The sequence below is a fragment of the Mchenga conophoros genome, linkage group LG17, assembly GCF_057382185.1.
Source record: "Mchenga conophoros isolate Kocher_MC1m ecotype Shallow Benthic linkage group LG17, M_conophoros_male_GT1.1, whole genome shotgun sequence".
Lineage (NCBI taxonomy): Eukaryota > Metazoa > Chordata > Actinopteri > Cichliformes > Cichlidae > Mchenga > Mchenga conophoros.
Window position 1 is genome coordinate 36,240,249 of NC_140542.1, and position 251,777 is coordinate 36,492,025.

General features: G+C 40.5%; 2 protein-coding genes across 5 annotated transcripts; one reads left to right on the forward strand and one right to left on the reverse strand.

The window, feature by feature from the left end:
- Positions 1-19,020: 19,020 nt before the first annotated feature.
- Positions 19,021-183,973, reverse strand: tbc1d22a (TBC1 domain family, member 22a). Of its 3 annotated transcripts, XM_085251275.1 has the most exons (15): positions 183,708-183,973; positions 183,189-183,245; positions 176,215-176,398; positions 174,756-175,008; positions 167,984-168,166; positions 143,551-143,621; positions 129,134-129,262; positions 125,070-125,132; positions 124,525-124,590; positions 117,309-117,423; positions 88,507-88,613; positions 70,721-70,796; positions 61,829-61,956; positions 47,124-47,219; positions 19,021-23,025 (listed from the first exon to the last, which is right to left on the reverse strand). In XM_085251275.1, exons 1-15 carry the CDS (start codon positions 183,767-183,769, stop codon positions 22,897-22,899), a joined length of 1,719 nt encoding a protein of 572 aa, XP_085107401.1. In that variant the 5' UTR covers positions 183,770-183,973; the 3' UTR covers positions 19,021-22,896. The 3 variants fall into 3 exon arrangements, with proteins under 3 accessions (XP_085107401.1, XP_085107399.1, XP_085107400.1); XM_085251273.1 differs by lacking the exon at positions 125,070-125,132; XM_085251274.1 differs by lacking the exon at positions 124,525-124,590.
- Positions 183,974-185,558: 1,585 nt separating this feature from the next.
- cerk (ceramide kinase) lies at positions 185,559-243,418 on the forward strand. 2 transcript variants are annotated; one of them, XM_085252186.1, is made up of 13 exons: positions 185,559-185,771; positions 205,960-206,088; positions 207,466-207,588; positions 209,906-210,031; positions 210,702-210,768; positions 216,580-216,725; positions 222,990-223,064; positions 223,201-223,353; positions 225,419-225,524; positions 225,788-225,867; positions 229,594-229,799; positions 236,654-236,832; positions 240,164-243,418. In XM_085252186.1, the coding sequence occupies exons 1-13, from the start codon at positions 185,633-185,635 to the stop codon at positions 240,270-240,272; spliced, it is 1,638 nt and encodes a 545-aa protein (XP_085108312.1). In that variant the 5' UTR covers positions 185,559-185,632; the 3' UTR covers positions 240,273-243,418. The 2 variants fall into 2 exon arrangements, with proteins under 2 accessions (XP_085108312.1, XP_085108313.1); XM_085252187.1 differs by lacking the exons at positions 205,960-206,088; positions 207,466-207,588.
- Positions 243,419-251,777: the final 8,359 nt, after the last annotated feature.

The window sequence follows — 251,777 nt, forward strand, 5'->3', positions numbered from 1 at the left end:
AACAGCATATGAATCACGGGCACAAAACAAATAAATTGTCTCCACTTAGTTAAAAAGTCAAGAAATTCTACCAGTACACTGAAAAACTTTCCAGGAGATGATTCGTGAAGGTGGTTAAAATATTGTGACATTGTCCAAAGCTGTTATCAAGGAAAACAGTATCCAGTTTGAAGAATCTGGGTCAATGATGCCCAACCGCTCTTAAGTCTTAGTTTCTTTCTAATTGTTGGGTAACATTAATCCTGTTATTTTCCCTCACCAGTATTTGTGGTAGCAATTTCTTTCTATTTGCATGTCAGGTAGTTTTTCCCAGACAAGCACGTCTTCCCACTTGATTCTGCAATATTTCTATTTTGGTTATCCAGCCCAGCAATCAGTACAGTTCCATTAATTTATGAATCAGAATATCTGAAACAAGTGCATATTTATTGTTTGTTTGTTTGTTTAATCCAGAATTGCTAAATCTTCCTTCAGCACATGAAATCATAGAAGATCATATTAACTTCATATAGACAGGCCTAACAAACATTGGAAAAAAATCACTCAAATGTCAGTCCTGTTTTGCATTTGCCTACTCCTGCCCTGTTTTAACCTTTTCCCTTCTCCAGGGCCCTGACATAGAGAAATACCTCTGTAGACTACCCAGAGATCACATCAGAGCTGACATTCAGACACTTGTAACACTTAGTTAAAAATGTGAAGTCTTTTTTGTCATTCGAGAGCAACAGTTTTGACATTTCAAAGGAGAACACTTCAATCAAACTAGTGACAACATAACCAGTGGTTTGACCTGCAAAACAATCTAGTTTGTGTTACTATTTGAAGAATGCTCATGAGTATTTTTGTGTTCTCTTACACATTTATGTGTTCAGTACCTGTGGAAAATGTTCTAAATTAATAGGCCTTGACTGGATCTTGGCTAAAGTGATTGCAGTGCTGCATTTAGTCTCACTAAATCCTCTTGAGCATTATTGTAGATTTGAGGATTAGAATGTGGTAAATGGCTTAAAATATTGGCAATACTTGCTATTCAAGTCCAGTATATTGGTGTTAATGTTGGTAGTAAAATCTGCCATTGAGCATGAGTCTGTAGCAGTGGAAATACTGCAATTCATTACAGCAGAGCATAGAGTTACATTGTAAATGTTAGGCAGGTTTAATACCACTAAATTCAAGCCTAGCTTTACTTTTTCAAGGTCAGTTGTCCTCTGTCGTGGTTGAGTTAACAATTCTTTCAAAGTGTTTTAGTAATACTTCAAGTTCAGCATCCCTATGCCTTCTACTGCTTTTATTAATTACTATATATTTAGTAATTAATAAAACCAGTAGAAGGCATAGGGATGCTGAACTTGAAGTATTACTAAAACACTTTGAAAGAAACTTGGATCTTGTAATCACCTCTGATTTGGCCATTTGTTTCTTTCCCTGACTGAGAAGCTGAGACATAACCCTACACGTCCTTACTTCTAAACACAATGGACTTAACAGATTAAACTGACCATTTCATTTAATATTTGATACAGGTCCAATTTTATCAAAATTGGATGAATAATTGAGGAAAAAATGGCTATCTGAAACACAATGGACTACAAGATGTTTCTTATCAAAATGCAGGTGATTTACACACTGGGAATGGGTGATAAAATGTCTTATTGCATATTCAGAAATTATATTTTTGTAAAAATAAATAAATAAATTTACTTTTAATTTAGCTTACAATTAACAGTTTTCAGAAGTTATCTGCTTTGGAGATTAAAAATGTGTAATTTCTTATTGATTTTGATGTGCTGAATTCAAATATGATATTAAATGTCAGGCATTCGTAGAAGACATGCAAGGATTATTTGCATTTCAGTGGTGCAACTTCAATTCTATTCTATTTCATTTTTAAACTGCCAAATCACAACAGCAGTCACCAGTCATCAGAATGCTTTTTTCTATGCAACAGTTTAAAATTTAACTTGTACTGTACATGTACTTTGTAGCCCTCCAGATTTCCTCTTCCTAGTAAGAGTGTTAAATCCAAGGTTACAGTGGAGGTCAAAAGTTCATATATAGCCAGAATTGTAGAAATTCAAAAAGAAATGACAGTTTCTTTTCACGGTTTATATAATGCTATATTTTTCGTGTTGTCTCACGAGCATTTTGACTGAAGACGAGCACAAGAAAAATGTTTTTTCCTCTTCCAGCGCAATGTAAAATGTGCTATTGTTAGGGACATCATAGTGTCCAGAATGACTTCCAGTAAAGAAAAGGTGTCCTCAGAACACAAGGGTGATTCCCTCCAGTGAGACATCACAGCTGCCTGAGCGGTGGCCCAGGTGAAGCCATGACAGAAAATAAATTGCATCTTAGAGAAGATGGCAACAGGTAGGTGCTCCAGGTGACACAGGTTTGTCCTGAAAGCTTGTGGTCGGGTTTTAAAATGTAAAATCAACATCATTCAATACAGGAACCCTGACGGCAAGGTAAATAGCATGAAAGTGAGAGGACACAAAGTTACTGGCTTACAGCAGTGGCATAAATCTATGGAGGGTAAACAGCATAGAGTAGAGGACAGGTACAGAGTGCATTATGAGTACTATAGTTACATGACTAAAGGATGTTTTGGGGTCCTCAGTCCCAACTATAGGCTTCATCAAAAAGGAACGTTTTAAGCCTGATGATAAAAACTAGACTAGTATTGGAGGATATGAATGTTACGGACAATCGGCTGATATGGGAGAAACCTGATCAGTACTATTATTCCAGTGTTTTGGGACCACTGGGAGCTTTTTGGAGAGTAACTGAAAGCATCCAGAAGAGTAACTACAGTTGCCCTGCCTAAACATAATAAATGCATAGATTGCCAATATTATAGTTTTTAATGGGACTGAGTCATATCTCAAATCTGTGTAAGCTGGTCACTGCAAATTATCCAAATATGAGCAAATAACTGCTCCACTTTCACTCCACATAGTCATGACAAACCTTCCACTTTCTTCACATTGCTGTTTCATGCATGCCTGTCAAGGAGTTTGATGGCAGTCACTGAGGTTGCTAAGGGATTTGTATCACTCTTGCAAAGCCTCTATAGCATGTCGAGTGCAGCTAACAATGAACTGCAACTGTGAAGAAAGAACAAGGATGCTAAGAATATAATCCTGGTTCCTATAGGAGCAGTAGGACAGCAGCCACCCTCTACAGTCCCTACAGGTGATAGACAATGCAAAGTGTGTACATTGGTTATGTAATGTTTGCGTTTGTGCGACAGGACTCAGTGTACCTCTAGGAAGCAGTACACGTGCATGTGCTGGTACATGTGCTTCAGCTCTTTCCGTCTCCGTTATCAGATGTGCTTTTACAGGTGAATCTTACGTAACTCCACCAGCTGAGTCCAGCAGTCTCCACTGACAGGCATGTGGGAGCAAGATATAAAAGTACACATTTGAATTAGAGCTCCTTTGTCACGGTTAACCAAGCTTGCTCTTTAAAAACAGTACATACTCAGCTGCCTTTAAGCAGCTGCGTGTTAATTGTTGAGTGGGAGCTGCACCTCGCATACAGAGAACATGTGGAAGAGAGGAAATGTCAGGGTCAACATACTTACTGCTGATGGATGTGTGGTGTGCATTAAGGCAATAGCAAAGGAGAAGAGGGGTAAAGGGCAGAGGTGTGTGACAAGACAGCTGCTGATAAATATGCTGTTTAACACTGTACAGCTACTAAAATGTTGACAACACTCATCATCTCTCTAAGTATGTTAGCATGCTAATGTGTTAGCATGTTATACTTCTTCCCAATACATTGTCACACATTCAGCAATACTAACATGTATACGTTTTTCAAAAAAGTTTTGATACAAATCCCAATTCTTGATTTTCCAAATGCAATGTTGTAATCGCTGTTTGCTTTTATTTCATGTGTCACACTCAACATTTATCGCCCAGAGGTAACTTAACGGTCACCAATAGCATCCTCAACAGAATTGCAGCATCAGAAATGCCATGATGGTTAGCACTGTTTCCACTCAGCAAGAAGGTCATGGGTTTGATGCCTATCTGGTTCTTCCCATGTTTATGTGGGTTCTCCCCGGATGCTCCAGCTTCTTCTTACAGTAACAAAGACATGCAGTCGATAGCGTTAGGTCAACTGGTGATCCCAAAGAAGTTGATTCTGTTCATCTAGACGTGGGGTTTTCAGTAGGAGAAACATTTCGTCACTCAACCGAATGACTTCTTCAGCCCATAGGTGTAAATGGTTGTCTGTCTCTCTGGAATGTGGTAAGTCTCAAATACTATAGAGATGTAACATGGGTGGTTGTTCAGGCAACAAAAACAGGGGGCGTGGGTATTTAATTTTGCCATGTAGCTACATGAGAAACGGGGCCTGTTATGTGTGTCGACAACAGTCCCAGTTTCTCATGTATCCTCTTGGCAAAGTAAAAACAACAACCTCCCTGCAACTAGCAGTAGCATAGGTTTCCTGGTGGTCATGCAAAATGACAAGTAGCTGCAGTCGAGCATGCAACGTCCTCTGGGCGACCACCTTTGATTGCACAGGTAACTCATTCAGAAAACGCCTGCCTGAACAGCTGTAGTCTGCCAATCTGTTTGAGAGTGACTGCATCTATCTGAGGCAAAGGTTTGCAAACACTTGTTGCCTAATTTATAAATGCAAACAGATATAATGTGAATATGTTCCAATCAATCTTAATCATTCTGTGCCGATTTGACAGTGTATGTAATGAGGTCATTTTCTATGAGCTATAAAAAATATTATACCCATTACACAGTTGTAGCTAACTGTCACCAGAGTTTCTGTGGGTAGGTGCCTGTGTATGTCTTTGTGTAAAAGCTCTTGCCTTGTATCTTCCATGCTACTTTTCTAATGAAGTATTTAAAGGAACACCAGCGTCTCCATCCACCTCGTCTCCACTTTATTTAGAAAATCCTTAATCCTTCTGACAATAGACACAGCTGCCCCCTAACTGCACATCTACCTCCCGTGACTCAACAATTGCTGCATAGGACCATCAACCTCATTCACTGCTTTCTCTATGAGGATTGATTTAGTCTGCAGAGGACCTTTTCATGTCAAGCGGGATTATATTTTCCTGAAAAGGAACAGACACGTTATCATTAGTCAATGGTGAGATGATAAGTAAAACGCCATGAAAAGAAAACAGTCCGTCTTGTTTTTTACTCCAAATTGTTTTCACAGGACTTTAAGCGTATTCGTGGAGGTCTGTAATGATTGTAATACCCCCAGGTTTTGAAGCTTTTAAAGTATGAGGCCATGAAAAAAATTGAGGTTTGCCTTGAAATAGCCAGGAAATGGCACAATGAGACAGAGAGAAAGATTTGGTGCGAAGCACTGAAAAGAACTGTGGCGATAATCCAGTGTCTTGCTGAGAAAAATATGGCCCACAGACCGATTCTACCACCAAACCAATGGCAAATTCTTGAGCAAATCAGAGCCAATAGCCAAAGTTGATCCTCTTTTTTAAAAGTAGCACATAGAGCCGAGCAGAAAACATACAACATGCCAAGAAAAAAACAATACAACATAAACTGATAAGTGCCGTAAGGGGAATAATTGCAGAGGCACAAGCAATGATATCAATCTAAAGTTTTTAGCTTTTTAAGCGTTAATGGTGACACTAGATAAAGCTGCTGTGTGATCAATGATTACAGTTTATTCTGACGGACAGCATGACGGCATATTGTCGAGATTGTCTGGACTAAATTGGTGCACAATATTGCCAAGGAGTGATTAACACAGACACACAATGAGCAGCTGACAGACTATAAATATATGCAAGCTATTGAGAAATCAAGTGTCAAGGTAGACGCATCTCTTCAATTAGCTCAGCAGTTTGCCAAATTATTGCACTACACAGCAATCAAGCGGGTGCCTCACGTTCACAGCAGATCTTGAGGTTTTATCCTCTGATCCCTGATTTTTCCAACTGAAGCGCTCTCCATTGTAATAAACCAGATGAGGTGTACTGTACCAATAAGGTATCACAAAGGATTTATTTTGACATTGCAGCCTCCTTCTAAATCCAAATTAGTTTGGCTTTTCACTTTGAAATGAATGCACCCCATTCCAGTCTATTCAAATTTCTAGTGATACATCTGTAAACACACAGAAGGACAGATTTTCCTTTTTCTCAAGGTTTAATCCTGCCTTGACAAGTGAGGGTTTTTTTTTTTTAGTTAAATATTCAGCAGTGTTACTTTCTGAAATAAATCACACAAATAATATTTTTTGAAATGAAAAATAGAATTTTGTCATTTTCAATTCAAATGAGCCAGTGCCGCAGAGCATTCATGTACTCCAAAGGAATAACTGAGGTGAAACAAATTAAAAATACATATTAGCTGAGTGGGCTGGCTGACATTTTTTTTTAACCAAGCCTCCTTTTGGGCCTCTAAATTCTTAGCTACACTCTGAATTTTCTCAGTGATTAAGAGTCTGAGATGTTGCTGCATTTCCTCGCTGTTAGCAAAAAGAGAAGAAAATGAGAAACTTTTCCTTTATAGTTACCCCCAATTTGTAGCACCACTGAAGCACCATTTATGAGTCCTTAAAGGTAAGGTATGTAAAATCTCACTGCTAGATATCAGTACATTGCAATCAGTTGAGTTGTGTTTTCTTACCTCTCATAATTCAACTGCATAATCCTAGCTATGGTGACCACTTTAGGACAAACAACTCTGTAGTGAGTGTAGCCTGTCAGTCCGCTGTTTACCTCAGCTGTCAATATGCTAGGGGTCCACATCTGTTTACTTTGGAGGGGGCTATAAAACCTTTTCTGCTCTGCTGTTTTTGCTACTGCTAGCTCCTGTTAGCTGGTGTTAGACCAACTTCAAAGAAAGTTTCACTAACATTGTTAGATTCTGACAAATAAACTCTTTTAAAATGTGAGAATATAATCAGACTGTTTTATGTTTCTATTTAAAGAAAAGTTTTTAATTTTAGGACACTCTAGCTTAATATTAGCTAGCATAATGTTAGCTTATAGCTAACCACTGTTGTTTAGCTTGCTTGTTGTTAGACGTGGTTTATCTGCTGACAACAAGTAATTGTGACAATTTCAGGAATAAATAAGTATGTTTATGCAAATGTTCATGTGTTAGAACCCTGGCTTTAGTTCAGGATATGAGGAGGAAGAAGATGAAGAATAACCAGCATGTTTAAAAATATTTTGTTGATGTCCGCTCCACCAGTTTCTTCCCTCTACTTTGAACACAGTCTAATATTATCCCTCCATCACATTGGGCTGAACAATCTTGAAATCACCACCAATCCCTAAAATCACCACATCCATGAAATGCAGCAGTTTAGCCCTCTTCTGAAATTCAAATGAAGATTAATCAAAGCTGCTAACAAGGCAGCTTCAGTAACAAGCCCTCTAAAGTCTCTGTGAATCACTGCTCTGTGCGAGAGGCAGGAGAGGATGAAGAGGAGATAATGGGACTAAGTAGTGTCATTTTAGGCCAGGTCATTGTGTGTATTTTGGCTCTCCGGAACACAGCGGCTTAGTGAGTAATTGTGACCCACTCTAATATAGGCCTGATTGTTAAAGCTTTTTACATCTGTTATGTTTTTAATAGAAAATGGGGGAAATTCATTTACTTTTTCCAAAAGAGTCTAAGAGAATTCAGAGGTAGCCAACAAACCATGTCATTTGTATTTTATTTTAATGGGAAAGGTGACTAAATGCAGACATGGTGCTGATTGTACAAACCAAAAACATTGAAATCAGACAGGTTATTTTACCCTTTTTTCTTTTTAGACACATCATGTTAAAAAAAATATGCTTGATATTTTTTCCCTGAGGGCAGCAGAAACACGCTCTAGTCCACAAACAGATGCTCAAATTTAGCAGTTACAGGGCAGTAACGAATAATATATTTGGAATAATGATCTGAAACACCCGTCATTTACTTTTTAGCTCTCTTATTGGTTTCTAAAAACTCCTTAGACCTAACCTTGCTGTCCAATTTCCACCAGCTAATTTCTGTGTGTATTTGTTATCTGTTGGTGGTAGTGTAAATGGCAGATTGTATATCCATTTTTGTCTTTTTTGCACAAAACTAGAGCTCATAAGTCAGACAGCAAAATAGTGAGCCAAAACTTGAGGGGAGCTGAAGGTTTGAGTAATAATCATCTGAACTTTTATAACCACAAGCGATCCCATCACATTATGAAATTGTTTGTGAATTCTCATTTGATATTTGATTAAATTTTTTTCAAAGTGATTCATAACAACCTCTTTACTTAAAAAGATTACCTGCTATACCTAAATAACCTCCTACATTTCCGTCTGACTTACAATGAGCCAAACACAATTTCTTTCACTTTTAAAATGTCATATTTTACTCTTGATAGAATGACAACGTGACAAAATCGTGTTTTTCTATTATCCTTCAGCAGTGCTTTTGTTGCTGATGCTTGCACTCGGTGCCTCCGGGGCGTTGTGTGTCTGCAGTTTGAAGGACTGAAGAAGGGTAAATGCTGTGCTGTTAACTGTGTCTCTTTTTATTATTATTATTCTGTCCAGCACAGTTGAAGAGACACATAAGTAATTTTCCCAGGAGTTGCAGTGCCATCAAGCTGATATTTTCTTTAGCTATGTTTTGAAAAAATGAACAGTGCTGAGTTTGTCTAATCAATATGAAACCATAGTTTCCTGGTCTGTAAAATTAAGCCAATGCACAATTGCCTTAATCGGCGTTCTTTCTGATGAACTCATTAAACACATTTCTAGGTTTATATTTCTAGGTAAATATTACAAAACATCCATATATACACACACAAGCAGACTCTTATATACACTTGTCTATACAAGTATATATGTACACGTACACATGCACATGCATATACATGCATATGTATACACCCCCAAACCATGGAGAGCTTTAAAAACAAATAATAAAACCTTGATATCAATTCTGTATTTAACTGGCAGCCAACGTAAAGATGCGAGCATCGGAGTAATACTCTCTCTCCTTCTGGTACCTGTCAGTAGATTTGCAGCTGCATTTTGAACAAGTTGCAGGCAGGACAGGCTTGACTGACAGACGCCTAAATAGAGAGAGTTACAGTAATCAAGACGTGATGAAATGAAGGCATAACGGTTTCCAGATCTTTAGATGACAAAATAGTTTGACTTTAGAAATGCTCCTAAGCTGGAAAAAACTGTCACGAACAACTGAGGTTTTTGTTCGTCCAGCTTAAGGGTAGAATCAAAAATGAAGATACGATTTTTAACATGGGGATGTACATTAGCTGATAGTGGGCCCAAGTAATTTCTTATGAGACTAACAGAGTCTTTGTTGCCAAAAATTACAATGTCAGTTTTGTCATGGTTTAGTTTGAGAAAGGTCAGAGACAGCCAGCATTTTATGTCACTAAGACAATCTGAAACTTTATGCAATGTACTATCAGCACCTGATTTTAGAGAGAGATAGAACTGTGTATCATCTGCATAAGAGTGATAGGAAATCTGGTGTTTCTGAAAAACAGAGCCTAATGGGAGCATGTATAGGGAGAATAAGATAGCCCAGAATAGAGCCCTGAGGTGTTCCACAAACAAGTGTAGCAGGTGAAGAGTATTTGTTACCCTGCATCACTTCAAAATGGGTCTTGAGTTGGACTTGAACACACATTTTGGTCTTGCAAGGGGTTCCTGCTTCCATGTGTACATCCTATTATAAATGATCATAGCATAGCGTATGTTCCCTAACTCCTCCTAGGCATCAATCTGGATGACACTTACTATATAAACTGACTTGGGTACCAGGATTATCAATATCTACACCGATCAGGCATAACATTATGACTAGGGATGGGTATCGAAACACGTTTTTCGTTGAGAACCGGTTCCCACTGTTTCAATTCCTTCGAATTGTTTGGCATTTTTGCAAACGATTCCCTTATCGATTCCAGTCGCCCCCGAATGACGTCACCACGTTGCGGAGCGTCATTTACCTGGCAGGAAACACGGCGTCAACCCAGCAGCAGTGGTAACGTTTGCGCGTCCTCTCCCGTTAATGTGGCAGGTAAATAATCAACTAACAGTGCATATTATGTTAGCGCGATCTTCCTTATTACAAAACCTGCCATTACTGTGCATTTAGGTGACCATGATGACAGAGACAGGCAGAGTCTGGCTGGCTCAGATGCTGGCAGTTCTCACTGCAGTCTACCAGTAGCGTCTCCTTTCAGGCCAGGATAGACGAATGTCACCGAGCAGTGACTAAGTTTGTGGTCAAAGGCTTGCACCCATTTGCCACAGCAGATGCCCTCGATTTTCAGTAAGTGAATGTGCTTAATTGTAGGCAGGGACATTACTGGATATTCTTGTGTAATTGCTACAGAATAATTTATGTTATACTTTGTTATTGCTACAGAACAATATTTATTTTATTATTTTACATTTACAATTTTTTTTCCTGAGGACCCTGTGACACCCCATTGAAGAGCTGTAGGCTGTGGATCTCTTAAGATCTCACTGTTGGGTTTGTAAGGCCATATTACTCCTAAATTTCTATCTTGTTCAAAGAGAAGATATAAAACAAAGTTCTAAGCTAATCGACCTTAGTGTTCTTCTTTAAAAATAAGAATCGATAAGAGAATCGATAAAGAATCGAATCGTTAAACAGAATCGAAAATGGAATCTGAATCGTGAAAATACCCATCCCTAATTATGACCATTAACAGGTGAAGTGAATAACACTGATTATCTCTTCATCAGGGCACTTGTTAGTGGATGGGTTACTGAAGCTCAGATTACTGAAAAATGTAATGCTGGTTCTGATAGAAAAGGTGTCAGAATATACAGAGCATCACAATTTGTTGCAAATGAGGCTGCATGGCCGCAGACCAGTCAGGGTGTCCATGTTGAGCACTGTCCACCACCGAAAGCACCAACAATGGGCATGTGAGCATCAGAACTGGACCATGTGGCAATAGAAGAAGTTGAACTTGCCTGATGGATCATGTTTTATTTTACATAATGTGGATGGCCGGGTGCATGTGCGTCACAACCATGCATTATGGTAATAAGGCAAGCCGATGGAGAGGGTGTGATGCATTGAGTAATGTGCTCCTGGGAAACCTTGGGTCCCACCATCCATGTGGATGTTACTTCGACATGTACGACATGCCTAGGGATTGTTACGTCCTTCCATTTATACAGTATTCGCTGATGGCTGGATTCAGCAGGATAATGGTCCCTGCCACAAAGCAAAAACGGTTCAGGAATGGTTTGAGGAGCACAACGATAAATTTAATGTGTCGATCTATGGAGGACCCACCTCACAACTTCCAGGACTTCAGGGGTCTTTTACATCTTGGCGCCAGATACCATAGCACAGCTTCAGGGGTCTAGTGGAGTCCATGCCTTGATGGGTCAGGGCTGTTTTGACACCAAAAGGCGGGGGGCAACAAAACATTAGGCAGGTGGTCACAATCTTATCCCTGATATATGATTTTGGGGAATTATTTTTAGAAGGCTGAAATCCTTACAAATTATATATATTATATGTAGAAGCTGATCTCAAACAAATGGTGACATGTATGTTGTTTTTGGTGAATACATTTTTTGGTACAGTGGTTCTTGGGGCAAACAATCACCTAAACATAAAAAACCCTGGAATGTGAACATGAATATGAACATAGAAACCTGGCATGGATTCATAGATCTGGAAACATGACACGACACAGCAGGATAGCAGCCGATCGGACGAGGAATGAATGAAAACACATAAACTAAATGCACACAGGAGTGGAAACACATGGGGGAAACAGCTGATTAGAATGAACACAATGACGCTAAAAGAGAACTGAAACTAAACACAATGAACATGGGACACCGGACCTCCTCAAAATAAAACAGGATACATAACAAAACGCGGACATGATACGAGCTTGACAACATAAGACACGAAGATTCAAGATGACGAACCGACAAGGGAGACTTAAACACAGGAGGTGATAACACAAAGGAAGTCTAATAAACAGAGAACTATAACTGTGCAAACTAGGAGCTTTAGATGTTTATGGTTTATGTTTGGGTTCATGTAATCATCAAATTATATTAAAATTCAAAGCGCTGGGTCAAACAGCCCAGGATCGTGACAGTTAATCCAGCTAAGGTGGTTTATAAACTGTACAAATCCTTCCAACGTGCCAAAAACAAGTCTGCTGTAGCTCTTTTTAGTCCCTCTTTTCTTCAAAGTGGTCTATTAAGAGTGGAGAAGGTGAAGAGGCGAGCTCGGGTGGGGGGTGAGAGGGGAGTGTGTTAACTGTAGCTCGTGGTCTGACAGAAAAGCAAACTGGCTGCGGAAACATCCACAGTCAAAGGCAAATACAGGGATACACAGTCAAACAGCAGTTTGTGTACGCTCGTCTTCGACAGCTGTTGGATTTGTATTTCAGCTCGCCTCTGTTCACACAGTCATCGTCAGTACAGACCAGGCAAAACCCCTGTGATGTGCTGCTGATGGGAAAACTAATGCAGCCAGCCATCTAACACAGCTCAGATCCAAATAATGAAACACAGACCTCCTGACCTGGTGGCTGCTTCGGCCTAACGTTTGCAGTGTTTCAAGCCTGAGTGGGCTTACGGGCTTTAATATATGAACAACTCTGTGTTATTAACTGACATTTGTCCTTCATCACACAACCTCAGACTGACCTTTGAGGGTGGTCAGTGCCAGCACTCAGTGTTGTATTATGAAGACGATCAAACTTACCTGAGGATAAGTTGGGTTTTCTGCATTATCTGTATGTAACAACCTACCCTCACAGCCAAGTGGCATCGTTACAACAAAGACAGGCCGTATTCTTTAAAGTGACAAAGTATGTAATCTCCTTTCACACTTAAACACACACTATGGCAACGTGCCAGGTGGAACGGTGTCGCAGTATGAGGTTTTGTTGTGCTAAAGGCAATGCAGCAGGGCACTCTGTAAAGTGTCATTTTACAGCAGAAATGACAAATCAAACCGGATCAGACTGACAATGATCTTTGTCTCCTTCAAACACACACACACACGCATGTAATCAAACACCAGCTCCAACACTGACATGTATACAGATGTGCAGATACAGTGTTTAGCCCCAGGTATCTTTAGTGCAGCAGCGCGACGATAAGGTTAAGAGAATGAGTTGTACTTTATCAGTTTAGCCTTAAACTAATTCAAAGAAAGCCAATGAGAGTATTTCCCATTAGTGTGTGAACGAATCTACCGTCCAGTTGGCAGGATTGAATTGGTTAAGCTGCCAAATGAAAAGCAGGAGTAACTGTAGCACACACACACACACACACACACCAGTTAATTACATATCCTCAGTGTGTCATTGCTAACGGTTCTGTCTTTATCGCTACAGAGTCACTTAGGCTTAGGCCAGAGGGGTCGGCTGCTATTTTAGCTAACACTGCAGCTTGGTGGCCTAACCATGATAGAGGACGTGAGCGCTTCCCCATGCACACACTGAGACCCACATTCAAAATCACAGATATATATATATATATCCACACACGCACACATATACACTCCAATGTACAGGAATGAGGACATTTGTATTAAAGTTTATAAAGTGATTTGGACCCGAAGTGCTGCCGTTTTCTGCTCTCACCCAATCACCTGAAAAAAAAAAAGTGCCACCACAGCACTGAAGGGATGAGAACAACTTTTACTCTAGGTGAAAATCTAGGTAGCTTAACCCGGGGGAGGCGTCACTGCAAAAAGCTGTTTGAGCAAAATTGAAGACTTCTGCTCATTTCTCACTAAAGTGGCTGTTATTGACCTCTATATTTTCTTTTTCTTTTTTTCTAATAAAACAAGACAAAATAATTTGTTAAGACTTTTACCTATTTTTAGTTTCAATCACTATCTTCTAATTCAAGCAAACATTTTAAACTATTACTTGTATACTCGAAACTGAGCTCTTAAATACAACATTTTCACTAGTTTTCTGTCTCCCAGATCATTGGGAAAATGAAATGCCTAACTGGATGCCAAATTCATTTCTTCACCATTACACTGTCAGAAGCTAATACAACATTATGTAACTTGCTTAAAAAGAAAGAAAGAAGCTGAACTTCAAAAATGGAAGGTATTAATAAAATATTACCCAAATATTTGTGTCAGAATGCACCTGACTGAATAATGGTTGGACTTACTACTCTTATAGCAGGAACAGTCTTCCAGTTATTTCCCTTTCTTCCTGTTAAAAGGGAGTTTTTCCTTCCCACTGTCACCAAGTCCCTGTTCACAGGAGTTCATCTCAATGTTAGCAATTTTTCAGTATTACTTTTTGCTTTTTACCTTTTAATATAAAGCACATTGTTGTGATTTAGTGCTATATAAATAAATTTGATTGCACTGAGTATTGATTGTTTGATTTAAAATCCACTGTGGTGATGTAATGAGGAGGAAAAATGGTCATGGTCTAAAAACATATGGACTTCCATATGATGAAATGAGCCAGTGCAGTATGTGTTACATGTGATAAATAGGCTACAAGGCAAAATCAGTGGTGGGATTATGCTTTTGCATGCCGTGATAATGTGCGTGAGCACAGCAGTAGTGTGGAGATGGTCTGAAGATGGATTCAGAGTGACTCATGTATAAAAGTCATGCTGATCCCAGTTGCCATGATGCTGTCAGCGGTGATGAGTAGACACACAACAAATCTAATAGGCTGAACTTTAGCTTGATGTTATGAGTAAGCAGTCAGGGTTCATTTGTGGAGTTCAGTTTTCTTACCTTGCAAACATATCCCATAAAAAGTCTCCAGAAGTTCCAAGTCATGCTCTTATTGTACGACGCTGAGTTTTAATATCCCTCTACAGATGCAAAGGTAAAATAGATGACATGAAGTTCATTAGGCTGCACGTATCTCCAGAAATTCCCGATTCACATCATCAGCCGCTCGCTGAAAAACTAAGACTTTAAAAAAGTCAAAATCAAAGGACAGATCAGCTCTTTGTTGCAGAAGTTCAAGCAAAGTGCATTCCTTTAATAGCCTTCAAATATAATCTCTGAAGAACACACTTGCACCGCCATCTTTAAAGTGGAGCACTTTCTCTGTCGCTTAATGTCAGTGGCTGATAAATCCCCCTACTTCTACTGTTAGACCAGCTGATTAGAATAAAACATGTCTTAAAGTGTTAAAGTGTAGTAAATCCACTTCTTATAGGCCTTAATTTCCTCCTTGTAGTGACCGCTTTACTTGTTCTCAAACAATCACCAAAATTGCTCAGTGTTTTTTAAGCTGTTAAGTTTTAAGTTGACTCTCTACTTCGGCCTGCTGTGTCTTGATTCAAGTGGTATCAGAGACAGCGTGGAGGTGTTTAATTTACCTTCTCAGCTGGATGAGAAATCAAAAAATTATAATGAAAAGGGGAAATTCTTGTTGTTAGGACAATCACCGAGATGACAGCAATGACTGTGAAATGAAGCACTGTACAGTAGTTCAGTGGGGGAAGTAAAAACAAAAGACTCTCCTTCACCTCATGATATTCCCCACTGTGAGATTTTATTTGGACTTAGAAAAGATAACTGCACTTACATCAGGCTTTTGTGAGGTGCAACTAAGTTCTGAGGATGGACTACAAACTGGGCATCTTGGATCGTTGTTCTTTCTTAGATTACCGTCCACTAATAAGTATTCGCTCATCTGCCACCACACACATATAAAACTGGGTGACATCCCATTGTTAATCGATATGGTTTAATAATGTGTCAGCCCACTCTTTGCAATTATAACAGCATCACCTCTTCCGGGACGGCTTTCCACAAGGATTAGGAGAGTTTATGGGAAGTTTTGACCGTTCTTCTAGAAGAATATCTGTGAGGTCGGACACAGATGTTGGATGGGAGGGCCTGGCTCGCAGTCTGCTCTAATTCATCTCCAAGATGTTCTGTCAGGTTGAGGTCAGGACTCTATGTAGGCCACTCAAATTCTTCCACACCAAACTTGCTCATCAATGTCTGGATGGACCTCGTTGGAACAGGAAAGGACCAAAATGTTACCACAACGTTGGGAGCATGAAACTGTCCAAAATGTGTTGGTACTGAGGCATTAGGAGTTCCATTCACAGGAACTACAGGACCAAGCCCAACTTCATAAAGACAACCCCATACCATAACCTCCACCAAACTTTACATTTGGCAATGTCAGATAAGTACTGTTCTCCTGGTAACGCCCAAACCCAGACTCGTCCGTCAGATTGCCAGATAGAGAAGTGTGATTATTCACGTCTCCAATGGTCCATAGTCCTGTGGTGTGCTTTACACCACTGCATCCAACACTCTGCAGTGCACTTGGTGATGTAAAGCCTGGATGCAGCTGGTGGGCCATGGAAAACCATTGTATGAACCTCTCTATGCGCAGTTCTTGAGCTGATCCAAGGACCATGTGAAGTTTGGAGGTCTGTACTGATTGACTGCAGAAAGTTGATGACCTCTGCGTACCACGCTCCTCAGCATGTGCTGACCCCGCCCTGTGAGTGAATACTTTTGGCAATACAATGTATTTTTGCTTCTCACTGGAGAGATCATAGCTGTGTCCCAAAACGTCGGCTGCATCGTTCGGAGGACCTGGCCTTCGCGGTCTACGTGGGCTGGGTCCTTCGAAGACCGAGAAGGCCGGAAGTGCGAGGCTGTGAAACGGGACGGTCTAGCCTTCAGATTTGCGTCACCGCTGTGTCGGTGGAGTTTAATAAACTCAGCCATCTGCTCCTTGCTATCTAAAATATAACAGGACACTGGCGTAAATTCTCGACTGTCTCACACTTCTGTTTAATCAGTTTTCTGTTTGACGTTTATTCAGCTGTTGAGAAAATCCCGGAGGAACCCACCAGATAGATTAATAACGTTTTATTTAATATAATAATCTAATAACTTTGATCTCAGCCAAACCGATTTACTCCGGAACAAATAAAACACAGAAAAAAAAGGCAAACAACTACATTTTTAAGTTGTCCGAGTGACTTATATATCATGTTTAACCTGAGTAGCAAAGAGCGGACCTGAAAACGATGAAGCCGCGATTCCGCTGCTCTCGCCGGCTCGAGTGACCACTAAACCCCCCGGCTTGCTATCGAGCGGATGGCTAACAGACGTCTCCAAAAACGTCGGCGCACTTTCGCAAATATGCGATGTCTTGATAAACCAAGCAGATCTTTGAAATTTACACAGCTACTTTCTCGCCTGAAAATATGTTAAAAGTTTATTTTGTGACCCAGAAAGAGTAATAAGACTAATTTTAAAACTTAGCAGCGGCCGCCATTGTTGGCAGCTGAAATTTGGCTGGGCCGCGCTATGAATTCTGGGATATGGTGAAGGACACACCCGACCCATCCTTCAAATTCGGAAAAATGAAGGACGCATTTGTCGGCCGCATTTCAAGGAGTCGACAAATTGGGACAGCCTTCGTCGCCTGGCTGTGACGTAATCGGCCTTCAAACGCGGCCTCCGGAGGATGCAGCCGACGTTTTGGGACACAGCTTATTTCTACTTGAAGCTTTCAGAATCTGTGACTGATGAAGAAAAAAATGTTGATAATCCTATACACTAGCAATAAACACACAACTGACTTTCGGTAGACTGTTGATGACTTTCTTATGGCTGTTTTATGGGTGTTTTTTATTGTTTCTAGATTAGTTAGTGAACTGCCTGACATATTTGGTTTTCTCCCTTTAGACTGAAGCTGATTTACATCACAGCTGCCTTGTGCCTCCACAGTGCATCTACAATCCTCTCCGGAGTCATCCTCAATCTGCGTCTTTATGCTATAGTGTGACTGTAATGCCGTTGCTGCTCGGATCCACTCTTCAAAAAAAATTGAATCAGGAAATAGATTTTTAGACACGACTTCAAAATCGGAGTCTTGACATTCCTGCCTTAATGATCCCAGAGTGCTGGAACATTTGCCAGCGTGAGCCCCTGATGAAAAGGACTCATGCAGGTAAATACTTCTTTACAGGACTATAAATTGGGTGGAGGGAGTTAACCAGGATTTGGGAGGTAAAACAGCAAATGCTGATATAATAATAGTGACATACTGTACGAATAAAGAAAAAAGAAAAACAGCCACAATATGTGAGAAGGAAAGCTGAAGGAAAAGTTGATTATGCTAATAATTGCGCTACATCTCTTTAGCTACAGAGAGAGAGCTCCAGCTGGCTCTTTGCTGGCACGCCTCCTCCCACCGTTCACTCTTATTGCCCTAATGTGTGTGCGAGCGCACGACCAGCGCCTTCCTGCGACCATTGTTGGTTTTAATGTATTTTTAATTTCCCATGAAGTGACTGAAGTCCTCGGTGACCGGCACTCCATAATTGGCTGCCTGTGTGAACATCAGTCAACCTAACGAGAGCAAGAGGGAGCTTCTACTGTGGGTTGCTCCCCACACACACACACACTTGCACACGCACAGGTATGCTCTCCTGTTTGCAACTGAAAGCAGTCTGGCTGTTGTTTTGCGTGTCTTTGTGTGTCTGCTGCTTTCCTTCTCTTGAAACACACACAGGGAAGGGAAAAAGTCTCATTAACTGAGCTGCTGCTGCCATTTCCTCCACACAAGCAGTGTATGTGTGTACCTCTTAGATGTGTGTGTGTGTGTGTGTGTGTGTAGGCAACCAATATGATTACATGCTGCACATTAGCACAGCTGTTAGCCACGGCCTTCTTGCGGCACTGGCTAATGTACTAGCATGCTCATTACACACATATAACAAACAGCAGCGGCGGCTTTGATTTAAAGCATCTGCATCATTTCTGTGTTTTCATCACAGCAAAGAGCTTCATTCCGGACTCGCCGGGAGACAGATTACACACACATCGCAGACGTGCTGCTACAAGGAGGCAGCGGAGGCACGGCGCTCTGGAATACGGAAAACCCGTCGAGTTTAATTGACTGCGGTCGGACGTGCGATATGCAGAAAAAGCAAGTCGATTTCTCTGCTCACCTGCGCACGCTTGAGGAAAAAACAGGCACATACGTACAGCGTGATGTCATATATATAGGATTTATTTACACTTTCTATTTACAGATTTTTGTTTCAAAATCTTCTCTGTACACATTTATTTTTTAAATTCAACACCTGCTACTCCTGTCACCCACATGCTCTAGTATTATTTGATTCTTTTTTTCTGGAGACAAAACACATGAGGGAGGATTTTTCTTTTTTCCTTCAGTTTGGTTTTCATAGACAGATTTTACTCTAAGAGAAATGAAAGCAGCTGGAAATGTTACTTAAGGACGCACTCCTGAAGATGCTCCAAAGAGTGTTTGAAGTTTGCCGTGTGTGTGTGTGTGTGTGTGTGTGTGTGTGGGCTAATAGAAAAAAGGGGTTTCAACCTGATGCCGCTGAGACATTCATCTCCATGGAGATATGTTTGTGTGTGTGTGTGTTGAGAGTCAAACTTCAGATTGCAACTGAATTTGCTCCTGTGTTTGTTTGTTAATTTCACCTCTCTTCGCAGAAGTGTGTGTAGGCAGCTGACTCTTATTAAAGGGAAAACACTGCATATAGCATAACAGCAGAAACGGAGGGGGGCTCAAACCTACCTACTCTCTGCCTTTGACACACACACACACACACACACACACACACACACACACACAAATATATTGACAGACACTGCAGCGGCTTTCGACCCCCACATTTGTTGTTATCTTGGAGCATCGGTGTTCACCACCAACATTGCTTTTACCCCTTACAGTGTTCATATCCATATGAATGTGTGCAATAAGGCAGTTTAATGTTGTGAGAAGTCAGGTTATGGGTAATAAATGGGACAAATATTGACTGCTCGCTCACCCCTGCCCAACCTTATTGACTGCTGCTGTGCCTGTCAAGCTTTGCAATCGTGATTAAAAAATGTAACACTCAAACTCAGAAGTGGCTTCAGTGGCGTCAGTTTTCTAACTTAAATAACAACGTACAGATCACATAAGCAAATATCATCTCCAGTAACTATGCTAAAAAAACAAAAAAAACAAAACACACTTTAAAACATTTGGTAGTGAGCAGACCGACTCAATTAAGAGTCGGTCTGCTCTGATGAGTGCAACTCGTCTGCAATGTGCATCTTTGCAATAGGGGACTTGTCTCAGTTGGTTGGCAACTGGTTGCATTCTGGTTGTAAAGTGGTAGCAGACTGATTCTTATTTTTTTATCATGTTTTTGACAGACCAAGTTGCTTTGAACATGGCAACTAACTGCATGTGGATGCAGACTTGGCCCCTGTCTTTGAAGCAACCATTTCAAAAGCCACGAGACTGCAGGTTCATAACACATGGTTGGGATGATTTTGGTCTGTTTGACTGACTGGCGATTCTGGAGTGGCAATTCACCCAAATTTCATAAAGCTGCTAACTGCGGACGCCAAACTGTTTAAATGCTGAGTAGCACTACAGCCACAGCCCATTCACTGCATGTTCTTTCAGCATGTGCAGGAATGCAAAGCTTGACAAGCCTCTTAAGGGATGGGGAGGGTTTAGGGATGGGTTATTGGTTATTTTATTATGGCATAAATGCCCAGAGTGTAATTCAACAGCTCGTGCTGGTGGTTTCTGTAGTCAAAATAATATTTCCTTTGATTTTATTACTAATTAAAAATGACTTCATATTGCTTGCACAAATTTAAAACCTAAAAAAAACCAAACGAAACAAAAAAAAAAAATCATCTGTGGTCAAAAAACACAATCAGGGTGTTTGTCTCGTGTCTCCAGAGTCAGGCACAACTTTACAGGCATGTAAACGTAAACATATGTAGGCATTTAAAAAAATAAAACCTAAATGAAAAAGACAAATTTAAAATGCTGACTGAAAGAATATATCTCATACAAAAAAAGGGAGGGGACTTTTTAGACTTTTAAATTAAGTGCAGTTTTTCCTTGTCAGAGAGCATGGGAGATGAGGGGCTTGTGAAACTGGTGCAGATTGGGTAAAAAAAAAAAAAAAAGCCCAAACCCTCAACATGTGATCAAAGACTGACAGCTCTCACTGAAAAAAGGGACTGAACTTCCAAAGAAACACAACACCCTCCCTTCCCCTCTCTCCTTCCATCTTCCCTTCACACACCCGCCTTTTTCGGCTCGGGTGACAATAATGGATCCTGGCGGAGTTGCGACAGGAGGATCCAAACGTTAACAGCTTTGTGTTATGTCATGAATGTCTGATTACCCCCCCACCACCACCACCTAACATCACACCAATATGGTGCTACTGACTTTGCGTAAGACATCCCATGTGCTCTATAAGAACAGAGCAACGTGTGAACGACTAATGTAAGGCGGAGAGTTGTGTGTGCAAAAACAAGAAGCAGGTTGTATAACTTATTTATGCAAACGCTTTTTAATTAAAGGGCGTGATGAATCGTTGTCACCTGCTAAGCTTGTCAACTTCCTATTATATTCACAGAGTTCAGTAAGCACCGTGCTGACGCCTGATTACAGGGTACTTACAAACAGCATTATAGAGGCAATGGGATGGATGGTCATAAGCAAAGAAACAGCTTTGTAATTATTTATTTACTTATTTATGTATTGGTACGTTTTTAGGATAATCCCGATGATCTGCGTGCAGAGCTTCTACATAAATAAATTACGAGAGCCGAAATAGATCAAGCGTGTGTAATTGCATTTTAAAATTGCAAGACTTCCATTAAGTTGGAGCCTCCAAATAAACCCTTCTAGTTTCACGTGTTTATATGGAAATACATCTTTTAAGCTCAGGCCCCGCCTTGCTGGTGATCTCTAAACAGTCCAATCCATATTTTATATATTCTGGGCGGAAAACTTAAAAACAAAAGGTCCCCAAACCGCGTCGATTGTGCTCTTTCGGAATTTAGCTTCAACTTCAGATCTGGCCTGTCACCCACCCAGACCAATGTGAATCTGAGTTATTCTTTCTTTATGTCTGCTAAAGCCTCATTATGTGTATAACCGTGTAATAACAATGCGTGTTCTGAGGTAGTCTTACATTCACAAAGAAGGAGAAGTTGATAATAAGACGTGGCCCTTCACATGCGGCAGGTCTGAGGAGCAAAAAAAGAAAAAAAGAACCCTAACAAGTGGGACTAGGTAGCGTTCTCCCTCCTAATGGCTTCTTATGTTCTTTGATGTTGATCTGTGTATGTGACTCCTGTTCTGCAGCCTCCTGCCACTGTTTGCGTTACATTCAAACAACGAGACGCTGCAGTGATGAGACTGGACAATGAGGGTTTAAAGCTGGTGTGTGATTGGCTTAATGGAAGGAAGTACACATGCCTCCTCTCACTGACTGACAAAGTGTCTTGCTTCAAAAGTCTTGGAAGGGTCACGAAGAAAAACAATCTGTGGGGGGGAGGGGCAAGTAAAGTATCTAGTGCAATGCCCTTTGACATCTTTCTTTGTCTTTGCAAACTGAAAAGGAAAAAGATCACATTTTGCCTCAGGGAACAAAAAAAATCAACTATGTATTACCATGGTTATGGAAATAATTAGCAGAAAGAGGCATTTTTCGGAGCCAGACCGCAGGCGGTGCTGAGCAACAGCTCCTGGTTTTGCATCGGGCCTTAGGTTGATCTCCCAGCTGTCAGCTTGCAGTGATAAAGAACAGGACTCTGCACTGCTCAGAGCTAATCAGAGAACACAATAATCATTAAAAAAAAAAAAAGGCTCCACATCAACATGTTAGAATGCTACACCGCACATCCTCGCAGTCATTGGTTGATTCAAAAATCTCTTAGTAGCTGAAAGGCCCACCGGCCAATAAGGGAAAAGGAGGTTAAGAAAAGGGAGCTCCTTCCTGTGTGGGAATAGAGGCCTTTGAGTTCAGTAGACCACTTTGGGGGGAGTAAAGGAGGAACACAGGGAGCCCCCTCCCCCGCCCCTTGCTTATCATCTCTTGTAGTGGTTGGGCGCATCAGCGAAGGCAAACTTCAACCTGTAGGCTTCAGCCAGCAGTACGCTCACTTCCTCGTTGCCCCAGTGCATCGTGGGAAGGTTCTGTAAGAGGATCATCAGGCCCTGATGAAAGAAACAAAGACATTATTTAGACGCAAAACCGCAAGATGCATGACGACAAGATCTAATCAATCTAATCAGCTTCAGAGAGAAAAAAGATTTAAAAAGTAAAACTCAAACACTGGAGAGTGTGTGTAGGGGCCAAAGGAAAATATTGATGCAAGAGGAAAGGCAAAGATAAATGTGTATCTGATCAATATTAAAAGAGGCTAGAGGAGGACATGAGGAAAGAAAAAAGGGAAATCACAATCTGTGGGCAGCAGCTGATGAATTTTTATACTGTCGGCTATTATATCCACACAAAACTAGGGATTTTTCAAGCTCAGCAGCGTGGTTTCAGGTCAGAATCACGCTCGTACATTGATTCCTCTGTACCTGACAAGGAACCAATTTGGGGGGTCGAGGTGCTGTACTTATTATAAATGAGAGTGGAAGCACTACTTCTGTCTCACAGTAATGTAAGACAAAGCTGGTACATGGTTAGGCAATCAATGAGAGAGAATAAGAGAGAAAAAGAGTCTGGGCTCTTTGCTTCACTTAAGGACAGAACTTTAGAATCCATCATCTTGTAATTATATTCAGAAAATAAAACTTTCTGTATCCCAATTTGGATTTATGCCTTTTCCAGAGATGGTAGGACCTCACCGTCATCTTATAGGACCTAAATAATAATAATAATAAAATTCTTTTAAAAGTTGAACAATATCCATCAGTCAAAACACTGAAATAAATCAAAAAGGTGGCTCTCCTGGCTTTTAAACAACAAACAGGCAGGGAGACGAACAAGAAATGCTAATAAATGACCTTGTAAGGTGGCATAATGTGAACATGTAGCCAGCTTAACCACCAGGGCAAAGCGGCAATTGCACTTTACCAAAAAAGTCAAAAATCACACTCTCTCTCACGCACATACACAAATGCCCTCACCAAACAGAAGTGGATTTGGCCATCTGCTGATAGCCAAATATTCATCCCGTTGGCCAGCTCACACGTGAACGTGGTCTGCTTTGTTCTCCGGCCAACTCTCAGTCAGTTGTAAATGTGCTTGCTCCAGTTTAGCTGCTCTCTGGGTCACCTTTTCATCTAGCAGGTGAAAAGGTGACCTAGTTGTACTTCTTCTCTGGAACTCAAGCAAGACCCAGCAAAGAACTCTAGACGAGCTCTTCCTTTGGCAAAGGAAAAACAAGTAGAGCCAATACAGCTGCACCACTTCCCTCGACCTGGTACGCACTGCGTTTGATAAAAGGTCTGCCAGGATTACGAGCTTTTAATTTGTGTAGATCTGGCTAATGTCAGAAGCTGGGTGCAATGTTTTAATTAAATGCCTTGGCTTGTTGTCTGCCTTTTATATATATTCATATATTTTTTTGGCATTTTCAGCCTTTTCTTGAAAGTCGAATACAGCGCAGACAGGAAAGCAGGAAGGGAGAGGAATGATACACAAAATGACCTGATGTGGACTTGAGTCCGGGGTCCTGTAGTGGCCTTAAGCATATAAGATTCCCTCTCCACCAGGTAACTTATACATAGATGCCTCGTGTATGGTGTCCGCTCAGTTTTTTCCCCTTAATCGGATCCAAAGGACATAGGAAACACAATGATGTGCAAAGGCCACTGATCAGATGTGATAAACATAACCACATAAAGAATGCACAGAAAAGCTGGGAAGTACAAATCTTTGGGGTGCATGGACTCAGGAATCAGGGACTGGCTAAAAAGGAGAGAAACCATCAAAAACGCTCAAAATCCAGCATCTGTGGAAGTATGGATCTCTGCACATGGATGTGACTTGCACATCTATGAAGGCATCATTAATGCTTGATGATAAAAACATCCTCTGGTGCAACATAGACAGGGAAGCTCATCTTAGTGAGAGAAAGCCAAACCATACACCACATATTCCAGCAGCATTGCTAAAGAGAATTGCCCTGCGTGTGCATCATGAACATTTCTGTCCAGAATGCTGCTGCAGGTTACTGACAAAGCAGTCCTGCACTGGCTCCCCATGCATTACAGAATACACTAAATGTGAAAGTGTTCGCATTTAGAGCCTTAAACAGTCTTACATCTGCATATGTGGTCAATGTGCTGAATACATACATTCCCCCAAGATCCTTTCGTAATCCTGATATCAAAATGGGGAGGGCGGGTCACACCTATGCTGTCATCGCGCTACGACTCTGGAATAACCTCCAAATGACCTCAGGAAAGCGTCAGCTACGACTGTCTTTAAGACGTTTTAGAAATGTGCTAATCTGAACTGCTGTTGGAGGGCAGGCTGCTGTGTTATTTTATGTAAAGACTGTAAATGTGGGTAGAGAAAATTCTAAGAACCCATTTATTTTTATTGGAAACGACTTTGGTTTCAAACATAAAACTTATTTACTTACATAAATTTCAAAATGAGAGGTCTGCTCAGTTCAATTATTGATTGTTTCTTTGTTTAGCTTTTAAATAACACAATGTTTCCATGATCATCTTTCACTCAAATCTTTATATTAAGTCTTTCTGTTCTGCTTTTCATTTTCATTTTACCATCTTTAAAAAAAGTGTACAGGTACACCAAACCCAGTATAATAATTAGTGTATTTAGACAGATAACACCAAGATGCACACTTGCGGTTCTGGTTTGCACAAGGTACTGTAGCAGACAGGCACAGTTACACTTGCTTTTGTGTGTGTGCGCGTGTGACACAGATGTTATTAACTCAGTCAAAGTGGTTTAATAACAGCTGTGAGACGGAAACAGAAAAAAGGGGTCCAGGGTATGGTGTGAGAGGGAAAGAGAGAGAAAAAAATCAGGAAAGAAAGAATAAAATGTCAAGTACAATTCAGTGGAGCTTGAGCCTTTCCCCAGATTCCTGTTTTGTACATTACTGGGTAAGTAAGGAGACAGACAACAGCGACACACACTCGCACACACACATGCAAGAGTTCAATCTCACCGACTAATGCCTCTCTCTCAAAGGGGAATGAGACTGGTTAGCAGTGAGACAGAGCGATTGTGTGTGTGTGTGTGTGTGTCTGCATGCTACGGATCAGTGTCCCATGAGCTTTCATCATCAAGGCTGAAATCATTGCCGTGACAACAGGGTTTACAACCAATCACGCTGCTGATAATCACATCGAAGGACAAATCACGTTGGGACTGTGGTGTCTACACTCATCTGAGTCCTAAGCAGTTCGCTGCTATCCGAGAGGATGTGACCCTGTTACAAAAAGGATTCGAAGACGCTTTCAAATACCGAAACCTAATCGCGTCGCAATCGTGGTTTTAACCATTACGCTGCGGACGCGTCGATGTGCTCCTGCATCTTCACGCTGATCTTTCTACGACTACTGAGAAAGTCAAACTATACAAAACTTTAAGTGGGGATATTTACTACAGCAAGGCACTTTGTATTAGTTTACCCTCCTACGTATTAAATTGAAGGTGTTTGGCTCCATTAATTTTTTTCCCATCCTCGCTCGGTTTTAATGAGGCGGTGAGACGACCCCGGTGACTTTTCACCAAAAATCATTTGTATTCTGAGCGAGGGAGGGGGGTGGGGGGGGGAAGCACATGCTTTCTTCAACTAATTAAGCTCCAAGCTGCCATCCTGGCTAGATATTTTCTGAGATCAGGCTTTCGCTTCACCCCGGTCTTCTGAATAAGTTATAGGTGAAGTCAGCTGAATACCAGTTTTGACATTCAGCTGATGTAGAAATATGTTTTTCCAGGAGACTAGCTGCAGATTACTTTATTGACTGACTTTGATGAACCTGAGGCCCTTGGAATGCGTTAAAACCTTGCCGGAGTTTCTCAAAAGGGAAAAAAAATAATAATACAAATTTTCACAGGTACCGAGCGAGCGCTGATAAAAATGTTAACAAATTCGGCCTCTAGTGTTGTTAAACATGAAACAGGATTTTCAGTTCAGGATCAGATTTCCTCTAAAGTACTGCTCCATATCTCTAACATCAAAATCCACACGCTTGTTAATTCTACAGGGACGGGGAGGGGGTGGCCCTCACTGTAATAGCTGCACCTTTGAGAGGAGGGCCTGGACGTTGACTTTGAAAGGTTGACCTACTGACTTCCCCCTTGGTTCAGAAAGACACAGTCCTCTGAAGTATTTTCACTCAGAGGGATGGAGCGGGAGACAGAAAAAAGAGAGAGCGAGCGGAAGGAAGAGTAAGAGTGGAAGAAAGCCTGATCAGAATTCAGCTTGCCTCTCTCTCATCTGTATTCAATAGAGCATCACTATCAGCTCTCTCCTTTCATCGCTCATGCTCTCTCTCGAGTTCACGTTCACACACACAAGTTGGAAATCCGCAAAATTTGCTCACAGCCAGCAGAGTGTTATTCCTTCTTAGGACAAATCATATAAAAGAAAAGAAAAATTAAATGAATTGTTTTGACCTGGAGATGTCCTGCTCAATATCTGTCTAATAAGTTAAGCCAATAACAAGTTGTTGTTTTTTTAATATAAACAGAACAAAAAAGAAGAGCAAATAACTAAACATTTATTTTATTTTATTTAATACCACAGCCAATTCACTGTAGCTGGACTGCAAATGTACCTATAAGCACAGTAGTTTTGGGGGTGAGACACCACGCACCTCCCCTACTGCACCTCAAAGCCTCAGGCTCTTTTACAAAAAGAAAAACTCCCTGGGGACTTGCAACACTCTTGATGTTGTAGCCAAGATTTTTCCTGGATATTATTCAGCAAAAGCACAATCTGCAATCAGTTATGACTTACTGGTGGCCTCGGTGTCGCGAGGCTACCTATTGTTATTACCCCAGTTTAACCTGGAGAAATTCCCAAAGGCTGAAGCAACAAGGTTTATTGTCACAGAGGAAGTAAATTCATGACGGCTGAAAAGGACTCAACATCTTTACAGCAGAAATGAAGCGGGGAGAAAATCTGTCAAGGACGAAGAGCTTTAAAAAAAATGTCTTGAAGATGCTGTCAGTAAAAAAAAAAAATATATATATATTAACCACTTCCAAGAGCCTGACAGGAGAGTGAGGATGTAACTGACAGACAAGCTAAACAAGCGTGGGCTTTACATATTATCGTATTTCATGCTTCAGTTATGAGAGAGAAAATTCATGATAAGCATGAGTCTTTCCAAATCTGGGCCAATATGCTATTATTGATAATGACAGGTTTGTAAATGGCCAACTTTATTTTAAAGTCCTCCATTACTCAAAAATATGTTTTGATTATTTTCACTTCACTTGGACGTTGGACCTTCACTACGTCGAGTGATATACTGTATATGCAGACTCGGACACCAGGAGTCTGCTTAAACAATAAAGAGGAAAAGTTCACTGGGCTGCGTTGGTTTCAAAGTGTGTAGGTGTGGAATGATTCCGTGTCTAAAGGGATCCATGCTCCAAAGTAAGTAGTAAGGACCAGTTGTGGAAACTTGAAATGTCCATTGTACATAAACATGAAGTCATGTGGTTGTTTGATACTCATATACGTGTACCAGTCACATTATTGGGTAATATTCAGCAGGTTTAACTGCTGGTTGACACCAATCAGCAACTCATGCATGCATTTAGGCAAATAGACATTGATCAAGCAACCTGTTGAACTTCAGAGTGGAGAAGAAATGCGATTTAAGTGATTCTGAATGTGGAATGGTTGTTGATACCAGACAGGCTGGTCTGAGTGTTTCAAAAGCTGTGGATATACTGGGATTTCCCCACACTACCACCTCTATAGTCTACAGAGAATGAGCTGACAAAAGAGAACATATCCAGTGAGAAGGTCTGCCTTATTGATGCCAAAGGCAAAATCAAAAGTCAAAATAATCACTTGTTGCATACAAAATAATGAAGAAGAGCATCTACAAACACAACGTGTATCAAAAGACTACGCTGGACTCCACTCCTATTGGTTAAGAACATCAAACTAAGGCTACAATTTGCACAGGCTCAACAGAAGATTGGAAAAATGTTACCTGATCAACCAATTCTTGACTTCTGCTGTGACATTTGGAGGGTAGGCTCAGAATTTAGTGTAAAAACAACTAAAAGCACGGATCCATCCGGCTGTTTGTAATCGGTTCATGCTGGTGGGGGTTCAATAATGGGGGGATATTTTACTGGCACATGGACACATGTTAATATGGACCAAGGAATGTTTCCCGCACCTTGTTTAATCTGTCCAATGAAGAAAGTAGTTCTGCAGGCGAAAGGTTGTCCAGCCTGGTACTAGCAAGATCCAGCTAAGAAAATGTGTAATAAATGCAAATTCTTATCAAGGACCTACTGATGTTAACAAAAAAGGTTTGTCAGTTTTCAGTGATGTTCATGATATAAAGCTTGTTTTTAAAGCTCTAAAACACTTCAAAATCCCTACAATGGCTAGAGACTCGTAGAAAACATCTTCGTCACACATTTTGACCTCCACAGAGATAAAGAAGTAGCATGAATGAAATTAACCATGTGCTACAGCATTTTTATAAACAACCACAGGCACTAATGGTTATGCTAGAGGAGGACCAACCGCCGTCTAATCAAGTGCTGCTTTGAGCGTTATAGCCAATAGACCATACACGCTACATACACATAAGCGCGCTCATGCGTGCTCGGCCACACAAGCAGACACCCATAGTGACTGAGGAGCTTCATTAAGAGCATATTTCTGCATGGTAACCATCTGCTGGCTATCACTTGTGTTGAGCTAATGACTCTAATACTGTTTAATTGCATACATCTCGCTGTCAGGGGGGAATACTGCACTCACTCCACTCTACACAGGTGGTAACACTCCACACTGAGAGGCCACCAGTGTTAGTGTGAAGGAGTGAGTCTTTGCTGGAATCCATGAAATGCAGCATTCATGCTTTAAGTATATAAAAGAAAAATGCATATCGATGAATGTGTATTTGTTACAGTCCGTGTAAAAAAGGAATCAGCAAATGATAAACTAAATATATAAAATTTTACATTTTAGTTCATTTACTTTGGCAAAGCTAATTTTCTCAACACTGTTTAACCTCTTAACAGAGGGCAGTAATGACAGTTTAAGCCCTCAGTTTTTGGGTAGAGTAAAATGGTTTAGAAACCATTTGATTATAGGATGTCCTCACAAATGTAGCCAAACAAACATTTGTGTGTATGTGTAGGTAGATATGCTGTTAATGTCGCTAGCGCTATGTGTGGGTGCATGTGGTTGTTCAGGCATGAATATCCATTTATCCCACAATACTAACAAAGACATTGATTCACCATTACAGTATACTGTATGCTACAAAAAAGGCAATTAGCTCTCCATCTCCTACGCTTGGCAAGGCTTAAAGTGGTTAATGGCTATTGATACTGAGGGGAAAGCAGCTTGTCAATAGAGCCGTGCTAAGGCTCTTTCTTTAAAAAGAGAATGGGATAACATAATGGTTGAACAGACAGCCAAGGCCACTGTCAAGTAAATTGTACTAGCTATGTGTATAGTCAATGTTTTGACCTGGATCTGACTGTGTGGGGAGATGAGTCCATCCATCCATCTAATTGAGTCCATCACAATCCTTATTCTCATCTAAAGAGCTGCACGTGTTTGATTTTAAGTCTTCTACCTTGAAAGGCACGAGGTGCCGACTCAGCCAGTCTTCAATAACCTGCAAAGCTGGGCAGACAATCGTGAACACGAGCACCTAAATTATGTATACATGTGAGTCACAGATGATTATTATTTAAAAGAGCTGAGGCCTCAAACAGAGAGAAATATTACACTAGATACTATTTATCAGTGGTAGTCACACACACATACATACATACTGACAAACATGCAATTAAATCACTTCCTGTGAACCAAATAGTCAATTTACAGGCAGAAGATGAGATGGTGGTAAATGAAGTGGATGCAATGGCTTCCAAAACTTGCAATCCTTTCTGCTGTGTCAACTACAGCTGCCAGCAGCAAGCGGCTAAAGCCGTGGAGAAATTAATGGAGGAGAGATGACAGGTGTGGTACGCACATACACATATCAATAGACGCGCATTTGAGGCTAAAAGCACCAATTTTTGGCTGTAACTGCTGTGTTTCTGTGACATGTATCAATCCACCTCCAACCAACACATCTACATGAACGTTACGCAGAAAGTGCAGTTGCACACACATCCTGTCACCTACATGCACAAACACTCCAGGTTGCTGTTGGTGGTAATGGTGTTTTGCAGCACCCTGAGGTGTAATAGGCCTAGGCAGTGCTCTGTCGGGGCCATTAGCTTGCTGTAGTTCATATAATTACACAAAATGGGCACTCTGGCAAACAGTGGGTACTAATGTAGGAGTGGGGCACCGTAGCATGCACAGGTAAGAGCCGACACAGGATGGCACAGCCAAGCTGCACGTAGCAGGATGTGATGTTGTCTCTATGGGTAATTTGTTCATTTATTATGGCAACAAAACGGCCAAAGTAAATGTTGATGGGAGTTTTTTTTATTGATGCACTGTCACCACTGATCAGCACAATGCCATAATTATCAAACAGGTGTATTTACTATTTATAGACTGGTGATCTGCTAAGACTGGTTCCTGAGCAAGAATGGCTAGGCTAACTGTTAACATGCACCAAAATCAATTCGCAAAAAAGACAAAAACCTGAAAGCTTGATCCTTCATAACATTCTCAGGTTCTATTTCAGTGCAGCAGAGCTCCTTAACACAAACAGCTCTGATTATGACGGAAGCCCCACCTACCTATTGTTCAAACCTACTGTTTGCAAGGTGCAGCCAATCAGAAGAAAGCTGGCTTAAAGGAGGGGTGGTGGTGGGATTTTAATTTTGACCTGTTAATCACATCAGTCTTCTTTTTCATTAAGCAGAATGCTGGCCGGTGTGTAAAAATAAGTCAGTTGTTTGGTGGTGGCTATGGCGGAGCTTCCACAGATTCAGTAACATTAGCAAGTGGTGGAGCCCAGCAGGTGGATGAGGGAAAGGGGAGGCAAGAGGAGAGACCCGAGGCGGCCGCCGGTGTCAGGTGAACTTAACTTCAGGTAAGAAGCTATGACCTGCAGTCTATCTGGGTCAGATATAAACCAAGTTTAGGTGGAGTTTATTTTCGTTGCGCTGACTTTTTACAGTCCGTTACAATAACTCGTACTGCGTACTAGCTAGCATGACGGAGTTTATATACAGCTGTGTGGTGCTATGATGTTACTGAGAGTGAACTTTATTTTATTCATAAAGTTAGTTAGTAGAGCTGCCAACCGTCCTGTAAAAAACGGAATGGTCTCGTATTCAGAGAAAATATCATGCGTTTCGTATTGAGCTGAAAAGGAACACAGTTTGTCCCGAACTTCAGCTACAATGAAAAAGACACAAAGCCGGAGTTAATTTGTCGTTACACTGCAGCTGCCTCTTCTTCTCTCATTCTCTCCCCTCTCTCTCCTGTTGCTACTTCAATCATGAAACTGATCAATGATCAGCTGATCGTCTCACTTGTTTATTTATCTCCCACTTTGCACCAGAAAGAGGAAACCAGCTGATGTTGCGCTAAACAACAGCAGCACGTTTAAGCTTGATCAGCTGTTGTTAGAATTTATTTAATATTACTTTCTAGTATCAGCTGATGTTTGCTGGAGCCACAGCTGTAAAGCTGCTGGTCATGATATCGGTTTGGATATGTGGTGAGAGGGAAACATGAAGATGAAACCAGGAGATGTCCTTACTGAATCATCAGAGCTGAACAGGTGATGGAGAAACAGGTTTACCTTTTAGGTGACATGAATGAGTTGAAGGGAAGTTATGAACTGTTTCTGAGAGACAAATAACACCAGGATCCTTTTTTATGCAGCTGACAGCTGGTAACTGTGCATGGGGGGTCTTGCTAAGTTTTGACAGGGGGGCAGGTAGGGCATTAACAGGGAAAGGGGGGCACAAAGAAATGCTTTCTTATTCTCATTAAAATTGTCTGGCTGTTATTAAATAATTATCTGAAGCTTACAACCAAAGTTTTTATCTGATGTAAAATGTATAGCAATCATACATATACCAATAAGACAGTGTACATCACTGTCACATTGCAGAGGCCTTGTTGACAGTATTTGGCTCTACATATCTGTGTGAGCAGATTTTCTTTCACATGAGTGTCCTCAGGTAGCCGTCTGAATGCTGGACACTCGGAGACCTGTGTCTCTGAGTGGGAGACCAAAGATCACATTAACATGTGTATTAACAAACATGCCATATTGGCTCAGTTTACTTTTCTTATCACTGTTGTGAGGAGACCATAAATAGCATTTGTATTTTCTGTTGTACAGTTCATTTGCTGTTATGGAGTTCTTGTTATGGATAACAAGTGTCTGTTTTTTGTTTCAAAATAGCTGATAACTATTCGCTGATAGCTGCCGACATCTGGGAACAAATATAATTCTATAAAGTGGTTCTATATAGTGTGTAACTGTTCATATAGAGCGTTACTAAATTTATTGCTAATGCAATCATATAGCACATTGACTTCTGAGGAAATTTTAGATGGCACTCATCATCAGAAAGATTGCCTACCCCTGGTCTATCTTAACCCTTTAAAGCCGGTGACGTAACTATTTTTAAATCCCGGTAGAACTGCAACCTACGTGGTTGCAGTTCTACCGGGATTTAAAAATAGTTAGCGCAATAATTTTTTTTGCATATGAAACTGGAGGAGTTGTACTTACATCTTATGCCATCAGCTTGTCCTCGGTCAGTTTCCTTCCACATATAGCTTTGCAAAAACCGCATAAAAAGCACTTGCAGCAACAAAACATAATATTCCAGAAACATGCTTTGCCGATCCTATCAGCTGTTTGTAACACTTCCTACTTCCATCAGCACGAACTATTGCATGTCTGCCATGTCCTGCCTGAAACCGGAAGTGACGTCATTTTGCAGAAATGTAGTTGTTTTTTTTTTTAACATAAGGGCCTCATGAGCCCATACTTGTGTTTTTAAAAGTTATGTTTGACTTTATGACTTTCTGTATCGTTTCTGGGATGCTTAGGACTCATATTGCACTGCTAGAAATAGTTTGTTTTGATGCATATGCTGGGTTTTTTTGCAAATTTGCATTATAATATTTATTTTCGTTTTTCCTGCAGTATATGAAAATTGGTGTATTTCAAAAATAAAACTATGAAGACACTTAAAATAAATTTCCTGTGGTGGGAAACTATTTTGTGCAACTTTTTTGTATTTACAGTTTTGAGGGATAAACCTCAAAACTGTAAAATATATGTTAAAAAAATAAAAACGATTTTAAATTTTTTTGTAGTTTATTGCACTTTTCTGCAATTTATGTAATTACTATGCACTTAATGCATACATATTATTAAAATTTGGGCTATAATGGTTGTATTGATGTATATCAACTTGAAATGTTCCCAAAAATGGCACTACAGAATGTAAAAAGCTCTGGCGGACTTGGTTCTATGATAGGTCTTAAATGGTTAACAAACGTAAGAAATCTGCTTTGCTCATTTATGCGCTTCTGGAGTCACAAAAGCCCAAAAAAATATTTTGAAGAGGTTAAATATGCCAAGATAATTCAACAATTACTAATATATCTGCTGAGCAGTAGATCAAGACTAGACTACAGAACCGAAAACAAAATAAACAAGCTCATAAAAGGTGCTTTTTAATGCATTATGAATAAAATACATACATTTATATCTCGAGGAGACAGTGGATCTGGCCAGCACCTTTGGTGATTTAAATACTGCGGGGGAGTGAATGGGATTAAAGAATGAGAAAATGGCAGACTGCTTGAGAGCTTTCAGTACACATGGAACTACAAGTGTGGGTGTTCTCATTTATCATTTGGATACTCCAACCTCACAGTAAAGACCTGTTTTAATGGCTTTGATAAGTACAATAAAAAAGCGTGTATGGACACTCTGTTAGGACAAAAATGCCTTTGCTTTCCACAGTTAAGTTATAGGGAGCTAGCTTTGCATCCATTTGGTATCAGTCAATGCCAACCCAATGACAAGTTCATAACCTTTGGAACAATCCCGCCAGAAGCAATTTAAGCGGTGAAACAGTTGTCTCTCCTTTTGTGCATTGAAGCATTTACAGTGATATTTCCCCTCGATTTTCAGCGAGTGCAATATCAAATTACATACGCACTCAATATTTAACCATTTGGCCCTGCTCCATATCAACAATTATCAACTAAATCCTAGCAAAACTGTTTCGCTGTCACACTTTCAAACAAGAAATGCATGAAACCAACAACTGAAATACATTTCTATCGCATATATGAGCCCAATATGTAACACGTGGATGCCCCGTGAACTCTACTACAATAAATCAAACAAAAGCAAAACTGGAGACTAAACAGTTTATCTCAAACCATCAGCAAGTTCAGAAAGGTTAATGCCCTCCTAATCACGAGTTCGAGATCCATGAGAAAAACCCCGGAGCAGAAGTGCGTTGGTGATCGCTTTGACTGCATAGAAGGGTATTTGAATTTAAAATTCAATATTTATGTCTCAGTTCACAGCGTTCCTCAAAAACTCTTTTCTTCTCTTAGTCTTAAAAATCTATTTCTCCCTCTCCTGCTGCTGTTGCACTCTGTTTATTCCTCACGAGCAGGTCGATATAGCTGTTTATTTGGCATTTTTGTGTCTTAACTGAGTTGAGAAGGGGACATGCAGTTAGCTTACAGGCTGACAGAGCAACTCCTGTTTTTTATTATCTCAGGGCAAAAAAGGGAAAAAGCTGTAAACTTCCCATTACTATTGTGCTTATTTGGGAATAAACCTCATCAGATGATAATTTTGGTAATGGTACTCAAAGAGCAAACTAATCACCCAATTCATGACTATTTTCACTTGATAAATGATTTCCTGGCAAAGGCTAACTTGGACCAATCAACAGAACAACACCACACTTAAATTAGAAAGCTAATACACAAATGCATTTGTGAACACGTGATTGATGACTGACTTTCCAAACAGCTTTGGTCATCAAAATCGTACAGCAAATTAATTCACAGTACAAGCCGGCATGAGTTAGCCTGAAAGCAAACTTTGGCTGTCAATGATGGAAAGCGTGTAGGCGTAAGAAAAGCCATAAGAAAAGGATGTCACGGAGTAAACGGGAGGATGGGGTGGAGGGTTACACAATTACTTCCACCATATAAGCTCTGAGTTTTCCGGTCCTTTATTCCTCTCCTCTTGTTTTGGCACGAATAGATTCATATACCAAATTGGACGCAGCACTCAATCAGCAAGGTGATTATTAAAAGCTGTTTACCGGAGGTGGCCTTGTCTCACTTTCGACACTATTGACTACAGTGTCATCAATCAGAGCAGCTACAAACCCCTGTGAGCGTTTGCTGACGCAAACCAAGTTTGGGAAGAAAGTTCAGGAAGAGAAAATGAGAAGGTCTTTGTTGTGATAAATGGGTGAAAAGTATGGAATTAATGATCAGAGGTGGGACCGGCTTCTGTACGCGAAATTGCAAGGTGTTGATCTTGACAGCAACTCATGTACACATATGCAAGCAAAGACAAAAAAAAAGAAAAGTTAATCAGGACAACAAACTTTAAGCTTGAGAAATGGGCAAGAAAAAGAACTTTTTACCACATGGCACCTTAAAATAACATCCATAAAACTATTCTTTTCTTTCTAGTAGAGGACTCGTTGGATCACACTGTTCACAACATACTGCAGCGTTTGTGTTGACAGAATAAAACATCTAGAGTGACCAGATGTCCTGATTAAATCATCAGAGTTCCAATTTGTCCTGGCGTCTCGACAGGGACACACTTTGTTCTGATAATTAGACTGAATGGATTTTTGGAGTTTTCTTCTTGCAAAGGAGACCTCTGTGAATTGTGTCACAGAGTAAAATAATTGCATTATTATTTAGAAATGGGTGGTGCAGATAAGCACTCTAAATAGGGAAAAGGCTTGTTTCTCTTCTCTTTTATAAAGACCAGCGGCAGGGTAAGCTTTTTGTCCTGACAACAGTCTATTTACATATATTCTATATTACAACACAAGAGTGGTGCACTTGCCCGTTTTTGCAATGTATTTATGTTATATTGGGATTTTTGTTTTCTGCTCATAGTCCAGGAAAAAAACAAAAAGGATCTTATACAAGGTTTTGCTCCTTGCGCCCTGTGACAGTGATTGAAATAGCGCTGACATTTCCAGAACACTCTGGTTCCTTTGGAGTACCCCTTCTTTCCGTGATTGTCAAGGCTGGCTAACCCAAGGCGTTCTCCACACGTAACTGATCTGAGGACAGCAGCTGACATTTACAAAGGTCCACAGTTTTTTCACACACCATTAATTAAAGTGAGAAAATATCTTTTTCTCCCTCTTTGGCTCTTCCACCTCTCACTTCCGTCACGACCGATCTCCTCGGTGCCTTGTTGAAAAAACTGTAATCGTTTACACAGAACTAAAAGCTTTGTACTCACACAAACGCTTGGCCTCACGTTAACAATCACAAGGATCGAGCATCCTCAGGATAGAGACTATTCAGCAGTCCTTACTAATATAAATCTCAAGGTAACAATTTTAGATGGCCATGGTCAGTTTAGTTGCATACACTGTATATAATGATGCCCTGATGCATGATTAACAGAAGTTGTTGAAAACACATAGAGCTGGAGATTGACACTTTGCATGCACTGATCATAAATATGAATGTCACTCCCATATTGAGCTTACAATAAAGTCTTTGAACTGTTATTTTAGGTGAAAGCATTGCACAACATACAGCTTTAAGAAAAAAGAAACTCAAGAGTTTAGTTTTAATTTATTTGGGCTGTTCTGAAATCAACTCGGGGTCAATACTATATGCACAAGGTGAGAAATGTACATACACCCTGTGAGATGATTAATTCAGCAGAGCTGAAAGTTACAAAATGTCTTTAACTTGTCAAGGCCAAGGGCAGTAAACTTTCTGTTGGTAATCATGACTGAGTATAGCCTGTAGCTTCTCTGCGTGCCACTGCAAACCTTTTTTGTAATGCCATATATGGATGTGCCATTCTGTAGTAGCTGGATTACCTGTGCTACCTGAATGGGCTGCAGGGACTGTCTCATCCTACCAGTAGTGAAAAGGACACAAACTAAAGACCAAACTAGAGGAAAATCAGGCAGGAGCGAGGAAGTAGAAGGGAGCGAGTGATAGTGTGTGGCCGTTATCCACAAACCCATTCCTTTTTTGGGGGTTGCCTTTCCAGTGTACCTGCTGTCACTTTTATTTGCATCAAAGCAGGTGAACTGGATTCACAGTGGTTTAAGGTTCGTAACTGGAGAGACAGATATCCCTAAAGTTGAACATACTTTGTGTTATATTGTGGTGATCAAGTGTTGGCTTAATTTTACAGAGGAGATAAAGCTTGGTTAATCCTGACCACGTGAAAAAAGGTGGGGGTGGGGGGTGGACTGGAAAAATAAAAGGTAAAGCTTCAGATGTTTAAACACAATTTCCAGAGGTATGTGGCAAATCAAGTCCAAGAACGCTGTATTAAACTTTTAAGCATGTCATCTTTCTCTAGTACTTGTTTTCTACCAGAGAAGGCGTAACATTGTTTGTAACAATAAAGTTGGCAGACAATCTCAAAATCCTTTAGCATAATCTCCAATCATCAGTGTAAACCTGGACACAAGGAAGGTTAACAAAGTTTCGACCTCAAATCCATCAAAAATATATTTAACAGTTAAAAGTCAGTTTTGCCCCAGAAAGCAACCATTTTAACTGAAAAACTAATTGGAGGCGAGACCATAAGATTCATGTTCATCACCAGAACATGTAAACATTTGACTGCAAGTGTACATTATGCAGTAGAAACAAAAAACAGGAGTACATCATTAGTGAATATGAGTTGGTATTAAAGTCCAAACAAGAAGCAGCATCAAACTGAATTTATGGCTAGTGGTCATTGCTCATTTTCAAAATATCACAAACAAAGCACGGTTACATGGTTCTTACATGTGAATCTTAAGGGACTTGTGAATACTAGTCAAACTTGCAGGCCACAGTCAAGTCTTAGAAACAAAAGAGGAGAGGCTTTTTATTGTCACTTAGGAGTTCTGCAGTGGCAATGTTAGCGTCTGCAGGCATTACAGACTAATGGGAATGTGCTGACTGTGCTGGCCTTTCCTATAAACAGCAGTGCAAACACATACCTGCATTATATCCCCCTGCTTGCCCATTACTGTGCGTACAGTATGTGGGTGTGTGCTTCAAAGTGGTCGCATGCTAGTAGACTCACAAATGTGTGAATGAAATAGTATTGTGTGAGAGAGAACAGCTTTTGTGCTTGTTTATGTTGTCATGTCTATGGGCGTGTGACTCTGAGTGACAGAGGGAAAAAGAATCCGTGGAAATGTGCGTGCACCAACTTATCCATGCAGCCCAGGCCGGCAGTTTGCGGTAGTGTGCTAGCTGAGGTGGAACGGTGAAAGGCAGATTGCTTAGGGAGTGCCATACTCCTGCTTTTCATTTTGCAGCTTAACCAATCCAATCCCACAACCAAGAGAGGAGATTCACAGCTACTCTCCCTACTATGTTTGATAACAATGCATGAATTATCCTTTTAAATTACTTTGTGCATGCGTTTTTTAATTAAAACTATTAAAGTGAATCAGTCATTCGCGGTCCCTCTGAGGACCCTGAGAATGTAACTCGCCAGCAGTTTGTCATACGCCGCTGCTCCTCACATTCTACATTTAACATTAAAGTCAATTAGCTCACGTTTTTTTTCCACAGCTAGTGACTACACTGCAGTGACTGGGCAGAATTAGAGAACTCAGTATATCACCAGAATAAACAGAAGAACAAAGTTGAGGCTTTTCGAGTATTCGATCTAGGACAAAAACGTTATCCATAGATTTTCAAGAGCATATCGTTTTCCACCTGAACAAAGCTCAAATCAATCAAAACAATTTAGAACTGTGAGCTGAACAAGCTGTTAATGTTGTACTGTTCTAACTAGCTGCTACAAGTGAACTTTCCCTCCAGGCCTGGGGAAATTGGAGAAGCAATTCAGTGTAATAATGAGCAGATTGATTGAAACTGGTTGGAAACCTTTATTATACCGCTGCAAGCGTGTGTTACGTGTTTGCATGCATGTTGTAGCAGACAATATAAGGAGGAGACGTCTCCCTTAAAGAATGTTAAATAGGAATGGAAAAGAGAGTTGAGTAATGCCAGAGATGCTGATCTGAGGCAAACAACATCCCCACTGGGACAAGCATGAAATAAACATGTTGTTGCACTGAGATGGGCTTATTACAAGTTCTCAAAAGTTTGAACAGTGTGGTGACAGAGATATGTAAAGATGTGGACTTATTGTTTTCATTGGTTTAATGAATCTCTAACTGGAATTGCTGTGGTGCCATGAGCCAGAGGTGTCAATTGGAAGAAGGGTATTAAGCCAGCACCGACTGACTCCTCACAGACATGGAAAGAAACTCTGAAGACGACAGGCTTTATTTAAAAAACTTTTTAAGAATTTAATTCCTTGAGATACATTTTACAAATTTTACAAATGAAAACCTCTTTGCCCCATTTTTGCTCAAGCTGAACAATAATTTGGGCTTTTAGGCAGCAGCAAAAGTGTAATACTGCAAAAGGGGCTGCGCCACATTTGAATCACAAGATAAAAAGGAAAACGTCTTTGTGAAAATGAATACAGAACAATTTTGTCTCCAATATCTGGTTTTCATAATTGCTGGAAGACAAAAATGAAACTGAAAACAAAATTTGATTAATCGCACAGCCCTACTAGAATCCTTCTACTATTTATGTTGTAAAAGATAAAGTTCAATGAAGCGAGAGAAAAAGACGATAGCGAGAAAAAGAATAAATGCCAGAGAGATAAATGGCGAAAGAACGAAAGCCAGAATGAAATAAAGAGACCAGGAAAAAGAGAAATACGAAGCTGAGACTCAAAGAAATAAAAAGTGGCAAAAAAAAACCCAGAGAAGTTAGGAATTAGTAAGAGAAAGAAAAGACTAACCGAGATTGTGAGAAAGATTGGAAGAGAAGGAAAAGCAGGCTTGAGAGGAGAGGGATGTGAGGGTTGCTGGATAAAGCATGTGGAGATAAGGTCTGTTCAACAGGCCCTTAAGAACCTGGCAGGTCCACGTTTAAACTCTAAGGCTCAGCGGATCAGAGGCAGAAATCTCTTGGAATTACCCACTAAAGCTGAGAGAAGAAGAAATCTTTACTTATCTTTCCACACAGACACTAATCTGTATCAAAAAACTTGGTAAATTGAATTAGCAAATGAGAGAAAACAAACCATCCCCCCCCTTTAAGGCAATATGCCTGTCAAAGGCCATAAACAAAAGTAAAGGTTTGTATATTTTCATGTAAAACTTTCTGTAATTTTAACTCAAATCCACAATTTCAATATATTCGTGATATATAAATATATATATATATAAATAAATATGCATCCAGTCCATAACATAAACAAACTGATACACACAGACAAACACACAGAGGACATCTGTGTTCCATTACGTACCGACAACAACTTCCCGTGAAGACATAAACAAATAGATGATGAGAGCTCATTTGTTGTGCACTGGGTGGGGGAAAATGTCAGGATGACATTTGGCTGTAGCTATTTATGAGTATGTGTGTTGTTTCTCGTGTGTATCTGTGGGTGACTGAGTACCTACTGTAGCTATAAAATCAAAATATATCAAGGAAAAGGAGGAAAATATAATCTAAAATATAGTTCAATCAATGTGGGATGTGCTGGACAAACAAGCCAGATCTGTGGAGATCCCCCCATTAAATAACTTACAGGATGTCATGCTAACATGCCAACAATCCCAACAATCCCCTAATGACACAAAAGGTTAGCAAGGACTTTGTGTGTGCATAGTCTCAAACTGCAGAAACCCATTAAAAAAAAAAACTAGAACCACCTTAAGTTCTATCTGAATTGGACTCCAACAAGAAGTACCAGTTTATTTAAGCTCGATATGAAGAATACTAAAGGACAGACGAGTCAGTCAGTGTCTCATCTTCAGACTCTGATAGCCTCCAGTGTCTCACTGAGTGGATGAACCATCTTTAACCCTTTAGAGCCGATCGGAGCGGGAACGCTCTGTTATGCGTAACTATTTTTAAATCCCGGTAGCACTGCAACCACGTAAGGTAGCGCAAAAATTTTTTTTGCATATGAAACCGGAGGAGTTGTACTTACATATTGTGCCATCAGCTTGTCCTAGGTCACGGTTTCCTTCCACATAAAGCTTTGCAAAAACTGCATAAAAAGCGCTTGCAGGAACAAAAACATAATATTCCAGAAACACGCTTTACCGGTCCGATCAGCTGTTCAAAACACTTCCTACGTTGGAATAGACGTCAGCGCGAACTTTTGCATTTCCGCCATTACCTGGCCGAAACCGGAAGTGACGTCATTTTCGCGGAAATGTAGTCTTTTTTGCGATCAGGGCCTCAGGGCCTATACTGCTCTTTTTAAAAGTTATCTTTGACTTTATGACTTTCTGTGTTGTTTCTGGGATGCTTAGGACTCATATTGCACTGCTGGAAATAGTTTATTTTGATGCATATGCTGCTTTTTTGCAAATTTGCAGTATAATATTTATTTTCGTTTTTCCTGCAGTGTATAAAAATTGGTGTATTTCAAAAATAAAACTATGAAGACACTCAAAATAAATTTCCTGTGGTGGGAAACTATTTTGTGCAACTTTTTTGTATTTACAGTTTTGAGGGATAAGCCTCTTAAATTTCTCTAACTACAAATATATGTTAAAAAATCAAAAACGATTTTCAATTTTTTTGTAGTTTATTGCACTTTTTTGCAATTTATGTAATTACTATGCACTTAATGAATACATATTATTAAAATCTGGGCTATAATGGTTGTATTGATGTACATCAACTTGAAATGCTCCCAAAAATGGCTCCACAGCATGTAAAAATATAATATAAGCTCTGGCGGACTTGGTTCTATGGTAGGTCTTAAAGGGTTAATCAACTGGCCTCCACCTAAAGCACACATTTTTCAGAACTGTAACCAACTCGTGCGACTTTTGAAGACTTCTTCACATTTATTACGTGATGAAACAGGAGGCACAGAAAAGATGGTTTGAGGTCATGACCGTCAAATATCAAGAACACAAGTAAAGCCATTTGATTGCTGCTTGTATTCATTTCAGATGTACTTTTGTCACTCTTTTCATTCTATATAACCAACTGAGGGGCTCTGAAGTCAAACAGACCTGTGTAGGACCTCTGAAGTACTACGAGTCACTTCTTTTAGCAAATAAAAACTATGTTATTAGCTGATCAGCTGATATCCACTCAGTACTGAGCTGTGCTACATCAGTCATCCAATGAGATTAGCCATAATTCAGAAATACGAGTAAAAATATACCTCTTTAACATAGATAACACAGTTTACATATTTTCCAACCAAGAGGCAGCTGTGCTTTCAGTGTTTTTGGAAACCAGATACTGCAGTCCTTTTGTTTATTGGCTTCATTCTGAAATGTATTGCCTCAAGCCTCAAGTGCCTGCAAGCTGCAAACCAAAGCAGGCTCGGCTTTAATTAATCATCCGTAAGACTGGTCTAAATAAAACTGTCTCAGGAACAACAAGAGGAAAGTGTGCAACAACGTATTTATGGTCTCGGTGCAAAAACTTCTCTCCTCCGTGGCTCTAAAATTGCATCTGTTCTTACTCTCCCATTAAGATTCTCTCGTTCCTCAAAACCTCACATTTCTTTGTCTTTTTCATGAGAACAGACTGTTTGCCCTTGTTTGCCACTGCATCGGCCGCATGCAAAACCAGTCAGAAAGTCACACTTTAAAGTTGGAAGTGTAAATATGTGTCTGTGCATGCATTCATGTGTACAATACAAAATCAAATCAAATACACACACATGCACTTAAAGCACATTTAAGACAAAAAGTTATAATGTAAACACTGTGCAAGCTTAAAAGAGTGTGTATTTTTGAGCTTCACATAGTGGTTAGAAGAGAAACTCACACCTAGCGACGACACTTATGCAGGCACAAGCATTACAAAGTGTCCATCTGTCCAATCCTAACACTTGTGTTTAGCAAAGCAGATCTGCTCAGCTGTCTGGACAGTCAAAGCAGCTTGTGAGCATCTTATATCCTCCATGTCAATGTTATCTCAAGTATCACGTAAGATTACTTCTCAGTCTCATCCTCCTCCTTATGATGTTTTTTATATTTCTGACTTGTGAACACAGAAGTGAGAGGACTCAGAGGACTACAAGACATCAACAATAAACAAGAGAGAAAGGTCAGAGATAAGATAAGAAAGGAGCAGAGAAAGTAGAGGGAAATGTTAAAAAGAAGAAAAATAGAGAACAGAGCACTGAGAAAAACCCAAACGGATAAGTTAGAAGAATACAACAAGACAGAGAATCAGAGAGAGCTGCCAACGAGCAGATATGAGGTTTATATGTGACGATGCTAGAATGTGTTGCTACCGTTAAGAAGGCAAGTCCCCCCAGTGAGCTGGCAACCAAAGTCACCTTCTGGCAGCTGTCTACTGTCATCTACTAATGCACTCACAACGACTTTTGAACCTCGCAGTTAATGACCAGGGAGGTAATGGAGAGGCATGTAGGCCATGAACAACTCCGCAGTCTGGCAGACTGTTTTAATATTGCTTTCGCACAACCGACAGATCATCTGCATAGAGTAAATCACCACCAGCATCACCAACTGGACAGAAAAAGCAGCACCGTGTGTAACTTCCTGTGTACATCTGTAGTATTCGGACAGCCCACACAGGTTTGAACCTCTCAAGTATCACAACTTGTAAAATCTCAAGTGGAAATTCAACACACTGAGCAAGTTCTGCCTCGAAAACTATGGAACAACAATTATCTCTGGGACGTGCTGTGTGTGAAGAGTCTCCTGTTAGTTACTTCAAAAGGTTTATTCAATAACACTTCAGTCGGCACAGTTAAGGTTCCGCAGTTTTGCCGTCTACTGACCAAAATCTGAAGTATTTTGGTGCTCAGAGTGCAAATCGCTCTCTCTGCTGCCGAAAGGGTTTCGATTTTTCTGCCATCATTACCACACAGTTGCTGCAGAATTATTCCAAGCCTAAACTAATCCCCTGCTGGGACTAAGCAGCTGGGAATTTTATTTTTTAAGATCTTTTTTTTATTCCCCCATATAGACACAAGCGACAATAATTACCCTAGTTAATTCACCGATCTGTGCAGAAGTCTTGAGCCACCCATCACTTTTTTAAATATTTTGCTTCCAAGGAGTCTGAATTTATTATTACTTTTTTAAAAAGTGCTCCTGAGCAGTTCTCCAGGTGTTCTGGCTACTTTCCACCACTCATTTTCAGACCAGTCCTTGTATCTGACCATTTTGATTTTATTGTTTTTGTTTTATTGAACTTGGTTAACACTAACCTATGAATCATTCAAACACATATAATAGTACATTTAGCAAAAAGCCTGTTTTAAAATGTGTCTTTAGGTGCTTTGTAACAAGCTGCCTGTCTAACAAAACCATAATTTGTTCCAGTTTCTGTTAACACAGTCTAACAGGAATGATAAAGTTATTTTGCACTGGCAAGGTGACTCCCAAAACACTTGAGGCACCTCAACATGGTGTGCAGTGTGTGGATAAAAAAAATCTGAGGAAAGTGGACACGTGGAAGATTAAAGAAGAAGTCCAATCCATCCATTTTTAACCGCTCCGTGGTAGCAGCAGCCTAAGCATATAAACCAAGACCTCCCTCACTTTAGCCACCTCCTTGAGCTCACCCAGGAGAACACCAAGGAGTTTCCCAGCCAGCCGAGAGATATAATCTCTCTGGTATGTCCTGGTCTCTTCCCAGTAGGACATTCCCAGAACATCTTGCCCAGGACGTGCCCAGAAGATGTTGAAACCACCTCAACCAGCTCCTTTCGATGTGGAGGAATAGCAAATCTACTTTGAGTGATTGGGGGTGCCGTTCAGGTGCGTCCGCCTTCCCCGCAGCAGACCACGCCCCACCACAGCTGTGCAGTCAAAAACAGGCTCACTGCAGTCACTAAGGGTGAACAGTATTACATTCTCACTAAATGATATATATATATGTATTATCTCTGTTCACATGTTTCTGGGTTTCTTTTTTGTAAGACTAAGACTGAACTTTATTTTTCCATGTTTGGCAATATTCACATTCTGTTTAACTTGATGCTTTTTTGAAGAAGTGGTGCAGACTAATGAAGCAGTCTAGTTACAAAAGTTACAAATAGTTGTTTGAAATGAAAGTTGTTTGTTTAAAAAAAAATTACCAAAGGCATTATTGTGAATGAGTTTATTATCTAAATAAAGTTGCAGCTAGGCTTTTCTGTCATTGTTTTGTTTAGGTGGGGCCTGAAAATATTTCTTCCTGCTTTGTGGGGGAAGATGTAAAAAGCCCGAGAACCACTGCTTTAGAGAAAGCTCTTTCACACCTCTCGTATCTGCAATTTCGTCCTTTCGCTCACTATTGACCAGTAAATGAACAGCTTTGCTTTAATACTCAATTCTCTTGTCACCACGACAAACAGGTCCAGTGTCTACATCACTGGAGCCATCGCCGCAATTCATCTGTCAATCTCCCACTGCCCTCTCCAAGCTCCCAAGACATCTGGGGCAGTAATTTGCCCATGACTTGCAGTGGGAACTCCCAACTTTTCCAGTTGTGGACCATGGTGTCAAACTTGGAGGACTGCTCCAGGGCAAGCTCGAGCCCACCATCTGATAAAGCCTACAGAACCACATCATCTGCAAAAAGCAACTTCTGAGCCACCAAAGGCTCAGAAAACAAAAGAAGTAGCAGCTAAAATGGATCGAATCACACGATGAACAGTATCTGAAATTCACATTGTTATATTTCCACATATGCTTGCACGTTTTCATAAATATCCATTTCTATTGTTCCAAGGCAACCAAAAGAAATTTGCACAGTGCTGTATATGCACTACTGTGGACGGTCTATGATTTAAAAACAAGTTTTCTCATAGAAACACAATTTTACATCCACCCCAACCCCTATAACCAAAGTATGGCATTTATAAATATTCATATTATGTAAACAAATGTCAATATCAACACCATCGCCTTCTGTGTCTGTGTCCGTTACCTGAAAATCCCTCTCCTCCAGGATCTCTTTCCTCCACCTCACCAGGAAGGCCGCACACACATACAGGTGAAAATGGGAGAAGCCCTCTGGTTCAGCCTGGTGAGCGAGATAAAAAAAAACAAACATATGATGTTGATTTAGCACAAGTTTAACATTTTGCAGCATGAAAACAAACAACACCTCCATCTCAGATATGTTATATTGTTCAAACGGAAGTTCAAGAGTGCGAGCAAAGCATCTCTGAGAAGCTCAAACACTCCAGTCTTTCATCACAATTTCATTTTAGGGAAGATTTGGAAGCAGTTTTGCATGATGTATTTAGCCACGCATACGAAAAAGGAGACAGAGGGGAAAAAATAGAAAAAAATTGGAGAATATAAAACATTCTTTTCCTGTCAAAATCCAGAAATTTACATTTGCAGGGCGAGAAAGAAAGATACAAATCCCCTTTTCCTCTGCACAGCTTTTTATTTCAGCTGCTCGTTATGTATGGTGGCTTACTTTTTTTTATAACTCTGCAATGAGCAGAGGGAATTAAAAAGGGAGTAAGACAAAGGATAAGATGTTCCCTGTTCTATTCATTTTTCTCCAGAGCACCATCACAGAGGGGATAATTACCAAGGCCTTTTGAATGCAAGTGACTTAGGAGTATACGGTCCCTTAGAGAAGGAACACAATATTCAAAGTACATCCTGGTATGAGGACTTTTCTGGAGGCATTTTGACAAGTTAGGTTACAACATGTGTTATTTTAGGGTACAGTGAGGTTTAACTGGACACCTAAAATTTTGCTGTTCCAAACAAATGTGCCGGTATTAAAGACAGCCAGACTGAGTCTCAAATAAAGCTCGGGGCAAGGCTTATTTGTGACAACAGCTGGGGAAGAAATAAAAACTCCTGTATAAATAGCTTGGAGTGACAACCAAACATTTGCATGAATCTGGAAGTCAAAAATCAACCAAAGGCAGGAAGACAGGAGCTGCGTAAGAGGACACAGCTTCAGTCTGACGGCAAGAAAAGGCAACCAAAAGTGCAGAGAAAAGAGAGAGATGTAAACAGTATAGGAGTGACTGAGTGAGCGAGAGGCAGTCTGTATGCAAGTGCGGCAGGGCTCTGTAACCTTATCTCCCCTGGACAGACACTTTTAATCATATTTTGTAGCATTGCTTTTTTCCCTGTTCTTGAGATTGACAGCAATACGTGAAATTTTTCTCTCCATTTTTTATTTTTTTTGTAACTTGTCAGAAATTCAGGAAAATAAAATCTCCTAGCTGAGTCTTGCAAAGCCCTTCCTGTTTTCCTGTTTCAATTCAACTTCTCAGAACTGAAATAGAGATCAAAACAGGACATTTTGCTACCAAGTGACCACTACATAAACAGGATAACAAACTGACAAGTTTATTGACAAGCCTGATTAACCAATGCAATTTAAGTATGGAATTGCACCCATGAATTTCTATGTTCACTAGCAGGCTTTTCCTGGCTCAGAAATGTGGGAACATGAGTGGTCAGCGCACAGGGAAGGCAAGACTAGAGCAAGAAAAACACTCCTAATAATCCCATAAATTAATGAATATTCTGCAAGTGTGCGTCTTGATGTGTCCACTTTAATAGTGCGTGGTATTAGAAAAAAAAACAAAAAACAAATGGAGCACTGCGGTGCTCAAAATCATGAAACACACACGTCCTATAATTTGATATTAAACTTTGCAGTCTCTTTGGCACAGGTGGATTAGTAAAATGCCAAAGGCTGTACGTTCCAATAACTCAGCAATGTATCATCAGCAGTGCTTCCTCGACCGTATAACAGCGGCTATAACTCAGCAGCACACGAGTTTCAGACCCTAACTTCATTTCAAAGGCAGAAGAGGAAGTGCATTTACTGACAAACCGTCCATTATTCTCTCATACACAGTACAGAGAGTGGTTCAGAGGTCGGCGCAGTGGAGATCACCCGCCCCACAAAACAGTCAATCAGGGAGAAACACTGGTCAGTTAACTTATTGCATTTAAATAACACAGACAGTGCCATGTTCCATATTTCGCCAAGTACTGTAATCAAGTGTACGAGCTGATCTTTAATCACCATGCTCATTTATGCAGTGGATAACAGTGAGCCTTAACTCTGCAGGAATTATCAGAAACTGCCTTTCCTCTGTGATAATTGAATTTCCCTCCAAGAAGGAAGGAACAAACAGATTAATAATGGATATACAGAAACGAACAGAGATTTGATGTTCGAAAAAACAGAAATTGTCTTCTCGCTCTCTCTTTCTGTCTTTTTTCTTTTTCCCCCCCACAACATTGTTAGGTTTTTGCAGACAGATAGATTCTCCCCACGCCTCTGCGTACATATCCTGTCGCTCGGTTTCCTTCTCGCTTTGCCTCCCACTTAGTCAAACCAGTTTTTACAATTATGCAATTAACAGCGTCTGTGTGCACGCGCGTTTGTTTGTTTGTGTGCGTGAGAAACAATGAAAAAGTGAATAATGGAGAGTGCAGGGAGTGGTGAGACAAAAAGAGGGGTGTCTGTGAACAGCGAAGCATGGCGTGATGGGAGTTGTAAACTGGCAGGTGAGTGGCTTGTTGGTCGGGCATTGCAGCCGAAGCAAACAACTGAAGCAAGCAAGCAAACATGCGAGCGCGCACACACAAAGAGACGAGTGAGTATATGAGTGGCATATGGGAGCACAATGTTTATCACTCTCCAAAGACTCACCAAGTTTTAATTTCCTTTCTTCTATGAGTTTGTTTGTGTGTGTGTGAGAGAGAGTTCATGGTTGAGGGCACCAGCGGGGCCGTGAAACTCTGACTTCCGCTCTATTTCTCGCTCTGCCCCCCGTCACTCCCTCTCTGTCGCCACTCCATTCTTACAATCTGTCACCTCCTTCAGTCTCATTCAACAAATGTCTGCTACTCACTTTTCTCCCTCTTTCTCTGTAATCCCACTGTGAAGACTATTTCATAATTTAGAGAGTGATTTTTCTTGACAGTTAATATAAAATTTGTCATCTATCATTTCCACGAGCAATCCAGCATTAACGTGAAATCTATTGCCTCCACCGACTGCATAGTTATTGGTGGTATATGACTCGTGTTCTTCTTCACTTTAATGCGTTTAAGGCACAGAAGTTGAAATTATTAAATGCCACTGCATCTGTAGGCCAGAATTATTCTGATGTTCCTGTGAAGTAATGCAGGCCACAGTATAAATGGCTCAATATTCAAAAAATGTGCATGTTTAATAGTTGTTTGCTATAAATACAATTTAAAACTGTTCATAATTTGTTCTGTGCATGACTGACAGGCTGCCCTGTGAAGCATTTCTATGTAATGATTAAAACTGTTTTAAGTTTATTAGCTCTGAAAGGATCTGTGGATTAGCTGACTGACAGAAAATGAACAGTCAAGTCTGATAATTGGTTCATCATATGAGTCATTTAAATTTCAAATATTTGCTTGATGGAGCTTCTGATAGGTGAGGATTTAGTGCTTTTCTCTGCTTCACACAACTCCGGGTGAGAGGAACTGTGGTTCTTTGTCCATAGCTACAATTTACAGATGGCCCCTGAACTCCACACATTAAGATAACTGGTAGGAGTGTGTGATAGTTTGGTATGGATCAATACCAAGTAAATATAGGGCCAGTATTGCCGATACTGATACTTTTAACCTATAAAGGCAGCTTATGTGGGGGAGATCGGTGTGTCATGACTTATAAGATGAAATGTGCAAGCTAAACACATCCTAATGACCACTAAATTTACTTTCCACAACAATTAGTTAACACAACAAAACAGACTTTTCATATATTATTCATGTATCTCATGTAATGTGTGCTAAAGGCTAAAAATAAAATGGATGTGACAGTCAACACAAAAACATTCAGACATTGCTCATTTCTATTTTCAAAAAATAATTTCTTTTTGAAAAATTCAGTGGGCTACATACTCAACTTAAGGGTTATAAACACAGTATTGATCGATCCACCCACCTGTAGGAACAGGCTGTTGTGAAAGCTTCTAGCCCCGCATATACATACCGTGCTTTCAAAAGAGGACAGATACAAAGATATATTCACTGTAAAAACCTCACTTCACACATTACGAACCTGTAAATTATGACGGACCAGGAGCCGAATGAGCTACTATGTTACACATATTCCGGTTAAATGACTGATTCAATTCAATTTTATTTATTCAGCACCAAATCACAACAGCAGTCGCCTCAAGGCGCTTTATATTGTAAGGTAGACCGCACAATAATACATACAGAGAAAAAACCCAACAATCATATGACCCCCTATGAGCAAGCACTTTGGCGACAGTGGGAAGGAAAAACTCCCTTTTAACAGGAAGAAACCTCCGGCAGAACCAGGCTCAGGGAGGGGCGGGGCCATCTGCTGCGACCGGTTGGGGTGAGAGAAAGAGTTCAGCTAAATTAAAAATAGATGTAGCCCCTTAAAGAGCTTGTGGGTTAGCCAGAGTATGAGGCAGAGCCAGGATATGTCATAATACAAGTTCCACCCATCTAAACAACTGATCTTAATTTTAATGACAAGAGTTCCTGGTTCTAGTTCCAGTTGAGGCACAGACATAATAGCATCAATTCATCTAAATCAGTTCTGAATACAGAGAAATGTCTTAATTATTTTATATTGGTTTAGTTTTTAGTTGTATAGACTCTGGTAACTCAAATATAAATATAAATAAAATGGTATTTTGTAAATGGTCCTTTACCACCATCCGTTTATTTCATCGGCACACTGCTCTTTCTTGCTGCCCCATCCACAGCTATGTTATCTGCTGCCGCTGGTGCTCAAGGCTTACTCGTCATTATGATTTGCAAAACAAAGTTTGTCGTAGGAGTCAAGGTGACTCCGTCAAACTTGTCTCTACCTCTTCTCCTCCTCCATTGTTATGCCTGGTCCTCCACCCTCCTCGTGTCAGGGCAGCCATATTGGCTGAGACACGCGAGACTCTGACTGACAAGCGCCGCTGATCAAAGTACGGAGAAAACAGGGGGGCGAAGGACTCGGGGTGATAGGGGTATGCTGAGTGCAGTCGATTGGGAGAACAGGAGGAGTAAAAGGGAGGGGGGGTCACCAGAGACATAAAGGGTAGGAGGCTAAGGGTGAACGGAGGAGAAAAGAGAGGGAATGAGGAATGCAGAGTGAGGAGTAGCGCAATGTCATAGCTTCTCTAAACTGCTGCGCTGGCTGTCTGACTAGTCTCATTGCTCCAAGACAAACCGGCCTGACGTGGGACAAACTCGATACTCTGACGAGTCGTCTCTAGACAAGGTGAAAAGGCGATGATAATGGAGCAGATTCAAAGTGATGTAACAATTACACAGACTGAATATGATCAAGCTCCCTTCCTATCCTTTGTGTAGGAACATCGCAACATTAGTGATTGGCAAAAGTTGGCATTAACTGCTACAAGCTGTACAAGTATTCCTGTGTGGAATTGCGCACTCGTAGCTGGATTTGATGTTGTGCACGATGAATTTAAACACCGGATATCAAGACAGGGATATTTTGAATTGTAAATTGGGACGTGGGATCTCACAAAAAATAAAAACTGACGACAAGTGTCAACTCATGATGCAATCCTTTTAAAGAGAAAGTGAGAAGGTTTGCAGAGTTTTTCAGGCAAACAGCTTTGAATATAATTCCAGTCAAGTTCAGCGTAGTGTTTTTGTGCATGCTGCTCTAATGCGTTGCCCTGCTCTAGGCAACACTTAAAATTACAAAGCACCAGAGCTAATCAAAAGGGGAAAAGGAGGCAAAAATGATAAAATCTGAATTCCCACTTTGCCATGGATTTAATTCATTTTGGAACCCTGCTGCTTCTGTTCACTCTCATTCTGTGTTTGTGAGCAGGCTGACTTTAAAAGAAAATAATTGCATTCAAAGCTAGCATGAGTGCCAATAATGCATGGTTAGGTTTTAGAGAACATAGGTGATAATGTGTGGGGAAACCATACATTGAAGTTTGTGGTAAATGCTACCAGTGTGACACTTAAAATGCTGCTTCGATGTCAAGATGGGGTGAGGGAGAACAAAACTTTTTTTTAAAAATGAGAGAAATATTTCTCCTCACGACAGTGAGAACATGGCAGAGAGAAAACACAGTGACCAGGGTCCTGTCTACAGAGGCCCATCTGATTGTTTGGAGTGATCGCAGGGCCAACAACGGCTATGGAGAGGACGCAGGAAGGCAGCCAAAGCGAGTAGGGACACTTCCTCAGGGATTGTCCCCCTTACTTAAGTGGCAGCTTTTATTTACATCCACAAAGAGAAAACTTTGGAAAAGTTGGTAGAAGAAATTCCAATTCTTTACTTCAGATACAACCATGTAAAAATATAACTACAAAAGCATCGCTTTATTTGAAAAATGTCGTTTGAACTAAAAAAAAAAAGTATGAAGTAGTTAACAAATACATGATTGATAAAACTGCTAACAGCTAATTAGTTCAGCAAGTCTTATCAATCAAGGCTTTATTCGCCACGTGCAGGTTGCCCTGCAGTGAAATCCATAATTCTCTTTTAGGTTTTAGAAACAGACTGTGAGAGAGTGAGAAAGTGTCTTAATGCAACATCACGCGCGTCATAGGTTGGAAAACACCGGTTTAAAGCTTAAAGTGGCTTATTCAGGTCACTCACAGCTGCACATTTGTATTTTCAGTTTTTACTAGAGTAGCCGTGGATGATCCACAGCTCAAAATAATCAAAAAACAAATTGCTTTACAGGGAAATGCTAAAACAAGAAAATTACAAGTTAAGATAATGATACAGTTTCAGCTCTTCACCTCTTAAGCTAATTTTCTTCTGATTGGCTGGCATTGACAAATGGAAGGACTGAAATGAGACAGCCATCCATTTTTTGTTTATGTTTGTCTGACATAACATGGCAATAATGTAAAAAAAAAAAAAAAAAAACTATTTAAAAACAAACATTATGTCTGTGTGTGTAACTGATGTATTACAAAATGAATAAACTTTCCATGAAATGTAGTGAAGTGAAACTATAAAGCAGCACAAGATTACAAACTGTGCCTCACTACTTCAATAATAGTCGGCTACTTAGTTCCTTCAACCGCTAATGAATGTAAAAGCTGTATTAATAAGGAGATCAAAGCAAAAATAATTCAACGTCTGTGAAGAAGCCGACTACTCCTGTGTGCATTTGACTAATTTGCTCTGTGCTTTTAACCTTAATCTAAGCTAATGTTCTGACCTATGTTGCAGTAAATTACCACATTTATTTCCACTAGCAATCCATACAATTGGTTAGATCTTACCCAGTGGTTTTAAACAAAGGTAAACAGCTTCCTGCTTGGTAAATTCAACCATTCATATGGAAAAAGCACCATGTTTCAGAAACCCAAAATGTCATGGTATCCCTTTAACAGCCATGCTAATGCTGCCACACTGAGCTACTTGCTAATTTCATGCTCCACGCAACAGGGATAATTTGGTCCCTGTCTGTCTGTCTGCTTGCCCGTTTTTCGGCCAAGGGAAGAGCAGTCTGTGCATGTGAGCGTGTTTCGCTCTATATCTTGTGTCCTTCTCTTGGTTTGTGCCTTTCTCCCTCTTTCAAAGATCAATAGAGACAAATGAGGGGGAAAAACAAGTCTCGGAGAGAAAAAGAGGAAAAGCAGGCTGAGGGCAAAATAGACAAAAAAAAAGAAGAGAAGAGAACAAACGAATGTTGAGAAGAGTCTGCAGACAGAGAGATGACACGAGACGCAGAGAAAGAAAGAGGAAGCGCTGTGTTGTGTTGGATCACACTACTGAACAGATGGCCACACCGCAGAGAGAAGACTACAACAGAGACATTACAACACTCAGGTTAAAATCTCCCCTGGAAGACACTCGCACAGGCGCGCATACACACATATACTGAGGCTCAGTGGCAAAGGGTAAGGTCTTTCTGTTTAATATCAGCATTTGGGAGAAACCCAAACACACTAGTTTTTTCGTTATAAGTCAAGAACATGAATTAAGGAGCCTTTTTACAAAACAATCTTCTAGACATTACTAAATAATGCATGTGGTTGTGCTGTAAAGGGGTTTATACAACCACTAAACTATCAGCTGTCTGTTAGGCAAACAGGAAAAGGTCAAAACTACATGCAAAGGTAAACACACCGAAAAATAGTTTGAGGGCAAGTGTGATGGAGAAGAGCAAGAGGAGGGAAAGGGATAGAAGAGTAAACTGGGAGATGAGAAGAGAGATGACAAGAAGAAAGGGCATAAGGGGCGCGTGAAAGAAAAGCAATGCGATGAAAAAGTTTTAAAAAGGACAACAGAGACTAGCAGAGTAGAACAGATAAGAAGAGCTCTGTGCTTTGCTGTCAGCTCCTCTGAAAGTTTCATGAGTGGAAATGGCCTAATTCCCCTACCAGGTCAGGACTGGAGGTGAGGGACTGTGACCGAGCCTGCCAAGACGAGGTGAATGTGAGTTTGTGTGCTGCATCAAAAGGTGTGTGTCGAGGGTGCCGTCCAAACGACATTGTAAAACATCAAATATTTAGAGGATGCATTACAAGTACAATGTGTACCAGCGTTGCTGTCAAGTCACGACAAAGCAACAACACTGTTTAATCATTCACTGCTCGACTTGAGGTGGACCAAACACATGCAGTCATATGAAAAAGAAATATTTCATAGCACTCTATGGTAAATGGACTTAAATAGCATTTTTCTACTCTCCCGGAGTACACAAAGCGCTCTATACAACATGCTAGATTCACCCATTCATCATCTTCTATGCTTTTAAGTGCTTACTGATGGATGCATCGCTGAGCAACTTGCCCAAGGATACTTGGGATGCAGACGAGAGGAAGCCCGGGATCGAACCACCAACTTTCCAATCAGCAGATGACCTGCTCTACCTCCTGAGCTACAGTCTATGCATTCTTGCGAAACACAAAGTACATTCTCATTGTTTTCATAAGAATTAATAGGGTAAGTCGAAGCCAGATACTGCTCATCAAATGAACGCATAAATAGAATCATCACTGGTGAGCACCTCTAGAAAAGCAGAAGATTTGGTAGTTTGCTGGTCTGGAACTTTTAGGTGTGTGTTAACAAAATACCGCAATCTTAATAGACCCTAACCCTGACATCAACAGATTCCTTGGAGTGAATCTGCTAGACGCCTTAGCCATGCAGACTCGTCAATCAGACAATCAGACTTGTGGAATTATGTCCTTTGGGCAGTCAAAACCAAAGTGCAGATGACCATAATGCACAGTTCCATGATTGGCAAAAACCAAACACAGAATATCATCACAAACATTTTTGTGCTGCCACAGGACCTGGGCACCTTCCCCTCAGGGAGTTAACCATGTACACCAAAATATTCAAGAAGTCAAATGTGAGGCCAACTGCCGACAGCTTGGCTGAAATGGGGTCATGCAACAGGACAATGATCCCAAGCACAGCAGCAAATCTACAACAGAATGACTGAAAAAGCAAAGAATCAAAGTGTTGCAATGGTTGAGTCGAAGTCCAGACCACAACCTGAGTGAAATGCTGTGGCAGGACTTTAAGAGAGTTGTGTACAGACAAATGCCGGGAAAAACAACAACGAACTAAAGCAATGTTGTAAAGAGGGAGTCAAAATCCCTCCACAAGAAAACAATTCAAGTCATTTCTGTTAAAGGTGGTTCTACAAGCTATTGACTCAATGGGGAGGGATTCTTATTCTTTTACAGGGCTCTTTGTAGTCCTCTTTTGTTTCAAGGTCAGAGGGTCACTTCAGAGTTTCTATATTTCAATCTTCTATTTCGCAAAAATTATGTATTTTTCTATGCTGCATGTGGGTTTTGCCTTTATTTTAACACCGTTGTATAGTCTGCCACAGGTGTTGGTAGACTGCTATACAGCTGATATTTAATTCCGATGTGTATGCCAGACCTCGATGAAGATTTCAGGTTGAACTATTATAGTGTGTTTTTGCTAACTGTCTGAGGTATAAACTAAAAATATAATTTTTGTTTTGTTTTTAGGGGTTCTAGTTGCACTACATAATGTCTCACTAAACTTCCTGGTTTTGTGCTGTTTTTGTTTTGTTTTTTAAACTCAAGCTATAATGAATCCTGCCTGTTCTCTATGGTTCAGTGCTGCAACAGCAGTCTAAGCAAAGTGGCCTGCACACCCTTCTCCTCAGCTGCAAGTACATCCTCCAGCTTCTTTCAGGGAAAAACAAGGGTCTCCCACCTCTACAGTGAAGTGACCAAGAGCCAGCCGTGTCAGACGCTCACACCATCTGAACTGACTCTGGGTTTTGGTGAAGACTACAACACTTCCCAAACTGTCAAGTTTGAAACAAGTGACATTACCAGACCTCTGGAGCCCAGTCCTAGCCCCAGCTTTAGGCTCGATGCTCAGGTCCACAATAGCTGCCACCAACACTCTTGAATATCAGATCAAACTTGTAGTGGTACACTATGACTGTATGTAGTGTAGGAAAAGTAATTATATGAAATACAGTTATACATCTACTTCATTGATATTTTATTAAAGGTTAAAGGGACTGCTAAAGCAACTGAGTGCTTTCATTTGGCTAAACTTCTGCATAGTACTGTATGGCTACTAAACAAACACTGCAGAGGCAACTTAACTCATAGATTTTTGTTTTCATAGAGTTTTAAATGTTATGTAAGGCTTGCGGAAGCATCGTCTTCCATTTGGTATGTGCGACAGATAATTTGTAACAAAGAATATCAAAACCTAAACTGAGGCTGCCCTGCGGTGCTAACTATCAGCGTAGTCACTATTGTGACATCACTGTGTAAACAGCATTCAGGACATGAGACATGAGTTATGACTAAATGCCAGGGCAATGTTTCTGTGGGACACACGTAGTTTATGATTCTCTGAGTGGATTATAGAGAGAAGACAACAGTATTTTCTGTTCTCCAAAACAGTCAGCTCTTAACTAGAGATACATGATAAAAAGATAAAAAGGAACAGCTTGTTACTATGGACACCATGCAGACATTATATAATACAGACCTTAATATAGTAGAGCTGGGTCTGCTCCTATATCTCGAAAAAGATGGTCTTTAGTTTGTTATTTTTCAAATAGTTAATTAGAATAGCCCAGAGCATAGCACAGACAGCATTTCCTACACACAGATTCCACCAAGATTTTATGTTCAAGTATATTCTGTGGCTCATTTCAGCATGTTGTATTTTTATTTATTTAGCTTCATGAGAAGACACTACCATCCGCAATCGATTTAATGATGAGCAACCTTATTTTGAAATTTGATTGCTGCTAACCTCCCGGCCCCCACCTTTCCTACCTCTTGCTTCCCTATTGACAGGCTGAGACTGGAGTCTTTGATATCGTTCGGCTGCACTGGGCAGTTCCATTGTTCCCTGTAGGTTCCATTTCCCCGCAAGCATAATGTTGCCTTCCACTTCTATGTGGACAACACACAAACATACCTCTCTATGAAGATAATTTTCAGGTCCCTCAAGTAATCTGAAATACTGAATTTCCAAAAACATTCTTCAGTTAAATACAAATAGTGATTGGTTTGGGTTCCCGACCAGACCAGTGAGTATAGTGAGATGTTTAAGCCCAATGACATTAACCCTTCATGACAGTGCTAAGAATCAGGGATTTATTTTGGATTCAGTGCTAAAATGCAACATGTCAGCGTTGTATTGAAATGCTGCTTTTTTCCATATGAGGAATACTGCCAAATTGCAGTTATTCTTTTCACCTAATGACATGACAAATGTTTCAAGAACACCTGTTACTGGATTTGGATTTGGGAGTTGTCCATTTAATAATTTCCCATCTATATTTATTTATATATTGAACTTCTACACTTCACAATCTCTTTTCTGACTTCACATGTTTTGTTGATGTTACCATTTCTATAACGGTACAACACTTTGGCTTTTGCAGCGTTCTGGGTTCTTATTTATTGTTATGAAATTTGTTTGGTTTGATTTTGTTCTGATTCTACACACATAATGTTTGATTATTGTTAGGTCGAGGTTGTATTTTCTTTAGATTCTAGTAACTTGAATCTTTCGTTCTTGTTATATTTAGGTTCCAGTTACTGTTTATGGAGGGGTGGGCTATTTGCTGTTTTACTTTGGTAGTTGTGACTTGCTTTACTTTACTGTTTAGACTTTGTCACATTCCCACATGTATCCACTAATCCTTATCCTTATAATGTGCATGTATAGAAATATCGCTCCCTTTCCTTTGTTAATCTGTAGCTCCCCCGGTTTGCCCCTTCCTTGGATTACTTGTAGCTTATTGTGTTTCTCTACTACGTTACAATTTGGACTCATTAGCTATTACTTCTATCACAATTCCTCTTTCACACAGTAAACTGTGAGTGATTAATTAAAATATATAACTCGACATTCATGGGAGAAGATTGGATAAACAACAACACAGACTTTTTTTATGGAAAGGACAAATCTGATTCACTGTGGACCTCAAATACCCTGAAGGTGTTTTAATTCAAGCACAGCACAAACATGCTTCTGCCATGTCCCTTTTGTGTGCCAGCTGCGATCTATGTTATACTCCCCAAAGCCAGAGCTCATACAGATTTTGACCATATTTGTTTACTACTAGCTATGGCTTGTTGGCAGTGAACTATGTACTTCAGCTGCAACATGCCCATGTTTAGCTTTTCTGTTTTAGTTCCCTAATAATTCTGTTCTTGTACACGTCTATTTTTACTGCAGTCAATCTGAATCTTTCTGCAGACTTTACTCCTTCACATTCCCTTCATTCACTTTACTACATTCTACATTTCACACAGCAAAATACTTCAGATTTATGAAAAATGTCTGATTTAGACTCGCAAGACTTGCAGTCTCTTTTTCAGTGACGCAAACACAAATGACACGAGCTAAAGGTTATGTGACGAGAAACATCAGCATTTTCAGCTGTAACGGAAGATAAGAACAATACGTAAGGAAAAGAAGAGGACAGAAACTCTGAGTCACGGTGAAGACGCTGAGAACAGGCAGCAGGAATAACAACAACTGTGACTGCAAGACGACAGCAACAAAGATGCTTATACGTGTTTTTGCAAAGGCCTGGCACAGAGCCATCACTGGGAGAAGTTTATTTCAAACTTGGTTTTCATTCCTTTTCCTTCGACACTTCTCATGTAACCTAACAAGTATTACACTCTCTCAGGGAGTCTACGGGTATGAAGATGTTCAATTTAATTTTAAGACTTAAAAATTATATTTTAAATTAAATTCAGTATCTAAATGGCAATGGTAAAAAAAAAAATGTGTTATGCCCATGCAAGTAAACTGGTACCAGTTATAATAATAGTAAAGGTCAAATGTACATATTCATTTGGGTTTAAGAACATTTTCTACATGTATTTATATAATGTAGAAAGATTATTAGACTTAAAGTGCAGTTTGCTTTTTAAACATTTCATAATCGTTTTTCTCGAGGTTGATCTTGCATCTTTCCGTTTTCACAGACTAACGACTGAAGGCCGACTAGTAAAGCCTTTCTCTTCTTTAAGATCTTTGGAGTTTCCATCCGTGCACTGCAAGCCTCTTAATTTGATCCCATGCTAGGTATAAATGTTGGGAAGTCCCCCCAACCCAAATACATACCCACACCTACCAATAAATTAGCTAATGTAGGTTTAATATTTTTTTCACATATAAAAACCTAAAAACAGTAGTGCAATCTATAAAGAAGCAAATGTTACAACTTAAAAACCAAACAAACAAACATTGTTTTTTCCCTTCTTTTATATCAAATATCTGAACAGTTATATTCAATATGCTGAATCCTTAATCGCTGTATGTGGGGTCGAGGTTAACTGTTACTGGCTGCTCTCCTTCTACAGCCTTCTAAATTATACTGTGGATGCAAAAACATTATGGCTATAATATTGAGATCACACATAACTCCTGCAATATAATATATAGTAACAATAGTCTGGTGATTGTGAAAATTTTACAAATCTTATGTAAATTTAAGCCAATTTTAGATTTTTTAAGGCCTTTGTTTAATAAATGTGCATTGTGCTATTTTACATCTGTGGATTAGAAATACATATAGATGTACATACACATATAAGCAAGCATTATGGGGGTTTTCAACCATTCCGATCAAGGTTAAAAATCTGTCTCTGACTCTACAAGCTGGCTTATAAGCTCAGTGTAAATGTCACAAAAAAAAAAGTCAAGATTTGTTTGAAGGAGATTAAGATTGTCTCTCACAGTCTGACGTCAAGCTTTAACTGTGGCACTCATGCATAAATAAAAATTGAGCCATAAGTTAACTCAGGTAAAACTTTTGTCTCACACATGGAGATTTCTTTGCCAGATGCTTCAGGAATGTTTATTATTCCCACTTTTAAACATTTCTATGTCATGAACAAATAACACCCCTCTGTCAAACTGAAGTGTAAACTTTTACTAGCAAGACTGTGCGGTGGGCCCAAGCAGCAAAGTAAAGCTGTACAACCAGCCCTGTATAATCAAGAACACCATGGAGAAAATCTGTAATGTTAACAGAAGAACGTCGATATAATGGTGCATCATAGTGCTCTGGCTGAGATGTAATTGATATCAAAACAGTAAGAGATTATCAAGTTTTTGAAAACTTGCAAACCAAACACATACAAATAAAGTGAAAACAAAAAGAAAGCAGAATAACAATAACTTTGTTGTACCTGGTAGGTGTCCCACAGTCTGATTGTGCATCGTAATGGCAACTCTCTCATCAGGAGGTTGTTCATCCAGCGAAAGGCAAACTGCAGGTACTCCACCTCGTACTGCTGCATGTGGCGGTGCACAGATTCTGACAAAATAATAATAATAAAAAAATATATATTTAAACTTTTTCCATCAGTTTTCTGTGTAAAGACAAAAGCAAAACAGCAGAGATCCTGCATGGAGCGGCAAAGAAAAAAAATACTCTATCTATGGTAAAGGTGACAGTAACAAGTATGTAGCTAGACAGATTCCTTCAGAACTCCCTTCTCTGTTAATTACTGCTGCAGTCACTATCACACGCACAGCCTTTCCCTCATAACAGAGATGTAATTACAGAGCTATCAAAACTGTCTCAGAAAAGCTAAACCAGGATGAAAAATGGAAGTATAATTGTATTGTTAAACAACCCTCTAAAGCAATTGCAGGCCGCTGCGCCGAGGAATGAAATGCATATAAAGTAGGTCAATGGCATCCAGAGGTGAGGAGCCAAGGCATGGATGTATGTAACGTATAGGGCGTGTAGTAATTATTTCTTTGACACGACTGCTTTGAGCAGGAACTGATTAAAAATGTATTATGCTGACTTCTAACCCAAGTCAATCTGAATAACGCAAATGTCAAATGTGACCTTAACCTTGTCGAAAGACACTTTGTCCTCAAAAATGTTTCATTTCAGTGGATTTCTAAAGATGGGGTTCAACTTCCTGGGACTCTAAGTGTTAAGCTTTATACCATCAGATTGACCTCTCTGCATCAGTGATGTTTATTTTACTGCAGAGATAGAAAATTACAGAAATGGTCAAAGCTTTTGAATCAGTGTTTGTGTTTTGTTTTCCTTTGGAATTATGGGGGTGACTGCAGTGATATCTAGCACAATTAGAGTGCATGTGGAGTTAACTCAGTATATTTCTATGTGCATATAGATGTGCAGATACAGTATCTGTAGGCAACTCTTGGCTCAGGTTTTCCATCTGTAATTTCTGTAAGTTCCACCGACCAATCGTGTTTGAGCAGAGTTTGGCTGCATGCAGGTAAATACAGTGAAAGAAGCACCGAGTTAGCAATGACGCAAAATCATGAAAACATAGGTACCGTCTGACAAAACCTTAGCTTTTTATTCCCTTTTTGGTTGCTGCCCTGAGGCCAAGGCTTTAAAAGATTTTTACTCCTGCATTAAATCCCCACAGAGCGCACGCAGCCCCACAAGCAGCAGAAACTTCCAAGTCTGCTGTAATGAAGAAACAGACCTGTATTTTAGGTAAGCTGGATTCTAATTTCCTCCATTATTTTAACTCTTGTGGCATCACTGCTGCTCAGTTCCCATTGACAAACAGCTGAACAACAGGCGCCAACTCGGAGACTCCTCGTACCCTTAAAACAGTGTTTTGTTTCTTCCTTCCTACAACTGGTTCAGCTCATGTCTCCAACCACCAAACAAAAAAACAGACCATATGTTGCATATGGCATCTCAACACGTTCTCAATATGCGGTTGCGGTGTCAGTGTCATGGCGCGGCACGCTGGCACCGACGCTCACAGGGAAAAATGGATGAGTCACGGAAACGTCTGTTTAAAAAAAAAAAGAAGAAGAAGAAGAAGAAGCTCGCCGTGTGTGAGGGAGTGACTGTGAGAATGGCTGCCTTTGTTCCTTCCCCTGCTCTTGATAAATGTTTGTTTAATGCGCCTTTACATAACAAAAGATTAAAAATACCACTCAATATTCAGCGACTCCCTGTTCCACAGTCATCAAACCCATGACACTCATTCTCCTAGACACACACACTTCATAATAGAGCTGTAATTACAGAGCTGTCAGGGAATCTATGAAGGAAAAAAAACAGTTAGCAAGGAACTATCCCATCCTTTTCCCTGACACTCTGGGCTCTTAATCAGGGCTGACTGGCATGCACAAGGACACAAACAAACACACACACAAATTCAGCTTTTAACCTTTAATTGGCAAAACCTTATAGACAAGATACCACATACGTTGTTGATTTCCAGCACTTGATTGGCACATGTCTTCCTCAGCTTACGTACATGTCTAACAGAAATGCACACACTCCACCACATGAGCAAAGGCGCAAAGTAAACACAAAGCTATTATTTCACACTCCTCTGTGCAGTTTAATTATCACATGCTGCTGTAAAAGCATAAACAAGGCTAGCTCATTAACGGCAAATGCATCATGGTGGCAGATCTGAGCTAGCTGCCAAACAGAAAGGGAGAGAGTGGAACAACTTTAGACAATGTTAAATTACACTAATGAACTTGCTCTGCCTAATATTAGCGGCTTCACCAAACACAAAGGGGAAGAGGTGCGCGGTGGGGGTGGGGGAGTGGTGGAAAGGAGGAGTCGTTTTTCATGAGATGATATCGTGGTGGGGTGGGACAGTGAAAATGATAGAGGGGAAAAAAAGTGAGGCGCTTAAATTCGTGACTTTTTAGCCGTCTGGCTGGCACACAGCGCTCAGCATACTGGGCAGGGTTGTTAGAAGGGCTCGGGGAGGTTGAGCATGACATGTCTCATAGACACTGATTGACTGATGAGTCTTGTCTTCCCTCCAACTGCTGGTTAAAGTTGAGGACGGAGGCCACAGAGCAGGCTAGTCTGCTCTCCACGGCAGACCGTAGCCTCTGGCTGTCAGGCAGTAGAAGGTCAGTAGAAGGTCAGAGGTCGTACAGTAACTAGTGAGAAGCTCCTCGGATTCTGCCTTGCTTGGTATAAAAAGTAATTACACTCGCACGTTCTCTTTATCCTCTCCTCCTCCCCCTTTCATTTCTTTCTTTTAGCTTCTTGAGGTCTTCATTTTTTTCTAAAACACCGGTTTTATTTTGAATTTGCTCGCCTTTTGTTTGATGCGTACCTAGCGTATTTACAGTGTAGCTTTTCATTTTTCATAACCGCGATCCTGCCGACTAGTCAGCATTTGTCACTGTCTGTACCTGCCAAGCAGCAGGGATGGATGTATGAATTTTTTATGGTTATAAGCATTTATAAGGCTGCCAAGCACTTTGTGACAAATAAATAACTTAGCAATCTAATTAGCTGCCTCTCCAGTGAGTCTCTCATCCTGTGGATTAACTCCAACTCCACCATCTTGGACTGCAGCTGCCAAAAGTAGTCCCTGCTCCACTCTGTAGCCTCAGTGGGCTTGGCATAGCTGTACATGACCCACTCTTTACCTGCTGCAGGTTCTGGTTAGAGTATCCCTGAGCTACTGTTACCAACTGCGAACCCAGGAAAGAGAGAATAGAAAGAGAGAGTGATAACTGAATCATATGAGGAACTGCTAGAATAGCAACCTGCCCAGGTTGTGAGGAAAACACAAAGAGGACTGAAAGGCATCAACTGAACTTTCAAATTAAGAGTGACGGGCTTCTCACTAGTAAACTCTGCTCGGGTGGCATAATTCGCTCAAACAGATGCAAACAACAAAGCTGAAAAAAAAAAAACAACAGTTAGGCAAATGCCGCGGACTGGGTCTGCTGTGGGGAGCAGCATTGGAGCAGGTGACACTGGCAGACTGATAAAATGATTAGGAAGGCTGCTCTGCGATTGGCTGCCAACTGTGCACTTTTAAAGCTGTGGTGGAGAGGAGGTCACTGAAATGACTGTTATCCATCACGGATAATCCTGACCACCCTCTGGCCCACTTCTCTAGCAGACTGATTCAGCTCTGCTGCCAGAAGGACAGATGAATATTTTTTTTAAATATTACTTCAACTGCTGTAACAGAATTAAAAAATGTAAAATAGTTGCCCAAATATGGTTTGAAGTATCTCATATCTTATCTCATCTTAAAATGGCATGCAGTGAAGTTGTATCTAAGTATAAAGGAGTTAAGATTTATTTACTTCAGACACAGGCTTGGTTCCTTCTGCAGGGAGTAAACTAATTAGACGGACATGCTGTGTGTACACATCTTGACTGTTGTGTGTGTTTTCTAGCTTCCCCAAATCCCACTTTATTTGTTTAACTGTTACACAGACACTCTGACGCTCTCCTGCACGACGCAGCTCTATAAAATGAAAAAGTTTAATCAGCACAAAGCACAGCGAGAGCAGACTTTTATTTTCCCTTTTACTTCACATAAAAGAAAGGCCACGTAATATGCAAAAATTCCACCTTGTGTTTTCAACTTTTGAGGGCACAAGTGACCAATGTGATAGCAGATTTGCACCGTGGCGGTAAGGCTTTGGATAAGAAGGGTCTGAAACGACTGTGGTGAAGAAATCTGTGAATCGCTTGAAAAAGAAAATGTTAGAAAACTTGCAAATGATAGTATCTGGGGGTTGTGGAGGACTGTGTGGGAAGATATGAAACAAACAAGCAAACAAAAAGAAAAAAATCAGGTTAAATGGCATCACAGTTGGCCTGAACATAAGGCGTAAAAAAAATAAACGGGAGGTGGGGGCCTTTGGTTGACGAGGGAAAACAAAAGGAAGCCAAACATACTGCTGCAGTTTTAAAAAAAAAAAACACTTAAATCTTGGGAACATAAAATACTAAAACAAAACTACCGCACAAGAAAGCCAAATTAGCTAAAGATTTTTTTCCCCCAAACATATGAGAACAGCTTTCCTCGCTTCTCATTATGCAATACAGTCTCACAGTGCAGCTACCAGCCTTTCTACTAAAGTCAGGCACGCATGCTGCAAGTACATCCCCTCATTTGCATAAATAAATTCACCTTTTAGCAATTTGCATGTTGATGAACTCGCGCTAATGCACTTGCATGTAACAAATACACAGACAGAGATAAGGGAGCGATAAAGAGATCAGAAAAACATTACATGCTGACAGACTGCCTGTTCTTTTGAGGAGGAACATGTGCTAGCGTTAAGCAAGGCTAATGGGAGTTAGCGTCACTTATTAAAAGTAGGATAATTACAGAGGAGGAGCGACCGAGGGACGGGCAGGCAGAGGCAGAAATGAAGGCGTCTCGAAGTAAAAGATTAGAAACGATGTCAACAGCTCTTTCAACTCCACGAATCAAAGTAAAGAAGCAAAGTAATAAACATCTTTCATTTTTAACAAGTGCTTGCAGTTTTTTTTTGGTCTCCCTACTTCAAGTTCAATATGAGCTTATACTGTACTGAGAAATAAAGTGCATGGAGAACAAAAAAGATTATTTGAGTGGTTTTAATATCCATGTCTGTCCAGGTCTGTAATATACTGAATGCAGTCACGATGTTGAAATAGCATTTTTGGGGATTTCTTTGGGTGAACACCAAAGATTAGCGTCGCTAAATCGACCAAATGTTGAGGACAGGCCGGGGCTTCCTGGCACAAATCCAGAACCATTTGTTCCTCTCTGGGATTAAATTTGTGTCACTGTAATTAAACACAAACCTCACAGGAATAGAGTATCCACACGCAAACGCACACACACACACACGTTGTTTGATCACAGTATTCTTGCCTCTCCTTTAGCGACTGCCATTTCACTTTTTTTGGTCACTTCACCTCCTTCTTCTGCTTAGAAGAGAAGGTAATTTTATTACGACTTACCGTTTACTCAGTTTGTCTTATGAAAGTCATGAAACACTGCACTCTCTGTAACTCTGTAACTAATTATTCTTGCCCTCACTGGTTAACGGTTTGATCTCAGATGTTTCTGAAGCCAAAGCAATTAGTTTTAAAATTAGCAAGAAACACAATAAGAAAGAATGGCAGACAGTTATGTGAGAGCAAACTGGCATAACCCCACGCAAAGGGAGCAGTGCAGCTGCATTTAGCATAGGCTCCTGGTGAGGAACTAGCTAATGGTAGCAGCTACTAGAGTTAGCCACATAGAGCAAATTCCTCTAAATGTCAGTACATGGTTTTTCAAATACTTTGAGTGGTAAAAATGTGAATTATTAACTGAAATTGTTCTTCAAATATGTCTGAAATATAGTTATGAACAATATCTAACCTCCATTAGACCAGGCTTAATTTCGACCCCTTTATAAGTGTTTTTCTCCATTGGACCCACTAAGATATTAGTTCACAGTAGCATTAATAGTGAATATTATAGTTGCAAGATCAATATCCGCTAAAACTTTCAATCATCTCCATCACTAAAATGAATCTTTTTCTTAGAGGTGTTGCTTTAAAGTTATTCTTACCTGACATTAATACAAATATTTCATTTTAATTAACATAAGAATAAGTGAGAGAAAAAGGATGGATGGATAGCTGTGCTCCTCTTTGTGCAAAAGATTAAAAAAGGAAGTCTGGCTGATTAAGTCGATACAGTGCTGCATACAAATGTAGGCTTGTCTTCTTCTAATGAACTATGAAGGTTTGTTTCTTTTGTTTTAGAGAACTCTGCTTTGTGTTTCTAACTTTTTTCTAATTGCAGAAATATTCTAAAATATTTATATTAATATTTATTCATGAATTACTTCACCATATTTGTGTAAGATGTTCTTCAGTTGCGTATTAACTAAGTTCCTTTTCCCTCTTCTGGAGGACAGCAAACAAACTATGTAGCAATCTGAGGCTTTTATTCTGAAAGGCAGGGACAGAAAAAGCCCTTTTTGCACATGGGAACATTTTTCTTGTAAAACAAAGGGGGGCCTAGCAAAAAAAGTTTGGGAACCACTGGACTAGGATAAGACAAGACCCCACCCCACTATCAAAATACACACCACTCTGGATAAACCTGCATCTGATAAGCGCTGATAGGTCATTTTGGAAATGATGAGAGGCTATTGTTCTCAAAACAGATGGTATGTCAACAGCAGGGCGAAAAACAATCCCGTAACACAAGATAAAAGCTATCTGTGATCTCATTAGAGCTGGTAATGTCAACCTAGCGAGGTATAAAATTTCTCTGCCCCCACTATGATGACAGGGCACTTATGGAAAAAGATACAGTAAAGATGTCGAGTCATTTTTTTTATGTCGTTGCTGTTGTAGGGTGGGGGTGGGGTGAAGTGGACTGCGGATGAGGTGGAGGACTTTTCTTCTTCTTTTTTCCCTTCCCGTGTGTGTGTCTGTGTATTTCACTCAAACACAAACACAAGTGTACGCACAATTTTTTTTTTTTTAAACACACACCAACCGTCGTACGTGCATGCTCTTCAACGGACCTCTCCTGTCACAATCACACATGCAAACAGACAGGCCTGCATTTGCTCGCTAACTTTTTCTGACATTCAGATTCCTGCGCACACACAAACACGCGCGCACAAACACACACCCTCCATCCATTTGGATGCAGAGGATGAGTCCTCTCCTCCCTGTGGCTGACAGAGCGGGTGACAGGGTGGTGGGACGGCACCAAGGTTAGCCGGGAACATGACCATTGTACAAAAGCCTGCTTTGATAAGCCCTTGTTTTGCACAATGCATCGTGGGGCTGCTGCAAACCTCGCACGAGTTTTAAGTGACAAAGTTTGGATGGAAAACTATTTCAAACCAGGTGACATGTGTACTGTTTGGACAAAATGGAAAAGACAACGGGACCAGAGAGGGAAAAGTAGCTTTGCTAATTAACACCGAGTTGAGAGCATGTGTGAAATGTCACTGAGCTGCGTATGAGTACACTCGGTGTGCATACATTAACTTCCAGGCCTCAGCAGGCCTCTGGTTTGTGCTATTAGTCACTAGCACGTACGCGTTTCCAGACAGCCGAGTGGAATGAAAATTAGCGAGAGACAATTCTCATGTCATGTCATTAGAAAGTGACGATAAGCCTGGAAGAATTAAGGTGTGAAAGCAAATGTAACTGGCTGGTGTGTAATATATACAGTTCTAACACATACATTTTTTTTTAAAAAACAAAGAGTTTAAGTGTTAACTCAAAGTTGGGGGGTGGGCTCATTAAGGGCATGCTGAGTTATTTTTGCTTTCTCTCTTTATTCATTTTACATTTGCGGTGCCTTGCAGAGTGTCAAATCAGTCCAATTACTCCCACTTCCACCTCCTCTCTGCAACAAGCAGATATTTATATGCATACAGTAAAGTCCTACTAGGGTACTTGAAGTTAATGACTTGGTTAATGTTATTAGAGGGGGAATGCAGAAGCCAATATACTCAATAGTCTTAATATATAAAATGTACATAAATATACAAAGTTAAGATTTCCCTGGCTGGACTAGAAACGGCTTCTAGATAAGAACAATACATTTCCAAAAGCAAACAAACAAGAAAAACTGATGAAAACACAAAATAAACAACATTTCCTTCATATTCTCCCTCCATTTTCCCCAAGCAGAAACTTCTGGAGCTGAACAATGAAACCAACACTTGAATGCAAGAAACTGCAGTTCCTCCAATGGCCCCTCAAGGCTGGTTCCTAACGTTAAAAGACTGGTCTCGAGCTTGAAAACAGGATGTTTACAGCTTGGTACCAGGATAAAGATGGCTTACTGTGAGGTCCAGATGGTCCCACAAGTTTGTGCTTTGGTGTTGGTGAATTAAATTATCATAATGTATGTTTTGTTTTTTTTAATTAGCAGGTGTTTATGTCCAGTCTGTGGCTGTAACTTGCTAACTGAGATAACATCTTACCCTCACTCTGAAAAATGATCAGGTCCAGGCTATAATGCTAATGATAAGGCTTCAAAAATGTCATTGTGGCTCGCTCGATCAGTCCTTTATATGCTGACTATTACAAAGAAAAATAGAATGATTGTGGAACACACTATGTATTTTTCATGTTTTACATGAAAATGTTAAATGTAAAAAAAAGTGGGTAATATAGGAAGCAATGGAAAGGAAAAGAACTTAAACAATCAGAAAAGCAAGAACAGGTAAGTAGAAATTAAATCGGAACAGAAGAGCAGTGAACAGAAAGTACTTTATGGATGGGTGAATGAATGAATGGACGGATGGAAGCCAGGCAGATGACTCACCATCAATCCTGCTGACCAGCTCCTCTAGGGCCTTGACTTTTTTCTGGATGCCTGGCTGAGCAAATGTATAGTTGTCCTGAGGAATAGAAGAAAAAGCACACAGTCAAAATGGCCTAAGGCTCATAAAGCAACAGTAAAAGTACCTTTAAATAGTTGGTCTTTAATACGTTTGTTGGTACTTATGCATTTCGCTTACTCCCCAAGAAAAATGAATGCAAGAACAAAACAGCCTTCAAACACTATGTATAAATCATCACAAGCAACCGGGAAAAGCAGTGCGAAGGTCAGACTGGCAAGTGGATAAAAGTCCTGTGAACCTGAAGTGACTAGATAACAACAAAGTACAGGGAAAAGGGAATAAAAGCACAAGCTAAGGAGATCAAGCAGATATTTTATTACAGGAATATTTGTCATATTTCTCTGTAATTTGCTCGACAAGCCGTGAAATTGATCCCTCATTGAGAAAACTAATGCAGTTTGATTCACATTGATGTTTCGCAGCTATTTGGCCCGAGCGTCTGTGTATCACAGCGCACAGTGAAAGGGTCTGAAATTTTCCGTTTAGTCTTTCAGAATATTTTTTTATAAAGTGCTGCAGCTATTAGAAATTTTGAGTGTTTGCCAGAGCCTATTTCACACCTCACACAAAGCCTAAGTCATTTTTAAACTGTAAATAAAGAAATGGGCAACCTAACTAATATTGCCATAACAAAACATTGGCAGCTCCAACCTTGCAGGCAAAGTAAAAGGCTGATTACGAATGAGGTTCTTAGAAAGGGAGATCAGGCTTGAATGGGTCAAATTTGTTGTGCAGGTACTTATCACCAAGGTCTTCATGTCATGTATTATATCCTTTAAAGATTTCCTGTGCCACATCTCGGCTAAATAAATCCAGTTTTAAAATTCGATGATAGAAGAGGTGGTTTTATAAAGCTGCAAGTAAAACCAAAACTCAAGAGATCCATAAGCCTGCAAAGCTCTAAATGGACTTTCAAGTATTGTCATGTGCTCAAAAAAAGGCTACATAATAAGAAGTGATTATTTTACTGTTTCCATTGACATTCTGACTCATAACATTGATCTTATTTTATTAATTTTGGCTAATGGTCAAAAGCTATGGTGTCATAAGGAAATGAAGATAATTTGGAAATGCTTCTTTAAGTAGCTAGCTCTTAATGTGACAAAAATAACAGAGTTATTGTATAAAATTTTATTCATTATATGTTCCTTTGTAGTCAATCAGCTCTAGGAAAGAACAGGCACTGAGGAGAGTTCAAGTTCATATTACATATAGTTGTAGCATAACCGTGGTAGCTAGTAAAAGGTAGCTGCGCTATATAGTTTCAAAGGTGTAGCCTAACCATGCTAGCTAGCAAAAAGTAGCCTCAGTATGCAGTTGGAGGTGTAACACAACCATGCTCGATACAGTGATAAAAAGTAGTTGCATATATAGTTTTGGAAATGCAGCATAACCACGCAGGTTAATAAAAGTAGCATTGCTATATAGTTTTAAAAATGTAACATAATCATGCTAGCTAGGAAAGGTAGCCTCACTGTATAATGTTGCAGAGAGGCCAACTTAGGCGGAAAAAATAAATAAATAAAACTTTTTGGGTTGTTAAATAAAGTAGGCAAGTGTTTAAAAAATACACGCTGCCTTTAAACATAAGCCATATTTGCCCGTCAAACATTCTCTTTACAAGGTGCAGCAAGTCACTAGTTGGTTGCTGATAGATTAAATGAGTGTGTGTGTGTGTGTGTGTGTGTATATTATGGCTTTTATAATAAAGATGAATAAAATGACAACAGAGGGCAGTGTAAGTTGAACTTGCAGAATACAATCCACGTGTGAAACAGCACATAAGCATTTTGCGTGTGTGCGTGTACATCCAAACACACACAAAACGAGGATTACATTTCCTTGAGGGGTCATTTCAGTGTGGTCTGAGAACAGCTGATGTGGCAAACCATCCCAGAAAAAGAGAGAGGGAGAGAGAAAATGAGACGGAGAAAGGGGGATAAAGGTGGGCAAGAGAAGTCATTTAGCAATAAACAGCTTCAGTTGTCCTTCAGGCACAGCAGAACTGAGGCACTCGTGTCCTCCTGAGTCCATCAGTGGCTGGCAGAGTAAAAACTGCATTCCTTCCTCCTACAGTTTTTTTTTTTTCTTTATCCCTTAGTCGCCACCCTTTCACCACTTTATAGTCCCCGAATGCAACTTTTACTATTCTTAGCATACCTCTACACAAATGTTTTTGGTCTAGTGCTTTATTCCTTAGCTGTAAAAAACATTAAATATATGCTCCCATATTTCTCGAAACCCAAGCTCCCAGTTCACCAGAGCCCAACTGATATTGACACCAATATTTAGTGATTTAAAAAAAAAAATTAAAAAAAAATCCTATTTTTCCTTTCAGATGCATAAAGAATAAACAGATTCACCTAACATTTGCTATGCATAGGGATTTATGAACCTTATGGAGTTCAAATGCAACAATGTGACATTTCATTTTTAAAAAATAATCACGTTTTATTGTCACAACAAATTGCAGATTACTTGTTTACTGTCTGCAGCATTTCAAATGTGTTTTCAACAGTGAAACTGCAGAGTGACCTCTGTAGGACAAAATGTGTAACATCATCACCTAACTTTCTTAATACGCCCTTATGAATGGTGATAGAATATACTGACAAATATCTAATATTGGCCGACTTATCAGCCCCACCGACAAACCAGTCGAGCTCTATAGTTCAGTGTTTTATTTCCTATGAACATGGGTATAGTAATGCATTTTTGTTCATTTGTACTCAACTATGAAACATAGTGGTGTATGCACTTTTGGTCAGAAAATCCAGTTTGCATGTTCTCTTGGCGTCTGCGTGGGTTCTCTACGGGTACTCCAGCTTCCTCCTCCCACAGTCCAAAAACATGGGGTTAGGTTAATTGGCAATTCTAAATTGCACGCAGGTGTGAAAGTGAGCGTGAATGGTTGTCTGTCTGTACGTGTTAGCCCTGTGACAGACTGGTGACCTGTCCAGGCTGACTCTCACCTTCAGGGATCCACCCCCACAACTCTGAATTGGATAAGCGGAAGAAAATGGGTGGATGGATGGAAAGTAAATTCATTTAGTAGTTTTGGAAACAGCTACATTAAAGCACAGCTGCCAGCAGTGTCCCTGATTATCCCTGAGAATTAACTGTATTTCTCACAGCTACGATATCCCAACACTTTGTATCATCTCACCTTCCTGCTCTTCCTTCTACACTCTCTCTCTAAAATGTTGTCCATTGTCCTCTATTCTACTTTTCTATTCACTATCTAAACCACCTTTCAACTTTGCTTTATTTTTTCCTCATTTACATTTGTTCATTGCCTCCATTTTCTGTCCTCAGTCTCTCCGGCTCTCTTTTTCTACCACCCCAGTGTTAATGCGGTTACGTGCTAAGCAAGTGTGAGGGCCAGTACAAGTAATTACATTTGCATTATTGAAGCTGCTGGCTTTAATCAACTCCCTGTGCCTTGTCCCCTTCTCTTGCTCTCCATTTCTCCCTCTTCTTCTTTGTTTTAAAGTCCTATTGTCACACCACCAGTTCTTTTTTCCAGTGTTGTTTCAACCTCATCAGACTTCTATGTTTGCTTCACATTTTTCTTGTTTCATGTGTCTGACTGCTTTCACTTTTTTGCTCATCCACACCGTCTTCACCATGTTTGTCGGTCCCAATCTTCGAATGGCAACTTTGAAAATGATTGCTTGTGCTGAACACTACATCTGCTTGTGTTAAAGGTATGACTCATTTAAGTGCATCGGGCGCACTCAGGTATTTCTGATTGTTTTCCTTTACATTTTCATGCCCGTCTCCTTTCTTTCATTCTTTTTTTTTTTTTTTTAAACAATCTTTCCAGAGGTAAATTATTTGTCATACATAAGGCACTTTTCTCTCCGGCTGAACAGACAAACCTGGGGCAACAGGCAATTTTAACTCAATTACATTTCTTCTATTTTTCTTGTGCAAATGACTTGAATATATTTCCTTTCTCATAAAACATCAAGCGAACTACATTTTTCATCCCTCCACTTTCTATCAGATACTCTATGTTTGCTAGCTTGCAGTTTTCTTGTAGCTTACTCTTGGTGTTGGAGCACTGCTGCAGTTCTGCCTGACTGCACAGAATAGCATAAAAAAGGCAGCAGAAAGGATATGTGTTTTTCTTATTCTCATTCTTTTAATCTTTCATAGTTTTATCAAAATTGACCTTTGAATGAGTTTTTTTTTTTTAAATAATGTCAGTTTATCAGTGACCTAAGACCCTTTCCTTAATGTATCCCTCCCTCTACTTTGTTTCCTTTGTTCTCATTTGTTAGTCTGTGTTTTTTCTTTTTACCTCCAAATCTTTTTGTTTTGTTTTGGCTACTCGAATATGGCAAAAATAATAATTGTAATTACAATTACTTTAAATTACATTATAGTATTACATTTAACTGTGGATTAATTGGAGCTTCAAACAGAAATCTGCTAACCAGAACATCAGTTAAGTTCATCTGGCTCGCAATCCATCACAATTCATAGTTTTGCAAAAAACAACCAAAAAAAACCAAACACAAACACACACACGACCTTGACCTGAGCACAGTTTGTATGAGGACCCATTAGGTGATCATTTTATGAGGACTAGCGACGTGAACTGTGAACAGATGGAAAGACGACAGATGCCTCTGCATGGCATGAGATCGTCGGACCTTCAGCCAAATGAGCTGAAAAACAAATAAATAAGTGGGGAAAAAATGCAGTGGGTTCTTTTTATTGGTTTGTTTGTTGGGTTTTTTGAGGGGGTTGTTTGGGTAAGGTCTTGCCTTACACAAACAACGCTCACTTACAAAACCTTCACTTTCAGTTTTTACTTCCTCTCGTCCAGGATTCTCATAGTGCGGCCTGGGGGAAAGTAACACTTACTAAAAAGTAAATCATAAACTGGCTTCTTAATGTGACACTTGACCTTTAAACTTGGCTGTAGATACACAAAAAAGACGCCTTTTTTTACATCTTAGTTCGATCTACGCTAAATGGGTGACTGTGGCTCAGGGGGTTGGGATGCACATCTGTAACCGGAAGGTCGCTGGTTCAATCCCCGGGCTTTCTGTCCTGGTCGTTGTGTCCTTGGGCAAGACACTTTACCCTACCGCCTACTGGTGTTGGCCAGAGGGGCCGATGGCGCGTTATGGCAGCCTGGCTTCTGTCAGTCTGCCCCAGGGCAGCTGTGGCTACAACTGTAGCTGCCTCCACCAGTGTGTGAATGTGAGAGTATATGGATAGTGGCATTGTAAAGCGCTTTGGGTGCCTTGAAAAGCGCAATATAAATGCAATCCATTATTATTATTATAAACAATGAATGAATATGAGCTGTACGGGAGGAAAAAAAGCGCACCAGTTTAAAGAACCGGGATGCACTAGATTGATAGCACAATGCAAAAAGTTGAATGTCATTTTGAAAACAAACGCAGCGCAATAATGGTTTTATCTTGATTGTCCCGTTTTCATAAGCGATTGAGGCTGAAATCATAATTGAAAATACAATTCGATTAATCGCCCACCACTACTAGAAGTCATTTCCTCTCCCGCCTTATGTTCTCCATTTCGCCGTCTATTTTCATCACTTTGGTGGTGTTAATGAGGCTAGACTTGACTAAGTGTTCTGAATAACCTATTATGTCTCCTCTGCTTTGCTTGTTCCCTGGTGTTTCATTTTGTTCCATGCTGTTCTGCATTTTACTTTGTGACTAATTGTACTGGAGTCAGATCTATCTTTTTCTTCCCTCAAACATATCTGTGATGAGAATAAGATACTTTTTTTACAATATGCTCGCATTTTCTTCTCTTTTTAGCATTTTGGCCTCTTTCACTTCTTCTCCTCTTTTCCTATAGCTTGTTGCCTCACCTCCTCCCAGTTTCAATCCCTCTCCAATTCTCGTCTTCACTTAAATCTTTTTTTTTATATTTTTGTCCCCTTTGCTACTTTCTTTCTTTTTATTCCCATCCTTCTTCCACTCACTTCCTGTCTTTGTCAAATCCAATATGTCAGATGTTTGATCAGCTGAGGCAACACGAGGAAATCAACTCTCACCCTTTTATTATTCATGCATTCTCTTCCTCCCTCTCCATCTGTCCATTCACCACATCTGACCCAGCAACTTAGCGGAACTGCTCCGGTCTGCCCCTCATAAACGGACGGAGGCGCATCACACAAACATAAACTGTCTTGTTTTTCTCTTTCTCGGGTGTCAACAGCCTTCCGTTCTCTCTTCCTTTGTTCACTGTGTTGCTCGCTCTCAGTCAGCCGAATCAATAGCTCCCCTTCACCTCACAGTCCATTCTATTAGACTCAACAATGGCTCCATGCTGGACTAAGATTGCCTCCTTTTGTGGCACCGGATGTCTATCAGCAAGTTGGACAGAACCAACGTTGCAAGGGTGAGGAGGAGGAGGAAAAGAGAGAGATGACAGGTCAAGATAAAGGGTAGAAAATAATGGACACAATGTCGCAGAGAAGACTGAAGGACAAGCCAATGATCCATCATTCTGGTACAAGAACGAGAAAGGAGAGAGAAATGATGATTGTAGTAAGGTGGAGACCGCAGCTGTTCAAAGTTACAGGAGGACTGCGCTGATTTTATTCTGCTGATTTTTTACGGTGCTTTCAGCATCTTGGCCTTGATTGTGAGAGCAGTAAGCTCAGACGTGTACTGGCAGTGCAACAAGGAAGGTCATCTAAAAATCTGAGGTGCAGCAGTGCAGTTCAATAAAGACAATGTTATTTTTTTATTTTGAGAATTTCCTGCGATGCTCATTAACCATATTACTGTGCTAGTCACAGAGCCATTGTGCAGCACCTCCACATCACTAAAAAAACACCCAAAAGACATGCCACGCTAAAAGAGCAGTGACTACTTTGATGGCTCAGAGTGTGAGTGAGATTGTCCTCAAACTAAGAGACTACGTGTTTTGAGTAACTTTTTAATGCAGGATATGAGATGGGACCTCGTTCCTAAGGAGGGCTATGATTGCATCCACTTCAAGGTTTTTGGATTAGAGCAGTGGCCCACTTATATTAACGTTTGTCACCTTAAGGTATATACATAAACATTGGCGATCAGAATTAATGACACACCCTTTCACACACTACAATAGGATACAGTCATTTGTAATGAGCCTCTCTATAAAAGTAGATGCAGAAATACTAAGCCTAAAAAAGCCTAAGTGTGACTATTAGTAAAGAGTATCAACAAGGTTAAGGAGCTATGGCTGAGGCAGAGGTTTGGTGAGACTATCTGCGGCAGCGTGTTTTAAATTAAACCTTAAAATGCAAACGTTCACTGTTTCTGGCTTCTTAGATTTGCTAGCTTCTAGCAAATCTTGCTAGCATTTGCTCATTAACACTAAAGGAGCTGTGATTAATAGCGGCAGTGTTATGTTAATGGATAACTTGTCATATATGACCAATTTTTACACAAATGAGATGGTTATGAATCCCTATAGAGAAGGATTTATTATCTGGGAAGCACAGATTTTCATTCCAAGCTTTGCTGTGCCAATCCATTCAGGACTTGTTTTAGACCTGCTGGCGTTGCTGCAAGAAAAGTCATGAAAATTTCAGTAAAAACCAAATGTGAACCCAGGCTCACAGTAAAGAGGAAGTCTGGGATTCCTCCTCCCAGCATCATGGATATTTATACTAAAATGAATGGCAGTCCACCAAACAGTTTAAGATGTTTTAGACTGGACTGAGATCCATCTTTAATGTCATACTTTATGCTGGCTCTGAACTTTTTCTCTGATTTTTTTATTCGTCTGAATTTAGTCTTTGATCAAAAGGTTTTGGATAATTGCCAGCTGCCAATTTTAAACTTCTTGTAGAAGTTCCTTCTTTTTAGTCAATACTTAGAGTTTGAGAAGTCTGGATGTCTAATGACTAAAGGAAAATATCAATTTATACAGTTCTGAAATTAAAGTATAAAGAGATATATGGACAGAACCCCCCACCCACCCCACCCAACAAGACAGGTTATATTAAAAAAACATTTAATCTTCTTTTATATTGTGTTAGTCTGAAGTAGAAATCTGCTTTTTCTACATCTTATAAACTGTGTCTGGTAACAGACAAAGAAATGAGAGAGACAAACCTCTCTCAAACCTTGTGAACTTAAATGACCAGCATCTACATCTGAACCTGTTTCCCTAATTACCTAAAACTATTAACAGAAACCACATTTCTCACTTATGTAACTTCTAAGAAATAAGGTCATTGAAGAAAGTAGACCGTAACCTGGTCTGTCCATGTCTCTTGCACAATTCAGCTCAACATAGAAGCAAACAATAACAGCTATTGCAACATTGCTGTAATTAAAGTGGTACTTTCATAGCCTTCCTTTAACACAAAAACCCACAAAAAAATTGTTGCAAATCACTTATGTGATCGTTTACAGATGAATGGTTTATTTAGAGAGTTTGAGTAAGGATTAAAAGTTTATTGTAGCATAGAGACAGCACTACTGAAGGTTACTAATGATCTTTTAATAGCTTCAAACAAACTGTCCTGTGCTTGTCTGGATAGACCTCAGAGAAACATTAGATACTACTGATTGCAAAGGTTTATTACAGAAGCTGTAACACATGACTGGGATTAAAGGATATGCACAGTGCTGTGTGTGCTATATTAGAAAGTTACGAATGGTGTTCCACAGGGCTGTGTGCTAGGACCACTTCTATTTATGTTATTTAAAAAACAAACAAACAAAAAACAAACCACACCGCATACATTTCCGCTGCTATCCAGATGATACCAAGCTGCATTTATCAATAAAGCTGGTAGGCAAACATCAATAGCCTGACAGCAAGGAATATCCATATCGGATTCATCCTGTTGGTCACTTAGCACCTGTCTTTGTTTGGCATTTCTCTAAGCTTTTCTTTCCTCTATTTTTCTTTGCCCACTAACCGGCTGCAGCGTATGAATGCCCCTTCATTGTTCTGCCAGAAATCTTTTCCCGTTAAACAGAAGTTCTTCTTCCCTACACAAGTTCTAAGTCATATGATCATAAGTCATATTATTTTGGAATATAATGTGCAAAATAATACGACTGTTGCTGCAAACGATTGCTATATAATCACTTGTATTACTTCAATTGAGTCTTTAAAAAAGGACATTAAATAGAATGCAAACTCATTCCTTTGTTCAACAACTTTGCAAGAGTTTAATAAGTTAACACTCTTCTATATAGAAGTAAATGTCAGTTAAGTACACTGACCAGACCACATTATGACCACACAGAGGCAAAGAATAAAAACTATCTTGTAACAACTGAGCTGAAATATATTTAGCTGTAAATAAACAATTGTTGTAGAAAAGCACTGGATGCAGGAATGGTGGGCAAAAACCAGGATGTGCTGGATCAGGTCTGATCTGTGGTGGCCTGAACTCGTCACTTACAAGACCTAAAGAGTTCACGGCTAATGTCTTAGCTCCAGATACCATAGGACATGCGGTTTAGAAGTCTTGTAGATTCCAAGGTTCAGCAGGTCAGAGCTGTTTTGGCAGCACAAGAAGAACCAGCAGCATATTAGGCAGGGGTGGTTATAAGGTTCTCGCTTATCAGTGAACTCTGACACTGCCTCAGTGTAAGAGCTGGCTTTACATGCCCCCTAATACGATCAACACTGCTCGTCTCCCTGCTAACAAGGTTCTCATCCAGCATCCACCATCCTTATTACATAATTTTTATCCATCCACTCTTTCTGTGTCTGATTTTTCAGTTCCAGTCTGTCTCCTCACCTCTTCTCCTCAGCAGCTGTTACCACCTCCTTTTCCACTGACCCGTCACACAAACAAGTTCAGCTAATTTGATACTACTTAATCTGTCAAAGAATAACAGATGAAGCAGGACAAGAACGTATAACTGAAAATTATTAAAAAAAAATAAAAGCAGGTGAATGTGTTCAATCTTAAGTTGTCCTCCAACAGTGGCTACATACACAGGCTCATTAAAAAAGCTTAGGAAACACACAACACACAAACATTCTGTCAAGCATCACACACACACAAACACACCAGCTGGCAGATCACTCCTTGTGTGTGTGTGTGTGTGTGTGTGTGTGTGTGTGTGTGTGTGTGTGTGTGTGTGTGTAGGTGTTGCACTGAGTGACAGCCCAGGTTGACGGTAGGAGACCCTTGGGGAAACCAGAACAGGACATGGCGTCTGGTTTGGTCTGGCTACCGTCTGCTACACGTCATTCCTCGGACCCCTGTTCTCACTCTGGGGAGACCCCCATCTTTACTGCGACCGTGGAAACAGATGGTTGCCTTGACAATGAACGAACACATTACGATTGGATTGTGCACCAAAGGATGAGTTGGAGGCAGCTCATGCACAGTAGTAAGAGAGGGAGCGTTTGACCGTTTAATATTTTTATATTTCATACCATTTCATTACTCTTTATTTGGTCATAACTTAACTGCAGAAGCATTCATGGGACCAGGGCTTGACAATATATAGTTTCCTCTGGAAATGATCAACTTCAGCATACAGTGCACGGTGTGTATATAAAATCCTGAAAGTGCTGAAAAAGCTGCCCAATATTATTCCTGCTGAGACTTTTAATAAAACTTTAATAAACTTTAATAATCCATTCACGACTCCACAAGAAGGAGAAGTTAAATTTAAAGCACCAATGCTGTGCTTGATGGGGGGCAATAAATCTACATTTCCAAAGTCTGCATCATAGCACAAAGTAGCATGTCCAAGCATGGCACTTTAACCTAAAAGGGGTCAGAGACATTTTCATGCAGGACCTCCATTTGTCAAGACAACCGCTGAAGTATTAACAAGTTCACATCCCAAGGCGAAATTAAATATCTCAAAATTAGGTCCTGTGCTGGGAAAATACATTTAAGAGCCTGTGCTGCAAAAGGCATATCTGCAGAATTAGCATAAAAGGCAGGTTTTCATCTGCTGGCTTTAAAACTGAGAGCCCTCAGGGGTGTGCTGGCGGAATAATGGACTTTTTAAACTTTTTGACTTCATTTCCCTCGCTGGGCATGGCAGGTAAGACACAGGCTCCCTGGCTGTGCAGGGAAGCCACATACTGTAGCTGCTAGACAGCAAGAGATGCAGGTGGGAGCTATCTGTGCTGTAAAATGACACATATTAAATTACTCAGGCTTTGACTGACTGTTTTTATTGCAACATTAATAATATATTATGGCCCAGGATTAAGAAGACATGTTTAAATCAACAATGCAATATTAGCAGAGATGACGGTTTCATTTAGATTCATGGAAACAGGAGATATGGAACAATTTTAACAAGTTAAATTAGTAAAGTTAGCCAGAGGCGCTGTCCAATTTAGAACAGTGTAAGGCTAATTGGCTGCTAGAGAGAGTGGGGCAACAGGCGGGCAGTCTAACAGAGTTGTGTGTCAACTAGTGAAATGTAGCCATTTGTAGAACCTATTTTCTTTTCAAGGAATACATAAATTCATTGTAATTCTTACAGTATCGTGAGGGTTCATGTATTATCTTAGAGATCCAGGCAGGCTTAAAAACACTTTATTCGTATGACTAGAAAATCAAAAAGTAGCAAATTTAGGCCCATTTGAACAATTTCTTCTAGGTAAGTAACTCAGTTAATTGTGTCATGTTTCGTTCATTATGTCAGAAAAATGTTAGCTGTCTTTTCCTAATTGCTTTTCAGTGGAGATGAACTCAAAGAAAGATGTGAAGGATAATATCAAAAAACTATTAGATTCTTCAGTCCATATATTTAATACCATTCTGTTTAATGCAGGATATATGCAGTATACATGAAAAAATATCACTTTATGATCAAGGTTGATCATAAATGAGAATAAAGTATAAAAATTCACAGCAGCTAAATGAGCATGAGCGCCGTCCACTTGTATTTCCCGTTCCTGCTAAAGAGATGATCCCTCTTCAACTCCTGCCTCTATTAAGCTTTTCAGTGTATCTTAAAATTAAAGACCATCATAGAAGCTGACAACACAGCAAAGCCTAAATTGAAGGCACAACCAGAGCAAACTGAAATAAACTAAAACCTTGACTTAACTTTATTTTAAAAGAGCAAATCATTACAAAGTGCTTCTGAGAAACACTTTGTGAGAAGCAGATTTTAGTAAAGTAGCATAACAGGTTTAACACATGAGAGCTCAAAATGTAACATACAGGGAGGTTCTAACTTTACTCATATATTAGTGGGGCAGATATATCAGCCGTTATGAGCTATTTGCCATATTGGTATGGTATTTATAACAGCTGGTGAATGAAAAGTAGAAACACCTATCAACTATGGTATGATTGATGTTGATGTTGCATAATCTGTCCACCAGATGACAACTTCCCTACTGGCAGAAGACCAGAAATACAACCAGCTGATCCAAGCAGAGTCAGGAAAAGAGCAAATGAGGAAACAAGGACTTGTTGTGAACATAAAACAAATATTTATTTATTTTTAATTGCACTGACGCATTATCTTAGTAAGTAACAGTAACAGGATTTTTAAATCAAATATTGGTATTGGTCTAAAAAATCTGATATCAGTCGGCCCGTAGTTTAAGCTGGAAAACATAGCAGGCTTTTACATGATGTCTGTCACATTGATGTTTGCTTTTGTGAACCATCAGCTCTTATCTGTGCGATGGTATTACTTCCTTTCCTTAAATTAAAGAGTGGGCCAGCGTATCAAAACCGTAGGAGACAATAAAAGAGGCACTGGAGAAGCACTTTGGACTGTGTGCCGTTATATGGTTGAGGCAGTTGTAAATGCACACAAGTACACAAGTGCGCATCCACTTAACAGCACTTAATAGGTCACGCCAAGACTGATAAATATCAATCCTCAATCATTTAACCATCAAACTGCCATTCACTGTCCAGTAAAGCAGCGTGTGTGTGGTAGTGCACACATCAAGAGCACATGCTCTTAACATGAGCAATGTTCCTTTTAAAATCCCAAGCGGTTAAAGAAGGCATCTGTCGACATTTTTATGATCTAGAACCGTGAAGACTAACGAGAGCGGTCATGTTTCCTCACAAAATAAATTGTCCATCTGATTTTGTAAAACATCAAAATCAGAATAGCCTGGATCTCTCCAACCTATCTTTCATCCCAGCATGCTCTTTAGAGGCGGGGGCTGCACTGCTGCCAATTAAAACTGCAGCTCATTAGAGAAGCCGCTTAAGTGAATTGACAGCCAAAAATACTCTGTTCACTTTTAGGTGAGAGAGAAGCGTGGTGGTGAAGTACTAAAACCAGAGCTAATGGCCAATTTACAGTTTTAAAAAAGTATTTCCACTGTACACCAGGTAATTACATAAAATAGCAAGAAAAGCACACCAGCTGTGGTTCATGGATGGATGGAAGAAGACACATTTCTCTTCATGAAATTTCCCAACCATTTAGTGGTTTTCAAACATCCCCATTTAAAAGTTTATTCTGCATTGTTATGCAATTAAACTTTAAACACTTTGCACCAGTTGGTTCAAAACAAGTTGACACCAGTGTGGCACAGGCTCCACACAAAACACTGGAAATATAAGGTGCTTAGAAGGCAGCTTGCAAATGTAATTGCACAGACAAACTCTGCCACCCGCCAACCCTGGACCCCCACCTTCATGGCCGCAGTTAAGTGTAATAGTGTATAGTGGATGTGAGAGGGTCTAAGACGAGGTCAGAGCAAGGATCACCAACTAATTATGGCGCGGAGGCACTCAGCCTCCGTCAGATTGTTTAGAAAGCATTAGGGGGGAAGCATGGGCTTCCCTGGTGCATTGCACATAATTAGTTTGGAGCCAAGGTCACAAACAAACACAAGCGTGGGGACAGCCATACACATACAAAAACATACACAAAGACACACACTCTATTCTTCTCTCTTACTTCCTCTGCTCTGCAGCTCTCTGTCTTTCTCTCTCAGGGGCAACAAGGCCCAGCGTCTATTAATTTCCTGAATGAATAGCCTACCAACTGATAGTTATTTATGGACTTTGTATTTAAATATGCTCCTTAATACGAATTACCTTTGGTATTTGATTAACACTATTTTCAATGCACAGCTGTATCTATTAAACAGCATGGATAAACATCTGTTAAGATATTGCAGTCTTTTCTTTTTCTGCCTCAGAATGAGCCTCTGGAGGGTGACGGAGCAGAGCAGTAAGCATGATCGGCATGCCTAAAGGCAATGAGTCTGTGTTGTCTCATTTGACAGAAATCTATGCGTTTTCTTGTTATTTGTGATAGATCACAAACAAATTTGGCATCACAAAAGACAGTGATGTGTGATTCATAAGCTGCAGTGATAATAATAAATGACTACGCAAAAAATACAAAACGAGATGTGCAAGATGCAGGATCCATAAAGTAGTCCTAAATGGGGGTGAAGGGGTGGGGGGGGAGACTATCTTTATAACTGCATTTAAATAGAAAACAGTTGCTAATAAATTGAGAGGTTGTGCTTTTTCTGACTTTGATGGTCAAATATCAGGTAATGAGCCAACTGCTTTAACCGCACAGAGGCTCAGTTTAAGTGCAGCTTTTTCAGTCGTCTGGCAGCACACATCGTTCTGTGTACAAGTGTGATATTAGGCGGGATGTACAACAGTTTAAAAATGAAACACTTCAGTTAATCTGGATGTATCCAGTTAACCTATTATCCATGTTAGTGATACTAAGGTGCGTATTGCCACTGTAGCTACACAGAGACGCCAGAGGAGACGGCTAACAGGGCTAAGCAGCCCATAGAGCGGGACACCTTACTCTGATACTCCAATTAACTATTAAAACCACCAGCAGACTGTGGATAGTAAAACTACATCCCCATCCCAATCTCAGGTGGAGACACAGATTAAACACTGGTGTGGAGAAACTGTGAGTGTGTGTGTGTGTGTGTGTGTGTGTGTGTGTGTGTGTGTGTGTGTGTGTGTGTGTGTGTGTGTACTTTGTTTTGCAGGTCAAAACAGAGCAGATTAGCTGCCTTATGCACTACCTATGTAAAATATAGTGGCTTCTGATGAGAGGATAGATACTGAAGTGTCTCTTAAACAGCTGTTTGGATATTAAACACATTATGGGTTTGAAAGGTTTATTCATTTGTATTTTTATTTTGCTTTCCCCTACTTTTTGCTACATATGTGTACTGTTCCAATGCTGGGTGCTTATATCGTATTAAACGTGCCTATTAATGGCCAATGTTGAGGACAGCATCTGTAAAGGTAATCCAATCAAGCTCAGCCTTCCGACTGCTCTAAATGCTCCGTTTCAGGCACTTTTTTCTATTCTCGAGAGTTGAAAACAAAATATGGTCATCGCCAACACACAGCTCAGAGGGGTAGCCAATCACAAGAAGGGAGAATGGCCTTTAAAGGAAATGAGCCACAGGAAGAGCTGAAAAACTGCATAAATAAGGCAAATAAATAGGGCAAGAATATCCAAGATTAAAATAGGCAACTGGAAATAAGCCTAATTTTGATTTCACTTTGGTGAAAATTTGCTACCAAGATTCAGGGTGTTGTCCTTTACCCTTAAAACACATACAACAAAAAGCATATTGCCTGGTAAATATACTTTAACACTTACTGCAGTGGCAATTCTCCTAAGTGTTACTTTATACTACAGTCATCATTCCCACTGCTAAGACTTGGCAGATGTTTCTTTTACTTTGCCAGTAAGTAACAATTACAGCTGCCACGGCTAACAGTAACATCTGACTTTGGTATCATTAGCATCTCAAAAGGAGCTAAAATGCTGCTGCTTTAAGATGAAGGGAAGTGGGCTGGCTACTTTTTTTTGATAGCACAAATGACTTTTCAAAGATTTTAATCTTACAACACAGCAAGAAATAATAAAACATATATAATATATATTTCAAAATGGATGCAGAATTGGGGATGCTAAGCAACAATGTTGCTATTGAGAGCAAATGTACCGCCAGCCCAGGCAAGCACATTTAGAATTGACAGATGGCTCAACCATGACCGCTGAGAGCGGGTCGATTAACAGAGCTCGTGGGCAAGACGGTTTGGGAAGAAATGATGAAACAAAATGAATTTTGGTGATGTGGACTGTATGCAATTATCTGGCCTCCAGACACTCGGGCACGCTTTAGAATATGCAAGACGATCACATTTCTGAAACCCACACAGAAAGACTGTAACATTCCACACCGTCTGTACAGCCGATTATCTCAGCCGTTATTTTATGCACGCACACATAGCAGAAGAAAATCATGCTGAAGAAAGAGTTATGGTGTAAAACTTGCCCTATGTAGTGGAAAGATGCAATTATTTTTCAAATTAATGGTCTATAACCAAGGAAAACAGAGGAAAGGTGCCGTTAGGTGGGATTTATGGTCTGTCCAAACTGCGTGTTGGATGGTCAGATAGTGTTGCAAATCCCCGCTCCATCCACATTGCTCTAATGTCAGGTAGCTACTGGCTGAGTCGTCCATTATGTGCAACCCTCCGAAACCAAAAATTCACAAGCAACTACCACGCTGTATGGAGATTAAAAAGAAGCTGAGCATTGTCATTCTCTTTGAAGGCTGTTTTGGACTTGTTAATCAAATGTTCAACCAAAGCATAATTAGTGTTATATTTTACTGATGCCATGTCAAGCCACTCCTTCATGAGAGCTGGGTTTTCAGTTCAACTCTCAGCAGGACCATCTGGGAGTGACCAGAAGATGTAATATAATCCAGTCCAGAAGTCACATTAATAAGAAATGAGGCAACAAAACTTTATATCATTAAAAAAAAAAATGGTAAAAACAGGAGTTAACTGTAATGAACTACTGGCTTATTTTAATATTGTTCATCTTAATTAACATTTTTATTTCTTATGTTTTCTAATTGGTTAAGAATGAGCTTTTTTTACTTCTTTGAACATTGTCTGGATGGTTTCTGTGAAGTTATAATACAACTTACAAAACACAGTGTAGTGCATCTACGAACAGCTTTTATGAGTTATAAAGTTATTTATAAAGCCACGAAAAAACAGCTAATTTTAGGCACTAAAATAAATTGGTTAATTAAAACAATTATGGCTTGGTTTAAAACTTACTACTTTAAAACCATCAAAAGTCACAAAGGTATGTGACATCTTGGAATGAGGATGTTATGTTTACTGGTGTCATCAGTATATAACCCTGAGCATCTCTTGTAAGCTCTACATAACTCAAGTACAACATGCAATCAAGAATGAATTACCTTTCATTAAACAAAGTTATGATGAAAATAAACAGATTTTTTGACATTACTTTTGATTAGTGAACATTATTAAAGATCATTTCATTGTTTTGATTCATTAACACTAACTATACAAATCAACTATTAACTGATCACTTATCAATGTAGTTGTTGGTAAAAAAGAAAAAAAGAAAAATGAGACTTTTCACCACAATTTGAGCTCTTTTTGTGTGTTGACAAATTTCTGATTACAAGATGCGAAACTGTGGAAGAAGAGAGGACTTAAATGTTAAACAACAGGTTAAACAACAGGTAGCTAGCTAACAAAAGCTAGCCAGCTGACAGATATCTGATGTCTTGTCAAGAGATTAATATGTGAACACCCTTTCAGTTCTTCCATCTCTGCTTAGAGTGATGACTAAAGAGGATCAGTAATATGGTAAAGCATCTGTTACTGGAAGTTCATGTAGTGGCTTTAAGACCTATTATTGAAAATGTTGTGAGGCAACCTGCACAGGCTGAACACACAGCTTACCTGGATCCCGTCCAGCAGTTTGCTCATGCACCAGAAGCTGTCAGCCTCAATATTCCTCAGAGCCTCTTCCTGGAGACTGGACACGTCAAAGTTTTCCACTTCCTCCTCTGGAGAAGACAAAATGAGAACAACGACAGAGCGTAAAGAATTTGCTGCTTATGGGAAAGAGACTGACAGATAAAAAGACAGTGAGACGGGCCAAAGAAAAAGAAGGGACGTTTAAAAAAAGACAACAGGAGAAAACAGGAGAATTCAGGGGAGAGATATGGCGAGCAATGCCAGGTTCCCAGCACAGCATGGGCTCTGCCATAAGCCTGTCACCATAAACCCTGACAGGGGAACAATACAGCCATAGGTGCATGGGGAGGACTAATTCAATAGGGAGAGTAGGAGCAGGAAAGAGGTAAGTGGGTGGGTTACGAAAGATGTAAGGAAATGAACGAAGACGCTGACAAATTGGAGCAAAGGTATGAAAGGGGGGATGAAGCAGTGAAGACGGTGTGGAAGGATGTAGGAAGACACTAAAAAGAGGCCTATTAGAGCAGCCTAATGATTATCATCTTTGAACAGCGGTTCAACCTTTCCCGTGGCTTCTTTGAACATTTCGAAAATATTACAGAGTTTGTGCGCAAAGGACAATTTGTGCTTTTCATGTTGCAGACAGCATGAATGTATTTAACATATTTTTTCCGGAAAAAATAGTTTTACTAGTCAAATTCATGCCAATAACTTGGTATTTGAAAGGAGTTAGACCTTTCAATCTTTTATCTTAGCTGTACGTCTATCCTAAATGTACCATTTTTAAACAGTTCAGTATTTATTGATGGATTCAGGGTTTTCATATGACCTTTGATGTAAACTCCTACTGCAGTGAGTTCAAAGGGAGCTGTGAAAAGCAAGGTGAAGGAGGTCAGGCGAGCTGAAAGACAAACAGTCTGCACATAAGTAAAGCAGAATTATGTTTGGAGATATATTTTTAAACACACTGCAGGGCTGAACAAAAGAAACGATTCCTAAGCTGCGAGCACGCCGAGTCCCCAGTCATCTCCAGTGGGTGACTTCAACGATGGGTGTCATCAGATGTCATTAACGGCAGTAGTGTGTGACGGACTGCAGGGGCTCTGACGGGCTTCTGACAAGCCACTGACAGCCAGTGGAGAGGAGATGGGACGAGACTGATTAACAATGATCTACAGAGAGAAAAGAATGAGCGAGAGAGGGAGACAGAGAGAGGGAGAGAGAGAAAAAGAGCAAAGGCAAAGACAGAGTGTGTGTGTGTGTGTGTGTGTGGTCATATAACCAAAACACTGGTCTACATATTTGTGTGAGTTCCTATTAAACACTCAAATACACAAGGATACCAGCTCTGCCTGGTATCCTTGGCAACCTCAGTGGAATGTTGTCAAGGTTGTAATGAGCATGCTCCGTCTGACAGACAGACAGACGGACAGGGAGCTGGCTTTGGGCCAGGGCTACAAAGCTGCTAACAACTACGCTGCATGCTCGTGTGTGTGTGTGCTGTCTCATTTGTCTTGTCTGCTTAAAGTCAGGTAAGGATGGACAGAATGTAGAGCGAGAGGCTATGCTTCCTTCATTTCAGTGAGGTCTTTCATCCCATTACATCAGTACATGTCAACGTGTCCAGTAGCACAGAAATCTAATTTTGTTCACACGGCTACCAGATCTTTAATACCAGATATGAAAGTCGTCAGAGGCTTTTTTTTTTCTGATTAGATGACAGTACAGTTTATTTTACTCCAATACTTATAATGCAAAAAAAAGAAAAAGAAAAGAAAGAAAAGAGAGAGGAGACGTACTGCAGCCAGAGGGCAGACATAGCAGTCATTATTTGTGCAAACATACAGAGATATAATCTCATAAAATCCCATTTTTGGCAAGAGATCAAAAAAGAAAGAAAGAAAGAAAGACAGAAAGTAAATCAGCAATGACAAGTGTAAACATATCGAGAGAGGAAGAGGTCACCCACTGAGGAAATGTTACCACTCTGAGACATCTGATGAGATGAGAACTCAACATTTTTCCTCAGCTTAAATTGAGGCCACGGCAGAAGTCAACTACAATCAACTGGACCTAAACACAGAGTATGAGCAGCTGCTATAACAGAGCAAAAGTACGCAACTTTACATCGTCTACAGCGATGCAAGAAACAATAACTTTAACACAAACTCTCTAAAGAGGGAACACTGCACAGACAGATGTTACTTACGGCTGGGTAATATGGCTAAGTGCCACTAATCCTAAAGTAAGTAATTTAAACAAATACATCAGAAACTTCACCTTTCTTGTGATATTTAGTTTTAAATTCCACAGAAAGAAAACCAGCGAACCTAAATGAACCAAACCCGATGACGGGGAGCCACAGAGGTGAGGATAATATATGCTGGTGGATCATCAGGGAGCACAGTTTGTAGACTAGTTTAATTTTATCAACGGAAATTATTCATGCATTGGCACTGCTTTTCAGCAGCAACAGATGGAACACCAACCATTAAAAAAAGTTTGCCAGTTATTTAGCAACCGCTGGTTTGTTTGGTTTTTTTTGTCAAAGACACAAATCTGTAACCAGATGACACACAACACAACACAACTACAACTGCTGCTTTGAACTGCAATTTCCAGGTTAATTATTCAAGACGCTGAATTCTGAAGAAGACAGACTCTTAAATTAGGTAGCAAAGCAACCGAGACAAAGGCAAACAGACGAGACAAATACCCAGCGATAAGACTAAGGTGATATATCCCCTCATATTTCCAACATCAAACCTTATGTGTCACATTTGTTATGACTCTCAGAATTCTAAGTGCAGGCCTGTTATGTAAAAATTACACAACTGGGGAAAGCATTATGCTGGTTTTGTGCAGCTGGGACAGCACGGGGAGTGATCTCAGAACAGCAAAAATGTGCGATCTTTGTGTAAAAATGGCTGACGATGTTACAGCACAGGCATCTTCTTGGGCTGCAGCAGTTCTGAGCAGTGACAATATTAAACCTGTAGCTGAAAGGCTCACCGGTACTTGCATGGTGTCACTGCTGATTATAACAAGCTGATGAAAGCTCCACTGCTTTAGTATTCTGAGAGTCCCTGAGTATCCTAAAGCCTCAAATCAGTCTTTGTCGTGGCTAAGGTCTATTTGTAGTAGACAAACCTCGACTCTATGAGGGGCAGCTTCAGGTAGTGTGGCGGTTGTACTGGAACTGGGCATAGTTCATCAGAATAGCAAGAACACAGAAAAGTGCAGGCAAAGAGGAAAGAGGAGCAGTGCAGCAGGAGTACACTGAGGACTCAGTGTGGCTCTATCACAGGGCTACACTGCCCCACATGGATGAATGCTAAACAGCAGCCAAACCTCAGGTCATTTAATCAGTTTTATTGTCAGGTAGTCCAGACAGCTCTTTTTGTTCAGGGTTGAAAAGATAAAAGAATCAAAGCTGTGAGCTAAATGTCAGATTATTTAAAAATCTGTAGCTGCCTCACTTGATCTGCCTTCACAGTAGCAGCAGTGTGTTTTGCTAACACTGGAAATACAACGCAGATGGGGGAAAAAATGAAGAGGAGGACCATTAGGCCACCTTTAACAGGTAACAGACTGTAACAGTTGACCTGTCATCAAAAGACGGTTTTGCTAATCACTTTCATAGAATCCATGCCTCAGTGGAAATTCCTTTAAGAAACTCTCTTGGTGATTACTCCAGGAGCTTTTCCTTCACACCAAGGACCAGCTGACAATACATGTCTGGGACATGATCCGTGTCTCTGAAGAAATGTTTCACAAATAAGAGCCAGGGGAATTTTTGGAAGTTCAGGCCTCAGTGAACTTCACATCAGTGACTGAGGGTTTTGGCTGCTTTAGTCCTGTGTGAGTCCTGCCTGCACAATAATCTTTTGCCAAATAGTATTCTCAAGTTCTTCAGAGGCAGAGTGTCAGCTGGTAAAAGAGCAGGTCTGACATTCACCTTGGTAGGAGATTAGAACTAGTTTGATACAGCCAACTCAATGAAACACAGTGGCAGTGTACACAGAGAAAACTGGCATTTTGTGATCAGACTGGCAGAGCAGCACAGCGCACACAGACTGCAGACTTGGCGGCCCGGACAAGGAGCCGGCACACAAAACTGCACACACACAAAACAAACTTACACGACAATAAAAGTGATTACAGAGCAGTAATTGCTCTACAACTGGAGACCATTTTGTGAGGGGATAACAAGCCACGACGGGGAGTTATTAATCCATAAAGCTGAATTACTACCGTGATGTACAAAATAACCACCTGATGGTTTTATAATATTAAGAAATTTAAGTGAAACTGTATCCTAACGAGACTCAGTTATTGCAAAAAAGTGTTTTGTGAGGTCAGAGTAACTTGAGTCTCAAAACACACTGACTAATGTCGATGTCAGTAATAACAGCAGAGCTTCTGGGGGAAGGCCTGGGGTGTAGCCAGTAGATAATTGGGCCAGGATTTCCTCTGGTTATCTGACCTGCAGGTAAGCAACTACTTGTGCACCTGTCAGAAGGACTAAAATCAGACTACAAATGGAAACCAGACAGCTTCAGGTGCTAAAAAGTAATCTCTACCTACAGATTCTGAATATTCATATGGTAGAAGGTCTACCATTGCTAGCTGCGACCCAATAAAATGCTGTTTAAGCCTTCTTTGGGAAAGTCTTCCACAGCAGGAACGTGGTTTGTCAATCAGCTGAGAAGGCACAAGGCTGGAAGTGTTGGGGCTAAGTAGCAAGCAACAACCAAACCTTTGTAGACTCCTAAATGAGCCCCCCGATATGCTGAAATATGATCATTATTAATCCAGTGTGGGCCACTCAGGCAAAGCCTGGCTTCAACAGCACATTTTGTAACAATTCCCCTCGAGGCTTTTATGAAATGTCACATTAGCGACGCTAACAGCTGACTATCAAAACCCGATCACTCAGTCCCAGTGAACAGCTGTGTCAAATTTCAAGGAATTCCTTAAAAAGGTGTTATGTACACAAACACTGTCTTTTATGTGTTGACCGTTTGGGATGCACATAAAAACATAATGTGTCGGGCCCTGGCTGTCAGCGAGGCAGAGACATAATGTTTGAAAGGAAAGTGATACTCGGGCATAAAGACACAGTTATGGCCGGACATGTTTCATTTAGCATTCTAAACTGAATGACACCCATCAACCCAAAGCTGGGGTGATGCCCACGCACATAAATCCTCTCACACAGCCTCCTAACCTCTCGTGCATCAGTTTCTTTTTTCTCTACTCTCCCTCGTCCCTCGTTCTCTGAACCTCTCGTAGCACAGACGTTTGACACCTCTTCTGTTGCTTCCCTTCCTCTCCGAGCTGTCGCCCCGACTCGTTCTTTCAGCCCCTCCCAGCTCTCCACCACTACTGGCCCAACAGCCAGTTTCCTGCCAGGCCCCAGGACTCATTTCCTGTTTGTCCTGGCGCAGGGGGCAACTTGTCCAGAGAGACCAACTGCTTGGTTGCTGCCAGCTGTGAGCACTTGGCACAGCTTGGCATGCTGAGCTGGGTTACACCTCCAGAGACTGAGTGCAGGCACCTACATACACAAACGCGTGCACGCGCGCAAGCACACACGACGTGCTCGCTCGCGCCGGTGCTGCCATCTGCCCTCTACAACTACGGGCCACAAGGTAACGTGATGTAAGATGATAAACGAGCCAGTTTAGCCTGATGTAATCACAAAGACAGTGTGTGTGCCGAGTGAGAGAGCGGGTACGTGTCCATGTAGACAGCAATTGGTAATAAAAAACAGTCCCGTTTGACAACCTTCTGCTGGTTCAGATTAATTACAAGCAAACCTGAGTTTTGTTTGGCCAAAGAGAGATAAAACCCAATTGGCTTTAATAAGATTTCAACACCCAAAGCTTACAATATCACATAAAGTGCTGCAGTCATTAATTATCATTTACAGCACTGGTTTGAGGTTCAATCTAATGAACCTAATGGTTTACAATTTGGATGCTGAATCCAAACATGTCACAATCCACTTTTCACCCTCAGAATGACACCCCAGTGACACCGACGAAAGGCTTCGAACTAAAAAAGCCACACCTAAGCTGCAAGTTACACTGATGATTGTTCAAAGTCCCTGCCTGTCACTTTGGCTCTAGCAACAACAACAAAAAAACAAAAACCCTGCCACTTCTTCTCTGTGGCACAATTAGTCTGATAACAATGTTGTTAACGAGAAGAGAACATTTTACAGAGGTGCGATTCATACTGCTAGATAATTAAGAAGAGTGTCACCCCGGAAAACCTGATAGTCTCACCTTAGTGTGAGCAAACACACATACAGACACGCATACGCACAAAATCACCGGAGATAATAAAATTATGGCAGTGTGTGATGAGAAGATATGAAAACAGACAGCTGGAGGTGAAGGAAGAGTGAACAGGTCGAAGTGATATGAGCTGAGGTAAACAGAGGAGTGATTAATTGAATAAATTAAATAATTTATTATAAATAAATTAACAAACTATGATTTTCGGGGGGGTTAGGAGGCATAGAAATTTATCTGAAGTCAATAAGAAGTCATCCACTGGCTTAATTTTTTGGGTTCTTAGAAGTTACAATATTTTTTCTTCAAAGTACACTACTAAGCTTAGTGAAAGCGCTGAACTTCAGCCTCACCAATGATAAGATGAATCTACACAATCACTTAACAATGTTCTCATCTTCCCACTATCTGCACTGTAAGCCCTGTGTCCATATATCAACCAGCAGCCCCCAAAGCTCTTGGCAAGATAATCTAAGTCCTTGACATCAAATGGAATACAGCTATTAATACCATATCTGCCTATGTGTGCACACATAATGATCCACTTTGCCGGGGGTAAGATGGTGTCTTGTATGAGAAAGCTTAAAGTGTTTAACGTTGAGCAAGCGTCACATTAACTGTTTCTACTGCTGTCTCTGTACACGCTACAAACCTACAAGCCCTGCCCAATACCAGCGCTCCGCCAGCCCTGTGGCGCATTTCTATAGCACAGATGTGTGTGTGAATCAACAGGCGCGCAGCTGGCGACATATTCCACAGTCGTGTAACCATGGTAATGCCAGAGAGATGCAACATTGGCTGGGGTGAGGTTTGTGCTTTCCGCCACAGTGTTCTAATTCCACAATAATAGCATATGGTTGGTGGTGGTGGTGTAGGTGGAGGGGTGGTGGTAGTAACGGGGACGGGCGATCAATAGCACAAATCATAGCTGAGGCGACACAATGGTTCCTGGTAGGGCTTACAATTCGCACACTCTGCAAGCGTTGTTACGTGGCAGGCAATTTTATTAAGAAAGCAAAGAAAGGTTTGCCAAACAATACACATCAATTTGTCTCTTAAATCACCCAGATTTGCATTGTTTTAGTGAGTTCTACCAAAATTACTGGTTGGATAATCACTATTGTTGCTGCTTAGAGGTGTAATCAACAAATTTGCACATGAAAAGTCCAATTCAGCTTGTAAAGTCAGCTTCTATTAAAGGGAAAAATATCCTGATCATTTCCCAAGGGTGAAGTTTTTTGGAATTTTTATTTTTTTTAAGATTCAGGAAGGCTTTTTTGTGTTGTGTGGGTTTTTTAAAGGGGTAGTTCTTTTATGAGGAAGACACAGCCTAATTAAAGGCAATTTTAAGATGCACAAGACAAATTTTCACCATTTTTGTTTTTTTAATTTCTTACGTGACTCGATGAACTGCAATATTAGAATCTCTTGTACGTCATGCAGTATAGTTTTTTTCAAAAAGGACTTGAAAAGTTGTCCTACTTTTCTCTTTGTTTGTTTATTCATTTATTTATTTATATGTGCACAAAACCCATTAATAACATAAAAGGAAATGTCTCGTACCAGATTTAGCTATGAGGTCATTTCCATCTGCAGTTTCTGGGCAGAAAAAAAGATAAAATACTGTTAAAATTGATCAGCAAAAGCACAAGATAACAGACTACAATTTCAAATTGCAAACTTCTAGGATTTACAGTTGTTGCTGTTTCAGACTATGATAAGTAAAACATAAACTGGTGAATCATATTTATGTCCCACCAATCAGAAAAATGAAATGCTGCCTTTCCCTGAGCCACACTGAGCAGTAATTAGAGATGAGAATAATGCAACTAAAGCATTGTTATATTTATACTTTATATTTATTATAAATTGCATGTACATTTTGGATTTGAACACATTTCAAAACATGCAACAAGGGTATAATTACCACTGTGTTGCATCACCTGGCCTCTAACAACAGTCTGTAAGATTTTGGCAACTGAGGAGTGCTTCTGAAAGCAAAAGGTTTTTTCATTCTTGTTTGATAAAGGAATTTCAAACGCTCAACAGTTTGGGGCCAAATGTTATGTGCCAAATGTTTTTAATGGGTGCCGGTTTAGCACACAGACACTTTTCTTCTGAGGCATCCTGTTGCAGTAAGTGCAGAGCGTGGCTTGGCGCTGTCTTGCTTCATCTGGGTGGCAGCATATGTTGCTCCAAAAGGAAAATATATCATTCAGCTTTAATGGTACCTTCACAGATGTAGAATTCACCAATACAATGTGCACTAATGCACTCTCACACCATCAGGGATGCTGGCTATGAACCTCGCACTAATAACAACCCTAATGGTCCCTTTACTCTTTAGCCCATAGACCATTTTAAGCATTTCTATTTTTTTCTTTGCATAACAGATTTTTAATCACACTGATTTTATTACAATTTTGCTATTTGCTATTTACCCAGGCAAAACTATATGAATGCCTTTATACCCTTGTGTTTTTTATGTTTTCAACGATGTCACACCATTTTTATTTGACCAGCTATTAACATTTTTTTTTATTATCATTATTTTTACATAATGTACTTTTATAACCACTGCCCTGTATCTATAAGCAGGGTACGTGTAATAAGTCATACTTTCATGTAAAAAAAAAAAAAAAAAAAAAAAGAGTCTTTAATGTAACCAACAGGTGCAGAGAAAAAAAAAGAATCTCTACTTCTGCTTAATTTGAGCTGCCTGCTTTTACAAACACATGAACATTACTTGATTGGATAAAATGTCCAATCCACTCAAGGCATAGTAAATGTGCCTGCCTAATGTGTGATTTGGGAAAGTTTCATGACATGTAATTGAAGGATCAGTCCATTAAGTCATTAGTGTGTGTAATCTGTGGCCTTTGTTTAGGGGGAAAAAACAGAAGAGAAACAGACTTTCCGAGGGGCAGCAGACACAATTAAACACGCAGCAGCAGACACAAAGCCAAAACACCCAAAATATGTAAATGCCCTGCGCTGCATAGACAAACATCTGTGCTGATACACACAAGTAGGATTTAACTTAACACCATTTTGGGACGGGGGGGGTTTGCCTCTGCACACTACCACACTGGATTTTAAAACAAAATCTGTCTCGTATAATATTCACTTGTATTCACATGTCTTCAGACCTCACATTGAGATTTGCAGTGAAGATATCGAAAGCACACTAGGATTCAACTCCAGATCTTGTGATTGGACAGTGAACTGTCCAATCACTTTTACACCTCTGAAAATGGAGGACTATGCTGTAGCTAAAAGTTTGCACAGTGATCACATCTTGATTTTTTGATTTTAAATCCTCTGTATTGATGAGTAAAGAAAAAAATATCCTCAATAAGCGGTGCCGTTTCCAAACACTTACGTGTGCAAGGGTTAGTGTGTTCATGTTAAAATGCAACTGTGTGTGCATGTTTGCCTGTATGCGTCTCCACACATGGTCATGATGCAATCGAAAACACCACGCACCACCAGCAGCAGCATGGTAAGATGACTGTTTCAATTGCCTCCAATTGCATCAGGTCAAGCAGAATGCGTCTTTGCTGGTGACAGAATGATAAAACAGATTTTCTTTTCTTTGTCCCCCTATCACACAGCTGACACGAGAAATAGAGACTCGGCAAGATCTAAAGATTCTCAGCTAGGAGAACTTCAATTTATGGCTTTTTATAGTCAAGTAATTAAGTTAATCTAAAAATATTCAATAACCCCTGCGATTATTCACAGAAGATAAATCATTTTTTGACAGAACTATTTCTCTGGATCATTTAGGAGCTCTATTGCTTTTTATCTGGAGCGATGAGAGAATCTCTGATTATAAAGGGAAGTAAGATGAGGCCGGATGCAGATGAAAGCGCAGCTATTGATTTTCAGCTTTATATATCCTACTGTTGAACGACGACGATGGCCTGTCTGATTGCGCTGATCATTTCCAAACAGCAGGTCAAGACGTGTCACTCTCACAACATTTAGAAACATCAAATGTGGCTATTATAGCGCTTGATGAGTAACTCCCGGATACTCTTCGTTCATTTCATCCATATTATATTTATATTTCTCGTCTCTACCTGCTGACTTTTTTGTGGAACAGACACAATTATCCTATTTTTTCCTGTTGTAATAATATCCCTTTAGGAAATAACTATAAAAAAAAGAAAATCTATAAAAAACCCATCCTCTGGTAATGAATTCAGTTTTAGTCGTGCACGTACTGGTCACAAAACAAAGAAAAAAAAAGATCCAGGTCGTCCTTCAAACACAAATACTGAAAACCCCCCAAAACAAAACAACAAACAAACTGTAAGAGAAATTACTCATCATGCTAATGATATACTTACACAAAAGATTGGTTTATTTATACACCACCTCAATAAGCAAGAACCAAAGTTAAATTATCTGAAGACATCTGTAAAGCTATGCCGTTTACATTTACGCATACAAAACTTTGGCTATGCCTTGTGCTGGTCGCACGTATATTCAAACATATCTAAACAGGTGTCAGAAGTTTATACCTGACATCCTGTAGTTTGGTTTTGACAGATTAAAAATTTTATAGAGATTTATGTGAATGGAAAACTGAACTATATCGAAACATTTTAGGCATTCCAGATTCAAGTTCCTGGATATGTGAATACTCACTTTTTAAATATCGATTCTTTTTAGCTTTTTAGGTCTTGACAGGGGGCTTTAGTCTGTAGTTTGTCTGCAAACACTTGCCCACTACTCTCCAGGCAGTAGTGAAACTGTGAAAAGTGTCACACCAAATGGAAACGGAGACAGTTTGTCCTTAAAGTTATGTTGTTTTTGCTTTGAAGGAGAACATTTCCTGTCTGCTTCGCTCTTTTCAAAGTTTTACTCCGGCTTGGAGAGTGGTTGGAAAGTATTCCCAAACTATTCAGCAACTTCCAAGCAGGCAACTGGCAACTGCAATCACAAAGAGGTTTTTAGAGGTTTTTGCAGCTAACTACTCACCAACAAGCTGGGGAATACAAATCTTCCCCTAGTGAGCGCACATTGCCAAGTTTTCTGACTGGTCTCTAGGTCTGATACCGGGCAAGAGAAAATGTACACTCTGGACAGGTTGATGGTGACAATCCTACTAGTCCTCCTTAAAAAAAAACAACAACACCTCAAAAACCCTGACCCTTTCTTTTGCTGACACATTGACACACACAAATAACCACCTGGGCACTTCAATTTATGGCTTATATGAAAGTTCCATATGACCACTTTAAGGGTATAGAAGTAGAAAATAAATGCAAAGTGGCTGCTATTGCCACAATCAACCGTGGTCTTGTCTAGCAGACAAGACCACGCTTGATTGAGAATGAAAGAGAGACATTTAATCAGACAGAGAAAGAGATAGAGCACCAAAAACAAATGGTTGATTCTATTTCTGCCAGTCCAAATGCTATTACCCAACCCTAGAAACATGGTGATTGTGCCCCAAACCAAATAGAGCAGTGAATACCAGGGCGATGCTCAGGCCAACAAAGCCACAAAGAGAGACAGCTTCAAGGAAAACTGAAGAGAAAGTCTTAAACCGCCTGAAGGAAAACAATGCTTATACCAAGTCAATAATCTCACCCAATGATTAAAGCAGAAGAAATTAGAGAAAGCAAAAGTAGATAAGGAACACAGCAGAAAAGACAGTGTTCCTCCTGGATGTCAGCAGCTGTACCCAGGCAATCACTAAGCAGCTCATTAGTGCTAATAACAGACGTTAATCAGAGGGAGACTTAGAACAGAAGACTCCGCCAACAGTGGCTAAACCACGGGGAGAAAGACGCCGATATTAGTTAACCGCCTACTGGCCAAGATCTACTCCACAGATTGCTCAATCTATAGACAGACAAACAGGCAGATGGATGGATACAAAGACCGAGAGGAGGGAAGAGAAGGGGTAGGATGGAGAAGAGGAGATATCACTATGCTCAGTTGCCAAGACATCGTACACAATTACAGTCTTCCTGTTGTTTATAGTTATAAAAGGTACGAATCCAACGTAGCTTTGCTTAGCTGAGTGGGAAAAACAGAAATAGGAACAATTTCTGATGGTTAAAGACAGGAGTAGAACCATCCACAACTTAAGTTATATGAACAGCTCGGCACAATAGTGAAAAAGCTGGCGAACTAATGGGACAATATGGCATGTAGCTGTAGTGTTTCAGGATTTTATGATAAATGAATGAATGAAGACCACAATAAGCTCTGGTTATAGATTTAAATCCAATTCCATTAAGGAAGAAAATCAATAAGTATACAGATAAGTATCAATAGCAAAACGCTGTGCTGGTGTCAATACCATTATTGAATAACACCAGGCCCTAATTAACAGTGTGTTAACCAAACAACAAATCATGTTCCAGCTTCAAATAAGTAAATGTGAGCCTCCCATTGCTTTAAGGGATTAAAGATGTCAAACATGAACTGCCAGCTTCCCGCGTTCGACGCTGATGCACCGTTGTTGCATTTCTTTCAGGGATGTAAAAGCACAAAAATGTACTGGTGCATCTCAAAAAACATATTTAGAGAGAGTAAAAAGTGAAACCTTTTTCCAACAAGACGAGCTTTCATACATTCATCAATAATAAACTGAAATACTTCAAGCTTTCTTTTTCCCCATTTTGCCAAATACAAGTTTATGATCATCAAAAATCAATGTTGAATTAAAAAAAATCCCAAATTATTAAAATATTTAATGCATAGTTTGAGTAAATTACTATTCAGACAATATAAATACTGTGTATTGCCCGGGGTAATAAAGTAGATGTAACCACATACCCAGAGAAGACTGCTGACTTGACAGTTGTCTAGATGACGCCCTCCAGGAGGAGGGTAAGTCACAGAAGGTCACTGCTGAAAAGGCTGGCTGCTCACAGAGTGCTGTATGAAACCATATTAATGGAAAGTTGACTGGGGGGAAAATTGTGCAAGTAAAAAGGTGTAAAACACACAGGAATGGCCAGATACAAAAGATATAAAAATAGGTTAACTAATATACTTAGATTTAGTAAAAAGGAATACTATAAGAAGCAATTAGATATAAATAGAAATAATAATAAAAGATTATGGGAAATCCTGAACAGTGTTATAAAATGTGGGACTGGACAAAAGAACTATCCCAAGTATTTCATTTGTAATGACCATGAAGAATACAATATGGATGTTGTGGCAAATAGTCTCAATGAATTCTTTGTAACTGCTGGACCAAATTTAGCAAGAACAATCACTCATCCTGGGAAAGCACAGGAAAAACCCGATACACTGATTGACAGAAATCCATATTCTATGTTTCTCACAGCCGTTGATGAAAATGAAGTTCTTGAAATTGTCAAAAAACATCTGTAATTTATCATTTCAAACTGGTCGATTTCCAGACAGAATGAAAATAGCAAAAGTTATACCTCTATACAAATCTGGAAACAAACACCATTTCACAAACTACAGGCCTGTCTCTTTACTACCTCAATTCTCAAAAGTTCTTGAAAAACTGTTTAAAAACAGACTGGAAAAATTTATAGATAAACAAACTACTCACTGAGAGTCAGTACGGATTCAGATCAAGCAGATCAACATCATTGGCACTATTAGATTCAATAGAATACATCACAAATTCCATAGACAAAAAGCAATATGTGGCTGGGTTATTCATAGACTTGACAAAGGCATTTGACACTATAGATCATGATATATTAATAAGAAAACTGGAACGTTATGGTGTCAGAGGGGTAGTTTTAGATTGGGTCCGGAGTTATTTAAGTGACAGAAAGCAGTTTGTGAAAATAAATGGTGGTTGCTCCTTATGTATGGACATTGCTTGTGGTGTACCCCAAGGGTCAGTTTTGGGTCCAAAATTCTTCAACTTGTACATTAACGACATCTGTAAAGTGTCCAAAGTATTAAAAATGGTTCTCTTTGCTGACGATACAAACATTTTTTGCTCTGGTGATGATCTGCAGAATTTATTGGAGGATATGACTAATGTGAAGTTCTGGCTTGATAAAAACAAATTATCATTAAATTTGAATAAATCTAAACTTATGTTATTTGGAAATAGTAGTTTAAATACAAATGCAAAGATTCAAATAAATGGTGTTGATATTGAAAGAGTCAGTGAAAATAAATTTCTGGGGGTAATAATAGATGAAAAACTTAACTGGAGAGCTCACGTAAGATATATTCATTCCAAAGTATCACGAAGCATTGCAGTACTAAACAAGGCAAAACAGGTATTCGACAGAACATCACTTCATATTCTCTACTGTTCACTGGTTTCACCATACTTAAGCTATTGTGCAGAGGTCTGGGGCAATAACTATAAAACCACATTACATTCACTTTTTACTCTTCAAAAGAAAGCAATTCGAATCATCCACAATGCAGGTTATAGGGAACATACAAACTCACTATTTTTGCAGTCTGAAATATTGAAAATTGACGATATAGTGAAATTCCAAACAGCACAAATTCTATTCAAAGCAAAAAATAAAGAACTGCCAGGTAATATTCAGAGTATGTTTTTTTTGAAAGAAGGAAGTTATAATTTAAGGGGTTTTTGTAACTTCAAAACAATGAAGGTACGTACTACAAGAAAAGGCTTTTGTGTTTCTGTTCAAGGAGTGAAACTATGGAACAAACTGAATATGGAATTAAAGCAATGTCCAAACATAAAACTGTTCAAAAAGAGTTATAAAAATATGATCTTCTCGATCTATAAAGAAAAGGAAAATATTTAAATTAAGTGAATGTCTCTATTTAAAAACAAACAAACAAAAAATTCATGATGTGATATTATAGTATATAGTATATCAGAAATCTGTTCACTATTTTTATTACAAATTATATCAGTAAGGAAGCTGACTAAATATTCACTGATAATTTATGGGACAGGGGTGGGATTAAATAAGTGTATACTTCTTCCCACTCCCTTTCAACATGTAAATTAATCAGAATGTTTTTTTGTATGTAATTTGTATAGTATATTTTTTTTTCTCTCATTTCTTTTCTAAATGTACTTGTATATTGTTCACATGTTGAAATAAATTACCAATCAATAAAAAAAAGCCTTAGGAAGCTTGTCAGGTAACTTTGATCAAGGCTTTCACAGAACTTCACAAGAAGTAGACTGAGGCTGGTGTCAGTCAAGAGCCACCATGCATTAGGAAAAGGGCTACAACTGTTACAGTCAAAAAGATCAAGTTAATTGTGAAGCAGACACTGTCAAGGGCACCTTACTTAGGCTGTGGAGAAAAAAATTGGACTGCTGATCAGTTCTCCTATGTCCTCTTTTCAGATAAAACAAAAGTTTGTTCTTCTTTTGCAAATCAAGGTCCTAGAGTCTGAAGAGTGGAGAGGCACAGCATGTCTTTTGTCCTTTCGTCCTCCCCCCCAACCGGTTGCGGTAGATGACTGCCCCTCTCTGAGCCTGGTTCTGGAGGTTTTTTCCTGTTAAAATTGAGTTTTTCCTTCCCACTGTCACCAAAACACTTGCTCATAACGGTCTCATTTAATTGATGGGGCTTTCTCCATTTCCTCTCTATTATAGCAGGGTCTTTAACTTAAAATATAAAGCGCCCTGAGGAAACTTTTGTTTGGTGCTACATAAATAAAATCGAATTGAAATTGAATAGAATGAAAGTCTCAAGTCTCTGCAGTCTGTGATGACTCAGGTGCCATGTCATTTGCTAGTTTGGGTGGTCAGCTGCAGAAAAGCTTTTTAGAGATTCTGAGTTCCTTTTCCACCAGGACACTGTGAGCAGCCAAAACTGCCACCAAATGGTTTGATAACGATGTCACGGTTTTGGCCGAATGGGTAGCTACGTTCATCCAGTCTTAATCCCACTGAGTATTTGTAAGGTACTGTAACAAAGAAGATGAGAAACACTTGACCAAAAAAGATGAGCTGAAGAGCCACTAACAAAGCAACCTCCACAATGCTAATGGTCACATCTGTGACACTAAAGCAGCCTCAAAAACAGTAACGCATGTATAAATAAACACACACTTCAGAAGAAAGATATTCCCGTGCTGTAAATCCTTTGTTGATTCATATTAGATACTGGATTTCTGTGATTTATAAGCCACAATTATCAAAATGAAAATAAAAAAAAGACTTGAATATTTCTCTTCACATGTAATGAATGCAGAATATAAAATAATAATATTCCAAAGGATAAACTAAGACTTTTGAATAACAAAAACTTTTTAAGATGCACCTGTAAATGTGTATTTCGGACGTTTTCTTTCTAATTAAATAGGGAAAAGAAAAACAAGCAAAAAGGTGAACTTGTATTTAACTAGATTCTTAACAGGAATATAAACTATTTGGTGACAGTATATTCATATTGCATCCAAAGAAGCAGCGATCAGCATTTGGCCCTCTAATGAAAACTAATAATTATCTAATTTGTGCAAATTCGTACTCTGACAAAACGAACTGCTGCAGCACTAAATACAAATGACTCATGGCCACACAAGTGAGTGACAAAACTGGTGACAACTGAACAAATCCTCTAAACTGGCACTTTACTTCTATGACTGCACATGTTGAGCCATTAATTATATAAACACTGTGCAGCACAGCATGGCCGGGTACACTGTGTCACGGCTAAAGCTACATCCACAAATAACAGATCAGAGAAAAGATACGAGGGAAGATGTGAAGAAGCAGAAGGACAAACACATGAATGAGATGCGAGATCAGGCTGAAAAGGCCAGAAAGGAACCGCTTAGCAAAATCAACAGTAAATACTACTAGCCTTGTAATTCAAAGACAACATAACATCTCAATATCACTCTGGAAAGAAGATATGCTCATTTTCAGACATAATTACTTGCTTGATTCAGTTTAAGTTTCCTTCCAGTCAGACAAGCTCTTATATGTGCGGTGCTGTGTGGGTTTGTAATTAAGCCAGCTCACCTTGTCAGTCTGTGCTCTGTGTTTGTGTGAGGCCTTACATGCCTGCAGGCGTTTTATCACAGCTGACTGACACCCTCCACCCTCCACAGTGGTAGGGCTCAGGCTGTATAGGGTTTCCAGCCACATATGGACAGCAGAGCTCAGTATATAATATACTTTTAATAATAACCCACTTGTTCATTAGAAGCATTTAGCTTGCGGATAATTTGCTGTGCTACCCCAACCTTGAGCCAAGAGCTAAGCTGCTGAATGCGGAACACTACTTTTCTTCGCCTGGTGAAAGCTGCAGTTTGCTGGCACTATGGCAAACCACAGAAAACACAATGCGAAATAAGGCATGTTGCAGGTTAATCTCTCGCTTTTCTCCCTTTTTATCCTTTGTGTTTATGGGAACTAGGGCTGCCACGATTAGTCGACTAGTCACGATTACGTCGACGATTGTCGACGACTTATTTAATAGTCGACGCGTTGTTTGAAGCTTTGTAAGATCACAAAAGACACATCAATGAGTAGTAGGATTTAAGAGTGTAATAACGGCCTGAAACAGAAGATGGCAGCACTGCATGTACAAGGATGCCAGCTGCCGTTAAACCCCGAAGAAGAAGAAGCTGTGTCCCAGAATTCATAGCGCAGCCCAGCTCAGTTTCCAACAATGGCGGCAGCTAGTTAGTTTTAATATTACTCTTATTATTCTTTCTGGGTCACAAAATAAACGTTTAACAGATTTTCAGGCGAGAATGTAGCTGTGTAAACCTCAAACATCTGTTCAGTTTATCAAGACACCACATATTTTCAAAAGCGCTCCGACGTTTTTGGAGACGTCTGTTACCCACTAGCTCGATAGCTAGCCGGGGGCAAGGCTCACTAGAGCCGTGAGAACACCGGACTCCTGGCAGATCGTTTTCAAACCCACCGCCGTCTTTCGCTACTCAGGTTGAACGTGATATATAAGTCACTTAGATAACTTAAAAATGATATTGTTTTTTTGTTTTGTTTTTGTTTTTTTAGTATTTTATTTGTTCCTGAGTAAATCGGTTTGGCTGAGATTAAAGTTATAGTTTTTACACAGCTGAATAAATGTCAAGCAGAAATGTGAGATGCTGGAGAATATACTCCGGTGTCCCGTTATATTTTAGATAGCAAGGAGTTTATTAAACTTCACCGAAATAATCTGCAAATGTCATTAAAATTTAATAAACTATCATCTTGTCTTTATTTTTAGTTAGCACCTTAAACACTTAAAGCTGTAAGCTAATAATAGTTATATAAGAGCAGATGCTGCTGGTGCAATAAGCTGTACAGTTTTACGTCCAGTGGATGAATGATCTGATTAGTCGACTAATCGCAAAAATAATCGGTGACTAGTCGACTATCAAAATAATAGTTTGTGGCAGCCCTAATGGGAACTTTATTCACATCATAAAGCAATGCCAAATGTCAAAGAAAATATGGCTGACATAAAACGATCAGACTAAATATTCAGTATATAATTCAGTAATGTCCCACCAGCAGACACCAGCTGCTCTGCATAAAAAGTCATAAACAGTATATTGTGGAGTAAAGCACACATTTCTCTCCATTTGCTTGATGCTTTGAGCTTGAAGTAGCTTCTCAGAATAAAGTGTGTATCTAGGGATCTGAGTAATCTTTATTTCTTCAAAAAAAAAAGCTGTTAAAAACACTCGTACACACCTCAGCAGGTCCTTTAGTATACAAGCATATTCCCCCTCCTCCTGTCCATTTACTTCTCATTGGTCCTCTCTAAGTGATCATCATCATCTGTGCTGTGTAAATGTCTGCGCATTCTCTCTCTAACCCTTTATCTTAAGTAATTCACATTGCCATTTGGAGAAGAGCTCCAGCTTCTGTTGCAATAAAATGTATTCAAATATTAAAATATGCTCAACTTGGAACATTTTCGGTCTGTCTTCACCATTCATTTCCTCAAGGGCCAACGCTCTCTAAAGTGCACCATCCTACTTCTACAAGGACAACAATGTACAAAATGGTGAAAGGGCATCTTTAATGTCAGAACTGAAACAACTTTCTTCTGCAAAACAAAACTAGAAAAAAAACTGTAAAAGTTCTGCTTCTTTTTTTAAAATTGCATTGTAAGAGGTGATAGCTCCAAGAGCAAAATAACCAAGCACTGTGTCAATTTGTCATTTGGGAAAAAAAAAAAACTTCAATTACCTGTACTGGGCGATAGCTGATAACATCTGCTTCCAGTAGCTGTCACTTCAGCAGGCAAAACTGTGGCAGTCAGCAGCTCAAAATAGGAAACCTTCTCTAACTAGTTACGTTTACACTTTCACTGAACAAACAGTGACCTTGTAGGCTGTCGTTCTGATGAAAGAAAGACATCTATTAAATTAATATTTATATCACATCTGATGTTGGAGATCACAAACACAGACTAGATCTCCCTGAGTACACTGTATATAAACATGTTGTTGTTTTCTACATGTGCTAAGTGGCTAATTGCCAATAAAACACAAGGATTTCCCTAAAAAAAAAATGAGATCCAAACTTCTTTATTTCAGATAATTCCATTAAAAATGCTCCAACACCACAAACACAGTCAAGATCTCCAGTGCAGGTACTTAAATTTCCTCATCCTTTGTCAATCCAAGTAGCCTCACCCATCACAACTGAAAAATGTAAAAAATTCTCTAGGATCTAAACCTTTCTTATTCTAAAACAGGAAGCATTTTGAGTTTATGGCAGTTGACTTCTTTTGAAGCGACCCTCAAGTGGTTCCTCCAAGAATTCCGCTTTAAGCTTTTACGTGTTGGACCAGTCTTCTGCTTGGACACTGCACAGTTATACCATGTCATTTTCAACATGAATTGAAACTAGTCATTAAGACCCATTAATAAAGTGTTTAGAAATTATCTACTAATGAGTTTAGTAAGAGTCAATGAAAAACAAGCATAAGGCTCATATTTCATAGACTTCTATATAATCAACCCTATTTCTGGAACTAAAGGATGTGCCCAGTGGTGGCCATTAAAAAGAATGTAAACTTAAGGGTTTTAGTTTTAAAACCAAAAGGTGCATCCATTTTTTTGTTTTCATATAATGTATATGTATATAAAATTCCATAATCCATAAATTCCATATAAATGTGTAAATTGTTCAGTGAAAGCTGCTGTATACAAGCATACAATGAATACTCAGTACAGAGCTAATAGCTGAATTCTTCGTGAATTCCTTGCAAGTGTAAAGCACTTGCTTGCCATTTTGTGCCTGCTATGACAAGTACAGCTTCAAAGCAGAGAATGGTGATGGGGTACACCAGGCCATTCATCTCTGTTGATACAAGGAAGGACTGCCCGGCTCGGCTGCTTCCTGACAGCATGGGGGCACTTTCTCAGTCGGTGATTTTACCCTTTATGAAAATCTTGTTTTCTTGTTCTGTTGTTCATCCCTCTCTGTCATTCTCCATGTCCTCACTCTTTCTTACTCTTAAGCCTGCCAAGACACTCAGGCTGCTGTTATTTTCTACCACTTTGCCTCTATTCTAGTTCTGCTTCCTTCTCACTCACAGTTGTCAAATCCTCACCTCCCAGAATTTTAAAACACTCTACCGTTTTCTGTCTCCACGTTGCTTTCTTGTTCTCATATTTCTTCAGAGAAAATCCATACTTAGATATTGGCAGGCAGAATACATTATGGATCCACTGGTCAATCATAGCCTCTGCTCATTAGAAGAGGACCGGTCGAGCTCCTTGCTCCTGTCATGGCCCATCCTGGCCTTAATTAGATAGCTTTTATAGTCGGCAAATGGGAGAGGTGCTACTCCAGAGCAAATGGAAAAGCCAAAAGCAAAGTAATGCTCGGAGAAGGAGACACTATAGACATTCCAGATCAATTTCTTTGATTGAAAAGGGGGATCTTCTAACAGTCCAATACAAAACAACTTAAGTGTGTTTTTTTCCCCTCCCACTGCATCAATAATGTAACAATTGGAACTTTTCAATTTGGATTAACAGGCAGGTGTTAATGAAAGTCGGTGACACGAAGAAAGGGAGGAGTGCTGCGAAGTTGGAGTGGTTAAGAAGTGGAGCCATCACTCCGCATTGCATCATCAAAAGGTAAATAGAGTGTATGGCAGATGAACAAGCACTGCAGTGCCAGACCAAGGCAGATGTGTGACTGGAGACACAAAAACAAAACAAAAAAAAATACAAAAAATACAAACGAGAATGAGCTAAACTGAAAAACAAAGAGAAAGTAGAACAAAAGGAAGATAAACTAACTAAACGAACATATGTGGGGGCATTGTGTGAGTGGTACAGGGTGTAATGTTGGTCTTTTTTTGCTCACCTCATCCTATCACTGTGGGTTTTTGCCCAGTAGCCTACCTACACTGTGGCAGCAATCAAAGAAGACATTCCAGAGAAAGACAGAAAAAGACAATGGCAATAAAATGATGTGAAAACAAGAAAGAGAACACCTCTAAAAGACTTGTTTAGAGGACAGATTATGCAGCTCGAAACAGGTCAAAGTCTTAATTACGCCCCCATCGGTGAACTGACTCACATTTGCAGATACTGGCTGTCACTCAAACTCACTCAAGGCTTTAAACGGTCGAGACGCAGACAAACACATTTGGAGTAAGGATTCGAAAATTCAATCTGATGAAGATTTCAGGGTTTTTAGAGCGAAAACTCTGTGTGCACTAGTGTGAGTGCAAAGGAAAAAGTAGTCCACACTGGCATTTTGCTTCAAGATGATCAAAGTGACTTTTTCAGTGTACTCCACATTCTGTTTACAGCTTTTATTCGTACTAATTAGGCCATCATACCATAATCAAAACTGCCAAACGACCAGCACTGTGCCACTTAAACAGACGGGAGTCATAAACGGACAGAGCTTTTCGGCGTACATTGGATAATGCAGACACATAAAAAACACATACGTTAAGCTGTTGTTACTGCAAAATCCTCGTCGGGAACAGTCACTGGATAAATGCAGCACTCTGCTGCACAACTGAGCCAAAGTACAAACCCAGGTGGTCAGAAAATGTAAGGAGTGCTGTGCAGAATAAATGTCTTCTACAATTATACAATGATTGTGGGACAGACATGAAACAAAATGGGTATCATTTCTGAACTTAAAATTGTTTAACTGATCACAGTTGTGGTCACTGACTTATTTTTTCTGCCCGAAAATGCTTGTGCTAACCACGGTGGCACGGTGGTTAGCACTGGGATTAAACGAGATTCGAACATGCTTACCAGCTGCACTTAGTCTGCGATGTTTAAACTGAAATCTAGCAACCTGTGACACTGTTACTTAACTTATGGCAATATTTTTTAAAACCTATCTTTTGAATGGAAGGGCAAGTGAAACATGAAAGATTAGTTAAACATTTCAGCACGTTGATATATTGCTGCAGGAAGTTATGTCTGCCCAGTGGAACATTGAGTTTACATCCCGGACTAGCCCCCAATATATTATGCTCTGAATCAAAGCCAACATTTAATACAAAATAAAACTGAAAAAGAAATAATCAAAGCAAATAAATATGACGGGCAGCATAAAAAAGGGCAGCACGGTGGTTAGCACTGTTGCCGCCCTATGACAGCTGGGATAGGCTCCAGCACCCCCCGCGACCCTGAAAAGGATAAGCGGAAGCGAATGGATGTTTTCTAGAGATTAGTTAACTGAAAAAGTCCACAGGAAACAACACAAAAGCCAACGTTTCTTGAAGATTAAATGTGTATTTGCTCTAATTTTTAAGAAAAAGCAAGCTTTCCTTATAAGTTCATATAAATGTCAATTAATTATTTGTACATAAAATATTGTTAATAATAAATAATACAAAATAATTACAACTTAAGAGAAGGACATTTCTGCCTTCAGCATGAATTCATGACTTCAATTACATGGAAAGGACGGAGAGAGAGAGGGGGGGGAAGGGGTAAAGCAGCATAAAAGAAAACAGAAGAAGAGATGGCAAAAGGAGACGACAGCCAGAGAGTGCAAGAGCACAGACAGCATGAGAGAATCTCACTTTCTACCCCTTCAGAAAGGAGCAAAATTAGGCCCACTGCATGAAAGAGCCAAACCTCTCTCTTCTTTGTCTATCCCTCTCCCTCTCTCTGCGTCAGAAAACAAGAGCACCTAACAACAACAACACAGCGCATCAACCCATCATGTAAGATGCCAGCCAGGCACGTTTGAAGGTTTGTTGGCTGTGTATGTTATTCAAGGCTCATCAGTGCATGGAGATACACAGGAACAAAGCATGGGGTGATGCTTTGAAGATCTGACAACAGTCTGAATTGCCCAAAGAGAACAGGAGAGAGGAAAAACATGCAGAAAGAAGTAGGGATAGAGGAATAAAGAAGAAGAAGATGACAGCAAAAGAGAAGGTAGAGGAAACAAACAAAAAACAGGTGAAAAACTTTATAAAGAACAGTGGAAAAAGTAAAAGAGAAGAGAGGCTACGTCAAAGAAAGTAGCTCATTTGCATAACATCATTGGCACAAGCCGTAAGAAGGGATGGCAAATATGTAGATGCAGTTTCATAGTGAGTTCTTCTAAAAAATTCTTATTTGTGAGATATCTCAACTGTTTTCAGCTTCAATATAGCAATAAAGCTTTATCTTAATGACGCTTATGCTTTATAGATATGTGACTTCAATGTCCGTGTCATTTTGGAGGTTGTAGTAAAAGCACCAGACGCACTCCAGCACTGGAAGTTGTTATATTGTTGTTACATTTGTTAAAAATGGTGCTTCTAGCAGATTTTAAAATGACAGTAAATTTGCTGTGTGTAGTGTTGTGTCCAAAGTAGTACACAGAAGCAATTGGGTCCAACCTCTTAAGGCTCCCAGCAGGGTCACAGTGTGCATGGTGTGTGACTTACTGTGGTTTCAACAGTAGCTCTATGTTGCATAGCTTCAAAGATGAGCCAAAACATAGCACAGAGAACTTAAACTAACCTATTTTTGTGGGATGTATGGATTCTAGGAAGCAGCAAGAACTGCACACATAAGGGGAAGGATTTCTCTTTGTAGGAGTCTCTCGACAAACTAGTACGTAGAGCTTATTATAAATGTAAAACAAACAAGAACACAAAAGAAAAGGAGGTAAAATGTTTTTTTAAAAATTGGTCACGTTTCTCAATAAAGAAAAAAAACAACTCAAAACTCTCAGCAGGTGGTTGAAGGTGGCTTATCCTCTTTTTTCTTTCCTCTCCCATGTTCTGTTCACCTGATGTGTGTGCAAAACATCTGTTTTAAATTCAGAATGTTCAGCTTGAATAAAAAGAGCTGCAGAATGAGGAAGAAAGGTGACTTAAGTAATTTTGAAATACTCACACCAAACCACCTGGCACCAACAGCCATGCCGTTCAGAAACTGATTATCTAAAGGGATTTTCCCAAAGAATCATCAATTGAATTTATACAGAGAATGTTCCAACAAAGAGAGCGAGCAGCAATTCTTCGGGCCTTGTCCATGTCAGAGGACAATGGCCAGATTGCTTTAAACTGACACGAAGGCAACAGTGAGCATCTCTGCATGCACAACACAGAAGACCACACCACAGGCTGAGGATTACAGTTCATGTAGGCTCACCAAAATTTGACAACAAATGATTGGAAAAATGCTTCTGTCCTAATGATTCTTGTTTTCTCCTGCAAAATTCAGATGGTAGCGACAATATTTGATGTAAACAACATGAAAGCATGGATCAATCATGCCTTGTATTAATTGTTCAGGCTGATAGTCATATTTCATTGGCACATTGTAGATCCCTTAGTCCCAGCTCTCAACGCCACAGAGCTTAGTCTAGCCTGAGTACTGAGTGACGATCGTGTGCATCCCTTTATGAACACAGTGTACCCATCATCTAATGGCTGCTGCCAAAAGGATAAAACACCATGTCAAAAAGCTCAAATGATCTCAAACTGCTTTCTTGATCATTACAATGAGTTCACTGTACTCAAGTGGTCTCCTCAGTCACCAGATCTCAATCCAACAGAACATCTTTGGGATGTGGTGGCATAGCAGGTTTGCCAATATGGACCCAAAATGTTTCGAGCAGGGGTGCAAGCCAGAAATGGCGAGCTTTATCTAATAAAGTGGTTGGTTGGTAAATTGCAGAAAATGAATGGGAAATGTAAAATAAAGCATCATTCCTCGTGAATACTGTCAAATGCTCTAAATGTAGATGGATTTTCTTGAATTCACTCATAATTAATCTCACAAAAATCATGTTGCAACTCTAATCGATTCATTTAACATCGCCACATTCAACATAAAGAAGGTACGAGCAACATATTTCTGCAACCCAAGGAGGAGCTCACTTGATGAAAGGAACCCTCCATGATGGTGATATCAAAGATCTTATACTGTAAACTGTAAATTATGCTGTCTATAGCAGATTTCAGGTTAACCAAATACTTTTAAAACACAGTAAATCTGTGACCACTACAAGGTAATATGTGGAGCTTCTCTCTCGTCCAGAGGGAGTGCATGCTGCAGGATTTCCTCTCAGCAAAGGAAGTGCATTCAGGATTGGAAAATCCAAATTAAAGAGATTTTTGAGCACTCTTCCTGGGGAGTAGGGCTGGGCGATATGACCCAAAATTCATATCTCGATATTTTTTAGCTGGATGGCGATATAAGATATATATCTCGATTTTTTTTTTTTTAAGCCATAAGTTAAGAACAAAAAGAGAGTTCTTAGTCACACTGTGTCCCAGATGTCACACGGGCACTTTTATTTACATACAGCGTAGATATTACTCAAAAATAAATTATCAGCATATATTAAATAATCATGGTCCATAAATAAAAGAAAACAATGTTGTTTTTGTGCATAACAAAAAGCTCACAATTGTGCAGTCAAAATGTAAACTAATAGACGCTGAGCATAATAACAAAGAGACAGATTTCACAGCTGCACCACGTCTCTGAACAGGTGCCATCCTTATACACACACAGTACGTATCACTCCGCGAGGCTCCTCCTCTGTAGCCGTAATTCTCCGACAATCCATCAAGCGGTGCAGCTCCGTAGCTTAGCAAAGTCATATTAAAACATTTTTTGACAGATTGCTGAGCGCTGTGTACCACATAAAATCGGTTCGCGGTCAGTAAGCACAACCAGAATTCATACATAAGGCGCACTGTCGATTTTTGAGAAAAGGAAAGGATTTTAGGCCGTGCAGCCCCTCTGGGCTGCATGTCGTTAGCGCGGTTAGCTCGCTAACACGTTGACGCCATCCAGCCCCACGCACGGTAACTCGCTAACGGAGATTTTCCGCTTTCATCTTGTCATTGCCTGCAGGTGAAGCTATGGGGGAGTTGTGTTCAGTGCAGGAGAGGCGAGGCCGAGTAACGTTGCATAGAGACAAAAGTGGACGAAAGAGAGGCAAACCTGCGGCTCCACAAGTATAATTATAACGTAACATAGACTATATCGATATAAACGATATTGTCACATCTTATATCTCGTATGAAAATATATCGATATTTTTTAAAAACTCGATATATCGCCCAGCCCTACTGGGGAGAAATGTCCCCCTGACTACAGCTGAAAGGAAGCAATTTTAGTATCCACTATAGGAGCAGGGTTCAGCCTTCAGAGTAAAATCTAATCGGATATGGAAAGTTCTCTGTCTGAAGAAGAGATGGAAAACAGGAAAAAAATATCACCTCTGCAGCAACCTCCCTTGATGCATTTCATTACGCTCAGGCAAGCACCAAGCTTAATTCCACTTAGTTCGAATTTGCCTGTTTAGGCATAATCATTGCAGTCTTTTAGTGTCTCTGCTGAAACTGCAGGAAAAAAAAAAAAGTGTTTCTTAGGATGTTAACAAGGTCGTCGTACATATAAAAACATTCTCTTTTCAGAATGTTTTTTTCTTTCTGAAAATATAAGGCTATTAAACCTGCCTCATTATCATGTAAGATTAAAACGACAGGTAAAATTACAATATGATGGACATTTTAAGACCCTTTCCATCAAAATAACAACAAGAACGTCTGCAGTGCTGGTGGGAAGTAAACTGTTGTTGTATATTATGTTAGCTTCCCTGTAACATATCAGTAAGTATTGTTTTACAACTGTAGCTGCCAACACTTTCTTGCTATTTAACAATAACTTGTTAAATTGCAAGGGCTGCACGGTGGTTAGCACTGTTGCCGCACAGCAAGAAGGTCCTGAGTTCAATTCCACCATCAGGCCGGGGTCTTTCTCTCCCCCGGGTACTCCGGCTTCCTCCCACAGTCCAAAGACATGCAGTTTGTGAGGATAATCCAAATTGCCCATAGGTGTGAATTTGCACGTGAATGTGAGCGCGAATGGTTGTCTGTCTCTGTGTGTTAGCCCTGTGACAGACTGGCAACCTGTCCAGGGTGTACCCCGGGCAGCATAAAAAAGGGCAGCACGGTGGTTAGCACTGTTGCCGCCCTATGACAGCTGGGATAGGCTCCAGCACCCCCCGCAACCCCCCGCAACCCTGAAAAGGATGAGCAGAAGCGAATGGATGGATTGTTAAATTGTTGCCTACCCCTCACCCAAACCCACAGGATGGTCCTGCTGGGGCTTTTTCCTGTTAAAAGGGAGTTTTTCCTTCCCAATGTCTCCAAGTCCTCCAAGTCCTAATGGCTCTAATTGTCAAGGATTTATCCTTGCAGGGTCTTTACCTTACAATATAATGCGCCTATATGCAACTCTGGTTATGAATTGGTGCTATATAAATAAAGATGATTTGAGTTAAATTCACAGTGTACATACAGTGCAGCAAAGGAAAAAATGCTACAAAAAATAATATGCAAGAAGTTCCATCTGGTCATATTTTCAAGTAGTTCAAACATTTAAAAAATAAATCAATAAATAAAAAATAAAATTATATCGCACCTATACCGGCAATGAAATTTCTTGCAACTGCTTTCCCCCTTCTCATGTTGAGGATCTGAAGCAGTGTTTATACTGTCAGAAGAGTTAAGTGTGAAAGGAAAATAAAGCATTCATCTACACAAATGTGGCACAACTTAAACGCTCACAGCAGGAGGGCCCTGGGAAAAACAGCGCGGTGTGCACACACACACATATACACGCCTACACGTGTCATGCTCTCTCACACACATACTGTACAGTCTAATTCCTAAGTGTTAACCAGAATGCTTTGATAGATGGAGCTTAAAAGCACATTCGAAACACAAACTGTAACCAAGTGTGTGTCTGGATGAAAGCAGAAAAGAAAGAGGGATTGAAAAGAGGGGCGAGAAGAGGGCACACAGGTGCAGGAGGAGCTCTTTGGACACAGAGTTGTGAAAAGAGAAACGGTCTCAAGGGTCCCGGGGTTGATTTCCTGTGACCTGTGGTGATGAACCGGCGAGTAACCCCTGAGTCTCGCCAGCTACAAAAGGTGCCACTCTGCACTGTGGAGAGTGGCACTTTCAGCAGAGGGGTAGCAGAAAGAGATGAGTGATCCTTACTTCAAAAGGATATCACACAAAAGATTAGGGAGTTTTAAAGTGAAAGTTGAAAAAAAACAAAGGGGGGGTTGCCACTCACCAATATATTCAAAGACGAAAACGACGAAGAATGGTGTGACCAGGTCGTTGATGCCTTGCACGTAGCCGCTAGCGGGATGCCGGATGGCCCAGATAAACAGGATCCGTTCAAAAATCTTAAGACATACAAACATACACAGAGACAGAGTACCAACGCCATGAAAAGAGAAGAAAAAAATTCAATCCAACACTCTAATAACAACATAGTTGTAGAAATTTTTAACACAATGATTGACAACATTTCAGACATTAAGCTGGTTGGAATTAGAGATTTAAATCATTAAAGGATACATGTCAGAAAGCGAGTGAGGTGTGGAAAAAAAGCATAGGAATCATTTCAGGCGTGCTAAGCTGGTAAAGAAGAAAAGCTGGGTTCATGTCATGGGAAGCAGGTTTCAACTCTGCCACATTAGCTGATCATCTACTTGGAATACTGTTTAAACCCATCTCTTGAAAAACTAAAGGTAGCCTGGGGACTTTTGATCACTTGTAGCATATTTTTTTCCTTTTTTAAGAGGGCTTTGTTTGGTTTCTTTTACAAAAGCATAATCCAGCAGATCTACAGGCGGACATACACTCCATATTAATTATGGATGTAGCATCCAGTTCTGAAAAGTGAATCAGACTCATAATTGTCAACCTAAATTCTTTCCAATGCCCAGCAAAGGGGGCGTGGGGTGGGGGGGCTGACACGTTCCTGATGAGTTTATGATCTGGATCATTAGTTTCTAGTCTCATCTGATACAAAACGATGTTCATTTTGTAGCTAATGGTCCAATTTAGAAAAAGACAATAACGCGATGGCTGCTTTAAGACGCATTCAGTTCAATTCAATTTTATTTATACAGCGCCAAATCACAACAACAGTCGCTTCAAGGCGCTTTATATCGCAAGGCAGACCTACAATAACACATACAGAGAAAATCCCATCATATGACCTCCTATGAGCAGCACTTTGGCGACAGTGGGAAGGGAAAACTCCCTTTTAACAGGAAGAAACCTCCAGCAGAACAAGGTTCAGAGCGGGGTGGAACCCAGCAGATTACTGTCATCTGTTTTTCAGTCACATCCGCCCCTCCCTCGTTCAGGTGCACTGAAAGTCACTCAACCTCAGCTGTCAGCTGGTCAGTTTTTGGCTAAATGATTTGATTTTATTTAGAAAGAGGGACAATACATATTAATGAACATTTTAACAAATGTAAATATGACAGATTGTAGCCTTGGGCTAATTTCCATCTGCAGTGTTTGGCTTAAGGCCCCAGTTATTTTGTTTGCAACCTAAGTAGCAAAGGGACAAAAGATGCACCTCATTAGCCAAGCTAGTTAGATAGCACTATAGTCAGCTGACACAGTCACATAGTTTAACGTAGAGCTTGAGCGATACCGAATTTTTGAGGCCGATACCAATAACAATACTTGGAGATGTCCACCTGAATCTGCTTAGATCAATTGGTTATGTTTTTGGCAATTGAAAAACAAACGTGTTGTCAACAGTGAAAACACCAACACTGCTTTGGCGAACAAACTATGTGACATCAAAACTCATAAAATGGCAATAGGATGTTTCTACCGCCTCTTCTCTACTGCCAATGCCGATACATCTACAATTAGCAATTATATAATATCGGCCTGCCAATACATCCACAGTTAATATGAACCATTTCTTTGGCTCTCCATCATCACTGAGCAACACCTCAGTCTTTAGCTCCTCAGCTGTATTTCTTGTTCTTAAAAAAAAAAAACTCACTTTGAACTTTGTTCTCTGATTCTGGTGTTGGTCTCCTCCCTCCTCACTTTGTCTCTGTCTCTTCCTCTTCCCCTTTGAGTCAGTCTCCTCCATCTCCTTCTCTTTCCCTTCTTTTCAACATTTTTTTTTGCAAGGCAAACACTTCCATCTTTGTTATGGGTGGCTGTTTAATACTGTCAGCCCCAGTGAATTAGAAGAGGCTTGATGTTTAGCTTGGTTTTTTTCTGTTGTGCAAATGGATTTCCCTCCAAAATACGAAGACAGAAACACATTTTTCTTACACCTTGATGTACCGCACCCATCAAGCCCTTATGTTTTGGTGACCATGTCAGGTTTCTGTCACTTTCTAAATAACCTCATACCTCATTGTTTTATGGTATATAACATGGTCATGGTAATGGGTTTTTTGTTTGTGTTTTTACTGGGAAGTGTCTCCACAAAACCCTCGCCTTTTTATTTAAAGTAATTCCATCATTGCTAAGACAGTGGAAGAGAATGGTAAGCTCTCCCTGGCTTTCTCCTCCACACCTCACACCACCTCTTTCCCTATCAAAGCTGCATCCATCAAACACAGGAGAGGTGCTGGTGAGAGCAAGGGGAGTGGGTAATGGGACTTTCTTTTCATGCAGCCTCAAAAGCCGACATGCATATTTCACATTGGCAACCGCTTTGAGTGAACTCATGCACACAAAAACTACCCGGTCCACAGCCGTTTTACTGTGAGGACAAAGACTCTAAACTCTGTATGTTTGTCTGTGGCATCATTTGTATATGAAAGCGAGAGAAAACGCAGCTGCAACTGAATATTTTCTCCAGGAGAAGATAACATTAACTTCATTTGGAGAAGTCCAGTTTAACTTCAGATTCTCCTAATAATAGAGGCTTTTTTTTTTTTTTGGGGGGGGGGGGGGGGGGGGGTCACAAAATCAGCTTTTCTGTCTCCTTTGTCAAAAAACTATTGTTCAATTCCATTAGCTCCAGTCCCCCAAGACCCAGATAAGGATAATCTCCAGAGATAAAAAAGAAATTGTTACAAGAAAGGTGTCAACTCAAGAAAATGTTCATAAAGGGCTGTCCCACATTCAAAACATTAGTCTATTAAATATCCTACAATAACTATACGAGTCGCTTACATCATACCTATTTGTTATGCAAAGACTAAAATTAAAAAAGCTTGTGGTATAAGGCTCATACTGTGCTGAGTGATAAATCCTGCTCTTTTAGCCTATAATCACAAATTGTATGCAAAACACAACACATTTGAATCTTGTAATTGCTGATTATCAACATCTCCTGAAGACAATATTGTACTCGAAAACAAGAAAAACTCCAACGCTTTAGATACCACTTAGGAAATCACTGCAGAATTGCTTCAATATCCCTCTCTCCCTGAAATGGAACAGACTGTTGACTGCCTTCCATCTTGACTAAATCTCCGGAGCCCCAGAGACAAACAAGTGAATGAAATGAAGCAGAGGTGATTTTCAGGTGGCACCGCAGCAAGTATAACCATATAAAAAAAAAAAAAAGGGAGGGGGGCCTTGGGAGTCTGTTGCATACCAAAATATATGAGGAGCACACTGCTTGAATATTTCAGTGTATGCTGGTGGCTTTTATTTAGCACGTAAGCGGGAAGAGCTGATGTGTGGGGATGAGAGTGAGAAAAACATGGGATCTGGGAGAGGGGAAATGGAGGTAAAAGGAAAAATACAAACATCAGATGAAGTAATAGTGCATACTGTAGATAAGATACTTGGTAGAAAACAAGCACCCAGCCTCCTCCTTGTCTGATCTCATTTCCACGCTAAGCTCCCTGCTTACAGCCTCGACATGTATCCTGTACAAAACAGGGGCAATGGGAGGTGGCACTGCCTGGGGCAACGTGCGTATGTATTCAAGTGTTTGCACATATTATAGGTCTGTGCACTCCTGAATGACAGCAACCCTCATCATTTTCTTTCACTTACAGGTACAAGAGAAAGTTTGGAATTAACATAAGTCTTCATGTAAGTCACAGCAGTCTGACTAAACAAAATACACAATCTTATTTTTGCATTAGCAGTCACGTGCAGTGGAGGCCAGATAGGAGCAGCACCTCGTGCAACCTCTTTCAGCAGTAAACAAATGCAACAGGAGGCTTTTAGAAACGCTTTTTCCTGCAGGAGTGTTTCAGTGCATCCATCTTTCTTTGGATAACTGAGCAGCCTTCTTGATTTGACCATTCCAAGATATTACCTTTCTTCTTTTCTAAGTTTAATCTACTTATCTACTAAGTAAAGCCTGAAAAAATTCTGAATTCATTATTCCCCTACTGACTGCAAAGCATCCAGATCTCGAGGCAGGACAGCAGACCCAAACCATGATGCTCCCTCCACCATGTTTCACTGTGTGGATAAAAGTTTTGGTATTGGTGTGAAATATTTTGACTTATTTTTGGCGTTTTGTTTTATTTTTTAACACAACATTGCACATTGTGGCATAAGATCATTGTTCTACGTCTGTCCTATAGGTATGAAGAAGTTAATTACCTCTCAAAATTTGTTTAGCACCAGACTTCAGATATGTGAAAAAGTGAAAATACACTCTTTGTAAGCATTCTGGCATCAGTCACCATGATAATTAAAGCAAAGCTATTTGGCTGAGGTAGAGAAAAATGAGGCATAACCATTGGGGAATTTGGGATTTTAAACGTTTTACGGACATAAGTAACCATAAGTTGCTAAAGTATATTATTGGCATGATTACTGTTTTTACTACACATATGAATAAAATGGTAAAAAGTTAATTAACCATATGAGTGTTGATGTTGCATGGTTTATCCACCAGAGGGCACTCTGCAATTTCCCTGTTGGCAACATCCCTGTTAAGAACGCCACAATTATAACAACCAGATGATCACCGCACTGTCGGGTAGATTGTAAATGAGGAAATAAGAAACTACTCTTAACAAATGTTAGGAAAATCTGCTTATGTTTGTGTCTGAAAGAACGAATGTATCGGCTGAGATATCGGACTTTTAAATCAAAATATCAATCCTATCAGTTGGATTGATACAACAACAACAAAAAACAAAAACAAAAAAAAAAACAACCTACACATGACACGATTTCTTTTCTCGTAACCTTGTATGTTATTCTGCTGATAACTGTCCCTTTATGTTCCCCAGCTATAGCAACAGTTGAGTTTAGCGTGTTACAAAAATATTATGACCTCAGCAGTGTAGTCATACGAGGTGCTGAAATGCAGAAAACAGAGTTTCAAACACTTAAATACATACTAAGACTTATTTTTAACAAAAGTCAAGACATTACTAGACTCTTTAATGACCTGCGGCCAACTTGACTCTTGTGAAACATCAAGTGGTCTTTTGCAAAATAAAAATAAATAAATAATAATAATAAACATTGTGACCCATCATTTCTTTCTTGAAGATCCGTGTTTTCCTTTGTGCTACTTTTCCATGAACACATTCTTATTGGGTGGGTTTTTGTTTAAGTGGACACGTGAACAAAGGTTTTAGTAACTTAGAGATTTCTGCTTGCATTTTGCTGTTAACTTTGGATCCTTATGTTTTCTTTAAATTTACAGACTTTGTTCTTGGTGTGATTCCAAGCTTTAGGACAGAGGTTTTGTTAATTTTTTCTAGTCTGCATTGTGATTGATTACTTCATATGTTCAATGAAGATCAACCATATTTTCACCTAAATGCAAAAATCCCACTATGTTGTATGGATGTCTGAGTGTGTATGTGCGTGCTTCCTCGCACCTTTGTGCAGGTAAACACACAAAGCAGCTCGGAGCCCTGGGCACCTCATTAGCCTCCACCTCATTATGGAGTTTTCTATCTGTGTTTTCACTTCTCTGCTTCTCAGGCCAGTGGTTCTACTCATGACAGGCCATCCCTGAAGCACTAGAATAATAAGATAAGCTTAACCCAATATAAATGAATGGAATCAGGTTAATGTCCATGTTAAGTTGCACTGGGATGCTGCACTGATAGTCCCTCAGACCAGTGGAGTAACTTCTTACAAGAATTTCATAGCTAAAAGACCACTAACCATACTTACATTATTTCAAGTTATTCTGTAACTTACAATGAGTAGATAGTTAAAGGTTTCAAGCCATAACCTGGCTTATAGTTTCTCACACAGCCCTGACCCTGTTCTGGCTTTACACTTCATGTTTATTGAAGTGTGACATTCTGAAGGGAGACAACAAATCAATCAGATTTTAAATGTCTTCATTGATATAACTATTAAATTACATGTGAAATCACTATTGTCAAGAAAAACCACTGATTTGTGGTTACGACAACTTTGTCACTTTGTGTAACTTATGGGTTTAACACATTACTTCTGAGCCAACTAAATCATCTGCACACATTTAATACAAATGACCTAGTAAGCCAAAAATCTAGTAATTAAAACTGTATTTTTTTAAGGTAAAATCAGTATTGATTATTGTAGGTTCTTCGGAAGCATCTCAAGGTGACTATTGCTGTGATTTGTGGCTATATGAACATAACTCAATTCAAGTGAATTGAACTAATAGAGTGTAATGACAGGTTGGAAAAGTTGTTTTTTTTAATGAACATTACAAAAAACATCCAATACACAGTATATGTAGACTTAAAGTGATACTGATTCATATTAAGTAGCTACAATCTGCATTTACCCATCAACAGAGAAACTGAGCAAACCCGATCTGAGTGAAATCAGCTGATATTAATTTTATACGTATGATAAAAGCGCAGCAGCTCTGTGTGAGAAACAAATGCCTTTAAAGTATTGTTTATGCATTTCTACTGATCACCATGAGAAAAAAGGTGCTTATGAGTTTTCCTAGCTTTTAACCATATTGTCCAATGTGCACAACTGTGACTAATAGTTCAATGTTTCAAACATAATGCTCAAGATGTTTTGAAGAAAATGACTTCTTATATCGGCCATAACAGAGCACCCAACTGTAATAAGAAATGCTTCAGTAGAACTAACGAAGCACAACAAAAAGATATGAAACTGCCAACCATGCAGAGTGAAAGTTAAAAGGGATCTAATCCCATGCATGTAATTATTAAAATCATGTGTGTTCTTCGCTTGAGCAGCTGTGTATGTGCCCCATGCCAAATCATGCAGTGCTTAAGCAAGGGTCTTCCCATTTTACACTCGCAGGCAGATAGAAAAACATTAAATAAAGTAAGTAAATAAATCAAGATACTGAGACTTGAGTGGAGACAGTATTTTTACTCTAACACTCAACTACTCGTCACAGTTTGTGCCCCATTTTTTCGACCTATATCGTTTTAACTATTGTCATGTTTTTCCCCTCTTTGTAAGCCATCTCACATGTTCTGTCTTTAAGGTGTCCAACATCATCAGTGCCTCTAATTCCAGGACCAAATCTGCCTAAAAGCAGAAAAGGGAAAACCCTGCTAGGTGAGGTGGTGTGTGTGCAGCTGGAGGGGTCTCACCTCTTGAACAGAAGCTTGTTGAAAGAGAGGAATAAGAGGATTAGTTCTCGGTATGTCAATGTGAATCTGCAGAGAGAAGGAGAGAAAAAAAAAAGACAAACACTGAAGCAACGGGCAGGTTAGCACAGATTTGGCCATTACAGACAGTGACAGGAACGGATAGCGAGAGGAACAGTTAGTGGATTGGTGTCTTTGATTGAAGTCGGACTGGGGTTTCAGTTTTCTGAAATGGATAGCAGCTGTGGTCTTGAATGCAGCACTGCATATGAGTGCCCTTGCATGCTGAGATGCCTCTACGATAATATGTGCTTGCATCAATGCGTGTGTGTGTGCGTTTATGCATGTACGAGACCACATTTACACCATTTCAGAGTGTTTACCCCGCAGACGACCGATACGACAGGCGGACAGATTCATCAGAAGGGAGCCAGGCGGATGCAGGGCGGCAGCTGGAGCCAAGCCAACTGAAATAGCCCGGTCTGTTTTGTAAGAGTGCGCGGCTGGTTACGGGACTGGGCATTGGGTCCACATCCAGTCCACCTTACCTCTGTCACCTTTGGCTGCAGCACCAAAGATTCAGGACTCATCCTAGGAATGTCTATGTGGATCTGACAGCAACATGGGAGAGAATGTGTTAGACACACACGGACACACACACATAAACACAAACACACACAATATAAACGTCCTCCACATGTACTGCATTTTCAGACTTTTTCAGGCGTTATAAAGAAATGACAAAGGACATAAAGTGGAGTTATTACACTCACACCCAGTTCTATATTATATGTTGGAATGTATAGGGTAGCTTTGTATGATTACTTATAATCCTTATTTGTCTTATAGCGTATCAGTTCATCCACTGTTTTCAACAAGCCACTCTAGCTAGTGGCTGCCCCTCACAAACAGAAGGTTTGAGCAAAAGATGGGTGGGGCCTCAGACGCCAAATAATTTACACATCTTCTGTCTTGATAGCATACATAGTCAAGAGCAGTAATAAGAAGAATTTTGAGCATTTGGCTCACAGGGATGACTTCCACATATAGTGATGTTTCTACATCGAGCGAGGACGTTTTTAGAGGTCTGGCTTGTCTCTTTGTTGGTGCGTTTCCAGAATTACTTAATGTAATAAACAGATTTGCATTAAAAATATCTAATGTGGAGCGCGGCCCATCTTAGAAATGGTTAATATTTTGATGCATGCGTCCCTCTGCAACAAAGCCACACTACTAACCACAGAGCCACCAAAACTTACTACAAACCAATACTAAATCCTCCTGGATTTAATGACTGAGTTGAAACAAGGTATGGAAGGAAGCTTTGGTCATGTTTAATATGAGCGTGCACCATTTTCATAGAATATATGACAGAAAATAAGCTAAAAGTATTCAAGGCCACTTTAAAATGGGAAGTTGTGGTATTTCCCATGAAGCAGGACGAGGTGGTATCTTTGAGAATATAATAATTCTCTATGTAAGTTCCAGTAGCATTCAGCTCAGTTTTAAAATTGTATTTTGACATTTGACATTTTGTAATTGATAAGGCCATCGTAAATGAAGGGTCGGTATTTTCATCCTCTAGTGGTCCAAATATTTTTAATGCATCAGAAATAAACCAACAAAATGCCATCTCCACACAACACTCTTCTCTGCTTGCTTGAAAAATAACAAAAAAAGACCAAAGCTAGATTCTTTTTAGATCACTTTCTCCTGGGGAAGAATGAAACTGCTGCAGTACATCAAAAGGGTTTGCAGTTCAAGCTGGGACATCCGTATGCACACGTACACACACACACACACACACACACACACACACACACACACACTCACTCTGTGTGGGCAAGTTACAAGGAACATAAACAAAAATATAAAAGAGACAAAAGAACAACCTCGAAACAGACGGACATTCAGAATGGATGATGGACACACAAACACAAGGATGACATGTAACAGAAATGAGCAGAGCCCTGTGTGATATCACTTAAAATTAATGACATACTTGAACAGTAGACCCACTTTCTCTTTACAAAATAAAGACTACACAGACTTACTATATTAATAATTGCAGGCCACAGAGTAGAAACTCAGTGAAGCAAATGAACCTCCTAGTGTTCCTTCTTCTTGTGCTTTTGGCAGCGTGATTTGGATCGCCATCACGCTGCAGTATTGCTCATGTTGTCAGCCAGTATTTTGTTAAATTCACAGGCATTGATGGTCCCATCTATAAATGTCATCTCCCTTTTGCACTCAACTAGCTCCAAATCATCACACCCCTGCGCTCTCTGTGCTTCACTGTCGGGACTATGCATTCACTGTAGTGGTCCTGCTGAACCGCGCGCGAGCCAAAATAAATTTCCTCTTTGTGCTTCTTTTTTAAAGTCTACACCGGGTTTTTTTCTTTTCTTTTTTAAGTTGTTCGAACAGGCTGACATTACAAACTGTCCTTTACACTGTCTGAGCTACCACAGAAACACTCTTTCCATGGATAAACCCTGAGCCAAATCTGAAGTACTTGCCCAAACTTAAGGTCCGAGCCCCTTTGCAGCTATGTATCTTAACCCACATTCGGTGCTCAAATTCTGGCCTGCCTACATGCAAATACATCTGCACAGTGATGCGGTGCCCACCTCATAACAGACTGTTGAAAACCTTTAGAAATATTTCAAAAAACTAATTAAATATGGATAATTAAATATGATGTCTTTTCCTATGCCCGATACTTTCAGTGGCTGTCTTATTTCTGCAAAGTTTACCGACTGCGGTTTATTGCAGTATTTTGCTACATTAAACACTAACAGCTGGGAAACTTGCAGATGTTTTGTTGAAGCCTTTATGTGGACCAAATTGAATGTAAGACAGACTTTTGGGATATACAACATTACGTGGGATGTTATTTTGTGGATTAAATTAAACCATGTCATTAAACTGCATATGCCTGACCCTTGGTGTGATCCCCATTTCCTGGCGTGAACCTTAGTAAAATTGAGTCTGACACTCGTGCTATATCTTTTGATTACTTCTGCAGCCGTCTCATTTCGACTCATTTATGGTTGGTCACTGATATTCCTGTATGCTTAACATGTGGGAGAATTCTCACAATAAATGCATTTCTAGCTCCTCGGGCAGTTCTTCTCCGCGTGGAGCTATGATGCAGACACGGAGATTCAACATGAAGAAAGTTCTTGATCACTTCAGTTTATTTTAAGTCTTTGCTTTTTAGCAAAACTGTGATTAACATGGGTATTTAATTTTGCTGAACTGAGTTTCTACTTTGGGGGTCTTTCTGTTCACTGTATTGTTTTTAAAGTCTTTGTTTTCGACTCTTCATAAGAGGAAATGATCTACTTAAAAAATGCAGCTATTTAGAGATCGCACAGTTTCAAATGATGTCAAATGAACACGTCTGTGCAACAGAGAATATGCATTCTCATCTCAAACACTGCACTTTACACACTGTGCATATAGCACCACTTTGTTTTCTATTACATACAGTAAGCTACTTTTTATCTCATTTTATTTTACTTCTGTACTTATTTCATCCAGTCTTATTTACAGTAAGCAAAACCGCACAGGGGCGTCTTCCGATCTGTTGAGTACTGTATGTAAACACACATACAACCACGTAAATATGTATAAACAAAAAAAAAAAAATCAAAAAAGAAAAGAAAGAAAAATACAGAAACCCAATACAAACCCACCATCCTGAGCAACATGAATGCCAAAGTAACATATGTACAAACACACATAATCAGGCACACAGCAAAAATAAATAAACAAACTAGAAATCACTAAAGCACAAGTAGAACCTGGCAGAAAAAGGAGGCTTCAAGACACAATCCAAACAATCATCAAAACAAAGTATGCCAGCTCCCTGGCACGGTGCAGAGGAGATCAATGGGAAATTGGACGGAATGTGAGAAATGTGTGTTTTTGCTATCGACAGTTCACTTTGATGTTCCTTATCGGCTCAAAATCAGAATCAGAATCAGAATACTTTATTAAAATGAATGGGAAGTAGTCGAGTGTAAGAACGAGGGGATGGTGTGTGTGTATCCGTGTGTGTGTGTGTGTGTGTGTGTGTGTGTGTGTGTGTGTGTGTGTGTGTGTGTGTGTGTGTGTGTGTTGGTGGTGGGGGGTAAAAACGGATATTTTCAGAACCAAACAGAATACTGTTAATTTCAGTATCTCTCTGAAGCCGCTCGTCTCTGGTCTGTGACACAGACACACACAGACGAACAAACAATCAGACGAGTACATGAGGGAGAAGGACGAGAGAACAAAGGAACACAAGCAAGGGGGGGAAAAAAATGCAATAAAGATCACATTTTTGCCAAATAACTAGTGGCAGTAATCCTGACTGCAGGGCCAAATTCTGTAAAAAGGCACTCTTTACACACACACACACACACACACATATATATACAAACAAACAAACGCTTACACTGTTTGTGTCCTAAATTCATGCTGAGCTAATACATTGGCAACGGGAGGATGCTCTTGTAATTAGAAAGAGTCTTTCTGGAGACTTTCATTCATTCTGTCCCTCAAGTTGGGGGATTCAGAAAACTATAGGCATACGAGATGTGTGGGCTCGTGTATATGCATGTACCTGTCTGTATGTGTCTTGATGATGCTCATCATTGCGAGAGTCGTAGTATTGCTGGATGAAGCCGAAATATTCTTGCCTCTTCCTCTGTAGAACGCTTTCCCTCCTCTCTGCGTTGGCTGGCAGGTAACCCTGATAGACAGAGAGTGAGAAACATACAACATCACCCATTTAAACGTTGATGCAAGTCACACTGTAGATTTGATTTTTCCATTTATCTTCTCAGTTCTTCATATATTCTTGTTTTTGGATCCGACTCAATTCAGTAAGAGTTCAGTTTTGAAGTAAAGTTACAGCTGAAAAAAAATGCTGTATTTTAATTCACTTTCTTGCAGACAGCTCAAAGAGAAGATTGATACTACTTTCATGCCTGTGTATTATTGATGAAGCTGAGGCCTGGAGCTGGTTAGCTTAGCTTGAAAAGAACCTATTTGGCTCATTTTCAACTCCAAACTTTTAACTTTGACTTGACTTGAGTGGCTTTGCATAATTCACACTTCAAGATAATCCCAATTTTTCTTATTCTGGGCTTCGGTTCAGCTACCTTTTAGAGCTGCTCTCGCTTTGAGTCATGTTCTTCTCATTGGCTGTCACTCACAAACAGTAGGTTTGAACAGCAGGTTGGCGGGCCTGTTGTACAGCAAGGATAGTCTATGCCTGAGAACATATATTACAGATATCAACTGTTTATTAACGCATAAAGATCCAGGAGTAGAAAAACAACCCATGTGACAGTACGCTTTATTAGGTACACCAGCTCAAATGCTCATTAATATCTAATAAGCTAATTACAAGTAATGCTCTTCTGCCAAGGTATGCAGAGGAAATGAAAATTTAAGCAGCAGAAGACCACACTGGATGCCACTGCTGTTAACTGACAACAGGAAAATGAAGCTACCGTCCACACGGGCTCAACAAAATTGGACAACAGAAGACTGGAAAAACACCGAGTGGTAAGTTGATACTCTTATTCCCAAAATATTTGTCATCAATGTGTTTGTCAGACGGCATATGTGAGCATGCATTTGTGAAAGACTGTATCCTGGTTATGCGGTCAGGCTTATGCAATGAGGAGAAAGTCAGCCCTAAAACGAACAAAAAAAAAATACATCTATTAAAAGTGAGAGCTGGGGCTAGGCGTTCTGAAATATTCAGAGAGTTACAATCTTCAAAACTGAACTCAAACATGACTTCAGGCCCTGAAAACTACTTCCCGTGAGAAAAAGCTGGTTCATCTAGCTGTGAAACATTCAAAGGGTCCCTTTTTATTTTAAAATGACATCTATGAATGAACCATTTTTGCCATTTTTCTCTGAAGAGCTTTGATTATGACAACAGACAAAACGACTGCCTGTTATCAACCGCCTGTTAGATGACAACTAAGCAATCTCAGAGACTGAATAACGTCCACCCGCTGCAGGTAAAAGCCCTGTAAGAAATATAATAAATGCGCCTTCAGGTTTTAGATTGTGCTTATTGTGTGTTGTGTTTGCCTGTTCTTTCTGTGCCTTTGTGGGTTCATGCAAGCTACAGTGGGGCAAAAAAGTATTTAGTCAGCCACCGATTGTGCAAGTTCCCCCACCTAAAATGATGACAGAGGTCAGTAATTTGCACCAGAGGTACACTTCAACTGTGAGAGACAGAATGTGAAAAAAAAATCCATGAATCCACATGGTAGGATTTGTAAAGAATTTATTCGTAAATCAGGGTGGAAAATAAGTATTTGGTCAATAACAAAAATACAACTCAATACTTTGTAACATAACCTTTGTTGGCAATAACAGAGGTCAAACGTTTACTATAGGTCTTTACCAGGTTTGCACACACAGTAGCTGGTATTTTGGCCCATTCCTCCATGCAGATCTTCTCGAGAGCAGTGATGTTTTGGGGCTGTCGCCGAGCAACACGGACTTTCAACTCCCGCCACAGATTTTCTATGGGGTTGAGGTCTGGAGACTGGCTAGGCCACTCCAGGACTTTCAAATGCTTCTTACGGAGCCACTCCTTTGTTGCCCGGGCGGTGTGTTTTGGATCATTGTCATGTTGGAAGACCCAGCCTCGTTTCATCTTCAAAGTTCTCACTGATGGAAGGAGGTTTTGGCTCAAAATCTCACGATACATGGCCCCATTCATTCTGTCCTTAACACGGATCAGTCGTCCTGTCCCCTTGGCAGAAAAACAGCCCCATAGCATGATGTTTCCACCCCCATGCTTCACAGTAGGTATGGTGTTCTTGGGATGCAACTCAGTATTCTTCTTCCTCCAAACACGACGAGTTGAGTTTATACCAAAAAGTTCTACTTTGGTTTCATCTGACCACATGACATTCTCCCAATCCTCTGCTGTATCATCCATGTGCTCTCTGGCAAACTTCAGACGGGCCTGGACATGCACTGGCTTCAGCAGCGGAACACGTCTGGCACTGCGGGATTTGATTCCCTGCCGTTGTAGTGTGTTACTGATGGTGACCTTTGTTACTTTGGTCCCAGCTCTCTGCAGGTCATTCACCAGGTCCCCCCGTGTGGTTCTGGGATCTTTGCTCACCGTTCTCATGATCATTTTGACCCCACGGGATGAGATCTTGCGTGGAGCCCCAGATCGAGGGAGATTATCAGTGGTCTTGTATGTCTTCCATTTTCTGATGATTGCTCCCACAGTTGATTTTTTCACACCAAGCTGCTTGCCTATTGTAGAGTCACTCTTCCCAGTCTGGTGCAGGTCTACAATACTTTTCCTGGTGTCCTTCGAAAGCTCTTTGGTCTTGGCCATGGCGGAGTTTGGAGTCTGACTGTTTGAGGCTGTGGACAGGTGTCTTTTATACAGATGATGAGTTCAAACAGGTGCCATTCATACAGGTAACGAGTGGGGGACAGAAAAGCTTCTTACAGAAGACGTTACAGGTCTGTGAGAGCCAGAGATTTTCCTTGTTTGAGGTGACCAAATACTTATTTTCCACCCTGATTTACGAATAAATTCTTTACAAATCCTACCATGTGAATTCATGGATTTTTTTTCACATTCTGTCTCTCACAGTTGAAGTGTACCTCTGGTGTAAATTACTGACCTCTGTCATCATTTTAAGTGGGGGAACTTGCACAATCGGTGGCTGACTAAATACTTTTTTGCCCCACTGTATGTTAGGTTAACTGTTGATTGACTGTTAGTGTGAATGTGAGCGTGAATGGTTGGTCTGTCTCTATATGTTAGCCCTGTGACAGACTGGTGTACAGGCTACGGGATATACTCCGCCTCTACCTCTATGACACCCAGGCTCCAGCCGAAGCTTGACCCTGAATTAGACAAACGGTCAAGAAAATGAATGAATGAATGAAATCTTGACTGTAACTCAGATATAGTCACTGCAGTGTTGCCCACCAGTTTCTTCCATGTTCCTATAAGTCTGAATGAGTCTTTGCAAAGAGCACAACTGGAGGGGACTCAACTCAGCTGATAGCCAGAGGTGATTGTATTTTGGTTATATATAGAACAAGGAAAGCTGCTCAGTGCAGAAGTAATAATTGAATGTGAATTTCCACCTATGTAGACAACAGATTTATCAGAGTCAACTGTTTAATAATCAGAAACCAATCGTATCTAATTGCCAAATCGACCCTATTCCATCACAGACCCACTCCGTCTTATGGCAACATTTAAGGCAGGATTTAGAGCATGTTGTTATGCTTGACAATCTCATTTTGCAGCAAATAAATACATAAAATGACTGGCCAGGCTGTTAGTACAGTTAAAACTATAATATTTGTCACATAAATAACAAAGGCAAGGGCTTCCAGACAGCCATGCTCCTAATAATGCAGAACTTTGTTAGCGTTTAACCATGACGATTATATAAAAATCCTGTTCAGCTACAGACTGAAACTGTTCTTATAGCAGGCTGTAAACATGATTATTTCTACTGTAGAGTTGGGCACTCTAACATCAGGTCTGTGGGGGCTGAGCCCCAGTGGGCCACTAGAAGAACTCAAGTTTTCTGTGAGTGATGAGTTTGCTTCTTCGTGACCACTAAGTCAGCATATCTCACTAAAGAAGACCATGATGTGTTACTAAATGATCCTGAAAGCTAGCAAGTGGATTTTTGCCCTTATATTGTTACACTGACGTGGCTGCGGCTCAGGTGGTCGAGTGAATGGATGAATGAGTGAATTAGTGACCCACTGTAAAGCCCTTTGTGGAACAGATAAGGTTAAAAGGTTCCATATGAGTGCAGAGCACTTAGCATTTAAGTACAGACCATATGCTGCTCCCATAGGTCAGGACTAAAACTCCCTACATAAATCTTACAAAGATGCCTTTCCTGTAAATATTTCAGCAAACAGCTGCTCTCGTGCACGGATTTGTCATCACTTCCAATTAAAATGAGCATATTTGGCTGCTGATCACACGCAAGTTAGAGCAACTGTGTCTTGGACTGGCTTTAGTGGAATCCCCATCAAATTAAATTCATCTACCTTCTCCAAAAGAGTCGGAAAATCAGAACAGGCCCTAAAACGCGGGTGTTCACTGTGTGTTCATCATCAATGTGTGTCTGTCTGTGATGCTGTTGTCATTCGTTTCAGGAAGCGGGAAGCCATTTTTTGGAAATATGCGGGCAAGCAGACAAACGCACACAAACCATCAATTTTGAGCAACTGTCTACAAGACAGTCAATAAGTGTAGTGACAAAAGTTTCTCTTTCATTTGTTTTCTGTTCAATCCTACAAAGACAAGGCCCCAAGAGAAGTCTGCAGAGTCTAGAGGATTGTCTGCAGCACAATAACAACTTTGACTGCAAAAAGCTGAACACACACACACCTGGCAAGCACAAACACTGAGAACAGTTAAACTTAGCTGTAAAATATATTATAGAACAGTTATATTATAATGTGAACATATATATGCGCACACACTCTTAAATCAGAAACATTCTTCTCACGTGTTTCTCGTGACCTGTGACATTTTTAATTCCCTGCAGCAACATAAATCCAGTGAAGCACTGCCCTGCTTCTTACTCATCCACCCGACTGTCAATGCTCAGTCGGTGCTGCCACTCATCCAGACAGTCACATTTGTGCCAACATGACTCCCCCACCCAACCCAGATCCCTGACAACACACACACACATGGTCTCTGCCAATATGTCCATGCGTCACATGTTGAAACTGCTCCACATGCAAACGCACACACTTGTATACACACAAACACAAATCAGTACAGGGCAGCTACAAAGCAATGGGCTCAGACATTAGGTGCACTCTGCCAAATGAGGGACAGTGTGTGTGTGTGTGTGTGTGTGTGTTGAAGGTTAATGGACAGCTTAGTGGAGGTCAATCACACTGCAGCTGTATTACTGCTCGATAGGAGAGCAGGACACACACATGGGAGGATTTGACAAATATAGAGGAGACCCAAACACGACTATACATGTATTGTAAAATGAAATCACAGTGACAATTACTAATTCACATGACCAGTTAAAACATATCTGCCATCTGACCTAAATGATAAGCATCTCCGTCTCCAATTACGAAGGCACTGTGCAAAAAAAAAAAACCAAAAAAAAACCACAGTGCTAACACAAGTGATGGACTAGTGTTTTGTCTACACATAACGTAAAACTTAGCAAACAATCAGCAGCCAGGTCTTATAGAGCAACGGTCCAAAACCCCCAGGCCACAGACCCGTACCGGTCTGTGAGTCCGCGAGTTGAGGCTCGGGTGTGAAATTTATGGTTTTTAGGGTCCATCCATTCGCTTCCGCGTATCCGTTTCAGGGTCGTGGGGAGCGCTGGAGCCTATCCCAGCTGTCATAGGGCAAGAGGCAGGGTACACCCTGGACAGGCTGCCAGTCTATCACAGGGCTGACACATAGAGATTCACTCCCGTATTCACACCTAGTGGCAATTTGGATTATCCAATTAACCTATCCCCACAAGCTGCATGTCTTTGGACGGTGGGAGGAAGCCGGAGTACCCGGAGGGAACACACGCAAACACGGGGAGAACATGCAAACTCCACACAGAAAGACCCCGGCCTGATCGTGGAATTGAACTCAGGACCTTTTTTCTGTGCGGCAGCAGTGCTAACCACCGTGTCACCGTGCTGCCCTTTCAAACTTATTATTATTTTTTAATTGTTTTTATCGTTAACTCTGTTTCCCTGGGTCTTTTCCTGTGTTATGAATAAATCTTGTATTTATCTATGAAAATATTGTTGGACATAAACTGGTCCATGGCGCAAAAAAGTTTGAGGACCGCTGTTATAGACTGATGACAAGTTTAGTTCAAATTGCCATCAATATGTACGGAGAAGAGGTACAGTAAGTGCGTTTCTAGAGCCATCTGTCAAACATGGTGGATCTGTGATGGTTTGGGACTGCATTTCAGCCAGTGGTGGTGGGAATCTTATCAAAATTGACAGAATTATGAACATAGGAACATACAGTAAAAACACACAGTGGAACACCATCAGTCATGGATTGGCCTGCCCAGAGCCTGCACCTCGACACTGTTAAAGCAGTGTGGGATCATGTTGACAGAGAACAGAACAAAAGGCAGAAACATCCTTTGAATCTCCTTCAAGAAGCCCAGAGAACAAGAAAGCTTGTCTGAGAGTTCCGGCTGTGTATTTCCATTTATGTCTGCACAATTAATCACTGCACCAATTTGTAATTTCCCCAAAGTAAAGGAACAAATAAATGACCAAAGCCTTTTGCACCATCCTGTAAATGTAAATGTTTTAGAGTTAGTTGAAGGAAAGGGATGCAGAGAGCACAAGCAGCTCGCCTTCTTTTAGAAAGCAGAAAACTCAAGAGCACTTATGCTCGAATCTGAAAAATATTTTATTTAATTTGTGATCTACTTGTTTTTTTTCTTGTTTTTTTTTTTTAAGGAGATTTTAAGAAGACAGATGGGAGACTGACAGCGAGGCATAAATGCACGAGAGCTCTACGTGTCCTGCCAGTGGTGCAAAATGTAGCTCCTGCCTCTGTTAATCAGTCTACATAAACCTCATCTCTTCCTCTCTTCATTCTTAATGCATCAATCTACTCTTCCTCCCGTGGATCCTCCACTTCAGTAAACTCTGTCTTCCAAAAAAAAAAAGACCAGGGGAAATATGCTTGGGGAATCCATTTGGGGAATTTAAATGAAATTGTTGGAGGGTTTTTTATACCAAGTCTCCTCTCTAAATTGATTTCTACTTAGAAGGAGCACATTATTCTAGAAGGAGACCAAAATAAACTGTCCCACTGCAAGCATGGCAGAAGTTGAACAAACAAAACTTTACTTTCTGTGTTTAAATGCTTGTTTTTCTGCATGTCCACATTTTTCTATAAACACAATGTGAGTTTTTCAGTGCTTCGTGGCAACATCTGAGGAATTTGGAAACCTCCAACTGAAAAATCAATGTAATACGCTGACTCACTGCCTATCAACTACAGATATCAAACCCTTCAATCATCAGGGATTCAATATTCTACTGATCCAAAATTCTACTGCATGATATTCATTATTAATTACCTACACAATCCTTTCCTCACATCTCTTTATTAACCTCTGACTGATGGAAGACTTGCTGTTGGAGGACAAATGCAATTGAGTTTGTCGTGATACTACGCTACGTGAGCACCAATAGTGCATTATAGTGTAATGAGGACAAGTACTGGTGTACATTCCCTGCAAACACAAACGCAGACAGCACAGGTCCTTAGTCAAAAAACTTTTGCTATATAACCGTTGAGCCACAGCCTGATGTTTTACAGGGCTTGTACTGCAGCTCCAGCAGACATGTGCTCCACTCTTTCAGCGACAGGAAGTTCTAAACAAGCAACATGGAAGGTAAGACTGATGACAGCCCAGCAGGTTCTGCAGGACTTTGACCTAAAAAAAAAAAAAAAAAAAAAAAAAATGGATGGCAGTATGTAGGCTGTGTCACAGTCAGCTGGCATTTAACCACTGTGTAAACACAAATGCAAAATTTATGGGTAATATTAACATCGTCCCATAGATTTATAGCATGTTATAAAGGAAATTAGTCCCCAAGAACATTGCTGCCACAGATGTGGTACTTCTGCTACTGAACCAGAACCTTTGGAGCCTGATGCCTGTAGACAGAATCCTGTCATTGCTTCATAAAATTGAGATCTTTGGAGTTTAGAGGTTAGATCTTCGAGCCATATCGAAACAGTTTTTGTAGACCATAAGTCCATAATGCCATTGCAACTGGGCACATGATTGGTTTTAGGTGGGTCACAGGTGACCAAGTACCAGCCACACATATGCCAGGACACAAATGTGTCTACTAGTATGTACTCGGCTCGGTTAGCTTCAGTTTTAGCTGTTTTCCATAACATTTGAGTACCACCTTGAACTGGGTGGGGTTGTTGTAGCAACGTGGCATGAAGGTTCCTTGACATCATTTGTATGTGACACACACACACACAACACAAGCGCCAAGCTACCATGGTATGGTGTTTCATTGCATGAAAACGTCTGCACCTCATGGTTGATTTGTATGTGCACGTTTTCCTTGTTGCCAGGTTTCTCATGACTTATCCAGCAACGTCACTCCCTGACAAATCAGAAGCATGCAGTCTGTTGATGTCACATTTTTGGCTAGACTCCGCTTGCTAGGAGCCCCAAGTCAAATAGGTACTAAAAAGTCCTGGTACCAGGTACTACCACCTAATGGAAAATCCTAAAAACCGAGTGGAGTTGAGTCAATTCGAGTAGGTGCTAGCGGAAAAGAGGCAAAAGATTTCCTACATTATAGTAAGATGAGATCAGTGATGTTTAGGGCTGTTCGATATAACGATATATATCTTCTTCTTTTTTTTTCATTGTTTTGATGGTCACTGTAGAATTAATTTGTTAAAGTGCTCTCTCTCTTATATTTAAAATAACCACACTACGGACAGACAAGCGACTGTTTTTATGCATTGTCGTTAGCAACAAAGATCGCGTGACTCCACCGTCCGCTTGTTTATTTTTCACATGCAACTTTCACAATAAAACCGAAGATCCTGTTGATATTTTTCAAAATAAAATGAATTACATGAAATAGTATGCAGAGTGTTTACGGATGAGAGGCCAAAAAGAGCCATCAGCTTCGTCCATCAGTCAGAACACCTGACACCAGGTACATGACGACCAGCTGAAAACACTTCATGCAAGTCGAGATGCCCGAGATTCACAGAATTTACAGAAAATGCAACATTTTTGTGATATATATCGTTGTCGGGATGATAAATGTCTTTTATCGGGATATGAAATATTGCACAGCCCTCGTGATGTTGACTTCACCCCTCAGTAGTTTTAATATTGTGATCGAATGGTGCAATCCATAACTGGAAAAGACACAACACGGCAGATTAGCAAATAGCATTACGTTTTATTCATGACTAATGAGAGCACATCTTTAAAGATTTGGAGCAGAGAACGTGCAAAATGCATATTTCACCTCAAATATTAGACATATACAACTCAACATTTTTCATGTCCTGGTCATGAATCTATTAACTAAAAGCAACTCGCCCTGTCTCGTTAGTTAATATTAGTATGGCTCTCACTTTTGAATGAGGCAGAATGGAACAAAATGTTCTAGCGAGCTGAAGTGCCCGTAAGGTTGATCGTAAGTTAGCCCCAAATGAAGAAAAGCACTGCTTTCTCCTTCTTTTAAGCACTATACTTACATGTAGTGTAGTAAAGTTTAACATAACCTGTAAATCTGTCCCCTCTCCCACTGCCTTGATATATCTCATATAACCCTTTAGCCTTATCAATATTTCCACAGCCAGTTAGTTTTCTCCTCTCCCGCCACTTCACATTTAACAGCCACACTCCATTAACAAATGTACATATTGCCACAGGCTGACATTCTTTCACAAAGCAGGAAAGCCATTTAATTTCTTTCTCCTTCAGGCTCAGACACCAAATGCTCTTTAAACAAATGAAATAAGACGGTATTATTTCTGAAATAATAGGAAGTTTAACTGGATGCCACGGGCAACCTGTGGAGCATCTTGCAAATAGTGAAGGGAGGTAGAGGGAGCTATCCAGTGAGGCTAGAAATTGGCCCTCTCTTTTGTAGCCTGGTTTCAAGATTTTGTTTGCCTGATTCTTCATTTCCACTGCGGTTAATAACAGGCAAGACAGTTATGGACGATTTCTGTGATGTGGTGGTAAATGCAGCCCGTTGGGGGAGCATTAGCGAGCTCTGACTGCAGTGGGAAAACTTGTTTCTCGCTTTTGTCAAGTAAAGAAGAGTGCAGCTCAAGCATGCCTGCTGGAGGGGAAGAGGAAAAAAAAATCAAATAAGTTAGTGCACGCTGGTGAGCAGGAGAAGGGCACAAGGGACGCCACTGGAGTGAAGTTTTATTAGGTGCCTCAGCCAAGTTTATGGAATACAGCGTGGGCTGTGAGTCTCACTGTGTGTGTGTGTGTGTGTGTGTGTGTGTGTGTGTGTGTGTGTGTGTGTGTGTGTGTGTGTGTGTGTGTGTGTGTGCACGTGTGTACCAGACAGAGAATAGATTTTTTGAGGCTGATCCCTCCTATCTATTTCTTCATTGGATCATACCACAGGCAGGACAGAAAAAGCAGTCAAGTGTTATGACACCTCAGACGATATTAGTGCTTCTGACACTTTGCACACTTTTTTACTTTCATCCAAACCTTAGATTTAACCCTGGGACAGTTCACCCCTCAAGAGGCTACAAGATCTGGTTTTCTACAAGACCTTGAGAGGTGAAGTAGAGATCCATTCATAAGCGTAAACAGTTGGGGGGGGGGGGTTGCTTTGAGTCTAATGTCGACATCCTTTGCTCACACCGACATCTATTTGAGAAACAAATGGAAAAACTTAAGAAATAATAAGCATGTGAATATTAAAGGAAACTTCCTGGATTCGGTTGTATTTTATTACAAATTCTTCCACTGCTAGGTAATTGTCAATCTGATTGTTTGTTAGAACTATTGCAAATGAATATGAGTAAGTTTGCTGAGATATAACAAGCTACAACCTATGGTGCTGAAAATGATGCTAAAAACAATAAGTGCAGTTTCTTCAATGACCATTTGAGGCAGACTGATACCATAGACTAGCATGGTAAAATGCACAACAGCCACAAAACTCACGTTTATGTGCTGTTAGATAAAGCAGTTCTGGCCACTGTAGTTAATTTCTCCATTTATAAAGACTACTCGGTACTTATTTTTTGAATAAGTCACAAATTTGGATTTAGCAAGAATAATTTTGAAGGAAACAGGTTATCTGGGGTGATTTGTGACTGAAGGATAGCAGCAAAAGTGAAAACATGGTAGTAATACCTGCCACGGTTATAGGGTTTGGACACAGTGACACAGACAAAAATGGAGGCTGAGCTGATGATTTTCATTGGCGGTGAGCAGAATGGAAAGGACTAAAAAAAATGAGTAGATCAGAGAGACAGCTCAGGTTACGTAGTTTGGCGACACACTAAGAGAGGCAAGGGGGAGATTGTTTTATACATGTGCAGTGGAGGGGTCTACTGGACAAAGGATGTTTTTTTTTTTTTTTGGCCTGTCCCGTTTGGCTCTTTTGCCCTCAGAATTGTTGTCTAAAGGCAAAGAAAGATGCCCAACGGATTTACTTTACCAAACTGACCATCCCAGCCTTGCCGTAATGGTCCATTTGATTCACCTTTTATTGTTTATTTTATTTTCACTTACTGAATACGGGACAGACTTGACTGGGGGAAAGAAGGGGAGAAAGAAAGAGGGAGCTGCCAGACAGAAGGAAAAGAGGAAAAACCTCAGAGAAGATTCATGAATGAAATGAAGGAGAGGGTTGGTGTGACAGCAGATAGGGACAGGGTGAGATAGAAGCAGATGATCTGCTATGGAAACCCCTAAAGGGAGGAGCCAAAAGAAGAAGCCAAAGATAAAGTTAGGGGTGCGCTCGCTTTGACAAGTGTTGCAACACTGGAGGCTGTAACTGGCAGCAGGCTGCTTGGCCTGGCTTCTGTTTGTTTTGAGCCTCTGCTTTGGACCTCTCTGTCGTGTTTCTGGAGCTGGTGCATTTTGGAGCACTTTGATGGAATTACCAAACAAATAAAACAGCACTAATTAGCACTAATTAGCACTACGTACGCACGCAGCTCCACATACATCTCACTTTGATTTTAAGTGGGCTGGACAAGTGAAGCTCTCCTTTCTGTCAGTGGAAAGAACTTTACCTACACACTTAATCCCTTGTGCTTATATGATAATGTAAGAAAAAGAAATGCGATTTTAACATTGCATCGGTTTTTCCACATGACAAAGAAATGGTGCTGTGGTAAATGAAAGAAATCTTTCAGCATCTGAGCTTAAATTGTAAGGAATAAATATGTAAAATTACAGAAAAACAAAATCCTGTTAGCCCATTGTCCAGATGTTCCTGTAATTATAAAAACAGAAAGTTTCTGTTAGAAAATGCCCTTTTTTTGAGGACCCACTGTAAAAAACAGAAAGTCAACTGTGGAATAAAAAGAAACTTTTTCTGTTATTTAATTGTTTATAACACATAATTATTTTGGTGTAGAATAAACGGCCATGGGGGAGGTCTACATTAGCAGGAAAAGTTGCAAAACCTATTAAAATACAGTGATAAAATGAATGCCTACTTTCACATCTTTCACAGTATCCTGTGGGCCAGATTGAAGTCTTTGTCCTTGGACCTCAACACATTTTGCCTAACTTATAAAGGATCAACTGTTGGAGACACAATCTCTGGGAGTATTGCATCATTAAAGACATTCAATGTAAAAACCTTGGCCAAAGCAAAATATAGTGCATTAAACATTATAGTTCATATTGCTGATGACTTAACACTTTATCCTTTCTTCACCCTTCAAAACAAAAAACCACGATGTTACAAAAATCAATGCCAAGTCCAGAGATGTATGAATAATCTTACTTTACCAATAACCATCTTTTATATACAGCCATGAGAAAGGATACTGACTGTGACTAAGCGAGAACCTGCTTTTCTTCAGTGTCACAGCAATCCAAACACAGTCATATATATTTTAGCAGGAAGAACCTGATGTAGCAATTTGGTGCCAATTTGAAAAAAATGTAATTAGATTTTTCTGTTACAGCTGTCAAACCATAAGGCACTGAGTGCTGTGTAACAGGGGCAGGAGAACTTGTGGAGGAGGGATCATTTCTACAGCATCCAGCAACAGTTTCTCTTTTCCATTTAATTTCTCCAACTCTTCAACCTTTTCAGTTTTGAATCCTTCATGTTCTGTTTTTTTTTTTATAATATATTTCCTTGCCATCCACACAATCCCCACCTCTGCTAGCTCTATCTTTTTCTCCCCAGGGAAGCAGAGGTGGTGCAATCATTGTTTAAACACACCACAGGGCAGTTGTTCTTTGCACGCCCAAACTTTGCTGCAGTCTTCACTTTACATATATATATTTATACACATATATACATATATATATATATATATACACATACAGACACACATACAGCTTGTATGCATGCATGTTTACACTGTGCATGGAGACACAGAAAGATGCTAATTCAATAAATTAACTCTGCGGTACCTTAGTACACTAAAAGTCCTGAGATGCCCCCCTCCTCTCTTCTGTCTGACTGCCTGCATTACAGTCATTGCTGTGCAACTTCATACAGTGTTATGAGCCTTTACATCAGTTGAGTACCAAACAAAGCGGCCATTAATGGTTAAAGCACCCAGTTGGTAACCTCCCAATACCAAAAAAAAAAACCAACTCACAAACAGGCACACACACACACACACACACACACACACACGCACGCGTGCGCACACACACACCTTTAATGACATCTTTTCTGCGGCACATTAACTATTGTGCGGTAATTAATGGGAAAGTCATGGTGTTCAAAAAGCCAGTCTTCTCTCTGCAGACTAGAAGCTGTTCACCACAACAATGGCTTAATGAGTAAACACACCGTGCGTCTCATGAATAAATTATTTGTGCCTTGCAATTAATTTTCCCTATTGAAGCTTGGAGAAAAAAAAAGCAGGACTGCTACCAGTCTTCATAAATCAAAAAAAGGGAGGGGTTAGGGAGAAAGAACATGACAGGAACTTTGTGTGTGTGTGTGTGTGTGTGTGTGTGTGTGTGTGTGTGTGTGTGTGTGTGTGTGTGTGTGTGTGTGTGTGTGTGATCATCTGTAATGCGTTGATCTGTGTGTGCACACTGGCTCATATTTGATTAATCTTTTTCCTCCTCTGCTTGGTCGTGAGGTTACGCATGTCTGAGTGCGTTTGTTGTATTTGTGTAAATGTGTTTTTATGTTTTACAGAAATTTGTGTTTTAAAGCATTCTTGGGATCTAAATATAATATTTAATATTTAATGTAATAAAGGTAGACCACTTGTGTGTATAGCCAAAAAATAAATAAATAACTTACTGAGAGAAGTTTCCATGCAATCGGTCGGACCTGTCGAGGGATTCCGGACCAGCTGAGTTTCCGCAGCTCATCTGGAAAACAAACACACAAGAGGCTCTTTTTACACACCATTCTCTGAAATATGATATACACCATCCTGTATACTACTTAATATCTAAGGTTTAGGCATTAAAACATATTAACAGTGCATTCCAAACTGAAGTCACTGATGGATTTTATTAAATAATTAACCTCATACAATGAGCAGTTAATAGAAAAGCTAATCTCTTCTTGTTATTTGACCCAACCTGTCATCAGGCTTGTCAACATGTTGACAATCCAACCACTGCAACTTGTTATGTTATGAGACAATGTTACCTAATGGGAAGGCTAACTTGTCAGGGTATTTTTTCATTACCAAAAATAAACACTGCTTTGCATTGGGAGTTTATATTTACTGCTTCAGGGGGCAGAGCAGATCATCAACTAATCAGAGGGTTGGTGGTTCGATTTCTGGCTGCTCCAATCTACTAGATACTGATACTGAACCCCGAGTTGTTCCCACTGGGTTCATCGGCGTGTGAATGCTAGATAGAAAGCCCAGAGGCGTTAAAGCCCACTCACATCCTGGGCCTTCTGACCTCAGGAAATCACATGATAGGGTGGGGCTAGGTTTCACAATGAGTTCAGTCGAAACTAGGGCTGCCACAAACGATTATTTTGATAGTCGACTAGTCACCGATTATTTATGCGATTAGTCGACTAATCAGATCATCATCCACTGGACGTAAAACTACAGCTTATTGCACCAGCAGCATCTGCTCTTATATAACTATCATTAGCTTACAGCTTTAAGCTTTTAAGGTGCTAACTAAAAATAAAGACAAGATGATAGTTTATTCAATTTTAATGAAATTTGCAGATTGTTTCGGTAAAGTTTAATAAACTCCTTGCTATCTAAAATATAACAGGACACCGGAGTATATTCTCCAGCATCTCACACTTCTGATAATCATCTGTCTGCTTGATGTTTATTCAGCTGTGTAAAAACTATAACTTTAATCTCAGCCAAACCGATTTACTCAGGAACAAATAAAATACTAAAAAAAAAAAAAAAAAAAAAAAAAAAAAAAAAAGCCAAACAACAACATTTTTAATTTATCTAAGTGACTCATATATATTTAACCTGAGTCGCGAAAGACAGGGGTGGGTTTGAAAACAATTTGCCGGGAGTCCGGTGTTCTCACGGCGCTAGTGACCTAGCCCCCGGCTAGCTATCGAGCTAGTGGGTAACAGACATCTCCGAAAACGTCGGAGCGCTTTTGAAAATATGTGGTGTCCTGATAAACTGAGCAGATGTTTGAGGTTTACACAGCTACATTCTCGCCTGAAAATATGTTAAACGTTTATTTTGTGACCCAGAAAGAATAATAAGAGTAATATTAAAACTAACTAGCTACCACCATTGTTGGAAACTAAGCTGGGCCGCGCTATGAATTCTGGGACACAGCTTCTTCTTCTTCGGGGTTTAACGGCAGCTGGCATCCTTGTACATGCAGTGCTGCCATCTTCTGTTTCAGTCCGTTATTACACTCTTAAATCCTGCTTTTATTCCTGCGTCTTTTGCGATCTTACAAAGCTTCAAACGACACGTCGACTATTAAATCAGTCGTCGACGATTTTGATAGTCGACGTAATCGTGACTAGTCGACAAATCGTGGCAGCCCTAGTCGAAACCTTGGCTGATTGGGATCTACACCCGTTTTGGGTGATCGTGGCTCAAGAGTTTGTCTTGTAATCGGAAGGTTGCCGGTTCGAGCTCCGGCTCCGACAGTCTCGGTCGTTGTGTCCTTGGGCAAGACACTTCACCCGTTGCCTACTGGTGGTGGTCAGAGGGCCCGGTGACGCCAGTGTCCGGCAGCCTCGCCTCTGTCAGTGCGCCCCAGGGCGGCTGTGGCTACAATGTAGCTTGCCATCACCAGTGTGTGAATGTGTGTGTGTGTGTATGGGTGGATGACTGAATGTGTAAAGTGCTTTGGGGTCCTTAGGGACTGGTAAAGCGCTATACAAATACAAGCCATTTACCATTTCACACCTTGACTCATGGGATTAGGTAGAGGATCATTTGGGGGTCCATTGTCCCTCTTCGGGGACACTCCCATAGGGCTTAAATCTGGGACTCTGTACCATTTCACCTTAGAACTGAAGAAGCTTCTCGGATGAGAAGTGAAGCATCTTCAAGCAACTTAAAGAAGTCCAGATGCTTTTCTATCAAACCTTCTTAGACTACATAGAAAACACTCAGAAGTATGAAAAGGGGCTTGTGTGAATGATATAAAGCACTTTGAGTACTCAAGTAGAGTAGAAAAGGCGCTAAATAAAAATCACTTAATTACACAGTGAGCTGACACTGGTAGCATCTCCTCCATCAAATTACCAGCGACAAGCTTTAGCGATGCTAAAAGCAATTTTGTGGTTCTCTTCCTCAGTGGGCCTCACCATCAGTGTGCTTAGCTTGCAGGCGTTTCTTCAAAATGTAAAGCAGAGCTCCTTAGCCACACATTTTCTATCACTCTTGCCACAAATAATAAAAGAGCATAAGCTAGCTGGCATTAACATGCACAAAGACACAGCTCTGGCCCTGGATGGGTGTGTATTCCACTAGTATACAGCTGCATGCCAAGAAGTCAGAGACAAACAATGTATAATGTCTCAAGGAAGGAACTGTGGTAATACTGTCACTCTGACAGATTGGTCATTTGAAAAAAGTAGGTAAATAAGTGATTACTGGTATTGTAAATTAAATGCCTTCGATTATTCACTACAGGAAAAAAGTACTCAGTGCTTGCGTTTAATGTGTTACAACCAGCACTGGTTCCAACTCATACTCGATCATCTGTACGTGAATGGTAAGACTAAACATATCTTTGAACATGGCCTTTATTTTGATCTCAGCTATATGCCTGTGAAGCATCATGGCTCTATCTTGTATAGTTTAACTGAACTGACAAAAAAATTCACAGAAAATAAGGCTTAGTGCTAAGTGTTAGCCGGGCCGGACCTTCTTTTTCCCTCTGTGACACAACCACAGACACAGTGTGAGAGGATGTGTGAGTGTGGGAATCAGCTATGACTCGAGAAAAAGCACTTTGTCGTGTGGTATTTAGAAACCACTGTCTTCTGGCGGGCAAAGTGTCACTTTGAATTTCCCTGAACCAAAAAGAGGTCATGTTCATAAACAGAACTAAAGCTATTGTTTGGAGCGCCACTTTTGTGTTCGAGGCACAAACTTAATCCTACTCGTGCCATAAGGTCTCCACCCACTACATTAGAAAACGTGTCATTTGTCACCTAATTCTGACCCATATTGGGCATCCTTTTGTCCTCTGATGTAGTTGTCATATCAAAAACGTTCATCTAATATTTCAGTAGAATTCTTTGTAAAGTATTCAATTTCCTCACAACAATGCAATACAGTGAAAAGCTTTAAGACAGTTTATATTTTGGAATCTGTGCACCATAAAGAAGGTGTCTGGATGGTCTCAGATTCGTTTTGCAGCACAAAGACGAGCCCAAAGAGAGAGTCACAAAGAACCGTCTTCAGCAGCAGGAAGAATTCCTGCAGCAGATGGTAAGAGGCTGACAGAGCCCTGATCTCAACGTTATTGAGCCAGAAATACCAGCGAGAAACAGAAACGACTGAGACAGGCTAAGTCCACAGAATCCTCCAAGAGTTCTCCAATTCCTTTTAAAACTGTGGAGAAATGCAGGAGGCAAAGGATGCTCACAACAAACAGTGAGGTGATTTTACTGGTTACTAGACTGTAAACCTAAACTAACTATGGCATCATTTGAAAGGGTCCTGACTGATTTAATGTTAAAGCAGTAAAAGCAGTAAAAGGCCAAAGGTTGGTCTTAGCAGAGGAATCATAATCAGACGAAAGACAGTCTAAAAAAAATAAATAAATAAATCTGGCAAATATGAAAGTTCCCTGCCCCAAAGAGCTAATCACCAACTAAACCAGCAAACATGTTGGTTAATTGTGATGCTACTATTTCAGCTGTGTAGTAACAGGCTTATGTATACACTACCACATCAAAGATTAGGTAGATCTCCCTGTTTTTCTGGGCTAATGAAAGGTTCGAGTGATGGCACACGCACGGTACAAGAATCTCTGTTGGAAGGAGGCTTTTGAAACCTTATTTTAAGGCAAACTTTATTTACTTGTTTGTTTTGCTTTGTTAGGGTTTGCTTTTTTAAAATTTTTAACTAGTGATTTTACGCCGTTTTCACGACCCAGTGTCTACTGAAAACACAAAATTATAGCTTCATCCCAATTCATTTAGCAAAGGCATAACGTCTCATAAAACAGGTTCCTCTTAAGGAGGAAATTCAAGATGATGCGGATTTCCAACTCATCCAGAGCAGGGCAATAAAATAATAAAAATAATAAAAAAAAGAACATTTTTGGTTGATAATAAAAAGCATTATCAACCAAAAATGTTTCTATAATATGAGACATGGTCAATATAAAGTTGACAGAATGACAATGACAATGAGAAGAGTGCAGCGCGGAAAAAATTGTGGTTGGAGTCGAGTCCGAGCAGCAGCAGCAGCGCTAATGTTTGAGAAGCTACAAACCAGCATGTTGAGCGAAAACTCAAGCAACAGTGATATCGAACATGTGACACCCCAACGGCACAACCCCAGGCTCAAAACACGAGGACGTTGTTAAGGAAATCGGGAGCGTGGAGATAATCTGGCTATTTAACCTCCGCCAAACAAGCAGAGCAGAGCACACACTGTTGCAAAAGCATGTTTCTACAAAGGCAGCTAACACCATTACAATAGACAACGCCGGTAACCACAGTTGAAAATGTCCGATTTAAGCAGCTGATTAAAGTAGCTGAGCATCGTTACCAACTCCAAGGCCGTAAACATCCCGAGCGTAAACAGAGGGATGAACTTCTGTGTTCGGATTGCTGCTCATGAACAAGTCACACATCTGATCCATATATGAGCCTCACTGCCCACTTCATTGAGACTGCACTTCATGTCCCCTTTGTTCCTCCTGGAGCATAAGCAGACCGCAACCGAGTGTCAGTTTTGTTTAAGTTCTTCTTCATTTTATTTGAAAGGTTTTTTTCCTTTGTATTATCGCAGGGTTTTTACCTTACAATATAAAGCACCTTAAGGCAACAATTGTGGTGATACGGCGCTATATAAATAAAAGTGAATTGGATTTTTTAAATTTGTACTGAGGATATATACAAAATCATTTCAGTGTTCCTTTTTTCTATTTATGGGGACATTTCTTAACAACTGGAAACAGTTTGTTTCTATACAAAAAAGAAATAAAAACAGTATAGAAGTAGTTATTACAGCTACTTCGTTTCTTTGGAACTGACCAAAGAATTTAGTTTTCCAGTTCACCTGTGTTCTTCTGTAGCTCTTCAACCTTTTGCCTAGTCAGATTTAAGATTTTACTTTAATATATATAAAAATGTTATTCGTTTAAAATATAGCTCTACAATGTTAAATTTCTGACAGAAAATAAATAGCATTTAAACCAAGCTTAATCCTTTTCAAACCCTCTAAAGTAAAAAGAAACCTTTAAGCTTGAAGGAAACACTGATATCGACTAAAAGAAATATTAGTAAATATACATGACGCCACACAGTTGGACGTGCTAGAAATCCGTACTGTGGTATACTGCATTGGTCTTCATTGATATGAAGCTCTACACGAGAGGTACGTGAGATGACTGGATGACCCTGCCAATCAGAATCACGCAGTCCAGGAAACCAAAGATAAAAAATTATATGTATTTCTTCTGGGGAGTGGGTTCCAAGATGAGTTCTCGCTAACATTAACTCATCCATTATTCACAGATGGGCCTCGCTCTGCCCGTGCCCTGCAAATCTACAAGCCCCCATTAGCATTCACCAAACTGAGGGAAACATAAAAAAGGAATGGAAATCTCTTCACTTGTAATTGCACTGCCACTGTTTTACCTGCATTCTCCGAGTGAAAGAAAGACAGAGGATTGATTTTTGAGCAAAGGAAATGCCACCACCTTAACATACTTTTTTCTGTGAGAAAAAAAAAAAACAAAAAAAGAAAAAACAAATGTACCTAATAAATAAGCCAAGTTCCTCCTCTGCTCCTATTCATGGAACCGGCTGGAAATTGATAAGGTCTTTGCACAGAGTGAACAGTATTGATTAGCGCTGCCAAATGACTCTGCCTTGCCTGTTCTTCAAGGCAAATGCAACGCAGAGCCAGTGACAGATAGCAGAATAGGAAATAGCAATCAGCTAAACAGCAATGGGCTAAGTCCATTGGCTAAATTGAGTGAAACGCATTAGAGCTTGTTCAGCTGATGGGAGCAGCTATTTATTCTCTTTAGTTCCTGCGCATCTTCCACTTAAAATTTCTCTCTTACCTTACCCCCAGTGACTTTAATTATATAGAAATTCAATACAGTGATCTAGTGCACAGCATGGGTCTGCTGGTTCAGAGACAGTCAGAGCACCGTGATGTGGGAAGGTGTCGATTACCCCAAGGCAGCGTGTGCAGCAGCAGGTCGTAGTTTTTAAAAAAAAAAAAAACTCCTTCAGACATCACACAGACCATAAAAAACGCAAAGCAAAAGAATGGATTCCTTCCCTTTTTGCTCCACAACACTACAACAAGTTGAAGACGACACTTGGGAGGCTGCTTTTCCTTTATTGCTACAATTGTATGGTGTGGACATTTAAATCACAGCAGCACCAAAGTTGTCCAATCAAACCCAACTGCAACAGAAATATTATTTACTCACCAGATTTTTAAAAATCGTGGATATCAGTGCTGTTGCATTCAAAATCCCATATTCTATGTGTACTATCATTCAACATACTTCTGCATGAATAGCAGTAATATGTACCTATTCAGGCACACTACTTAGCTTCTAACAGTATAAAAAAGGAGCATAGCATCCTTTGAAAAGTCAAGCTAATGCATTAATTCTTTCTAAAGAAACACCACCTCTGGTTAAAAATCAGTGAGTTGTGTCATCAGTTCTGTTGCACTGTGATCCCAGCAAACACTTTACTGATGATATTATGAGCTCAACTGCTAGTTTCAGGTCATAGTGAACAAAGCACAAGGTTGATTCTGCAAAACTACTGTCCTGATTAAAGGCAGAGAGGGGGACATCACGTTGACATGTTTACCGTTTAAACTGCATTGTGGATTATTAATGACAATGTAGTTTGATACATAAGAATCCTGTATATTATTTCAGAGAACTAAAGAGTACATTAATATGTAATTTCAGCTGCAGGACTGGTTTCAGAACTACATTCTGAAAAACGCAAACAACAAATCTAAAAAGAATAGCAGGAAGTGTTAAAAACATATTACTTTGTATTTATGGTTTTGTTTGTGTGGGTTTTATTGCATTCGTGTTTCATGTGCCTTTCAACTCATCTTAAAACTTTTTGGGGGGAGTTTATGTAATCATGACACAAACTGGACCAGACATTACAAAAGATAAATAAATGCATTTAGAAAAGAGAGAAAAAAATACAATGCAACTGCTGGAATCTTTAAAAACGCAGCATGATACAAATATTTGGAGATACAACCCCAAAAATTATGGGTTTTCAAAAGTAAAAAGAACGGATGGAAATGAAAAAAATATCTATATCTTTAGTAAAAACATCAATTTGAGGCATTTCTATTTCCAAGCCATTCATCTTGTGCCTGACACTGTGCCAGGAAACAATCTTCTGTCCTATTCAAAAGTATTTTTTTCCTCCACAGTTCGCATTCTGTTTGGGGAATAACTCATAATGCGATACTTCATGTTACTTCCAATGCATAACGCTATCCTGATGCCACAGAAGCTGAGATCGATCTGCACAGCAGCCGCTCTGTTTGCACTCGAATCGCACCGCTCCTGTGCTTGTCCTCGGGGAACATCCTGTTTTGCAGGCTCGAGAAGTACTCCGCATATTGATTACCACGACTGCACGTCAGAGGGTCCGGGGCATATTATTCTTCTATTATTTTAACGCCTCCCCATTATAGGATGAACTTTTACATCTTTACCACTGGTGGCTGATCATATATCTGAATCTAGCACGAGGCTGCTTGCCACGACATCTACCTTTCAGATATGTAGAGTAGAATACCTGCACTGAGGTTATGCAGAAATCATCTGCAACAGTCCTTAAGGGTGAAATAGTTATCCTATGTGTACCTCCACATTCATTATGCTCCTAACAGCCTGTCAAAAGGTGTCTCTCCTCTTGCCTTGCACCCTTTGAACCTTCATTTGCACTGTCAGACAAAGAAATAGGTCCATGAATCTTGGTGATTCGGGCTTAATTAAACTATGTTATAGCTCACCTACCTAGCATTAATCTCTCCGTAGGCTGCACAGAGGAGGGGAGTGAAGGGGCATGGGGCAGAAGTTGGCTAATGGTCTTTACATCCTGATTTTGCAGTGATTTTCAAAACGCCTCTGTCCTTTGTGGTCAAATATTCTGCAGGAACAGCTTGTGGGAGAAGGACTGCATTGCTTGTGTATGTAGATACGCAGCGGTGCGTCCGAAGGGCAAGGTGCAAATATTTACTTACACCATGCAGCTAGCAGAACAAGGAAAGGTGCCCTACATCCTATAGAGAAAACGACCTCTATTCCTGCAATTCACCGTCTTCCAAACATTCCCCAGCAGAGAGCCGGACGACTACAGAATCAAAATTAGTTACCCCAACGTGAGCGCTGATGGTTCTAGACCCACAGCTTGACTGTAAGGAGGACGTATGCACACACTGGTTCTGTACATGAAAATACAATGGACCAACCTTCCAGTATCACACATTCTAACTACTCCTGGCTTAAAAGGCTTCCTTGAGCTGAGAACTGCATGAGGAAATATATAAATCTATAATCCATCTGTAAAATCTACTCCAAGGTGACGCACTATTCTTCCAAAAGAGTCTTTAAATACTGATTTTTTTGAAGAAGAAGAAAAAAAATTGCCATTTCCTAAATGAATACTACACAACCATACTGCAATTCCCAAGAACTCATTGCTAAGGAATAAAACTCAATTTCCCACAGTGGGCAGAGATAGAGAGGGCAAAATGAGCATAGCTGACATACAGGCTAAATTGCAGATGTCGTTTCATTAGTGCGAGGCTAGCTCATCTCTCAAAAAACATATAACTCTCTAGGGCATCTCTTGTGCATTATGAATGAGACAGCCGAACCCAAACTCCACTGGAATAAATTAAAGGCATTTTGTGACATTTCGAAAATTAATCTGTTGTTTTTGCTCAGCGGGCACTTGTCAAAATGAAGGGCGGAGAAGTTTCTGCAACTGTCCCGGAGGTGACGAGGGACTAGCTGTCGGCGTCACTTTCACCGAACAAAGTTAGCAATGCAAACAAGACACTTTTAGCTGACAAATTTGTCATTCCTCGCTATACATCATAATATCTAGAAGAGAAAAAAAACTATAAGGACATTTCTTTTAAAGAGGTCTCTGGAGACAGACAAAATTAAAGCAAAACCTCTATTTAAAGTCAATTCACCCCACAGGCAGTTATTTCAAAGCACATATAGAGAAGTGAAAGAGGGGACCCTGTGGAGACCAATAAAACATCTCATTATGTTATAAGGTTCTTTGGACTTAACATGATCAGTATCGTGGGTGTTTTTCATGTTGGACACAGATCTCAACGGATTGTTCTGGAGGGACAGACCCAACCTTGGATGAAGCCTTATTTCTTACCACCATTTAAAAAAATAAAAAAATAAAAAATCCCAACACCTGTAACAACTCAAGGGCAAGTGCTGCGAGTCTCTTCTCTGTGGCTACTGTATTCCATTATGCATGAACTTACAGGAGTTCACTTTGTCTTGGCTGGAGTTAAGCCGGGACCACAGGGGGTGATTAGAACACCATGTACCTTATGTTGAACACCCACAACAGCTCCTCTGATGGGGGGGGCGCTCGGAGGGAGCAAATGCTCAGTGACTCTTGAAACATTCAAAGGGCGCAATATGTTTTATCGTGTTTATATTTCATTAAAACTTATTTAACCAGCCAAGATAACCCAAAGTGTTACACAACCAAACTCTGAGAGCAGTATCAAGGGGACGTAAAGGTCACGTCAAATGAGCGCAAGGCGGAGTTTTCCAGTGCATTCACTCATGTACCGTCGCAGACAGCAGCTTCACTGAGCAGACGGGGCTGGCTGCCTTGATAAAGGCCACCTCAACTGTGCTTATTAAAGCAGGAGAGAATGTGTCTTTGTCACCTCTCTGACCCAGATTCTCTCTGGCACATACATGTGGGTCACAGGATCACTTCCTTAACATTTAGCTAGTTCAGACATTGTTAAAGACAGAGGCCTTTCTCAATAAATTCCAGGGTTTGCAGCACTGTAAAGACAAGTTAATCCTACTTCTAGATTATTAAGAAACCTGCATTAGAACACAGCCTCAATCAAGTATTTTCCTCATGAACAAGTGTTTTTGAACAAGTGACAAAGCCACTGGCCACAGCGATTCTAAAAACAGTAAACTGAGGAAGTAACTACCAGGTAAAGATGAGAAAAATAAATAATTCTATTAGAAAAAAAATTCAGTATTTTTAAATCTAACATTTATTTTGTGACCTTATGACCTTCCTGTTTGAGTCCACTGGCTGCATCAGCTGAGGCAGGTGAAGCAACATTGTTTTCTCCATAAATCCAGTGTACTTTACTTTTAGTTATAGTTTCCTGAAGTTTCTGAAGACCTTCTAGATGAAGAGCTGACAGCCCTATGCACATGAAACTGAACCTTATATCCATGACGTGTGTGAGAACAGTCTGTACTCTGACATACGGCTGTGGGCGGGGTCCACACATATCCACCTGCTCTCAGTGTCACAATGTCACTGACAACTTGTATTTCTTCTTTTTGGAATTATGCAAACGATCTGTTTGAGTGTTTTTGGTCATTTGTTGGTTATAACAATTTATAATCTGACTCTCATACACCTGTAAACTTGAAACCCAGTTCTGGTTTGTTCTTCTAGCAGTGTTGTGGCTGCGTGTTTCATTGTGTTTCTCCTTCCTCTGGGTTTCTGAACTCTGAAAAGGTCTGAATCTGGTTATATTTACTACTGGTACCTCAACATCTTTTAATTATGTCACATACTAATTCCAAAAAGGATATACAGATAGTCCACAGATTGAGATACTTTGGCTCAAAAAGCAAACAGTACTTATCTGTTTCTAAATATATAAAATTAACAGATTTAACAACATATCACCCAGTCTTTGTTTTATTTTAACTAAAACCATGCTCTTTTTTTGAACAATGCCCAATCACATCAATGTGATTTATTTTTTAACACTGATTTACAGCAATTTTAGAAGGCGCAGACAAACCATATCAGCCTGCAAATAGGAACATGAGATCATAAACCACAAAGGGCTTTAACAAATGATACATTTCCTCCACTAAGGCAAAAGGCCGAGTAGAGCCCCATCAGAGGTGCTGCTTGTCTCTGTTTATCAGCAGGACTGTGCAAAACACTACCAATTTAATGCAACTTGGCAGACAGGCAGAGCACAGGCATAGAAAGAACCCATTAGATTATGATGCTGATCCAGATCAGTTTCTTAAAAACTGTGAGAGTGCGCAGTGCATTGGCAAAGAGCGTGCTCTGCAAGTGTGCCATTCCAGTTTGTCTCTTAATTTGCAGGACTTGTTGAGCCTTGCTCAACAGATAAGTTTCTCTTCTTTTTTTTGTAGCTTCTTAGACCTTAAACAATTAGGAGACGAGCAGCATTCATTAACAAACACGGTGAGATTTTCAATATTAGATGAATTTTTGGATGTAAGCACACTAGTAATGCTCACTGAACCCTTAGGTTTTTGAATGCTAATTAAACACAATTTACCTCACTTTAAAAAGGATTTCAGCTTCTAATGAAAATGGCTGCGTAATCCAAGATGTTAAATAAGAAAACAAATCCTGAGGAACACACTTTATTGTGTTCAGAAAGCCTAATGTAAGAAACAGCACATGTGAGAAGATGCTCTGGTCCCTCGTTTTTGTCTGGACTGACAACCTAAACACGGGTTTTGTTCAGGGCTAGGCGGTTGGACGGCAATTTTCTTGGATGATTTGTATTGTTTTAAATTAAGTTTTTAAGTGAAACTGCTACATAATTGCAAGTTTTTCATAGACTCATAGTTTTTTCCACCAGCATTGCCACATGTTACAGGTTGTGCATCCAAATGATTTAACAGCATATGTTACCTCCATTTGCTCATTTAGATGCTGCAAGAAATCCTGGATCTGTCAGCTTCACGTACGTTTCTGGGCTTCCGAGTCTTGCTTCGTTCAAAACAAAAATAATCTCAAAGCGGAATTTTTGTTGCATTTTCCACAAAGAGCGGGTTATTTGTTGGGTTATCACCTATTGGGATCTTGAGTGTGCACAAAGTATATAGTCAAGTGCCACCAATACAATCATCCAAGCATGACAAAGGACTGAAAGAGTGAAACAACAGAGCTAAGAAGCTCCTTTCAGCAAGGGAGGACTCACTATAAACAACCAAGTAATGAAAAAAAAATCAAATTGAGCTCCTATAAGGAAGTGTGCACACATGTGTGATTGTAAATGTGCATGTCAGAGTGTGTACCTGCACCCCTTCCATGTCTGCCTGTCTACCTGCCTGTCAGTCAGTCTACCTGCCTGTGTGCACAGTTCTGTGAAGGCCAGGAAGAAGAATAGAAGACAGCGGGAGAGGGAAGAAGTGCTGTCAGTCAGTGTTGGATGAGCAGGGAGCTGATGGGAGCAGGAGGGAAGACGGTTGGCGGGCCGAAGCCATGCACTATTCAGGCATCATTCAATCGGAGCGCGACCACTGGGGCAAAACACAACACACATATTCACGCACGTGAATACCACACACACACACACACACACACACACACCTAAACACACCTGGCCAAAGAGTTGTGTTCTGCAACAGAAGCTTCCAGAAGCTTCTTCAGCAAATCCAAACTCAATCCTGCGAACACTTAGCTTTCCACATACATCAGCTTAAGATAAAGTCAACCTACAAACACCAATTTGATGAAACTTTGAGCATCAGCTACATCTTAAAGGCACAGTATGCCATTTCTGAAGTTATTAAATAAGCAAAAATAATGTTAACTGATGTATGCAGGAGCGGGCATCAATCTGCTGAAGCCACATTGTTGCACCACCATTTTGAATACACTGGCCAAGATGGACATCATCACCATTCTGCTTAATTATCTATGTGACTAGAGACAAGCCACATATGTACCACACCAAAGGCAGAGGAGAGAATCCGTAGGTGTTCGTGTGTAGTAGAGGCAAATTTTCACTCATACGCTGCATCTTCACATTCAAAACATGATGTTTTATCACCTGAGAAAGGGTCCCGTTCACGAATGAAGTGAAAACATGAAGAAAAGACACCACGCCACTGGCATCTGGATAAAACGTCATCCTCTTCCCCCTCACCTCTTACTCACCACTTCCTGAACTAGTGATGTGAATGTGAAAACGTGTTTTTTTTTTCTTGATACTGTCACAATTACTTATTGTCAGCAGATTAGACGTGCAAATCATTGACAACTAGCCAGCTAAAAAACAACAACAGTTATAAGCTAATTTTATGCCAGCTAATGTCAGACTCCAGTTTCCTACTAAAAAAGAAAAAGAAATCACATGGCAGTGATGGCAGCGTCCGAGTGCAACAGTGTTAGAAAGTTTCACTAACATTGCCTAACAGCAGCTAATGACAGCTAACAGTAGCTAATGAAAGCTAACAGCAGCTAATGACAGCTAACAGCAGAGCAGAAAAGTTCAGGATATCCTTTACACCTCACCTTAGTATTGTTGTCATTGGACAGAAGTGAGCATCACTGACTAATCGATTCCGTATCGATTCATTTAACAAAATTTTTACAGCCTCTTCCAAAGTAAACAGAGTAAATGATGCATGGCAGTTGAGGTGACCACCCACACTCACTACAGATGAACGTTGGCAACCACTGTTTATCCTACAGTGGCCACTGTAGCTAGGGATATACACTTGAACTGGGAGGTGTAAGAAAACACAACTCTGTTGACTGAATCTAAAATCTACTGACCTATAGTGGTGAGATCTACACGCAATAAGAACCAGTACAATTTATTTCTTAAATCTTTCCTTCATGTGTGTAGTATTAAACGTAAAGCTTATAAAGCACATTTTACAACGGTGTTTCCCAAAGTACCTGTTTTGGGAAATACCTCAGTGATAAAGTCAGCGAATGCAATATCTTCTCGAGCTTATTATTCAAGTCATCTGAAGATATTTAGTCACTGAGGTCAGAAAAACAATACAATCAGGACAGACACCTTTATCACAGAGTATATTAAAAAGTTAAGCTCTCCTCCTATAAACCTTGAATGCTGTGAGAGAGTCCTGAATGGTCTAACTCATCTAAAGGACAAAGCGATAGCGCCAGGGAGCAGACGGCTCGTAAACTAATGGGACTCTTGTAAAAAGATACTCCCTCCCTGGATTATACCTGCTCAGGAGACCTGATGGATGGCCCAGATGGCTGGGAGAGGACACGGAACACAGATGAGCATACAGGTGTGTGTGTGTGTGTGTGTGTGTGTGTGTGTGTGTTCTTTTGCATGAACACAGAGAATTTGTATAGTTAATTCCCCGAGGTTTGCCTCGCCTTTAACTGGTTTGAGTGAAACACTTTCAAAAATATCTGGCCTGGTGACACCTTTTCTGCAGTCATATTAAATTGCAGGTAAGTTAGTGTTGCAGGCAACATTTCTGTTGACTGAAAGAGCTGCTGTCCACAAATATTTATATATTTTAGATTATATATAAACTACCAAACTGCAATAGTTAACAGTGAATACTCCTCATTAAAGTGCTTCAAAACAAAATCTGAAACACACGCTGATCACTGCAGAGGGAGTTTTCTTTTGGCCTAGAGCAAAGGTCTGAGGTGAAACTGATCCTGTAAAAGGGGACCTATTATGCTTATGTCCAGCTCCACATTTTTATTCTCGAATTCTCGAGAAGCTCAGGCTGATTTACAGTTCAGAATAATTCACCTTTGGTCAGGCTGCTCAGTTTATCTTCAATCTGAAACAGGTCTGCACAGCATATGTCACTTCCTATATGAGTTGACCATTCTAAGGATATTCATATCAAGCATATATGACAGATTATAGAGCCAAGAGCAGAACAAACAGCGGGAAACAGCCTGAGCTTTTGACTCACAGGGATTACTTGCATTTGCTGACCTCATTATTTAAGATTGTGTCCATGTTTAATGTCAGCCACCACCACCGGGGCTGTCGAACACAATAAGCATCGATTCTGAATGCAGAAATCCACTTTTTCCTTTACTGCAGAATAAATGGTTAATTAAAAATATACTGAAAGTTTCTGCAATAGTACAAGGTTATCAATCTGCCTTATAACTTGCTGGTTTTTATTCACTGTATATGGTTTTTGAAATTAAACCTGACACTTAATGGGAATTTTTTTTTTTTTATCTCGATTTAGCCTTAAGGAAGTAAAAGAAAGCCTGCTAAGGAACGCTGTGTTATTAATCATGAATAAAATTACTACACAACTAGGCTGTGGGCAGAGCTATAATGGAGAATTGTCACGATTTTAAATATAAGTTAGTAAACGGATTAATTTAGATACTGAATTGAAGGGTAAAGCTGATGGCTGCAGATGTGTACGTCTGCCCGGCGTGCACATAAAGGAGAAATTTCTCAGCAGCTGGGAGAGAACTGTAAGAGCTGAGGTCTGTTCAGTCAAGCTTCCTAAAAAGAAAGAAAGGGAGGATGAAAAACTCACCTGGAAGACCACATGGTGTAACATATGAATAAACTAAGCCAGACAATCTGTGAGGATACTGACACAGGAGACAGCTGGTGGTTGGATCAACCTTATCAAGTCAGGTGTTACGCCTGGGGACATGCTAGGAGGCAGCGTGCACAAACAAATGTTCATTCACTGACTGACACAGCATACAATTTTAAAGCAAAAAGGGGAAATAAGAAAACAGAGTCTTAAAAATGTAGTATTTCTCACAATATCTCTCCCAGCTTTTAAATAAAAGGAAAATGTTGCTCCTTTAAATAGATTTTATTGGCGTCTCATCAGAATGAACATGGAGTCCCCTCTCTTTGCAGGATGGCCAGTCTGAAGCTACATCATCTCTTTTTTTTATAATTGTCGAGCTCGTGACACACACCTCTGGAATCGTCACACATGATCAGTGCTTTTAGGCAAAGCTTTAAGACCGAGCTGAATTGAATTACATCGCCAATTCACACTTTGATAGCGTCTATTAACTTTGCAGACGGTCCTGATGGTAAGCCTATCATATGGTGACTGCTGTGTAACGGGATTGCAGATTGTAGCACTACAAAGTGTGTAGCGAGCAAAGCGTGGCAGAAAGTAGCAGGCCTCCAAACCACCGCTGCTGCAATGAGGCTGATGGTAGTCGGGCGCTGAAATGCTGCAAGAGTAACAAAGAGCTGCAGCACCCCCAACAGAGGGTAGAGACACACCGACAGGCAGCGAGGTAATGGAAGCAAGTGTGTTCCTGCGCACTGAGCAGCCGTTTGGTTTGGTTTGTTCCTCTTTCTTAATGTTAGATATCGGTTTGTGTGTGTTGTATGTGTTTCTGTAAGTTATTTACAGTGTTGCTGACCCACAGATCTCCGGCACGTGTGGGAGTACGTGTGTTAAGTGACCACATATCAGTATATACCAAATACTGAGCAAACAAAAATAAGGGGGAAAAAAAGACTCAAAGAAAGAAAAAGAAATGATGAAAAGGTGGAAGTGAAAGGATAAACTGCCAAAAAAGAAAAAGAGGAGAAAAGACCATTGCCATAGCAACAGCAGTATTTCTGCTATCCAGCAATAACTGCTTGATGTCAGATGCCAGCTCTTGGTCTTAAAATGTATTAAAAGAGAAAGATATGCATAAAGTCTGTAAAATTGTGGCTTATAGTCTCTCCTAGAGAGTGACTTAGAGAGAGTTTACAATATTAAATACAGTCTCTAAACACATCACACACGCACAAATGTTCAACAACACAACGTGCCATATAGCGGTGCATTTGTCAAGATGTTTACCCGCATCATAAACAGCTGGATGTTTCATGAACTGTTACTAATCACCAATCAACAGCTATTAGAGCTCTGTGAGCAAAAAGTTTGATGAACTGTGGAGCCGTGGTAATGAATGAAGAACTTAAAGTTCCTGTGGCCCACGTGGCTCAAAGAGACTTGTTCCGGCGAGTCATCAGTTCTCAGTTCGCCACTGCCAGAGATGCTCAGCCGGCTCCTCTACGTGCACCCACAGCAAAGCAGCTAAGGCGGAGGTAACGTGCTATTGTGGGCTAACAGGCACCTTTCACAAACAGCTGTAGCCGCAGCTGCCAGTACTACTCAGCCTTCTATTAGGTGCAGCTATGGTATGAATTTGAAAATCCTCATAGGGGGTCATATGATTGTTGGGTTTTTCTCTGTACATATTATTGTACGAGCTACTGTACAATATAAAGCGCCTTGAGGTGACTGTTGTTGTGATTTGGCGCTATATAAATAAAATTGAACTGAATTGAATTTTCAGAAAAGCTGACCTTTGACCTTGACCTTGAGGTCGAGATCACTGCAATTCGTACTGGTCCGAGATTTTTAGTAGATATGCCTATGGCAACAATTTCAAAATCCCACGTCACCTTGTTCTCAAGTTATCGCAATTGCAAAGCTAAGTGTCCAAACTGCCCCCTCGCACGCTGACAAATGAATAAAAGCCGTAAAGATGGTGAAACAGTTTAGCTTTTATCACAACAATAAAATGTTTATTCCAAGCACTTCGGACAGTATATTAAGCCAACATAAGTCTACATAAAGGCCAATCAAGCAATAATAACAACAGTAATAAGAGTAATAATAATGCCACCATGAAAACTGCTAGAACTTTTCAGAAGCACCGTGATAAAAACTTTTAGTCATACCTCCAAGCATGAACTGAACTGCAATGCCACCTGTCAAGAAAATTAAAAATCATTTAGGCTAAGTGTCGGTCCAAATATCTAATAAATGTAATAAATAAATCTGTTAATTTGACGGTGACTAATTTTAATCATTCCCATTAAAGCTTTAATTGAAGCAGTCTGAGGTGATCCCAACAATGAATCCATCAGTGCTTATAAATAGCCATAGTAATGGTTTTGTAACTTCTGAAGCATTTGTAAGAGAAACAAGATCATTTAATAAGCTGTATGGAGATGTTTCAATATTTTCTGATATAATGAATATGGGGTCCAAGTATTAAATTTTTCAGTATTAGCTTACACTTGATTGATTAATCATGAAAATAATTAATGGTTGAATCTCTTCTTCCATTTCTCTAAAACAAATGGAAAAAATAAGTACATTTTGGGTTCATTGAGATGCGATTTGCATTGAATCTGAAGTACAGCTCCCCCAAAAAAACAAAAACAAAATAAAAACCTCTATTAACTCGCTAAATATATTTTTTCAGTGTTTCACTTGTAACATGGAATGTGAAACTGCAAAAGTTCTACTCTGTAGTAGACGGGACTCATTTTTTCCCCCTTCCCCCCTCAGTTCTGTCTAAAATAGCTTCCCCCTCACTGTGCATACCGTGGGTGCTGTGTTCAGGTTCACTCAACAGACCGGCTCGCCTCAGGACATCAGGAATAATTAGCAGAGATCAACCTGACATCAATCACTCTACTCTTACAAGCGTACAGGTCATCACCTTCTACATGACCTTACATGCTAAACAGACTGCTGTCACAACCTGTCGCAAGGTTCAATGAAGAGAGAGAGACAGTTAAGAGAGAAACTGACAGCGGTGTTAAAGTTCTGAATGCAAAGGAGATCCTGAAGCAAGTTGATCAAGAAAAAGAAATAATGTACTGACAGGTGAAATATTTATATAATGCACCCAAACTATTTCTTGGCCAAATACCAGTAGTACATAACCAAGTATTAAGTTGTGGGACCAATGGTGCTGGGTTGTGCACCGAGTCACACACATCTCTACATTTGGTCTCTAGAGGCTGGCAGACCAACCATGTCAGGTGGCTTGGCCCCAAAACATGGCTGCCTCTGCAATTAATTACACCATTCAAGCGAGCAACCAGCCAATGGATCATCCCAACCCTCGTCCTTTGAGCTCAAGGACAGTCGGTCAAATTTCCCTTCCACACCAGGGGGTGTCATCCCCACTGACACAGTCTGCTGGTATGTATGTGCAAATTGTATAAGCATTAATGCGTCCCAGGCAGCAGCAGAAATAATGGCCTGCCCTTAAAGGACAAGGAGTGGTATGTGTCTGGTCATCTTACTTTTAAATGAAAACTTCTTAAATTGTTTAAAAAAAAAAAAAAAAAAAAAAGGGGAGCTGTAAAAGTCTTTGAAAATAATCTAAGTAACAGCAAAAGCAAATCATCCAACTGTGAGCACATAGTGATATTATTTACCTTTGTGTTTACAAGAGGCTTAAATTCCATCAGATGTTGGCAATTTATTTTTTTCCTTTTGTATTTTCATCTATATCCCATTCTTTGGAGCTGCAATGACCCAATTTCCCCACGGGGATCATTAAAGTTTCATCTTATCTTATCTTATCTGCCCCATCCTTCTCCCCTTCCCTATCACCTCTCAGCACCCCCCTTCTCCTCCAATCCTTCACTTAATTATGTCCTGTGAATGAAGTTCATCTTTCATGCTGCCAGCAGCCGGCAGCGTGGCTCGCCCGTTCTGGGGTATCTAATCATGGTGCAGGGACTAAACTAAATTTAGACAGTCAGCATGTGATGCCTGGCAGGCCTTAATGGGGGCTGACATCTCAAGACACTCTGCTGATGTGCAAGATACACTTTTCCCGAGCCGGCTGCAACCGCTGTTGACTAACACTGATGACTTGTGAACCAGTTTGTTAGAAAAGTTTTCAAGGGGTGAAGAAGTGTGCTGACGAAGGCTATTCAAGCCTAATGAAATCCTACATTTACATTTTAGGACCATAGCTAATGCCCACTCTGTGTGTGTGTGTGTGTGTGTGTGTGTGTGTGTGTGTGTGTGTGTGTGTGTGTGTGTGTGTGTGTGCAAATTAAAACAGTCTACATGTGCAAAGTCGTCCAAGGGACACTAATTTTGCACACTTTGATTCAAACTGCAAGTCAACCAGCACCATGTACAGTGGGGCAAAAAAGTATTTAGTCAGCCACCGATTGTGCAAGTTCCCCCACTTAAAATGATGACAGAGGTCAGTAATTTGCACCAGAGGTACACTTCAACTGTGAGAGACAGAATGTGAAAAAAAATCCATGAATCCACATGGTAGGATTTGTAAAGAATTTATTCGTAAATCAGGGTGGAAAATAAGTATTTGGTCAATAACAAAAATACAACTCAATACTTTGTAACATAACCTTTGTTGGCAATAACAGAGGTCAAACGTTTATTATAGGTCTTTACCAGGTTTGCACACACAGTAGCTGGTATTTTGGCCCATTCCTCCATGCAGATCTTCTCGAGAGCAGTGATGTTTTGGGGCTGTCGCCGAGCAACACGGACTTTCAACTCCCGCCACAGATTTTCTATGGGGTTGAGGTCTGGAGACTGGCTAGGCCACTCCAGGACTTTCAAATGCTTCTTACGGAGCCACTCCTTTGTTGCCCGGGCGGTGTGTTTTGGATCATTGTCATGTTGGAAGACCCAGCTTCGTTTCATCTTCAAAGTTCTCACTGATGGAAGGAGGTTTTGGCTCAAAATCTCACGATACATGGCCCCATTCATTCTGTCCTTAACACGGATCAGTCGTCCTGTCCCCTTGGCAGAAAAACAGCCCCATAGCATGATGTTTCCACCCCCATGCTTCACAGTAGGTATGGTGTTCTTGGGATGCAACTCAGTATTCTTCTTCCTCCAAACACGACGAGTTGAGTTTATACCAAAAAGTTCTACTTTGGTTTCATCTGACCACATGACATTCTCCCAATCCTCTGCTGTATCATCCATGTGCTCTCTGGCAAACTTCAGACGGGCCTGGACATGCACTGGCTTCAGCAGCGGAACACGTCTGGCACTGCGGGATTTGATTCCCTGCCGTTGTAGTGTGTTACTGATGGTGACCTTTGTTACTTTGGTCCCAGCTCTCTGCAGGTCATTCACCAGGTCCCCCCGTGTGGTTCTGGGATCTTTGCTCACCGTTCTCATGATCATTTTGACCCCACGGGATGAGATCTTGCGTGGAGCCCCAGATCGAGGGAGATTATCAGTGGTCTTGTATGTCTTCCATTTTCTGATGATTGCTCCCACAGTTGATTTTTTCACACCAAGCTGCTTGCCTATTGTAGATTCACTCTTCCCAGTCTGGTGCAGGTCTACAATACTTTTCCTGGTGTCCTTCGAAAGCTCTTTGGTCTTGGCCATGGCGGAGTTTGGAGTCTGACTGTTTGAGGCTGTGGACAGGTGTCTTTTATACAGATGATGAGTTCAAACAGGTGCCATTCATACAGGTAACGAGTGGGGGACAGAAAAGCTTCTTACAGAAGACGTTACAGGTCTGTGAGAGCCAGAGATTTTCCTTGTTTGAGGTGACCAAATACTTATTTTCCACCCTAATTTACGAATAAATTCTTTACAAATCCTACCATGTGGATTCATGGATTTTTTTTTTTCACATTCTGTCTCTCACAGTTGAAGTGTACCTCTGGTGCAAATTACTGACCTCTGTCATCTGGAAGTGGGGGAACTTGCACAATCGGTGGCTGACTAAATACTTTTTTGCCCCACTGTATTAAGCCATTAGGTGATGAGAATGCAGATTAATGTAACAATTAAGATGTGATTGCAAACAATAATGATGGCAATAGCACATATTTACTGAGAATGATTACATTCTAAGTAAATTGGATAAAACACTGCTGCAAATTAAAGCCTGAATAACTACACAACAGGTATGTGTGCCCACTATAAACATAGACTGTATATAAAAGACGGTTGTAGGCACTATGATGTCACTATTTTGCATACTAATATTTTTGACCAAACTTGCAAATTACTTTTTGCTTGTTAGATTTTGAAGCCAGAAGTAAAATATTTGGATGCAAGGGTGGAGTGCTAGGTTATTAGCTAATGCTAGCTAGCTTGATGCATTGACATGATTTATGGATACATCTCACGGGATATTCGATATGTTATCATTAGTGCTAGCATATTAATTAAATATACCCAAAGGCACCAGTACAACATAGAGGGGCTTAAACCTAATAATGCACATCTTAAAGCATAAATAAAATTTAAAGGGATATAAAATTAATTGAATTTATAGTTATTATAAGGAGGGATATTAGGAGGGAAAATTTTTGGCCACAGCATGTTTATTTTTGTTATAAAATATATATGGATGTTTGTAGAAGTTGATTTGCTTTTGGAGCCAGGTTAGCTAAGCTGCTGCCTTTTTAGCTCCCTCAACCTGTTATTACTCAACAACTGTTTTGAAAATTACTTTCTTTATTTTCTTTCAAGCAGCCTCAAAATTCCAGTATCAGTTGGCCTGTAATTCAAATGTTTCCAAGAAAGACAATATGAATGCAGGATGCAGTTTAATGTGAAACAGATCGAGAAAGCATTGATTTTGCACCAAGAGCAAAACAGTAAATCACCAAGGCACAAACAGTAGATGAGAAAAACAACAAGGAAATTACTTAAATGTGATCAGGTAAAGAAAAACCTGAAGAAAATGTTTGTCTCTAATGATACACTGTCTCAAATACACGTTGAAAGCTTTTCGGTTGCGGTAAATTAAGACCACAGTCGTCATTTGAAAATAGAAGGCACGGTATTTAAACTGTGTCGTTTCTGCGCTGAAATACGTCTGACACAGCTTTTTGCATTTAGCATATTTAGTGTATTTAGACAGGCACATAACCAATTCTCCTCATAAGCCTTGCAGTTTGTGGTTTTGTTTTGTTTTTGTTTTTATCAAATTCACCACAGTGGCCTCACTACGTTTTGTCAGCCACATTCAACAAACACATACACGCAGCTTAAATACACAAAAACAACCCAAGGACATCAGGTGTACGTCTTTAATCTCAACGAGGGTCTAAAAGCAAAAGGGCTTTTAAAAGACATTCGACTTTTACAGTTCATCCTGCACCAATAATCCACACGAACTCAGCCGCTTTTAAAAGTCTCTGCTCTGACCAAAGGTAACCTCAGGTCAAACTAACGAGGAAGAAGACAAACATCTACAATTTTTGGTCATTAGTCTCAGGTTTACTGTTCAAATGTCAATATGTGATTTTTTTATTATATACTATGTTGGTCTCTATAGGTTTTCCGTGTGATAAAACAACTGTATTGTAGGTGCTATTTTTACTACTTGTTTCTTAACAACTCACTGACTTGGATTTTGTCAAAGGTAACTGACAGACGTGTATATACGCTGAGACAAGCAGCTCTAAGCCTCAGCTTGGCCTCACTTAAGTATTTACGTATGTATTTTTCACAGTTCCACATTTAACTTTTTTTTGTCAAACAATGTTTGTGGTCCAGTGTTTTGTTCTTCATGAAGGACTGACATATGTTCATCCAACCCTGAATACAACTGCAGACACCTCAGTAAAATGTGGGATTTTTCTTCGTTCCCTGCTTTCCCACCTTGCTGTGATTTAAACCATTGCTATAACAACTGCAATAATTCCACAAATTCAGAAGCAATGTTCTCCAGCCAAAATCACAGACATTTCATCACATAACATGCTGCAAATTGCAGACTAGTCACTGGATGGATCGCAAAACTCAGCATTCTGCACTCAGATAACTCGTTTGATGACTACTTCGATGTAACTTAATTACCTGAAACAAGGGAATCGATGCAACAAGCTAATGCGCACAAGTTGCCAAAAGTTAGTTACAAAGGACACAGAGTCAAATGCAAAGAGTTCACAAGGATTTCACGGCCACTGGGGTAAGCAGTGGTAGCAAACAACATCTCTTGGGTTGGATAAACAATAAAGGCCTGTCGTTTGGTTAGAACAAAGGCCTGTCATTGGCTTTTGTTGTTGGGGTATTTTTTCCCCCCTTGTAATCTGCATGTCCAGATGGCTGGATGACTTTCTCCCTCGCAGCATTGTTAAAAGCACGACACAGCTGGCAGACAGAGTGGGAAGCAAAAGAGTGCAAGGAAATGAAAACGTGAAAGAGTTCAGGGAACAAAAGAAATAAGGCAACGCTAGAGAGACAAAGTAATAGCGAGACAAGTGAACTAAGTAACAGAACACATTGTAACACTGACAGACGGAGACTGGTGGACAAATTTCTCTTACCCAGATCTGTGTTGGGTCCTGCCAACAACTGTTTGAACTTATCTAGGCGGGACGCTTCCCTCTCGGTCATGGCTGGAGTGCCAGATGTGTTCTGGTCAGCCATGCGAGCCACTAGAGGGATGACAGGAGGCCGATGGGGCAGAGACCGCTGTCTGTGGAGGGCTGCATGCTCACCTGCTGCATCTGGTGGAAGGAGTGAGATGAGAGAAATTAGGGCTGCATAAACACACAAACACACATCCAAAGGATTGAGACGATGCAGCTCTACATCATGCAGAAAACACGGAATATGTGATGAAGGTCTACGGCTTGCTGCTACATTAAAGAAAACATACATCCATATGTAAAAAAGGACAGATGGCTTTTATCTTCATCAAACTCCTAGAGAAAAATTTCAACTGCAAAAATTGTGTCTACTCAAAGATCACTTTTTGCAATTTAAAAATGCTCTGCCTCCTGAATGTGCAGGGCATTCGCTGCACTTTAATTTGAGCTGTGGTGAGTTGACACCGTGTCTGGCAGCAAAAGGTAGGTGTACGGTGATAACAAGTTAAACAGCAGGCGAGATAACGTGAGGTTGCTGTGAACAGCAGACAAAGTTAAATTGAAGAGCGGCTTTTTCAAGCTAATTGAGTTGATATCAAATTACAGAACCATTTACTCGCACGCACTGCAGCCTGAGAACCCTTCTGCCTGCTGCACCAATCGACTACATGTGAGAAAAGTCCATGCGGTCCAATCAGATGTCTACTGTGCGCTTCCTGTCCTGTCACCTCCATGTAAACTAAACTAAATATTTACAGCAACGATAACAAGGGTTGTCATGGCAACAGATTTTCATGCAGGATTAGTGTGGCCAAAAGACAAGGATAATAGTGTGACACCTAAATCTGTCATATCGCGCATAACTTTCCTTTTTTCTTTTAGTAATTTTACGTTTTAATTGTAAAAACAGCAACGCAGTGCAGCGACTCTCTCAGGCCAAACTGTGAGCCCATCTGCGAGTGAAGTCCGTTTAACTGTGCAGCTAGCTTTAGCTCGGAGCACTCTGCAAGAGATGAGCAGAAAAGCCACGTGAAGAGCAGACAGAAAATATGTCATTAAACTAAAAATCAAGTCCTCGATGGTTCATTCGTCTCCACCTCTAATGTTTGTAACAGCAAAGCTGCATCGAGCTGCACTGGTCAGGGATTCAATTCTAACAGCTGATTTACTGTGGGAAGTCAGTCCGTCAGTATGTGAGAGGAACAGCTGCAGTAACATGAAAGCGACATTAGCCTGGCCAGCAAGTCTAAATATTACAGTTACTGTCAATTGCAGACTTCAGGTTTATTTCACAGGGTTTTCCAAAAAATGTGAGCATTAACTGTTCAAGAATTACAGCCACTTTTATACATAGTGGCCATATTTTCTAAAGACTCAAAAAGAATAATTGGACAAATCCTAAGGTTTTTTTGAAAGTTTAGAACACATGGACATCGCCAAATGTTGCGTTTCCTCTCTTGAGCTGCTCTGCTAGGCTTTTACTGCAGCCACCTTCTGTTGCTGCTTTCAGTGCTGTCTCAACTGAAACGCATGCTCTATTGAGTTGAGATTAGGTCGCTAACTTTATCCCATTTCTTTGCCTTTAGAAACTCTTTGATTGCTTTTGCGGTATGCTTTGGGTCATTATCCATTTGAATTGTGAAGCGCTGTCTGATCCATTTGGCTGAAGCTGTCAGAGAGTATAGTCCTGTACACTTCAATATTCATCTTGCTTATCCTATCAGCAGTCCCATTATCAATAAACACTGGTTTCCCGCTTCCAATGGCAGTCATGCATGCCTTCATCGTAACACTGCCTCAAAAGCCGCTTTTTTCCTTCTCTTCCCATCATTCTGGTACAGGTTAATGTTTGTTTTATCTGGCTTTGAATAAGAGATGGTATCTTATTTATCTAGTCTGTCCTTCCTGTTCTTCTGTGTAACCTGGGGGTAAACTGTCTGTATTTCCATTAATGAAGGAACCTCTCAATTTGAGACTTTGACAATGATTCACTTACCTCTCTAGAGTGCTTTTGATTAAAGTTCTGCAATCTCTTCACTTCACTCCTTCGCATCAGTTTTGTTTGGACCTCACTCAAAGGTTCCAGTCAAAAGACACCAAATTCAAGTTCAACACTTTTTAGCTTTACTAATAATGGACTAACAAGGCCACAAATCTCACCTGGCCATGAAATTGCTTGTCAGTCAGCTGTCCAATTAACTGTAAAAATGGGAGACTATGTATAAAAATGGCTGTAACTCCTAAACTGGTAAACCAAAACTTCTGTTGAATTAAAGCTAAAGGTCCAACATGGTGGTATACTGAGGCAAAAATTACAAAACTTGTCTCACTGTCTACATAGTCCAATCAGATGTACTGTGTGCTTCCTGTCCTGTCACCTTCATCTAAACCAAACAAAGGATTTTCAGTAATGATTACAAAATCTGTCATGGCAACAGAGCTGTATACGGGATTATATAGTGGGAACAATAGATAAGGACAGTCATGCCCCTAATGTCGATCATACTACTAGTAAGAAAAGGCAACTTCTGGCATAAACTTCTACCACAATTCATGTGTGAGAATCACTTTATGCACATCATTTTAGAGCCCAAAGAGAGTACTTAGATATGACATTATTGTATTGTTTGTATGCAGGTGTTAACAGATGTAGTTACGGCTGGTGGCTTGTTATTGAATGAGCTTCCAGTAAAGCGGCAGTTGTGGTTTTATAACCGTGAAGGCTCTATACTGGATAGACAAACACATTAATTCAGTATTGAGGGCCACATGTTCTACCAGATGTGCAGAAGAAACAACAGAAAGAGTCCCACAAAACCAAGCAGAGACAGCACGCAGACAAGTGTGTGAGATCAGGACCTCAATGTGAAGACGGACACTGCTCCTATCACACTGGGCAAGTTCATAAAAAAAAATTTTTAAACGCCCTGTCGTCCACACTGCCAACATTTCCTAAAGCAAAACCAGAATCACACAAGCATTTGGCAGCAATTAAGAAAACTGGAATGCTGCCGATTTTAATACCCCTTTCACTTTTTACAAGAACAAATAAAAGGCTACAAATCTGTTCTCAAGTGCTTTATTTGCACTTAGAAAAATTAAAAAAGATTATTCAAGCTGGCAGCAGCTTCTCTCTACTGGAGCCCTTTGTGTCATTTTAACAATAAGCCCTTTTTTATAGTTAATTTAATAACTTTCCTTTTAAAAGGCTGTTAAGAGCAAAGCTAAGTTGAGAAAGTTACATTTCGGGGTGCACTGATTGTGAAATTTTGCACCAATACCAGGGAAAGAAAGAAATCTTACACAGTTTTAAATTGCATTTACAAACATGCAGCCAGCATTCAACAACACCAGTATCCGTCATTACTGAAGCAAAGCCAAAAATATTGGTCCAATTGTACAACATCTGTATAATGTTCAATCATCATGACTTCTGCTTTGTGCTGGCTAAACATGTAAAAGACAATATGATTTTTAACTGAAAGAAATTAAATTAGACAAATCTTTATTACAAATAATTATGTAAGTATCAATAAACGCTTAAAATTGATGACTACGTAAGCCACGGTAAGACATCAAATATTACATTTAAGGAAGGATTCAAAATAAATATGAGCAAGTGTACAAACATTTATAAAGAGCACTTTTCCCAAACATGACAGGCAGTTACAAAAGCAGAGTATGTATTTTAGAAGACAAGCAGAACAGAAAAAAAGCCCAAAACAGAAGACAAAATAAGAGAAGACAAAAGAAGACTTGTATACTCCTGTCCCAACAGATGATGTAGCCGTACATGGAGGCCAGATAAGAGGAACTGCCTGAAGGCGAAGGGCTGTTCGTGTTATCTGTATCTAAACACAGCAACAGGCAGTGGAGCAGACAGCCAGGCAGACAGACAGACAGATGACCTGCCAGACAGGACAACAGTCGGCTACACGGCTCTCCATGTACAGCTTCAGCATCTGCTACTGCTGCTGGTGCTGCGGTCTATAGACATACCCGGTTGCTATACAGCGCTACACAGTGTCACATTTAAACATGAACACTGACGTGACCTGTGGAGCAGGCTTCGTACAGTGACGCATCTATAAAAGGGAGCCATGATGCAGAACGGTTGTTGTGTATTATGAGGTCATGGCAGGTCGCTCAGAGAAGCTGTGCAGGAGGTGGGAAGGTGTTTCTTTCAACTCCCATGTTCATATATAAGAGGAAAGGGACTTGAAGCGAAGGGGGGAGAAACACATGTTACTACACTACTACTACGCTCTACACTGAAACATTTTTCCTTTTCTTATCTTTGAATATTTTTATCTTACAGTGGAAAAACAGTGTTGACAGTCAGACCTCTGATTAAGTCTGATTCATTAAGTCTGCTTGTTTCCCCTATTGCCTTAAAATGTGTTAACACAACTTATTAATGAATAATGAGTTCTAATGTAAAACTAATCATCAGGTTTGCTGATTCTGAGACTTCAGTGTCAATATTATGCGTAGCTATCAGCTACATAAAATGCAGTCTTGAGATCCCTTCTCAGGCACTTCCCCTATCGACCTCAGGTGACCTTGATAGGCCACACGATAGGGTGGGGCAAGTGGTTTCCCCTTTAACCCCCGGTGATTGTAATGACCCACATCTGTTTTTGGGGTTGTTTTTTTTTTGCACCTTGGCTCGCATGATGACTCACATGATCAACAGTGGGTCAACAGTCACTTCGAAAGCGGACGACACTCACTACGGTTTTAATACCTGAGACTCTCAACCCTCTGTTTTTAGAACTTGGATGAGAGCTGAAACATCTTCACAAATTCCTTGCTGACAGTTTAACCAAAAGGCATTTCCAGTGGAAACTGGCCGACATATCCTGAGTATAACCATGTATAATATCCACAAAACTTAAAAAGAGGTTATACACACACAATACGGTAATGTTATGTTCAAGCCCAGTACGTATTATTCCGTGAGGCTCCTGCCTACGATAGCCGTAATGCTCTGACAATCCATCAAGCGGTGCGGCTTCGTAGCTTAGCAAAGTTGTACTAAAACATTTTTGACAGATTTTTTAACCGTGTATCACATAAAATCCGTTGAAGGTCAGTAAACACAACCAGAATTCATACATAAGGCGCACCAGATTATAAGGGGCACTGTCGATTTTTCTGAAAATCAAAGGATTGATTTTAAGTGTGCCTTATTTTCTGAAAAACATGGTAATAACGACGGCCTGCTTGCATGCTCTACCAAAAATAGTGCTTTGTTGCGTATCTGACGGTCGAAAACCAAACCAGTTCCACACCACTGAAGTTGCAGCATTTTTACAAACGAATTCTGGTTCATCTGTTTCATTCAACGATCCGCCTTCGCCCTTCTCATTCTCCGTCGCCACCATGCTTTTTCTGCCATGTGCATATGAAAACAAAGGCACTGCACATGTGCGTTTTTTTCATATTCTATTGCGATATTTCATTTTCTTATCGTTGCCTAATATTATACTTGTATTACCGTGAACAGTATGATATGGCCCAGCCCTACTCACAAACTAACCCCAGAGCATGAGAGAAACTGAAGTTTTACACAAACTGAAAGCTGAGAATATTCATCAAGCACCTTTACTGCTCAAAGCAACACATTTCCAAAAATGCAACTCTTACTGTGAAGTCAAACAGACAGTATCTGGTTTGCATTGTGCTCTTCATAGTTTTACTACTGCTTAGCAAGCAGTTGGAGAGTGTTTGCAGACAAGTCAGCAACTCCCATGCAAATTACCAGCAACCGTGGCATCTGCTAGCACTAATCACGTTTTTGGTACAGCATTGCTCTCTCTTTCTCTTTCTTACCAATTTCACCGACTGACAGCAAGCAAACCTGCGACAACTGGTCAGGGAATACTCATTTTTCCATAGCAACCAGCTTGGTGGTTGCCAACCAGGCTCTAGGCCCCTGTGGCTGAGGTTTAATGTGATATTGCAGCTACTCTTTTTACCATTTGACAGTTAAAAATATGCGTGTGTGGTGACTGAACTTCAACATAGAAAAGAGCTGTTCTCAATAATATGAAAAGAAGCAGTAATAGCTTAACTTTCCATCTCCTACTTATGCTTTTTGAATTGTATTGAATTGCTTTTTGAGTTCAATTTCAGCAATATAATTCAACTAATTTCAAGACTTTAAATTAGCGGAACTCGGGTGAATTACTGTTTTATTTATTTTCTTATTCCTGAAGTGATGTTAATGATAAATTCAACAATTTTTCACTGAATTAAATTTAAAGTAATTTTCATGCTGAGCACTACACAAACACGTCTGCTCAAAGTACAACATTAGCAGTCTTAGCAGATGTTCTCACTGCAGAATGACAACATCTGCCAAGTCTCAAAGCAGCTGTGAGGCACAGTAAATAAACCCCACTAAAAATACTGGCGCCACAAACACTCCAACTTTCTGAGCTTATAAAAAGTGCATCATCACTAAAAACCTAACTATGTCGATCATTTTTAATTGTGTTTAATGGATTTTTCGCAAAGCAACAAACCTATTTATGGCGTTGCATTAGAAGTTACAGCGGTGACATTTTCTAAAAGATGCCCTATTCACCTTCCATGTATTGCCCTCCTCAGAAACTCATTTACGGATTTAAGTGTATCTTTGCAGAAATTTCTCTTAGTGAGCACTTGGGCTTAAAAAACAGAAAAAAAACTCGCAGAACACTGAGTAATGTTGCTCACTAACCTTTAGGTGACCCAATTGGAGCTTCGCTGTGGGACTTCACTAGGCGGCCATCAGTGTAAGGGCTGCTCTGGGATCCAAATAATACCTCAGGGCTGGTCGCGTCTCCCTCTTCCACCCTGTCCTCCTCTTCCTCTTCTTCATTGTCCTCGTCGTCCTCTGCCACCTCCTCCTGTGTGTCGTCTTCTCTTCGGTCCAGCTCTGATGTCTCATCCTGCCTCTGTTTCTCCTGTTGCTTGCTGTGATTCTCAATCACCTGTTCAGCAGATAGAAAAACAAGGTGAAACCTTGGTGAGCTTAAGGCTGGTAACCTCCCCAGAACACATAAGGCGTACAACTCGCTTAGATGAGTAAACTAACGTGTTGGGTTTTTTTTTTTTTTTTGCAGCTGCTACTTGCTTAAGAGAAATGCAAACTGTGCAATTTTGTAAAATTTCCCCTCTTAAAGATAAAATGCATAATAACTCTATGAAAAGAAAAATCTTTCAATTTGTTAAAAGTTGTCCTTACCTCAGTTAATGAACACGCTATCCTTAGTAAATCTCCAATATTTTAATTTCAGCAAATGCAGCAAAATCTGAAATAATCTTTAAAAAAGCCATTGAATTGTTTGCGCTCAAGGCCACAACTTGTACCATTTCTTTCATGGCAGGCGGCATAGTTTAGAGAGGAATCTATTTTAACAGGAAGTTTATTTTATGTCTGCAGCATGTATGTTGTCCAGACTCTTCTGAGAGGACACATCACCCTGGCAACCAAGACAAGGGCGCTTTAAAAGAAGACTTTACCATGACATTCCTTTAAAACTAACGCTGTAGATTTAAGGGCCTATCCAAGTCATTTTTAATGATAATTAATCGTGTATTTCAAATGATATGTATGTTAAAACAATAGAAATGAAGTGTTCATGTTGTGAGCTTACCTACCAACACCTCCAGCCTTCAAATATGAACCTATTTGCCCTTTAAAAGTTGCTACATATTATTTATGGACACAAATAAGAACATGTAAAATAGCAGAGATGAAAAACTGTTTGGGGCAGGGATAGCTCAGTAGGTAGAGTGGTGGCCCCATGATCGGAAGGTCGGGGGTTCAACTCCACTGAACGGCTACCCTGAGGTACCCCTGAGCAAGGTACCGTCCCTACACACTGCTCCCCGGGCGCTGCATTGGTGGCTGCCCACTGCTTCACTGGGTGAATGGGTTAAATGCAGAGGAATTATTTCCCTATGAGGACTAACACATACACATAATAATAATTATAAATAATTAAACTGTGTTCAGGAATATGAATAAACGCTAGCAAATGAATACCCAGAAACAAAAGAATCATTAGTATTTCACAAAATACACTGAAGCAGTGTTGATTGGTGATGAGTGCTTCTTTCTACACAGACATAGGAAAATGTGCTACTGCAGTGGAAAGACATCAATCAGGCAAAACTGCTTTAAAGTAGTTTACCTTATTGGCTGTTTCCATGACCACCTCGATGTTGAGGTTCTGCGCAGCCATGGCCAGCAGCTCGTCGTCGTCATCCCCGACATCCCAGGCGTCGCTCGTGATGCTCTCAAACTCCTGGAAGGTGGTCGCCTTCTTGGGCTTGCCTGGAGTGGCTGGAGGAGGCTTGTTGCCTGCTTTGATCAGACTGAAGGACAGAGAAAAAAACAGGATAATGGGGGAAAAAAAGAAGTGGTTTTCGAAAAAAGAAGAGAAAAGGGATGGGTGCAGAGGGTGAGAGAAGGAAAGAAAACAAGAGAAAAGAGAATGTGAGATGAATAATTAATTAAAATTAGGAATTAATAAATGAGCTAGCATTTGTCGTTCACATATTGTAAAATATTTCAATTTTACACAAAAACACTCAGCTTAGCTTTATTTTAGTAAAGCTAATCCCGGTACCAATCAAAAGGACAGCTTTTAGGTAAAATCAATAAGCAAATCAATATGAGTCATTCTTCAATTATTAATGACTGCTACCTTTTTATTTTATAAACCAAATAAACAGTTCTTCTTACAGGGACAACATTTTGGACGCCTTTCCAAGTCAGTAGGATACTTTTAATTGCAAAAGTGCCGCTTTGACAGACACAACAGCTTAAAAGAGTGCTGCAGACAGCTGTGTGTCTGTCCATTCATTATGTAATTTTCACTTCAAGTTTGATCCATGTTTAGGCTGTGATGTACGCACAGCATGGTTTTACCGCTTTCTACTTTCTGTTTCCTGAGGTAGGTCGTGGTGTATTTCGAAGCATGTTTTGGATCAGTTTCACTTCCTTGACTGACTTCTTCATAATTCTATCCACAATCTGCAGCGATTTAGCGGAATCCCTTCGTCTCTTTCTATCCGTGTAACGCCTGCCTGTGCAACAGCATGCACACAGGCCCGAAGCGGAATAATTCCACCCCCATGCTGAACACTTTGCAAGGTGTTCTTTTCATATAACGCTGCTCTGTTTTTTCCCCCTCCAAACATATCTTTGGCTTATTTTACAGGTTTAAGGATTACTTCAGATCACCCTTGCGTGCAGACCCAGTTCACGAATCAACCCAGTGTGCGAATTACCACATGTACAAAAGCACACACGTGCACAGAGACACATTAACTGAAGTACATCATTAGCTTAAAAGTTTCATTGAGTTACTTAAAATTTCTTTGAGTTACTTTATTGAGGCTGCAAGGATACAGTTTAATTTAGCTCCGTTTTCATCTGTAACACAATTTTTTGCTATTTGCCTACAAAATCCTAACTGCACGCTGCTTGACATGGATCATGCGGCGTGTCTGTCAAATGCTGATTGGCTGACGAGTGAGCTGGAACAGGGAAGTGAGCGGCAGCGGTGTTTACCAGGAATGGGAAAAGCATCAAAATAACATGAAGGACTGACAGCAGCACAAGCAAGAAGTGTACAACAGACCGGTTGTATCACATTTTTGACACTGCCCTCATCTGACAACAGACACTCTCTGCAGTCTGAAGATGCACACGGTCTGCCAAAGCACTACTACCCCCGAACTGTAATTTCCCTATTACAAAGACGGTTATTACCATAAGAAAGAACCAGGAGACGTGTACACGTTGGCCAACTTCCATCCTAACTCAAAAGAAAGGGAAAGTTTGAAAACACGCAAATTAATTTCAATCCTCTGTGGAAATCTACACGAGTAAACATTAATCAGAAGAAAGAAAAGGGTTATTACTGAAGAGGAGACTGTGTTCCCCTCTATTTGAGTGCGTGTATGAGAGAAATCCAGAGAGAAAAAGAACTCTACACTATGTCCTGCTCAGAAGTGAGTTTACTAAAGTAAATGTGAGTGTAAGTGACAAACCTCAAGTGAAATTATAAAATGAATGGACAGACACATTGCTGGCTGCAAAACTCTTAAGCTATTAAGTTTGTCAGAGGAGAGCTTTTAACTGTATTCTCATCAGTTCTGAAGTCATTACCTATGGTCTGGCATACTACACCAAACCAATTAAGTAAAAGATAAACCAGTAAATGACTGAAGTAGATGTGTTTTGCTTTGTTAGTATTCTATTAAAAAGAGAGAAAGGATCTAGCCATTTCCTGTTGTCAACAAAGTTTTCTTTTTCTTAAAACAAACAAACAAAAACAGTGAGCTCACGACAAAAAGAAAAATGTTTTTTTTTGCAAATTGACAGAAAATTATTGTTTTTGAAATAAAAATAGTCTGGGTTTTTGTGATTTTACGGGGCGATCGTGGCTCAAGAGTTGGGAGTTCGCCTTGTAATCGGAAGGTTGCCGGTTTGAGCCCCGGCTTGGACAGTCTCGGTCGTTGTGTCCTTGGGCAAGACACTTCACCCGTTGCCTACTGGTGGTGGTCAGAGGGCCCGGTGGCGCCAGTGTCCGGCAGCCTCACCTCTGTCAGTGTGCCCCAGGGTGGCTGTGGCTACAATGTAGCTTGCCATCACCAGTGTGTGAATGTGTGCGTGAATGGGTGGATGACTGGATATGTAAAGCGCTTTGGGGTCCTTAGGGACTAGTAAAGCGCTATATAAATACAGGCCATTTACCATTTACTCATTTATTTCTTACAGTTGCAAGCCCACAGCCCATAGAGCAGTGCTTACAGGCGTTATTTGTTACACTAGCACTTCTTTGAATGCTACTCTGAAAGAAAGGGGCACAAGTTGTAAGTGTTTTTCAATAGTTTACAGGACACTAGTATTAACGGTCCAGTTCAGGCCACTTAAAATTAAGCTGTGCTATACTGTATGTATGCCATGAAAGCTATGATTTTAAACAATATTATTGGTATCTGCCTAGACTTTCATAAATGCTGCACCTCTACTAATGTTAGAGACACTGCTAATGCCACTATATGGTATGCTATACTATTCTACAACACACTGGACATCTGTGTAGACAAACTTCAAGGCCCCACTTTTATTTTTTGATAATGTGAAACTTTCTTTTGTCCACACGGAACGATGTTTCTCAAATTACTTTAAAGCAATTTTTGATATTAATCCAAAACCAAAAAAAATAAGAAGTCAATATTTCCGACACCAATACTGAGACTTTCAGCTTAGAGACAGGCTATGGAAGGGAGAGCAATGTGTTATGATTTACAAGATGAATCATCAATATGAACATTTTTTAATGAACACTAAATATTTATTTATTTTCCACAATAATTAGCTAACAACAAAACAGACCTTTCAGCTTTTCATGTATTTTGAAGTTGGATTTTGCTTTAGACCTGGAATTTGATTGATCGCAAACCACGAGACAGAGTTTCGTTGCGAAAAATATCATTTTTTTATACTTTATTTTCTCTTGCATAAAGTTAAGAGCATGTATAGTGAGAAGACAACACTAATATATTTGCCACAGGCTATTTAACCCTTTAAGACCTACCATAGAACCAAGTCCGCCAGAGCTTATCTTTATGTTTTTACATGCTGTAGTCCCATTTGTGGGAGCATTTCAAGTTTCCATATATCAATACAACCGTTATAGCCCAAATTTTAATAATATGTATGCATTAAGTCCATAATAACTACATAAATTGCAAAAAAATTGTAGTGCAATTAACTACAAAAACAATTGAAAATCGTTTTTGTTTTTTACATATATCTCTAGTTAGAAAAAATTAAGAGGTGTATCCCTCAAAACTGTAAATACAAAATACTTTCCAACCACGAGAAATTTATTTTGAGTGTCTTCATAGTTTTATTTTTGAGATACACTAATTTTTTATATACTACAGGAAAAATGAAAATAAATATTGCATCAAAATAAACTATTTCCAACAGTGTAATTTGAGTTCTAACCATCCCAGAAACTATACAGAAAAGCATAAAGTCTAACATGACTTTTAAAAACACCAACAAAGGCTAATAAGGCCCTTTCGCAAAAATGACGTCACTTCCAGTTTCGGGCAGGTAATGGCGGACATGCAATAGTTCGCGTTGATGTATATGCCAACGGAGGAAGTGCTATGAACATCAGCAAAGCGTGTTTCTGGAATATTATGTTTTTGCTTTTTTCTTCTTATACAATTTTTGCAAAGCTATATGTGGAAGGAAACCGTGACCTAGGACAAGCTAATGGCATAAGATGTAAGTACAACTCCTCCGGTTTCACATGCAAAAAAATTTATTGCACTACCTTACGTGGTTCCAGTTCTACAGGGATTTAAAAATAGTTAGGTAAAACGGAGTGTGCCTGCTCCGACCGGTTGTAAAGGGTTAATTATATATTTTATGTAATAATATCTAAAATTTGGGTTAGAAACGATAGAAGACAAATGGCAAGATAGACACTTTTCTATCCTCCACACGATATATATCGTCATATCGCCCAGCACTAGTGATTTTTGAGATATATTTTCCCTCATTTCCAATAAAAATAATCTTTTTCAAAACAGTTTAGTGGGATACATACTGAACCTTGAGGACAGAAACAAGGTATCTCACCAGTATTGATCCAATACCAATACCAGCTTTGATACCAATACTACTTATATTAGAATCAACCGTTTCATCACTATTGATTATACTCTATTGCAGACATGGACACGGAGAGCTGCTATGCTCCAACCACACATGAGCATGTATAGTTGGAGCACTGTAATGACAACTCTCCGCAGACAATCACAATTAACAGACAGGCACGCAGACGTGCACACAGACCCTTGTGCCCACCATCTAATGATGAAATTTACATCACTTGGAGCCTTAGTGGACATGCAGACACAGAAAGTATAATCAAGGCTTAGAATTGCTCAACTTTCTTCAACTTGTTTACCCAGTCACAAAATGACTGGACTTTCTTGTAGAGTCACTGCCTCTGTGGTCATTCCAGTTCTGCAGTTTCAAAGTGCAAAACAGAAGATTACCAGAATCATAACTGAAAGACTTGACAAATGACATTACACACATTGAAGTAACTGTAAGTAATAATAGGCTCAACCCAGCCCATGATGTCACAGATGGTATGTTCATTCGTCAGTTGTGTAATGGAAAAACATATACGTCCACATTCGTCACTGGGATGTGGCTAAAAATACAGCAGCCATTCAGCCACACCTGAGCGTTTTGTGCCGTGACAAACTGAGGTAGAAGAAATCTATCTCAGCACCAATACATTGGATAAAACAGGCCTACCTTTAAATAAGCTGAAATTAGCCGCCTTTTTAAGTGTACATAAATTATTTTCCCCACAAAAAACATTGCTGCTCACAGGATTGCGTTTTCACAAGGTCCGGTAAACTGAAGGTGCAATAATGAACATTTCAAATTGGTCAAATTGCTCAAGTAGCCTACTTATAGCATTTGAGCCATTTATCAGTTATCTCACAAAAACTGATAAAAAAACAAACAAAACAATCTGCTTATGACATAAAGCAGAAAGTGCTGGTTACTAGGGCTGTGCGATATGACCAAAATCATATAACGATATAAATCACAAAAATGTAACATTTTCTTTAAATTCTGTGAATCTCGGGCAGCTCGACTTGCGGGAAGTGTTTCCAGCTGCGCGTCATGTAGCTGGAGTCGAGTGTTTTAACAGATGCATGAAACTATACATTTTTAGACATAAGTTGTAACGGCCGCCGTTTTCTTTTTGAGTATTTATACACGGCGTGCTGCGGGGAAAAGCCTGTTCTAACGTTTGAGTCTAAGGTTTATTTTTTAGCACCTGGCGGCTCTTTTTTTGCTTCTCATCCGTAAATAATCTGCTCTTTCACGTGGTTCAGTTTATTTTGAAAAGTCTCAACAGGATCTTGAGCTTTATGGTGAAAGGTTTATGTGGAACATAAACAAGCGGACACGCGATGGTGTTACCATCGTTGTTGCTAACCACAACGCATAAAAACAGGCGCTTGTCCGTCTGTAGTGTGGTTATATAAAATATAAGAGAAAGAGAAGTTTAAGAAATTAATATAGCCACTACAGTGACCATCAAAACGATGAAAGAATATTGCTGTAAACAGTTCATTTTGCGACACCACGAAACAAACGATAGCGTAAAATGAAACGATAGACGTTTTTATATCGGCATCCGATATATATCGTTATATCGAACAGCCCTACTGGTTACTGTGGGAGAAGGCAATGATGGTCGGTGGTGTTTGCAGGGAGGCATTAACCAAAACAAAGAAGTAAACTAGAGAAATAAGTTAATCCCCACAGTAATTTTGTGTTATCACACAAACAGAGCCACACCTCCATGTAATCCTTCAGGAAGGCGCCAGACAACCAGATTTGATGTGAATGTAACCTAACAGCAGGGTTCACCCCGTCTGCCGTGTGTATCGTCCACCAAACAGACACACTGACTGACAGCTGGAGTATAGACAGGGTGAACAGAGCAGAGACAGCAGAGGCAGAATCTTTTTTCTTTTGTTATGTCAAATTAATTTTGTGCTGGCAAAATGTTTAAAAGTAGTGTGAAAAAGAGCTGAAAGACATTTAGGTATTTTTTCATGATTTCATGAAGTAACCCCCCCCCCAAAAAGTGGTAAGCATCAATAAAACATCGGTTTCAGCATCTGATACAGATGGAACAACTGAGACAGATCATTGATTTTAAACCTTCAGCAGAAGGCAAATGATTTCTGCTAGTGACAACAATAGAACTCAAGCAAAAACAAACAAACAAAAAAAACAAGTATACAGTTACGTCCCATTCAAAGAGAATGACCTAATCTAAATGGATAATAACTTTTTTTCCAAAACCAACCATTATTAACACAAAACAATAATAATTTCCCATGGTAGGGACAGTTTTTTTTCTCCACTCAACAGTACATCACTTTTTTTAATCTGAAGCAAAGTACCGGGTCGACATCAATTGGGCTTTGAAGTCTAGTTTATCACATGACACAAAAACTGACATTGGGCCAGAGAACTTCACCAAGATCACATGGTATTTATTTTTACAACAAGGAAGTCGGTTTAACTTACTTTGCATGAAGGAGCGGGTCGAAGGGTGGATGCTGTGCACCGTACACATGCTGAATGCTGAGGAAGTGGAAAAGATAGAATGGAAATGAATGAACTATTCGATCACTGGCTGGCAAGCTAGCATGTTAGCTTTAAGCTATTTAAAGCAATACCAGTTTAAACTGCAGGAGTGAGACTCCGTGTGACCCGAAGTGCAATAATTTGCCGTGAGACCTTGACTACTCGTGTTGTGAAATAGTTACTGTGTCATTAGTTACAACTCTGCGACGGAGTACTGATGAACTATTAGCCACTGTTAGCAGTCTAGCTCTTAGCCTAGCTAACAGTTGCAAGGGGTAAAATGCGTCTACGAGACGTTTTTACCACAGACGTTGGCCAGTGACAAGAATGGGAACTTTGTCCAACAGCAAAGCCCCAACAATCAAAGTGAAAGTTGGCGTTTGAAGAGCAGCAGCGCAGCGTCAGCTGAGTGAAGCTAGCTACGCTAAGCTAACAAGCAGGAGGGAACACGTCACTCACCTGCCAGGAACCTTCGCTGCATTCCTTTTCCAGAACTGTTTTTTGTTTCCGTCGCTCGACATCTTCCCGCAGCGGTCCACTCAGTCCTAAACTCAAACACCCCGACGCTGTCGTTATCTCAAAAATGTTAAATGTCTGTTTATTTACACCAGCTCCCCTCCTCCAAAACTCAGAAAGCTGCCATGTTGATACTGCCTAATCGGCAAGTAAACGCGACTGTGATTGGCTGGGGTGACACTTCCTCACTGTAACCCAATCACAAGTGAGATCTGGTTGTCGGTAGGAGCATTTTTTTAATAGGACGCTGACGTCATGCTCCACGGCCTTTGCTGTGTTGACAGAAACTCCGACTGTGAATCAAAGAGACCCTCCAGCATCAGGACCAGAGGGAAGGCATACAATATCACCAACGAAAATACATGGACAGGATCATAGGAGGGTTTTTTGGATATTTAGAAATGTTCATATAATATGTATACATTGTTTTTCAGGCAGAATCTTTAAATAGATCGGTTCTCATACAATTTTTGTAATATAAATCTGTAGTTTGTGTGATGCCATATATTGAATGTTGGTTCTCACTATGTATAAAATAAAGTCAGGTTTATTTTAGGCTTTTCAAACTTATTTTATGAACTTGGTGAACTGACAGGTGATTCTATTAATACAGGTTTTATGTGCTTGGGAATTTGGAAATTAAACTTGAATGATGCTTTTTTTGAGGCTATAATAAACAATAAACTGTCCTGGAAACCACATATCAACTAAATGTTTAATAAACTGGCTGTATAAAGTAATAGTTAATATTACAGTATTACAGCAAATGGATTATCATTGTGGAGTAACTATATGAATATGAGGATGACTTGACTCGGTAAACAACACGTTTGGCCTTTCTGTTCTGCTAAGTTCTAGCTCCGCTCATCAGAAAAATAACCCACTATTATTGTTACGTGTACATATCTACAGCTAGTGCGGTGCCAATGAAGGCAACCTGCATAAAGTTTAGTTTGTATTTGCTGTTTCTATCTATCTATCTATCTATCTATCTATCTATCTATCTATCTATCTATCTATCTATCTATCTATCTATCTAGTGGTGAGACTTGCTTCTAGAGTGTGTTTTGTTAAAAGGCAAATGCTTTAAGTCAGAGTCAGTGTGCTCATATGTACAGAACAGGGAAAAACAAATGTTCTTTTGTTTTTTATTTTCACAATTCTGAGTAAAAAGTCAGAATTCTAACATTAATCAAATTTTCTCCGAAATTTGACTTTTTTTCTCAGAATTCAGACCTGTTTTTTATTTTTCCAGTGGCCCTAATCTTCCGTACACACGCTTACCCTTGTAGATACTTTGTTTTGAAATTGGTAGCCTTAAAGGTAAGAGGGCTCACTCTGCCCTAATTTTCCCTTTATGTTATTTACATTGTGAGTCATAATCAGTGGTGGATCGTTAAAATTTTACATGGGGGCAAAGGAGGGGCATAAGGTCTAGGCAGGGTGGCACATACCTCTTTAGAGAAGAATGTGAAAATCCCCTACATACAAATGGAGTCAACAAAGTTTTCCCAAAAAGGCTCTAAATTTATTTTTTTCATATTATGGTCACATTTCTATTTCTATTATCTTCCTTTTATTCTCTATGTTACTTGTTAAGCACCTTGGTATACCCTTGGTTTTAAGTCTGCTTTATAAATAACGTTTATTATTATTATTAGACCAGGTTGATTTTTATTACTGAGTGAGTCATCTTTCTCATACACGATCTTCATCCTAAGTTCCCCCCCCCCCTCCCTTTCCCTGACGGCTCAGGCCGACCGGCGTAACCACTGCAAACAGCGCAGACACTTGGCACGCGCGGGCGATAATAAAGTTGCAATGAGGAGCATCCAGCGGCGTAACGAGTGACACCTAGGATCGGTAATATGGAGAAACAAGTCACGTTACTGTCATCGCAGCTCTTTCAGAAGCACAGGCAGGTAGAAGTAGTTCTCGGTCGCAGTGTTTTGGCGTGGAAACCGGTTGAGAAAAGTAGAAAACCATGCTCGGGGACTTGTGACTCAGGTAAGTGTGACATAAGTGTAGGTTTCATGGGGGAAACTGACGAAATAGACACCGGCTAAACACATCAGTATTCATTTAACATGGCAAAGTGGAAACGTGAATGTGAATGGTATTTTAGAGCGCAGCATATTTGCCTATATGTTCATCCACTATTTGCCTTCAGGACATGAAACCATTGTTATATATGCAAAAAGAAAAAAACTGCAGCAGCTGTTTGGGCTCCTGATCAGAGTAGGCACATGTTGAGAAAGCCTCAATCAGGATATGAAGCTGTGGTAGTTCAGCTCCGTTCACTGACAGGTGCAGGTCACACAGGTGTGGGGGGTTTATTGTTCTTGTTGGGTTTTTTAAGTCGCAGGTCGTTAGCAGCCGGTGTTTCTAATGTGCAGCCTGCAGGGTTCACTGTTATGGGTTCACTGTTATTTGACATGCCCCCCTCCAGGAAGCACTTCATTCATTAATTCAGTCATGAAATGGTCCGGTGAGTTCTTTGAAAACGTTCACAGTGTCAGCTCGTTTAGAAAACACATTAAGCTTGGTCAGTATAACCTGGCGAGTTTGAGCAGGCAAGAGGAAAAGAAGAAGTCAGAGCCGGGATTGAGTTCTACCCTCACTATATCCACTTTACTGTAACTCCAGGCTGTCCAAACCAGAAGTCTGCTGCTTGTTTACAAGTTTAACCCAAGCATTGTTCTATTAAGTACTGCAGTTGTAAGCAGATCTACATACCCACATACTGCTGTTTCAGCTGTATGCATGCCATAAAAAGATGGCCTTCTACCCACACCAAGCTTGCGTGAATACCTTGAAGAAGTCTACAGATTGGCATTTTAAACTCAAAGACCAAATTTATTTTTATGTACAAGCTGTTGGGGATTTTAATAAGGAGCTTTATGGGAATCGACTCGCTGTCTTGGAGTCCAAGTGGCCACTAGTAGAACTGCAGGTTTTATCACTTTCAGGATGTGTTGCTGCTTGCAATACACACATGATATGAATAGTTCAGTAAATGAGAAAACCAAAAATCTTCGTTTTCAAAACTATGAACTGGTTTCACCATTTTTAAAAAACAAAAAAACAACAACAACATTTGCTGCGTAGTTGACAATTTCACACACTTCCTGACAAATAGTTGTAGTTGCAGTGATGTTTTTTGCAACCTAGAAGCGTCTGTTTCTTTTCTAGCTTACGACTGTCCGTCCATAGTTCCTTGCTTTTGCCTGGATGGCTTTCTCATTTCTCTTTCTCCCAGTTTTGATTACCTAACATATTTATCTTTTATGGTTTTACACCCAGCTGGTGTACTGTGGTCGAGATTAATTTACTGGATTAATGGCATGTGCATTCACTTCTCGTTGCTGTGGTTATCAAGCAGGGCTCCCAATTTTATTTTATTTTTTCCGCCCTTTCCCATCGTCGCATCAGACAACTTCCACTTAATCCGGACCCTCAGATAACCTCCAGAGGCTAATGTTTGTTCATCGAGATGAGCTCCCTGGTCTGCAATTACTGTACCACGATCGAGTAGAGTGATTACAGCTGGCTCCGCACACTTTAAATTTAAACCTGCCCATTGACCTTCCTCAAAGTGGTATCAAGCGCCCTATAATAACCTGCCATAAAGACTTCCATTTATTGAGTCTATGCTCAGTGTAACTACATCAAAATCCCTCTCCCACCCCCTAGTGATCTCTGTGACAAGAGCAGGTCAGCTTTATTGTGGAGTTGGGAAGCAAGCAAGGACACTTTGCCAGTGGGTTCAACATATAACACTTCTGTGGAGTGCGATTATCACAAGTACAGCCAGTACAGTGTGGTTAATCAGTGACTTTAATGAAGAAAAGGATGGTGGCTGGAATTTTCCCTCACGTAAACAAGTGCTCAGTTTCTGTGCTATCGCCAGTGACCTAACTGTCATAAACATTCCACACTTTTCCCTATCGCACTTGTGGTTGTCTTTCACAGTAGGGATATTCCAGATGAACTCAGTCAGGTCACAGTAGCAGCATTTTTCTTCATCACCGTCAATTTAGCTTTTGTAACTCCTAACTGGAACCAAGCTAGGCATTTCTGGGAATCTGTTGCGCGACAGAGACGGAAAAAAACATCATAGTCAAAAATGATTCAGCATGACTCAAGTTTGACAGATCCTCCCCAGCTTGTATATTCCATCTCCGCCCATAGAAGATTTTCCAGAAGATGAAGTTGACACCCGAAACCATAAATTGTGTTAACGTGATAATAATGATGTTACCACTTGACCTTATATGTGAATTTGTTTAAAACAGAGCTTCCAGATGTAAACTGCACACAGATACAGACGCAGACAAACAAAAGCCAGTCACTGAGATGGCCTCTGAGCCTTGGAGTAAATGCTCTGTCCACATAATGGTTGAGTCACTGCTCTGATGCAATTCAGATCAGAGTAAAGTCGTGAATAAATCATGGCATATGCTTTAGAGAGTGCTTCCCCTTCCCTCCAAATTACTATGCTTAGCAAGCAATACTTCCTCAGGCCCTCTAAGCCTGAATGTCTCTCCCTGCCAGAGGGGGAGGTTTAGATTTTTGCTTTCCCATATGTCAGCGCTGCATAGACACCCGGCGTGCAGGGCTTCACTTTTATCAATATTGAAAGTATCGAAAATCGGCCTAAAACAAAGATCTACGTAGGCAGCTTCCTCAGCTCAGCTAACCAAATTATTATTTTTTTATCAGAGTAGTGAGGTGGAGGAGTGGATGTTGTGCGCTACTTGGGAGAAACATCTTAACATTGTGCAGAATGTGGATGAAAATGGCTTATGACAAGGGAACCATGTTATCATTGAGATGTTTACCATTGTCACAATCTGTTGGTTCAGAACATTGACGAGCAAAGTCGGTGTGTGTATATCTGTTGGTATTTGGTCAAAAGTTGAAATTTTGTACTTTAGCTATTATAGTCCATCCTGTGGGTGACATAAATGGCAATCCAAAAGTCTCTGGATTTATAAATTAAGGCTTTCAAAGCCCAACCATGCTTTTTACCCTATCCAGGGAACATCCTGGATAGATCACTAACCTGCGGCAGGGCTAACACAGAGGCCATTCACAGGAACATTCACGGTTTTTAGAATTTACAAATGAACTTAACCCTGCTAATTCCACGTCTTTGGACTGTGGGAGGAAGCCGGAGTATCCGGGGAAAACCACTGCAGATATGAGGAGAACGTGAAAAACCTACACAGAAAAGACCCCAGGCTGGACTCAATTTCAATTTTACAATAATACATATAGAGAAAAACTCAACAATCATATGACCCCCTATGAGCAAGCACGTTGGTGACAGTGGGAAGGAAAAACTCCCTTTTAACAGGAAGAAACCTACGGCAGAACCAGGTTCAGGGAGGGGCGGTCATCAGCTGCAACCGGTTGGGGTGAAAGAAGGAAGACGAGATAAAAGACATGCTGTGACTAATAACAAATATGATTCAATGCAGAGAGGTGAATGAGAAAGGTGACTGAAGAAGAAATACTCGATGCATCATGGGAATCCCCCAGCAGCCTACACCTATTGCTGCATAAGTAAGGGAAGATTCAGGGTCACCTGGTCCAGCCCTAACTCTATGCTTTAGCAAAAAGGAAAGTTTTAAGCCACATCTTAAAAGTAGAGATAGTGTCTGTTTCCCGAATCCAAACTGGAAGCTGGTACCAATCCATCTAATAAATAATTATGGATGGATTTACACCTGTTGGTTACACTAGATGACAAGGTGGGGCGGAGACCTTTAGGTATCAATCTTTTTGTAATATGAATGTCTGCACCACATGCCGTGACCATCCATTAGTACAGTGGGGCAAAAAAGTATTTAGTCAGCCACCGATTGTGCAAGTTCCCCCACTTAAAATGATGACAGAGGTCAGTAATTTGCACCAGAGGTACACTTCAACTGTGAGAGGCAGAATGTGGAAAAAAAAATCCATGAATTCACATGGTAGGATTTGTAAAGAATTTATTCGTAAATCAGGGTGGAAAATAAGTATTTGGTCACCTCAAACAAGGAAAATCTCTGGCTCTCACAGACCTGTAACGTCTTCTGTAAGAAGCTTTTCTGTCCCCCACTCGTTACCTGTATGAATGGCACCTGTTTGAACTCATCGTCTGTATAAAAGACACCTGTCCACAGCCTCAAACAGTCAGACTCCAAACTCCGCCATGGCCAAGACCAAAGAGCTTTCGAAAGACACCAGGAAAAGTATTGTAGACCTGCACCAGACTGGGAAGAGTGAATCTACAATAGGCAAGCAGCTTGGTGTGAAAAAAATCAACTGTGGGAGCAATCATCAGAAAATGGAAGACATACAAGACCGCTGATAATCTCCCTCGATCTGGGGCTCCACGCAAGATCTCATCCCGTGGGGTCAAAATGATCATGAGAACGGTGAGCAAAGATCCCAGAACCACACGGGGGCACCTGGTGAATGACCTGCAGAGAGCTGGGACCAAAGTAACAAAGGTCACCATCAGTAACACACTACGACGGCAGGGAATCAAATCCTGCAGTGCCAGACGTGTTCCTCTGCTGAAGCCAGTGCATGTCCAGGCCCGTCTGAAGTTTGCCAGAGAGCACATGGATGATACAGCAGAGGATTGGGAGAATGTCATGTGGTCAGATGAAACCAAAGTAGAACTTTTTGGTATAAACTCAACTCGTCGTGTTTGGAGGAAGAAGAATACTGAGTTGCATCCCAAGAACACCATACCTACTGTGAAGCATGGGGGTGGAAACATCATGCTATGGGGCTGTTTTTCTGCCAAGGGGACAGGACGACTGATCCGTGTTAAGGACAGAATGAATGGGGCCATGTATCGTGAGATTTTGAGCCAAAACCTCCTTCCATCAGTGAGAACTTTGAAGATGAAACGAGGCTGGGTCTTCCAACATGACAATGATCCAAAACACACCGCCCGGGCAACAAAGGAGTGGCTCCGTAAGAAGCATTTGAAAGTCCTGGAGTGGCCTAGCCAGTCTCCAGACCTCAACCCCATAGAAAATCTGTGGCGGGAGTTGAAAGTCCGTGTTGCTCGGCGACAGCCCCAAAACATCACTGCTCTCGAGAAGATCTGCATGGAGGAATGGGCCAAAATACCAGCTACTGTGTGTGCAAACCTGGTAAAGACCTATAGTAAACGTTTGACCTCTGTTATTGCCAACAAAGGTTATGTTACAAAGTATTGAGTTGTATTTTTGTTATTGACCAAATACTTATTTTCCACCCTGATTTACGAATAAATTCTTTACAAATCCTACCATGTGGATTCATGGATTTTTTTTTTCACATTCTGTCTCTCACAGTTGAAGTGTACCTCTGGTGCAAATTACTGACCTCTGTCATCATTTTAAGTGGGGGAACTTGCACAATCGGTGGCTGACTAAATACTTTTTTGCCCCACTGTATATCATTCCACCTGGCCAAAGTGGGGGGTGCGACCTGATCAGCAGTGCCGTACGCATGTCTCCAAAAGCAGCAACCGGAGCTGCAGTGAACATAAATATTGAAATCATAGACTGTGACTTTTTAGCATAGTAGAGAACTAGCAGCATCACTGGCACCACTCTTCTCCTGTTACATCTTCCACCTTGGTTGTCCTTTCCTCTCCATCTGTTTACCTAAGCGTTGGCTTAACAAACCCATTGTGCCTGGGAGAAATCCACGTCTTGTTTGACAGCTCACTGCCATGTGTACCCAGGCAGATCTGCGCTTTGTAATCTAAAGCTGGTGCTCAATGCACAGCCCTGTCTGTATGCTGAGAGACGGCTGCAGAGGGAGGGAGGGGGAGAGATACAGAGAAATAAACACTGCCAGAAAGCGACAGCTGGAGATTGGGTAAACTGCGCAGGTTTACACTGCATCACTGACAGCAGCAATGCAGGATCTGTCATTACGGTGATTGCTCTGTTCACCTGAGCTTTGGGTCAACAGGAGGAAAAGCTAATCACGCAGTAAAGCTGCATGATGATGTGGCACTGATAGCACCAAGCTATTTGAAAGCTTTGTAATATCAGCAACAGTTTTGGTAACTTTCACACACTCAGCTAAATCTTGTCTCATCTTTTGCAAACACATGTGACTAGGAAGGCTCGGGATCGAAGCAGAAAACGGAATAACATAGAAACAATACAAACAGGAGGGAACACCTAAGCATTTCCTTAAGCTTGCACTGGCTTGTCCTCTAACACACTGTCAGTGCCACACCACACTATAAATAAAGGGATTACATAGTGAACCAATGTGTAAAGGGAGGGGTGCCGAGAACAGCAGCAGAATATGAATATGATGACAGCTCATTGTTGTCAGAGGACTGAAAGGAGGCAAGGGCACGCGCCGTATTCTCGGAGATATCATAAACACAAGCGAAGTCTCCCGTGGACGTGCACGAACGCATAGGGTTCGCCGACTCAAGATCAAAATTCAGAGGAGCCGTGTCTAAATCTGTCATGTATTTCACAACTCGAATTGAGGGGGGCTGAGGAGAAAATGTCCGGGGTGGCGTCACTTCAACGCCCGAGTGAAAAACAGCTGGGGTGTGACAAGGATTTCAGACGTTGCGTTGACTGTGTAGGAGACCGGTGTGTTCAGCGGAATCCAGTCGAGCAGGATGCCATCTTGCTTTAGGGAAGCAGGATGAGCTGGATGGATCACGAGCCTCACACATGCACCTGTAGAGACGCAGCTCCTTGCTGATCGAACTGGTTTTTATCAGTTCAATCTGAATTAAAGGTGCTGCCGCTAAAGTAGCTGCAAGTCTCGGGAGAAAAAGGATTATGTTGCGCCACAGGAATGCCTATTAAAGCCCAGCAGCAGTGCGTCACACTAACATTTAATACACCTCACTGTATCGCATGTGTGTCAGGCATATTACCAGAAGTGTCTGGCCTGCTGGATGGCTTTGCAAATTGTGGAAGTGAGAGATTAGGACTGTTTTGTGCATTTCACTGTATTTCACACTTTTTGTTGTTACACACTGATCAAATCTTAAGAGCTGTTGTCCAAACTTTAGCAGGGGTTTGAATTGTCACATTTGCAGCCATGTTACTAAGAGACCACACCAAATTAAGGCAGCACGACCTTATGCTGACCTTCTTTGATCAGGGATTATATATGGCAATATCATCAAGGACCACTCTCACCCCAGCAACCAACTGTTTGAACTATTACCGTCAGGCCGACGGTACAGGTCACATAAAACCAGGACAAACAGATTCAGGGATAGCTTCTTTCCCAGAGCTATCACCGTAGTAAATAAGCACAAAAACAATTGAACCTATTCCATACCGTCACTGTCATTATATTATGCTGCTATTCATACTGTCATTATATTAATGCTGCTATCCTGTATATATTGTACATACTATTGTTTGAGTACTTACGATTGTTTTTTTTTTGTACTTTTTATATTTTACATTTATATTTATTATTGAAACTTGCACCAAGGGAATGGCACTCCAATTTCGTTGTACTCTGTACAATGACAATAAAGGCTATTCTGTCATGGTTTGCTGTGTGGCAGGCAGGAGAAGGACCCAAGATGCAGACTCACAGACACGGGGATAAACTCAAAAAACACAGCTTTATTGCTGGCCACGAGAAGTAATACAAAATAACCTAAAACTGGGAAAACTAAAGCATGAGCTGTACAAGGAACCGAACCACGGGGAGAATTACACACAACATGAGGGAGAACGCGACGCCGAACAGAGGGAGACTCAGACAGAAATACACAGAGGGTAAACGAGGAAAGTGGGCACACACGGGGAACACAGGTGACACTGATAATCATAACGAGACAGGGCGGGGTGAACTGAACATGACATGTACAGGCACAGAGGTTCAGACAGGAGGAGAGAGAGCACGGGGAAAACACAGACATAACGGGCTGGGGAAACATGAAACAACCACAAAGGGAGACGAGGGCTCATAAATACATAGAGGGCACACAGGGGGGAGAGAGAGCACGGGGAGAACTTAGACATAATGGGCAGGGGAAACATGGAATAAAACATAAGGAGAGACGAGGGCTCACAGATACACAGAGGGGCACACAGGGGGTAAAAGCCATGAAGGGAAAACACTTAGGGAACAACACAACAGGGCAACTCAGAAAACATGGCCTAAATAAGGAACGAAATACAAAAATACAAGGAACTAAGAATACTGGGCCCACATGGCCCAGGACCATGACATCACCCCCCCCTAAAGGGCTGGCTCCCGACAGCCCAAACCCGAAAAACAAAACAAAAACAGAAAACAACCCACCCAGGGCGGGAGGCGGGGGACCAGGACGGAGGGACCAGAACGGGAAACAAAACAAACAACAGAAAACACAGGAGCACATGACCATAGTCCAAATAAAGTTCAGGGGGCCGACCCAGAGCCCACAGGCACAAGAGTTCACGGGTCACACGGTCGGGGGGCCGACCAGGCGGGTGGCACAGGTGACAGAGCTGGTCCGGAGGCCGGCCGTGCGGAAGGCAGCGGCGGCGGCGAAGGAGACGACGGAGCAGTTCAGGGGGCCGGCCGCGCCGAAGGCAGCGGCGGCGGCGAAGGAGACGACGGAGCAGTTCAGGGGGCCGACCGCGCGGAAGGCAGCGGCGGCTCTCCAGTCTCAGGCGTGCTGGCCGTGGCCTGGTGGGCACAGGACCAGACGAGGCAGGACCAGACGGTGGCGATGCGGGGGCCGGACCAGGCGTCGCTGCAGAGGCTGGGGCCGGACCCGGCGAGGATAACGACGCGGATGAAGCTGGACCAGGCGAAGCACAGGCTGAGGCTGGGCCAGACGAGGACGAAGACTCTGAGGCTGGAGCTGCAGCAGACGAGGACGAAGACTCTGAGGCTGGAGCTGCAGCAGACGAAGACTCTGAGGCTGGAGCTGCAGCAGACGAAGACTTGGAGGCTGGAGCTGCAGCAGACGAAGACTTGGAGGCTGGAGCTGGACCAGGAGGAGCAGAAGCAGAAGGTGGCTGGGTGGGCTCCTCGGGCCCTCCAGCTGACGTGACGCGAAGCGGTGGCGTCGCCGCAGGGTGCCAGATAGGCACACCTGGGAGTCCAACAGCAGACGCAGGACAAACAGTTATGAAGGCCCCTGGCTGGACTAGGAGCTGAGGAAACACAGGCTGCTGAGGCACAAACCCAGAGAGAGAGAGAGCAGGTAAAAAACAGTCCATAGGGCTTAACAGCTTAACACAAGAAACCATGAAGTGGACAGTGGTAGGGACCACCAGTTCTGAGCCAGCAATCATTAGGTTCCCAGAGTCTACATCAGTCCGAAGGGGCTCAGAGGTTACTAGCCCAGTCTGTGTAGTCCTAGGAGAGGTCAACATAAGCTGGTTGGACTCAACCGGTGGTAGTGTGCGGCTCAGAGGAGCTGGTTCGACCATACGGAAAACAAGGACCGCCACTCGATCCACAAAAACAAAGCTTAGATCACCAGGAGCTGACTCCTGGAAAAACAGTAAATACACAGATATGGACCTAACCATTGGCACCGTGGTAGCATGACTGTGGTGTGTTGGATGGACGTGTTTGTTGGAACCCGTACCCGCAGTGATCTGTGGCTGCAGAGTGTTAACCCTATTGAGTGGAGAGACAGATACAGGTGAAACGGTACGTGAACCATTAACTGAAGCAGGTGACGCTTCAGGCGGAGAGAGGGTGGTTATGACATTGTTCGGGGCCAAAACCCTATCTAGTGACGAGTTCATAGAGGCAGGAGAAAATGGTGTCACATAAATCCTGACCCCAGCTTCCATCTCCTGAGTGGTGGTTATGGTGCTGGAGCAAAACAGTTCAGAACCACCTGGTTTGTTATCTATGGGGAGACAGGAGACGTGTTGCGACATTACAGTGTCCTGGTCACCATGATCTGCTGTTATGTGTGCATCTTGGTAACATGCTAGGGGTTCATGACCAGTGTTCACAGTCTCTGGTTCGTGAAAAGCAAGTGTAGCTGGGCACACCGGAGCACTAGCTATGCTTTCGTTGCCTTCATTCAGTGACTGATGGAGGAGCAGGGCCGGCTCAGGAGGGAAGAGAGAAACCACAGGCAACTCAGATTTAGTTGGAACTGCAGACACGGAAAGAGACACCAAAGGAAACACCTCCCTACTGCTATTAAAACCAAAGGCGGTGGGAAACCTTGTCAGTCTGTGAATCGAGTCTGTGGTCCCTGCCGGGTTGAGTGAAGCGGGAGCGGAACTGTCTCTGGCCTGCGGCTCGGTGAACGGCTCATTGCTAGCCACCTCACCGGCTAAGTCCGTAGCCTCCTCACATGCCTTCTGCTCAGAGGTAACTTGGAGCGACTGGACAGTTTCACTCACCTCCGAGCGTCGGGCGATGCGGTGGCGACGCGAACGCCGTTTTCTTTTGGCCGTGGGCCCCGTAGACGTGGGAGATGGAGGCTCCTGAGGCGTCGCAGCGGCTGAGGAGGCGGTAGTTAGCGGAGTGGCAGGCGGAAGTCCCAGGCAACTCCGGGGGCCCCCAAGGGCTAGCCGTGTCCTGCGGAAAACCTCATCGTAGGGGGGAGCGAGCCATGGCTCCTCTCGTAGCTCTTCCTCCGGTTGCGCGCATACGGCGCGCTGCCGCTCCTCGAGGTCGGAATCCGCGCCCCCCACAGCCACCTCGTGTTGCTCAGTGGAGGGCAGAACGGGCCGTGGCGGTGCGCGACAGCGGCGGGAACGCCGTTTCCTCTTAGGGGCGGCCGTGGGCTCAGCCTGGCCTTCCGTGGCGACCGGCTCCTCGCCCTCAGACCACATCCGTGCCAGGCAGGAAGCAGGAGACGAGTAGCCCGATCGCGGCGGCGAGGGGGGGTGGTCGGTCTGTGGTGGGACAGCTGACGAGAGCTCCTCCTCGGTGATAAGCCAGGGCTTCCAACGGAGCTCGTCCTCCCGATACGCCCGTAACACCTGCTGCCGCTCCTCTTCACCGAAGTCGCTGGCCTCTGGCATCTCCGTGCGCCACGTAGTGTAGACAGGCGGTGGCGGAGATGTAGAAGCCGATGAGAAGCGAACAGGCGGCGTAACGGTGGTGAGCCCCATGGTCCCGATCCTGACCGTTTCTGGTTCTTTCTGGGACAGCTGCCCCGGACGGATGCCCACGGCGGACACAAGAAAGTCCCGGATGTGGGGGCGCAGCGCGCCGAATAGCCACGGGAGCCCGGACACCATCCGCTGAAGACGGACGGCTACGGTCTCCCGGTATTCGCCTCGAGGTAGCGTCGCCCATTCCTCACAGTGGTATTCCACCGTGTAGACCAAGTCGTCCTGGAGGTCCGCGGAGGGGTTGTGAGCTGCTGGGTCCAGTTCGGGGTCGCGTTCTTCTGTCATGGTTTGCTGTGTGGCAGGCAGGAGAAGGACCCAAGATGCAGACTCACAGACACGGGGATAAACTCAAAAAACACAGCTTTATTGCTGGCCACGAGAAGTAATACAAAATAACCTAAAACTGGGAAAACTAAAGCATGAGCTGTACAAGGAACCGAACCACGGGGAGAATTACACACAACATGAGGGAGAACGCGACGCCGAACAGAGGGAGACTCAGACAGAAATACACAGAGGGTAAACGAGGAAAGTGGGCACACACGGGGAACACAGGTGACACTGATAATCATAACGAGACAGGGCGGGGTGAACTGAACATGACATGTACAGGCACAGAGGTTCAGACAGGAGGAGAGAGAGCACGGGGAAAACACAGACATAACGGGCTGGGGAAACATGAAACAACCACAAAGGGAGACGAGGGCTCATAAATACATAGAGGGCACACAGGGGGAAGAGAGAGCACGGGGAGAACTTAGACATAATGGGCAGGGGAAACATGGAATAAAACATAAGGAGAGACGAGGGCTCACAGATACACAGAGGGGCACACAGGGGGTAAAAGCCATGAAGGGAAAACACTTAAGGAACAACACAACAGGGCAACTCAGAAAACATGGCCTAAATAAGGAACGAAATACAAAAATACAAGGAACTAAGAATACTGGGCCCACATGGCCCAGGACCATGACACTATTCTATTCTATTCTATAGTATTTCTTTGCGATCAGTGTGGATAAATGAGACATAATATTGAGAAATTGCACTCACCTTACTTCAGACTATCCTGGCTGTTTAGCATCTGTTTTATAAATGGTGGGTATATTAAATGTGGACTATAAAACACTGACTTTTGTGAGCTATAATACTTGAGAATTTTTGAGGGGACTTTAAAGGTTTCTAGGCAAAATATTTTCAGTTGTAGCCTACTCCAATAAACTAAAGCAGTGTTTAGCCCATGAATTAAAATGAAATTGGGTACCTAAGTAAGTAAACAAATTTTTTTCATAGTTTGGAACATTTGGAGGAAATCCCACACGCATATTATTTTTGCTCCTACATCAAGGTAGGTAATTTCGAATACAAGAGGAACATAGCAGTGAGACCAGTATATGGTGACTAGTGCAGTGGAAACATAAGCAGAGATGTCACAGAAGGGATTTCACATTAGCTGTGTAAACCACAGACAGCCGCAAGAAGTGATAAAACGGACAGAAATGGACAGAGTAAAGTCCAGGCTTTATTGCACTTCCCTTCAAAAGAGGAATTGCATGTTTGATTCAGGAGCATCAGAGTGACATAAATTTTGCAAGAATATCTGTCAACTTGCTTTGGCAAGTGAAATATGAATACAAGGACGTAAGATCACTGCTGTCAAAGGGGATCTGAATGGGTTTGGTTCATTGGTTTCCCACATTTGGACCGGCACATTTTGGCAATGGAGGCACAAAGGATCCAATAGTTGAGCTGTTGGAGGCAATCACTACCAGCACAAAGAGCTGCAGTCTGTCCAAGATGGCCCATATAAAGTTAGTGGCTCTTGTATACATAGGCTGTTGCTGTATTTATGTGTTACGATCAAAAATGGCTACCGGCAAAGAAAGGTTATTTAATTTAAGAAAAACAAAAAGGGCATTTTCAGCCACTAGCCTAAATTCATGTAGCTCCTTTTGAAACTCTGTTATTCTAGAGTCCAACCTGTTTATGAGTGTGATAATATTATCAGCTTATATAACTATTTTCCCCCCGTAGAGGCATTTACAACAGCCAATAAGTGGAAGTAAAATAAAGAAGAGATAACCATGTGAATCATTTGTTGTATAGTTTGTCAGTGAGCACTTTGTTTGGAACGAAGTGATATGATCAGCTGGTTGCTGATATGATGGGCGAAGCGTAAATAAATAAGTAAATAAATAATTATATATATATATAGAGCAGATGTTAGCGACATCTTTATTATTAGTATTGCTCTTAAAAATCCTGTATTGGTTAGACCTGAAAACTTTAAAACACACAGAGTGCAGCGCTCCAATTATCACACCCTCCAGCTTGTTATGGAGCTGTGTTAGCCAGCTCACGTGCTTCGTCACTGTTGAATGCTAGACGCAAAAATAAAAGGTGTATAGTTCTCAGAGTAACACAGCAGTGGCTGCAAACCTTAAGGAAGTCTCTGTAACTGTTTGGTCAGAAAGCGTCTTTGACACCCGGCTCGACCCCTGGGCTTGGAGAACTTGTGACTTTTCCCAACAGGAAGTAGTCTTGTCTTGACCTTTGTGAGCAAAGAGATTCTCAAAGAGGGAGCCATCATAGCCTTGTCTATGAAGTGTGTAGGACTGAAACTTGCAGCTGTTTTCATTAAGGATTAAAGTACCAAAATGTCTTAATTAAACATTTTACCTGTGAAATTTGATTGACTGGACATCAGTCTTAAATCAAAAATGCTATCCTTTATGACAAATCAAATCCTGACAATAAAGACAGCAGGACCATAGAATCGGACATTCATTGACTGATTTGTTGCAGCTCATTTTGGGGCCTTTTTTCCAGGCAAGATGGCCAAATGCTTGCATGAGTAGTTGCCATATTGTACTGTTCAGAATTCCAAAAAGAAAAAGCCAAAAGGCACAATTCTGCCTTACCTTTTTCAAAGTGTGCCAAAATGAACAATAGCTTTTCTTCAGAACTGTGCTCTTGAGTTAAATGGTTGAAAGTATTTACCAAAGGAATGAAGTTTAACTGACCTCCTAAACTCCATTAAATTTACAAAAGATCCTTTTTGTTCCATTACCAAAGGAAATTAGTATTGCTAAGACCTGTGGCTCTCAATCCTCGTCAAGTGCTGCTGAATATCTACCTTTCAAGGTACCTGAAGGGCCACTTCATTGACTTTGCACTTCATTGCCGTGTTCTTCTTCAAATATGACACACTTAAAGAAATGACTGCAGTAATCCGTGCTCTTTTTGACAAACACGCTAACAAAATCCTGCACCTGGGTGATAGTCGTGGGTGGAAAAGACACTATTTTACCCACACTTGGGCCTATTTATATAGTAATCCATCTTACTATTAAGGAAGTGGAGATTCTAATAAAATAAGTCACGGATTTAAGTGCATAAGTGCATTTACAGTATCAAATTTGTATACATGAAGTCACAAAGTTTGGGGTGTCGTACACATCACTACGTGACGAAGGGGAAAGAGAGGGACTACCAAGCACTTTTCGGCTGGTAGAGAGACGGGAGCAGTCGAGTGAGGATGATCTACCAATTGCAAGGTCAGTCGATTGATCCTGTCCTACCGGTCCATACCATGTACAAGATACTAAATCACAGGTTGCTCCTGATCCATCTAGAAAAAAACCCAATGCATATGTGTGTGACTTAGTAAGACTTGTAATAGGAAGTGTTTTGAGAAGTCAGCTTGAGTAGAAAAAGCGCTGTGCAAATACCTGTCCATTTACCATACGTCATCAGCCAGTTCTTGCAACTACCTAGATTTTTCTAGGCATGGGAATTAAAACCATAGCTTATGAATGCAACAGTTACACAAGCAATGTTCGTGCTTGTGTAATTGTTGTCTTCACTGCAGAAGGGTGTGGACAGAAGCATGAGAAACCTGCCTTGTCCGATTTAAAACCAAAGCATGCATTGGTATGTGAAAGTGTATTAAAAGAAGTGTCTGGATTAAGAGTTTTACTTCCTGGTGGGGGGGAAAAAAAAGCCTAAATAATTGGAACGAGCATGAGAGAGACTGTAGGGTGATGGTGTTGACCAAAGTGGTTTCCATTCGGGGGAATCCGGACTGTTATGATGTGACTCAAGCAGTCACATGAAAAATCTGTTTTTGTTTTTGAACTTTTTTCAGAGTGAATAATCGCTCTTTGGGTAAACTGATCAAATCTGCTAGAAGTCTTATAACAGAGTTACAAGTTCAAAAAATCCACATAACATTTAGTATACAATCCTGTCTGACAACTTCAGGGATGGTGTAAAAAGTCTTCAGACTGGTCTTGCCTTTTAATAGTGTTCCCTTTTGCATCGCAGGTGTTAATTCATCTCACGTGGGTTGAGTGGAAACTAGTGGCAGCCGAGGCCCTGAGGATATGAATGTTTCTGGCTCAGTAGAGAAAGGCACTAACGGTGCCTGAGCCGGGGATTACACGCACACTTGGGGCAAAGCAGCGCACTGCCATTGCCAGGGTTTGAGGTTCAGAGTTAGATGGCAGGGTTGGAGAACTGCTCATTATGTTTCTCCTGATCCACACTGCATGTGAGTGTGTCTTTGAACTTGGCCTTGATCCCATGCCAGTTAAGCTGCCCGCTCCCTTGTTGGGAAAAAGAAGCCTGAGCAAATACCTAAGAGCTTATTTACAGTTGGCTAGCAAAATGCACATGGTACAAAAGTATGATCATGTCGATTTCTCGGTGGAAGGAGGACTAAACCAAGTTAAAACCAAATAGAAACAGACAGAGCTCAGTCGACAGGTACATCAGGTTAAGTTTGTTTATTTGGTTCTAACAGCAGAAAAGAGAACTCTGTACGTAAACACACAAAGAGAGTGTTAAAAACCAGTCAACATCGTCCTTATTCGTGCTTCTTTGTTCCTTATTGTTTTAGCATTCTTCCTCTTTTTCTAGATGAATCTGCTTTTCTACCAATCAGCATTCAACCTGTATACACTGTGTCACGATATACTGTCTAGCTTTTAGGAGTTCAAGGGAAACTCGGAACAGGTCAAGACCTTTAACATGTGATCAGGGACAAACAATTCTGCCACTGGGCAGGTTTTTAAAAAAATGGGCAAAAGGTCAAGGAAGCTCCAAGAGTCACTTAACAACCATCCAAGCATGGCAAAAGTAACTGACAGATGTCAGTAATTAGCTTTACAAATGTTCAAAGTGATTAAATAAAAGGCTGCAGGAACATTAATATTCCCTTTCAGAGTTCTTAGGTATCAGTGTAGCAATGAAAACAAACATCTGAATTCTCTCCTTCGTGTGCAGGATTTCTAGTTATTGGGCAAAAAAAAAAGACCCTTTTCCCTCCAGTTCCTGAAAAGCTGACTTTTTGCAGATAGCAGACCTCTTCGGTTTGCTGTAGCACACTGAGCCCTGTGGTATGAATAGGCAACACACACATGGCTGACTACCAGTGCCAAGATTCTTTTCAAGCACAAAGAAAAGTATGTCAGAGCAGAGAGGATCTGCCTTGTATGGCCGAGGGCTTAGCATGTAGCTTAGGGACCGCACTGAGCTAAAAAGTGGAGAATTTATGTGGGGGTATGTGCTCTGTGTATGTGGTGAAGCGATTATTGTGTCCTTGTGTGTGCATATCTGAGGATGTGTGTATGTGCCAGGGTTATTAGAGCAGTGTTAGAATTTGGGAATGCTAGCCATTGTTTCCAGTTTCTTCCCCAACTAGGTTCACTGGGGTGTCGGTTTTGTTTGTTTCTTGTGTTAATTTGACCAAGTGGTTCAGAGGAACACCCTGACTGTTTTGTGTGGCAACGGCTGTGAATGCTCATGTATATGTTGTATTTTTGTTTTGTATTTTAAATAAATTTGCATAGATTTCAGCGAACCTGTTTTCTTTCACTTTTCCCTCTCACTCTGGGGTATTGTGTGTAGAATTTTTAGGGTGAAAATGAATTTGATCCAATGAATCTAGAATACGGTGGCAACATGACAAAATGTGGAACAAGTAAAACACTGTGAATATTTTACGGATGCACTGTGAAAAGATAGTATCATGAGTGTGGTTGTTGGGGGGTTTTGGCGGGGGGTGCCTTTGGGGGAATTGATTTGCCTACTTCTTTGAAGATATCATATGTTTAATGTTTTGTTTTGGATTCAGGCCTGGGAGCTTAGGATGATACGTATGTAAATGTGTAAAATACAAGATAAGATTTTTCTGATTATATTTCTCAGAGTTTTAGACACAATTCAGGCACAAGATTGGTACTGAGATATAAAACAAAGTGCAAATTCAGAATTTCACAATGAATTATCTGGAACCTGTTACAGCTGTTTATCTTTGCCTTATGTTATTATCACTATCATCATCATCATCACCAGTCACAGAGTGTGGCCGCTGAGGTACATGGTGCTTAAACCAATGCTCTGCTGGCTCAATAACTGCAGAGTTCCAAAACACCTCCGACATTCAGATCAGCACAAAAACTGCACCGGGACCATCATGGTATAGCAGCTCCTAAAACTGCAGTGTGTCGGTGGCCAATTACTTTTGTCCATATAGTTTATGTAAAAACATCCAAATTTTCTAGCACGTTCTGATCTGAATATATTGTGTTGAAATTTCTGCTTATGTGAACTGAAAGCTTTGAATTGAAAATTGTAAATCTAGTGGTTGATTTGTATGATACATGGACAACCAAACGAATTTTGGCGTACAGGCCAGAGCTCCAGTTTAACAGTTTAAAAATGGAATATAAAACTTTTAGAAATTCATTATGTATTTTAATTCAATACCAACAATCGGTTTGGCAGGAGAACTAGGTGCTATTTTTCAAATAGTTTTTTTTCCTGAAATAAAGCCATTACCCACATGGCCATAACTCTTCTTCCTATTTGTCAAAGTGTGAATATCGATGGCCATAAAGTTATTCATGCCTGCATGGCGTATCATCTTTATTTGAAAAAGAAATGAAATCCTATTCCCTCAGACTCCCAGGGGAGAAATAATATGTCATGCTTCCCTCCCATCCATTTCACCATATCAGCTGAATAAATTTGTAGGAGAGACTGGAATGCCTGTATGTGACGCAGTTGAACAGGTCACTTAAAAACAATACAAGTAATATTGTCCTTCCATAGTACAAAAGTGCACAGCTGAATTTGTTCTGTTAGTAGCCATGCTTGGGATTTGAATATTTAAATAATGAAATGGTTCAAAGGGAAATTTGTCTCGTCAGGCCTGGCAATATTTAGGCATCAAATTCCCAGCACTGGGTTCCACCTTCTTAAAATGATTTTTAAGGATTATATTGCATTGTCTGTCACATAAGTGTGTTCACATTATTAAGGATGTGAAGATGGATGAATGCATTACCAACAAATCCTTTAACACCACTTTTCAACGCAGGGTTCTTTAATGTCACTTAGGAGCCCTTCAAGTCAGCTGAGCTGCCCCGTCTTGTTACTGCCAGGAGGTATCAGGTCACACTGTGCTCAGAAAATTTTGTTAAACCTCATTCTCACGCTTATGGGGGACATTAACAAAGGGATGTATTTTCTTCCCAAACACTCACAACCTCTTGGGACATGACAGTGTTATTCCCATTCATTTTGCTCCTTGTGAAATGAATTCCAGGCTGCTGTTCTGAATTTGGATACAGTATCCAACAGTTTTGACATTTTAGAGGGAAATCTAAGCTTACTGATTTATTTGTTTATTTATTTTTGCAGTGGGAAATGAAAACAACCCACTGATGTATGATTACAAGTTATCAGGCTTACATCTGAAAACATTTCTGTACTTGGAAATAAAGAGAAAAATTAGCAAGTATACAGAGTGATTTATCCAGCATGCTTATTCACTCCCCTTTTAAGTCCGTTTTAGTCTCCACCAGTTTATAGAGAGGATAAAAGATGACTCGGGTTATTGACTCAAGCACTTTGTTCATTTCCACAGTGGAATAAGACGAGTTGAATCGCAGTATTATCAGCTAATGCTGGCAATGGATAATGAACCTGCTTTGCAAGGTGTATCCATGATGTACCTGGAGATTGAATGGAATGCTAATGTGGTTACCAAAAATTAGTCTTCTGACAAAATGTAACTCAAACCCAGGATGCACAACCTCAGGTCTTACTGCCTGAGGTAATTTAAATGAGTGAGTAATATAAAAGTGCAGTCCTATGCATTTTTCATAAATGACGCAATTTGCTATAGATACCAAATGCGCTGATGTGTTTGTTTCTCCTCTAAATTTGAGTGAATATACAGGACATTTACATCAAACAAACTAGAATTTCTTCGAGGAGACAGAAACGGTTACATTCTTTGTTCTAATTTCTGATCATCAGAGGACAGACGTGGCACCTGTGGCATGCTCGTTGCTTGGTGGGGTCCTGTTATGGATGTTCAGGCTGAGGCTTGTTGTTTTGTCCATCTTTGTTTTTTTTATATATATAATGAGACACAACATGAGGCTGCATGCTTGTTGACTTCCAACTTGTCAGTCACAAGTTGCTGAACAATGAGGTCTTCGTTTGTGACTCACATGGGGACCACGGTTTGCAGTGTGGACTTCATGCTATGTTTCAGTGCAGATTGGGATTGGCCACTTGAGGCTTGGTGAGACAGCCTCAAGAAGCCAGTAAGGGAAATGCTGCTGTTTCCAGATATTCCCAGTTAGCCATTTGGATACATCTGGCTGTTTAGCTGCTAAATGCTCTAATTTCTTAACCAGCTACTAACTTCAGTTGCTTGGTGCTGGGCAGGGAGCATACAATAGGCTTATCATGGCTTTCTGACAAAACACCTGCATGTTACATCGGTAAACGGGGCTGATAAGAGCAACAATAAAGGGAGTGGAGAATAAAACTAAAATATCGATGTGCCACATTCTCAACGGTGTAGAGGGGAATTGCAGTTGAATGATTATTCTTTGTCAGCTTGGCTCAGAGTGACCCCTTCCACAGACCACTTAGTTTCAGGATCTATTGTCCATATGAAGAAAAAAAAAGATACCGATTACTGGAGATTTATAGATTACAGCATGCATCACGAATGCTTTTGTGTATAGTTTTGTGTGCTTTGGTCATTGTGGAATGGAGTGAACTAAAAGAGCCATTTCATGTCATTTCAGTACACAGCTATTCTGTTGAGGTGTGTGAAATAGTTGCTGTCCGCAAGACAGAAGACGATGACCAAGACGCTGCACAGACTGGGAAACATCAAAAAAAGACAAAACAGCTGTATCGCTATGCATTCACAGGTATGACATTTACAAAAGCATTTCATTATCACTAGTTTTATAAAAGTTATGCAAAGCCCAAAGTAAAAAATGTAGCATTTTTGTCTTTAAAAACCCGCATCAGTCTCCTGTGTCTCAGTCTTATTAAAGTAAAAACTAAACTGATAAAGTAGCCACTTTAACCTCTGTTGCTTCTTCCAACAACTGAACCTGAGGCCAGTCTATATCAATGTCGCCTTGAATTTCCTGTAGTATGTTAATGCTACATTGCAGTTGCACTTTGGTTAAGCGTGCCAAGAGGCTGTGTTTAGTGCCACAAGTCGCAAGTGATGTGACACTGGGAATAAGCCTGTAGACAGCTCCATAGTCAGAAAGTAATGCATTAACAAGAGAGTCCCTCACAGCTTAGCAGACTGGGTCTAAGATGGCAGCATGCCAGCGACTTTGGGGCTAATGCTTGATTTGGAGCCATTAGATTATATCCAAACAAGATCGGATTTACATTACGTATCGCAGCCAAATGTTAAAAATTACCTCACTAATGTGAGCGTTTACTGGCAATGAAGTGCGTCGAGTCTGACACGACTGCATTTCCACAGTCTGTGGAAACTTGGCTTCAAAGACGCACCCCATCACTTACATCCTGATTATGTAACATATTAAAGGATAATTTTGCACCCACTCTGAGCGTCTCTTTGCATACCCCATGGTGAGTACGAGGTACGGTTAGCGATTTGGACAGCACAACTTTCCTGAAAAGTTAACTTTTCTATCTGATGAAGAAAATGCTTAGTGTGATAATTTCACTTTGAAATGCTTAGCGAGTGAATCTGCTGTCAAAGTGCTTAGTGAGTGAATTTTTCCTTCTTAATGTAAATATTTCAGTAATGTTCCTAGCAGGATATTATGGGACTCTGTCTCTACTTTGTGTGTGTGTCTGATTATGAGCACAGCCCTGTTTCATTTAGGAAACTAATTTCTTCATGCTTTCATTTCTATTTAATTTCTTTCATTTTAAAGGATTATTCTATTCTATTCTATTTCTGACATAAGCGCATATCTGAATAATCTGTGTGTTAAGGATAAAGCCCAGGTTTATTCTCAGGGCAAGCCCCCACTGTGCCAAAGCCAGGTAATATGGTAAATGACAAAAGTAGGAATTGTTAAAAATACCTGCCTACTAAATAAACTATAGGTCACAAGCGATCTGGGTATTTTATGATTATGACTTTAAGCAAGGCAAAATGATGTGAAAAGAAGACATTATCAGAGGCTTTGTTTAGCACATTTGGAGGCATTTGTCTGATAAGATGGTCTATGGGAATGATAAAAGCATCTTTCGTCTCTGATTTTTGTTGATAAGTGGTCTCTGGAGTGTTCTGTTTTGTTTCTTTACAGTTTCCTATGTGCGAAGGACACAACAGCACCAGTGGCGGTGTAGTGAGGTCACCTTTCACTGTGACAACCAGGCACTCTGCGAGGAGTGGGTCCAAGTTACAAATGAGCAGCTGTCACTACTCAGTATGTGTCATCTGATGTTCTGTAAAAGATATGGGTTTGTACTTTGTACTTGATGTACTGACCCGACGCACCATGAAAGTTGTATTTTAGCTAAGTGCACGCGGTCATTAAGGTCCACTCTTACTGGAAACTGTGTATTAGAAGGTTGGCAGGGTGGTTAGCACTGTTGCCTCACAGCAAGAAGGTCCTGAGTTCAGTTCCACCATCAGGGGTCTTTCTGTGTGGAGTTCTTCTCCCCATGTTTGAGTGGGTTCTCTCCAGGTACTCCGGCTTCCTCACATAGTCCAAAGACATGCAGTTAGTTATGATAGGTTAACTGGAAACTCTAAATTCCCTATAGTTGTGAGGGCGAATGGTTGTCTGTCTGTAAGTGTTAGCCTGTGACTAATGATTTTTGAATTTTAATTTAGAAATAGGGCTGCCACAAACGATTATTTTGATAGTCGACTAGTCACAGATTATTTTTGTGATTAGTCGACTAATCAGATCGTGCATCCATTGGACGTAAAACGTACATCTTATTGCACCAGCATGCGTCTGCACTTATATAATTATCATTAGCTTACAGCTTTAAGTGTTTAGGGTATGTGCTAACTAAAAATAAAGACAAGATGAGAGTTTATTAAATTTTAATGACATTTGCAGATTGTTTCGATGGAGTTTAATCTGCTTGACGTTTATTCAGCTGTGTAAAAACTATAACTTTAATCTCAGCCAAACCGATTTAATCAGGAACAAATAAAATACTAAAAAAAGCCAAACAATATTATTTTTAAGTTCTCCAAGTGACTTATATATCATGTTTAACCTGAGTAGCGAAAGACGGTGGTGGGTTTGAAAACGATTTGCCGGGAGTCCGGTGTTCTCACGGGCTCTAGTGAGCCTTGCCCCCGGCTAGCTATCGAGCTAGTGGGTAACAGACATCTCTGAAAACGTTGGAGCGCTTTTGAAAGTATGCGGTGTCTTGATAAACTGAGCAGATATTTGAGGTTTACACAGCTACATTCTCGCCTGAAAACATGTTAATCGTTTATTTTGTGACCCAGAAAGAATAATAAGAGTAATATTAAAACTAAATAGCTGCCGCCATTGTTGACAACTGAGCTGGGCCGCGCTATGAATTCTGGGACACAGCTTCTTCTTCTTCGGGGTTTAACGGCAGCTGGCATCCTTGTACATGCAGTGCTGCCATCTTCTGTTTCAGTCCGATATTACACTCTTAAATACTACTACTTATTCCTGCGTCTTTTGGGATCTTACAAAGCGTCAAACGATGCGTCGACTATTAAGTTAGTCGTCCACGATTTTAATAGTCGACGTAATCGTGACTAGTCGACTAATCGTGGCAGCCCTATTTAGAAATATTAAATAAAAATAATAAAAATAATTAGGATAGCTAATGGGCGGTCCTACAGTAAAAGAGAATGGCATATACAGTATATAACTAAAAACGAACATAGCAGCACATTATCCATCAACATGTTTACAAAATAATTAGCTTGCTAAATGTAATGTTTTTTGTGTACTAACAGATTACATGGTGATGCAAAGTTACTAGACTATTATTCAAGCATATTGAGTTTGCATTTTATTTTTCACCTGAGTGCAAAATGCTCTCTTATGCTCTGGGTTTAATAAGCATCACATGATTAGGCTGTACAGAATTTAGTGTTTAACTAACATGCTGAAATAAGAGTGGGAGGTGGGTTTAAGCCATTTAAAATGGTCCTCTTAGTCCCATTTCACTTGGCAGGATGAATCAATTCAAGGTAATTAACCACTTTCATTTTGAATAAGTCGCTGCATCTTCAGTAGTATTAGTCACACACCTTTACATCGCCCATTTACAATCCATTTATGTAATCTAATGGAACTTTTGTCTTATTGCCAAACAATATGGCACCCTATATTTCTTTGTAATCATTTAACACTTGATCCAAATCCATTCATTTTCACTTTGAGCATCCCATGTATCTTAGTTTGTTGTCCTAAATGCACTCCTCCACAACAGCCATAAACAAGCCATTTAGTATTCTCCATCGCAGCTCTTTGTAGGTTTATCACCGAATGATGCAGTGCCTCTGAATTGCTTTGCACTCCTCCTACAGTCAGTAGACACACCATTTATTTCTTGAGCGGAATGTTTTTGGGACAAGTCAGGTTGACTGAGCATTTTGAGAAAGGTCTCTGGTTAATGAAAACTTCATCAAGCTTTTGTCAGCTGGACATTTGTTTCAAAAAAAAAAAAAAAAAAAAAAAAAAAAAGGTAAACTACACATTTTAAAAGATGATCTCATGCCCCTCCCTGTTTTTGCAGCCAATCGACCAAAGAGCCTTCTGGTATACATCAATCCATTCGGTGGAAAGCGTCGTGGGAAACGTATTTACGAGCAGAAGGTGGCCCCAATGTTTCGCCTTGCCGGCATTGCGACCACTGTGATTGGTGAGTCCCTATCAGTAGCATTCCTCAACATTTAAATAAAAAATGAGTCTTGATGGTTGCCATATAGATCTCCACTGCCACTGTGGCCTCTCGTGGGGACTGGAGAGGCTTGCAAGGATATGATTTGGCTTATAGTGCCATTAATCATGCCACCACCTTAATGGAAGCTGTGATAGTTGATAAGCTCGGGTATCCAAACACATCTATTATTCAATAAGTGTTTGTTACAGCTACACATAGTCTGGGGTATTGATGGTCCATCAGAGGGACCGCTATTCACCTTGGGCTTCCTACAGCTGCTGTAGGTTACAGGATTGTGTGTGTGTTGCTATTATATGCCTGGTAAACAGAATTACTGTTGAAATATTGTTTTTGGTTTTATAGGCTCATTTTGCTTGCTAGTATACAGTAGCTGAATTAGGTTGAGGTTTTTTTTGGGGGGGGGGGGGGGGGGTTGCCAGCACACTTATGCCTCTTCTGACCATTAATCTGCTCGATAGGTTCCAGTGAATGTTTCAAAGGTGAAGTACTTTCCTTGTCTTGTATTTCAAAATGCATGTAATAGAGTGCTTGTTCTACCAGTCAAGCCACAAAGTGCCTAGTTATTTTGTCAGTATATTCCCTTTCATTGAATGCCTACTAATGCTTGCCATTTGATTTGTTTCCATAGTTACAGAGCGTGCCAATCATGCTGAAGACCACTTGAAAACAGAGGCCAATCTAGATAAATATGACGGGTAGGTACTTAAGCTAGGTAGCTCTTGCTTTTAGGCTTTGAAAACTGGTTCTTCACCGGGACATGAACTTGACTCTTCTTTGTTTGCTCGTACTTTAATAAAGCTACTGAGAAACTCGGCCATAGTTTGTATTAACCTCTGCTGTATTGCAGTCTGTGTTGTGACAGATTACGGATACAAAGTTCTTTGTGTTTCTCATATTTAACAACGGGAAAATATTCTGATCATCTTAATCACTAACCTTCTTTGTCAGGACATTTCTTAAATCTCTCTATGCCACAATAAATGCTTACAAAGAAAATTTATTGGTTTATAATAATAATAATAAAAGAAGATTAAACTGAGTAGATGTTGGATGTAAGTGCTCTAAAAGCACTCCAATGTAAGATTAACGGTTTGTAGCCATGTTAACTCTTTGAGATATAAAGCTTAAAAACACATCAGTCTGGTGGTTTATATTGGTAGCTGTTGATGCTGTTTCTTTTGTAGAATGGGGGTTGTTATGTTGCCGGCATATCTATTGTTGTTGGGAACGTTCAGTTTAGTTTGGTGTTATGGTAAGACTTGAAATTGTTCAAAAGGTTTGGTGCTGTTGTGTCCTAGCGTGACAGGAAATGATAAAAATGAAAGGTTCTTTCCTTTCGTGTTTTCATTACTGGCCCGTTTCAAGGTTATTCTAGATAACTAAAATTAAACTGAAAACTAAATATAAGTGTGAAAAAACACTTTGCAAAGAAAAAGGAGATTGAGACATATCCATTAATTCAAAACTCTACCGTGGTAATGATCCATAACTCAGTTTTAATGTTCAAAGCCTGGGTCATACACTGGTAGGTAGGGTCTAAAAACTCCAACAAGCCAATCTTAAAGGTTGCTTTTAAACAGTGAGGCAGGGAACAAAGGGGAGGATGGCTGTATATATGCTAGGTGGCTAATTAGCTGGTAGGAAATGTATCTGGCTGAAATATTCACAGGAAAATGGGAACAAAGAAAGGAGGTGGAACAAGCAACATTAAAAGCAGGGGATTAATTTCAAAATAAAAGTGATTAAATGGATGTGTATGGTCACAAGATGAACATTCATTATGTGGGCACAAACCTCTTGTCTGATCTAATTTCACAGTCATGAAAGTTGAGCTTTTTTGCAAGTGGAGTAACACATTTTCTACAATTACTGACAAGTAGGGCTGCCACACACGATTATTTTGATAGTTGAGTAGTCACTGATTATTTTTGGGATTAGTCAACTAATCAGATCATGCATCCATTGGATGTAAAACGTACAGCTTGTTGCACCAGCAGCATCTGCTCTTATATAATTATCATTAGCTTATAGCTTTAAGTGTTTAAGGTATGTACTAACTAAAAATAAAGACAAGATGATAGTTTATTAAATTTTAATGACATTTGCAGATTGTTTCAATGGAGTTTAATCTGCTTGACGTTTATTCAGCTGTGTAAAAACTATAACTTTAATCTCAGCCAAACCGATTTAATCAGGAACAAATAAAATACAAAAAAAAAAAAAAACAATATAATTTTTAAGTTATCTAAGTGACTTATATATCATGTTTAACCTGAGTAGCAAAAGACGGCAGTGGGTTTGAAAACGATTTGCCGGGAGTCCGGTGTTCTCACGGCTCTAGTGAGCCTTGCCCCCGGCTAGCTATCGACCTAGTGGGTAACAGACGTCTCCGAAAACGTCGGCGCGCTTTTGAAAATATGTGGTGTCTTGATAAACTGAGCAGATGTTTGAGGTTTACACAGCTACATTCTCACCTGAAAATATGTTAATCGTTTATTTTGTAACCCAGAAAGAATAATAAGAGTAATATTAAAACTAACTAGCTGCCGCCATTGTTGACAAGTGAGCTGGGCCGCGCTATGAATTCTGGGACACAGCTGCTTCTTCTTCTTCGGGGTTTAACGGCAGCTGGCATCCTTGTACATGCAGTGCTGCCATCTTCTGTTTCAGTCCGATATTACACTCTTAAATACTACTACTTATTCCTGCGTCTTTTGGGATCTTACAAAGCATCAAACGATGCGTCGACTATTAAATTAGTCGTCGACGATTTTAATAGTCGACGTAATCGTGACTAGTCGACTAATCGTGGTAGCCCTACTGACCACTGATCCAGTGTCTATGATGATGTTAATGTAAAATGAAGTGGTCAAAAGTCACAATGAAGCAATATCACTAGTAAGTTTTACTGGAATTTCAACATTTTCTATAGTTTTTTTTAATATATATATTTGTCTGTTTCTATATCTAAATCCTGACAATAAATGAAGGTTTTCAGCTCAAACTGTACATGAAGCTGCTCAGGTCTGTGATCCAAAGTTGGCATTCAATGGCAAAATACAGTTTATCATGGAATATAAAGGGTCTCCTACTTTCCAGCTGAGTTCCCCGTTGTTTCCAGCTCCTATTCATCAGCTATTCATTCTCCCAGAGCAGGGTTAGAGTCCATTATGGTTTTACTCTGCAGCTCATATGATTTATAGATTTATAGATGAGTTGGACTTGAGAAGCTGTTATGTCTGATAGAACAGTGTGATATTCTTATTTACTGGCCTTGCACAGTTGGGCCTCCTCTTCAGTGATGTTTTTGTCAGTTCTCCAGCTGTGTAGTTATTTTCCCTCTAGCATGTGTGTGTCATTTCAAGTACATGTAACACAAGTCATTACGTGACATCCAGTCGATCTTCCCGGATGACCAGCAATCTGTGTATTAGAAGAGTCATGACTAGAGCTGGGCGATATGAGATTTTTTTCATATCACGATATGTTTTTTTCATTTCAGGCGATAACGATATCTATCACGATATGAGCCAAATAACTATATTTGTAAGATTTAAATGTGCCATTGCTCACAAGTAAAATGTGAAATAATCAGCAGCTTGTTTTTATTTAAATATTTATTTCCCATAATAAGTTCAACAGGGTAGATGTACTTAAGGAACATGAGACTTTTTCAGATAAATAAAGGCAAATATTGCAAACTACACAAAAGGCAGCCGCTAAAGCGTTTAAGTTTCAAAATAGAACAAACGAAACAGACTAAATTGTCAATTCCACTTAGAAACAAAATATTAATTCTAAAAATAAATCTTAGTTTGTTTTACAGAAGAACAGACAAAACTGACTAACTTTTGTCAATATCAAATAAACTGAGAACTAAAAGGAAATTCTCAATCTCTCCTTGTTGTATAGCTGAGCTTTTCAAACAGTTTTAACAGTTACTTTAGTCTGACAAAAGCCGAATGACGAATTAGCGCTTCCAGTCAGAGACTGAGGCTACGTCCACACGTACACGGGTATTTTTGAAAACTGAGATTTTCCGTTTTCGTTTTAAAAAAGAATCCCGTCCACACATAAAGGCAGAAATGAAGGAAAACGCTGCTATGAACATGCCAAAGCAGCAGGTGGCGCTAGATTCCTAACCGTGCAGAAATGTTGGCCAATCAGAAGTCTAGAAGCCTCGGTGGGAAAAAGGAAACAAAGCTGGGGCATAGAAGCAGAACCGAGTTGTGTGTGTGGAGGGACAGTAACTGTGTGTATATGTAAGCATTTACAGTGGGGCAAAAAAGTATTTAGTCAGCCACCGATTGTGCAAGTTCCCCCACTTAAAATGATGACAGAGGTCAGTAATTTGCACCAGAGGTACACTTCAACTGTGAGAGACAGAATGTGAAAAAAAAAATCCATGAATTCACATGGTAGGATTTGTAAAGAATTTATTCGTAAATTAGGGTGGAAAATAAGTATTTGGTCACCTCAAACAAGGAAAATCTCTGGCTCTCACAGACCTGTAACGTCTTCTGTAAGAAGCTTTTCTGTCCCCCACTCGTTACCTGTATGAATGGCACTTGTTTGAACTCATCATCTGTATAAAAGACACCTGTCCACAGCCTCAAACAGTCAGACTCCAAACTCTGCCATGGCCAAGACCAAAGAGCTTTCGAAGGACACCAGGAAAAATATTGTAGACCTGCACCAGACTGGAAAGAGTGAATCTACAATAGGCAAGCAGCTTGGTGTGAAAAAATCAACTGTGGGAGCAATCATCAGAAAATGGAAGACATACAAGACCACTGATAATCTCCCTCGATCTGGGGCTCCACGCAAGATCTCATCCCGTGGGGTCAAAATGATCATGAGAACGGTGAGCAAAGATCCCAGAACCACACGGGGGGACCTGGTGAATGACCTGCAGAGAGCTGGGACCAAAGTAACAAAGGTCACCATCAGTAACACACTACAACGGCAGGGAATCAAATCCCGCAGTGCCAGACGTGTTCCGCTGCTGAAGCCAGTGCATGTCCAGGCCCGTCTGAAGTTTGCCAGAGAGCACATGGATGATACAGCAGAGGATTGGGAGAATGTCATGTGGTCAGATGAAACCAAAGTAGAACTTTTTGGTATAAACTCAACTCGTCGTGTTTGGAGGAAGAAGAATACTGAGTTGCATCCCAAGAACACCATACCTACTGTGAAGCATGGGGGTGGAAACATCATGCTATGGGGCTGTTTTTCTGCCAAGGGGACAGGACGACTGATCCGTGTTAAGGACAGAATGAATGGGGCCATGTATCGTGAGATTTTGAGCCAAAACCTCCTTCCATCAGTGAGAACTTTGAAGATGAAACGAGGCTGGGTCTTCCAACATGACAATGATCCAAAACACACCGCCCGGGCAACAAAGGAGTGGCTCCGTAAGAAGCATTTGAAAGTCCTGGAGTGGCCTAGCCAGTCTCCAGACCTCAACCCCATAGAAAATCTGTGGCGGGAGTTGAAAGTCCGTGTTGCTCGGCGACAGCCCCAAAACATCACTGCTCTCGAGAAGATCTGCATGGAGGAATGGGCCAAAATACCAGCTACTGTGTGTGCAAACCTGGTAAAGACCTATAGTAAACGTTTGACCTCTGTTATTGCCAACAAAGGTTATGTTACAAAGTATTGAGTTGTATTTTTGTTATTGACCAAATACTTATTTTCCACCCTGATTTACGAATCAATTCTTTACAAATCCTACCATGTGGATTCATGGATTTTTTTTTTTTCACATTCTGTCTCTCACAGTTGAAGTGCACCTCTGGTGCAAATTACTGACCTCTGTCATCATTTTAGGTGGGGGAACTTGCACAATCGGTGGCTGACTAAATACTTTTTTGCCCCACTGTAAACACTGCAGAGAGTAGAATTAACAGTAACAGTATTGTAGAAATTCATTTCACCGAAACAATAACGTGGCGCACAGTGTGACGCATGCACCAGTTTATTGTATTTCCAGACTTGCTTTCGGCACAATTTACAGTGCACGCTACTCTGTTTTTTGTCAGACTTGAAATAGCCGAAATACCTTCACACTACGGAACTTCTATGGCTCTTCCGTTCGACAATCTCTCCGGCATTGGAACCATCATCTGTTTTCTCTTCGGTCACGCTCGGTTGATTTTTCTAGTCGGCACACTCATTTCCTCCATTATGCGCTGGCTCCATTACCCGCTGGCTGCTTCCCAAACAAACACACGTGCGGCGTGGCACTTGTGCTGTACGTAACAAGTCACGCGACGTGACTCTGCGGCTGTGATTGGTTCGACTCTGCGCTACTTGATTTGGATTGGCTGACCCTTTTTTTTTTTTTTTTTTTTTTAAGGGGACAAGAGCGGCGAGGTCTATCGCGATAGCTTAATTTCTCTATCGAGTAAAAGTTATATCGCGATACATATCGTTATCGTTCTATCGCCCAGCTCTAGTCATGACACAAACACTTACTGAATTGTTGATTTCATTTTTCTGCCAAGGGTGGTGTGTGTTGGTGGAGATGGGATGTTCAGTGAGGTCCTTCACGGGCTGGTTGCCAGGACGCAAAATGACCACGGTGTTGACCAGAACCAACCGGATGCTGAATTGGTGCCATGTTCTTTACGGATAGGAATCATTCCTGCAGGTGAGCTTTGGGAATCATGTCATTATGAAAAATGCGTGGGAAATCTGCTCTATATGTATTGTACAGACAGAGTGGCATCAGTCTCTTCAGTCTCTTATTTTTCACAAAATAAATATTTGAAATGAAATTAGACTTTTCCAGTGAAGTTTATGTAATAAAAAAAAGTTAAACTTTAATTTTAAAAAAATGCAAATATTGACAGAAGACATTTTTACTAACTCATCACTAACTTATGCTCCATTGAAGTTTGAGCTACATTTTGATAAAATAATGTCGCCTTTATTATTTAGAAATGTATTAAAATCAGTGGAGCAGCGGTTAGCACTGTCACTTCACGGCAAGAAGGCTGGGATAGAATCCACTGACTGGGGCCTCTGATATGTGACTTCTTCCCACAGTCCAAAGACATGCATGTTATAGGTAGCCAACTTTTTGTATGTTTTAGTACTAGCAACCTATTCAGGATGTGTCCTGCCTCTTCCCCACCATTGCTAAGATGGGCTCGATCTACTCTGTAACCCTGGATTGAATAAGATGTTTTTAAAAAGAGCGGATGGATGTCACTTTCTAGTCTGTTTTTTCTGGGGGGTTTTTCTTCTGTTTTTTTTGTTTTTCTTTTTGATGGAAAAACTACAAAATCACAGGTAAACACCAACTTCTGAAGTCAAGGTCTTCTTTTTAAAACCTGCAACTTTACAATCTTTGCAGCACAAACCTTTGTAGAACATAACGCCCCGAGACATTGTGATTAGCCTACACAATTTTTATTTTTTGTTCTCAAATGAAAAATCCATGTTTTTTTTATGTTCTGTCTACACATGACATAACCCACAGCTGAATGAACTGAGGTCACACTTGTTTTTTCTCTGCTGTCAGAAATCAATTGTGACTCTTTCATAAGGTCCTGCTGTCTCAAATAACTGAGTTACAGCAAGTTGGATGATGGATGGTTATGATTTTTTTTTTAAAATAAAATTGGACTGAAGTAGTCCTACAGTTAAAAGAAAAGTCTTAAATGCATTAAATCGCACCAGAACATGATTTAGAGTCTAATTGCGATAACTTCACACTCTTTCATCCCAGCTTTCTGAGTTAAAAGCAATGATCTCTATGGCAACAGGGTAGGAGCTCCCAACAGGGGCCTGCAGAGGGTCAATCAGTCCAAGTGCCATAAATGGAAACGTGCTGAGTGACATTTTTAAATCTTTAATTTTCATGAGGATAGAGATACAGTGCATGAGGCTATCCTGTGCACAGCTTGATGTTAATGACATAGGTTTTTAAAAAGCTGCTGGGCACACAGTAAGTGATTTTTAGGCCACTTACAAGCACAATTTGGACTTTTGTCATTTTACACAAGCAGATAAATTAAAATTTTAAGTGTGTAATTTCCACTTTTCTAAAATTTCTGGTATATATTGAATGAATGTCTGTCACTGGCTGAGATAACACAATGGTGTTGGGGCCCATGGCTACCTGGTGAAAGCATTTGTTTACATGTTTGAACCATTACTGAGTGGGTAGTTGACCCGTGGGCTAAAGTTAAAAGGAATTGGTTGTAAAGTTGTTTGTGGAATTACCACTGAACTTTCAATCAAACAGTTGTTGTTTTTTTGTTTGTTTTTGTTTCATTTCTTATGAAGAAAACATGCATCATACTTTAAAAATCACACCCATTGCTACACATACATGTTTTGCATACTGAGTATCACCTTCCTACCCACTCATCCTGCACATTTTATTGCACTACTTTTCTATCGATGTTTCTTTTTTCTTTTCTTTTCTTTTTTTTTTTGCTAGCAGATGGAACTCACAAGGTCATTCAATACAAAGTCAGAGCTATAAACTGCTTTTCCTCTGGTGTGGGTGAAACTCAGCTGTACTCTGTCTCCATGCCTGAATTAATTTATTAACTCATTCACTGCCATTGACGTCTATAGCCGTCAATTGCAGTGAATGAGTCAATGGGTTTAACTCATTCACTGCCAATGGCTGGCAGTGAATGAGTTAATGTGGTCATATGTAACACCCTATATGCACAGGAAAGGTAGTTTCCTAACACCAGTGAAGATGCTGTATATTTCAGCATTGAGCCGTGGCTTTCTAATACTTCCTCTAGAGTCGAACATTAGATTTTTGGGGAGTAAACAAAAAGTTCTCATAAAATCCAATAAAAGGAACAGACTTGATTGCAGTGGTGCAGGGTGACTTATTCAGAAAAGCAAAGAGAGATGATGAATATCCAAAAAGAATAATAGATCTTAAACCACTAACATATAGCGTTTCATGATTTAGTTCAGCCTCTCTTTTATTCTTTTATTTATGCTGCACACTGCATGGAAATTTTGAGCTTTCTGCATGCCTTCCTGGTTGAAGAATTTAAAAATATTATTACTATTATACTTAAAATATTTACCATTAGCTGACAAGGATGATTGAAGAAGAAATGTATTAAAACCATTCCTTTAGTAGCTATACCACACATCTTAGTACACATAAAACTGTAAAGTACTGAACATAACCACTGTTATACTGCAGAAAAATGTTCCCCATGACTGTTACAGTGGGGCAAAAATGTATTTAGTCAGCCACCGATTGTGCAAGTTCCCCCACTTAAAATGATGACAGAGGTCAGTAATTTGCACCAGAGGTACACTTCAACTGTGAGAGACAGAATGTGAAAAAAAAATCCATGAATCACATGGTGGGATTTGTAAAGAATTTATTCGTAAATTAGGGTGGAAAATAAATACTTTTTTGCCCCACTGTATATGGGTTTTATTATTGCTGCAGTTGTGTAAGGTTAAGTTCAGCGTAATGCTTTACATACTGTTTAATGGTAGTAATGCATTATATTCTATAAAAAGTGTTTGTAGTGGCTTCATGTGAGGACCTCATATCTCTAATAAGAATCAGAATACTTTAATAATCCCCAAGGACGTTATGTGTAATAAGTCCAGAAAAACACAACTGCTGTTAAAGTATATTGAAATGTATAAATAACAAAACGGCTAAATAAAAAAAGCCTTGAGCATTGGGTGACATGGTTAACTGTCAGTATCTACTGAAGGATTAAAAATATTAATAAAAAATTAGTTAAACAGCTGGTTACACTTAACTGTCGTTCAGTCAACTAAGTGATTTCAGAGTTACTAAATCTAAAAGTGTACTTGAAGTCTGCAGCTGGTCAACCTGCCTATTAATAAAAAAAAGTTTTCTAAATCCTCTACATCAAACATGTCAGTGGTTAACGAGAGGAAACTTGTTTGTTACTGTAATAAATGCATAGATCATAACTGATCTCAGCCCGCGGGGACCAGAGACGAGCAGTTTGTCTTGCTAGTCTCAGATAATTCTCCCATCACAGACTAGATGTTTATCCTTAATGTGCAACAGAACAACCAGAAAAAGTTGCTGGTCTCTCAGCCTGCTCAGCTCCAGCCCTTTAACACCAGGTAGTGGACACACCCATGAAATGTACATATAATACAGATTCAAGTGAAATCCGAATTAAGCAGAGTTAATCCTGCTTCCTGAGACAAAAGCCCAACAACATGACAGTAATTTAAACAGTGGATGCAAAAGGGGCAAACTTATGAGACAGAACACTGTTTGAGATGAAAGAATAGAGATTGAATTTACTTGAGTTTTAACTGATGACTATTTATAGATTTCACTGGACAAGCAGTCCTTCCCTTGCTTGCCCTGATGGGACACTGCTGCTTTATTGTGCTAACTGTAGTATGAACTAACTACAGTTGGGTGTCAGCATCTATCTCAACTGAACACTTAATTTGTTCATTTAGTTTTCTTTGCTACTGGAAACATTTTCAGGTAACACAAATTAGACAATTTTGATTTAAAAACAAACAAATATTTTAAATCAAAGGTCTGCTTTTTTTGGTTTGAGGCTGTTTTTAAGATATTGCCAGTGCAGCCATGAATATATTCATGTACTGAGGATTGAAACAGCTAAAATATCCTTTTTGGAGCAGCTCTTAAAAGCATCTAGCGTCCATTGTTTTCCCAGAGACAAAGATGATCTAACTGCTGAGATGATTTTACTGGCAAGACAGTTTTAGGGGAAACACAGATAAAAAATGGAGCATCTCCACTGAGGATTTGCCTTGCGACAGTTTATGCTCTCTCCTCAGAATATGCCAGCAAGCTATTGTGGTTGAGCAACTTAAGGGGAATAAAACATTGAAGATCTGAGCACTAAACATCATTGAAGATCTGTGTGCAGCAGTTATATTCATTCAAAGTCAGCTGGCTTTTACGGAGTAGCTTTAGAAGACTGAAATGGCACATGTCACCTTTTTTATGCTCAGCAAAATAGCAGGCAGTGCAGGGCTGTCAGGAGCAATCGGAAAGTGTTTCGGATGTGATTATGAAGCTCGGAGGGGAAGAAGCAAAGGCCAGATAAGTGATATTCATAGAAAGTCAGAAAAAGCAAGAGAGGGAGCTCATCTTCATACTCATCTGTGTCCGCTACTGAATGACAGGCCTGATCTTCCCTGTCACGCTTCTGTGAGCCAGCTCAAAACATCACTGGTTAGATTTCACTCTCCTCTCTTTGCTCTCTTGCTCGCGCTCTCTGTCTTTCATCAGTGGCAGTAGGTCTATATTACCACTTGAGGATGATCAAAGTAGGGCAGATAGGTCTGAAATTACACCATGTGGTGCAGAAAGAGAGATTACCTCTCAAGTTGAAAGATTTAATGTCAAACTCAACATTTCTCACAAAGCAGGGATGCCTCTTATCCCTCATTTGTTGCTTGAAGAGAGCTGATGATAGCCTGGAGCCTGGAGCTATCCGATCAGTTAACTTTATGACTACGATGTCTCCTTGCTTCCGTCTAGTGAAATTATTCAACTAAATTCCCTTCACTTGGTCAAAGATTTGAGAGACGTGACCCTGCTTATGATGTGTAAGGACTGATTTAATTTATGAGAGTATGTTTTACACACACTATCAGCATCTTGGAAAACTTAAGTGCCAACAGTGTCTGCTAAGCTGCTACACAGTCTCTTCTGATTAGCTGGAAGGCGTTCATGACAGAGTACCCATCACATATCCTGAGTGTATATTGCAACCTTTAGAATTACTGAGAGTTGAAGACAGGAAAATATCATATCTGCTCCACTTCCTGTCTTAAGGAGGAAGACATGGATTTAAAAGGAAAAAGGCCTTTCAGTATGTACCTGTGAATACATGGTAAATGGCCTGTATTTATATAGCGCTTTACTAGTCCCTAAGGACCCCAAAGCGCTTTACATATCCAGTCATCCACCCATTCACACACACATTCACACACTGGTGATGGCTGCTACATTGTAGCCACAGCCACCCTGGGGCGCACTGACAGAGGCGAGGCTGCCGGACACTGGCATGGTGACAGTTACTATGGCTACGTTCACACTGCAGGTCTTAATGCTCAATTCCGATTTTTTGATCAAATCCGATTTTTTTTTTGTCTGCTCGTTCACACTACAAATAAAATGCGACAGCAAACGCGCTCTAGTGTGAACGCTCAAAGCGGCCCGCATGTCCAAAAGAAGACGTCACACACAACGCGCTCTGTTTAGACCCAGAGCAAACAATATTGTTTGACTGATGGCCCTTAATATAAAGACTTCGGACTTCATGTTTCCCAATTTTTGCTTTAAGTTCAGGAAGCGTTCGCGATGTCTTCTCAGGCGCTGATAATTGGCGTCTGTCTTGTGTCAGTGACGTAAAAGACGGATTTAATGCGACATGACCGTTCACACAGCAGTCGCTTTCTGAAACATCGGATATGTATCGGATTCAGTACCACATACGAAAGTGACCCAGATCGGATTTGAAAATATCGGATTTGTGCCGTTCACACTGTCATACCATGATCGGATATGGGTCGCATAGGGTCAAAAAAATCGGATTTGATGCGCTTTTGCCTGCAGTGTGAACGTAGACTAAGATGCATCAAACAACCAAACCAATGCTGGCACGTTAAAAAAAAAAAAAAAAAAAAAAAAAACAAAGCATAAAGAATAAGATGTGCTTTTTTCATTATTAAATATAAGCATAATTAGCAGGAAAGGGACCGTTGACTTATTAGTTGATTGTATAAACCACTACACTCCAGAGCCACTGATTAGATGTATCCACATCTTTGAAAACCCAGACAAACAAAGAGAGGATACAACCTTCTGGTAAATTAAAGAAGTATGTCATTTTTATTTCTTTAACCGGAGCGCATCTTTGTTTCCGTAACCCAACAGGGTCTACTGACTGTATCTGCTTTGCTACAGTGGGAACCAACGATCCAGTTACTTCTGCTTTACACATCGTTGTGGGTGAGTGGAAATTGCTGAAAGAATATGAAAAACTTACAAGAACCAACAACCTTTGAAAGATTAGACTAATTTTAGTTTCATATTCATGTTATTTTTTGTGTTTGTTTTTTTTTTGTTTGTTTGACTATCTCAACAGGTGATTCGCAGCCAATGGATGTGTGTTCAGTTCATCACAATGACGTCTTTCTCAGATACTCAGTCTCATTGCTTGGCTACGGCTTCTATGGAGATGTGCTTTCAGACAGTGAGAGGAACAGATGGCTTGGCCCTGCCAGATACGACCTGGCAGGTATGTGGGCCATCAGTTTTCTAAAATCTGCCTAGATCATTTAACCTTTTATTTTTAACTCTTGGCTCACTGTTCTTAAACGCTATCAATCTCACAATGAATTGTTTTAAAAAAGATTTAACCTGGAGTTCATCCCAGGGCTTGCTGGCTTTGTAAAGGGTCCAGACATCAGCAGCAGGATCAACAGTTTTCCTAACACCATGATTAGATGAGATGGTCTGCAGAAACCTCTACATATTATTGTTATTGTTACTATTATTATTATTTTTATTATTATTGTTTTTTTTGGTCTAGGCTTCAACGCTATGATGACAGATAGGAAACTAAACTAGAGCCAGCTGAATAGAAATAAGCAATTTTCATCCACAAAAATTGAGCTCCACTTATCCAAAATAGAAATCCATAAATTTAAACTCATCTTTTTACTTTAATTTACACTTCCTGGTTGCAGGTATGCACAAAAAAATGAGGTGTGATCAAAATGTTCTCTAGTCATGTTATGTCCCAGTGTACTTGGTGCCTGTGATGTGTGCTGTGTGTCAGAATGGTCATTGATTTTCAATTTCAAGGAGTGGAAGGACTCACATGGAAGTGGTTCGGGCTACCGTTGGGCTTGGAAACTAAGATAAGATAAGATAAGATAACCTTTATTAGTCCCACACGTGGGAAATTTGTTTTGTCACAGCAGGAAGTGGACAGTACAAAAGTTATGACGCAAAAATTAGAATACAATAAGAATAAATACAGTACACAACTGTACAGAATAGAATAAAATAATATACTATATACAGTAGAATAAAATAGAATAAAAATATACAATAAGATAAAAATAGAATACGAATGCTATATACAACTGAGTAAAAATACAACGATGCCAGAAAAGATTATTGCACATGTGTGGATGTGTGTGTTTGTTCAGTTAAAGTCTTTGTTGTGGAGTCTGACAGCAGTGGGGAGGAAAGACCTGCGAAATCTCTCCGTCCCACACCGTGGGTGCCGCAGTCTCCCACTGAAACTGTGGACCATTCCACTGTGAACTGCAGAAAAGTGCTTAGATGTAGCTGTAGGCCCGGCTCTCACCAACAATGATCCTCCAAGCAAAATTCAAGTCAATTTGAAAGACAGCTTGATGTTTGCTCTTTTGCCATTTGAGGATTATCGTAAAATCGCACAGCGCACAGCGCAAGTGGACAGAAGGAGGCTAAGATAGCATCCACACTGGAAGCTGTCTAGACGTGTTCCCAAATGGAAAACTTGACCAAAGTTAAATCACTTAGGTTTAGCCCTGTTTAAAAATAACAATAACACCTTTATTGTGTTCACGTTTAACACAGCATCCTTACAGGTGTCACAATTTGGCAGTTATGATCATTTGTAGGAGGAGTATATAATAAACTCTAAATATTGACACAACTCTGCATGCGATAGCAGCAAAGACCAAACAACACCCTTTGCATATTTGCTCGGACACAGTGCCAGCATTTGATATGGTGATGCAATAAGAGACCGATGGGTGGATGAATGGATGGACAGGTAGTTAGTATAGGTAGACAACTGAACCCACAAGGGAAATAATTGTATTGCAGCAGCAGGATAAAGAATAAAAGGTAGTGCAGCCTACAATAAATAAACAGCATAGTTAAAATAAAAGTGCCACAGGAGCACTGTGAGTGCCTTATGCTGTGAGGGAGTGCAAAAACTTTACAAATACAACTACAGAAAATCAAAATGAAGTTACAGAAGAAAGTGACATTGTGCAAGAGAGTTGTGCAATTAATAAATAATATGAATGCAATAAGCTAGAAAGGTTTTGGGTTTTTTTTGGTTTTTAAAAATCAAACTTTTATGCAGTAATCAACAGTGATCAATAAAGTGGTTCTGCAGGGTAGGGGGTTACATACTTGCCTAAAAAGTGAAAGCTGATGTGTTGTGTTTTGTTTGTTTGTTTTTCTAGTAAAACCTTAAAAAAAAAAAAAAAAGAGTTCAGGTTGAAATTAAGCACAACAAAATAAAACACACGGCACATTTGGATTCTGCACTCACACTGACTGTGTCTCCTTTCCAGGTGTGAAAACCTTTCTGAGCCACAACTACTACGAGGGCACAGTCTCTTTCCTCCCCGCCGAGGACGACGTGGGGAATCCGAGGGACAAGCTGCAGTGTCGATCCGGGTAAATGAAAAGCTATCGCTTTATTTCGGGTTTTCAGGAAAGTTTCATCCTTTTCCAAAAAGTGCCATCACTGTGTAACTCGACAACTTATTGTAGCGTAAAATGTGACATGACCGAGCTACAAAAGGCTTTAGACTTATAAGCCGAGCCGGGTTTCAGATGGACCGAATGCATTCCTATCAAATGCATCATTTAGGCTTGTTAAAGTTTGGAATGTCAGCAGGGAGACTGATGTTTTAATCAAAGTGTCGCTGATATTTCAGGTGCAGCATCTGTCAGCACAACCGCTCATCAAAAGACACGCACAGCGACGTGTCGGAGGAGAAGGAAAAGCCAGGCAAAGGTACGGGTTCGGGTTTATTACTAGAAATGTACCGCCTTAATCACACAGGAAAAAGTGCATTTCTCATTTCTCTACCTCGTTATCTGCTTGTTTGTCTAGTTTGAAACCATTGCCAGGCTTCTGATACATGTGAAAATGAGTATTTTTACAGGCTGTAGTTTTAAGAATAGAGACAGGAGAAGAAGGGGGAAAAGAGGAGAGGAGACAATCCCACGCTGGCTGTCTTTTCCCTTGAAGTCGTACACATAAAACAGGGGAAGATTTGCATTTTTCTCTCTTTTTCTGCGAAAGATTAAGTACCTGAGGTGGACTGAGTGTAAATAACCGCATCATCTTCTCCCTCGCAACATTTCGCTCCTGGGTTTTCTGTTGGGTTGATTTTTTTTCTTCTCCTTTTTCTTCTTCCTCTTTCTCTCCCGCAGCACGGCAAAATTCTTGATGAGATTCTTGATGAGTTATTGATGAGAAAACGTAAAGTGATTTTTAGTGACAGTGCATAGCTCCCCTGTTATGCCCCCCCCGGAGCCGCCTTCTTTTTTTCTTTTTTTTTTCCTTTTTAACCTATTGATTTACCGAATCTCCAGCAACCAGCCCTCGCGCCTACTTTGCGAGGTTACATGTTCCCAGTCGGACTCTTTCTGTCTGCACAGGACCGAGGACGACAGCCACCTCCTGCTCTCCCTCTGACCATTTGCACACGTACACACACACTTTATTACCCCCAACCCTCTCAAAACCGCGACACCGCAGCAGAAGCCCTCTGGAGCCAGATGAAATACTGACTCCTGTGTTAGTGTGTGTTAGTGTGTGTTAGTGTGTACTCTGAGCTGCAGATGATCTGTGCGTGTGTGTTCTCTAATTAGTGTCAGGATGTTAAATTCAGCAGTATCTTCTCTTGGCTATCTGGCACTCAGGGCTCCTCTGGAGTGTTTGTGTTTATATTTTTTTTTATTTTTCGCCTGTTTTAAATATAAAAGCAAGCGCAACCTGTTTGTGTATCTGTGCGGGCCGTGTGACCAGTTTCCACTAATCAGAACAAAATTTGGCTCTGCCAGCGCTGACAGGGGCTTTTGCCTCACGCCACTGCTGCTGTTTGTTTTGTGCTTTTTTTTTTTCTTCTTCCTGTCTTCTTCTCTGGTGAGGGAAATCTCAGACAACTGCTAAATCAATGAGGCACGACACACTCCCTCACTGCAAATGAGCCAGCCTCTCCTGCAAAAGCAAACACTCATTTGGAAACATTCTCCAAACGCAGAGCCTACAGTCCACCGTTGGATGTCTTGTTGTTGTTCTTTAACTTTTACATCACTGCTTTCCAATTAGAATACTGTTGTTTTAAATTAGCCTCGGTGGGCTTGTTATCATTGGTTCGCGTTATCACCTCTGTAAGTTTGCTTTTGCAACGTGTGTGTGTGTCTGTGTGTGTTGGGGGGGTGGGTAATGAATCGTTTTGCTTTCCGAGATCACATAATTTTCCCTCTGAGGTGCTCGCGGAGCAGTCAGATGCTAATTTGGATGTCTGTGATCACTTTTTTCCAGCTTGCTGCAGCAACTATCACCCTGGTGACAGACACCGGCGGTCCCGTGGGTGATAGCACTGTGTCTTTGATACGCCATCGCACAAGTAAACAGCCACTAATCTCGGAGGAACAGAGTGGTGATTTGTGAGGTGCAACCATCGCGTCTGTCATTCGCGGTATGGGAGGCCACGCGTGCCATTTAATCATAACGAGCAAACTCGCGGTTAACCCATCAGCCTTCCACCTTTGTACGACTTCCTCTTTCTTTTGTTGACCCTTACCTCGTCGTGCTTAATTGCGTTTCGTAGCGGAAGACTCGCAGCCTTGGTAGATTGGTGTCGGCGGGGAAGTTTCTATCTTGGCTCAGTCAGCGGGGTAGCTGCACTGAGAACGGCTGCCAAGACATCTGGATCTTAATGGACCCTCATCAGCATCACTATTGCTCTGTGACAAGCTTGGAGCTTAACCCCAGGACTCATAAAGACTTAGCAAAATGCAGAAAATATTTCAAACCCACATACCTGATGGTGCACAGATTATTCATTTCAGCTTGATAATGGACCCTTCTGGACAAGCTCAATGAGGGTTTTTTTCCATCTCTTATCTCAGTTGTACAAGTACATAGCTTGAGGTTTTCAGAATTCTCCAAAACGAAATTAAATGTGGCAGAGCTGCAGCCGAATTGCAGGTAAAGTTCCAGTGAACTTAAAATCTCTTCAGCTCAAGGTTTGCTTGTTTAAGAGTCTCAATGTCACATGGAGGAGTTTGAATATTGCAGAGACAGCAGAAGAAGTTAAGCAAAAGCACAAATGGACAAAAGCAAACTGATAACCTCACACTTTTAAAAGATTACCTTCGACCGCTTGAGGCGGGGTTGTGAAAAAAGTATTTTTTTTTCTCATTCACCACCACTTGATTTTTTTAGTTTTTTGCTGCTAACTCACCATTTCCCTCCATCAACATGACACATTTAATTCCAAGTGGAGTGCACTTAAATAAAAGTGAGTGTGGTTATTTGGAGCATACAGCACCGGCAGCTTTGGAGCTCTGTAGTGTGGTTCAGCAGTGCAATGGATTACTACACATTTGGCAACCTCATATGGAATACTGGAAACCAAGTCAAGTTTTTAAAGGTTTTAAGGAGAAAGATGCTGACATCCAGCAATCAAAAGTTAGAAATGTGCAACTGAATGAAACTCGCTGAACTCACTGTTGACCTTGGTAGCAAAGATTCTTTTCAAACACAACAAATGCCAGCTTCCTAGTGTGTAAACCTATTTGATGTCCAGTTGCGCTTGTGTGGAAATGGAGCAGGTGTGTCAGGTGAGGAGCTGGAGAGGAGAAGTGGCCCATCTCCTGCACGCTCTACCAAAGTAATTCCAGGAGTAATTCTGGAAATTTGGACGAATTTATGCTTAGGTGTCCAAACTTCATTGGAGAAGACTGCCATGCGTAAAGTTCACGTAACTCTGAGTTAAAGGCAGTATATCTCTCTGCTGCATTGATATGAAACTGAACTCTTCTGCAAAGGTGTGTTTAAAGTGAAAAGTACTGTTTGGGTTGCGTGCCTCTTACGATCACAAAAGGGTAATTATGGTTGTTTTGCATTACAGGTAATGCAAATCAACAGTAATCGCACAATTTAATAGTGTTTACATGTAAGTTTACTTTGCAAGTGTCACAGAACAATTTGCAGCTTAAGCTGCTTTGTGCCCACAGTTTTGCAATCAGACTGCATGTAACACCTAACACACTTATATAAAGCACCATATTTGCTGACTTCCAAGTTGGCTTGCAAACTGCAACCATAAACTGTATAGGTGCACTTCGCAGACGCACATATCTTTTAGTCAGCGCTGAGCAACAGACTGCTGAAACAGTTTTATCTTCTGTTGACACACGTGACGGTCAAAGTGGCTACACCCAAACTAAATCCAAACAGGTGGGTCATTTAAAAAAAAAATACACTGCCTTAAAGATGTTAAGAAGGGGAAAAGTGTATGTAAACGGGCTGCAAAGACGTTCTTTTTATAGCTAAAGTCGTGCACTTTAACATCAGTCTGTGTGGATTGACTCACCTTTGGAGCCAGCCTCAAGTGGCCATCAGAGGAACTGCAGCTTGAGGAGTAACATCTGTGTATGAATGACTTCACCTCATCTAGTCTGTTCTTACTTGTAAACCTAAATGTGTTGATGTTGGTTTCAGATGACAGCAGTGACTGGAATGAGATCCATGGAAAGTTTATTGCCATTAACGCAGCCAACATGAGCTGCGCTTGTCCTCGAAGTCCAAAAGGCCTGTCACCCTTCGCCCACCTCGCTGACGGCAATGCAGACCTGATCCTGGTGAGGAACTGCTCCCGCCTGGACTTCTTCAAACACCTTCTTCGACACACCAACAAAGACGATCAGGTGGGCGTACGCAGCTGCGCTGTGTGCAATCAAATCTCAATGCACTTGCTATTACCGAATAGGCATGCAGCAGTTAAGATGCTTTTCCCCTAATATGCCTAAACTGTCGATAAATGTAAAGCGCGGGGCATGCTGTGCGTAATCTTACTGAATGGAAAAGACTGCAATTCGGATCCAGCAGGGATAACAGAAGGAATCTTCAGATAACAGTGAAGCAGTCCTCTGTCAATCATCGTGTTAAACACTACGCACAGCATCGAGTTCAACATGATGACTTTCCAGTCTGTGCACAGATGGATTGAGTGTGTTGAGCCTGTAATCGAGTAAGCAGAAGGAAGAGTTTGCCCACTTGCTGTGCTAGCACCTCCCTTTGCTGACTCTGCTCAATTTCTCAACTCTGGTTCACTTTAGTTCAAATGCCTTAGCCCTTATGCCTTCCCACATATCATAAATAACCTCCACCCTAGTCCAGAGAGGCACCGGTAATCGCTGCATCAGGGATACACTGTATGGGAGAGCAGGCTCATACCAGACTAATGCCCTCACAGGATAGCACAAGTATTACCAGGGGTAGTCTAGTGATTAGTAATAATTACCTCAGGAAGGACCACAGGAAGTTTATCCCATTCAGAGGGATCTCAAGTAATTTTATCTGCACCGGCTTCCTTGGTAAAAGTGTGAATTTCCAGTGTTTTTAGCCCAAGCCGGCATTGTGAGGCGATTTCTAAATGTCAGATTTTCCTTTTCAGTTGTGCCCTGATATTTAAATCACAAAGGTAAAATATTACCTGTGATGTGGTTTGATTCGATGATTTGATAGATTTCCAGTTTTAAAGTTGACATTATACAGCGGCACAGAAAGGCAAACATTTCGATGATGATAAAGTAAAGAAAATTGTATTCAGAGCAGAGCGCAGAGGTGGGTGCTGTTACAGTGAAATTATCAAGCAAAGGGAAAGATTTTGCTGCTCCGAGTGACACGAAGCGTGTCTCCAGTCCCAATTAAATATTTTAGCATCTAGATGACTCAGAGAAATGTGCATGCACGACATAAAATTACCAGCCTTCACTGGCAATGCTGCTGAATGTAGGAATTAAAATGACTTTGACTGCTGAGGATTTCCCCTGAATGCTATAATCCAAACGCTGAGAGTCAAAAGCAAGATATTAGCAATGGGACACAGTTTGGTTCTGTTTATCTATTACCTCCGATTTGTCTGGGTCTAATTAGCAAACGGTAGCGCGATGCTCGATTGTCCCAATTTCCCAAATGGAGAAGTCGCTCTTTGTTTCTGTTTTCAACAACAAACAATGTAACTAATGAATATTTATTTGTCAATCAGAAACTTTTCCAAACAATCAGCAACTATCAATTATAATCAAATACCACTATTACCAAGAGTACCACAGTGTCTTAATTAAAAAAAATAATTATCATTAAAAACATTGAATATATGGTACTAATAAGATGGCCATTATTATTCCATGAGCTGGGGAATTCAGTTTGAATGACTGTGCAACTAATGCCGCTCCGTTTTTATTCACGGATCATTCAATCACCTTTACAAAGTAAAGGTACAAAACAAACAGAATTTTCACTTCGTTTTAATTATTAATGAAATGATACATGATGTTTATTTAGCAGTTTTCAACATTTCCCTCCCTTTTAATGTTTGCAAATCAAGCAACTGGTTTGTTTTACATGATTACACAGAATGTTTTAAATTCTGTGTTTAATGATAACTCGAACTAAATTCGAGTGTGTTGCATACGGGCAACACACATTGAATGGCACATAAGGGAAATTTTAAAAACATAGAGACATTAATAACTGCTGTGTGTGTGTGATGGAGTTTGCACATTTTTTCTGGGGGGTTAGTTTGTTTGCCCGTCTGTTAAGGAGGTACGGGTACATACTGGACTTCCTGACCAACCGCCCCCAACATGTCCGGCTGGATAACCGCTGCTCATCTACCATCACAATGAACACCGGTGTACCACAAGGCTGTGTGATGAGCCCTTTCCTCTACTCCCTCTTCACCCACGACTGCAGACCTGCTGATGGTTCCAACACCATCATTAAGTTTGCAGATGACACCACGGTGATTGGCCTCATCAGTGACAACGATGAGGCCGCCTACAGGGAGGAGGTGGATCGTCTGGCTGAGTGGTGCGACAGAAACAACCTGCTGCTTAACACCGAGAAGACCAAGGAGCTCATCGTGGACTACAGGAGGAATGCTGACCCACATCCACCCATCCACATTAAGGGGACGGCTGTGGAGCGTGTGAGCAGCTTCAAGTTCCTGGGAGTCCACATCTCCGAGGATCTCACCTGGACGACCAACTGCTCCAAGCTGGTCAAGAAGGCTCACCAGCGCCTCTTCTTCTTGAGGACTCTGAGGAAGAACCACCTGTCCTCAGACATCCTGGTGAACTTCTATCGCTGCACCATCGAGAGCATCCTAACCAACTGTATAACAGTCTGGTACGGGAACTGCTCTGCCTCGGACCGGAAGGCGTTGCAGAGGGTCGTGAAAACTGCCCAGAGCACCACTTCCTGCCATAAAAGACATCTACAGGAAGCGGTGTCTGAAAAGGGCTGGGAAAATCATCAGAGACCCCAGTCACCCATCACATGGACTCTTCACCCTCCTGCCCTCTGGGAGGCACTACAGGAGCCTCCGGACTAAGACCACCAGGTACCGGAACAGCTTCTTCCCCACAGCTGTCAGACTCCTGAACTCTGCCTCCTGACATCTGACCCACGTTAAACTCATGGACTGAACATACACACACCCACAATGGACAACTGTACCCTCAAATACACAATAATAACATGGAGTGAACCACCACTCACAACCACTAGCACTTTATATAGCCTCTGTAGAAATTATCCACACCCTCACTTACCTTAACTGCACTACTGTATAGCCCTGTGTAAATAATCATTCTGTACATTCGATAATCTTTAATCCTACAACTGTTTACAACTTGCATAGTTCCCATTTCTGTATAGCTGTATATCTCAGATTCTGTAAAGTTATTTATTTCATATTCTGTATAGTTTTTCATATTTATATCCTGTTCATATCCTGTACATAGCTTGTACTCACTACAGCCTGTACATACTTATAGTTATAGAATATTCACAACATACTTCATACCGTGTACATTATAACATAATAGACCCATTTCTGTAATATACTCACATATCTATATTATTGCTAATATATATTGTAATATATCTATATCACTAAGCACTTCTGGATGGATGCAAACTGCATTTCGTTGCCCTGTACCTGTGCATGTGCAGTGACAATAAAGTTGAATTCTATTCTATGAATTCTATTCTATACAGGTCCATATATATACACACACACATGCTACGATCATCGTAGTAAGTAGATGTTGACATAGAAGTATGTTTCAGAGAGCATGTTAGCCCTGGCTATTTGAGCTTGATAAGCTAGCATTGCTGTTTAAAGCTTGTTTTATATTACACACTCACTTGTCACAGCTGTGTAAGGAAAAGAAAAGGAAGTCTCGTTAACCACCGTCCAGGAATCGCAGATGTCTGAATGTGATAATGGCAACGAAAAATGATGACATGCTGCATCTCTAGGCTGTCTTTGCCGCTTTACTTGCGGCACAGAACAGGAGACGAGTATGAGTAGGGTGATCGGGACTTTGCGTCAGAGTTCAGCTAATATCAGCATCACTGTCCAGCCAAGCAGAGAGAAACAAGGAGTGAGAAGCCACTAAGCGTATTCATGGCCTTGTCAGAAAGCCTTTTAGGCAGACCATCCAGCATGAATGCAAAGCGGCTGCAGTCATAAAGCGGGTCTGATGTGAAATAAATGGCTTTCACTCCACTTTCAGGTTGAGAGAGGGTCAGAAAGAGAGGGGAGGAAGGTACAGAAAGAAAGCAAGACAAAACAGAGAGGAGTTTAGAGAGAAAGTGGCACCCTGTGAAGTTTAAGAAAATAGGTTCAGCTCTGTCCGTGCGCTTTCTGCAACACTGACGGAGATGAAAGGGGATTTTTGACAAAATAATTTCTTTTCATCTTTCTTTTCTCTTTTCCTTCACTCCTCCTTCATGCACTTGCATGTTATCTGACCCGCATCTCTCCCTTTTGCCTGTTTACATCTGTCACTGGAAAAAGAAGGAAAAAAGGCCCACATGTTGATATAAGGACGTTCCGTAAGAAGACAGTAGGAAAAATACAATGTTTACTCTACACACAAGGAGCCTGTAAACTAAATTTAAGTGTAATTTTTCAGGAAAATGGGATTCTCTGATCACTGGATGGGGCTGTGGCTCAGGTGGTAGAATAATAATAATGTATACTTTATTGATCCCTGTGGGGAAATTCCTCCCTGCTTTTAACCCATTCACTCAGTGAAGCAGTGGGCAGCAATTGGGCGCCGGGGAGCAGTGTGTAGGGACGGCATCTTGCTCAGGGGTGCCTCAGGGTAGCCGTTCAGTGGATTTGAACCCCCGATCTTCCAATCATGGGGCCACCACTCTACCTACTGAGCTATCCCTGCCCTGAATGGGGCACCTACCAATCAGAATGTCAGTGGTTTGATCCCCAGCTCCTCCAGTATGCATGTTGAACTAGATGGTGAACTCCAAGTTTCTCCTGATGGATCCATCAGTTTGAGAAATCTTCAGGAAACAGAAGTTTTGGTTTGGGGCAGTGTAGACAGAGATCAACGAGGACCTTGACAAAGTCATGGGACCCGTCTGCGTTCCCACTACCACACTTGCCCAGGTTCCTGCAGTGATGGGCACCTGCTGGGCTTTGAAAGATCGCAGGGGTATTTTAGAAAAGTGAAACAGCATAAAGGGCCTTTCATGGGTTTTTATACAGAAACGAATCCTGTTTCTCATTCGCAGGTCGTAAGGTCAGTGTACAATCCACTGTTTTGTCTGCACTTGATTACGGTGATATTGTTTGTATGCATGCTTCTTATCCACCTGGAAGCCTCGATTCTGTGTGTCACGGTCCATCACGATTTATTACAGGCGATTCTTTTCTTACTCGCTGTGGCATCGTGTATGGAAAAGTGGGGGGGTCCTCTCTATCATGTTTATTTACAAGGCCCTGCTGCAAAGACTGCCTGCTTGCCTCTGCTCCTTAATCAAATTTAAAGACGGTGCTTAGAATATCGGGTCACAGGACACTTTAACTTGAGCTGTGCGTGTTATTCATGCCGAACTTGAAAAAACTGGATTTAAATACTTCGCTATAATTGAGGAAAACAAAGCAGTCTCTGGGATATTTCAACGTTGTTCTTGATTTGTGATCACTCATAAAGTGCAGTTTTGATATATAGCTGGAAAAAGAGATTGCAATATCAGTGAGACTGTTCAAATAAAGGATTTAATAATAACGACAATGATAATGTACAACACAACAGCGGCATTGTTTCCTGGGGTTTGTGTTGCATATGAATGGTTTGTACATTTGCACAGCAAATAGAAATGAAGAATGACAGGGAGCGTGTGTCTTATAGTACACATAAAGAAATGAGCAGGCGGGGGAGAAAATGACAGCACAACACAAATCTAACAGTCAGTGAAGTGCAAACAGCTTCCTGTATGACTGGGGAAATATGGTGCACAAAATGAGGTCATGCAGAGGTCAGAAGATGCACAAGAACCTGCAATGTGACTACACTGTCCAAAACATGAACTAGTTGTCGTTATTTTGAGCAAACTGAGATTAAAACGACGATCATACGCGTGATTGGCACATCCATAATATTATAACAGCACCTGAGCTGCAGTGAATGTGGGGAAAAGTGTGGATGCCCCACATATGCAAGGTCTCTACAACCTCTTTGAACGACCAGGCTAATGTGTCATAAGCATTTCTTTGTCTGTTTAGTGTTCTGTTAATGAATGTTGAATAAATTTTGATCACTGTAGACAGGAGTTATGAGGATTTTTTTTTTTTTTTATGATGTACTGTAACAGTGAGAACAGTGTTTAACAGTTGTTATGGTTACAGATGGTTGTGTAGTAAAACAGCTTAAGATTGTTCATGCCATTGTTTTTTAACTTCCAATAAAATGTCAGTAAATCATTATGGCTATAATGTTATCATGTGTTAGGAAAAACGGGACATGTGATAGTAGATGTGCTTGCTCTGTGAAACTTTAATAATAATAGTAATAATAGTAATACATATTATTTGAGGGCGCCTTTCAAAAACCTAAGGTCACCTTACAAAAGAACAAAATTAATAAAAGGAGCAACAGTCATAAAATACATAAAATAAGTTAAAATTGCAAAACAGAACTTGACAACAGATAAAATCAGCACTAAAGCGAATAAGCCAGTTTGAACAGATGTTTTGAGCTGTGACTTAAATGCAGGAAGAGAGTTTATATTTCTTATTGCTGGAGGAAGAGATTTCCAGAGCCAAGGAGCAGAGCGACTGAAGGCTCCGTTCCCCATAATCAAGGGTTAATCATTCATTTATTGTTGTTAGACAAGCATTTATACATTATATATTGAGCTGTAGTTCAAAATTTGGTGGAGACACTTATTATGAGGAAATTCTAATTAGAAATTCTTTTCTAAAATGCTGTTTTCCATCCTCACTGTTCAGTACGTCTTATTTCCTTGTGACTCTGAATGAAGAAACGTTGATTTAGTCGAGCACTAAAACAAAGATGAGCTCTTGTGTCGGCTCTCAAGCTGCTCACTTTGAAACCTTTGCAGGTGATCCGGGAGCATAACATCTGCAGCATCTGTGAGAACATCTGTTCCTTTGTCTATCTTATCTGTCCGTCTTCTCCCCTTTCATCATTTCTCATGTGGGTCTGCCTTTCTCCCCCAGTTTGACCACCCTTTTGTAGAGGTCCACCGGGTGAGGAAGTTTCGCTTCGAGCCAGAGCGCCACATACTGGTTTCACTGGAAGACCTGAGCGAGCCTGCAACAAAGACTGGCTACAGCACTCCCCTCGGCAGCTGGAGCTGCGATGGGGAGATCCTGCCTGAGGTTGCCATTCAAGTCAGGTAAATGACAACAGAATCATGTGTGACTGCACAGACAATTGTGCGACGTACGCTACGAGGCATCATAAGAGATTCAACCAAGGTCTTACTTGTAGAAATACTGCATTTGGCTCAGGTGAGGAATGATGTCATCCAGGTCATGGTAGTCTTAATCTCAGACTCTCAGGGCAGCGTTATAGGTGGCACCTATAATGTTGACACCCCTTCCGAGACTCAAATGATTACAAGGTGGGTCATTAACTCTGAGGACCACCTCCAAGGGGAAAATCCCACTAGGGGTTAAATACCTGGGAATATCCGGACCAAAGAAACCTCTGTGGTAAGAGGTTAAACCCCAAAAGGAAGACTTTCAGTACAGTTACATGGTCTACTTAGATGCATATTTGCATACTCGTATAAGATCCTCTGGGTGATTTATAGAAACATTTGGTGACTGCAGTGAACATGTGAAATTGCCTGGAATACACTAAGGTGTTTAAAAAAAATGAAAAAAGAAAAGAAATCTCTCAAACTTGGGGAAACAAACACTGGAAAAACAATAAAATGCATTTTTATTTATAAGTTGTGATGAATTTTTTGCTCATATATTAGACATTTTAATGCTTTTAAACTCTACTTTGCCTGGTAAAGAGGAGCAAACCTCGATAACTTCTTTTTACCGTCTTATGAAGCTTGTCACTAAAAATGAACTCTGTGCGGCGGAGCGGTAAAGACGGGCCTGGATCACTCGGCATAGATGACGACTGGCAAATGGTTCTGAATTGAAGCACATAATATTGTAGGAGCAGTATAATGGATGAAGTATTGAAATACGTGCAGGGCTCATACCTATTGCATCATCATGGCTGGATATTTGTGGTAAAGACTTTCCTTTTGGGTATTAAGCTGTAATCTTGGCTTAAATTGCCCCAAATGTTCCTGAGTATTATGTCTTAAAGCGTAAGTAGAAACAGATTATGTTCTGTATGCCTGACAACTCTGTATTCACAGTGCACTGAAGTAAAACTCAGATGTACAACTTTTAGCCGCTGCTTTGATCTAAACTGAAATCGTAGAAAAAAGCCTGTGGACTTGGGTGACCGTGACTTTGCCTTTTCGCCTTGGTCGTTTATGACTTTGAAACACCTAAAGGTACTGGGTAGATGGCTGTGAAAAGCTGTTCCGACATGCATGTTCCTTGATCCCAATGACTTCTGTGAATCCTGGATTTTAGCCATTAAAGATCGAGACATTCAGATCAGCCTTAGATAACTGTTTTTAGTGAGAATTGTTAAACATTAGCATGGTTACATGCCAGAACAGGTCAGCAGACTGATGACCAGAGACCTAGAAGTGTCTAACAGTGCAAGCAAAGAATACCTTTGACTGGCATATTAGAGGGTGGGCAATATACAAAAGGTTTACCTAACTAACGAGATCCTCTAAATGTCCTCTAAAGAGCAGCTGCCGTTGACAAAGTGATGACTGCTTAAGTGGACTGAGTTTTAGGATGGTGAACATGGACCTTAGGTTCTAGTCACACAGGCATGGAGACCAGTTGGCAACCATCAGTCGGGAGAGTTTTCCTCAACTGTTTGCAAGTGGTTTCTGGAGTTAGCTGCAGTCACTTTAGTTAACATGGAAGATACCAAACTACTCGACAAGTAGAAAACTGGTTGGGGAATGCACATTTTTTCCTAGTTAGCGGAGATTGCCAGGGACTTACCAACTGGGCTCCAGGCTTAAGTCAGCGGCCCCCAACCTTTTTTGCGCCACAATATTTTCACGAGCTGGCCTTTAAGGAGTTGCGGATAAATACAACAAAATAAAACCAGTACCGGTACCAAAACAAAGAAAATGTATTCATAGCACAAGGGAAAAGACCCAGGGAAACTGAGTTAACGATAAAAACGATCAAAAATAACGAAAAAACCCTGAAAACCATCAATTTCACACCTGAGCCTCAACTCTCGTGACCCGGTACCAAACGACTCGCGGACCAGTATCGGTCCATGGCCCGCTGGCCTAAGTGACCGAAGACTTATTAGGCTGATAACATGTTCGCATGGCAATGCTAGCTTGGCTACAAGCTATCCAAACTTTTAATATCTGTCAGTGACCCATCTAGGGTTAGAGGTACAGGCAAAAGGAAGGGTTTTTAGCAAAGAAACTATAATGCCCAAATCTACAGTTTTACTATTTTGGCTAAATAATTCTAGTGGTCTGCTCGATGCTAAGGAGTTATATGAGAAAACTTGAATTTGGAAAGAAAAAGCAGGAAAAAACATGTAGAGGATTTAAAGATCTAACAACGACAATACTCTGTGTAGCTAAATTGTCAATATAAAAGAAGGGCTGGTGATAAAGATGTCCTCCTGTGTGGCGAGACAGAAGCGAGAGCAGCAGTGCCATTAGCACCACTAGTGTCCAATAGTTTCTGGTCAGGAGAGTCTTTCACTGTTCCCCGCTGTACAATCTTGGCAACTCAATGGAATTAGCCCCCCTCATTATTCTGGCCCTGTCCACACTTCAGCTTTCCCCGCTATCAGATCTCTATACAGCCGGCGTGGCACTGCTTGACGCATCATTTATTTCATGCTCCATTGTACTTTGCCAATGATGCATGGCGCTGTAATGTTGCTAATTTAACGGCCCTCCCCATGTTAAAAGGCTACTCCCCTTTAATTAAAGCAGAAGTCCGTCCTTTTATTGCCTCTTCCTCGCCACTAATCGTTCTTGGAGTGAGCCAGCCAGAGTGCTGCTTGGATAATAAATGGTAATAGCCCGGGTGCGACGGAAGGAAAGTTGGAGGGGGAAAAAAAGAGTGCGATGTAGGAAGTACATCTTTAGCAAAAGTTAAACTGAAGGCACAACTGTGATAAAGACAAATACTTACAAACAAGCTAAGGTACTTTTTTATGTAATTACAACCTGAAGATGCCTCTGCTTGATTTTGTGTTTTCATTTCATGTATAAATAGAATCTAGAGATAAAGCATTATATTAACTGCTGCTTACGCCCCCAAGAAAACAGCAGGTGTTCTGACGTAAATATAGGTATCATTTAGGAGAAAAAGGCACAGGTAGTAATTAAGACTGTACAACACACTGGCCATTTTACAGCTTTTTTTCTGTGCATATACTCCATCTGTTATAGGCGGCACTTTAAAGGTTTCTGCGTGTCAGACTGTCTCTTTCAAGTTTGCGTGTCGAGTCCTAACACAGGGGTGCCGTTCCGTTGCTTCTGCGGCCACATGGGCAGTAAAGTCTCACAGAAAAGAACATAGTCATTAAGTTGATGGTTTGTTATTCAGGCTAAATGGTGCATTTTGTGTGTGTCTTTATCTCTGCAGTGTCCAGTGCCAGTTGATCAGGCTGTTTGCCCGTGGTATTGAGGAACAGCAGCAGTGTGTGTCGGACGACCCGTGTACCCTCAGTGCCTTGGAGCCAACCACAGACTAGTCAGTGGATTGAGAGCTGAAGAGGACATTTAACTGTTCAAAAACAACTTAGTTGAACTTGGCACAGTTTCCTGGAAAAACACATTCGTCATATCAGTTTAAATCCTAAATGCTGATGTCTCCTTGCCTCCTATCCATGCAAAAAAAAAAAAGGGGGGGAATGAAATTTAACCCTGGAGAACCCATGGGGTCAAATTTGACCCCATGGTTTCCCTAGAAAACCAATGGGGTCGGCTCTGACCCCATTGGTTATTTGAAAAATGCAAAGCTAAAAAGCACTTCAGCATCCCATTATGAGGATGGAACATTTAAATCCAAGGAAAAGTTTCATCACAAGTCAACTAGTCATTTCCCCTTTGACATTTGGGGCTTTTCAGGTACAAAATTGCCTCATAGAGCTTGAAGTAAGCAGAGATATAATGTGCCTACTGCTGCCACATTGAAACCCAAAATGTCAGGTTTTGTATTTGTACTTTTTGGGAAATTAAGATGTCTAAGCTCAAAGGATCTGAAGCAGGGGAGTCCACACAGACACACGCACAAACAGATGAAACTGGACTTAACTATCCCAGAAGGTCTTTACCCTGCCATGAAGGAGAATATAAATGGGATTTCTCCCTACACAGCATGGACAGAGAGCCAAGGAGATGCAGCTCTGTAAGAAGGATGAAGAATAATCCCTGTGAAGTACATTGATAAACTGAAAAGAGTAGAGAAAAAAGTAGCAAGGCTAAAAGGAAAAAACAAATCTCTCCTTTTAGGGGGAAAAGGGGGAAAAAATCATTTCATCTGTGACCCAGGTGGAAGCAGATATGAGCCAGGGGCACTAATGAAAAGGACTGAGTACCCTGCTAATACACTAACAGGACCCCGGTGACTGCTGGGTGATAAGGCAAAGTGGTTGCTAAGTGATTTGGTGTGTCTGAGCACCGCTGCGCTGCACCTGTGGCTCTGAGTTCTGCTCGTCTCTGGCTAAACTACCAACAGTTTAATCATCACCTGGGATTAGCTAAAATTATCCATTGTTAACATCATTAGAGATAATGTATTGCTTTGCTTTGAAATTGCTCTTATTCAGCTTTTTCCTTTTTTTTTCTTTTTTTTTCTTTTTGTTTGAGGTCAAGCTGGTCTTGATATCACAGGAGAACGGTCGCCAGCAAATAAGAAGAAGCTTTTATTTTTACAGTGATTATATAAAACTGTGTGTATGGTAATAATACATGAGGGTCCATGTATATGTGATTAAAGTAAAAGTGGGTTTTCTGCAGGTCCTTCGGGATTCGTGCATATGTGTGTGAAGATGCCAGTGATGATGATAATTTGGATTTTATTACTTAGGGGCTCATAGCTGCCATTTTTCAGATGGTGTCTCACCATAGTTGAGATGCTTCAGATTTGTTGTTACTGAGGTTTTTGCAGACACATGATCACTAACAGTGGGATGTTTGTTTGTCCCCCATTTTGGATGTGTGACATTTATGGTTACAACATAGGGTCAAACGAATAAAGCCTTAGTCACACAGACCAGGAGATCAGTTAGTGACACCCTGGAAACCACCAGTCACTAGGGAAGATATCCCTGACCAGCTGGACAAAACCTCCTTAGCAGTGCTTTGATAGGTAGAAGATATCGTTCACCGGTAATTTGCATGGAATATGCAAGTTTGCCAACTACTCTCCAAGCGGTAGTAAGGCCGTTAAAAGTATGATACGAACCGAAATTGAAGCTGTTGACCTTGTAAAGAAAATCTGCACTTAATTAAATGTGTTTGCTGTAGCACTGAGGCACTTTTACTATGAAGGCAAATATTTTGTTTCTGGTTTGCTTTGCACTTTTGCGAGTTTTGTCGCTTGGCTAGCAGTGAGTTAATATTTATTTTAAAAAAAAAAGCTGGCATCATGAAAAGTACAGGCTTGCAACCAAAGAAAATCACTGCTAAAAAGCTCTTGGTTGCCCTCTTTGCAACCATACGCTAAACTTTTTACTCAGAGATTGGTGGCTGTATCATGTCCACTATGGTAGACCACAGAGAAATATGTGCAGGATGTCTTGTGAGAAATTTTTATAGATGACCAAACGCACAAATGTAACTAATGCAATAATTGGTACCTTTTTTCTGTCAGACATCTTAAAACACATGAACATTTTAGCTTTTAAAAAGCTTTATTTAACGTTATTTTTCATTAATGAGCATTAATTTTGTGTATGTAATGTTCATACAGTATAATTTCAGAAAGATAATATAAAACAAAATTAAATCCCTTTTTAATTTTGTGATGGGAATCTAAAAAGGTAACAAGCCATGGAAGTTAAATCCAAGTTAAACGTTTTAAACCTTTATTTACATTTTTCCACCAATGCTTTTCCTGGTGTTTGGTCCAATTTCTGTGTGCTTACAATTGCATTTTGATTAACTGTCATATCCAGAGTCAAAGGTTAACGCTCGCTATCTTTTCAGATTATCAATCTGATGCTAAATGAATTAGTTCGCCATCTTAGCTGCTGTTGTCACGTAGAAACTTAAGCACTCTTTATGCAAAGAGAGAGTCAAGCGCAAGACTTTGAAACAGAGCAAAATCTTGTAAAACCATAAATGATGCTACTTTCCAACAGTTATAAAGTAGTTGATGTGAGAACAAGCGCCCTTTCATGTTGGCTCTATGCAGCTGGCTGCTCAAGTGCTCACAACTAAAAACAAAGAGATGGTAACATCACACATTACTGGTTACTTGTTGGTTAAACTATTAAATGTAGTTTAAAAAAAAAGGTTTTTGCAACTTTGTCTGGGAATTTTATTGGGATAAAACCACCACTGTGCACTTACTGGGATATGTGCTATTGTATGTTATCACATTAGGGCTTCTTTCTATTGCCTTGCTTAGCTGCCTTCTTTTCATGGGTCCAGTTAGATGACGGCTGTTTAATCAGACTATTGCACTGTGTGCATTACTGTCTGCAGGCAATGAAACTGTTTTTTTAGTGGAACCCACTAGTGTATGATAAAGATGTAAACTAAATCAAAATATAAAGTTAATTTAATTTTGACTCTTCATACTTTAGTACACACTGTACACAAAACAAGCTGTGATGTAACTAGATATGTTTTATATAACGAAGAACTGCAATAAAGTTGTTTTGAAATCAGATTTTTGAACTCATGGTGCGTCTGATGCCAGTGGTGTTTTATTCCTTTCTTTTTCTACTTCTTAAAGACACACTCTCTCCCACGCATGCACACAAAGGTCAGCGGTCTCCTGATCTGGCTTTCTTACTCTCACTCTTTACCTGTCTCCCTGTATGAGTGGGATTTAATAGGGTGCTGTGATGTGAGTGAGATGTTTCATTAAAGAACATCAGACATCAAAGGTCTCTGCTGATGGAGTGGTATTTCAAGCTGTGCTCATTCTGCCCACAGACTGGATCTTGTTTCTTTTTTGACACAGAGATAGGCAAGTATGGAAATCTAAATTTGGAAAGTAATGTCAGTTAAAATTTCTCACCCTGGGTATGAGTGCAAGTCCACAAATCAAACTTGTCTCAGGTAAAACAGGTTGTAGCAATAGCATGTAATGGATTTATCCGTATTGGGCCCTAGTTTGCTGCTTTTTAAAACTATTCAGGCCGTGCACCGGCTGAATGTGCTACACCAAAGGTCGAAGGTGCTTGTGCCAATCAGCAGTTATTTCAATGGTGTGAAACAGCACAAAGTAAAGTAGATATTATATGGAATCTGGAGGGATATACAGTTTACTACTGTGCTTGCAAAGTACTCACAACAGTTAGATAAAGAAGCTATATTGGTGTGGCAGTGGCTGAGATATGAGATGTGACCTTTAGTTCCCTATATCTGTCAAGCTTTAAAGGCACCACTTCCCATGATACAAATTGTTATTGTCTTTGGTGAAACCCTCCATGACGAGTAAACAATGCTTTCAAATTCCATCATTGATTTTATAATGCCGACTCCAAACCCATTGACATTATCAGGGTTTTCTTCTTGTCGACCTAAAACTCACACCAGGGCACAAAAAACAACTTTTGGCTAAAGTTTTAAAGTTAAATTAAAAAAGTTAAAAGTAAACATCTTAATGGGATAAAGCCCCTTTTAAATTAAAGCTCTAATAATCAATTAACCCCTTCTAATTTGGTGATTACCAAAATGGAGCAACATGGTAACTACTACTGTGCAAAAGTTTCAAGCCACCCCTCATTTCTTTATACTTTACTTTGGAAAATGGGAAATAAGTGCAGCGATTTATAGGAACATGCAAAACACTATTTAAATGTAAAAAGAGTTTTTGCAATTCTAATAAGTCTGAAAGTCAATAATTGGTAAAATGAACTTTATTCTTCAACACAGATAGCCTTAGCTGTCTTAGGCAATCTTGTCATGTCTCTAAATAGTCTTCAGGAATAGTTCTCTGGGCTTCTTGAAGGACATTCAAAGCTTCTTGTTTGGTTGTGCCCTGCCTTTTCATCTACCACACACCTTCAACCGGGACCATTTCTGATGAGGCTTCAGTGAACAGCAGATTAATTAAGTGAAGGTCCAGATGCATCTCGCATGTCCTTTGCTGCATTTTTCCCTTCTTCTTATGGCTTCTTATGACTTGCAGATACTGTTCATCTGCTCTAGATATTATTTTTGGGGGCCTAACACTTGTCACTTTTTTCCTCTGCTTGTCCAGTTTCCTCAAATTTTTTAAGACCACACTGCACCTGACACTGAAAAGACCCTGGCAAATGGCTAATAGGAATCACATCGTTGGTGCACAGTAACCATTTTATGCTTGTCAACATGATTTGGCATTTTTCATAGATTCAAGCAAAGACAGTCAAACAAATGTGTTTTTGCGACAGGCTGCTAGTAATAACATCGCCTAAAGATACAATTTAAAACTGGTTCTTTGCAAAGTGTAGACGCAGCACTGGTTCATTTCTTGAGTTAGCTCCGTTTTTAATCCCTGAACAAGTGGCTTAGCAAAAATATTCCTCTGAAAATGGTCAGCTACAAGGACTGGATCACAAATGTGTGCAAAAAGTAGCCAATGTCCAAAGAAAACTTTCAGGAAGCCTGGAGAAATATTGCTGAAGACTACTTTAAAACATGACTAGAAAGTCTTGTAAGGAAGCAAAATCTAAGGAAATTAAGGATTTATTTTTTTCTTACTGTCAGTAGGTGCCATTTCTGACAGTATCTCTTCTGAAACTGCACTCAAAATGACATAAAACAAACTGTCTAACTGAGAGGAAATTCATTTGTCTGTGTTCAAGTGTTCAAAAATATTAGCTTATTAACTTTTTTTTTTAACAATAAAAAAGTTACAAGTATGGTCCCTGAAGTTTTCACACTGTTATTCAAGTCCATGTAAATTTCCAGGGTTTGTGTGCAGGATTACATCCAAAACCTTGCTGATTTGTCACCAGGGAGCAGAAAGCCAGAGTGTAAAAGACTGCAGTGTGGTGTACTGCGGTGCAGTCTTGGCGGTACACCTTCCACATGGGAAAACTAAAAGGTCACCAGTGTTACTTGTTTCTTTCATCCATGAAATTTTAAAAGTTATCTCCTGCTAACACCTCTGCCAAAATGTTACTTTGCCAAGCTGCTCGTCTAAGCAGGTATTGTGGAATGTGACTATCTGACAGGCTGGCTTCAAAATGATTGTACATTACTCTAATACAAGAGCTAGCATGGCACTGAGACGAGACGGATTTTCCAGCCTGTCTTTTCCGCAGCGACAACCAAATTGTTTTCCCTCCTCCCGTCTTTCTTCCCTCATTTTCTTGCTTTGCTACTTCCTTATTGATTTATTCTCTATCTGCTTGTCCGCAGCCCACCGTGAGCCACTCTCTCATTCCCGCATCCCACCTGAGATGCAAGGTGAGACAAAACAGCCGCATAAACACCCTCTCTGCCACACAACAAATGCACACGCACATAAAAAGGCAGTCGGCTCTCCTCAATTTTCAGCAGTGTCCTTACCCAAAGTGGCCCCCTAAAACACCTCCCCCAGTGCTCTCATTCACACTCTGTGCCTCTCTCACCTTCACACACACGTCCACGCCCACCCTTGCATTTTCTCCCTCCACATAAAGATTCACACTTATAGTGGGACAAAGGGGAACAGGAAAGCACATGCTTACGTCTTTTCTTTCATCCCCTGCCTCGGGACACCTAAAAAGGATGCTTTGGGCCTACATCAAGACTATTCCCTTTAATCGAGCCCTTTTCAACCTATTTGTCCAAGTATGACAGAATTCTGCATCTTAAAACATATATAAACACTTTTTTTGCAACCTTTGTTTTTGTTTCTTATGCACACAACAGGAACATCCAGTGTCCCAATGCAAACTGTTATGTGATCAAGGGAAGCAGAAAAGGTGATGCGGTGGCAGGCAGTGCGACCTCCACTAAAGGTTCTATCACAGTAATAAATACAGCATCAAAATCTTGATTAAAAAAAATCTTCTCACAGCAGGTCGTCTAACAAGAGACAAACAAAAGCGGAAATATTTGCTTGTGTGATAGCCTGAGGAGAATTAGGTGGGTGGTATGAAAGCGGCGTGAGTGAGAAAAAGAGTTAGAAGGACAGACGGAGCAGATACTGCAGGGGCGGTGGTCCAAAACAGCAGCAGCACCGTTCCCCACTTCTCTCTATATTGATTGGAATGAGCTCCCTGTGAGAGATCTAGATCAATGAGGCCATAACAGTCCATCTTCTCAGTCAGGAGCCACTACCGGCCTCTTATCTCTCACTCTCTGACCCACACACAAACATGCACACCGACACACAACCAGGCCTTTCCTTACACATTTCATCTCACCGATGCAGTCACCCACGTTAGAGGGTATACCTTTAAGCTGAAGACTACATTTTATTTCATTATTTAAAACAAATCTGTTTAGGTGATAAAGGACAATTTGACAATTCCAATCCAATTTGACCTTTTTTACTCTACAAAAAAGGTAGGGAAGTAACATTTCATATTCAATACTTACCAATGCTTTATGGGTCATTTAAGTCAGCGGTCCCCAACCCCCGGGCCACGAACTGGTACCGGTCCGTGAGCTGTTTGGTACTGGGCCATAAGAGTTGAGGCTTGGGTGTGAAATTTATGGTTTTCAGGGTTTTTATTGTTACTTTTTTATCGTTAACTTGGTTTCCCTGGGTCTTTTCCCGTGTGTTATTAATAATTCTTCTTTTTTTGAGTACTGGTACTGGTTTTATTTTGTTGTATTTATCCACGACACCTTAAAGGCCGGTCTGTGAAAATATTGTCTGACATAAACCGGTCCGTGGCGCAAAAATGCCATTGGCATTAATCCACCTCCATCCTAACACTTCAGTTCATCAGGAATTAAATGCAGGTGAAGCAGATTACATAAGTGAGTGGTTATTACACAAACGTAACATCTGAAAAAAAAGAACATAGTGAGTAATGGAGTGGAAAACTTCCCGCTGATTAAACAGCTGTGACGAGCAGCATACCATGATGGCTGGACTCATTCTTTGTTTTTCTTTTTTAGATCACTAATTTCTCGTGACTCTTTTGTATCTGCAATTTTAGCAGCGACAAGAAAAAGCTCAAAAAGTTCAGCTTATCTTTTATTAGCTATGCAGCAAGCCATTCGTCCTCATTATGTAAATTCTGAGTAAAAGCCAACACTCAAAGTGAGAGGTCCTTGAATCAGCATTATTACAGCAATTAACAAGGCCACACACCAAGCATCTTTTTAATCCTGCAAATTGTAATAATCCTCTCAAAGCAATGCTGTGATATGTAATTTACTCCACAATGCATTCCTTCTTTTGAGGAGAGGAAAAACTTTTTTTGAGGTTTTTTTTTTTTAAGTGAGTTGAGTTTTCATTTGAACATGATGACAGTTTCCTGTATTTTGTAGTAACTACAGCATTTACACAGATGGAAATGATTCTGTTTCTTATTTAGGCTTTATCACAATCCTTGCTTTGTCTCTTGTCAGGCTATAATCATAAAAAAAAATGGATCATATTAAACATAACATGTCAAAAAAAGAAAAAAAAACTGCCTCTACTACTTAACTGATAGAGAAAATTAAGCAATTGAAAACTAATGACACCCATTTCAACTGTCATTAAATAGCTGTTATCATGTTGTTATTACTCCCATAAATATCACCAGTACGCAGCTTCCTGTCTCATAAACATGTCAGTGTGGCAAAATATGATGAAAGGAAGACAAACCAACAAGAAAGCTGCTCCTGAGTCTGACTCTATTGCTGCTGTCAGTATGTGACCTAACCACAGCTAATTGTTTTATAATGTGTTACGACCCGTCTAGGGACGATTAAAAGCTGCAGAGGGACGTAACAAATGGAAAACATTGTCTGGGAACAGAAAAAATATTTTAAAAACTGGTAATTGCTCAAAAAGGTTAATTACTAGAAAAGTATTAGTACTAGTACTAGTAATTAGTACTAGTATTAGAAAAATAATCAGCGACAAAGTCTAATTGAAATAAACATGAAAGCAAAACATCTCATTCTAACACAGAGTTTCCTGTTAGTGCCAATAGACAGGTTGATTCTTCCTGCCATATACAGCAGCGGTCCCCAACCCACCAGCCACAGACTGATACTGGTCCATGAGTCATTTGGTACTGGGCCGTGAGAGTTGAGGCTCGGGTGTGAAATTTATGGGTTTTAGGGTTTTTTAAACCTCAATTTTTAAAAAAAAAAATCGTTTTCCTTGGGTCTTTTCACGTGTGTTATTAATAAATCTTCTTTTTTTTGGTACCGCTACTGGTTTTATTTTGTTGTATTTATCCGCGACACCTCAAAGGCTGGTCTGTGAAAATATTGTTGGACATAAACCGGCCCGTGGTGCAAAAAAGGTTGGGGACCACTGACATGCAGTACATTTAGCTTCGGTCCTGCTGAATAGTAGTTTGGTCATTTTCACACAATAACTGATGTTATACATGATCAACATACAGAACTACATTTCTGGTAATAAAGGGTAAATTACTTTAAAACGTTTCTAGGAGGCCCAGCCAGCACCCGAACAAAGGTCCACGTGAGGCTGGCTCTAAAAGCAAGCGCCCATGTAGAAATGTCCAGCTTTATGGCATTAAAGAAAGCAGATTTACAGCTTTGTACAAAGAACAGTTTTGCCCTTTGTGGATAGGATCCCCACGCTGCAGTATAAATTCACCGACAGTTATTGTATACAGTGTAGTATAGCTGAAGTGTTTATTAAAGAGCGCTCCCTATCTGTTTGGGGTAGAACAGCAAGCTCGATCTCTGTGTGGGTGCTTTGTTGTTAAGATTCCTCAGCTTGCAACAGTATTGTTAGAAATGCATTATCTAACCTACCTACCCTACCCTATCCTAAGATTCATTGCACAGTGGCAGTGGTGGATAACTTTTTCCAAAACTGGTGAACAGCTCAAGTGAAACAGCTGAGAAACAACATTAAGTACTGGGTTTTATCTCAACTAGTTATTTAGCGGTACATTTGTTAAAAAAAAAAACTAAAAAAAACAAAGCCAAAATGACTGCAGGTGTCCATAAGTTGCGGTACTTCAGCATCTAGCTAGCCTTACAGAAGAAGAGCGAACATAAAGCGAGTGACTTTTTTAAATATCAGGTCATTTTAAATTCGACATTTCTATCAGCTCAACAAACATCAGCAAACACACAAACTGATGGTGTGCAGTTTGTGGCACAGTGTGTTGCTAGCTGAAAGTCCAGCTGCTGTATTTGACAGGGAGAGAAAAGAAAGAGCGCTAACTTCAGAGAGAGATGGAGAAAGATAAGAAAGACAGGAAAGGAGAGGAAGAAGAGAGGTTAGATTTAAAGGTAAGTACTGCTCAGTGGTGTTTGATAAACTGGAAATTGAAAGCTTACATGTAAGCCCTCATGTTTTTAAATCAAATATTGGGTCTGTATGTGACATTATGTTTTTTCATATTGTGAAACAAGCTGCAAGCTGAGGTAGACTCACTTTGTTATTTAAAGGTTGCATGAAAAACCTCTGCAGGTTAGTGCAGGATAAATACGTTAGTTTGCTGTTCTGTGATGGATTTAAAGTAAAGAACCGTGTGTGACTGGTGCACAGTGGCTGTGGTTTCATGGTCACAGTAAGGTTACATCAAGCGTAGCAGAGATTCATATGAATTTTAGCTGATGATGCTGAGATCCACTGACTGGATTCCACCTTCATAAAGACAGCATAAAGAGTGTACTGTCAGTGTAGAGGATGAAAAGCTCATGAAACATCTGCTCACATCTGGTTGAATTAAGTTGTCCACAAAGAGCAGCAGGTCAGCTGATCACAGTCTGTACACTAAGAAAATCTACCGAGGCTCTCAAAATAGAAATTATTGTGAGTTATGATTCATTTCCTCACACTGAGCCATTACAACCAATTTTAGCCGCCCGTTGCTGAATCCCATTTTAACTCTTGTGTTACGTGTCTGCAGGCTGTTTTTTGTTTTTTTTTTGGGGGGGGGGGGTTGTACTGCACATTTGCACATTTTCCTGTTTAGAGTTAAAATCACCCTCTACAATGTGGGCAACAGAAAATACATATATATTTTCCATTTTCCTACTTTTTCCTCAGATTCCAGCTGAGTATAATTAGAATGGAAAAAAGTAAACCCATCTACTGATATTATTTTACGGTTCAGTTAGCTTTGCACAAGAATAGCTACTTTTACCTTCTTACTTTAAGTAAATTAAAACAATTCTGGCTTTATTTTGATAGATGCAGTTAAGAGTGACAGGAAAGCAGAGGACGCGGGGAAGACATGCGGCAAAGGGCTTTGAACCAGGGCTGCCCAGGTGGATGTTGGGATCTTGGAAGGACCGTATGGCTGAGAGCGGGCCTGCTCATCCCAGTGAGCTAAACTGGTGCCCCCACTTGCTTTTAAAGCATTTACTTTATATGCCGGTCAATACTTAAATTAAATTTTCCATGATTTCGTGAAAAATTAATACCAGAACTGGGACAAAGCTATTGCTTACACCACTACAGTTAAAGAAGGCAGCTTGTTAACCAAGCTTGTTAGCTAATAATTTAGCTAACCTAGCAATTAGCTAATAATTTAGCATTCCAATTTAGCTCTCTCTAAATATGGTAGCTTCTGGCTCCAAAAAACTAACATTAAAAGACAAAAGATTAATGTTGAGGCTTCAAAATTTAGAGTCCAAAAGCAATGGAAGACTTTACTGTGGCTACATCCGTATTTTATACTGTCGGTGCTTACCTACTGTCACTGAGGTAACGCTTCTTTCAAGTACAAGCTCAGTCTGAAAGAGTTACATTTTTAAATAGACTGAATAAAAATGGTTGCCCGCACTGAACTTTTTACAGACCCAAAAGTCTCACTGAAAAATGGCATGAAGCCTCCAAGACATTTCAGGCAAAAAAGTCGAGCTGGTCATCTACACCAACATCCCTATCTGTCCTTATGTCATATACTAAACACACAACCCTGCATCGCTGTTTGCTGTCTTAGCCC

What these genes read in the sequence shown, in the direction of transcription:
- cerk (XM_085252186.1), top strand. Translation starts at nt 185,633, where the DNA reads ATGGAGAAACAAGTCACGTTACTGTCATCGCAGCTCTTTCAGAAGCAC. An exon ending in GATAGGAATCATTCCTGCAG is followed by an intron (nt 216,726 to 222,989) that starts GTGAGCTTTGGG and finishes GTAACCCAACAG; the next exon opens with GGTCTACTGACTGTATCTGC. An exon ending in GAGGTTGCCATTCAAGTCAG is followed by an intron (nt 236,833 to 240,163) that starts GTAAATGACAAC and finishes TTATCTCTGCAG; the next exon opens with TGTCCAGTGCCAGTTGATCA.
- tbc1d22a (XM_085251275.1), bottom strand. Translation starts at nt 183,769, where the DNA reads ATGTCGAGCGACGGAAACAAAAAACAGTTCTGGAAAAGGAATGCAGCG. An exon ending in ATCAAGACACATACAGACAG is followed by an intron (nt 125,133 to 129,133) that starts GTACATGCATAT and finishes TGTTGCTGTCAG; the next exon opens with ATCCACATAGACATTCCTAG. An exon ending in TGGAGGAGAGGGATTTTCAG is followed by an intron (nt 23,026 to 47,123) that starts GTAACGGACACA and finishes TTCTTTCATCAG; the next exon opens with GGCCTGATGATCCTCTTACA.